Below are 288,358 nucleotides of genomic sequence, written 5' to 3' on the forward strand. Positions count from 1 at the left end.
GGAGTTCAAGGATTTTCTCCCAGTGACAGTGAAGGAATGGCAATATATTTACAAATCAGGGTACTGAGTGGCTTGGAGGGGAACTTGCAGGTTGTGGTGTTCCCATGTATCTGCTGCTCTTGTCCTTCTAGATGGTAGAGGTTGTGTGTTTGCAAGGTTTGCCTAAGGAGCCTTGGTGAGTTGCTGCATTGCATTTTATAGACGGTACACATCATTGTGCATTGGTGATGGAGAGAGTGGATGTTTAAGGTGCTAGATGGGACATCAACAGGGTGACCAACTCTCGGGGAGAATAATTCAGGGGCACTTTGGCATGCAGGACCCTAAATGCAGGAGGGGTGTAAGAGTAGGGTGATGGAAGGGGTGCTGGCGAAGCTATGAGAATGGGTGATGGGAATGTTTGCTGGGAAGTGGATTGTACTTTAAGAGTTCAGCTGTGGCCCAGTTAGTTGCAGTCAAAATGTTCAAGCCCCATGGCAGGTTTTCAGCACAGAAGTCAATGTTCACACTCCAGTGCAATACTGAGGGAGTGCTGGATGTTCTGAGATGGTTTCCTTGCGATGAAGTGGCCTGACCTGCCCCCTTGCACTGATTGGAAGATAGGGCATTATTTTGAAAAGAGTGGGGAAATTCTTCCTGGTATAAGAACAAAAAATGCTGGAGAAGCTTAGCAGGACTGGCAGCATCTGTAGAGAGAGAAGTCATAGAATCCCTACAATGTAGAAGGAGACCATTTGCCCCATCGCATCTGCACTGACCACAATCGCACCCATTCTCTATCCCCAAAACCCCACTTATTTACCCCATTAATCCCCCTAATTTGCACATCTTGGGACACTAAGAGGCAATTTAGCATGGCTAATCAACCTAACCTGCACACCTTTGGACTGTGGAAGGAAACTGGAGCACCTGGAGGAAACCCACGCAGACATGGGGAGAACATGCAAACTCCACACTGAAGTGACCTGAGGCTGGAATTGAGCCCGGGTCCCTGGCACTGTGAGGCAGCAGTGCTATCCACTGTACTGCCTCAGAAACAATCACTGACAGGAATTTCCTAGCTGTTCATGCCAGTGGGATTCTCTGATCCCGCTGCTGTGATTTTGTTCTATGAATACTATCGTTAAAGTTTATTTATTAATGTCACAAGTAGGATTACACTAACACCGTTATGAAGTTACTGTGAGAATCCCCGAGTCCCCAGACTTGTGCGCCTGTCCAGCACATCTTTTGGACTGTGGGAGGAAACTGGAGCACCTGGAGAAAACCCATGCAGATGCTGAGGAATGAGCTGACTCCACACAGACAGTTTCCTAAGCTAGGAATTGAACTGATGTCTCTGGTGCTGTGAGAGAGCAGCGCTCACCATTGTCCCACTGTACTGCCCTGTGTGACTAAATGCAAATCCAGTCTCACATTAGTGCAGTTAACTCTAACTGCCCTCTGCGATGTTCTGTCAGTTACACAGTCACATTGGGTGGGATCGTAAGTGTCAGTGCCATTCATTCCTGAATAATGAATAAATATTTATTACACCTTACTCCTTCCCAGAATATGGGCTGTGTTGATGTTTCTAATTGGTGATAAAGGCCATAAAAAGATACAATAAGAATTCTCACAGCACCAGGTTAAAGTCTAACAGGTTTATTTGGAATCAGGAGCTTTCGGAGCACAGTCCCACTCACCTGATGAAGGAGTGGCACTCCGGAAGCTCCTGATTCCAAATAAACTGTTGGACTTTAACCTGGCGATGTGAGACTTCTTACTGTGCCCACCCCAGCTCAACACCGGCATCTCCACATCGTAAAAAGATAACGTTCCTCGTTGAAAGCTGATATTTCTTTAATTTTACTTTCATTTTGTTTGCAGGAGATTCCAGAATGGATTGGAGAGAAAACTTTTTTTCACTCGGAGGGTGGTGGGAATCTGGATTCCACTGCCTGGGAAGGTAGTGGAGGCTGGAAATCTTAGGAAAATGGGACTGGTGCGTCAGTAGTTGTTGCTGGTGCAGACTTGATGGGCCGAAGGGCCTTTTCTGTACTGAATATAGGGGTGGGATTTTACAGCCTCGCCCAGGCGAGACTGGAAATTCCTGCCCGAGGTGAACGGAGATTTCCGTTGTCGGACCCTCGCCCGCTCTGATTCCGTAGTGGGCGGGTGGTAGAGTTCCGGCGTATGGCTCTATGAAATGGGAGTTGCAGCAATATTCAGATTGTTACACTATTACTGTTGTAATGTAACCCGATATAATGTAACCAGTGCTGATGGTCTGAGGAGTCAATGTATCAACTGCACACTGCAGGCAACCTGCTAGCAGCAAGTGCATCTGAGGAAGTGAGCAGAGGTTAGGGAAGGAACGAGAGAGGAAACGTGCTGGAGAATACCTAGAAAAGAGTGAGAAAGGGGAACATTTATAAAAGATAATTATAACCTGCTGAGTCCCGGTCATTAAAAATGTGAAATCTCCAATCATTTGAATTTAGTAGCAGAAAAAAACACAGCAAAGTGGCAAGTTTGTGCCAGATAATGTGAACAAGATGATTCTGAATTAAGACTGGACTTGTCGATAGTTTTTCTTTCTTCCTTTACTCTCGGCATTGTGCCATAGAACCACAGAAAATTACAGCTCAGAGACAGGCCTTTTGGCCCTTCTTGTCTGTGCCGAATCATTTTTTTTGCCTAGTCTCACTGACCTGCACTTGAACCATATCCCTCCACACCCCTCTCATCCATGAACCCGTCCAAGTTTTTCTTAAGTGTTAGAAGTGACCCCGCATTTACCACTTTATCCTCTGTGTCTCAGTGGGTGCCACGCTGAGCCTGTAGGTTCTGGGTCCTCAGTCTGGGAACATAAAAATCTAGGTTGACGCTTCAGTGTAGGGAGACAAAAACTGTACACAATATTCTCGATGGGGTCTCACTAAGGCCCTTTACAGCTGTAGCAACATAAAATATATATAAGCTGTTGTGTCGCCATAGGGGTGTCCATTCTGTAAACCTCGACGATCTTCATTGTCCGTTCCATGCATTTATCAGACCAGCTGGTGGTCCCACCCTGTGAAAAAAAGGTTCTGTTGCATGTGGTCAGAATAGCAAACAAATATAAAGTATTTAGCAGCTGCAGAAATCCGCAGTTCCCTGTGTCGCTCCTATATATGACACAGCAACAGATGTACCTCATAAATCTCAGTGCATTAGCAGTGAAATTCAGACACCTCCCCAACCCCCACCTTCCAGTGGCCGCACCACTGGCTCTCACTCAGATGTGTGCAGCTGGTTGGCAGAGACCGAGAGCAGTGGTAGAAGCTTTTTAAAAGCGTGCAAGCTGTGAAAACCCTCACGTTTTCCTCACTATTTCTCACATTTCTACACACCAATGTCGGTCCTTTCAAGTGGATGTAAAAGACACCAGGACATCATTTCAATGAATAAGGGTGTCCTCCCCAATGCCTTGGCCAACATTCATCCCTCCATCAGCATCACAAAACAAGAGCTGGTGATACCAAATAAACCTGTTGGACTTTAACCTGGTGTTGTGAGAGTTCTTACTCTGTGGGCAGTGCAAAGATGGCCTACCAGGCTGATTCCTGGGATGGCAGGACTGTCATATGAGGAGTGAGGAGCTTTCTGAACTCGTTGGAGTTTAGAAGGATGAGGAGGGATCTTATAGAGACATATAGGATAATGAAGGGGATAGATAGGGTAGAGGTAGAGAGATTCTTCCCGCTTAGAAAGGATAGCAGAACTAGAGGGCACAGCCTCAAAATAAGGGGGTGGGGTGTAGTTTAGGTCGGAGTTGAGGAGGAACTTCTTCACTCAAAGGGTGGTGAATCTCTGGAATTCTCTGCCCATTGAAGTGGTGGAGGCTGCCTCGCTGAATATATTTAAGTCACGGGTAGATAGGTTTCTGATAGACAGGGGAATTAAGGGTTATGGGGAGAAAGCGGGAAAGTGGAACTGATCCACTTCAGATCAGCCATGATCTTATTGAATGGCGGGGCAGGCTCGAAGGGCTAGATGGCCTACTCCTGCTCCTATTTCTTATGTTCCTATGTTCTTATGATTGAGTTGGTTGGAATTATATTATGTTAGAATGAGGAGGATTTCACAGAAACTAATAAAATTCTAAGAGCGCTAGACAGGGTAGATACAAGGAGGATGTTCCCGATGGTGGGGGTGTCCAGAACCAGGGGGCACAGTCTGAGGATACAGGGTAGACCATTTAGGATGGAGATGAGGAGACATTTCTTCATCCAGAGAGTGGTGAGCCTGTGGAATTCACTACCACAGAATGTAGTTGAGAGCAAAACATTGTATTGGTTTTCAGGGAGTTAGATATAACTGTTGGGGTGAAGGGGATCAAAGGATATGGGGTGAAACTGGGATCAGGATATTGAATTTGATGATCAGTCTGGATCATAATGAATGGTGCAGCAGGCTCAGAGGGCCGAATGGCCTCCTGCTCCTATCTTCTCTGTTTCTATATAAACTTGTTCCACAATTTAACCTCATTTTGTTTCTAATAAATTCATTTTGTAACTTCATTTTGACTGCCAATTTACACACAGCAAGATCCCACAAATAATAGGTGAAACGGGTAGGCCAATCCATCAGGTCCTTTCTTGATGAGGGAATACAGGCCCAGGCCTGGGAGAATCCTTGCTGCTACTCCATGGGATCTTTGTCATTGACTTGAACAGGCCAACCCAGAATCAGTTTAAGGTCAGGCCCCTCAGTACACCACGGTGAGGAATATGAAAACCGACGATAAAATCTTCTTTAAATATATAAAAAAGGAAGAGCAAAATCAAAGTGAACCCAAGCCCTTTAGCGAATGAATCTGGGCCGATAGTTATGGGGAACAAGGCAGAGGTGTTAAATATCTATCTTTAAGATGGAAGATACTTGGAACAACCCATTAATAGAGCCATACAGTACAGAAAGAGGCCCTTCGGCCCATCAAGTCTGCACCAAACACCATCCTACCCAGGCCCTACCCCCCATATCCCTACATATTTTACCCACTAATCCCTCTAACCTACGCATCCCTGGACACTAAGGGTCAATTTCTTAGCATGGCTAATCAGTCTAACCCGCACATCTTTGGACTGTGGGAGGAAACTGGAGTAAACCCACACAGACACAAGGAGAATGTGCAAACTCCACACAGACAGTGACCCGAGCCGGGAATCGAACCCAGGACCCTGGAGCTGTGAAGCAGCAGTGCTAACCACTGTGCTACCAATATAATGCAAAAGAATATCATCACCATCACTAAAGATGCAATTATAGAGGAATTAAATCCAACTGCACCAAGGTTGACCCCTCTTCCTTGCTGCCCTCCACTTCACCGTCTGTAACAGGATAGCAATTCCTGGCAAAACCACTGGTTCTATGGTTACCCAAAGCCCAAATCCAGACAGGTTGGATATGGATGAGCTGCAGTGGGTGTGTGAGGGTGGTGCGAGACAGAGAGCGAGACTACCAAGGCGGCAGACCTACTGGGAGGAGTGGCTCCCAGTGGGACACAGGGGGCTAACAAAGCAAAAGCGCATGTGTGTGAATGGAGTGTGAGAGCTGGATTCAACTGGGCTGTGATCCCCCACTACCCTCTACTGCCACCACTGCCATCCACCCCACCTCCCCTGACCACGCTCCCACTAACCCCCAACCCCCAAAATGAAAGTCTGCTCATACTTACCAAGCAACCTTAGACATTGGGTGGGATTCTCCAGCCAGTCACACTGGTGGGATTCTCCAGACCCGCTGCAGTGAATGGAGATTTGGCTGAGCGCCAACGGCTGGAGAATTTTGGCCAATAAAAGTACAACACCGTGGTTAGCACTGCTGCCTCACAGGGCCAGGGACCCCGGTTCCATCCTGGATTGGGTCACTGTCTGTGCGGAGTTTGCACATTCTCCCCATGTCTGCGTGGGTTTCCTCTGGGTGCTCCGGTTTCCCCCCACACTCCAAAGATATGTGGGTTAAATTGATTGGCCGTGCTAAATTAATCCTAGTATCAGGGGGATTAGCAAGGTAAATATGTCAGAGAATCATAGAACCCTACAGTGCAGAAAGAGGCCCTTCAGCCCATCGAGTCTGCAACGACCACAATCCCACCCAGGCCCTACTCCCATATCCCTACATATTTTACCTGCTAATCCCTTTAACCTAAGCATCTTAGGACACTAAGGGGCAATTTTAGCATGGCCAATCAACCTAACCCGCACATCTTTGGACTGTGGGAGGAAACCGGAGCACCCAGGTGAAACCCACTCAGACATGAGGAGAATGTGCAAACTCCACACAGACAGTGACCTGAGCTGGGAATCGAACCCAGGTCCCTGGAGCTATGAAGCAGCAGTGCTGACCACCGTGCTACCATGCCGCATGTATGGGGTTATGGGGATAGGGGCTGGGTGGGATTGTGGTCAGTGCAGACTCGATGGGCCGAATGGCCTCCTTCTGCACTACAGGGATGCTATAGAGGCTGTCAGCAGTCAGGGTGTTGTAAGGAACATGCACAAGGAAACATCAACAATAATTAGGATCTCCTTGTCATAAAACAAAAATAAAGCACAGGGATGGAAAACAATTTCTATTTTAAGCACAGACATTTTTCTCTGTCTTGTATTTGAGGAACTTCTGTACAGCCATTCAAAGGATTGGGACTGTAACAAACATGCAGATTAGTAATTAAGGAGCGGACAGTATCTATTCATCTACAGATCAAAGCAGTGGCTTCTGTTGATTGACCAATACGTGGATTTCTAAAGACAGGAATGAATATTCTTCGCCGTAACTGATGTAAATTTCCTCACTCATTTACAGATTTAGTCGAACGCAGCGTGTTTAAATAGAATGCCTGAAAATAAGTCTTCAAAGAAATGGAAAGGTTAAAAATTAAAGATCGACACTGTTTGAAATGCGTTTGAAATCCTAAATGTGAATTGCTAAAGGACTCTGTTATTTGAGCTAGCCGAACGATTACATTGCAATATATTATAGTGCTGCTTCATTATTACAGTTTAAAGGTTTTATTTTGGGCTCAGAAGATGACTTGAGGCATCAAACGTCTCCCAACTTTTGCCCTCGCAACTGGGTGTGGAAGATCTCACGGTACGATTTTATTAAAGACTTGGGGGCATTCTCCCCAGACCAATATGCGCGCCTCAACCAATGGCACTCACTAGAAAACAAACGGATTGCCTCGTCAATAAACTCTTTGCTGTTTGTGGGATCTTGCCATGCGCAAACTTGCTGCCGCGTTTCCGAGCATCCCAGCTGCCCCAAGGTTGACCCCTGTTTCTGCTGCCTTCCACTTCACCCTGACTACTGTTCTGATCCCAGCTGATGGTGCATAGGAACATAGAAACTAGAAGCAGGAGTAGGCCATTCGGCCCTTTGAGCCATTCATTTTGATCATGGCTGATCACCAAGTCCAATATCCTGATCCCTCCTTCCCCCCATATGCCTTGGTCCCTTTAGTCCCAAGAGCTATATCTAATTTCTTCTTGAAATTAGACAACGTTTTGGCCTTAACTACTTTCTGGGGTGAATTCCACACATTCCCCACCCTCTGGGTGAAGAAATTTCTCCTGACCTTGATTCTAAAAGGTTTACCCCTTATCCTCAAACTATGATCCCTAGTTCTGGACTCCACCACCACTGGGAACATTCTTTCTGAATCTACCCTATCTAACCCCATTAGAATTTTATAAGTTTCTATGAGATCCTCTCTCCCTCTTCTAAACTCCAATCAATACAATGAAGTCAGTAGCAGACAAGTCAGATCCCAGAGTGGATCCTGGCTTGATAGATCCTACCTTTTCCTTTTGGAGGAAGATTACTGAACAAATTCACAGGATTCTGCTGGCAAACTTTGAACACAAAGAATAAAATATTTATCTGACTATTACCCCAGACAAAAAGATTGAGAAAATCCCAATACAAATACAAAACCCCGGTTACAGTCACATACAATTCTCAGAAAGATAAAACAATTTATAATTTTTGTCTTATACCCTAACCTTCAGGGTAAGTATGAGATACATGTTGTATAACATTTTATATAAATGTTGCCCTTGAGAGATGGTGGGCTGGCCTAGGCTGGCGCACATATGATTGACTCTCAGCTGCCCTCAGGCAACTAGGGATGGGCAATAAATGCTGTAAAAAGTCTGACAACGCCAGGTTTAAGTCCAATCGATTTATTTGATAGTGAACTCACAAGCTTTCGGGGTTTGTCCCTTCATCAGGTGGAGGCCAGAACTCTCTATTCACCTGACAAAGGGACAAACCCCAAAAGCTTGTGAGTTTACTATCAAATAAATCAGTTGGACTTAAACTTGGTGTTGTCAGACTTTTTACCGTGTTTACCCCAGTCCAACGCCGGCATCTCCACATCACAATAAATGCTGGCCAGCCATGTCCCACGAATGAACAAAAAGAATAAAACTGCTCCCAGGGGAAGTTTACCCAAGTAAGACTCATACCAGTTTCTTAGGCATGAAATGACCCAAATATAGACAAAAGCAGGCCATTCAGCCCTTCACACTTTGCCACCCAGTGAGACTGTGTCTAGTCTCTACCTCAAAGTCATTCAATTTTGTTATGTATCCCCTAATGGCCTTAACCCAGTGATTTTCATCTTCATATCCCTACCCATTCACAGGGAGGTTGAAAGCCAACAGGGGAAGGCTCACTGAGATGACACAGCCGGGTTTAATAATCATCTCTGCTTCAGTCGAATGTGCCGTGGGTGCGGCTTTTATTTGGGATTGACGGCAAAAGCTGGTAACAGCTGCTGGCCCGATAAATTGGAATGGTATAGAACATAGAACATTACAGCGCAGTACAGGCCCTTCGGCCCTCGATGTTGCGCCAACCAGTGGAACCAATCTAATGACCCTCTAACCTAAACTATTGCAATGTTATCCATATATCTATCCACTGACCATTTGAACGCCCCTAAAGTTGGCGAGTCATCTGCCAATGTGCCAGCAACTGGGAGATAGTGGAGACAATCTGCATCTGAAAGAAGGTTGAACATTAATTTCTGTTGGATCGTCATTGGTGGATCAATGCCTTGTCCATCTGGACTTGAGAAAATCGAGAGTGAAAGTAAGGTTTTTAAATTCTTTAGCATCTTTTACCAACCTCAGGGCCTCCTTAAGTGCTCCACAATGAAATACTTTGCGAATGCCCCAATTAGTTCCATATTCAAGGCACAATGGTTAGATCTGCTGCCTCACAGTGCTAAGGACCCAGGTTCGATTCCCGGCTTGGGGAATCCTGTGCAGGTTTCTCCCCGTGTCTGCGTGGGTTTCCTCCGGGTGCTCTAGTTTCCTCCCACAGTCCGAAAGACATTCTGGTTAGATGCATTGGCCGTGTTAAATACTCCCGCAGTGTACCCACCGGAGTGTGGCGGCTAGGGGATTTTCACAGTGACTTCATTGCAGTGTTAATGTAAGCCTAGCTGTGACTAATAAATAAACTTTACTCACTTTAATTTTTTATATTCATTAATACCATTATGTAACAAAATCTATCAATTTTCAACTGGTCACAATTCAGTTTCAGTCTCGATTGCTTTGGAGGGGGGAGTTCCTGATTTCCAGGACTCGCTGTGTGAGGCAGTATTGCCTTTAAGTTTCTTCCACGAGATGTGGGAATTCTTGGTCATCCCTAACTGAACTGAAACAAAAAATAGAAAGTGCTGGAAAATCTCAGCGGGTCTGGCAGCATCTGTGGAGAGAGAACAGGACCAACGTTTCGAGTCTGGATGATGCTTCATCAGCACCAAGTGAGTTTTGCTAGGGCACTTCAACAGGTCTGGAGTCACGTGTAGGCCAAACCAAGTCAGGATGGCAGATTTCCTTCCCTAAAGGACGTTAGTAAACCAGATGGTTTTTTTTACAGTTGATAACTGACTCTATTGCTGGAATTCTACCACCATGGGAATCGGAGAGGGCGAGGGGTGGATAATGGGAAGGCCCATTGATCTCAGGCGGGATTTTCCAATCTCGGGTTGAGTGAGGCTGCAAAATCCCGTCCTATATTCCGGATTAAGTCTCCCCAGCTGCTGTGGTGGGATTTGAACCCAGATTCCAGAGAACTAGCCTGGATCTCTAGGCCAGCAACATTACCCCTACGTCACCATTTCCCGTCAATAATATCTTAAACGGGTTTGTTTCACTTTGATAGCAATCCGGGGAATTCTACTGGAGTCTGGTGGGTTTCTGCTGTCGGATCGAGAGTCCCAGGAAATGCACATCCATCAGGGATGGGTACTGGGTTCCCTGGGACTTTTTTGAATGATAGGAGGGGACTTTGACAACCGTCACTCTTCTCTGTCACTCATTCTTACAATGAAGTCTGTACATTTTCCCCATGTCTCTGTGGATTTCCTCCGGGTGCTCTGGTTTCTTCCCAAAATCCAAAACCAGCGGTGATGGTGTAATGGTGAGCGTGGCTGCTCCCCGAGCAGTCGACCTGGGTTCGATTCCCAGCTATCGCAGGTCTTGATTCACTAATCTAACCAATTGCAGTTCCAGATGGCAGAACAAAGCAGTTGTGCTTTTGCTCCCAAATTGGGTGTAATTTAAAGGGGTAACACGGTGGCACAGTGGTTAGCGCTGCTACCTCACAGCGCCAGGGACCCGGGTTCAATTCCAGCCTCGGGTCACTGTGTGGGGTTTGCACATTCTCCCCGTGTCTGTGTGGGTTTCCTCCGGATTCTTCCCACAGTCCAAAGATATACAGGTTAGGTTGACTGGCCATACTAAATTGACCTTTAGTGTCAGGGGGAATATATAGAACATAGAATATAGAACATTACAGCGCAGTACAGGCCCTTCGGCCCTCGATGTTGTGCCGACCAGTGGAACCAATCTAATGACCCTCTAACCTAAACTATTGCAATGTTATCCATATGCCTATCCACTGACCATTTGAACGCCCTTAAAGTTGGTGAGTCCACAACTGCTGCAGGCAGGGCATTCCACGCCCTCTCTACCCTCTGAGTGAAGAACCTACCTCTGATATCCGTCCTATAATTACCACCCCTTAATTTAAAGCTATGCCCCCTCCTGTTAGCCATCACCATCCGAGGAAAAGGGCTCTCACTGTCCACCCTATCTAATCCTCTGATCATCTTGTATGCCTCAATTAGGTCACCTCGTAACCTTCTTCTCTCCAATGAAAATAACCTCAAGTCCCTCAGCCTTTCCTCTTACCTGCTTACCCTAGCAGGATAAATATGTGGAGTTATGGGAATAGGACCTGGATGGGATTGTGGTCAGTGCAGACTCGATGGGCCCAATGATCTGTGTGCAGGTTAGGCTGATTAGCCATGGTAAATTACCCCTTATTGTCAGGGGGGTTAGCAGGGTAAATATATGGGGCTACAGAGATAGGGCCTGAGTGGGGTCATTGTCAGTGCAGACTCGATGGGCCGAATGGCCTTCTTCTGCACTATCGGGATTCTATGATTTATGACTCAAATGCCCCAGGCTCGAGGTACCAGTCCTGTAACTATGCAGCCAAATCTCAGACAACCCAGTGTCTACTGCCAGCTCAATAGTTCAATTATTAAGAGAGACTTCCTGCCTATACTTATCTCCCCAGCCTTTAATCTCAGACCTCACACTGAAACATTTACTCACAGATAAAAAGAAACTCAGAAAAAAAATAGACACGCAGGAACAACCCGGAGGGGTTCGGGGGGGGGGGGGGGTTGGTGGTGGTGGTGAGGGGGGGGTTCATTCATGTGTAGGGTGACCCTCCCTCAAGATCTCTCTCTGGAAAATGCAGGCTGGGCAAATCTTTTGTTGGCAGCAGTTAGAGAGAGCGAGAGATTCCTCTCTTTCCTGAGTGAGGACAGATACCCCAGACCAGCAGAGCGAGCGAGTCTGTGCTCTTGTCCACACTGCAGGGGGCTGAAAAAGTGGGACTGATGGAATTTGACTGAAATTTTGTCCAGTCGGGTCAGGTGAGAAATGGCTTTTTCTCAGCAGTGTTTGTGCTCAGCACTGACCAGACCAACACATGCTGTCCACCCTTCACTGCTCTTAACATGGCAGCCGATCACATTTACCACATAGCCCAAAGTCAGTGGAGGAGGGAATTTGCAGGGGCATTTTGGACAGGTGCAGAAAGAATAGAGTGGTTGTAGTGGGTGATTTTAATTTTCCTGGAGTGAATTGGAGGGGGCCTAGAGCTGGGGGTACGGAGGGAGAGGAGTTTGTGAAATGTGTTATGGAAGGGTCGCTAGAACAGTATGTAACTTGCCCGACTAGGGGAGGGGCTATACTGGATTTAGTGTTGGGAAACGAGCCAGGGCAGGTGGGTGAGGTAGAGGTAGGCGAACATGTGGCAAACAGTGACCACAAGTCCGTCTACTTTAGGATAAAAATGGAAAGGGACGAGTGCCGTCCAAGCGGGAGTGTACTGAACTGGGGAAAGGCGAGCTATGGCAGGATTAGGAGGGAGCTGCAGCAAACTGACTGGGAGGGACTGTTAGCTGGCAAGTCCACGGTTGGCAAGTGGGAGGCTTTTAGGGACAAAATGAAATGGTTGCAGGGGAGGTTTGTTCCGGTTAAGCGAAAGGATGGGAAAGGTAGGATTAGAGAGCCGTGGATTACGGGGGATATTGAAGACTTGGTTAGGAAGAAGAGGGAGGCGTATGTTAGGTCAAAACAAATGGGTACGGAGTGTGCGCTGGAGGAATATAGAGAGAGTAGGAGGGAGCTAAAAAGGGGAATTAGAAGGGCGAAGAGAGGGCATGAGATGGCTTTGGCCGGTAGGATTAAGGATAATCCTAAGGCATTTTATTCCTATATTAGAGGCAAGAGAGTAGTTAGAGGGAAAATTGGTCCTCTTAGGGACAAGAGTGGAGAGTTGTGTATTGAGTCGGAGGGAATGGGGGAGCTCCTGAATGAATACTTTGCGTCGGTATTCACAAAGGAGAGGGGTTCGGAATCGTGCGGTCTCTTGGAGGGAGCGGAGGTTCAGTTGCAGGATATAGTTATTACGAGAGAGGAAGTGCTAGGGCTTTTAGGTAGCGTAAGGACGGATAAAGCTCCGGGGCCTGATGATATTTATCCCAGGCTGCTCAGGGAGGCGAAAGATTAAATTGCTGGGCCTCTGGCGCACATCTTTGTCTCTTCTTTGGACACAGGTGAGGTCCCAGAAGACTGGAGGGTAGCAAATGTGGTCCCGTTGTTCAAAAAAGGTAGTAGGGATAACCCTGGGAATTATAGGCCGGTGAGTTTGACGTCGGTGGTAGGGAAGTTAATGGAAAAAATACTTAGGGGTAGGATGTATGAGCATTTGGAGCGTTGCGATCTGATTAGGGATACGCAACATGGCTTTGTTAGAGGGAGGTCTTGCCTTACGAATCTGGTGGAATTCTTTGAGGAGGTGACAAAAACGGTTGACGATGGGAGAGCCGTTGATGTCATCTATATGGATTTCAGTAAGGCGTTTGACAAAGTCCCTCACGGTAGGCTGGTAGAAAAGGTTAAGGCGCATGGGATACGAGGCCAGGTAGCTAGGTGGATTGAGAACTGGTTGGGAAATAGGAGACAGAGGGTAGTTGTGGAGGGTACCTTGTCGGGCTGGAGGCCAGTGACCAGTGGTGTGCCGCAGGGCTCGGTACTGGGACCTCTCCTCTTTGTAGTCTACATAAATGACTTAGAAGAGGGAGTAGGTGGTGTGATCAGCAAGTTTGCTGATGACACCAAGATGGCAGGGTTGGCGGGTACAGAACTGGATTGTCAGGTGATACAACAGGATATAGACAGGTTGGTGCAGTGGGCAGATAGGTGGCAGATGGCATTTAATCCTGACAAATGCGAGGTGATGCATTTTGGAAGGAATAATGCAGAGAGGAGCTATGTGATAAAAGGTAGGCCGATTAGGAGTATAGACGTACAGAGAGACCTGGGAGTGCAGGTCCACAAATCCATGAAGGTTGTGTCACAAGTGGAGAACGTTGTTAGGAAGGCTTATGGGATGTTAGCCTTTATAGGAAGGGGCTTAGAGTATAAAAGCTGCCGTCTAATGCTTCAGTTATACAGAACGTTGGTCAGACCGCATTTGGAGTACTGCGTCCAGTTCTGGTCACCTTATTACCGGAAGGACGTGGAGTCTCTGGAAAGGGTGCAGAGGAGGTTTACCAGGATGTTGCCTGGCATGGGGGGACTGGGTTACGAGGAGAGACTGAAGAGACTGGGGCTATTCTCTTTGGAAAGAAGGAGATTGAGAGGGGACATGATAGAGGTATATAAGATACTGAAGGGAATAGATAGAGTTAATAGTGAGAGACTGCTCCCTAGACTGGGTACGAACACGAGAGGTCATCACTTAAGGGTGAGGGGGGGGAGGTATAATTTGGAGGTAAGAGGAAGGTTCTTTACACAGAGAGTTGTGGGGGTCTGGAATGCGCTACCGAGTAGGGTGGTGGAGGCAGGAACGTTGGACTCGTTTAAGATGCAGTTAGATAGGCACATGAGTGAAACGGGAATGGAGGGATATGGTAGGGGCTATTAAATAGGGTTAAACCTCGGGAGACACCGGAAGGGCAGGCTGTATGATTAATATGTTTTGTCTTTATTCCACAGGTGGAGGTCCACCTCGTGTCAAGCGAGGGGCATGCACACGGCGGGTCGTGCGTGGGCTGCTCTTGGAAGTCCAGGAGTGGCCTAGTACTTCATGTCGGTGTGTGTGCTTGATCCTGGACCGGTAGACGGGCGCCGCAACAGCTCGGTGACTAGCACTGCTGGCTGTGCAGATACATGGATTTGGGCCTGTGTCTGTGGGAGTTTGCGCATTCTCCCTGTGGTTGCGTGGGTTTCCTCCGGGCGCTCCGGTTTCCTCCCACACCCCAAAGATGTGCTCTTAGGCTAATTGGTTTCCACCAAATTGACACTATTTCTTCCCTGAATCTGACTGAGTAGGGTCCCATTCGTAGACATGCAGGGTAGAATAGGTGTAGGGCGATGTGGCGGCGCGGGCTCGTTGGGCCGAAGGGCCTGTTTCCCGTGCTGGGTTGTTCTTTGCTCTTTGTAGACTCAGGGCCCCTGTCATTGAGTTGTTTTTCACATTGAGTTCCTCAAAGTAGAGGGTCCCAAGTGTGAGGGAGAGGGGAAACCGAGTGTGAGGGAGAGGGGAAACCAAATGTGAGGGAGAGGGGAAACCGAGTGTAAGGGAGAGGGGAAACCGAGTGTGAGGGAGAGGGGAAACCAAATGTGAGGGAGAGGGGAAACCGAGTGTAAGGGAGAGGGGAAACCGAGTGTGAGGGAGAGGGGAAACCAAATGTGAGGGAGAGGGGAAACCGAGTGTGAGGGAGAGGGGACACTGAGTGTGAGGGAGAGGGGAAACCGAGTGTGAGGGAGAGGGGAAACCGAGTGTGAGGGAGAGGGAAACGGAGTGTGAGGGAGAGGGGAAACCAAATGTGAGGGAGAGGGATAACCGAGTGTGAGGGAGAGGGGAAACCGAGTGTGAGGGAGAGGGATAACCGAGTGTGAGGGAGAGGGAAATGGAGTGTGAGGGAGAGGGATAACTGAGTGTGAGGGAGAGGGGAAACCGAGTGTGAGGGAGAGGGGAAACTGAGTGTGAGGGAGAGGGAAACAGAGTGTGAGGGAGAGGGATAACTGAGCGTGAGGGAGAGGGATAACCGAGTGAGGGAGAGGGGAAACCAAATGTGAGGGAGAGGGATAACCGAGTGTGAGGGAGAGGGGAAACCGAGTGTGAGGGAGAGGGATAACTGAGTGTGAGGGAGAGGGAAACGGAGTGTGAGGGAGAGGGATAACTGAGTGTGAGGGAGAGGGGAAACTGAGTGTGAGGGAGAGGGATAACTGAGTGTGAGGGAGAGGGGAAACGGAGTGTGAGGGAGAGGGGAAACCAAGTCTGAGGGAGGGGGAAACTGAGAGTGTGAGAGAGAGGGGAAACTGAGTGTGAGGGAGAGGGAAACAGAGTGTGAGGGAGAGGGATAGCCAGGGTAAATGGGTAAACTGAGGGGGAAATGAAACTGAGGGAAGAGGGGAAGACTGAGAAGGGGTAGAGGGGAGATTGAGAGGGGGAGAGGGAAACTGAAAGGGGGATAATGAGACCGAGAGGGCGACAGTGAGACTGAGAGGGGGAGAGGAAATATTAGTGTGGGAAAAAGGGGAAACTGAGGGGGGAAGTGACAGGCCAAAGAAGGAAAAAGCAGGAGAGGTGAGGTGAACCTGAGGAAGGCGGGAAAGTGAGAGTGGGGAAAATGGGAAGCTACAGTCAGAGGAAATGAAAAAATAAAAGCGAGGAAGAGGAGGATCAGAGAGAGGGGAAGGAGGGGTAAAGAGAGACTGAGGTAGGACAGTGATTCAGGGGGGCGTTGGCAGTGGGGCCAGTGGAGGCAGTGGGACAATAGTATTGTCACTGGACTAATGGCCCAGACACCCAGAGCAGGGTCAGGAGGCCTGGGTTCGAATCCCAGCACAACAAATGATGGAATAAAACTCAATTTAAAAGAAAGAATCGGGAATTAATAATCTAATGATGACAATGTAACAGCAATTGATTGTGTTAAAAACCCAACCGGTTCACTAATGTCCTTTGGGGAAGGAAATCTGCCGTCCTGACCCGGTCTGGCCTACATGTGACTCCAGAGCCACAGCAATGAGGTTGTCTCTTAACTGCCCTCTGAACTGGTCTAGTGAGACATTTAGTTCCAGGGCAATTGGGGGTGGGCAACAGATCTTGCCAATGATGCCCACATCCCTCATAAGAGAAAAAACCATCACTATTTCCCCAGTTTGCCGTAGATGATCTGATTTAAATCAGATCAACTCATAACAATAATGGATTAGCTTGATATCAGTGAGCTATCGTTGGTTACTGGTGGAACCCAAGTTTCCTTTAAATTCATTTTGACAGGACGTGGGCGAGCATTTATTGCCCTTCCATTTCAGAGGGTACAAAATTTACAAAAGTTACCCTTACTTGTACTGCCTAAAAGCAGGTGAATTGCTAGCTTGAACGAACACTCCACGGATACTGAGGTTGTTTTTTGGCTGGAGTTTTATTGAGTTGACACAAAATTGGGAGAATCTTTTTCCACTCTCACCAGGCAGCCGTTTTACCCCAAACTGCTCTATTACTGAGCTGTCTAATTGCTTGCAAGAGTGCCCTCTATAGGTTTATAGCTCACTCCAGCGCAGTGTGGATTTTTAATTGGTTCTCTGGGTTACTAGTCTCGTGTCAACACCAGTCCATCAGGGCCTCGCCGGAAGCAGAACATAGTCTGGTTCCAGTGACGCTGAGTTCAGGCCACTCAGAGATGCAGAAAGCAGAATGCAATCGCAGAAGGTTGAATCATAAGAACATAAGAAATAGGAGCAGGAGTAGGCCATCTAGCCCTTCGAGCCTGCCCCGCCATTCAATAAGATCATGGCTGATCTGTCGTGGCTCAGTTCCACTTTCCCGCCCTCTCCCCATAACCCTTAATCCCCTCGCTTATCAAAAACCCATCAACCTGCGTCTTAAAAATATTTAGCGAGGCAGCCTCCACCACTTCAACGGGCAGAGAATTCCAGAGATTCACCACCCTTTGAGTGAAGAAGTTCCTCCTCAACTCCGTTCTAAACCGCCCCCCCTTTATCTTGAGGCTGTGCCCTCTAGTCCTACTGTCCTTTCTGAGCGGGAAGAGTCTCTCCACCTCTATCCTATCCATCCCATTCATCATCTTATACGTCTCAATCATAGAAGGTAGAATCATTTGCACATTCTCCTCGTGTCTGCGTGGGTTTCCTCCGGGTGCTCCGGTTTCCTCCCACAGTCCAAAGATGTGAGGGTTAGGTTGATTGGCCGTGCTAAGAAATTGCCCCTTAGTGTCCAGGGGTGTGTAGGTTAGAGGGATTAGTGGGGATAATATGTAGGGATATGGGGATAGGGCCTGGGTGGGATTGTGTCCAGTGCAGACTCGATGGGCTGGAGGGCCGCTTTCTGCACTGTAGGGTTCTATGATCTATGATCTCAGGTGTAACTCCTGTCCCTTTACCTCTCCTATGCTCACCATCCAAGGTCCAAAACATTCATTCCAGATTAAGCAGCGTTTCACTTGCACCTCTTTCAATTTGGTCTATGGCTTTCTCTGCCCCCAGTGTGGTCTCCTGTATATCGGAGAGACCAAGCACAGTCAGTGCACAATCAGGACCTGTTTGCTTGCCACTTATTTCCCCTTCCCTGCAGGAAGCTAGCTGTCCCATCCAGGTTCACCCCCTCAGCTACACGAGCAATGGGGTAATGACCGGGATAGATATCACCGCCCCATTCCATCAGCGACCTCCAGCAACGAAGGAAGTGGAACCTGCAGCGATCCATCGAGAATATCGTCCTTTCGGAGTCCGGCTGTGGGGCAGGGGCCCCTCGATCGGGGGTCGTCACTATCGCAGGAAAAATGAAAACCATCCGGAAATAAAACGGAAAGCGGCTCAGTGTTTGCTGAAGACTGCACTGCAGTGAGAAATGGTGGAGCTTTCGGCATTGGACTGGAATAAGTACAGTAAATAATCTCACAACACCAGGTCAAAGTTTATTTGACACCTGATGAAGGAGCGGCGCTCCGAAAGCTCGTGCTGCCAAATAAACCTGTTGGACTTTAACCTGGTGTTGTGAGATTTCTTACTGTACCTTCAGGGAGGGAGCAAGAAACATCAACAGAAAGACTCGCATTAACATCTTTTACATCCTCAGCATCTCCCAGAGTACGTAACGACCAATAAATTACTGAGAATCAAAGAATGGTTAGAGCGCAGAAAAGGTTCACCCAGCCGGTTCCTGGCAAGAAGGGTTTGTTTTGAGAAAAGGCTCAGGAGCTTGGGACCTTCACCCACTGGAGTTCAGGAGAATGAGAGGTGATCTTATAGAGTCATAGGGGTTTACAGCATAGAAACAGGCCCTTCGGCCCAACTTGTCCATGCCATCCTTTATTTCAACCACTAAGCTAGCCCCAATTGCCAGCATTACCCCTCTATACCCATCTTACCCATGTAACTGTGTAAATGCTTTTTAAAAGGCTAAACTGTACGCACCTCTACTACTGCCTCTGGCAGCTGGTTCCAGACACTCACCGGTCTCTTGTGTGAAAAAACTACCCCTCTGGACCCCTTTTTACCTCTCCACTCTTACTTTAAACCTACGCGCTTTGGTTTTAGACTCCTCTACCTTTGGGAAAAGATATTGTCTATCTAGCTGATCTATGCCCCTCATTATTTTATAGACCTCTGCAAGGTCACCCCTCCGCCTCCCTTGCTCCAACATAGAGGATTCTGAGAGAGTTTGATGGGTGGATGATGTTACTTCTCGGGGGGGGGGAACCCAAAACACGGTTGCAAAACACAATCTCCCATTTCGGCCAAAGATGAGGATATTATTCCCTCAGGGAAAGTGGTGGACCTTAGGAATTCTCCCCCCTAGAGCACAGGGGGGGGTTGGGGAGGGGGCCTGGAGAGCTGGGGGTGGGGGGGGGGGTGCCTGGGTCATTGAATATATTTAATGCTGAGGTAGACATATTTTTGATTGACAAGGGAGTTGAGGGTGGGGGAGGGGGAGGGGGAGGCAGTAGACAGGAAAGTGGGGTTAATGTTCAATCAGAGAATCATATTGAATGGTGAAGCAGGCTCGAGGGGCCGAGTGGCCTCCACCTGCCCCCAAACCTTGTGTTCTTGTAGCACAGAAGGAGGCCATTCAGTAATCATGTCAGTGCTGGCTCTCAGCAAGAGAATCTCAACTGGTCCCACCCCCTGCATCGTTTCCTCGCTCCCGGTAAATGTTTTATCTCTTCAGATAATTTGAAGGGGAGATGGTGGTGTACTGACGATGTCGCCAGACTGTTCCAGAGGCTAATGCTCTGGGGACCCAGGTTCAAATCCCACCATGGCAGTTAAATTCAATTAATTAATAAGCCATGATGTGAAGATGGCGGGATTGGGCTGGGATAGGCACAGTAAGATGTTTCACAACACCAGGTTACAGTCCAACAGGTTTATTTGCTGCTCATCAGACGAAGGAGCAGTGCTCCGAAAGCTCGTGATTCCGAATAAACCTATTGGACCTTAACCTGATGTTGTGAGGCTGCTTAACAAACTCTGGAATTGAAAGCAAGCTTCAGTAACAGTGACCACAAAACTATCATCGATTGTCGGAAAAATCCACCTGGTTCACCAATGCCCTTTAGGGAAGGAAATCTGCTGTCCTTACCTGGTCTGGCCTACATGTGACTCCAGAGCCACAGCAATGGGGTTGACATAGAAATGGCCTAGCAAGCTATTCAGTTTAAGGGCGATTAGGGATGAACAACAAATGCTGGTCCAGCTAGTGATACCCAGCGATGGGTGGCACAGTGATTCGATTCCCGGCTTGGGTCACTGTCTGTGTGGAATTTGTACGTTCTCCTCGTGTCTGCGTGGGTTTCCTCCGGGTGCTCCAGTTTCCCCTCACAGTGCAGAAGACGTGCAGGTCAGGTGTATTGGCCGTGCTAAATTCTCCCTCAGAACAGGCGCCAGAGTGTGGTGACTAGGGGATTTTCACAGTAACTTCATTGCAGTGCTAATCTATGCATACTCGTGACACAAACAAATAAACTTTAAAAACATCCCGTGGAAGAATAAGTTTTAAATAAATCACAGCTGGAATTTGTTTTGTCCATTACAGGATATACATTCTCACCCTGTAGGAACAATGTAAAGGCTTGATTACAGAATGTGGGAAGAGGCCATTCAGCCTGTTTGCTATTCAAATGATAGCTCATTCTATATCCCAGATTTTGAATATCTGAACACAGTGGAAATCTATCCAACTCCTCCCTAAACTAATAAACTGACCCCATTTTCAGAGCTTTGGAACAAACTTCAGAAACATAGAAGATAGGAGCTGGAGGAGGCCATTTGGCCCTTTGAGCCTGCTCCCCATTCATCACAATCATGGCTGGCCATCCACGTGGTACAGTGGTCAGCGCTGCTGCCCCACGGCGCCAGGGATCCAGGTTCAATTTCAACCTCGGGTCACCGTCTGTGTGGAGTTTGCACATTCTCCCCATGTCTGTGTGGGGTTTCCTCTGGGTGCTCCGGTTTCGTCCCACAGTCCAAAGAAGTGTAGGTTTGTTGGATTGGCCATGCTAAATACTTGGGGTAATGGAGAAAGGGCAGAGGGGAGGGCCTGGGTGGGATGCACTTTTGGAGAGTCAGCACGGACCTGATGGGCTGAATGGCCTCCTTCTACACTGTAAGGGTTCTATGATTCACTAATGTCCTTTAGGGAAGGATATCTGCCGTCCTTACCTAGTCTGGCCTCACAGAAATGTGGTTGACTCTCAACTGCCCTCAGGGATGGGCAATAAATGCTGGTGCACTTAGACATGAGCTGCAGAGTTCACAGAGGAGAGGCAGCAGCAGAGCACTAACTTGGAGCAATAGCGGGAAGTGGGTGTGGAGTGCAGGGTTCAATAAAGTATTTAGGATTATTTGATTTGAGTGAGGGGAGTCTAAAACTAGAGGGCATAGGTTTAAGGTGGGAGGGGAGAGATACAAAAGGGTCCAGAGGGGCAATTTTTTCACACAGAGGGTGGTGAGTGTCTGGAACAAGCTGCCAGTGGCAGTAGTAGAGGCGGGTACAGTTTTGTCTTTTAAAAAGCGTTTAGACAGTTACATGAGTAACTGTCTAGGTATCGAGGGATATGGGCCAAATGCGGGCTGGCTTAATGGTAAAAATTGGATAGCATGGACAAGTTGGGCTGAAAGGCCTATTTCCATTAAATCTCTGACTGTATGAGATGTTCTATAATCTGATGGACGGGTCAGTTTGAACATGAGCTGGAGTTCAGAACCATTCCCAACCTGTAGATGGCAGTATTGGGCAGGTAGATTCTAGCCACAGGTAATTTCAGCCTCCTGTTCGCTCTCAGCTCCCAGTCAACCATCATTCTGATTTTGAAACTCTCATCTTCGGATCGAATCCTTCACCCGGCTCCATCTCTGCAATCTCCTCCAACCCCGCAACCCCCGAGACATCAGTGGTTAGCGCTGCTGCCTCACAGCAAGAAGTCTCACAACACCAGGTTAAAGTCCAACAGGTTGATTTGGTAGCAAAAGCCACTAGCTTTCGGAGCGCTGCTCCTTCGTCAGGTAAGTGGGAATTCTGTTCACAAACAGGGCATATAAAGACACAAACTCAATTTACAAAATAATGGATGGAATGCGAGTCTCACAGCGTCAGGGGCCCGGGTTCGATTCCCAGCTTGGGTCACTGTCTGTGTGGAGTTTGCACATTCTCCCTGTGTCTGCGTGGGTTTCCTCTGGGTGCTCCATTTTCCTCCCACAGTCCAAGAACCCTAAACACTTTTCTTTATATTGAACAATTTTGGCCTCCCCCAAACACCCCCCCACCCTTCCTACTATAGCTCCAAAAATTGTGCCCTCCCACGATCTATCCTCTGTAAACTCCTGCCCATGAAACAAATGAAAAAATCGGGTTGGGTCTCATTTCAAAAAAGCAAACAGCAAACTCCCGAATTATCTGTGGCCGGAATCTACCTGCCCAATTCTGCCACCTACAGGCTGGGAATGGTTCTGAATTCTAGCTCGTATTCAGGATCAGATTATAGAATATTACTCAAACAATTCCAAACACATTTTTTAATTTAACACTGCACCCCTCATCCCCTATGCCCTTCCTACTCTAGCTCCAAATTAGTGCTGCCTGTCCTCCGTAAACTCTGCAGCCCGTGTCGAAGCTCGCAGTAAATCCTGTTCTCCTGTCCTCCCTCTGCTCGCTGCCCCACATTAGTTCTCTTTGCATTCAAATCCCTCACCCCACTCCATCTCTGCAATCTCCACCAACCCCGCAACCCGCAGACATATCAACGGTTAGCACTGCTGCCAGGGTCCCGGGTTCGATTCCCGGTTCGGGTCACTGTCTGTGCAGAGTCTGCACGTTCTCCCCGTGTCTGCGTGGGTTTCCTCCGGGTGCTCTGGTTTCCTCCCACCATCCAAAAGAAGTGTGGGTTAGGTGGGATTTGGCCAGAATAAATTGTCCTTTTGTGTCACAGGGACTAGCAATGTAAATATGTGGTGGTGGGGGGGGGTGGATTACGGGGATAGGGTGGGATTGTGGTCAGTGCAGATTCGATGGGCTGAATGGCCTCATTCTGCACAACCAGGATTTGATTATTCTATCAGCGCAGCTTTAATCTTGGCCTCTGGGTCCCTGGCGCTGTGAGGCAGCAGTGCTAACCACTGTGATGCCCGCTTCTGTTTCATAATGACAGGCATGGATATCAGAAGCTTTTTCCCAGGCTGGAATTACTAGGCCGCACAGGTTTAAGTGCGAGGGGCAAGATTTAAAGGAGATGTACAAGGCAGATTTTTTACACAGAGAGTGATGAGTGCCTGGAACTCATTGCTGGGGGAGGTAGTGGAAGCGGACACAGTAGTGACTTTTAAGGGGCATCTTGATAAGTACATGAATAGGATGGGAACAGAGGGATATGGTCCCCGGAAGGGTAGGGGGTTTTAGTTAAGTCGGGCAGCATGGTCAGTGCAGGCTTGGAGGGCTGAAGACCCTGTTCCTGTGCTGTAATTTTCTTTGTTCTTTGTAATGCTCCTGTGCACTGCTGTGGGACATTCAAATACATCAAAGAAGCTATAAAAATCTAAGTTTCTATTGCTGTTGTTGTAGTAAACAGTATTTGTCCTCGGCCTTTGTAGAGAACTCTGGAGCAAGGTGAGGTTGGAATGTTACCAGAATGCCCTACCTGAATCCGGGGGCAGTGAGGCTGGGAGAACAGTATTCTCTGTTGGTCTAGGGTGGGATCGTATGAACCCCAGTCAACACGCTGGTAAAATTCCGCCTGATGTTTTTCGTTGAAGTTCATCCTGAGTGGCTCTGTGATGCAGGACTCTGTGCTCTACAGACTGAAGTTTGGAGGGTGGCAAATGTTGTGCTTTTGTTTAAAAAGGACTGCAGGGAAAAGCCTGGGAACTACAGGCCAATGAGCCTCACATCTGTAGTGGGTAATTTGTTAGAAGGTATTTTGAGAGACAGGATCTACAGGCATTTAGAGATGCAAGGACTGATTAGGGACAGTCAGCATGGCTTTGTGGGTGGAAAATCATGTCTCACAAATTTGTTTCTTTGAAGGGGTAACCAAGAAGGTAGATGAGGGCAGTGCAGTTGATGTTGTCTACATGGACTTTAGCAAGGCCTTTGACAAGGTATTGCATGGTAGGTTGTTGCATAAGGTTAAATCTCACGTGATCCAGGGTGAGGTAGCTAAATGGATACAAAATTGGCTCGATGACAGAAAGAATCTCACTAACTGTCCTGGCTGGAGACAATACACATCTCTTTAACCTGTGCTTAACCCTCTCTCCACTCACATTGTCTGTATCTTTAAGACTTGATTACCTGTAAAGACTTGCATTCCAACCATAGAACATAGAACATAGAACATTACAGCGCGGAACAGGCCCTTCGGCCCACAATGTTGCGCCGACCAGTCTTATTTTTAAAAAAAAACAAAAAAAAACATTGACCCACTAATCTAAACCAATCCCTTTTCGTCCATAAACCTATCCACCAATCTCTTAAACGCCCCCAAACTAGGCGCATTTACAACTGCAGCAGGCAGGGCATTCCAGTCCCTCACCACCCTCTGGGTAAAGAACCTGCCCCTGACATCCGTCCTATAACTACCCCCCCTTAATTTAAAGCCATGCCCCCTCGTGCTAGCTTTCTCCATCCGAGGAAACAGGCTATCACCATCCACCCTATCTAAACCTCTAATCATCTTATATGTTTCTATAAGATCCCCTCTTAGCCGCCTTCTTTCCAGTGAAAACAACCCCAAATCCCTCAGTCTCTCCTCATAGGATCTCCCCTCCATACCAGGCAACATCCTGGTAAACCTCCTCTGCACCCTCTCCAAAGCCTCCACATCCTTCCTGTAATGTGGGGACCAGAACTGCACACAGTACTCCAAGTGCGGCCGCACCAGAGTTGTGTACAGTTGCAACATGACGCTGCGACTCCTAAATTCAATCCCCCTACCAATAAACGCCAAGACACCGTACGCCTTCTTAACAACCTTATCTACTTGATTCCCAACTTTCAGGGATCTATGTACACATACACCTAGATCCCTCTGCTCCTCCACTCTATTCAAAGTCCTCCCGTTAGCCCTATACTCAACACATCTGTTATTCCTACCGAAATGGATTACCTCACACTTCTCCACATTAAACTCCATCCACCACCTCGCGGCCCAGCTCTGCAACCTGTCCAAGTCACCCTGCAAACTTCGACACCCTTCCTCACAATCTACCACACCTCCGACTTTGGTGTCATCAGCAAACTTATCAGCAACCATTATCATGTAAATTGAGTTTGTGCCTATATATCCCTGTTTGCGAACATAACCCTCACTCACCTGATGAAGGGGCAGTGCTCCGAAAGCTTGTGGCTTGTGCTACCAAACAAACCTGTTGGACTTTAACCTGGTGTTGTGAGACTTCTTACTGTGCTCACCCCAGTCCAACACAGGCATCTCCACACCTTGATGATGGAAGCCAGAGGGTGGCTGTGGTGTTGTTTTTCAAACTGGAGGCCTGTGACCAGTGGTGTGCCGCAGGGATCGATGCTGTGTCCACTATTATTTGTCATTTATGTTAACGATTTGGGTAAGAATTTAGCAGGCAGCGTTAGTAAGTTTGCAGATTACACCAAGATTGGTGGCATAGTGGAGAGTGAAGAAGGTTATCTAGGATTGCAAAGGGATCTTGATCAATTGGGCCAGTGGGCTGACGAATGGCAAATGGAGTTTAATTTAGATAAATGCAAGGTGATGCATTTTGGTCGATCAAACCAGGGCAGGATTTACTCAGTAATGGTAGGGCGTTGAGGACAGTTATACAATAAAGAGATCTAGGGGTACAGGTTCATAGCTCCTTGAAAGTGGAGTCACAGGTGGACAGAATGGTGCAGAAGGCATTCGGCATGCTTGGTTTCATTGGTCAGGACATTGAATACAGGAGTTGGGTTGTCTTGTTGAAGTTGTACAAGACATTGATAAGGCCACACTTGGAATACTGTGTACAGTTCGGGTCACCCTGTTATAGAAAGGATATTATTAAACTAGAAAGAGTGCAGAAAAGATTTACTAGAATGCTATCAGGACTTGATGATTTGAGTTATAAGGAGAGCTGAATAGACTGGGATTTTTTTCTCTGAAGCATAGGAGCATTAGGGGTGACCTTATAGAGGTGTATAAAATAACAAGGGGCATAGATCAGCTAAATAGTTTTGCTAATTCAGTTATCTAAGGCCTGTCTCTTAAAATATCTCTCCAGATCTGTTCTTCACACTTGTGAGATTTGGGTCGATTTTTTTCTTGTCTTTTCTCAGGAAAGAACTGTGGAGAAATCTAGAGGCAGCAATGGAAGTGGGGCTATCCCAGAATTCATTGTGGCAATGAAAGTCCTCTATTCAAACAGTAGCTCCACTCGGTTGATGGAGAGCTCTCATGATTGCTGTGAATACTGGACTAGCCTGGTCTCTGATCTTCTGTATTTCTTTCCTCTCGTTCTATAGTGTCTATTTTCACTTGGAGCAGGGTTCAGATAGAGCGAATGGGAATGGGCGAGGGTAAGTATAATACCAGGCTAGGTTTATACAGCACATTTAATACCAGGTGTTCAGCCCAGCTGAGAACAATCTGGAAAAGGAGAAATGAGACCACCTAACAGCTTGTAGCAAAACAGTCGGGGTGTGTGATTATGGAGGGGGTGAGGGCTATTGTCTTTGACAGAGGAGGGAGCAGGGAGTGTTCTGGGCAGCACGGTGATAGTGGTTAGAACTGCTGCCTCACAGCACCAGGGACCAACGTTCAATTCCCGACTGGGGTCACTGTCCATGTGGAGCTTGCGCGTTCTCCCCGTGTCTGCATGGGTTTCCTCCAGGTGCTCCAGTTTCCTCCCACAGTCCAAAAGAAGTGCTGTCTAGGTGGATTGGCCATGCTAAATTCTCCATCAGTGTACCCGAACAGGTGCTGGAGGGTGGCAACTAGGGGATTGTCACAGTAACTTCATTGCAGTGTTAATGTAAGCCTACTTGTGACACTAATAAATAAACTCATCTAAGGAAGGGATTACCTTACCAGAGAGAGAGTGCAAGGGAGGTTCAGCAGGACGATCCCTGTGTTGACAGGGTTGTCTTACGAGGAGAGAGTGAAGAAATTGGGTGTCGAGGGATTAGATTTATGAGAATAAAGGCTGTAGAAATGCTAGCTGAGAGGCCACAGCCAGGCTGAAATATAAAAGCTTATTGCAGGAAGACAAACCGTGAGTAACCCCTTCAGGTAGGACCAGGCAGCCATACACCAGGTGATGGGTACCAGAGAGAAACAATGGAGATCCAAGGCACTGTCTATAGTGACTCCATCATGTCTGGGAAGAATGTATAAAGTCTTTGTTCCCCAGAAAATCAAATCAAAAACCGAAGGCATGGTCGAAGAGGTGAGAATTATAATAATTAATACATTTACACGTCAGAAAGTGATTATAATGACTTCATATCACACAGAGGTAGGAACAACACAGGAGATAGGCTACAAGTGGCACAATGGTTAGCACTGCTGCCTCACAGCACCAGGGACCCGGGTTCAATTCCCGGCTCGGGTCACTGGAGTCTGCACGTTCTCCCCATGTCTGCGTGGGTTTCCTCCGTGTGCTCCTGTTTCCTCCCACAGTCTGAAAGACGTGCTGGTTCGGGTGCATTGACCCGAACAGGTGGCAGAGTGTGGTGACTAGGGGAGTTTCACAATAACCTCATTGCGGTGTGAATGTTAGCCTTACTTGTGACTAGTAAATAAACTTTATTTAAAGGGGGGAATAGTATGGGATAACGTCACCAGGGGTTTGAAGCAACATGAGATGGTCTAATCAGGAAATCGGGACCACAGATCAATGACAAGTATAGTTCTGTAATGACAAAACCTGAATTAACAGATAATGGTCCAATCGGAACATTGAATGTACACATTGGAACAGGAACTAGCATAAGATTGCTATTCAAATCCACCCGTGCAGAGTCACTCAGGACAATAGCCCTGAGTTGGTTCTCTGAGTTCTGTCCTGTATATACAGTGCAAACTTGAATAAACCTATTATACTCATAGAGGCTTACATTAAGCATGGAAACAGGCCCTTCGGCCCAACTTGTCCATGCCGCCCAGTTTTTAACCACTAAGCTCGTCCCAATTGCCCACATTTGGCCCATATCTCCCTCTACCCATCTTACCCGTGTAACTGCGTACAGTCTCCGAGACTCCACTTGTTTGATCTCTCCAGCATAATAGAGTTCTGAAGAATAAGAGGTTGCCTCATTAAAACTTACAAAATTGTTCCGGAGGGTGGCAGGGTAGGTGTAAATGGGATGTTTCCTTTGGCTAGTGAGTCTAGAATTAGGGGGCACAGTCTCAGAATAAGGAGCAGGCCATTTCGGACTGAGATGCGGAGGAATTTCTTCACTCAGAGGGTGGTGAACCTTTGGAATTCTGTGTCCGGAGAGCTGTGGAAGCTCAGACATTGAGCATGCTTGATCCCAATTGCCTACATTTGGCCCATATCCCTCAGTACCCATCATACCCATGTAACTATCAAAATGCTTTTTAAAAGATAAAATTGTACCCACCTCTACTACAACCTCTGGCAGCTTGTTCCAGACACTCACCACCCTCTGTGTGAAAAAATTGCCCCTCTGGTCACTTTTATATCTCTCCCCTCTCATCTTAAACCTACGCCATCTAGTTTTAGACTCCCCTACCTTTGGGAAAAGATATTGTCTATCTACCTTGTCTGTGCCCCTCATTATTTTATAGACCTCTATAAGGTCATCCCTCAGCCTCCTATGGTCCAGAGAAAAAAGTCCCAGTCTATCCAGCCTCTCCTTATAACTCAAACCATTAAGTCCTGGTGGCATCCTAGTAAATCTTTTCTGCACTCTTTCTAGTTTAATAACTGAGTAACTGAGTAAAATAGTGGTAAAAACTGGGCAGCATGGACAAATTGGGCCGAAGGGCCTGTTTCTTTGCTGTAAACCTCTATGACCCTGACTCTTCTCCTATTGTTTCCTATAGGCTCATGAATGAGATAAGATGGTAACTATTGCACATGTAAATTTATATGTGGTAGTGACTGAGATAGTATCTGAAGTTGGGAATAAATACATAAGGGAATTGCAGTAACTCACTTTGGGTGCAGTTCTATACACCTTCTAGTGAAAGGGAAGTATAGTTGAGGTGAATAAGATGAATAAGAATACCCTTTCTTTTGGAAATTTTGTGTCTTTGCCTACAAGTTTTTGAAGAGAACTAAATTTGATAATCTGGCCGATTGCCTCAGCAATACCTCTGCTCAGAACCCAGATGCAGTGGGAGACGGATGGGACAGTGGCACATGCACTTTTGGGATGTCCTCAAAGCATCCAGGAAGAGGTCAAAGATCCCTGCGGACTCATGGGAGACGCTGGCCTGTAACCGCTGGAAATGGAGAAGGTTCCTTTGAGGAGGAACTGAGCACATCGGGAGATTTTATCAGGAACTGGCAGAGGCAAAGCTGAAGACTCAGAGGCAGCACACCAAACCCAAAATCCAACCCTTCAAACATCACAGTGGGTTAGCGCTGCTGCTTCACAGAGCCAGGGACCCAGGTTCAATTCCAGCCTCGGGTGACTGTGTGGAGTTTGCATTTTCTCCCCGTGTCTGTGTGTGTGTTTCCTCCGCATGCTCCAGTTTCCTCCCACACTCCAAAGGTGTGTGGGTTAGATAGATTGGCCTTGCTAAATTGCCCCTTAGTGTCCCAAGTTGTGTAAGTGAGGGGGATATGTGGCGTAAGTACTTGGGGTTACAGAGAACAGGTCTGGGTGGGATTTCCCTTTACAGTCAGGGGGATTACGTGGGGTAGGGTAGGGTTTGGGTGGGATTGTTGTCAGTGCAGACTCGCTGGGCCGAATGGCCTCCTTCTGCATTGTAGGGGTTCTATGATCACCTGCCCCATGTGTGGCAGAGTCCACAGTCCACACACTGGATTTATTTGATATCTCAGAACCCACTGAACTTGAGTGGAAGCAAATCAGCTTCGATCCCCAGGGACTGCCTAAGAAGACGGAGAAAATGTGGCCAGAATTAGATTCTATGCTCAAGGTGGGGCCTATCCAGTGACTCGTATAGATTTATCGTAACCTCCTACTTCATCCTAATCAATGGCCTGACACTGCCCATTATAAAACTTACAAAATGTTTCAGATTTTAGCTATTCCGTGATGAAGGATATTGTACTTCCCGTCAAAGCCACTGAGCTCCGCTGTTGCCCTTTGTGGGTAAGAGGCTATAGTTCTCAGTATCACCACACGATGGAGCCATTGCTCCACACTTTGCTGACCTGTTACCTCACTGGAGAGCAGTGTGTCAAATACTTCAGGTGATCATTCCTGTTGTGTACAGGGAACTCTCATTGCTGGGGGTTTGAGAAAGTAGCCTCACATTGAACAGAAAGGTTGCTTTAATGACTGATGCTTTTATCTTTCTGGTCTTGTTTTGATTCAGCTGACATCATTAGGCTGTGATTTTCATATGGAGGATAATGACTGTGCGTGCGTATCTGTGGTTGTGTGTGTGTGTGTGTGTGTGTGTGTGTGCATGTGTGCGAGAGTGTATGTCTGAGAAGCTGACCTACGTTTGGTGGATTGCCAATTTGTCCCTTAAGTTTCTTTATTCATTCATGGGACATGAGCATCGCTGGCTGGGCCAGCATTTATTGCCCATCCCTAGTTGCCCTTGGACTGAGTGTCTCCCTCAGCCATTTCAGAGGGCAGTTGAGAGTCAACCACATCGCTGTGGCTCTGGAGTCACATGTAGGCCAGACCGGGTAAGGGCGGCAGATTTCCTTCCCTAAAGGGGCATTAGTGAACCAGATGGGTTTTTCTGACAATCGACAATGATTTCATGGTCATCAGTAGATTCATAGAATCCCTACAGTGCAGAAGGAGGCCATTCAGCCCGCACTAACAACAATCCCACCCAGGCCCTTGTAACCCCATGTAATCCCCCTGACAATAAAGGGCAATCCCACCCAGACCTGTTCCCCATAATCCCAAGTATTTACCCCACCAATCCCCCTAACCTATATATCTTGGGACCCTAAGGGGCAATTTAGCACGGCCAATCCACCTAACCTGCACATCTTTAAAATGTGGGAGGAAACCGGAGCACCTGGAGAAAACCCACGTAGACATGGGGAAAACATGCAAATTCCACACAGACAGTGACCCAAGGCTGGGATTGAACCTGGGTCCCTGATGTTGTGAGGCAGCGGTGCTAACCACTGTGCCACCGTGCTGCCCTAAGTAAATTCTTAATTCCAGGTTTTTTTTATTGAATTCAAATTCCATCATATGCCATGGCGGGATTCGAACCTGGGTCCCCAGAACATGAGCTGAGTTTCTGGATTAATAGTCTAGTGATAACACTACTAGACTATTGCCTCCCCTTAGTGTCTAAAGATGTGCATGTTAGGTGGATTAGCTATGAATGCACACAGTTATGGGAATAGGATTGCTGGGGCTGGGTAGGATGCTCTTTAGACCTGACGGGCTGAGTGGCCTCCTTCTGCACTGTAGGGATTCTACGGATCGGAGTTCACTGAGCAACACAAAACATGCGCCAACTGCACTCCTGGAACAGGTAAGGTGTTGTCATTAATGAACAGCGCTGGCCTCTATTGCAGTGTCACTGAAGCTTCCAAAATTCCTACAGGGCTCAACAGTGTAGACAGAGGATAGATGTTTCCCCTTGCTGGAGGGTGAGAATCAGAGAGACAGTCTCAGAATAAGGGGCAGGTTATTTAGAACTGAGGTGAGGAGACAGCTCTTCCCTCGGAGGATGGCGAACCTTTGGAAATTCTCTACTCATCGGGGTTGTAGAAACTCAATCAAAGAACAAAGAAAATTACAGCACAGGAACAGGCCCTTTGGCCCTCCAAGCCCGTGCCGATCGTGATGCCCGAACTAAAAATAAACCTCTGTCCTTACTCGGACTGTATCCCTCTATTTCCTCCTCATTAAGGATGTTCAAAGCAGAGGTCGATAGATTTCTAAATACCAATCACAGAAGATCAGCCATGATCTGGTTATTTAGCGGAACAGGCTTGAGGGGCCGAATGGCCAACTCCTCCTCCTATATTCCACTAAAATGGATACACTGCACAACAGAGCTGGCCAACAGGTGGTTCAAAATGACAGGAACAGTGTGGTTTCAATTCCGTCACTAGCCTCGTCCATGAAACATGCAGAATGTTGCGTGGAAAATCCCACTCAATAATTTAATTTAAAAAATATACCTGAGAATGAACAAAAAAAGGAATCATAGAATCCCTACAGTGCAGGCTATTCAGCCCATCGAGTCTGTACTGATCATAATCCCACCCAGGCCTATTCTCGTAACCCCATACATTTACCCTGTTAATCCCCCTGATACTAAGGGTCAATTTTGTATGGCCAATCAATCCAACCTGCTCACTCTTGGAGTGTGGGAGGCACCCGGAGGAAACCCACACAGACATGGGGAAAATGTGCAAACTCCACACAGACAGTGATCCGAGGCTGGGAATTGAACCAAGTCCCTGGCACCGTGAGGCAGCAGTGCTAACCACCGTGCCACTGTGCATTAGTGAACCTAAGCCACTAAAACAGGACAAACTCTCTTCTTACTCGAGTCTGCAGAGAAGGTCCATCACCTCTGCAACATTAGACCTTTGCAAGAACATCTTTAAATCATTTACACCGCATTTCTTTTCTTGCGAACGTTGAAAGATAAACGTTAGTAAGATAGAGGGTTATAGGTAAGCCTAGTAATCTCTAAGGTAGGGACATGTTCGGCACAACTTTGTGGGCCGAAGGGCCTGTATTGTGCTGTAGTTTTTCTATGTTTCTCTGAAAGAACACCTGCTGGAATAACCAAGAGAAAAAACACAGTGCCAGGGCTGTGAAAATGGCAGAGAGGCTTTTCACTCAAAAACACAAACCAGGTGTGTTTCAGACTGCAAGGCACAAGTTTGGGCACATCTTTGATTTTGATCTGAAAGAGGTTATTGTAATGCTGGAAAACTCATTGGCAACAGCATAGCCGCACGGAGCCTTGGAAATACCTTTATTTTAAAACTCTCGTTCAAAATGGCACAGACCCAAACTTAATACTTTCGTAAAATTATTTCAGTCCTGCCAATTTACTTTTCTTCACGGGTGTCTACGTGAATAAGATTCAGACTGAACATCACACAGACGGACTAGATGCAGACAATCAAAGTATGGAATACCACGATTCATTGCTACATAATTGAAATGCTGCCCTTGGGGATCCATTGTAGTTTGGATGGCAGTGACTGCAATATTAGCACGATACACTGGCTGGGTCTATATTCTCTTGCATGTAGAATAGTAAGTGGTGACCCAATTGCGAGATGAGAGAACAATCGAATTCAGGCATAGTGGAGGACATGCCCCTGTCTACATCAATCGGGATGAAGCAGAAATGGTCGAGATCTTCAAGTTTCTAGGTGTCCAGATTACCAACAACCTGTCATGGTCTCTCCACCCTGATGCTATAGTTAAGAAAGCCCACCAACACCTCTGCTTTCTCAGAGGACTAAGGAAATTTGGCATGTCCACCACAGCTCTCATCAACTTTTACAGACGCACCATAGAAAACATTCTTTCTTGTTGTATCATAACTTGGTATGTCTCCTGCCTAGTCCAAGATTGTAAAAAACTACAGAGTCATGAACGAAGCCCAGTTTATCATGTAAACCAACCTCCCAGCTATTGACTCTGTCTACACTTCCTGCTGCCTCGGCAAAGCTGAGGACCTCATGCACCCCGGACGTTGTCTCTTCCACCACCTTCTGTCACGAAAAAAGTTTGAGGTCACATACCAACCGACTCAAAGGCAGCTTCTTCTCTGCTGCCATCAGACTTTTGAGTGGACCTATCTCACATTAAGTTGATCTTTCTCTACACGCTAGCTATGACTGTAACACCACATTCTGCACTCTCTCCTTTCCTTTTCTATGAACTGTATACTTTGTCTATATAGCATGCAAGAAACAATACTTTTCACTGTATCCCAATACATTTGAGGATATGGACCAAGCACAGGCAATTGGGACTAGCTTAGTGGTAAGAGCTGGGGGCATGGACAAGTTGGGCTGAAGGGCCGGTTTCCATGCTGTAAACCTCTATGTGACAATAAATCAGAAGTTGATGGTGTTTAATGGATTTGATAGGATAGATAGCTGGAAACTATTTTCCCTGTTTGATGGGTGAGACCAGAACATGGGGGAATAAGCTTAAAATTAGAGCAAAACCATTGAGGGATGAATATGCACTTCTTCACATGTAAGGCAATGGAAATCAGGAACCCTCTTAACAGGGGTGTCAACAGAATATTTCAAAACTGGTGTTGTTAGATTTTTGTGGGTTAATGGAATGAAGGTTCCTCCGTGAAGTTGAGATTAGCCATGGAATTTTGGAATATGCACAATTTGGAATATCGTGAGCAGGTTTGGGCCCCATATCCAGGGAAGGAGGTGCTGCCCTTGGAAGAGGTCCAAGAATGATCCCAGGAATGAAGGGTTTTGTCATATGAGGAGCAGTTAAGGAGTCTGGGTTTATACTCGATGGAGTTTAGAAGGGTGACGGGGGGATCGAATTGAAACTTACAAAATACTGACTGGCCGAGATAGAGAGGACGTAGAGAGGATGTTTCCACTAGTGGGAGAGATCTAGAACCAGAGGGCACAACCTCAGAGTGAAAGAATGCTCCATTAAAACTGAGATGAGGAGGAATTTCTTCAGCCAGAGGGTGATGAATCTGTGGAACTCATTGCCACAGAGGGCTGTGGAGGCCAGGTCACTGAATGTTGTTAAGACAGCGATAGATAGGTTCTTGATCAATAAGTATTACGGGGAGAAGGCAGGAGAATGGAGATGAGCCATATCAGCCATGATTGACTGGTGGAGCAGACCCAATGGGCCAAATAGCCTGTTGTCATAGTCTATGGCCAGCATGGTGGCACAGTGGTTAGCACTGCTGCCCCACAGAGCCAGGGACCCCGATTCAATTCCAGACCTGGGTGTTTGCACGTTTTCTCCGTGTCTACGTGGGTTTCCTCCAGGTGCTCAGGTTTCCTGCCACAGTCCAAAGATGTGCAGGTTAGGTGGATGAGAAGAGCAAACACATGAGACTACAGAAATAAGGTAGGGGGTGGGCTCATCGGAGAGTCAATGCAGACTTGATAGGCCCCCACCTGCACTGTGAGGGTTCTATGGAACAAGCTTGAAAAGCTGAATAGCCCCCTCCAGTTCTCCATGATGCTCTGAGGTTTCAGGCTAAGGCCTGAACATGGATACATGGATTTGGGTCAGTGTCTGTGGGAGCTTGCACGTTCTCCCCGTGCTTGCGTGGGTTTTCTCCGGGTGCTCCGGTTTCCTCCCACACCCGAAAAAGGTGCTCTTAGGCTAATTGATGTTAACAAATTGTCCCTAAATTAGTCTTCCCTCAATCTGGTTATGGTTCCTTTATTGTGGAGTCCAATAGGCGTAGACAAAGGTCATAGGTAGAAGAGGGCACTGACAATGTTAAAATGGCGGCGCGGGCTCGTTGGGCTGAAGGGCCTGTTTCCCGTGCTGTGTTGTTCTTTATCACAAGTAGAAGTTCAGCTGAGTGCACAGAATGAGTCAAGAGCCAAGAATTGTACCTGCTGCCTGGCAGAACAGGCTTGCTGGCCCCGATGAAAGATTCTTTCTGTGCATCTCCTCACATTCCAAGGTCATTGCCTGCCAAGCGAACTTGTATTGAATTTCAAAGACTGGATCATATCTGGAGGATGATCGCTGAAAAGCTGCATCAGCTGGCTAAACCACGAATGCTGAATAGGTGCCAGGGTAAACAAGACCAAATTCGGGAGGAACTGTCCATGCCAGGGCAGATACAATTGGTTCCAAAACAGAGAGGCGCCAGACTCCAGATATAATCTTTCTTCGTGTCCCCACAGCCATTGCTCAATTCACCTGTTCTGTCCTTTCTATGACCCATAGAGCTGCTCAGATTAAAGAACAGATTAGCTTAGGGTACAGAGCATTGGCTCTCCGAACAGCTATACCAAAAAGCAATGAGAACAATATTATCAATCAAATCCACTTTGTTGGTAACTAATGGGCTTGTTTTATTATTTTAACCATTCAATAACATTGTACTCATGAGAACGTATCAATCAGGTTAGAGTGTTGGGAAGTCCCCTTCTTGAAGGACATTGGATGAATAGAACAGATTTCTAAGACATCACAGCATCTTCCACGGCCATCTTGTCTGATGACAGCCTAAAAATGAAGACCTGAATTCTAACCAATCAACTGTCATAATCCATAGTGAGGCCATGGCCGACTGGTATCATAGAATTCCTACAGTGCAGAAGGCCCAACGAGTCTGCACCAACCATCATCCCACCCAGGCCCTATTCCCATCACTCCACATATTTACCCTGTTAAGGGGCAATTTAGCATGGCCAATCCAACGTACCCACACATCTTTGCACTGTGGGAGGAAACCGGAGCGCCCAGAGGAAACCCATACAGACACGGGGAGAATGTGCAAACTCCACACAGTGACCCAAGGGCGGAAATGAACCCGGGTCCCTGGCGCTGTGAGGCAGCAGTGCTAACCACTGTGCCACTTTGTCGCTGGACTATTATTCCAGAAACTCAGCTAATGATCTGGGGACCCAAGGCAGATGGTGAAAACTGAATTCAATAAAAATTACTGATGACCATGAAACCATTGTTGATTGTTGGAAAAACACATCTGGTTCACTAATGTCCTTTAGGGAAGGAAATCTGCTGTCCTTACCTGGTCTGGCCTACATGTGACCCCAGAGCCACAACAATGTGGTTGACTCTCAAACTGCTCTCTGAAATGGCTGAGTGAGACGCTCAGTTCAAAGGCAACTAGGGATGGGCAATGAATGCTGGCCCAGCCAGCAACGTCCATCTCACAAGAATGAATAAAAAAAAGAATTAATTATTGAGTTTGAACTGAAGGATTCTAGATAACTAGTCCAGGAACGTACGTTTGAAATTTTGGACCCAGAAGTTGAGGGAAAAACGAGTGCTTGGTGTCAAAGATGCAAAAATGAGAAGCAGAAGCTTCAGTTTAAATTAGGAGAAACAGTGGGTTATTTTTACTGCACATAACACACAAACACACACAGAATGTTCTTTCATCAGCTTTTTAATTTTTCACAAAAGTTAGTTACATTAATATTGAAATATTATTACACATAATTCAAAATAGTGTATGATTTGAAGTTGTCTTTTTATTGTTAACACTGGTGCTGTTATTTTTCGCTTTAATGTTGCCCATTCCTGGCACCTCTTGTGTGCATTCTGAGCACACACTCATAATGCTGCATAATAGTCAAATGTATCGGGCAGAGCAACATCCAACAGAGAGACACTTGATAAACAACTGCAAGAAATGATATGACAGAAATTTGGTCAATTTATGAGCAGATTGTGGAATATTGTAAGAACCCCCTCCCTCACACATGCAACACAGGTCAGTGCCGTAGGGGAGTGCAACCAGGGTTAGAACTGCCAGTGCAGGTCCACCATGTAAACCCCCATTTGCATCTGTTGCCAATGCGACAGGAGGGGTGAAATACACGCAATATCCTGTGCAGTTTGGAAGCCCTTTGAATTTTCAGATCAGAGCAGCAAAGAATCGCATAGTAACAACACACGGTGCACACTTCCAAAGACATTTTCAAATAGGTTATGTTTCAAAGCTATGGAGCTACACGACTTGGAGGTTGGTTTGGGAGATTCCCCACTCCATAGTGAGAGAGAACCGGGCGTTTTGAAGTGTTATTTACTTGGCGTCCAAGCAATGACACCGCGCTCGGAGATGAAAGGTCGTGAAGGGCTCCGAGTCGGATTAACAACACACAACGGCAGCAAGATCTGCTTCACAACGCTTGGAATGCTTTTCCTCTTCCGAGTCATAATTGCGTCAGCAAATCTTCACGTCATTTTCAGAAGTATCTGATTTCCCCACAACAGCGAAACAAACCCCTCTCAAAGTAACAAACTTCCTGAGTGCTCAAGTGTCCTGCAGTTAAATGAAGTAAAACAAATTCTCAAACCTTCCCCCCCCACCCCCCACCAAAAAACAAACCCCAAGCAGCAAAAGGTTATTCAATGCCATGATCTTGGGGACCGCGTGATTCCAGTTTGAGAAAAATCAGACCATTTTTGAAATAGTTGCACAATATCGTCCTTCTCAGTTCTGGCCCTTTGGGGGCAGGACAATGGGAATTTGTAGCAATATCTGAGCATCAAAAGCAAAGAGACAGGGTCCACCCACAGTACCCCTGTGACATTCCACCTTTGACCTTTGCTTTAAATTCCAGCCTTCAATCACAATTGAAGCGTTTCAGCTCTTCAGATTGTCTCAATCTACGCTGCGGGACCCCCAGGAAAGTGGGCAGGGGGGGTTCTTTATTAATTGTCGCAGATGAATTGAAGTCTTAATACGGCGCCCATTCTTGGCACAGCTAGCTTGAGATTTACATCTCCCCCCCACCACTTTCAAACTGCCCCAAAGTAAAGTCACGCTCTCTACCCACATCACCCAAACGTAAATCCAGCTACAACTTAAACACAAATGAAAAATGAAGAGAATTCAAAACTCAGCAATGCATTTAGTCCAACAGTAACACAGTTCCCTACAATGATGAAAAACTTAAGAATAATCTGGCCTTTTTCCACAGTCATGACCCATCAGTGACGCTTACACAGCAAACACGGTTAAATTGGACTTAGCTAGTCACAGTTTCGTTATTAGTGGAAAGAGGTTTTATTTAACCCAATTATTAGTTTTGTCTGGTAATTGGCAGGTGTACTTTATAAATAGCTGCTTCACACCTGGCTATTAGCTACAGTTATGAAGCAGGAGGTGGGCAAACTGAACCAGCATGACGTCATTTGCTGATTTAACCCTCTTGTCGAGTGTACACATCTAATGAATCACAAGAGTGGCCACTATGACCAATTACAGGGGAGGAGGAGCAGTGGATGAGCGCTGTGTGCGCGTATTCGCGCGTGTGCGGGTATGTATATATACATGCATGTGTGGAGTGTGTGTGCAGAGTCTGCGCAAGTGTGCATGCACGCGTGTTCGAGAGAGGTGTGTGTGTGTGTGTGTGTGTGTGTGTGTGTGCGCGTGTGTGGTAAGAGAGATCGATCCTTCGGGACCAGCATTTGATTCACACGTCTACAGTTCTGACTTTCAGACTTCCCTGTATGACATTAACCTTTGAACAATGCTACATTCTTAGATTCCCAACTCTGTCCATTTTATCAAAAATAAAAGCCCAGGCGATAATATTAGCAGCCAAAAAGGCACGCACAATATTACTCCATTAGTACCATTAAACATTAGTACCAACAGGAGCTTGATGCCAATGTTACAATCGACAAGTGATTAATGTCACGGCCTCCCTGGAAAATCCCTATGGAATCCACACTGGCAAGCAGAGAAACCCACCTTGCTTTCTACATTGACTTTAACTAGAGTGATGGCAGTGCCGATTCTACACAGCTCTGCAGAAAGAAATTACACTTAATGATAGCTCAGTTTCTTTAAAGTAAACTAAATGTGGCTGGGATAAAGGCACTCGGCTCTTAACACAAAGGGATGCAGTCTACAGAGCTACATGGCACTCTGTCTGCTGCACTGACGTAATGTTAAACCACCTCCTTATGACAGACCCATCCCAAAACAATAATCCCTTGGCTAACTGAACTGGAAAACATTGGGAACCTGGAATATTTGTTTCCCTGAACTAAAGTTGACAGAACGATAGATTTTAAAATACACGAGAACACCCTGTTCTCATCTCGTTCCAAATACAAAGGGACAAGCTGTGCATTGTCAATACTCTTTCTTACATCTTTAATTGCAAAGAAAAATCCTTGCAATTTCTTTTTAGAAAGGTTAAGCTGTTGGGTCCTATTTTACAGGAGTGATGGGCCCATGGGTTGGAGCTTTCAAACCCTCACATTACCAGATAAGTGACATTTGGGGGAAGTACCAGAACGGAGGCCAATTCACTCTTGTATCGGGTCATGGGCTTCAGGCGCCCATGATAGAATAGTTTTACTGTGTTCGTTGGGAGGGCGGGCTGGAATGATATTAAATCTAAATGATTATAATCAACACATTGAAGGGAGATGCGATGAGAAAGGAGACTAAGGAGGAGGGCAAACAGGCAACCAAGCATAAACCAAAATCTCAGTCTGAATAATAAGACCCAAGATTAGGGCTGCCAAATTCCTAAGCACAGTAAAAAGTCTGATAACACCAGGTTTTAGTCCAACCGATTTATTTGATAATAGACTCACAAGCTTCGAAAGCTTGTGAGTCTATTATCAAATAAATCGGTTGGACTAAAACCTGGTGCTGTCAGACTTTTTACTGTGTTTACGCCAGTCCAACGCCGGCATACCCACATCATAAATTCCTAAGCAACAGATGTGGAGGCCACATTTCCAGCCTCGTAAATAAGCTCACTCAAGTCCTGACATTCTGCTGGGCCCTCACCCAACCTCCGATCACCTCCCTGGGGAATTCCTATAAGAACATAAGAAATAGGAGCAGGAGTAGGCCATCTAGCCCCTCAAATCTGCCCTGCCATTCAATAAGATCATGACTGATCTGAAGTGGATCAGTTCCACTTACTCGCCTGCTCCTCATAACCCTTAATTTCCTTATCGCTCAGAAATCTATCTATCCGTGACTTAAACATATTCAATGAGGTAGCCTCCACCACTTCAAAGGGTAGAGAATTCGAGGGATTCACTACCCTCTGAGAGAAGAAGTTCCTCCTCAACTCTGTTCTAAACTGACCCCTTATTTTGAGGCTGTGCCCTCTAGTTCTGGTTTCCTTTCTAAGTGGAAGAATCTCTCTACCTTTACCCTATCTAGCCCCTTCATTAGCTTATATGTCTCTATAAGATCCCCCCTCAGCCTTCTAAACTCCACGAGTACAGGCCCAATCTACTCAATCTCTCCTCATAAGCTAACCCCCTCATCTCCGGCATCAATCTGGTGAACCTTCTCTGTACTCCCTCCAAGGCCAATACATCCTTTCGCAAATAAAGGGACCAAAATTGCACACAGTACTCTAGTTGCGGCCTCACCAGTGCCTTGTACAGTTGCAACAAGACCTCCCTGCTTTTATATTCTATTCCCCCTCACTATAAAGGCCAACATTCCATTTGCCTTCTTGATCACCTGCTGCACCTGCAGACTGGGGTTTTGTGATTCATGCACAAGGACCCCCAGGTCCCTCTGCGCAGTAGCATGTTGTAATTTTTCACCATTTAAATAATATTCCATTTTACTATTATTTCTTCTAAAATGTATAACCCCACACTTGCCAACGTTATACTCCATCTGCCAGATCCTCATCCACTCACACAGCCTACCCAAATCTCTCTACAGACTTTCTGTGTCCTCCACGCAATTCGCTTTCCCACTCATCATCGTGTCATCAGCAAACTTTGTTACCCTACACTCTGTCCCCTCCTCCAGATCGTCTATGCATATGGTAAAAAAACTCCTTAAAAAATGGAATCGTATTTATATCTTCTGATGATCCCCTAATGGTTCGGGCTGCAGAATCCCCATTGAATTCTAGGACTCTAATGAAGGGGACAAACCTTAGCTATAAAGCTCCAATATAAAAGGTTACTGAAAGAAAAGTGAACACGATATACAGTTTAAATATAATCCAAATGCATGCACACACACCATTTTCAGTTTCCTGTGACCAGCACAAACTGATTAACCTTTTAGAAAACAATAGCCTTGTTGCGTTTTATTCCCCTGTTCCCCTCCCCCATCCCCACCTCCCCCACCAAGCCCCCTCACCATTACTGTTTGGTTACTAAGAGGGGTAGCAGCGACATTCATTCTCATGCAAATCGCACGGTCCAGGAGTCACCTTGACCAATCCTGAAATATCTCGCATACAATACTGAAACTTGGCAACCTGTTGGAAGAGTGGCATTAGAATGATCAGGAGCAAGGTGCTGGAGCAAGAGGGAGGAGGGGAAAACGATAGGGAGTACGGTCCCATTCCTCACCCCCATTCCCCCAACTATTTTGAGATGAACTGCCTCAATCCTCGCACTCCAAGATCTGGAATGGCCTGTGCCTGCCCTTCATTTTACACGTTTGTAACTTTGTGTTGAGGTGCTGCACACCTCTGGTGTTGAAAGCTCGTGGGCAGACCTTATAGCAATTCTAAATTATTTAGCTATTAGATGGGTAGAATTGAAAGAGGGACACAGGTCAGAAAAAAAAGTTACAAGGAACATGGAACCAGTCAGTTTCAATCCATAATTGTTCAATAATTTGGCCGTGTATACAAAGTTCAAAACAACATTAGCTGCTCTCAAATTAAATTGGTTATCGGAGTGTAATCAGAAACATCACACAAGCTGCAGCATTCCTCATTTCCCCCTTGCACATAATAACCTCCCATATAATTCAACTACACCTGGCAGCATTTTTAAAAAATAAATACAAAACCTCAGCATGATTGGAATTTATCATCAGTGTGTTTCTTCCCTTCATGATTCCGTTCAAACTTTTCAACTCATGTACACTCGCTCTGCAGGATCAGATAAAACAGCTCTCAGTGCTGAAGAGCAACTTGCTCTCGATTAGAGAATTTCGCTTGAGGTTTTAGTGCTTCTTTGGAGGAGGTTCCACCCAAATAACAGGCCACACGCCAAGCAGGAACTGCAATTTAAAAAAAACATTCAGTAGCAATTAAAGAATGCAGAAATTGCATCGTTATACCTTTCACCAACCGTCCCAAACCTCTTTACGGCAAATCAAGTACTTCTGAGGTATAAAGTTTATTTATTAGTCACAAGCAAGGCTTACATTAACACTGCAATGAAGTTACTGTGAAATTCCCCTAGTCGCCACACTCCGGCACCCGTTCGGATCAATGCACCTAACCAGCATGTCTTTCAGACAGAGGGGAAACCGGAGCATCCTGAAGAAACCCATGCAGACACAGGGAGAACGTGCAAACTCCGCACAGACAGTGACCCAAGCTGGGAATCGAACCCGGGCCCTTGGCACTGTTCGATTCTCAGCTTGGGTCACTGTCTGTGTGGAGTTTGCACGTTCTCCCCACATCTGTGTGGACAACTAATGCAGGAACCTGTGACAAGCAAGTTTAAAAAGAAGTTTATTTATTAATGTCACAAGCAAGGTTACAAACACTGCAATGAAGATACAGTGAAAATCCTTATGCCACCACACTCTGGCGCCTGTTCGGGTACACTGAGGGAGAATTTAGCATGTTCAACCCACCTAACCAGCACATCTTTGGACTGTGGAAGGAAACCGAAGCACTTGGAGGAAACCCACGCAGACACAGGGAGAGCATACAGCCTCCACACAGACAGCGATCCAAGCTGAGAATCAAATCCAGGTCCTTGGCACTGTGAGGCAGCAGTGCTAGCCACTGTGCCAACGTGGCACCCCAATATGCGTAGAGCACGATCCCATCATTTCATCACACAATTTATGTATTGTTGGATTTTTTTTTATTCATTCATGGGACATGGGCATCACTGGCTGGCAGCATTTACAGCCCATGCCTCGCTTCACTTGAACTGAGTGGCTTCCTAATCCATTTGAGAGTCAACCAGATTGCTGTGACTCTGGAGTCACATAAAGGCTAGGCCACGTAAGGAAGGCAGATTTCATTCCCTAAAGTAAATCAGTGAACCAAATGGGTTTTTCTGACTATCGTCAATGGTTTCATGGTAATCAGTAGATTCTTAATTCCAGATTTTTTTGTTTCTGAATTCAAATTCCACCATCTGCCGTGGCAGGATTCAAACCCAGGTCCCCAGAACATTAGCTGAGATGAAAGATCAATGCTGATCCTGGATCCTGTGAAGAACATCCCTGATCACCTTCCAAACAGTGCCACTGAATCTTTTACCTCTGCCTGAGACGGCAGAGGAGACTTCACATTAACATTTCAGCTCTGACAGCGCAGCACTCTTTCAGTACTGCACTGGAGTGTCAGCCCAGGTTACATGCTGAAAGTCTCGGCTATAAATGAAAGAAATGGAGGACACAAATCCACCTGCTGACCCTCTGCTCCCATCTACAACTGCACCATTTGTGGGTATGCCTATAAAACAGGGTAACTAATGCATAGGGTCTGCTTCTCATTTTGATTTGTTTTCAGAGTTTGGGTGCACCTACATTTGGGATCGAGACACAGCTAAGGAAAGGCCCTGGCTGCTCGCCATCTGTTGTCCAATGAGAGACAGCAAAAGTAACATAATTAAGAAGGCATGGCAGCCCCAGCATTCATTGTGCAAGTGAAAGAAATGAAATTAGGGCAGTGGCCAGTCCTGCACAATGCCACCCCACAGTCTGTGAGTGTGCTACCTCTCTGTACCATGCCCTGTCACCCAATTTCATAGACCTAGGGGCTTCAGTGTGGGCAGTGCAAGTAGTGGACTACAGTCTCTGTGGGCAGTCTTGGTGAATGCACGTTAAGGAACACAGAGAACGTACAACACATGCTAGGGGGGTTGCAGTATCTGTACGTAGCGCTAATGAGCACAGCCTTGTGCTATCCCCTGGTTAAATGTTTTACTCTGCATCTGTTGGCACTATACCTGCCTTGGAGTGATGGATGCTGATACTGAACGATAACAGTGGAGCAAAGTCATTCCTAGCAGCGCCACCCTCCTCGCTGAGCAAAACAATTTGACAGATGTATTTAAAAATGAGGCACAACTCAAAAAAGGTTGCGTTGGATAAGACAACTATAGCGTGCCAGCTGGAGTTCTCGAATAGAAGCTCTGGGGAGTACTGGGAGCAATTTCTAAGTGAATCACTGTTAATGTTCAATGCTAATGTTTCAAGGATGTGACCTTTTATTGGAACTGATGAAAAAAAATCCACAGGCCGGAAACGGTAACTTCCTTTATCTCTTAACAGATGCTGCCAGATTCACTGAGTATTTCTAATATTTTCTATCCTCATTTCAGATTTCTAGTCGTCACAGCATTTAGTTCTTTTAAAATCAATATTTGCTTTTGGAAGAGGTGAGGTGACAAAGGCCTCCAAACAGTGATGACAAATATCAAGGCAAACTTGCATAAACCCCAATCTTTCCATGTTTCAAACTTCTCACTTGTGTTTTTGATGCCCAGGTTTCTGAAGCACGTGGTCAGAATCTGAAGACGTGCTGGAATTTTCAACCCAACGGCATCAGTCACCTCTGCCTCAACTAGGCAAGTAGAGAATGGGGAATTAATTCAGCCTTTTAAGTTTAAGTTTATTGTCACAAATAGGCTTACATTCACACTGCACTGAAGTTACTGCAAAAATCCCCTAGTCGCCACACTCTGCCGCCTGTTCATAAGAACATAAGAAATAGGAGCAGAAGTAGGCCATCTGGCCCTTCGAGCCTGCCCCGCCATTCAATAAGATCATGGCTGATCTGTCGTGGCTCAGTTCCACTTTCCCGCCCTCTCCCCATAACCCTTAATCCCTTCTCTTATCAAAAACCCATCAACCCGCTTCTTAAAAATATTTAGCGAGGCAGCCTCCACCACTTCAACGGGCAGAGAATTCCAGAGATTCACCACCCTTTGAGTGAAGAAGTTCCTCCTCAACTCCGTTCTGAACCGCCCCCCCTTTATCTTGAGGCTGTGCCCCCTAGTCCTACTGTCTTTTTTGAGCGGGAAGAGTCTCTCCACCTCTCATGGCCACTGCACATAACCAGCACTGTACAGGGCACTGGTGACGCCGCAGCTGGAGTACTGCGTGCAGTTTTGGTCGCCACACTTGCGCAAGGATATTTTGGCCTTGGAGGGAGTGCAGAGGAGGTTCACTCGGCTGATACTGGAGATGAGGGGGTTGGACTATGAAGAGAGGCTGAATAGACTGGGTCTGTGCTTGTTAGAGTTTAGAAGGATGAGGGGGGATCTTATAGAGACGTATAAGATAATGAAGGGGATGTATAGGGTAGAGGTAGAGTGATTCTTCCTGCTCAGAAAGGGCAGCAGGACTCGAGGGCAGAGCCTCAAGATAAGGGGGGGGGGGGCAGTTTAGAACGGAGTTGAGGAGGAACTTCTTCACTCAAAGGGTGGTGAATCTCTGGAATTCTCTGCCTGTTGAAGTGGTGGAGGCTACCTCGCTAAATATATTTAAGACGCGGGTTGATAGGTTTGTGATAGGCAAGGGAATAAAGGGTTATGGGGAGAAAGCGGGAAAGTGGAACTGAGCCATTTCAGATCAGCCATGATCTTATTGAATGGAGGGGCAGGCTCAAAGGGCTAGATGGCCTACTCCTGCTCCTAACTTCTTACCTTCTTATGTCTTTCAGACTGTGGGAGGAAACTGAAAGAACCAGAGGAAACCCACACAGACACGGGGACAATGTGCAAACTCCACACAGACAGTGACCCATGGCCGGAATTGAACCCGGTGCTGTGAGGCAGCAGTATTAACCACTGTGCCACATTACCACCATTGTCCATGTCACAATGAAATATATTTAAATAAAAGGAAATTCTTACACCAAAAAATTCTGCACATTGTGCTTTATTGTGACTAGAGTTTGTATTTACCCCTGCATAGCAGGACAATTGACCCAAAGTAGGGTGGAGACTTCAATGAAATACACAAAGTTCAGGCCAGGTGTAGCTCAGCTGCTGAAACATCCCACCAACTTTCGATAGCATGGCTCCCAGAGTATTACAAAACTCCAGTTGCATTCCCTGGAATTTAGGAAGCTCTATGTTTTGAAGATATTAAAAGGAGAACAACTAGAGTAGATAGAGAAAAACAATTTTCACAGCTTTGGGAGACTAGGACTAGACATCATAGTCTAAATGTTAGAGCCAGACCTTTCAGAAATGAAATTGGGAAACACATCTACACACAAAGTGGGGTAGAAGTTTGGAATTCTCTTCCAAAAACAGCAGTTGCTGCTTGGTCAACTATTGATGTCAAATGTGAGATTGTTAAGATTTTTGCTCACCAGAGATATTAAGTAAAGGTTTTCAGACACCAAGCTGCCAAATGGCCTACTCCTAGCTCTATAAAAAGATGGCATCTGTACACATAGTCAAACCATTCCTCCTCCCCCTAAAACAAAGACCTTGAGAAAACATGACTTTGTTTTACAAAACAAAACCAAAACCTTTAAAACTTACAGCCATTACTGACACATCACCAGTTTTGACTTACCTTCACTTTAGGTCTGTATTTCAAGTATAGAGTTCTTGTATACATACTGAAAAAGATAAATCAGACAATTGAATCACAGTTAGCAACATATAAACATATATGATGTTGATATCTGAGAGATTAAATCATGATAAGTACAAGTAGACAGATTGTCATTATTGTGCTTAGCTGCTCCTATCAAGGTCTTCATGTTGCAATACTGTCTGACACAAACCAGAAGTCATGGTCAAATGTTCATTTGGGCGCGCCAGAACTCTGAATAAATACAAATTGCAACACAATTTTCCTAATTTTCAGTTGGCTCCTCTTCTGAAGGCATTGACATGCTGTTCTGTGGATGCATGTCATCCCCTGGTATCTTGTCCCATGTCACCGAGGTGGCGCATTACAGATCCTTTTGACTTTGAAAAGAATTCAAATTTTGATTGTGACATGAGGTGTCAAACCGAGGCTTCTGAGACAAGTGTAAAAGATTATCCGGCACAAACTCACTCAAACTTACAACTTAGGAGCTTGAACATAAGAAATAGGAGCAGGAGTAGGCCATCTAGCCCCTTGAGCCTGCCCACCATTCAATAAGATCATGGCTGGTCTGAAGTGGATCAGTTCCACTTACCCGCTTTCTCCCCATAACCCTTAATTCCCTTGTCTATCAGAAATCTAAAGTAGAAGTAGGCCACTTGGCACCTCGAGCCTACTCCACTAGTCAATAAGATCATGGATGGTCTAACTGTAACCTCAAGTCCCAACTACCCCCAATAAACTTTCATTCCCTCGCTTATCAAAAATCTGTCTCCACCTGCCCTAACTGTCATGTGAGTGTGCCTTTAAGAAAGGGTTTTTTGTAAAAGTCGTGCAGCTCACAGTTTCAGCGATGTCATAGGGGTGGAGCTGAGCTCTGGCAGGCAGGTGGATAGGGTTTTCAGTTTTGTTTGTGGCAGTCAGGTCATAAGGTTTTTTTCCTTTGGGCTTTCAGTTTCGATTTGGGGAGGGTTATGGAAGCAGTTTAGCAGCAAGCTAAGAAAAATTCTCTCTTTTTCCCTGTTCTTCTTTTTGTTTGGTTTTGAAACTACTATCAGTTAGCTGAAGGAGAGGCTTATTGCCATCCTGCCTTAAAGAAGCTGTGATTTGGGAAACAGATTCGACTACAACCTCCTCTGAATTTCTTCACAAAGGACTTTCAGCATTCAACCCAGGAGGCTGAATTCCTGTAACAAGTGGACATTAACCTGTGCTGTATTGTGTTTATTTGGAGGGGTTGTGTATTGGATGTTGGCTTTTGTTGGAACACATTAGAGATATTCTTTAAAAGTTATATATTCTCTTGGTTGTTGTGTTTCTTGTCTGTATTGTTAAAAGTTCTTGCTAATTGTCTTACGAGTTTTGTCAACAATATTCTTAATTAAACTTTGTTTTTGATAAAAACTTCTCGTGGGTCAGTTGAGTCACACCTGGAGTGAAACCTCTCATGCACATCCTGGCCAAATTCAACATAAAATGTTATAGGTCAGGCGAGCTTCATAGAATGCCCTGAAGTATTCAACCTGAGCTGTAACATAAACAAAGACTCTGCTTCTACCACCTTTTGAGGAAGCTGTTGTGTTTTGGAGACGTGATACATGGGACAAACTTGATTTAAAATGAACAGAGCTTTATCAATGGTGCATGATCTCTTCCATGGCTGCTGCTTTTTCTCTGTTTCCCATGCTAGATCTATTAGAACATAGAACATAGAACATTACAGCGCAGAACAGGCCCTTCGGCCCACGATGTTGCGCCGACCAGTTAAAAAAAACAATGACCCACTAATCTAAACCAATCCCTTTTCGTCCATAAACCTATCCACGGATCTCTTAAACGCCCCCAAACTAGGCGCATTTACAACTGCAGCAGGCAGGGCATTCCAATCCCTCACCACCCTCTGGGTAAAGAACCTACCCCTGACATCCGTCCTATAACTACCCCCCCTCAATTTAAAGCCATGCCCCCTCGTGCTAGCTTTCTCCATCCGAGGAAAAAGGCTATCACTATCCACCCTATCTAAACCTCTAATCATCTTATATGTTTCAATAAGATCCCCTCTTAGCCGCCTTCTTTCTAGCGAAAACAACCCCAAATCCCTCAGTCTCTCCTCATAGGACCTCCCCTCCATACCAGGCAACATCCTGGTAAACCTCCTCTGCACCCTCTCCAAAGCCTCCACATCCTTCCTGTAATGTGGGGACCAGAACTGCACACAGTACTCCAAGTGCAGCCGCACCAGAGTTGTGTACAGTTGCAACATGACGCTGCGACTCCTAAATTCAATCCCCCTACCAATAAACGCCAAGACACCGTATGCCTTCTTAACAACCTTATCTACTTGATTCCCAACATTACATTATTTCCGGTGTGTACATTAATGCAGCATAGCTCCCTGAGCCAATAGGAATAAATACAAATACACAATGGAAGCGAGCTCCAAAGACTCACAATCCTTGGAGAAAAAACTTATCCCTTTCTATAATGGGTGACACCTTATTTTTAAACAATGATATCTAGTTCTAGATTTTCCCAAAAGAGAAAACATTCTTTCTGCCAACACCCTCAGGACCACACAAGTTTCAGACAAGTCGATAGCCAGGGGAGTTAAATTATCATCACATTATTTATGGGAATTTGCTGTGTTCCAATTGGTCGCTGCATTTCCTGCATTACAGAAGCAACAACATTTCGGAAGTACTTCAAAGGATATAAAGCATTTTGGGGCTATCCTGATTCTACATAAATGCAAGTCTCATTTGCTTTGATATTTACATCGGGGGCCAACGAAATGGATCATGACGGGGAAAGCCAGTAAATTCTGTGCCCCTGCAGCCTAATGATTCCAGAGGTCGGGGTTAGTTTATTTCTGCACGAAATTAGCCAAATGAACAACTTCCATTTATAGCCACACCTTTAATGTGTTAAAACTTCCCAAGAGTTCAATCAAAAATGACCGAATGCAGAACCACAGGGAGAAATTAGGGCAGGCGTATAAGCTCAAAGAGGGAAGAAAAAGAGAATGGTGGAAAGGTCCAGTGGTTGAAGGAATGGTTGCCAATGACAACGCTAACTATAGATGGACAAGAGGCAAGAATAACTTTCCTCCCTATAATCATTGAGCTTTTATAACCTAAGCTTGCATCAGCTAATCAGTTGTTTTCCAATTTACCTCTCAATTTTTTTATTCATTCGTGAGACATGAGCATTGCGGGCTGGCCAGTATTTATTGCCTATCCTTAGCTGCCCAAGTGCAGTTAAGAATCAACCCCATTGCTGTGGCTCTGGAGTTACATGTAGGCCAAAATGGATAAGGAGGGCAGATTTTCTTCCCTGAAGGACATTAGTGAACCAGATAGGTTTTTCTGACAATCGACAACGGTTTCATGGTCATCAGTAGATTCTTAATTCCAGATTTTTTTTTAGTGAATTCAAATTCCACCACCTGCAATGGTGGGAGTTGAAACCGAGTCCCCAGAACATGAGCTGAGTTTCTGGATTGATAGTCTAGCGATAATGCCAAAAGGCCATCCCTTACTAAATGATAGTTAATAAGAAAAATACATTTTGAGCCAGGTTCAACACTGGTTAGATTTAACTTTGTGCTGCACTACACCAAACCAAGATTTAAAACTATTTAAAATATACTCTGTTCCTTTTTGATATCACAGGCTTATTGTGCCGTATTTGCCAATCTGAGACTAATGCCTACAGGGCCAGCAGGTCCCTTTGACAGAGATATTCAACTTTGGTTTATCCTACCTGCTCCAGTGGTGAAGATAAACTTTAATGGCATTATTACAAGAGCAGAATGGAGTATTAATCAAGTGTCCTGGACAACATTCCTCCCTCAGCCTATGCTACATGGATTGCAGGTGCTCAAGCGCAATTAGGGATGGGCAATAAATACTGGCCTAACCAGCTATGCCTACATGAACGAATAACAAAACATCAATACTAAAGGAAAACTACTGGTACTTAATACTGAGATACTGAATGGCTGCCATGCATGCCTATATACATACTTCACAGTCACTGCACTCCTGATATGACACGACTCTATTCAACTTTAACTATTAATTATATTGCTATCGTCCCATTCTCCATCTAGAATTCAAGGAGTTTGCTGCATGTCTGAAGAAGAAAAGAGAAGTCCTGGATTTCAAAACCACCTTTCTCAATCTCAGGATATCCCACAACGTTTAACTGCCAACAGAATAATGGTGGTAACATGGATGAGGGGAGGCAGTGGCGTAGTGGTATTGTCATTGGACAAGTAATCCAGACCCAGGGTATTGCTCTGGGGACCGGGGTTCGAATCCCACCACTGCAAATTTGGTGACATTTGCATTTAATAAAAATCTGGGATTAAAAATGTTTTCAAAGTCATGTTGGAAAAACCCTTCTACTTCACTAATGTCCTCTCGGGAAGGAAATCTGCCATCCTTAGCTGGTCTGGCCTACATGTGACTCCAGATCTACAGCAATGTGGTTGACTCTTAACTACTCTCAGAGATGTGTAATAAATGTCAGCCAGGGATGCCGACATTCCCATGAACGAAGAAAAGAAAACATAGAACTACATTCACTGGCATTCAATTACTAGTAATTAGCAAGATATGACCCTCAAGAACAGCTTCTTCCCTGCTGCCATCAGACTTTTAAATGGACCTACCTTATATTAAGTTGATCTTTCTCTACACCCTAGCTATGACTGTAACACTACATTCTGCACCCTCTCCTTTCCTTCTCTACGTACGGTATGCTTTGTCTGCATAGCGTGCAAGAAACAATGCTTTTCACTTTGTACTAATACATGTGACAATAATAAATCAAATCAAAAACCCCAGCTAACGTTAAACAAATTACACTCCTAACCCACTTTGATACAGAGGTACATACATGCTTAACAGTCCCTGCAGTGAGTTGGAAAACAGCTGCAAAAGATCAGATACCGCAGAAAAGCAACTGAAACAAGGTTAAAGGGAAGGGTTAACCACTGACATTAACTGCAATCTGGAAAGTTGCTTTCTCATTTAAGAAAACCGGAAAGAAAAATAACCCAACCAACCTCTTCCCAACAAGCTAGCAGCAAAACACGGCCCGGCCTCATGCCACAAGTTTTAATTGGTTGCCTCCCTTTTAGGCCTCATTCTTTTCTCTACACTTGCGCTCTTCTCCTAGAATATTCCACAAGTTCAGTACGTCATTAATGTCAAGTAATACAAATTTGTCTGAATGACTTAACAAATTTATTGTTTTAAGAAGCTGGAATTTGTATGAGCTAATTCCTTCCCTGGAGCATTCAAAACATAAGCCTCTTTAATTAGACAAATGAAAGGGAATGTGCACCAAGTTTCTCACAGTCTAAAGCTGACCTTGCACATGACCCCCTAGGTCACCGTCTGGCTTTTTGATTCCAACCATTTATCTGCAAAGTACCCCTTGGCCCCTGCCTTCCACAGAATGTTTTCTAAACATTCAAAAGGATTTATTCATGACCTCTTGTTCCAAAGTCAGCCATGCAGAAGGAATTAATAAGCTTACTTCATCTGACATTAACAAACATGTACATCAATCACACAACCGTATAAATATCAAGAGCAAGAAAATATCATTCATCCTGTCACACCTTCCTCAGCCAGAATCAATATTTGATTACTGATATGATTTTCTACACACTTCCCAACCCATAACGACAGAATTATTACCATGCAGGAGGAGGTCATTCAGCACGTTGTTTCTGCACTAGCTCTCCAAATGAGCATCATGACTTAGTTCCTTTTGCCCCGTACCCTGCGCATGGTTTCTATCCAAATAATCATCTAATGCCCTCGAGTACCTTGATTGAACCTGTCTCCATCTCACTTCCAGGAGATGCATTCCAGACCCAAACCCTTGCTGTGTGGAGACGTTTTTTTCTCAGATCACATTTGCTTCTTTTGTAAATCACTAAACCTGTGCCCTCTCGTTCTTGATCCAGTTATGAGCAGAAACAATTTCTCCCCTTATACTAGCCCAGCCGCCTCATGATTTTGAACATCTCCATAAAAAATCTCCTTTTAGCCTTCCTCTCTCCAAGGAGAACAATCCCAACCTCTACAAGCTATCCTCACAATCGAAGTTTCACATTCCTGGAACCATTCTTGTAAACCTCTTCTGCACTTTCTCCAACATATTCACATCTTTCCTACAGCATAACTCCCAGAACTGTACATACTATACCAGCTAAGCATCTAGTTGCTGGGTTGTATAAGGTCAGCATAACTTTCTTGCTTTTGTACCCTATGCCCTTAGGAATGAAGGTCAGAAGAGTATATGATTTATTAACTGCTCCTTTCACCTCTCCTGCCACCTTAATGACTTATGCACAGGTTTTTTTACACCTGCCCCCTTAAGAATTTTACCTCTTATTTTGTATTGTCTCTCCATGTTCTTCCTACCAAAATGAATCACCTTACACTTCTCTGCATTGAACTTCATCTGCCACCTACTCCACAAATTGTCTATGTCCTTTTAAAGTTCTACACTGTCCTCTTTTTCTGGAGCAGACGAGTGAAGGAGCAGAGAGAGAGCTAAGATTATACCTGTTAAAAACCTGTTTAAAATAAGTTTAAAGCACTTTGTTCTTTGTAGAACTGTTTAAAGCATTTATTTATTGTATTTACTGCTTTAAGAATTCTGAGGGAGTGGTTAGCAGGCAGTTGTGGGCCATCAGCTTTAATTATCAACTGGCCACACGGTGAAGCCTTCCATTGTTTGCTGGAGCAGACGAGTGAAGGAGCAGAGAGAGAGCTAAGATTTTACCTGTTAAAAACCTGTTTAAAATAAGTTTAAAGCACTTTGTTCTTTGCAGAACTGTTTAAAAGCATTTATTTATTGTATTTACTGCTTTAAGAATTCTGAGGGAGTGGTTAGCAGGCAGTTGTGGGCCATCAGCTTTAATTATCAACTGGCCACACGGTGAAGCCTTCCATTGTTTGCTGGAGCAGAGAGAGAGCTAAGATTTTACCTGTTAAAAACCTGTTTAAAATAAGTTTAAAGCACTTTGTTCTTTGTAGAACTGTTTAAAGCATTTATTTATTGTATTTACTGCTTTAAGAATTCTGAGGGAGTGGTTAGCAGGCAGTTGTGGGCCATCAGCTTTAAATCAGCGCCAGGTTTAAAAGGAGGCCTGGTGTAGACAGCGGGCAGCGGAGTGAGCGGGCAGCGGAGTGAGCTATTAGGGCTTAATATCAAAAAGGGCTGGAGGGAAAAAAGGCCAGGTGAGTTCGTTTGAAAAAACAACGAAAAAAAACAAAAAAAATTTTTTTCAAAGCTACTACAGTGAATAATGGAGGGGCATGTGATGTGTGGTTTCTGTATGATGTGGGAACTGGTGGACCCCAGGGTCCATCCCAGTGACCATGTCTGTAGTAAGTGCAGGTCGCTGGAGGAGCTCCAGCTCAGGGTAAATGAGCTGGCCTCTGAGCTACAGACGCTGAGGCTCATCAGGGGGAGAGAGGGTGCCATTGTTAATGGGGTGCAAGTGACATCCACCTCCCCTAGACTGGCTAACTCTAAGGGTCAGGGACAAGAGGGGGCTGCTGGGAGGAGGAAGGGGGGTGAGGAGCGGAGGCCTCAGCCTCTTAATCTGCATAACAGGTTTGAGGTTCTTGCTTCCAGGCTGGACGAGAACGAGGCAGGTGAGGTTGGTGAGCAAACTGCACACGGTACAGTGATGCAGCAGGACATAGGCAAAGAGAGGGGGAAAAGGAACGTAGTAGTGATTGGGGATAGTGGGGTGAAGGGTGTTGACACTGTCCTTTGTCACAATGACAAAGTGCACAGAAGGGTGTGTTGTCTGCCTGGTGCTCGGGTCCGGGATGTCGCAGCTGGGCTGCAGAGGAACCTGGAGTGGGAGGGTGAGAATCCGGTCGTTGTGGTACATGTGGGTGCCGGCGACGTAAGCAAAATGCAGACTGAGGATCTGGGGAGGGAGTATGAAAAGCTGGGAATGGAATTAAAAAGTAGAACCGACAAGGTGGTTATCTCTGGGCTACTGCCTGAACCGAGTGCAGACGGGCGTAGGGTTGACAGGATTAAGGAAGTGAATGGGTGGCTCAGGGATTGGTGTGGGAGGAATGGGTTTGAATTTATGGGGCACTGGCACCAGTATTGGGGTAGCTGGGACCTGTTCGGGCGGGATGGGGTTGGTCTGAACCGTGCTGGGACCAGAGTGCTGGTGAATCGAGTAAAGAGGACTGTAGACAGGGCTTTAAACTAATTGGGGGGGGGAGGGTGCAAGGGTAGGTGATGTTACGAGGTCTAAAGTTAAGGAGAGGGTACAGGTAAGGGAAGAGGCCAAGGATGTCCCAATAATAGAGGGAGTAGGGGGCGTGAGTATGGTTGGTGGCGTTACGGCAAATAGGGTCCAGGTGAAGGCTGGGATGAAAGCGCTTTATCTGAATGCACGAAGCATTCGGAATAAAGTGGATGAGCTGGTGGCGCAGATCAACACAAATGGATACGATCTGGTGGCCATTACAGAGACGTGGCTGCAGGGTGACAGGGACTGGGAGCTGAATGTACAGGGCTATCAAGTGTTTAGGAAGGATAGGCAGGAGGGAAAAGGGGGGGCGTAGCTCTGCTGATTAAGGATAGCATCACGGTGGTAGCAAGGGATGATATTGGAGCCAAGGAGCAGAGGGTGGAATCGTTGTGGGTGGAGATTAGGAACAGCAAAGGGAGGAAGACGCTGGTGGGTGTCGTCTATAGGCCCCCGAATAATGATCTGGAGGTGGGGCAGGCTGTTAACGCGCAAATAAGTGCGGCGTGCAGGAATGGGACGGCCGTAGTTATAGGGGATTTCAATCTGCATATTGATTGGTCGACCCATGTTGGACGCGGGGGGCTCGAGGAAGAGTTCTTGGAATGCTGCCGGGATAGTTTCCTCGAACAGTGTGTGTTGGAGCCGACGAGGGAGCGAGCTATCTTGGATCTGGTGCTATGTAATGAGGCGGGTAGAATTAGGGACCTTGTGGTGAAGGATCTTCTTGGGGAGAGTGATCATTGTATGGTGGAGTTTCTGGTGCAGATGGAGGAGGAGAAAGTGGGTTCCCGGACACGCGTCCTCTGTTTGAATAGAGGGGAGTATGGTAGGATGAGAGAAGAATTGGCGAATGTGGACTGGGGGAGCGTGTTGGAGGGAGGGTCTGTTGTGGAGCAGTGGAGGATCTTTAAGGAGATCTTTCTTGGTGCTCAGCGGAAATTTATTCCGATGGTCAAAAAGGATAGTAGGAGGAGAGGTAATAAGCCGTGGATAACGAAGGAGGTGAAGGAAAGTGTTAAACTAAAAGCGGAGGAATTTAGAGTAGCTAAGAGTAGTGGGCGAGAAGAGGATTGGGAGAGATTTAAATGTCCACAAAGATTGACAAAGAAGTTGATAAAGAAGGGTAGGAGAAACTATGAAGCTGGGCTAGCGCTTAATATAAAAAAGGATAGCAAGAGTTTTTATAAATATATAAAAAGGAAGAGGCTGGCTAGGGTGAATGTTGGTCCTTTAGAGGATGAGAAAGGGGACCTAGTGGTAGGGGATGGGGATATGGCTAAGGTATTGAATAACTTTTTTGTTTCTGTCTTCACGGAGGAGGACGTGAATAATTTGCCGGGTGTTAGCGATGGAAAGGTGGTAGGACTGGAGGGTCTTAATGACATTACTGTTACTAGAGAGGCGGTGCTCGACAGACTGGAGGGGCTGATTGTGGACAAGTCCCCAGGACCGGATGGAATGCATCCGAGGGTTCTGAAAGAAATGGCGGAGGTGATAGTGGATGCCTTGATGGTTATTTTCCAGACGTCGCTGGATTCCGGGGAAGTGCCGGATGATTGGAAAACGGCTAATGTTACGCCGTTGTTTAAGAAGGGTGCCAGGCAAAAGGCGGGGAATTATAGGCCGGTTAGTTTAACGTCTGTGGTAGGTAAAATGTTAGAATCTGTCATTAAGGAGGAAATTGCGAGGCATCTTGAAGGGAATTGCTTGATAGAGCAGACGCAGCACGGTTTCATTAAAGGGAAGTCGTGTCTGACAAATTTACTGGAGTTCTATGAGGATGTGTCTAGGGCGGTGGATAGAGGAGAGCCGGTGGATGTGGTCTTTCTAGATTTTCAGAAGGCGTTTGACAAAGTACCTCACAAGAGGTTATTGCAGAAGGTCGAGGGACATGGAGTTGGGGGTAGGGTGTTAGCGTGGATAGAGGATTGGTTGTCAAATAGGAGGCAGAGAGTGGGGGTCAACGGGTGCTATTCGGATTGGCGGATGGTGACTAGTGGAGTGCCCCAGCGGTCGGTGCTGGGGCCTCAGCTTTTTACCATTTATATAGATGATCTGGAGGAGGGAACCGAGTGTAGGGTGTCGAAATTTGCTGATGACACCAAGATTGGGGGAACGGCAAATTGTGCGGAGGGTGTGGAGAGTCTGCAGAAGGATCTAGATAGGCTGGGCGAATGGGCCAGGAAATGGCAAATGGAATTTAATGTTGGCAAGTGTGAGGTGGTCCACTTTGGTAGGAAGAATGGTAGGAAGGACTATTACTTACGGAGCGAAAAACCGCAGCAGGCGACGGTGCGGAGGGACCTCGGGGTCCTTGTGCATGAGTCGCAAAAACCCAGCTTGCAGGTGGTCAGGAAGGCGAATGGGATGCTGGCCTTCATAGCGAGGGAGATTGAATATAAAAGGAGGGAGGTCTTGCTGCAGCTATATAGGGCATTGGTGAGGCCGCAGCTGGAGTACTGTGTGCAGTTTTGGGTGCCGCGCCTGCGCAAAGATATTTTGGCCTTGGAGGGAGTGCAGAGGAGGTTTACTAGGCTGATACCGGAGTTGAGGGGGTTGAGCTATGAGGAGAGGCTGAATAAACTGGGCTTGTACTTGTTAGAGTTTAGAAGAATAAGGGGAGATCTCATTGAGACGTATAAGATGATGAATGGGATGGATAGGATAGAGGTGGAGAGACTCTTCCCGCTCAAAAAAGACAGTAGGACTAGGGGGCACAGCCTCAAGATAAAAGGGGGGCGGTTTAGAACGGAGTTGAGGAGGAACTTCTTCACTCAAAGGGTGGTGAATCTCTGGAATTCTCTGCCCGTTGAAGTGGTGGAGGCTGCCTCGCTAAATATTTTTAAGACGCGGGTTGATGGGTTTTTGATAAGAGAGGGGATTAAGGGTTATGGGGAGAAAGCGGGAAAGTGGAACTGAGCAGCGACAGATCAGCCATGATCTTATTGAATGGCGGGGCAGGCTCGAAGGGCTAGATGACCTACTCCTGCTCCTATTTCTTATGTTCTTATGTTCACAGTCTACAATACTTCCAAGTTCTAAGTCATCCACAAGCTTCAAAATTGTCCCCTGCACATCAAGATCTGGATCACTAATCTACATCAGAAAACATCTCAAAGCCAACCCCTGGGGAACAAAAATACAAACCTTACTCCATCCTGAAAAATATCCATTGTGCATTACTCTCTGCTTCCTATGTTCAGCAAATTTTGTATCCACCCATTTTTTTCTATGAGCTGAAACTTTTCTCTGTTGCGTGGCACTATATCAAGTGCCTTCTGAAAGTCCATGTGGACTACATCAACAGCCTCACTGATCCTTTCTGTTCAAATCACTCCAGCAAGTTAGTTAAACACGATTTCTCCTTCAGAAATTGATGCTGGCTCTTCCTAATCCTGCTGCAGAAGAATTTCCTGAACCCAACTTGGAAACATTTGCCCACTTTGCCCTTTACACTACCACTGTCCTAGTCTACATTTGGCTAATTAAACACCCCCATTATAACTAATCTATAGTGTCCCGCTCCATATATCTATAATTTCCCTGCAGATTTCTTCTGCATCCTTAGACTACACCGAGCAATTAATGCACTCTTACAGTTCCTTAGCCAACCATGCATTAGGGAAATAAGAACTAACATAATAAATAGGAGACGACCATTCAGCCCTTCCAGCCTGCTCCACCATTCATTATGATCATAGCTAATCATATTTCACTTCATATGGCACCTTACAACTTGAGGATGTCCAGGTGAAGTGCCATCACTGTGGAGGCTATTTTACACACAGAACAACATTTGAGTTAAATAATTTAATTATCTATTTTGGGGGCATTATTTGAAGGATGAATGTTGGCCAGGGCACTGGTATGGGTCAGGGTTGGGGGAGGCAGGAATAACCCTGCTCTCTTTGGATTTCTTCTGCCTACCTAAGATGCCCAAAGAGGGCTTTGGTTTCACCTTTTGTCTGATGTAGTACCCCTGGCAGCACAGCATTCCCTCAGTGCTGTACTGGAGTGTCAACACTGATTACATGCTCAAGTCTGAGGAATGAGGTTTGAACCTACAACTTTCTGATGCTGAAGTTAGTGTGTTACCAGAGGAAGTCACAGCTGACACCTACATCATGATCTGCTACTCCATTTAAAATTATTTCACATACATTACAGAATTTTAAAATCAAATCAATGACATGTCTCCATAACCCTTGATGCCCATCTAATTCAATCTAATTTTAAGGGTGCCAATTAAATATAAATTAACTTCCTTCTGCAGGTATGTTGTAGGTCTTCTTGGGGTGGCACAGTAAATGTTTTATTCCCTCATTTCTAATCTGCTTGTGATTTTTTGTACATGTCCTGTTTAGTTGTACTCTTTGTCCAATCTAAGCAGCCCTTTTTGTGTCAACCTCATTTATATCTTTCATTATTTTATATCCCACTTGATCCTTCAAGCACAGATGTTCATAAATTCATAATAAAGAGGATAAACAAAACTGAAGTTGCAAAATAAAGTTCAAGTCAGAGTTGGAAGCCAGGTCCTCCGCTGACTACATCCTCACTGGAGGGTGGGGAAAGAGGTTTATTACTTCTTTAAAAGTCAATATCAATTGCAAGGCCAAGTCTCAACTGTGGCATGTAGCTTTGGTCACTTTATGTCAAAAGATGCATTCAAAATGGGAGCTTGCAGAGGAAAAAGTGGGCATACTGGTTTTGTCTTTGGGGACTGAGTTATAAGGAAGCAACTGGACTTATTTTCATAAGAGGAACATAGAACATAGAACATAGAACATTACAGCGCAGAACAGGCCCTTCGGCCCACGATGTTGCGCCGACCAGTTACAAAAACAATGACCCACTAGCCTATACCAATCCCTTTTCGTCCATAAACCTATCCAGAGATCTCTTAAACGCCCCCAAACTAGACGCATTTACAACTGCAGCAGGCAGGGCATTCCAATCCCTCACCACCCGCTGGGTAAAGAACCTACCCCTGACATCCGTCCTGTAGCTACCCCCCCTTAATTTAAAGCCATGCCCCCTCGTGCTAGCTTTCTCCATCCGAGGAAAAAGGCTATCACTATCCACCCTATCTAAACCTCTAATCATCTTATATGTTTCAATAAGATCCCCTCTTAGCCGCCTTCTTTCCAACGAAAACAACCCTAGATCCCTCAGTCTCTCCTCATAGGACCTCCCCACCATACCAGGCAACATCCTAGTAAACCTCCTCTGCACCCTCTCCAACGCCTCCACATCCTTCTTGTAATGCGGGGACCAGAACTGCACACAGTACTCCAAGTGCGGCCGCACTAGAGTAGTGTACAGTTGCAACATTACACTGCGACTCCTAAATTCAATCCCCCTACCAATAAACGCCAAGACACCGTACGCCTTCTTGACAACCTTATCTACTTGATTCCCAACTTTCAGGGATCTATGTACACACACACCTAGATCCCTCTGTTCATCCACACTATTCAAAGTCCTCCCGTTAGCCCTATACTCGACACATCTGTTGCTCCTACCAAAGTGAATTACCTCACACTTCTCCGCATTAAATTCCATCCGCCACCTCTCGGCCCAGCTCTGCAACCTATCTAAGTCTCCCTGCAGACTATGACACCCTTCCTCACAATCTACCACACCTCCAACTTTGGTGTCATCAGCAAATTTACTAATCCACCCAACTATACCCTCATCCAGATCATTAATAAAAATTACAAACAACAGTGGCCCCAAAACAGATCCCTGAGGCACACCACTCGTAACTGCACTCCATGATGAATATTTACCATCCACCACCACCCTCTGTCTCCTATCTGATAGCCAATTCCTGATCCAACTTCCTAGATTACCCACAATCCCATACATCTGCATTTTCTGCAGAAGCCTACCATGGTGAACCTTATCGAACGCCTTACTAAAATCCATGTATACCACGTCAACTGCCTTACCCCCATCCACCTCTTTGGTCACCTTCTCAAAAAACTCAATAAGGTTAGTAAGGCACGACCTACCCGCTACAAAACCAAAAAGGACAGCAGATATCTGGAAACACCACCGCCTGGAGGTTCCCCTCCAAGTCACTTTCCAGCCATGATTCTCCCATCTCACCGCACTATTTTTTTAGCACAGTGGGCCGACAGAATTCGTGTCGGTGGATTTGCGGGATTCCTGCGAGCGCTCGCGCCACATTTGTGTCCCCCAGGGCCAGATTTCCTGCGTTATCTACACCGTGCCGGAAATATACTGGGAGACGGGATCAGATTTAAATAGTATTTACCATACTATTTAAATACTATTAGTGGGCCCGGGATTGAATTCTCCTGACCCATTAGATCTCCCACCCCGCCAGAGTGTTTCACTCCAGTGGGGATTACACTAGCTCCCTGCTTTTGGGGAAGGAGTCAGGGTGGGCTAGGAAGGGGAGGCGGGCTGGGAAGGGGGTCAAGGCTGGCCTGGGAATGGTCGGAGGGGCCACGATCAGGCCATGGGAAGATGGGCAGCACCTCAGGGGTCCCGGGCTGACTAGTGATCGAGCTGGCCAGCCAACGGGGGGAATAGCACTGCCCCCTGAAATCTAATGATATTCACAGTGGTGGCCTCTGCATTACACAGAGTGTGGGAGATTCTAGTGTGAACTCCCATTGAAAAAGCAGCATGAATTACTCCAGTTTTCCCGTGAAATTGACACTTCGGATATTTTGGGAGAATTCCGGCCATCATCCTAACTTGGAAATATATCGCCATTCCTTCACTGAGGCTGGGTCAAAATACTGGAACTCCCTCTCTAAACAACACTGTGGGTGCCCTACACCACAGGGACAGCAGTGGTATACTATACATATAATTACTGCCTCGTCAAGGGCCTACTTTGACAGCTCCTCTATTATCCCCCCAATCAGTAATTTACACATGACTTTTCCCCTTGCACTCAACCTCTCAATTTAATCCTTTGTTACAAATGGCGTTTTGTCCTTGATTAATTTGGTTACCTCCCTTCTTAATCTCAAAATTTAAGAACTGTCTAAGAGTGATAAACTGCAACAGTTTGCCCTCAAGGACAATATGCAAGACTTGTCTGCATTACAACAGTACTCCATTAGTTATGAAGTGCTTTATCTGGCAACTTGTGTAAGCTTCTTCCTTTTCTCCTTCTGCCAAATGTTCTGCTTCAAGTACTACATATGCAGAAGTTCAGCCTTTGAAGTTACTTCTCCACACTACACAAACTACTTTTACAATGAAACAGGTGAGTTACTCATCTCAAAATGCTCAGCCTCTGACCTGCTCTTGCAACCATAGTGTGTGCTTGGTTCAGTTCAGTTTCTGATTAATGGTGACACCCAATGTTTTGGTAGTGGGGGGTGGGGGGGGAATCTGATGATGACAATCCCATTGAATCTCATGGAGAGCTGATTGGACACTTTCCTGTTGGAGATGGTGATCGCCTGGCACTTGTGTGGTGCAAGTGTTCCCTGCCATTTATCAGCCCATGCCTGAATATCGTCTAAGTCTTGCTGCACTTCGGTACAGACCGCTTCATTGTCTGAGGAACTGCGAATTAACATAAGAACATAAGAAATAGGAGCAGGAGTAGGCCATCTAGCCCTTCGAGCCTGCCCCGCCATTCAATAAGATCATGGCTGATCTGAAGTGGATCAGTTCCACTTTCCCGCTTTCTCCCCATAACCCTTAATTCCCTTGTCTATCAGAAACCTATCTACCCGTGACTTACATATATTCAGCGAGGTAACCTCCATCACTTCAATGGGCAAAGAATTGTGCTGAACACTATTTCTGACCTTATGATGGAGGGAAGGTTACTGATGTGCTGCAGATGGCTGGGTCAAGGACAATGTTCTGAGGAACTCCTTCAGTGATGTCCTGGAGCAGAGGTGATTGATCTCCTACAACTATTATCATCTTCCTTTGTACTAGGTATGACTAGAACCAGAGGAGAATTTACTCCCAACACCCCATCTGATTCCCAATTCTAAATTTTATTAAGACTCCCTGAACACAAGTGGGCCATTCTTGAGGACCAACATTGGTGAAGTCAAAGCTGGCCCAAAGCCCTGGGTCTGTTTGTTTAACAAACTGGAAACAGCGTCTTCCATATTTTCACAGAAAAAAAGGAGCCAAAACACAGTTTTAAAATCATTTTTCATCTTTAAGAAAGGCATCCAATAACTTTAATGTGAAACATACCTGAAGAGAATGTGCAAATAGGAGCCAAGGCCTGTTAGGATGTGCCACCAAGCGTGAAATTGCGTCATGGCACCTAGGAGATGGAATGGTAACTTTTGCCGGATATCCCTTGGGAGAGGAAAGATTTATTACATTTCAAAAATCATCCAAAGTCATATGATCTACCAATGTTGGCCTCTTTTGCTATATTTGGCAGCTGATACTGGGATAGTTCCATGGATGCCCATTCCTCTTTTACCGAGGAGCTACTGTTAATGTGGCAGGTTTGCCCAGGAGCACCGATAATCAATTCGACTCTGGAGATATTTGACCAAGACCAGCTGTGCCCTCAATCAAAATTTACACGCGTGCTTTCCAGAAAGAACCATGGAATTGAGACTCATGGAGATACAGGTAACTTGGAATATAGAGTGACACATCAAAATTTTCATATGATACCAAGCATGGAGACAAACAGTGTGGATAATACTGTAATAAGACAGGTAGGGTAGTAGAGTGGGCAGATAGGCAGCAGATGGAGTTTAATACAGAGAAATGTGAGGTATTGCATTTTGGCAGAAGGGAATATAGACATGCTAGCATAGCCATGGCAAGTCAAATGATCTCCCCTGCGCTGTAACTGTTTTAGACTATGTTCTATGATTCTAGACTTAATAATCTAGTGTGCAGGAACAGGGAACTGGAGGAGGTTCAGAGTCGTGCAATTATCTTTGAAGGTGGAAGTATGTATTGAGAGTAGCTGGCAAAGTAGGAATGTTGGGCTCCATAAAAAGAGTACAGAAGCAGGGGAGTTAACGGTGAAGCTTTATAGAATTTTAGTTAGTCCACAGCTACAGAATAGCATCCAGTTTGATCATCACACTTTAGAAAGGATGTGAGTATCCTTGCAAACATATGGAGAAGATTTACCAGAATGGTTTTATGGACAAGGGATATTAGCTACAGGGTTAGGTTGGAGAAGCTGGTGTTCTCCTTTGATAGAGGTGGACAAGATGATATGGTATACAAAGAGAAGCTGTTCACATTATCTGATCGCACAAGGAACAGGGGACACAGGTTTAAGGCTTTTACTAAGAACTGCAGGATGGATTTAAGGAAGAATTTTTTATACAACGAGTGGTCATAATCAGGAACTTGCTGTCTACTTGAGGGTGGTGGAAGTGGACACTATCAATGATTTCAAAAGGAAATTGGATGAGTCACTCAGGAAAATAAATTTGCAGCACTATGGGGTTACAGCAGGGTAAGGGGACTGATTGAGTTGTTCTACAGAGAGCTTCCACAAGCTCAACAGGCTGAGTGGCCTCCATTTGTGCTGTTACAACTCTACAGCAATCACTTCAGGTTACTGAGGCCAATTTCAGCTGCAATGAAGGCACCGACTAAGACTAGCACAGGTCTTTCTATACATTCGACCAATCACCACTATAAACAAAACGATGTCAAGTCTTTGAGAAGACCGAAAGATTCTTTGTTTTGAGAAATAATACTATAAAAAAGTGACAGTTTATCTCCACACCAGTCCCCCATCTATATTCCTATTTTGATTTGATTAACTTTAACTCTCCCAGTAAATGAAAGGATCATTTCTGGGCAGGCAGAACATCTGCTACATTCCCAGTATTCATGGACCCCCCTTTTGGCCTACGTTTGGATTAGCATTCCCTGTATGAAATGCTGAGGTAAAACTCCAACAACAGCTGAATAAACTGAACTCAACCACAATTGGCACTGTCCGTGGATAAAAATGGAGAAAATTGCAAAGAAAGGTGAAACAAATTCAGGAAGCATTTATGTTGGTGTTATATCATAGAATCATTTAACAAAGGAGTGGTCTCTTGATCCATCATGCTTGTGCAAGTTCTTTGGCAGAGCTGGCCAATTAATCCACTCTATTGTGCAGCACCCCACCACCACACCCCCCCCACCCCACCCCCCATATACATTGTATTTTTAAGTACATATCTATTGAGAGCTTCCATCACCATTTGCACCAATAGGCTCGTGACCATAATGACTTGCTCTGGAAAAATATCGCAACCACACCCAATCAAAAGTCATAAAACTTACCTCAAATTATCGCAGAAGATGTTGTCTACATTCCAGAGAATAAAGCCCATCAGAAATACGCCTAATGATGTATAGGCAAGAGGCCGCAACCAAGGATAAACCCTGGAAGAAAAACATTATAAAAATCATAAAGATGACACACTTAAACTTACATCTTCCATGCCATCAGAATATCCCCCCAGTGCTTTACGGAGTGGTCAAATATGGAAGCCAATCTGCATGCCATGCAGACCATAAAGAAATAAATGACCATAAACTGTGTTTTGATGGTGTTGCTTAAGCAGTAAGTTCAAATTAATCAATAATGATATTGCTATACTGAACTGATATAAATGACCATGAAGGATGATGTGTGTTAACATCTTCAATACTGGGCATTGTTTTGCAGCACTGTTTGAAGGCAATGGGATAGGATTTTCCAGCCTTTGCACATCTATTGAGAGCTTCCATCACCATTTGCATCTCCTGACCAAAATGACTAGCTCTGGAAAAATATCGCACCCATGTCCAATCAAAAGTCATAAAACTTACCTCAAATTATCGCAGAAGATGTCTACATTCCAGGGAATAAAACCCATCAGAAATACACCTAATGGGTGTAAGGGTCCGCAACCAAGGACAAACCCTGGAGAATGAGCCATCATAACATTCAACATTCATATGCCTGTCTCAATGTCACATCAGTTCCATCAGAAACACTAGGTGAGATTTTCCACTTTCCAATGGTGCGATTTTCCAGTCCTGCTGATGTCTACAGTGTTTTGTGTGGCTCACTCATCCCACTGCTGGGGAACCTGCTGTGGTGGGGTCGCCGGTGCGACTGGAAGAACCCCGCCGGTTGCAAAGGCTGGAAAATCCTATCCCATTGCCTTCAAACAGTGCTACAAAACTTCTAACATATTGCAGGATCACAGAGAGATTGGAAAATATATACAAATTGCCAAAGGTGCCTACAAAAGGATGAGAAAAAAAACTTTTGAGCAGCTTTTGGTTACAAAGAACAAAGAACAACCCAGCACGGGAAACAGGCCCTTCGGCCCAACGAGCCCGCGCCGCCGCATCACCCTACACCTATTCTACCCTGCGTGTCTACGAATAGAACCCCTGACTTAGCCAGATTCAGGGGAGAATAGTGTCAATTTGGTAAAACCAATCAGCCTAAGAGCACATCTTTGGGGTGTGGGAGGAAACCGGAGCGCCCAGAGGAAACCCACGCATCCGCAGGGAGAATGCACAAACTCCCACAGACACAGGCCCAAATCCATGTATCTGCACAGCTAGCAGTGCTAGTCACCGAGCTGTTGCGGTGCCCTTCTACCGGTCCAGGATCAAGCACACACACCGACACGAAGTACTAGGCCACTCCTGGAACCTCCAAGAGCAGCCCACGCACGACCCACCGTGTGCATGCCCCTCGTTTGACAACGAGGTGGACCTCCACCTGCGAAATAAAAGACAAAAACGTTAATCACAAGCCTGCCTTTCCGGTGTCTCCCGAGGTTCTAACCCTTATTTAATTCCCCTACTATAACCCTCCATCCTCGTTTCACTCATGTGTCTATCTAACTGAACCTTAAACGAGTCCAACGTTCCCGCCTCCACCACCCTACTCGGTAGCGCGTTCCATACCTCCACAACTCTCTGCGTAAAGAACCTTCCTCTCATATCCAAATTATATCTCTCCCCCCTCACCCTTAAATCATGTCCTCTTGTATTTGTTACCAATCTAGGGAGCAGTCTCTCACTTTTGACTCTGTCTATTCCCTTCAGTGTCTTATATACCTCTATCATGTCCCCCCTCAATCTCCGTCTTTCCAAGGAGAACAGTCCCAGTTTCTCCAACCTTTCCTCATACCCCAGCCCCTCCATGCCAGGCAACATCCTGGTAAACCTCCTCTGCACCCTTTCCAGAGCCTCCACGTCCTTCCGGTAGTAAGGTGACCAGAACTGGACGCAGTACTCCAAATGCGGTCTAACCAACATTCTATACAACTGAAGCATTAGACGGCAGCTTTTAAACTCTATCCCCCTTCCTATAAAGGCTAGCATTCCATAAGCCTTCCTGACAACATTCTCCACTTGTGTCGCAACCTTCATGGATTTGTGAACCTGCACTCCCAGGTCCCTCTGTGTTTCTATACTCCTAATTTGTCTACCTTTAATCACATAGCTCCTCTCTACATTATTCCTTCCAAAATGCATCACCTCGCATTTGTCAGGATTAAATTCCATCTGCCACCTATCTGCCCACTGCACCAACCTATCTATATCCTGTTGTATCACCTCACAATCCACTTCGGTACCCGCCAACCCTGCCATCTTGGTGTCATCAGCAAACTTGCTGATCACACCACCTACGCTCTCTTCCAAGTCATTTATGTATACTACAAAGAGGAGAGGTCCCAGTACTGAGCCCTGCGGCACACCACTGGTCACTGGCCTCCAGCCGGACAAAGTCCCCTCCACTACTACCCTCTGTCTCCTATTACCCAGCCAGTTCTCAATCCACCTAGCTACCTGACCTCGTATCCCATGCGCCTTAACCTTTTCTACCAGCCTACCATGAGGGACTTCGTCAAACGCCTTACTGAAATCCATATAGATGACATCAACGGCTCTCCCATCGTCAACCGTTTTTGTCACCTCCTCAAAGAATTCCACCAGATTCGTAAGGCAAGACCTCCTTCTAACAAAGCCATGTTGTGTATCCCCAATCAGACCGCAACGCTCCAGATGCTCATACATCCTACCCCTAAGTACTTTTTCCATTAATTTCCCTACCACCGATGTCAAACTCACCGGCCTATAATTTCCAGGGTTATCCCTGCTACCTTTTTTGAACAGCGGTACCACATTTGCTACCCTCCAGTCTTCTGGGACCTCACCTGTGTCCAAAGAAGAGACAAAGGTTTGCGCCAGAGGCCCAGCAATTTCATCTTTCACCTCCCTAAGCAGCCTGGGATAAATACCATCAGGCCCCGGAGCTTTATCCGTCCTTACACTACCTAAAAGCCCTAGCACTTCGTCCCTCGTAATAGATATTTCCTGCAGCTGATCCTCAGCTCCCTCTAACAGACCGCACGATTCCGAACCCCTCTCCTTCGTGAATACCGACGCAAAGTATTCATTCAGGAGCTCCCCCATTCCCTCCGACTCAATACATATCTCCCCACTTTTGTCCCTAAGAGGACCAATTTTCCCTCTAACTACTCTCTTGCTCCTAATATAGGAATAAAATGTCTTTGGAATGGTTTTATGGGAATAGCTGGCCGAAAGAAACACAATAATCCACTATTATAATTACATTCAGAAGTGAGATGCAATGAGGATCCAATTGATGATGATGAAATTTGGAATCACTTCAAGGTGGAAGACTCAATGTAAAATGGAATTTTTCTGGAAACTTTAAACCACAAGAATAAATGCCAAATCATAGTCAGACATTCTTCCTCCTATTACATCTCAGGGATTTTTAAAAACCAGAATAAATATGAAACATTAAAGCTTCCCATCCCAGATGCTACAATGAGACATTTGTCTACTTCTTTTAGCGATGTGCATTTTGAGCCTAAAGCTAACTAGCCCAGATTTAACTGTTGCCGGAAGGAAAACTATACGCCAGTGGAGTGACCCTGTTCTTATCACTCCTGCACTGAATAGAAACATGAAACAAAGTGCTCTCTAGAGTTTAAACGGATGCGGGAGAGTACCAGCCAAAGTTCAAGTTGACCAAATTCCATCAGAGTGGACTATCTTTTACTTATGTTCAAAACAAACAAACTGAAAATAAACACAACATCACAAGAAGAAATAATATTTTGGAACCATTCTCAAGAACGGATCTTGTATGCTCAATGCTGTGACTCGGTTTTATTTATTCCCCTGTTTATCTTGCCTTTTCTGTTCTCCTTTTAACCTTGATGGGATGTTGCACTCTGGGTTATTGCCTTTCAACTTACTGGTTCAGTAACAGAACTGTAGCAACGTGCATCAGATGCCTTCCATTTGAAATGAAAATTATGAATAGGTTTGAGTTCCAGTTAAAAGTTCCCTCTGAAACAACCTGAGCTATAAGAGACATTCTAACACATACACCCCTGACTGCACTGTTCCATTAACTGCCTGCATCAGTTTAATTAGGACTCTTTCCCACAACATAGGAGTTCATGCAGTTGGTCTGGGACGCTCTCCCCTGGAAGGAAAGAAAGAAAAAATTGACTCTGGGAGGATTCCCAAGTTCTTCTTCAAACTTTACATCGACTGGAGGAGCCAAATGAAACCTCAGTACCTCAGGTTTCACTTGGCTTCTCCAATGGATGTAAAGTTTGAAGAAGAACTTGGGAATTCTCCCAGTACCTCAGTACCACCCTCAGTATCTCAGAGTGGCACGGTGGTCAGCACTGCACCAGGGACCCAGGTTTGATTACTAGCTTGGATCACTGTCTGTCTGGAGTATGCATGTTCTCCCTGTGTCTGCGTGGGTTTCCTCCGGGTGCTCCGGTTTCCTCCTACAGTCCGAAAGACATGCTGCGTAGGTGCACTGGCTATGCTAAATTCTCCCTCAGTGTACCCGAATAGGCGCCAGAGTGTGGCGACTAGGGGACTTTCCACAGTAACTTCATTGCAGTGTTAACGTAAGCCTACTTGTCGCACTAATAAATAAACATTAATTTTAGTTAAATGCAATGCTGACGAAACACTGAAGTACCAGCCTGGATAATGTGCAAAGTCCCTGAACCCACGGAATTCTGTCTCAAAAGGTGACAGTGTCACTTACTGAGCCCAAGGTTGACACAAAGCCCCTGAATCAATTCTTACTCAAGTGATCCCAGATGGGAAGGTACTACCAAAATAAGAATGCAAAGTTAGCCAGGATTGCTTTTTATTCTTAGGAGGTAGGCAACAATGGGAACTTAATTTCCCATTCCAAATTGCCCAAAGGCAATTAACTACATCGTGTAGTGACTGGAGTGAAATGTTGGCTGGACCAGGTAGGTTAGGCAGGGTCCAGAAGAGAATTAGTGAAGTGCTTGGGATTTCCCAATAAACTGGTAAACTGGTAAATTTTCCAGACTAACTGAATTCAAATGCACAAGTTTCCATGTGAGCTGAAAACCTCTGCCTTTCTAATCCAGCAACATAACCACTAGCCTACTGCAGAATCATAGAGTTTTACAGCAAAGAAAGAGGCTCTTTGGCCCATCATTCCCGTGCCGGCCATCAATCTATCTGTATCACATTTTCCAGCACTTGGTCCGTAGCCTTGTATACGGGAGTGTTTCTAGTTCAGACCTAAATGCTTAAATAGCTTAAACCACTCCCCCCACCCCCAATGGCATTAGTAAATTCCCTGCAAGGATACTGGTACCATTCCTATTCAGGCTCTCATTTGTATAGGTCCCACCTTCCCCAGAAATGGACCCAGTGATCCAGAAAAATAAAGTTCTCCCTCGTGCACCATCTCTTCATGCATTCACCTGCTCTACTCTCCAATTCCTATACTCACTTACAAGCACATGGCACCACTATCAATCCAGAGATCACAACCTTTGGGATTCTGCTTTTCAATCTGCTAGCTAGCTCTCTAAATTCTTGCTGCAAGACCGCATCCCTCTTTCTACTTATGTCATTGGTATCAACGTGAACCAAGACGTCAAACTATTCACCTTCCCACTTCAGAATATCCTGCAGCCTTTCAGTGACATCCAGGACCATGGCAGCATCCTAGAGTTATGTCTTTGGCTGCAGAAACACTTACCTGCACCCCTCCTTATTCAGTGTCCTACACTATTGCTCTTCCATTCATACTCTCCGCCCCTCCCTTGTGCACATTAGCCACTCACCTGGCCATGAACCTGGCTCTGGCTGCACTCCCCAGCGGAACCAGCACTTTCACCATCACAGAAAAGCAGCTCTTGAATGAGATACTTTCCCGGCTACCTGCCAGTCTCCCTTCTTCTGGTTGCTGGTTACTCACTTCCTCTTTGACTGCATTCCTTTAAGCTGCAGAGTGCCCATGTCTAAGAATACACTATCCACTCTACAATCACGTTGTCTTGTGTGACATGACTTTGAATGGTCCACATGATCATAACATGAGATCAGGATCTTCTTCGCAAACCAGGACAGGTCCATGAAGCTTAGTCTGAAAACCACAGTGCTCTATAAAGGGACTGTACATCGTTTGAACACTACTTACCACGTGACAATATATACTGATCGTAGGACTAGGCAGCTGACCAGGAAGCCGTACATAACCTGTAAAACAGGAAAGGAAACGTTGAGCACAAATAGACAAGATGCCTCTGAGAAATTAATGACTTTGCAATCATTATATTAGCATATAGGAACAAATAAACATGCCTTTCCACGCATCAGATTATATAAATAATTAAGCCTTACACTTTTCACCACTATTACAGATTTTACAATGACCCTTATTTCTACATCAGGTTTATCTTGTCAGAGAACACTCGCCCTGCTGCAGAACTGTAATGCACCTTCCAGGAAATTTTCACTTGTAGTTCGGATTCAAATGGAAGATGAGTGAACCAGGCAAATGAACAAGGTCCAGCAGAGGGCAGCAGAGCGGCGACGTTGATTGGCCGTCAGGGGGTGGAGGTTTGCGTCTTCGATGCAGTCACCATTTCTAGAAGGGGGACCTGAAGCATTCGGAATAAAGTGGTTGAGCTGGTGGCGCAAATCAGCACAAATGGATATGATCTGGTGGCCATTACGGAAACGTGGTTGCAGGGTGACAGGGACTGGGAGCTGAATGTCCAGGGGTATCAAGTGTTTAGGAAGGACAGACGGAAGGAAAAAGGGAGTGGGGTAGCTCTGCTGATTAAGGATAATATCAGGGCGGTAGTAAGGGAAGATATAGGCTCCAAAGAGCAGAACATGGAATCGTTGTGGGTGGAGATAAGGAACAGTAATGGGAGGAAGACGCTGGTGGGTGTGGTCTATAGGCCCCCAAATAATAGCTTAGAGGTGGGGCGGGCTATAAACAAGCAAATAAATGGTGTGTGCAGAAATGGAATGGCGATAATTATGGGGGATTTCAATCGGCATATTGATTGGTTGACCCAAGTCAGACGCGGTGGGCTTGACGAAGAGTTCTTGGAATGCTGTCGGGATAGTTTCCTTGAACAGTGTGTGATGGAACCTACAAGGGAGCGAGCTATCTTGGATCTGGTGTTGTGTAACGAGGCAGGAAGAATTAGGGATCTTATTGTGAGGGATCCTCTTAGGATGAGTGATCATAGTATGGTTGAGTTTTTGTTGCAGATGGAGGATGAGAAAGTAGGGTCCCGAACCTGTGTCCTCTGTTTGAACAGAGGAGAGAGGAATTGGCAAATGTAGATTGGGAGTGCAGACTGGTTGGTAGGACTGCTGACGAACAGCGGAGGATCTTTAAGGAGATCTTTTTCGGTGCTCAGCAGAAATATATTCCAATGGTAAAGAAGGAATGTAGGAGAAGGGATAACCAGCCATGGTTATCAAAGGAAATAAAGGAGAGTATTAAATTAAAAGCTGATGTGTTCAGAGTGGCTAAAAGTAGTGGGCGATTAGAAGATTGGGAAAGATTTAAAAATCAGCAAAGAATGACTAAGAAATTGATAAAGGAAGGATAGACTATGAAGCTAAACTAGCACTACATATAAAAAAGGACAGTAAGAGTTTTTACAAATATATGAAGAGGAGGAGGCTGGCTAGAGTGAATGTTGGACCCTTAGAGGATGAGAGGGGGGATTTAGTGGTGAGAGATGAGGAAATGGCTGAGGCCTAAAATACGTTTTTTGTCTCGGTCTTCTCGGAGGAGAACACGAATAGTTTGCCGGATATTAAAGATAGAAGGATGGTAGGAGTTGAGGGCCTGAATGCGATTACTGTCACTAGAGAGGTAGTGCTTGATAGACTAACGGGACTGATGGAATGCATCCCAGGGTTCTGAAGGAAATGGCAGAGGTGATAGTGGATGCCTTATGATTATTTACCAAAATTCACTGTATTCCGGGGAAGTGCCGGAAGATTGGAAAATGGCTAATGTTACGCCGCTGTTTAAAAAAGGTAGCAGACAAAAGGCAGGGAATCATAGGCCGGTTAGTTTAAGGTCTGTAGTTGGAAAAATGCTTGAATCCGTCATCAAAGAAGAAATAGCGAGGCACCTGGAGAGGAATGGTTTGATAGAGCAGACGCAGCACGGATTCGTTAAGGGGAAGTCGTGTTTGACGAATTTATTGGATTTCTATGAGGATGTGACTAGTGCGGTAGACAGAGGGGAACCGGTGGACGTAGTATTTCTCGATTTTCAAAAGGCGTTTGATAAGGTGCCTCACAAAAGGTTGCTTCAGAAGGTTAGGGTGCATGGAGTTGGGGGTAAGGTGTCAGCGTGGATAGAGGATTGGCTGTCTAATAGGAGGCAGAGAGTTGGTATCAATGGGTGCTATTCTGATTGGCGGTTGGTGACTAGTGGAGTGCCGCAGGGATCGGTGCTGGCGCCTCAGCTATTTACCATTTATATAGATGATCTGGAGGAGGGGGCTGAGTGTAGGGTAACAAAATTTGCTGATGACACGAAGATGAGTGGAAAAGCAGTGGAAAGTCTGCAGAGGGATCTGGATAGGCTGAGCGAGTGGGCGAGGACCTGGCAGATGGAGTACAATGTTAGCAAGTGTGAGGTTATCCACCTTGGCAGATATAATAGTAGAGGGATTACTATTTAAAGGGCGAAAAGCTGCAGCATGCTACAGTGCAGAGGGACCTGGGAGTCCTTGTGCATGAGTCGCAAAAACCCAGTCTGCAGGTGCAGCAGGTGATCAAGAAGGCGAATGGAATGCTGGCCTTTATAGCAAGGGAGATAGAATATAAAAGCAGGGAGGTCTTGCTGCAACTGTACAGGGCACTGGTGAGGCTGCAGCTGGAGTGCTATATGCAGTTTTGGTCGCCGCACTTGCGCAACAATATTTTGGCCTTGGAGGGAGTGTAGAGGAGGTTCACTAGGCTGATACCGGAGTTGAGGGGGTTGGACTAAGAAGAGAGACTAAATAGACTGGGTCTGTACTCGTTGGAGTTTAGAAGGGTGAGGGGGGATCTTATAGAGACGTATAAGATAATGAAAGGGATGGATAGGGTAGAGGTAGAGAGATTCTTCCCACTTAGAAAGGACAGCAGGACTAGAGGGCACAGCCTCAAGATAAAGGGGGGGCCAGTTTAGAACGGAGTTGAGGAGGAACTTCTTCACTCAAAGGGTGGTGAATCTCTGCCCGTTGAAGTGCTGGAGGCTACTTCGCTAAATATATTTAAGTCCCAGGTAGATAGGTTTTTGACAGACAAGGGAATTAAGGGTTATGGGGAGAGAGTGGGAAAGTGGAACTGATCCACTTCAGATCAGCCATGATCTTATTGAATGGCGGTGCAGGCTCAAAGGGCTAGATGGCCTACTCCTGCTCCTATTTCTTATGTTCTTATGAGTAAAAACAGTGGTCTGTGGAGGAGCTGTTGTCATGGGATAGTTAAACGGACCTCTGCATGGTTCCACACCCCCACCCCACCCATTATGATTCCTGGACTGGGTGGGACGGGAAAATTCTTCCCATGGAGTCTGTGGTCAGTCACAGAATGCTGTAACAAAGCTGAGTAGTCAACTCCATGCCCAATATAGAGTAATCAAATTATTCAACAAGGGTGTCATGCAAACATCCACATAGATGAAAGACGAAAGGATCCTCTACAGAGTAATCCATTCTCCTCTGACTATTCTTATTGAAATGTTCATTTATGCCACATCACAAATCACATGCATTTTCACTTTAGAAATGAGGATTCACCAGATAAAGTCTACACCCACACAACTACAAAATGTTCCATATCAGAAATCTTTGCAGCCTTGTGAAAGTCACAAGCGTTACACATCAGTAATTAACGTGGCAGACTTTGTTCAACTGTGGTCTGAATTAAAGGGGTTACACAGATTAGGCAATGTTGAGTTTCAGTTTCAAGTCTCATTGAAGCATCTGTGGAAAGCAAAGATTTCTCCTCATCAGATAGAGGAGTGGAAAACAGTGAAACTAATCTTGATTTTAATGCAAATATGGAATTACTGGAACATTTCGGATTTAGGATGAGAAAAAATACTGACATTACAGGCAGTCATTGTATATGCATTATAAAACCATTATTCAGATAATAAGCTACTGATAGGGTGGCACAGTGGCACATTGATTAGTACTGCTGCCTCACAGCTCCAAGCACCTGGGTAGGCCAAATCTGCATTCACAGCTTGGGTCATTGTGCAAACTCCGCAGAGACATTCTCCCTGTGTCTTCGTGGGTTTTCTCCAGGTGCTCCGGTTTCCTCTCACAGTACAAAGATGTGCGAGTTAGGTTGATTGCCCATTCTAAATTGCCCCTTTGTGTCAGGGGGACTAGCTAGGGGTTATGGGGATAGGGCCTGGGTGGGATTGTGGTCGGTGCAGATTCAATAGGCCAAATGGCCTCCTTCTGCACTGTAGGATGCTATGATTCTATGGTGTGACTTTAAAATAATTTGTATGGCTGGGTAGACTAAGGCGTATCACCTATGGAAAATACCCCTCAAGATGATGTATTCTATTGCTGAGCCAAAGTATTCCTTAAACACCTAAAATTGCTTCAAGCAGTTGTAAGACCAGTAAGCATAATAACACAATCTTTTATTTTGTGGGCCCTGGTCTCATTGTTACCGATGAAACAAATCACTGCTCCAACAAAACTGGTTGCATCAGTGGAACAATATCCTTGTAAGAATCAGCATCTTAATAAGCAGAGTGTTAATTTTAGCAAAGGGGATGAAAATGCAAGGATTACAAGGATATTGTTCCAGTGATGCTATTAGTTCTGTAGGAGCTGCCCCGACTCACCAAATGACCTTTTATTGCTTTTGAAAAAAACTCCAGGTTTAGTTATAATGTCTGTGGGAGTCATGGGGCGGCGATTCAAAACTAGGACTCCACCCCATCCTACCCAGAGACTCACTAAAGACAAGTACAGCAACACAATTGCTGATCTGGTTCAACCAACTCAGTCAGGCCAGGCTGAGGGTTTAAGACTTTCTGGCCAGGATTCTCTGGTCCCGCTGCTGTGAATGCAGATTTGGCCGAGTACCACAGTCTCCATTCTCATTGGCAGCAATGGTGGGGTGCAGAGCGTCAGGGAATTCCAGCCTCTGTCTTGCAGCAGAAATATATTTGTACTCAGCTATTCACGCTCATTCCAAATAGAATCAGAATCACAGTCCAGAACAGCGTTCCGAAAGCTAGTGGCATTTACGACCAAATAAACCTGTTGGTCTTTAACCTGGTGTTGTGAGACTTCTTACTGTATTTACCCCAGTCCAATGCCAACATCTCCACATCATATCTTGATAGAGACCAGAGGGATATCAGCGCTGGCTTGTTGGGACCTCCAGTAACCCGTATTTTCGAATGATTGCTTGATTACTAATTACTCATGCACACTGCGTCCTTGTGCAACTCACTGGTTTTTAGTCACATCCTTTTGAGTTAGTCTGACGGGTGGTGAACTTTCTTATTAGAAGATTTTTTTTAAAAGCCTCAAAGGGATTACAGCATGTAATATTCTGACAACAGAATCTCCAACGAAGTATAATAAAGTTCAATGAATCTTCCAGACTGACTGCAAAAAGATGGTAATTATTTTTTCATATAAGTTGTAGTTATCATCTAAAAAAACACAATTATCAACTAATCAAATCTGTAGGTTGGTGTTGTGACTCTCTAAAATGTGAGCTGCAAAGTGGTCATCGGTATTTACTCTGAAAATATTCTCTTCCTCCTCTTAATGCTTCCCTCCCCAAAAAATATAACTGGAGACCAAACAACTTACTGTGACTCTGGTAAGATGATATTACAAGTCCCAATTAATTGATTATATTCACACTAACTAGTTAAACTGAGATGAGGTGATACGTTGGGTTAGAAATTGGCTCATTTGCCTTTGATATCTGGGTTTAAATCAAGCTGGGAAAGATGAATCAAAATTCTGATTTGTTTCCTAGCTGTGAGACTACGCAAGATGAATTTCAGTAATTTGAATGCAGTCCTTTGACCCACAGAACACTAGGATTAAAACAGTACTGGCAAAGAAGGCCACAGCATGGTTGGTGTAGGAAGTGGGAAAGTGAGATATGGATGCTCTGCTGAGGCAGTAGTTAAGGGTGCATTGCAGGACTGAGGTAGAGGGAATTTTGGAACCTTTATTACTCACATTAGCAGCCAAAACAGAAAGTGACCCATCCCTAACCATTTTATCCTTCATTTGATGAGCGCACACATAAAAAAGACTGAACAACTTCCATAAAAATATTGTATCATAGATTCTATGGGTTGTGGGGACGGAGCAGGGAAATGGGACTAACTGGATTGAATAACAGTTGTGTGCGCTGAAATTGATATGGCAACGCTGCAGTATAGAGATTTCCAGTAAAAGTATTGAGGCAATGGAGCTGGGCATTTTGGACTGTTCTGATACAGATGGAAATGTAAAATCCTTAGTGATATAAATGCTCGTGTTACAATTTACCCTTATGAAGAGGCTATTCGACCCATTATACCCATGCAGAACTACCCATTAGTCCCACTCCTCTGCTAGTTACCCATAAACCTATAACTTTCCCTCTTTCAAGTATTTATCCAATTTCCTTTCAAAAGTTAATATTAAATCTTCTGCCACCACCCTTTTGAATAGTCTATTTCATGCCATAATAACTTGTTGCATTTAAAGCAATTCTCCTAAATTCACCCAATTCTTTTGCTAATTGCCTTCAATCCATGTCCTCTGGTTGTCAACCTTTCTGATTTGTTCCTTTAACCTGGTGTTCTTAATGTGTCAACCTTTCTGCCATGGAAAGAGTTTTTCTTTAGCCTCTATCAAAACCTGCATGATACTGAAGCTCATTAATCTTCTCTCAGATTCTGCAAGTGGCATTTGCATCCCTACAATCTGGGAAGCACTGTTACTGGGCCTGTATTTTGTAACACAGCATCTTGGCTTAGGGACAGCAATATTAAACTTCTTTAACATTTGTTTTATTCAATAATTCCACATTTACCATTACCTGAAAACCTCCTCCCTTTTGGAAAATAAATTGAGGGTAAGAAGAAGAAGCCAATTGTAAATCAAGAAATCAGTCTGTTTCATATGCAAGAGAGGAATAAGTAGAATAGTTTTTTTTTCCAATGAAGTTCAATCTATTTTACGTCACTCCAGGATCCTCCTGTCTGCTGACATTCATGAGAGGAAATTGTGGACTAGCGTGCCAACAAGCAGACTAGGCCAGAGCCTTTACGAGAGAAGGAAGGCAGGAAAATATTTTAACAAGTTTGAAACCTGGGTAAAGAAGTTCCCTCTTCAAGAACAAGAGTTTGACTCTTCACTGTCCAATATGGAAAGGAAAAATGCCAACAACTGTGTTAAAACCCATCGCTTAGTAGCAGTAGCACTATTCTCTCTGGTGTTTGCTTTCTTATTCCTCAAAATGCCCAACGTTCATTTTCATGAAGATAGCAGCCACACTCCTGACCAACTAGGTAGTCTCTAGCCAGTTTAAACCATGCAGCCCTTGGAACCAGCGGATGCCAAATAAAGTATGATTAGTCCACCATCTGGAGCTGTCAGTACGGCCCAATGCTCTACAATTTCTCACAAGCTAATCTGCAATGTTCTTTGATGCTCTTGGCAATGTTTCTTTTTTTTAATTCTTTCATTGGATTTGTGCATTGCTGGCAAAGTCAGCTTTTATTGCCCATTCCAAATGGTCCTTGAGAAGTTTGTGTTCAGAAGATCAAGTTAACCTGGTCAGTGATTTATAAGCAAAATGTTGTAACATGCTCAGATCGTGCCAAGATCTGACCACATAATGTGGATCATGCAGAGGCTGCATCATGAGAATCAAAGTGCTGGGTGGATGCTGTTATTTAGCTCAAATTACCCCAGCAACCCTTGTTGTGGTAAAGCAGAGGAAATCTACTGTGCAGCTTTACTAAACCTTACCTCAGAATGCTTGATTTGGACAAGGGAAAGATTCCAAATTATTGTGCTTTAGATTAAGGAGTGCAGTTTTTTATATTGAAACATTGCCACTGTCACTATAATAAAACCCCTTCCTTCCCCCTTTGAACAAAGTATTTAACCATCATAAATGTTCAGTTTAACATCTGACAATCAAACAAATCCAAAATAACTTTTAATAAGTGCCAGAGGTAACCACAAAATATGTGTACATCATGAAATACAGATGAGCACAGTGCTTTGGCCAATCTGATACATTCAGATGTAGATGTCAATAACCCTTCTCCAACACAGCATCCAATTACCCTTGAATTATATCAGCGATTTTGCTTCTACTATTGTAGCTTCATTCAATAGCAGCATCAAGCTATAATTTGCAGCTAATGGTTAGCAAAATCATTTTTTGTCTAATTACATTGAATACAAAGCACAGAAATAGACTATTCACCCAATTGGTCTATGCTGGTGCTTGTACTTCTCACAAGCTTCCTTTCATCTATCAGCATATCCTTGATTATAAGTATTGCTGGAAATATTAATGTTTGCAGTGAAGTAATTTTGCTATTATGTATTACTGCTGTGCAGAACTGCAAAACTCCCTAGTTTACATCGCAAGACATTTTCCTAATTTGAGATTGCAAAGTGTAAATCTGGCTTAATTTTAAGAGGACTCGGGTCTAATGAATTGCTAGGGGAAGCTACTGGACTCTGCTACAAGTTACCTGATGTCTCTATTGTCTCTGACTTTCCCCATGCCCTACATCACAAGGAGCGTCAAACTGGTCAAATAGCCAATAGGCAACCCATTTTGTATGCCTTTGTTGCCATTCTCCTTTCTTTTTATGCAATGTCCTTAAGCTCTATTAGCTCTCCAAGACATCTGATTTGATTTGATTTATTATTGTCACATGTATTAACATACAGCGAAAAGTATTGTTTCTTGTGTGCTATACAGACAAAGCATAACATTCATAGAGAAGGAAAGGAGAGTACAGAATGCAGTGCTACAGTCATAGCTAGGGTGTAGAGAAAGATCAACTTAATGCGCCATATCTGGGTTTTTGTGAATCCCTGACAGTCATTGCCCCGCCACTGGTAGCCACATCATGAAACTCATGAATTCCCTCTGTAAACCTCTTCTCTCTAATGCCTTCTCCTGCTCTAAGATGCTTCCTAAGATCGACTCCTTTGACTAATATTTTGGTCAGTTGGTCTAATATCTAATATGTGATTTGGTGCAAAATGTGTACATAACACTTTTGGTCAAACATTCCAAGATGTTTCATGTTTTAAAGATGCCATGTTACAATCCCAGCTGATGTTAACACTGGACACATCAGATCCCAGAAATGAAACCTGGTTCAATAGATTCCAACTTTTTTTAAGAAGGCATGGAAGAAAATAATGAACAAATTCACAGGAGCCTGATTTCAATACAAAGAATTACAAATTTGTTAATTAAACATTTGTTATTACACCAGGCAGACAGGTTGGCAAGATCTCACTATCAACAGAAGATTATGATTCAAATTCCCACTATTCCTTTACCCCAGTAATATCTTTATGGACACAAACTAGTTAAAAGTTACCATAGTTTGAAGGGAGGAGGGAACCGAGTGCAGGGTGTCGAAATTTGCTGATGACACCAAGATTGGGGGAAAGGCAAATTGTGCGGAGGGTGTGGAGAGTCTGCAGAAGGATCTAGATAGGCTGGGCGAATGGGCCAGGAAATGGCAAATGGAATTTAATGTTGGCAAGTGTGAGGTGGTCCACTTTGGTAGGAAGAATGGTAGGAAGGACTATTACTTACGTGGCGAAAAACTGCAGCAGGCGACGGTGCAGAGGGACCTCGGGGTCCTTGTGCATGAGTCGCAAAAACCCAGCTTGCAGGTGCAGCAGGTGGTCAGGAAGGCGAATGGGATGCTGGCCTTCATAGCGAGGGGGATTGAATATAAAAGTAGGGAGGTCTTGCTGCAGCTGTATAGGGCATTGGTGAGGCCGCAGCTGGAGTACTGTGTGCAGTTTTGGGCGCCGCACCTGCGCAAGGATATTTTGGCCCTGGAGGGAGTGCAGAGGAGGTTTACTAGGCTGATACTGGAGTTGAGGGGATTGAGCTATGAGGAGAGGCTGAATAAACTAGGCTTGTACTCGTTAGAGTTTAGAAGAATGAGGGGAGATCTCATTGAGACGTATAAGATGATGAATGGGATGGATAGGATAGAGGTGGAGAGACTCTTCCCGCTCAAAAAAGACAGTAGGACTAGGGGGCACAGCCTCAAGATAAAGGGGAGGCGGTTTAGAACGGAGTTGAGGAGGAACTTCTTCACTCAAAGGGTGGTGAATCTCTGGAATTCTCTGCCCGTTGAAGTGGTGGAGGTTGCCTCGCTAAATATTTTTAAGAAGCGGGTTGATGGGTTCTTGATAAGAGAGGGGATTAAGGGTTATGGGGAGAGGGCGGGAAAGTGGAACTGAGCCACGACAGATCAGCCATGATCTTATTGAATGGCGGGGCAGGCTCGAAGGGCTAGATGGCCTACTCCTGCTCCTATTTCTTATGTTCTTATGTTCTTGACTTCTCACTTGGACTGTGGAATTCACTACCACAAAGTGTGGTGGGTGCTGGGACAGTGAGTAAATTTAAGGAGGAGTTGGTAATAGTTTGAAAGGTTATGGGGAGAAGGCAGGGAAATAGGGATGAGGAGCATATCAACCACGATCAAATGGCGGAGCAGAATCGATGGGCCGAATGGCCTAATTCTGCTCCTATATCTTATGAACATATCAACTTACGAATTGGCACTTTGTGAACAGTTTTCTTCCCGTGGATTTCCGGGCATTCACAAGATGCTTTTCACCCAACTTGTATCTCTCCCCAAAACTGCACTCTAAACTCACTGTTTCTTCAATTACAGAGCAAATGAATTAATTCCCTAAACTCAATTTTCCAGCAGTGCCCCTATTAAACTGATCACTTTACTGAGTCCTACTACTGTCCTAACAGCCTTGTAGTTTTATTTCTCAAAGAGCTTAAAATCCCTGTTTTCTCTCTTTGACACACACTGAACACGTCACTATAAATGAAAAGTGCAGCCAAAGCTGATTCAGACATTTCTCATATTATGAGCGAACAAATCTCACTGAAAAGGAGGGCAGGAATTTCTCATCCCAAGACCAGAATATTCCAGCCAGGGTCAACGGACCTTTGCATTGCCCACCCCCACCTGCAACAATTTCTGTGGCAGATGGGAACGGGAAAATTCTGCTCGTAGTCTTTCTCATGAGGGGTTCCAATCTCCACAAAGCCACTCCCATTCAGGTGGTTTCAACAATGGTCCACCTCTCAGGGTTTCAAACTCACCTTCTGAGGTTCCTTTTTCCTGGAATTCTGAGTATACTTAAGCACTATTTCAAATCTTCAGCCATGCCAAGCAGAACATCATAGCTTCAAAGGGGTACTGTTGTCCAAGTGGCCCATAGCATGGAGTTCCCAATCTTCAACAACCTTCTTGGATCTTCAGGGCTTCCCTAAAGGACACTTCACTTCAAGTCTGCTCAATGCAGCTTTCTCTTTAACTCAGAACCTATTTATCTGCTTCTTTCTTTTATCTCATCTTAATGGGACCTGTTCCTCATCCTTGCTTTTGTCCCTTATCTGGGATTTCCTTTTGGTCTCCCTGTCTTCCTCGGGGTTTGGGATCTTCTACCTTCCCCATCCTGTGTCCTGCCTCCGGGAATACCGAAATGATAATGGCATTTCCACGTAAGTCATCTGACTTAGGTTTTTCTCTTTTCTCTTTCCTTTCTTCTGCACAGGTCTGGTCCTCAGCATGAAGAGTTCAAAATAACCAAACTGCACAAGTGATGCCAGGTTCCAACCAGAGGCTCATTGGGAACTGGAGTTCCCAGCCTTCAAGTTAAATTAAGGCAGGTATTGAAGTTTCCTCACTATTAATGCAAATCGTCGAATTTACAAAATAAATCAGATGGGGTTTAGATTGGGTACGAAAACTCACTTGGTGAGATATAGCAAGAGCATAGTGTGGCAGCATGATGGCACAGTGGTTAGCAGTGCTACCTCACAGGGCCAGGTATCTGGGTTTGATTCCCGGCTTGGGTCACTGTGTGGAATTTGCACATTCTCCCTGTGTCGGCATGGGTTTCCTTCAGGTGCTCCAGTTTCTTCCCTCAGTCCTAGCTTAGGTGAACTGGCCATGCTAAATTCTCCCTCAATGTACCCAAACAGGCACTGGAGTGTGGTGACTAGGGGATTTTCACAGGAACTTTATTGCAGTGTGAGTGTAAAACTACCTGTGACAATTATAAATAAAAAGAATCAGCACCTTGCAGAAAAACCGGGAACGAGGAGGGAGGTTATCTACCAGCACCTCTATTAACTATGAAATTCACATTGAGCTGCAGAACTGCCATTCTCTCATCAAGCACTTCATCAGTTCCATGACTGGGTGAACTGGTTAACTTAGGCATGTGGAGCCTATGAGACATCACAAGAAACAGCCTCTCACCATTTCCACAATCGCACACTGATGCTTTTACTGCAATAGGGAAGTTGTGAAGGGCAAGGGCTATCAAGTCAAACAAAGCTTGTAGGAGTCCCACCATTTGCTTTCTCTCCCAAAAGACACTGTCTTCTTTTCTAAAAGTGAAGCAAATTCTTCTTCTCAGACCATGTTTTCCTCACAGGACAAATCACAAAGCATAACCAATAAAATTGGACATTATGACCTTACATAATGGATGAAAGTACTTTGAAATAAAATGCGAAGAGGAATTCAATATCATAAAAAATGTTTTGCTAACAGAAATCTTTGATCCATTGTTCTAAACTACTTTCAGCTGTGCTGGGGGGGAAGTAGCAACACTGCTACTTTGCACCACGGGGAATTTTGGCATTTTTCCTTCATCCTTGGATAACTAAATTCCTTGCAAACAGAATCCCCACTGTCTTCAACCCTTCAAAATTGGAAAAAGTTCCCAGTGGGATATACTAACCAGTGCTGGGATTGCTAAATAGCACTAGTGATGTAACTACCAGTGCTTGTGCAACAGACATCAAGCTGTGCTCCTGCTCTGCCCAAGATTGCAAGAAACTACAAAAGGTCGTGAATGACGCAAATCTGCCTCCCATCCATTGACTCAGTCTACACTTCCCACTGCCTCAGCAAAGCAGCCAGCATAATTAAGGACTCCATGTACCCAGACATTCTCTCTTCCACCTTCTTCCGTTGGGAAAAAGATACAAAAGCCTGAGGTCACGTACGAACCGAACAAGAACAGCCTCCTCCCTGCTGCCATCAGACCTATCTTGCATTAAGTTGATCTTTCTCTACACCCTAGATATAACTGTAACACTACATTCTGCACTGTCTCGTTTCTTTCTCTATGAATGGTATGCTTCGTCTGTATAGCGCACAAGAAACGATACTTTTCATATGTTAATACATGTGACAACAATAAATCAAATCAAATCAATCCTGAGAAATCTCTCAATTTGAGCAATCTGCCCAGGGAGGCACTCTCTGCTGGAAACCTGAATGGTCTCCAATGCTCAGGATCCAGACCGACCATCACCAAGGCAAGTGATGTCCTGCAGCAAGTGACTGGCTGCCAGCATGTTCATGGTTTCTTGAACCTTAGTATGTGGTGCCACATGCTATAAATGCAACATCAAGACACATCACCTGATCCATTCACACTTGTAATCACTGTGCATAATCTTGCAAAAGGAAGCCTTGGCTCACTAACAGCAATCTTGCCACTGAATCAGAGATATTTGTGGATTTAAGACCTACATTAGAGATTTAAGCTCACAACCTGGATTGACACAATGCAGGGGTACTGTATTGTCTAGGTTCTGTCTTTCAGATGAAACACTAAACCCAAAGCCCTCAGAGACACAGCCCTGGGGGACACTAAACCCGAGGCCCTGGGGGACACTAAACCCGAGGCCCTGGGGGACACTAAACCCGAGGCCCTGGGGGACACTAAACCCGAGGCCCTGGGGGACACTAAACCCGAGGCCCTGGGGGACACTAAACCCGAGGCCCTGGGGGACACTAAACCCGAGGCCCTGGGGGACACTAAACCCGAGGCCCTGGGGGACACTACTGCTACTTCTTCAAGCTTCATTTTACTTGACTGCTGATGGCAGAATTTGTTTACCATTTTCAATTCAGCGTAGTTAAGTTGCAGCCCTACTTCAGGCTAATCATCTTGAGTCATTGCCACTATAGGCTGATTGTGATCCCAAATTCACCTTTGCAGTTGCCAAGGTGTACAGAATATACTGCAGGCCTTCAGCTTAATGCAGCACAACAGCTGCATCATCCACAAACAGGAATTCACGATCAGAACATGTCTCACTTTGGCATTTGCTCTCAATCTGATCTACTGCATGATAATACTCATCCTCTGAAACCATCCAGGAAAGCATACAAGAGGTAGGAGAAGATGCCAAACATAGTTTGTGCAAGAATATTCAACTCAGTATTGGGAGAGAGTCAGATGTTGCTCCATCGTGGAGGATTCTTCCTTTCATTTCACAGTGGAAAGATTTCACAATCTGGAACGGTTCCAAACTGTTTAAGAATTGCAACATCGGGAACCATAGAATCCCTGCAGTGCAGGAGTTCATTCGGCCCACTGTATCTGCACTGACCCTACGACAGTGTCTCTCACCCAGGCCCTATCCAACATATTTACCCCACAAATCTCCCTGACCTACACATCTTGGAACCGTAATGGACAATTTAGCATGGCCAATCCTCCTAACCAGCACATCCTTGTAGTGCGGCAGGAAACCAGAGCACTTGGAGGAAACCCATGCAGACATGGGAAGAATGTGCAAACTCTGCACAGGCAGTTACTCAAGGCTGGAAACGAACTTGGGCCCCTGAAGTTCTGGGACAGCAGTGCTAACCACTGTGCACCTTCATCTGACCTCATGTGCAACTCCAAACACACAAGATGGTTGACTGCCTTCTGAAATAGCCTAACAAGCCACTCAAGTTATATTCAAGTAGTATGTGTGACACACCGAAATGGCAATTCGAGTTGGGCAATGTATTCAGGGCTCATCAGTTATGCCCACATCCCATGGATGGATGGATATAAAACAAATTCATGTGCGTGACGGCACTGCAATTCTCAATGTGCAGCTGCTGCCAATTCCAGAACAATCTGGTTTTGAGTCACATGCTGTCAAACTTAATGCAGTTTTACAACTCGAACCTAGTAAAAATTTAGAAGCAACAATGCGTGGTGGTGGCTGATTTTTCTTTACTTAAGAAAAGCAGGCCAACAGAAGTGGCACATAATGAAAATGTCAGCCCCCAAGTTGAAGAGCCGGGAACCATTATTCACTGCAGCAGCAGGAGGGAATGGAAGGAGAATTTCATAATGGCACAATGTTAGCTCACTTCAACAAAGGCAGATTTGTCCAGCGTTCCTGACAGCGAGAGGGGGAGCTTTATTGGCAGCATGTTGAAAACTTTCCATTTCTAACCTGCTTAACTGACAAGAATTAAAATTTAAATGGAAATCAGAAAAAAAGTTGCCTGAGCACAATTCATTTCAGTTAAAGCAACACTTGAGCCAAGTTGATGTTCCATACTTGCTTGCGTTATGTGCCATACATTATACTGCACTTCTGTTTCATCGGAGTGGACTATAAAAATGGTTAAAGGTGAAGGAAGTTGCAATGTGCTGATATTAAAATACAGTTACTGCTATCTTTGGACAACGTTTGAACTTTCACTTAGTACTGTTTTTATGCTAATCTCTTCCAAAGTTACTAATCTACCAAAGGATGGATATACAGGTATAAGGGGCAATCTTATCCAAAAAAATTCTACGTGTGGACTGAACGTGAAAACAGAGATTTGCCCCTATTTTTTAGGCACACTCCCATACTCTATCTTATGGTACTTTGAAAAATAAATTATGCTAAATGTGGTTCTCACCAGTATGGGGAGTGGATGTCTCACAAATTTGACTGAGTTTTTTGAAGGGGTAACCAAGAAGGTAGATGAGGGCAGTGTAGTTGATGTTGTCCACGTGGACTTTAGCAAGACCTTTGACAAGGTACCACATGTTAGGTTGTTGCATAAGGTTAAATCTCATGGGATCCAGGGTGAGCCATCTAAATGGATACAAAATTGGCTTCTTGACAGAAATCAAAGGGTGGTTGGAGAGGGTTGTTTTTCAAACTGGAGGCCTGCGACCAGCAGTGTGCCTCAGGGATCAGTGCTGGGTCATTTGCTATTTATATTAACGATTTGGCTGAGAATATGGGAGGCATGGTTAGTAAGTTTGCAAATGACACCAAGATTGGTGGCATAGTGGACAGTGAAGAAAGTTATTTACAACTGCAATGGAATCTTGATCAATTGGCCCAGGAGGCTAATAAATGACAGATGGAGTTTAAATTTAGACAAATGCAAGGTGATGTATTTTGGTAGATTAAACTAGGACAGGATTTACTCAGTTATTGGTAGGGCACTGGGGAGAGTTACAGAACAAAGAGATATAGGGGTAATATTCATAGTTCCTTGAAACAGTGTTAAATTGTTTTTGATAAGAGAGGGGATTAAGGGTTATGGGGAGAGGGCGGGAAAGTGGAACTGAGCAGCGACAGATCAGCCATGATCTTATTGAATGGCGGGGCAGGCTCGAAGGGCTGGATGGCCTACTCCTGCTCCTATTTCTTATGTTCTTATGTTCTTAAAGAAGGCATTCGGCATGCTTGGTTTCATCTGTCAGAACATTGAATACAGGCATTGGGACATCTTGTTGAAGTTGTATACAACACTGGTACGGTCACACTTGGAATATTGTGTGGTCACCCTATTATAGAAAGGCTATTATTAAACTAGAAAGAGTGCAGAAAAGATTTACTAGGATGCTACCTGGACTTGATGATTTGAGTTATAAGGAGAGGCTGAATAAACTGGAACTCTTTTCTCTGTAGCGTAGGAGGCTGAGGGGTGATCTTATAGAAATCTATAAAATAATGAGGGTCACAGATAAGCTAAATAGTCAATATCTTTTCCGAAATGTAGGGGAGTCTAAAACTAGAGGGCATTGGTTTAATCTGAGAGGGGAGAGATACAAAAGTGTCCGGGGGGCAAATTTTTCACACAGAGAGTGGTGAGTGTCTGGAAAAGCTGCCAGAAATAGAAGCCGATACAATTTTGTCTTTTAAAAAGCATTTAGATAGTACGATGGGTACAGAGGGATATGGGCCAAATGCGAGCAACTGGGATTAGCTTAGGGATTTCTTTAAAAAGGGGCAACATGGACAAGTTGGGCCAAAGGGTCTGTTTCCATGCTGTAAACCTCAATGACTCTATGAGTATGTTCACACCAGGAAGCCGGCTGCAAAATTCGAGAGGGCGCTACTGAGTACGTGCCCTGATCTTCCAATGCACCGTGTACAAGGGTACATGGTGCGCTGCGAATCTGTCACGTCACTCCCCCCTCCCACCCCGGATATCGCACCACTGTCCTCCAATTCCCTCCCCAACCCGGGCAAACACCACCTCACCTCACACCCAGGAAGGGTTGATTATGCCTGCAGAACAGCGCTGGTAAAATCACGAGGAGTGAGAAACCAGGCGCCAATCCAGTTTTCCATCTCTCGTGATAAGCTGGTAAGATCGCCCCTACTGTGTCTCAAAATTGGCAGCCTCAAGACCGAGGTCATGATGGATTTCAGATCTTGCCAGGTTTTAGGTTAGGCGCTTTGGGTTAAGCCAGGTCAGGTGAAACCAAGCGTCACTTGGAGCACAGGAATAGACCTATACGCAAGCAATGAATTAAATAACTAGTCTGGGGCCACAACTCACCAATGTAGCACCAAGAATTGTCCAGGCAATTTTTTTTTATTTTTGCATTATTAAAAAATATTGATGCATGGCATATTTTTAAAGTGTCCAGTTTTTGGACAGCCAGATTTGAAACACTGGTACTATATTTATCTTGGAGGAGATGCAACTTATTTTCACTAGATCGATTCCTGGAACAACAGTCCAGCAAGAAGTCCTGGTTTTTAAAATATTTGCAAGGCACGTGAACATCACTGACAAAACCAGAATTTACTGCTCACTGCTAATTGCTCTTGTGAAGGTGGTGGTGAGCCACGTTCTTGAGCTGCTGCAGTCCAGATGGTAGAGGTTATCACCACAGTGGTGTTAAAGAGGGAGCCCTACGCATTTGACCCAGTGACAGCGGAGACTGAAGAGAATTGCCCTATGTTTTGAAGCTGGAATGATGGAAGTAGATGCTGAGAGGTTGTCTTCACACGCTGGAGAGGCAAGGAAGAGGTGGAAGAGTTTCCTCATAATGGGACAACCACTGAGGACTGAAGGGAAATTTTTAGTCATTCAGATGTTTGTGGAACTTGTGATTTCTCTAGCCCAGAGAACTGAAGATACTCAATTGTTCCAAATATTCGTGGGCTTAGTGGAGATCGATAAGAATTTTGGCTCCAAAAGAATTAAAAGATATAGGGATCAACGTGAAAGTGGTGAAGGTCAGAGATCAGGCATGATCTTATTAAATGGCTGAGCAGGGTTGAGGGGCCATCTGACCTGCTCCTGCTTCTTTTTTTTATGTTCTCATTTTATTAATTTCTCTCAGGAATTTCTATGTTATTTTTGCAGATGGTCTGGATAATAGAGAGATTTTGAATTATCCAGAAAAACATCAAGCCTAGTATTAAAGTTAATCTTACACTTCCCAACAGTGCCAGGGTATTCTTTAGACGCGTAGCGTTCCAAAATGCTTGACTAACTGACGATTACACTGCCAATTCATTTTTAAATTACTCCCATCAGATATAATAAACAACTGGACAATTCAGGTACTTGGCACAATGAGGTGGGTATTGCAGCAAACCTCTCAACTTGCCCATTTTAATCAAGCTCCACTACTGACAAGAAAAGCAACAGAAGCTTGCAAGGCTCCCAAGCCAAGAAGCCTCATAAAGACACGCCAGTCTCAGAAAACTGAACTCGTTTCCCAAGTGGCTTCCCTTTCAATTTGAGGCAGGAGAAGTTTTGAGAATAAAATATAAAACGGCATCCCATGATTTGTGAATAACATAATTAAGTTTCCTCCAAAACATTTGTTACCAATGTACCAATCAAAAATTTGCCTTTGTATGAACTGCAATGACTTCAATGTGGGAGGAGTCTCCCTTTGATGCTCAGTTCAAAATAATGAACATTGGCAGGTTACTCCCAAAGAAGAAGCAGAAAATTATTTTACGCAGAAGGTTATGATGATTTGAAATTCACTACCAGAAAAATGTGGTCGAAGCAAGCTCCATCTGCACTTTCTAAAGGAAATTGGACACATACTTGAAGACAACACATACGTGGGATTGTGAGAAGAAAGCAGGGATTGGGGACTAAATTGCTCAATCTCTTCAAGGATGCTGACACAAAGGCCAAATGACTTCTTTCTATGATTCTACCCAATCATGGGCAAATGCCTGTTTGCCTGATCCCACCTTAGCAAACGCTAAGATGTACACTCTCTAATAAGTGCCACATGTAGCGCCAATTGTCTTCCCAAATGAAATCAGCTATCTAAACAGTCTAGGAATCAAACCCAAACAGAAAGTAAATTCAGAGACATATTTTCATGCTGTAGTGACTTTCACAGTGTGTACAGCCCCTAGAGAGGGAGGGGTCCTGTTGGGGGCACAGGGAGGGGGTTCAACCCTCCGCTCTTTCCACCCGAGGTGATATTTTGCCAAAAGATGGCAAAATTCCACCCATAGTCTCTGATGGTGGGGATGGGGTGATAAAATTCAGTTTCAAAGCCCTGGGAAAGGTAAAACTTCTTAGAAATTACAACACAGAAATGGGCCATTTGACACAGATAAGACTCTGTCAGTTACCCTCTGCACAAGCAGATATTTCCAACCACATTTACCCATCCTGTTCCTATTTCTTCAAGCCCTCTTTTTCCCTCGTTCATTGAAAACATTTGCTTCAGCTTACTGACTGGAAATGAACCTTCCAATGTCATCACGCAAATTGAAACGTAAGATTCTGATGTGATCTAATGGGGTAGATGCTGAGAGGATGTTTTTCCTTGTGGGGGAATCTAGAACAAGGGACACTGTTTAAAAACAAAAGATCTCACATTTAAGAAGAGGAGGAGGAATTTCTTTCCTTAGAGGGTTGTTAATCTTTGGAATTCTCTTCCCCAGAGGGGAGGTCAGGTCATTGAATATATTCAAGGCTGAGTGATATAGATTTCTGATCTAAAACGGAGTCAAGGGTTATGGGAAGGGCAGAGGGGAGAGTGGAATTGAGGCCACAATCAGGTCAGCCATGATCTTACTGAATTGCAGAGCAGGCGTGAGGAGCTGAATGGTCTACACCTGCTCCTATTTCTTTATGTTTCTATGAACCAAAAGATTGACAAGCATTGAAAGGATTACAAGCTATCGTTGTCAAACTGATCATCTTGCATCAATACCTGTATGCACATGATGACAAAGAAGGTTAATAGGGAGACGGTGGTGTCATGGTAACGTCATTAGACTAGCAATCCAGAGGTCCAAGCTGACGAACAAAGAACAAAGAAAAGTACACAACAGGAACAGGCCCTTTGGCCCTTCCAAGCCCATGCCAATCATGATGCCCTAACTAAACAAACAAAATCTTCTGCCCTTACTTGGACTGTATCTCTCTATTCCCTTCCTATTCGCATTCCCAACTAGATGCCTCTTAAGTGTTGCTCAAGTGCCTGCTTCCACCATCTTTATTTCTAGAGGGATGGAGTGAGGTTATGTTGCAGCTGTATAAGGTGCTGGTGAGGCCACACCTGGAGTACTGTGTACAATTTTGGTCTCCTTACTTGAGAAAGGATATGCTGGCATTGGAGGGGGTGCAGAGGAGATTCACTAGATTGATTCCGGAGTTTAGAGGGTTGGCGTATGAGAGGAGACTGAGTAGGCCAGGGCTGTACTCATCGGAATTCAGAAGAACGAGGGGAGATCTTATATAAACGTATAAGATTATGAAGGGAATAGATAAGATAGAAGCAGGGAAGTTGTTTCTACTGACGGATGAAACTACAACGAGGGGGCACAGCCTCAAAATAAGGAGAAGCAAATTTAGGGCTAAGTTGCAGAGGAACTTCTTCACACAAAGGGTTGGGAATCTGTGGAATTCCCTGCCCAGTGAAGCTAGTTCTTTGAATGTTTTTAAGGCAAGAATAGATAAATTTTTGAACAGTAAAGGAATTAAGGGTTACGGTGAGTGGGGGGGTAAGTGGAGCTGAGTCCACAAAAAGATCAGCCATGATCTTATTGAATGGCAGAGAAGGCTCGAGGGGCCAGATGGCCTACTCCTGTTCCTAGTTTTTATGTTCTTATCTCCTTTGGCAGCGCGTTCCAGACATCCACCACTCTCTGCGTGAAGAACTTCCCCCACACATCTCCCCGAAACTTCCCCCTCTCAGCTTGTACCTGTGCCCCATTGTAATTGACACTTCCGCCTTGAGAAAAAGCCTCTGACTATCCGCCCTGCTATGCGCCGAGGGCACAGGTTTAAATCCCATAATGGGCCACTGATGGGATTTAAATTCAATTAATAAATCTGGAGTTGAATTCAGTCTCAGCAAAAGTGACAATGAAACCATCAATTATCATAAAACCCATCTGATTCACTGATATCCTTTTGCGAAGGAAATCCACCATCCTCACCCGGTCTGGGATTCCAGACCCGCAACAGGTCGACTCTTAACTGCCGTCAAAAATGGTCTTGTAAGTCAGTCAGTTCAACATCAATTAGAGATGGGCAACAAATCTGGAGTTGCCTGTGATGACCACATCCCATGAAAGAATCAAAAAAAAAATTATAAATAATTGATACCTGGGTATAAACTGAAGGTAATAATCAAATTATATCTAATTCATCCCCCAGCTTTTTGAAATTCTCCACCATTCAATGGGACTATTCAGTTTTAATTAAATCCTATAAATAAATCCAACTGAAACCATTCTGCACCACATTAGGAAGTAGTATTTTAAAAACTACCGCATAGTTTGTTGGCTTGATCAGTGTATATTCAGAAAACTATGCAGGCCAAGAAAGGCTACAGACTCCATTTTTCGTCTGTGTTGAGTTAGCTGATCTCAGATGAAGTAACAGCAGGGGATTTACAAATAATAGAAGCCCCCTGGAGTTACAGGGGGGTGGGATAGAAGACCGTCAAAATTCTTGTTTTGTATGCTCACGAATCACTGCAGCAAGCAGATGTGTGAGGGTGCTAGTGACAACAGGATTGCATCAGCCTGTGCTGCCATTCAAGATGGTCGATACTTCATTGTGGATAATGGCCATTTGCCAGGCCAGCGGGGTCAGCAGCCCATGGAATCATATCCCTGTAAAGGGTCAACAACTTCAGCCAAGAGAAAAACTGGCACAGTAAAATTTTTAAAAAGCCTTCCGCCAGCTGGTGTGCTGAGACCGAAACAGGGAGTAGGGCTCTTGAAACGGAGCCAAGTGGCTTACTTGCGACTGAGCACATCTGTAAAGAGGTTCAGGGGCAGAGGTGGATTAAACTGGCTGAATTATTAAAATATTTAGCCAAGATTGTATGAACAATTGCCGCACTCTGGCTTTATACTGACCTATGACATGTTCAACATGTCCCAACAAGCCCGACAGGTTAATCACAACAATGTGTGCCAGCAGCTCTTGGCTTTCAGTCATCATGAAATATCACAGTCTTGGGCAAGATAAAAACTTCTTTAGTCATTTGTTATTTTTCTTGTGAGTTTGTTTTAGTTCTTGTGGGTGGTTGGGAAGGGAGGAGGGAGGAGTTGACCCCACGGACAACATTATCAGAAGCATGCATTTACCCAGCTGCTGATGAGCAGCCTGTAAATCAATGGATTTATTTCTGAGTGGAATTGTGCAACTAAGCAGTGATGTCCCAATTTGCCATTTTCTTTTAAATGAAGTGCAGTCTGGTTATTGGTGAATAGAATATTTAGTTAGGCGCCCCATCGTTAACGTTTGGGCAATTTGCACCTTTTTATTTGTATAGCATTAGTTTGGTAGTGGGGTGGGAACGTAGCACCCATGATTGTTGTGTTGGAACATAAAGAACAGAAGGTGCCAAAGTTTGGTGTTGACTCAGCTGGTCTGAAGACAAGGGCAACAGCAGGAGTCCAACAAGTCAGGGTGGCACAGTGGTTAGCACAGCTGCCTCACAGCGCCAGGGACCCAGGTTCGATTTTCGGCTTGGGTCACTGTCTATGTGGAGTTTGCACATTCTTCCCGTGTCTGCGTGGATTCCCTCCAGGTACTCTGGTTTCCTCCTACAGTCCAAAGATGTGCGGGTTAGGCAGATTGGCCATGCTAAATTGCCCTTTCGTGTCAGAGAGATTAGCTAGGGTAAATGCATGGGGTTACAGGAACAGGACCTGACTGGGACTGTGGTCAGTGTAGACTCGATGGGCTGAATGGCCTCCTTCCGCACTGTATGATTCTATGACTCTAAGTAGGCTCAGTTACTTTGAACCAAGGAGTAAGGGGAACAAAAGACTTCTGCGCAGGTCTCACTATTTGGGAGTCTGCTGGAAAGCCATGTTATAGGCTTTGGGAAAAGCTCATCTGGGATATTGTGTTCTAAAATAGAATAGCAGGCCAACAAGCACGTGTGGGCACCTGGAGCTACTGAAGGGAAAATAAGAAAAGTGAGTTCACAAAAGGTAGAGTAAACTGCTTACAACGCCCTACTGGCTCAATCACTGACCTTCTATAGAATTAGCCCCCAGCATGTACATCCTTCCTAAATAAGAACATAAGAAATAGGAGCAGGAGTAGGCCATCTAGACCTTCGAGCCTGCCCCGCCATTCAATAAGATCATGGCCAATCTGAAGTGGATCAGTTCCACTTTCCGGCTCTCTCCCCATAACACTTAATTCCCTTGTCTGTCAAAAACCTATCTACCCATGACAAATATATTTAGTGAGGTAGCCTCCACCACTTCAACGGGCAGAGAATTCCAGAGATTCACCACCCTTTGAGTGAAGAAGTTCCTCCTCAACACTGTTCTAAACTGCACCCCCCCCTTATCTTGAGGCTGTGCCCTCTAGTCCTGCTATCCTTTCTAAGCGGGAAGAATCTCTCTACCTCTACCCTATCCATCCCTTTTATTATCTTATACGTCTCTATAAGATCCCCCCTCATCCTTTTAAACTCCAACGAGTACAGACCCAGTCTATTTAGTCTCTCCTCATAGTCCAACCCCCTCATCTCCAGTATCAGCCGAGTGAACCTCCTCTGCACTCCCTCCAAGGCCAAAATATCCTTGCGCAAGTGTGGCGACCAAAACTGCACGCAGTACTCCAGCTGCAGCCTCACCAGTACCCTGTACAGTTGCAGCAAGACCTCCCTGTTTTTATATTCTATCCCCCTCGCTATAAAGGCCAGCATACCATTCGCCTTCTTGATCACCTGCTGCACCTGCAGACTGGGTTTTTGCGACTCATGCACAAGGACCCCCAGGTCCCTCTGCACCGTAGCATGTTGCAGCTTTTCGCTCTTTAAATAGTAATCCTTCCTACTATTATTCCTGCCAAAGTGGGTAACCTCACACTTGCTAACATTATACTCCAGGTCCTCACCCACTCGCCCAGCCTATCCAGATCCCTCTGCAGACTTTCCACACCCTCCACGCAATTTGCTTTTCCACTCATCTTCGTGTCATCAGCAAATTTCGTCACCCTACGCTCAGCCCCCTCCTCCATCTATATAAATGGTAAATAGCTGAGGCCCCAGCATCGATCCCTGGGACACTCCACGAGTCACCAACCGCCAATCAGAATAGCACCCATTGATACTAACTCTCTGCCTCCTATTAGACAACCAATCCTCTATCCACGCTAACACCTTACCCCCAACTCCATGCACCCTAACCTTCTGAAGCAACCTTTTGTGAGGCACCTTATCAAATGCCTTTTGAAAATCTAGAAACACCACATCCACCAGTTCCCCTCCGTCTACCGCACCAGTCACATCCTCATAGAAATCCAATAAATTCATTAAACACGACTTCCCCTTAACAAATCCGTGCTGCATCTGCTCTATCAAACCATTCCTTTCTAGGTGCCTCGCTATTTCTTCTTCGATGACAGATTCAAGCATTTTTCTAACTACGAAACAAATGAAAGCAAAACACTGCAGGTACTGAAAATATGAAATAAAAACAGAAAAACTCAGCAGGTCCAGCAGCATCTGTGAAGGGAGTAACAGAGTTAATATTTTGAGTCCATACATAGAGGTTCCCACCAGGGCAAACTTCCTCTTATGTTTCCTGCTACTCTGCCCTGAAACTGCAGCTTTGTCTGGTTTCTCTCCCATCTCCCTCATGCCGCCTTGGAGATTACCTTATCCTTCTCCTGCTCCCTCAACTCTATTCCCACTGATGCGGAGATGCTGGCTTTGGACTAGGGTATGCACAGTAAGTAGTCTCACAACACCAGGTTAAAGCTCAACAGGTTTATTTGGTAGCACAAGCTTTCGGACTCCATTCAACTGATGAAGCAGCGGCGCTCCGAAAGCTTGTGCTGCCAAATAAACCTGTTGGACTTTAACCTGCTGTTGTGAGACTTCTTACTGTGCCTATTCCCAATGAACCGCTGACCACCCAATCTCCCCTCCTGATATTTTTAACAATTTTCTCCTTAGGTATTGTCCCGAGCTGCTTTAAATCTGCTATCACCACCTCAAAAAATCCTATCTTTCCCTAAATGTCTATGTTTAAATCCCTCCAATCACATTTCCATCCCTGTCATCCATCCCAGTAGCCAATTAGCTCTTGCCAAATTCTCAAATGACACTGTGTGTGAATGTGGCAAAGGTAACCAATCACTCCCAATCTCGACTTGTCTATAGCCTGTGACACAGTTGACTATCCTCTTGCCTTCCCATTTGGTAGGGACTGCTCCCATCTGGTCCCAGCATTGAAATGTGCAATCTGGTCATTATTACATTGCTGTTTGTGAGGCCTTTAAAGTAGGAGACAAGGAGCTGGTAAGGGAGGAAATTCTGCAGTAGGTTGTTATACATGGAACCAATATAGAACAAATTGAATGGCCTTTCCATTCTCTCAACTGGAAGGAAAGGTATTCGTGGGGTCAAAAATCAGATGAGTTAGAGCTGCCTCTCAGCGTACATATGGAAATTAATTTCTTGTCTGTGGAGGAGAGAGATACCAACTCAATGGCTATGATCTGCAATGGAGTTACAGGCTTGTTAAAGGCAACAAACTCTAATGCACGTAGATTTACTCATGTGTTACTATAAATGGGAAGTTCCATGAAATTGCCTGGGCTGTATGGATTACTGCACTATAATAGTCATGATGTGGAGATGCCGGCATTGGGCTGGGGTAAACACAGTCAAAAGTCTGACAACACCAGGTTTAAGTCCAACCGATTTATTTGATAGTAAACTCACAAGCTTTCGAGGTTAAGCTCTTCTTCAGGTGAATGGAGAGTTCTCCATTCTGCGCTTTATATGCTCTATCTGAGGCCAGAACACTCCATTCACCTGAAGAAGAGCTTAACCTCGAAAGCTTGTGAGTTTACTATCAGATAAATCGGTTGGACTTAAACCTGGTGTTGTCAGACTTTTTACTGTGTTTACTGCACTATAGGCAGCAGTGCCTACATTGACTGTGCGATTAGGAAAGACTGAACTTTTAATCGTAAGGTATCCAGGGAATTAAAGGGTTAAGAGTCAACTCGAGACAGCCTACATCATCTAACAAGACCAAATGTTTAATGTTTTACAGAAACAGCATGACTCAAAGGAAACAGATCTTGCACTGAACTGCCAGAGGATTTATGCTGATTGGAACCAGATGAAGGTCTCAGGCAGGGGGAAAGTACCCGCTATTGGGAACCCAAAAAGCCCCCGTTTAAACATCCAACTCTCCTAAGACAAGCTTAGAAGAGTGTTCCCGAGTATTTTTTAAAAAGTGTAATCTCAAGATTCTCACAAAAAACTATGCCACAGCCTTGTCATTTCCCCTTACTGTGGAGAGGCAGCTGGCTTTGCTTGACACATCATCACAGTGCAACAGCAGCCTTTGCGAGTAAAAAAAACTTAAGCTGTGATGCTGTCCGTGGTCTAACAGTCCAACCCCACGTACAACATCTGTACTCCCAAATGAGAAAAAGCAACTGGGATTGGGTAAATAGCATGAGTCAATGACTTAGGGAGATGAATGCAGAAAATTGGAACCATACAAAGTGTATGGAGAGGCAACAACCTTGCATCAGGGTTGGGGGGGATTCCAGTTTGTATGCAGAAGGTGACACGTTGCACCTTTTCTCTCCTTGAGGAAATCAGGCTTCATTCCTAATAAGCACTCAAAATGCACAACCACAGTGATTCCTTAAGTATCAGCAGCAGCAGCTGCGAAACAGACAGGCCTGGCACTAGCAAGCTTGGGGGTGCTTCATTAGATGCTTAGCCTTTATTCTCAGCATCCTGGACATCAGTGATACCGATTCCCAATCTGTGTCGTTAGCTGAGCATAACTTTAAAACTATACTTTGGCTGTGCAGAAGTGAAGCCAGGAAGCGCACACACCCCGAGTAGCAGAAGTATGCATTGTTCTCCTTCATAAAGTGGTCAACTGACAATATTAAAACAGAGATTGACTAGATTTTTGAGATGTAGTAGTAAAAGTTATGGTACCAGGGTAGGGGGCTAAAATAAAGGGAATTATGAATATTGAAACAGGTTCAAGAGGATGAAACGTGCATTCATTTTTAGTTTTCAGAGGAGATCTCAGATCAGCAGTGATTACAGATATTGAAGGGTTGATGGGAGAGAGAGAGAGAGGAGAGAGAGAGGAGAGAGAGAGAGAGGAGAGAGGAGAGAGAGAGAAGAGAGAGAGGAGAGAGAGAGAGGAAAAGGGGGAAATAGAGAGAAATAAAACCAGCTCATATACCCGTTCACAGTCACCACAGAGCAACTCCTGCTGATACTGAATGAATGAAAGTTGGATAAGAATGACAGCCATTCCTGATAGCTCCTTCAATCAAAGTCAAATAACCAGGTGAAACCCACTATCTCGCGCCAAGGACAGCTAATTAAACAAGTACCAAAAGGCTTTGGATAAGATTAGAGTCAGAACCCTTGGGAGGAAGGGAGAACAAAGTTAAAGGGGAAAAGAAAGCTAAAAGTTGCTAGAAATCATGCAATCACAACTGTTGCACACCACAGTTCCAGATAGCGTGCCTTTAAAATAGTCACTTTTGGCAAGGAACTATTACTATCAAGATTGCTAACTGTACAGGTGGCTTCATTTCCTGAAAGGGGATAATAATAAATGCGTGCTTTTAAAGGAACTCCTCCGCCATGAAAGCTGCAATAATCTTGTGGTTACAGGAAATGGAATGCATATTGTATTAGTTTCATAACCTAACAATTACCTTGGGCGTGCATTCTGTATTCAGTGGAATACAAGACAGGCTTTTATCGTAACTAACATTTCAGCAACAAATCCAGAGTAGCCTCAATCTCCTATACCAATCAGCAACAAGACTTATGCAACAACAATATTACATCTTTTCCAGATCAGTCTATCTTTTTTGTCTATTTCTCTCACTACCACCAGCTTTTGCCTTTCCTCATCCAGTTTGTAATTTAATCAGACCTGTCCTCCATCTTACTACAGGCTTTCCTCCTTTTTCTTCCTGGATCTGCACTTTGCTACATTTCTAACTTCTGAATTCTGATGAACAACCATTGACGCTGTCTGACCTGCTGACTGTTCCCAGAATTTCGTTTACTCAAAATGTATTTTCTAAATATTCCTTTAAGTAGAATAATATCTTCTTTGTTCCACACAGTGGCACAGCGGTTAGCACTGCTGCCTCACAACCAGGGACCCGGGTTCAATTCAGGCCTTATTTGGGGGGGTGGTGGTGGTCACGGTCTATGTGGAATTTGTGCATTCTCCCCGTGTCTGCATGGGTTTCCTCCAGGTGCTCCGGTTTCCTCCCACAGTCCTGCGGATTAGATCAATTGTCCCTTTTTGTTAAGAGGACTAGTAGGGTAAATATGTGAGGTTACGGAGGTAGGGTGGGATTGTTTTTGGTGCAGACTTGATGGGTTGAATGGCCTTTTTCTGCATTGTAAGGATTCTATTCATGGAGTCATATAGTTTACTGCATGGAAACAGATCCTTCAGTCCAACTTGTCCATGCCACCCTTTTCTTTTTAAATCACCAAGCTACTTCCAATTGCCCCTGTTTAGCCCATATCCTTCCATATCCATCACTTATATTCTACAAATCGAAATGATAAAACGTGGCTAATAATAAGCAGACTGCAATGCTTAGCCAGTCTCCAAGGACATAGATCCAGTTTAAGTATCGGTGTATTTCAGTAACCTCTCACATATGGTATGGCATCAACTTGCTTTTATATATCATGTCTTTTTAGTAATTGCAAATCATCCCAAGATGCTTCACAGGAATGATCAACTAAACTTTGACACCCAGCTGTATAAGGATGTGTTAAGACGAGTCACCATTGAGGTAGGTTTGAACGAGCATCTTGAAGGAGAAGAGAGAGATGGAGGCAGAGGGGAATGGTTTAGTGATGGTCCATTCTATGATTCACAATGGCAGTGCAATACTACATAATACACACCACATCAAAACCACTGATTTACATTAATTAACAAGGTTACATTTTGTTTTTATGATGTGTGAAAACAGTACTACAGTATCTTTGATTATGCATTCCAAACAGTCACATTGCAATAAAATAATTGTCACAATTTGTGCAGACATGCCAAACTGCAAAAGTAGGATTAACTGACAGCTCAGAAACAACCCAAATGAGTAAAAAAAAAACTCTCCTTTGTGGAATGTATGTTTAGGATTAGAAGTGCAGTGCTCAATACGATTTGATAGTAACGTTTAAAAGGAACAGAGAAAATAGTTGGAGGAAAAAAATGCAGGGATAGGGAGAAATCAGAGAGTGGAAATAACTGCTCTTTGGAATTTGCACTTTGTAGACCTGCTGCAGATTTAATGGGAAGAATGATCACCTTTTATGCTGCAGTGTTCGACAATCAGATTTGAATATGGATTTGTTTTTACCTCATCGTTCTTAAAGGTCAGCAATGGTGGCACGGCGATGAGGTGACCTCAGAACACTTCAATGTGTTTCACAGTTCATTTCGTACTTTTTGGAATGTAATCACTTGCATAAGAGGAAACAGGACAGTCATTTGCACACAGTAAGATCCCACAAAGAGTAATGGAATAATAGAGGGAATAATAATATTCAGTATTGCATTTGAATGTCAGCCCAGGTTTTGTGCTCATGTCCCTAGACTGGGACTTGAACCCATCATGTTCTGACTCATTAAGCAACAACACCGTTAGCGAGCCACTGAAGACAATTTTCTAAAGTGAGCATAGACTATCAATTAAATAGACTAAGCTTGCGCTATTTTTAATGTGAGGTTACAGAGATAGAGCCTGGGTGGAATTGTTGTTGGTGCTGCCTCAATAGTATGAATGGCCTCCTTTTGCTCTGTTGGGATTCCACGACTGCTTATTTCATATAGATGAAATCCAGCAGCAGGTGAGGTGTAGGATAGCTAGATGTAAATCTCTAACCATATGTCAGAATGACACTGGGGTTCAAAGCTGTATCCATGTCTTTCTCATCTTGACTATTTCAATGCTCTCCAGCTCAGCCTCCCATTTTATTCATTTGTGGGACATGGGCGTCGCTGACTAGCCAGCATTTATTGCCCATTCCTAGATGCCCTTGAGGGGTGTTGGTGAGCCACCTTCTTGAACTGCTGCAGTCCACATGCTGTGGGTTGACTCACAACGCCATCAGGGAAGGAATTCCAGGATTTTGATCCAGCGACTGTCAAGGAATGGCGATACACTTCCAAGTCAGGATGATGAGTGGCTTGGAGGGGAACTTGCAGGTGGTGGTGTTCCCATATATCTGCTGCCCTTGTCCTTCCAGATGGAAGTGGTCATGGATTTGGAAGATGCTGTCTAAGGATGTTTGGTGAATTGCTGTAGCGTATCTTGTAGATAGTACACACTGCTGCTTTGAATGTTGGTGGTGGAGGGAGTGGATGTGATACCAATCAAGGAGGCTGCTTTGTCCTGGATAGTGTCAAGCTTCTTGAGTGTTGTTGGAGCTGCAAGTGGGCAGTATCCTATCACATTCCTGACTTGTGCCTTGTAGATGGTGGAGGCTTTGGGGAGTCAGGAGGTGAGTTACTCACCGCAGTATTCCTAGCCTCTGACCTGCTCTTGTAGCCACTGTGTTTATGTGGTGAGTCCAGTTGAGTTTCTGGTCAATGGTAACCCCAAGGATGTTGACAATGGGGGATTCAGTGATGGTTACATCATTGACTGACAAGGGGCAGTGGTTTGAGTATTTCTTATTGGTGATAGTCATTACCTGGCATTTGTGTGAACATAAGAAATAGGAGCAGGAGTAGGCCATCTAGCCCTTCGAGCCTGTCCCGCCATTCAATAAGATCATGGCTGATCTGAAGTGGATCAGTTCCACTTTCCCGCTTTCTCCCCATAACCCTTAATTCCCTTGCCTACCAAAAACCTATCTACCCGTGTCTTAAATAAATTTAGCGAGGTAGCCTCTACCACTTCAACGGGCAGAGAATTCCAGAGATTCACCACCCTTTGAGTGAAGAAGTTCCTCCTCGACTCTGTTCTAAACTGCCCCCCCCCCCCCCCCCCCCTTATCTTGAGGCTGTGCCCTCTAGTCCTGCTGTCCTTTCTGAGCGGGAAGAATCTCTCTACCTCTACCCTATCCATCCTCTTCATTACTTTATACATGATAATGGTATGAATGTTACTTGTCACTTGTCAGTGCAAGCCTGAATATTGTCTTGGTGCATTTGATCATGGACTGCTTTAGTATCTCAGGAGTTGCAGATGGTGCTGAAGATTATACATTCATCGGCTAACATCCCCACTTCTGACCTTATGACAGAGGGAAGGTCATTGATGAAGCAGCTGAAGCTCCCACATTTCACCATGTCCCGCATTTCTATTTATTAGAAGTGTGATAATGGGGAGGATATGGGATAGCAAACTCAGCTCGTGCCAAACATAGAATCCCTACAGTGCAGGAGGAGGCCATTTGGCCCAGTCTGCATTGACGACAATCCCACCTAGGCCCTATCCCTGTAACCCCACATATTTACAGTACTAATCCCTGTAATATACACATCCAGGACACTAAGGGGCAATTTAACACAGCCAACGCACCTAACCTGCACATCTTTGGACTGTGGGAGAAAACTGGAGCACCGAGAGGAAACCCATGTAGATACAGGGAGAATGTGCAAAGTCCACACAGACAGTGATCAAGCCGAGAATCGAACCCAGGTCCCTGGAGCTGTGAGGCAGCAGTGCTAACCACTGTGCCGCCCACACCAAGGTTCAGAGCGACCTTAGATAAAGACCTCAAATCATGGATGCAGTCGATGGTTAGGGAAGGAATGAAAGTTCATGGTTGTGGGTTGAAGGAAATTTCTGCTCACACTCATGTGTTGCACAGAGTTAATTTACAAGCAGCTGTTTGCAAAGCAGAATGAATGCACCACCTAGAGTTCACGTGCTCATTCTCACAGCTGTGAGTATTTTCATACATATGTGGGATTGGAAACAGTGCAGAATAACTCCAAGCCAAGTGTGATCTGCAAATAAAATACAACAGTCTTTTACTGGTATCCCGATGGTCCCTGCTTGCAAATTTGGCATCTGAAGAAAATTTAAAAGAACCTCTTCTTTAGAAAGCAGCAAATGTTTTTTGCACTTTCCCCGAGCATTCCGTTAAGCAGGGAGATCACACTCGCATCCCCTATGTTGAAAATAAAACAAAATATTCCGAACTACATCTGTTTGGCATGAAGGACTTTTATAGGGGCTGGTGATTCCTGATGGGAATCACTCGCTCAGTCCTGAAGATCACCTGCCTACCGCATGACAGGATAGCGCAGATCCCCTCTCTTGTCCTCCTACAAACAAAAGTGAGAGCTGTGAGAGACAGACCGCTCTGGCATAGCTTTCTTGGAATCCAAACTACACACAGATGCAAAAACATCTGTCAATGAGACTATACTCTTGCCTACATACTTCTGCGTACTAAATTATTCCAGCTCCTCCCTTTTTGCAGAGGATCGAGGGAAGTCAGCAAGTTTCTGTAGGTGGAAGGGCAAAATCAATTGGAAAGAGAATGAATAATGAAGAACTGACAACCTGTCCATTGCATTTTAGAGATCATGAAGGGAATTGAGTACGTCACGTAGGATTACTCATCATCCCGCTTAAAGCTGGCAAACACAAAAGATTTTAAAATAGGACAAAAGAAGTGAAAATGTCAATTCAATTAAGAATTTTCAATCACATGTTTGTGTTTATTAACAGAACACTGCATATCTTGTGGGCCTTAGCCCACCATGCAGGGTGAAACATAGTACAGAGTTAATCCTCTAAAATATTTGATATGCACCAAGAACCTAATGCTATTTCATGTGGCAGTTGAGGAGTAAAAGTTCCATCTGATAATGTAAATATATAATTAAAAGGGCTTAAACTGCACATTAACCAGGTTAAAGGGATACTGTTGTAAAACAGTACTGAAAACTATGCAGTCTCACTGATGCCTGTGATAGGAAGCAGATGCTCATGAATCTCTGATGGTTGAAATGTCACTGCTGCACTGGTTTACTGAGTGTTCTTATGGAGTTACAGGGCCCCATGGTAGAGTGAAGTAAATGCAATTCCAAACAGTGATTAAAGTGTAGTAAATACTCGAGATATTCATTGCAATAATCAAATAGAATAGAAGCACATAGCACCGAGAGACACCTTACATCCATAAGGCATAGTAGCAGAATTAGGCCACTCGGCCCATCGAGTCCACTCCACCATTCAATCATGGTTAATATTTTTCTCATCCCCATCCTCCTGCCTTTTCCCCGTAACCCCTGATCCCCTTATTAATCAAGAACTTATCTTAAAGACACTCAATGACCTGGCCTCCACAGCTTTCAGTAGCAAAGAGTTCCACAGATTCACCATTCTCCGGGTGAAGAAATTCCTCCTCATCTGTTTTAAAGGATCGTCACTTTAGCCTGAGGTTGTGCCCTCTGATTCTAGTTTTTCCTACTAGTGGAAATATCCTCTCCATGTCCACTCTATCCAGCCCCGCAGTATCCTGTAAGTTTCAATAAGATCCCCCCCTCATCCTTCTAAACTCCAACAAGTATAGACCAGAGTCTCAACCGTTCCTCATACGACAAGTTCTTCATTCCAGGGATCATTCCTGTGAGCCTCCTCTGTACCCTTTCCAAGGCCAGCACATCCTTCCTTAGATACGGGGCCCAAAACTGCTCACAATACTCCAAATGGGGTCTGACCAGAGCATTATACAGCCTCAGAAATACATCCTTGCTCTTGTATTCTAGCCCACTCGACATGAATGCTAACAACTGCATTTGCCTTCCTAACTGCTGACTGAACCTGGCACTTTGAAAGACCTGTCCAACTGGTCTCACTCCCCTGCTCTTCTCTCATAACCCTACAAATGTTGAACATTCAAGAATATATCCAATTCCCCTTTACAAGTTAGTACTAAATCTGCTTCCACTGCTCTTTCAGGCAGTGCATTCCAGATTATAACAACTCTGCATAAAAATAAATCCTCATTACTCCTCTGGTCCTTTTACCAAAGATCTTAATCTGTGTTCTTTGGTTACTGATTCTGATAATGTCAGGAAGCCTGACTGGAAAGGAATGGCATTTATTGCTAAACATAAAACAAAGCCACTACTCTGTGGTGTACATACACAAGTCTCAGGACACCAGTTCTGCAGGCCCATCCCACTGCCTTATAAAGGTCTCAGGTTCCATTTGGGCAGGCCACTGCCTGTTACCAAGGGAACTCATATTCAATGATTCCCACAGGGAGGTCAATTAGTGGTTCTCCATGGAGCTCATGGGGGTTATTACACCGACCTTCCTGCCAGTGGAAACAGTCTGACTACAATCCTCAATTTTGAGCACTCCACTAAATCTCCCTGAGGCCTTCTTTGCTCTAAGGAGACCTAGCTTTCCTTGTCTTTCCAAATAATTAAAGTCCCTCATCCTCGAATTCATTCCCGTAAATCTCGTTTGCACCCACTCCAAGGCACTGACATCCTTCCTGAAGTGTGCTCCCCAGAACGGGACACAATACTCCAACGGGAGCCTAATTATTAACTTACAATAGTTTCACATAACTTCCACGCTTTTGAGCTCTGGTTCAAAATTTAGTTTACACATGCTGTACAATACTATCACAGTTATCTTTTACTTTAAGTAACTTATTGCAAGCCAATTACCAAGGATAAAAAAAGGCCACTCTAGGAAATGGTAAAATTAAGAGACATGCAGATCCCAGAATACAAACATTTCAATGCTTACTGCAAGCTAAAGGCATCTTTGCTTGTCTGAGACACTTCCTGTGACTTGTTTATATAGAATTCACTGTTCTTGTAGTCTTCAAGATGCAGTATGTTTTATTGCAAAAGTCACTGCACTTTTAAAGACAATTCACGTGTGAAGCACCGAAAAGTTTTGAGACGATAGATGGAAAGATCATCACTCTGGACTATATTGTCAGCTGCCCCTCACTTTGAGAACGATGCCTACTCAGGGTTACAGGTTTCTGTTCTGGCTCTCTGTAGATCTTGGGGCACATGGGGCAGATAACCCCTGAAGAAGTGGGATCCAAAGTGCAAGATCTGCTGCCTGTCTTTCCTGCTCTGTTGCCATTCTGCCTCATCAAGAGACTTGGGGTGGGATTTTATGACCTTGCTTGTCCCAAAACCGTAAAATACTTCCCGGTATCATGATTCCCAAGGCAGGCCAGACAGTAAAATTCTGGCCCTGGACTCGAACATGATGTGGTTTTAAAGTTGCCACCATTGTGAACAACTAGCGGCATGCTCCTCCCAGTCATTAACTGCCATGCTTCAAGGGGAGCTCCAGAACGCCATTCTTTATCCTTACCTGAAATGCTGACCATTTGAAAGTTGAGAAAACAGAATCTGGTTGCAGGGTTTTGGACCGCTGTGGCCATCCGGACTATATGTTCAGCCCATCATTGTTCATTTTGCAGCCTTGACTGAGTTCTTGTGGCACTGGCCTTCGTGCAGGACACTGGCATTTGTTCAAAGTTCCACTTGCTCAATCTGGAGGATGCAGCATAGCATTGCTAGTGGAATTTCTCTAATGCTCCTGTGTGTCACTGATACTCAGTCCAAGTCTCACTGCAGTACAGAGTGCTAAAGGCAACTGCAGTGTACACGAGAACTTTTGCAAACTTACGGAGTAGGCCTTTGTTGTCAAACAGTTGCTGACTCAATTTGTAGAAAGCTAAGCTGGCGCACCTGATTGATTGTGGGATCTTCTGGTCAACGGTGGCCTTTGAGAGAGAGATGGCTGCCAATGTATGGGAAGTGTTAACATATTCCAGAGTCTTTCAATGTATGGAGGTGATCAAATATTTGACTGTCTTGATATGAGTTTTGTTTTGGCAACTTTGAAGGTCAGGTCAAGTCTTTGGCATGTAGAATTGAAGTGATCAAGAATGGCCTCCAAATCTGGTGCAGAGTGGGCAACAACATTGTAGTCATCCATAAACTGTAGATCATGTACATCTATGTTGGTCAATTAGGTTTTAGGCACAGAGGTTACTGAGGTTAAACGGTTTTCTATCCAGCTGGTACAGAATACACCAGATCTTTGAGAAGTGAATAGCCGCTACCACATAGATTATAATACCTTCACTGACTAAATATAAGCCCTGGCACCTAAGATATTGATGGAAGACCAGCTGTGGAGATCCACAGCCTAACAAGCATCACATACCTATGAGAAGCACTGCTAAAGAAACTGTCTCATCCAAAATAGGCATGGTCTCCCACCATAAATATAAGAACATAAGAAATAGGAGCAGGAGTAGGCCATCCAGCCCTTCGAGCCTGCCCCGCCATTCAATAAGATCATGGCTGATCTGTCGCGGCTCAGTTCCACCTTCCCGCCCTCTCCCCATAACCCTTAATCCCCTCTCTTATCAAAAACCCATCAACCCGCGTCTTAAAAATATTTAGCGAGGCAGCCTCCACCACTTCAACGGGCAGAGAATTCCAGAGATTCACCACCCTTTGAGTGAAGAAGTTCCTCCTCAACTCCGTTCTAAACCGCCCCCCCTTTATCTTGAGGCTGTGCCCCAGAGAGAAACAGAGTTACTGCTTCAGGTCAGTGAACGTTCATGAGAAAGACCTGAAATATTAACTGTTCCTCTCTCCTCAGGTGCTATCAGACATGATTCACTCTCAATCTCCCTCTGGCGTGGCCACTCCATCACATTAAACAGTTCAAGGAAGAGCCCACCACCATCTTCTCAAGACAACTACTGAAGGGCATTAAATACCATTTCTTGCACCACATATGCTGCCAGAAGTACTATATTTACAGTACTTTCTGATTTTACTTAGTTCTAGACACCACACTATAGGAAGAATGTGAACCCTTGAAGGGAGTACAGAAGAGATTTACAAGGATGGTTTCAGGGATGAGAAACGTCAGTTGAGGATAGATTGGAGAGGTTAAGACTGTTCTCCTTGGATGGAAGAAGGCTAAGAGGAGATGTGATAAAGATGTTCAAAATCATGAGGAGACTAGACAGATTAGATAGGGAGAAACTGCTCCCTCTCATAAAAAGATCAAAGATGAGTGGGGCACAGATTTAGTTATTTGCAAAAGAAGCAAACATGATGTGAGAAGAAATTTTTTCACACCAAGAATGGTTTGGACCTGGAGCACTCTGCCTGGAAGAGGTAGGTTCAATTGGGGCATTCATGAGGGCAATAGATAATTACTTGAATAGAAAGAATGCGCAGGGGTTGGGGAAAAGGCAGAGGAAAGGCATTAAATCATAATGCTCATTTGAAGAGCTGGCACAGCCACACTGGGCCAAATGGCCTCTTTCTGCACCTCACCAGTTCTGTGATTTCCAGCATATACTGCATTTTGCTTCACTATATTCCTCCAACATCTGCTTTCAAACAGTTGGCCTGAGGCACAACTCCCATTGCTGGGGTGACCAGATCACTTGCAGCTTGCCAAGTGGGAGTTTTTCTACAAAAGTAATGCTTCCATTGAGTATGGAACAAGCTGCAGGGCTGCATCACATTAGTGACATTTGCGCAGTCTGAAGAGGAAAATAAAGTCCTCTTTCTCCAACTTCCTACGCTGATATAACAAGCATCTGTTCAGCCTTAATTTCAAGCACAAGGTTGTTACATTTTTTAAGCTCTTTCTGACCTCTGTCATCTCAACACTGCAGTTAAGGTGCAAAGTTCAACCAAGAGACTGATCACATCTGCATAATTCTTGAACTGACAATTTCTAACACTCAAGGGGATTTTCATAGTAACTTCATTGCAGTGTTCATGTAAGGCTGCTTGTGACACTAATAAATAAACTTTAAAAAACTTTAAATATCAGAATGGTTGGTGCTAACAGGAATTTATTTTAAAATGTTGCCTGTGTGTAGGGTTCCTCAAATTAAAGAAATATGCCAGAAAGTTCAGAAAGGTCAAAAGACAGGAAACTGGAACAGTGAATACAGTTAAAAAAGAAACTTTTTAAAGTTAGGAGGAGGAAGAGAATTCCATAAAACTTAGACATGATGACTGAATGACTGGTCTCTGACCACAGAGCAGAGGAAGTGGCAGTAACCTGGAGTTGGGGTAGAATTTTATGGCCATAGAAGAATGCTCAGACAGGGCGGAGGGAGGCCAATGGCCATTGTCTAGATGATGGCAAGGGTCACTAAAGAATTCTTCAGAATTTAAGTACACTCTCATACATTTATGCCTCTAGTTGTTAGCTACTATATATAGTTTTAGACAATTATAAACATCAAATAAAATAAGCAAGTACCAAGTTGGTCCTCTAGACAGGCCTATCTATTGGACAAGAACCTAAGAACAAGGAAGATGCTCAATAATATTCAGTTCATCTTGCTAACAGCTTATTATATACCACAAGTGACCATTACTGAAGGCAATGATGGTTAAGTCTTCTTTGATTCCTGACTGGTCAGAAGGTTATCAGATTAACACCAGTTATTTTTATTAAAAATGAACAGTGCCTGTTCCAGGAAGGCAGGCCTACAAATTTCTTCAAGTGTATGATGTTCAAAAGATGTGCATGTGATCATGTTGTGGTACATTTGATGCTAGAGGACAAAACATTCCTTTAACTAGAGGTTTTAACAAGCTTTAAAGGTATCTGGTGCACTAAGTGTCAGCTATTAAACAGCAGAGACTTGAAATAATAAACATTCAATTAAAGAATGAGGGAAGGTGCTCCAAGGGCAGTTGCTTTCCAGAAGGCCAAGAGCTATAAAACAAAAAAAATGTATTGTGGTCATGCAGAGATATTGCAATTAGATTGCAACACCCAAGCTGATGATAAATGGGTAATAAAAAGTGGAAATGCTGGAAATCCTCAGCCAGTCTGACTGATTTTGTGGAGGCCTGAAGCTTCAATGTTTCTCTTTCAGATTTCCAGCATCCACAGTATTTTGTTTGTGTGTTGTGGTAGCAAATTAGTCCCTTGGTCACAAGGTCATCAGCTCATAATCTAAAGAGTGGCACAGTGATTAGCATTGATGTTTCACAGCGCCAGGGAACCAGGTTCAAATCCAGCCTCGGGTCACTGTCTGTGTGGAGGCTGCATGTTCTCCCCACGTCTGTGGGGGTTTCCTCCGGACGTTCTGGTTTCCTCCCACAGTCCAACGAAATGCGGAACTGGATTGATTGGTCATGCAAAATTGCCCCTTAGTATCAGGGGTATTAGTAGGATAAATACATGGGGTTACAGGGATAGGGCCTGGATGGGATTGGTAGCTTCCTTCTGCACTGTAGGGATTCTATGATTCTAAAGTGGTACCTGTGCGTTAGTGTAGCACTGGGAGCCAGATGGGGGAGCCCTGCAAAGATGCAAGAGGTTTCTTTATGCAGCTAACTGGGACCCTGTCAACCCGAATTCCAATGTGCATGGTAAAAAAATCCCACGGCACAGTCTGAAGAGTGAGGTGGAGTTAGCTGAGGACCACAGTCAGCAATGCCTCCCCAAACACCAGTAACGAAATAACTACAAACTGGTCATTCTGCTCATGCAAATTGACTTACATGGTCTGCATAAAAGTAATTTGCAATGTCAAAATATTTCACTACACAAGCTACACTTCATTGCAAAAATTTTCAAGTGAATGCTTAAAATACTTAAAAGAAATAATTTACCTTCCTGCAACAGCCCCCACTCACCACAGCACCATCCTCCCACCTCACCGAAAAAGCGTTTATTTATTCTACTCAATTAACAGAAGCTCCAGCTGTCTGCAAATAGAATCGGTGAACTCAACAAAGCAATCACTGTGCAAATTTCTCTTACTGAATCTCCCTTGGCGTTACTGTGGTGTGCAGAATGTGGTTGCTAGAACGTCCGATCATCCCCTGACTCAAACTTGAGTCACTGGGAATGTCAGAAAATAAATAATTTTCAGGGAAGGAGATAAACGCTGTTCCTCAATATAATGATCACACTCGGCCGCCTCACAAAGTCCACACAACAAATCATACTAATTTCCAGTCCTGCAATCTAAAGAACGAATGAATACATTTGCAGCATCCTGACAACATCCCAGTTACTGCTGGCAACCTGTGCACCATAGCTGGTTACTTCCTTAGCCAAACTTCCAGTACTAACGTGACATTGACATCTTCCCAATAATTTGGAATATCACTCTGGTATTTCCCACCCGCATTAAACAGGATAAATCAGCCAGTTGCCGCAGCATCAGTGTTGGAAAGGCATCAGTCGTGCCACTGAGCAATGCCAACTCACGAATAATCTACTTACTGATACTCAGTTTGTGTTCTGCAAGAACCACTCTGCCCCATATTCCATCCCGGTGAAAGTGGTAAACACAAGACAAGAGTAGCTGCCCTGGACATGAAGGCAGCATTCAATGGTGAGGCCACAGCTGGAGTACTGTGTGCAGTTTTGGGCGCCGTACTTACGCAAGGATATTTTGGCCTTGGAGGGAGTGCAGAGGAGGTTTACTAGGCTGATGCCAGAGTTGAGGGGGTTGAGCTATGAGGAGAGGCTGAATAAACTAGGCTTGTACTCGTTAGAGTTTAGAAGAATGAGGGGAGATCTCATTGAGACGTATAAGATGATGAATGGGATGGATAGGATAGAGGTGGAGAGACTCTTCCCGCTCAGAAAGGACAGTAGGACTAGGGGGCACAGCCTCAAGATAAAGGGGGGGGCGGTTTAGAACGGAGTTGAGGAGGAACTTCTTCACTCAAAGGGTGGTGAATCTCTGGAATTCTCTGCCCGTTGAAGTGGTGGAGGCTACCTCGCTAAATATTTTTAAGACGCAGGTTGATGGGTTTTTGATAAGAGAGGGGATTAAGGGTTATGGGGAGAGGGCGGGAATGTGGAACTGAGCCACAACAGATCAGCCATGATCTTATTGAATGGCGGGGCAGGCTCGAAGGGCTAGATGGCCTACTCCTGCTCCTATTTCTTATGTAATCAGGTTTGATATCAAGGAGCCGAAACAAACTGCGAGGGTAATGAGTATTAAAGGAAAAGCTTCTCGGTTCTAAAGATGATAGTTGTCAGAGGTCAGCCATCACAGCCCCATGTGAACACCAAGGGCAGAGAATGGATGCTCTGCAACAAGTGGCTCACCTGTTGACCATCTATAATACTTAACTCAGCATGGATACAATTGCAACAATTCTTAACGAAGTTGCACATCAAGGACACAGTAACTTCCTCTATTGGTTGCCTTGCTACTGAACTCAATATCAACATCTTTCATTAGAAGTGAACTGGAGTTGCCATTTGATACAATCTACAAGAATGCAACACAACATGTTGACTAGAGGTTAATTATCAGTTGGGGTACTAGGGATAACTCCTCTAATGCTCTCTTAAATAGTGTCATGGGATCTTGTATGTCAACCTGAGAGCAGAGAGGGTTTCTTTAACATCTGGATTGGAACTTAAGCCTTCTGTCTCGAGGTAACTAAACACGACCCTCCATGGTGGTGGCACAATGGTTAGCACTGCTGCCTCACAGCGCCGGGGACCCAGGTTCAATTCCTGACTTGGGTAACTGTCTGTGCAGAGTCTGCACGTTTTCCCTGTGTCTGTGTGCTTCGGTTTCCTCCCGCTGTCCAAAGATCTGCTGATTAGATGATTGGGTAAATTCTCCCTCCACGTATCCAAACTGACACTGGAATGCGGGGACTAGGAGATTTTCACAGTGACTTCATTGCCGTGTTAATGTAAGCCTGTTTGTGACATTGATAAATAAACTTTAAAACTTTCAACTCACCAAGGCTACTTCAGCAGGGCCTCCACCACTGTGAAGGATGAAAGCAGTAATGTCATGGGAGGACCGTCACCTCCAAGCCACGCACTGCACTAACCTGTTCTTTCATCATTAAACAGTGAATATGCTTGAAATTTCCCTCTGCCACCACTGTGGACAGCCATTACAGTAAGAACTGCAATGGTTGAAGAAATCCACTAACAACACCCCACAGCAATTAGGCATAGACCTGCTGACACTACACATAAACCAAGAAAAATAAATAAATGGAACATTTCCTAATATAAGTTGTACATCCACATATCCTGTCGAAAAATTTATTTTCACTTTGCAGGTTAGGGTGTTGAAGGGTACTCAGAATATATAGGAAGTAGGAGTACAAACAGAAAATGCTGGATATGCTGAATGGCCTCCTTCTACACTGGAGGGATTCTAAGGATATTTATTGACTGAGCATTCTCAGCCCTTTGGGGCACAGAATTCAAAGGTCTACAACCTTCAATCAGGTATCTGACATTGCTGAAGAGCTTACAGGGCTAGAGGTGTACCTTCTACAGCTCAGGACTTGTAACCATACAGGTTGGAGGCATCACACCATCAAAATCCATAGAAGCCTACAGTGTAGGAGGCCATTTGGCCCAATGCTTCTGCAACAGCAACAATCTCACCCAGGGCCCACCTCCATAACCCCACTTATCTACTTTGCCAATCCCACTGACCATATGGGTCAATTTAGCATGGCCAATCCACCTAACCTGCACATCTTTGGACTGTGGGAGGAAGTTGGAACACCTGGACGAAACCAGAACACCTAGAGGAAACCCACGCAGACACAGGGAGAATGTGTAAACTCCACACAGACAGTGACCCGAGGCCGGAATTGAACATGGGTTCCTGGCGCTGTGAGGCAGCATTGCTAACCACTGTGCCACCATGCAGCCCAACGTTCAATGTCATCCTGCCAGGGCAGTGGGGTGAAGAGAAGAGACAGGGCATATCAAAGATAAAACACAATTTTCACCCATCCTTTCCTGTGCTCGAGCCTAGGTATCAGTTGTGCTCAGTTACCTTGAGGCAAAAGGTTTAAGTTCCAATCCAGACATTAAAGAAATTCTGCCTGTCCCCTCAGGTTGCCATAAGAGATCCAATGACATTATTTAAGAGAGCAGTAGAAGGGTTATCTCCAGTGCCCCAACTGTATTTAACATCACTTAAAAAAGCCTGATCATCTAGTCATTATCGCATTGCTGATCGTGGGAGCTTGCTGTACACACAATTGGCTGCTGCATTTCAATTACAATAGTGGTTACATTTCAAAGGGAACATTTCATTGGTTGCAGAGCACTTTGGACATACTGGGGTCATGAAAGACAAATCTGTTTTCAAACCATTCCTCAGCATAATGGTAAATTAACACTGAACAGGCGCCAACGCTATTTAATAATGGGAACTCACTCCTGAGAACAAAATCACAGAACTGTTACAGTGCAGGAGGCGACTTTTGACCCTCTGTGTCTAGACAGATTCTCTAAATGAACAACTCACCTAGTGCCATTCCCTCACCTTCTCCCTATAGCCCTGCAGAGGCAGGGTGTCCTTTCCAGATAACACTCTAACCTCCCTTTGGAATGCTGCAATTGAAGCTGCTCCACCACACAGGCAGTGCATTCCAAACCCTAACCACTCACTGTGTCAAAAAGTATCTCCTCATGTCACTTTTGCTTCTTTTACAAATTACTTAAATCTGTGCCTCTCATTCTTGATCCTTTCATGAGTTGAAACCATTTCCCCCTGTCTACTTTGTCCAGACCGCTCTTGATATTGAGCGCCTCTTTCAAATCTCCTTTCAACCCTACAGTTCCAACTTCTCCAATCTATCTTCATAACTGAAGGTTTTCGTCTGTGGAACCATAGTTGTGAATCTTTTCTGCACTCTCTCTAATGCCTTCATATCCTTTCTAAAGTTTGACATTCAGAACTGAACACAATACTCCAGCTGAGGCCAAACTAGTAACTTATACCTTCAACGTAACCTCCTTGCTCTTGTACTCAGTGCCTTTATTAATAAAGTCCAAGATACTGTATGCTGTATTAACTGCTCTCTCAACCTGTCCTGCCACCTCAATGACTTAAGCATATATACTCCCGATTCCCTCTGCCTGCACCCCCTTTAGAACCATATTGCCCATCCATGCTCTTCCCACCAAAGTCAACTATTTCACATTTCTCTGCAGTGAGCTTCATCTGCCACCTGTCCATCCATTCCACCAACTTGTCAATGTTCTGTCAGGTTCTACACTATCCTCAGTTCACAATATTTCCAAATTTAGAATCATCTGCAAGCACTGAAATTGTGTCCTCTACTCCAAGGTCTAGATCATTAAAGAGGGAATTTGCTACAGCCACAATTTGCCACAGACAAGTACACCCATGTTCCTTACTAACCAGTTACAAGAATAGGTCAATTTCTGTCACTACTTCTATCTGTACATTGCATGCTTCATAATAGGAAGTGTATACCGATTATCTAATCAACTGCCTTGCTATTTGAGACATCTCACCGATTGGTGAAATATTTTGTAATGCTCAGGGATTACGAAAGACGCTGTATAAAGTTTATTCTTTTATCTTTAAAAGCTGGCCTAATTACAAATGCAGTAGAAGTCCAAGGTTGGAAGTCCAAGAAATTGCCTCCTGCACTGTAACAGTTCTGTGATTTTTGTTCTCAGGAGTGAGTTCTCATTTCCCCATTATTAAATTGTGTTGGTGCCTGTTCAAAATTAATTTACCATTATCCTGAGGAACGGTTTGAAAACAGATTTGTCTTTCATGACCTCAGCATGTCCAAATACCAATTCATGACAGAGATGCTGATGCGTAATATTAGCTCAGTAAACGTTAGCGCGCTGATTTATTTTAAACAATGGAAGAAATCAGTGATGGATGCATTAAACAATGTGTCAGCATTTGGGAGGCAGCCTGCATAGAAGCCAGCTCCACCTGAGTAGGTAAATTCAGCAGAATGGCAACCTAAACCATGCTCCTGAAACTTGGAACCAAACTGAAGAGCTTCCACTGCAGGTAACCGCTCCAGCATGTTTAAGCTTCTTGGCTTTTAGGCTAAATCAAGCATTTGACCAAGTATGCAATCAGGCGAAATGCCTCTTCTTGGCAACTCAGATTTAGTATGACTCTTTTATAAGAACCATGAATAGGATTGAATTCGAACTGGTATTTGGGGCAAGCAAGGAGAGTGATTAGGGGTTTGCCCTGTCCACTCTGAAAAAGGAATAAAGTGTTGAAAAATTAAAAAATCTTTCCTGCACTTTTAATATAACCAGCTTGCTTAAAGAGTCAGGACAGACAACATCCTGGAAGCAGCTCAGGGAGTTATTGAAGAGGAAAGCACAAGAAAGTCGGATTAATAAACTTACACATTCATACTGCAGCATTTTTTCCACCATTGAATGTTATCAGTCTTTTTATTTGCTCCAGCTGCTTCAGACACAGTAACCCTTACCAAGTCAATTCCTTAAATGCAGTCATAGCCATTGTTCAAATCAAATTAAATAAACAGCCAGAATTTTTTTAATGAATTGATTTGATTGATTTTCTGCATGAAGGTGGGTATGTGCAAAGCCCTTCCATTCATTGTCAACATTTACAAGATTCGCTTTTCCAACTGAGTGGGTGCGTCCAAACTGCAACCATAAGCCCCCGATAACCCAATCTTAGAAACCAACGTCAGTTACTTATTTACAGTTTTGAATTTTGTGGGCCTGAAGGTTTAGAGAGAACTCTTAACGTAGCTGGTGCACTGGAGGACAATTTTTAAAATCAGAACAGCAACGAGATATGCCAGTTACACTGAGTTGTTATATTCCAGGTATTTTTCCTTGTACGTTTCAGACAATTCCCACAGGGAGTTCTTGGTTCCCACATCCTGGAGAGAGATACTTAGGCAAGTTCATTTATACTGTTTTCATAAATATTATAAATATTTATGTGAGGGAATGCAGTATAAATGCAGGGTGAGGGAATGCAGTATAAATATCTCCCACTTTCGATGCCTTTTAGCTTTGACAAAGGGTCATCTGGACTCGAAATGTCAGCTCTTTTCTCTCCTTACAGATGCTGCCAGACCTGCTGGGATTTTCCAGTATTTTTTGTTTTCAGATTCCAGCATCCACAGTAATTTGCTTTTATAACTAAGTTACTAAGTTCATTCCTATTTTAACAGAAAAAAAAATCAATGGTTAACTGCTTTCATGCTCAACTGAATTTTAATACTTCACTATCATCTCATCCAATGTGGAACAATTTGGCTAGTCAGCATTCTTTGCAAGTTTCAGACTGGGTCACTTGAAAGATTACTTTTTTTTTGAAAGTTCCAGACAAAAGTCTTGGTTTGAAAAGGACAAGTTGATAAATTACTTTGAAATAATTTTCAGAGTCAAGCAGAAATTAAGCAACTGTCTTTCTAAAGAATCTACTCCAAAAGCATATTTGAACAAATCAAGTAGCAGATTTGGTTTCAAATTTCAGGAGCTGAATTCCTTCAAGTAATTATTTGATGAACCAATCCAGCAATTGCCACAACAATGCATTTATTTAAACTGGGACATTATTGGTTTTCAGTGAAGGTAGCTTTTTATCCTTTACATTCCTCAACAGAAGCCGAAGATGCTTTGGGACAAAAACGTAACCTGAAACATTAACTCAGAATCACAGGATCTCACAGTGCAGAAAGGAGACCCTTGGCCCATTGTCTCTATGCCTGACCTACCTACCTAGCACTTAGCTCATAGCCTTGAACGTTACGACATGCCAAATTCTCATCCAGCTGTTTAATGGATGTAAGGCTACACACCTCCCGCACCCTCCCAGGCAGTGCGTTTCAGACAGTCACCAGCCTCTGGATCAAAAGAATTTTTTCCTTAAATCCCGCCTTAACCTCCAACCCCTCGCACTGAAATTGTGCCCTGTCGTGACTGAATTTAACTAAGGGGAACAGTTGCTCCCTATCCACGCTCCTCAATCTTGTACACTTTGATCAGGTCACCCCTCATCCTTCTCATTTTCCAATGAAGGCAACACAAGTCTATCCAACCTCTCTTCATAACATTAATGGTTCACCCCAGAAGACATCCTGGTCAATTTCCTCTGCACCCCACTCTGCAATCACATCCTTCCTATAACTTGGCGACCAGAACTGCACACAGTACTCCGGTTATAGCCTCATCAAAGTTCCATAGGGCCAGCACAGTGTCAGGGACCCGGGTTCGTTTTCCGACTTGGGCCACTGTCCGTGTGGAGTTTGTACATTCTTCCCGTGTCTGCGTAGGTTTCTTCCAGGTGCTCTGGCTTCCTCCCACAGTCCAAAGATGTGCCAGTTAAGTTGATTGGCTGTGTTACATTGGCCCTAGTTTTTGGGGGATTAGCAGGGTAAATATGTGGGGTTACGGGGACTGGATGGGATTGTTGTTGATGTAGGCTCGATGGACCAAATGGCCTCCTTCTGTACTGTACTGTAGGGATTCTATGATATACAACTCCAACATGACCTCCCTGCTGTTGCAATCTATGCCCCAATATGGCTTTTTCACTGTCCCACTAACATGCCCTTCCGCTTTCCGAGATCTATGGGCAAACATGCCAAGGTCCCTTTGTTCATCAGAACTTGCTGTGTCTTGCCATTCATTGAATACTCCCTTGTCAAATTACTCCTTCCAAAGTGTATCACCTCACACTTCTCAGGGTTAAATTCCATCTGCCACTTATTTGCCCAACTGACTTTTCCATCTATATCTTCCTGTAACCCAAGACACAAGATCTCACTGTCAACCACCCAGCCAATCTTTGCATCACCTGCAAAGTTAATAATCCTACCCCTCACATAGTAATCTATTTCAGTTATATAAATGATGAATAATATGGGACCCAACACAGATCCCTGTCGTACACCACTGGACACTGGCCTCCAGTCACTAAAGCAGCCTTCTGTCATCACCCTCTGTCTCCTACAACTAAGTAAGAAGTCTGATAACACCAGGTTCAGTCCTACAACTAAGCCAATTTTAAATCCACCTTATCAAATCACCCTTATCCCATATGCATTTGCCTTCTTTACAAGTTTCCCACTGGAACTTTGTCAAAGGCTTTGCTGAAATCCATACTGACTACATCAACTGCACTACACTCAACCAGACACTTGGTCAACTCCTCAAAAGTTCAATCAAATTTTTTAGGCATGACCTCCCTCTGATAAAGCCATGCTGACTATTCCTGATCAACCCTTGCCTCTCCAAGTGGAAATAGATTCTCTCCTTTAGAATTTTCTCTAATTGTTTCCCTACCATTAACGTGAGACTTACTGATTTGTAATTCCCTGGCTTATCTCTACAATGCTTCTTAAATAGCGGAACCACATTTTTGCTGTTTTCCAGTTCACTGGCACTTCCCGCATGTCTTTCCACATCATTAATTCCTCTCTGGCCATGGGGGAAGTTAAAATTTGGAACAGTACCCCTGTAATCTCCTCCCTTGCTCCCACAGCACCCTGGGACACAATTCATCTGGACTTGGAGATTTGTCCACTTCTAAGCTTGTCAACAATTCCAACACCCTGTCACTCCCAATGTCAATTTGCTCAAGAACCCCGCTCTCTTTCTCTCCCCACCCCCAAGTTCCATACCTTCATCCTCATTCTCTTGGGTGAAGACCGATGTGAAGTATTTGTTCAACTTTATCGATGTCCTCTGGCTCCACCCATATGTTGCCCTCTCGGTCCCTAATGGGCCCTACTCTTTCCCTGGTTATCCAGTTCCCATTGATATGTTTCTAGAATATCTTGATATATTGAGCTTTCTCATATCCCCTCTTTAATTTCCTACTTGCTTTCTTAAGCTCCACCTGATGCTATCTATACTCCACTAATGCCTCTGATTTGCCTCCATTTGTTCCTGCTAAAAATGTCTCTCTTCTTTCTCATCGAATTTCTGGTCATCTATGGCTCTCTGGACTTGTTACCCTCTCCTATCACCCTAGAGGAAAAATGTTGGGCCTGCACCCTCCCCGTTTTGAACACCCCCCATTGTGCTTCTGTAGATTGCCCCTTTTGCACTTGCGGAAGGATATATTGGCCTTGGAGGGAGTACAGAGAAGGTTCACTAGGCTGATACCAGAGATGAGGGGGTTAGATGATTGAACAGACTGGGTCTGTACTCATTGGAGTTTAGAAGGCTGAGGGGGGATCTTATAGAGACATATAAGATAATGACGGGGATAGATGGGATAGAGGTAGAGAGATTCTTCCCGCTTAGAAAGGATAGCAGAACTAGAGGGCACAGCCTCAAAATAAGGCAGGGGATGGGGGGTGAAGGCAGTTTAGATCGCAGTTGAGGAGGAACTTCTTCACTCAAAGGGTGGTGAATCTCTGGAATTCTCTGCCCATTGAAGTGGTGGAGGCTACCTCGCTGAATATATTTAAGTCACGGGTAGATAAGTTTCTGATAGACAAGGGAATTAAGGGTTATGGGGAGAAAGCGGGGAAGTGGAACTGATCCACTTCAGATCAGCCATGATCTTGTTGAATGGCGGGGCAGTCTCGAAGGGCTAGATGGCCTACTCCTGCTCCTATTTCTTACGTTCTCATGTTCCTCAATTAGCTGTTCCCAGTCTACCTTGGCCAGATCCTGCCTCATTATACTAAAATCCACTCTTCTCCCAATCAAAATTTTTTTTTTTTTGCAAATTGTCTACTACTTTGTCCATAACAAGGTTAAATTGTATCAAGTTGCGATCGCTGTCACTAAAATGCTCCCCCACCACCACCTCTCTGGCTTCATCCTCCAGAATTAGGTCCAGCGCTGTGCCATCCTGTGTGGGACTGTCTACATATTGATCTAAAAAATTTTCCTGTACACATTTCAAGAAATCCACTTCATCCCAACAGTACGTCTATCCCAATTAATGTTGGGAAAGTTGAAATCACCTAATATAACTACACTACTATTATTTTTACACACCTCTATGAATTGTGCCTATATTTGCTCTATTTCTTTCCACATATGTGCTTGACCTGCTGAGATTTTCCAGAATTTCCTGTTTTTATTACTGAAGGAAACATGGATTGGTGAAGCTCCTATAGTTCTATGCAACATAGCAATGTCAACCACAGAAAATTCCACTCTCTCCCTTTCTCTCAATTACATCTGTGGACTAATACAGCCTGAAATGGAAAGTTTATTTATCAGAATAAGTGAAGCTTTTCCGCTGGTCATTTGGACAGGCAGGCTTTTAGCTGAACATCAACGTGTACAGGCATCCTCAAAATCTAGGATGTTTACACTCACTGCGCTACTGCTGGTTTATTCTGTGGAAAATAAAACCTCCTGTTGCTTTTGGCCTATTTAATTGGAAAAGCTTAAGAGGGACTTTGGCACAATAGCAGTGCAACAGTCATCATGCAAATACAATTCCAAAAAAGTTAAAGATGGTACCTAACTTTAGAGAATTAACAAAATGAATGCTGGTCTTATAGAAAGTGGGTGTGGAAAATTAATAATAGAAAATAAGGAGATGGCAAATTAATTTAACGGGTATTTTGCATCGGTCTGTAAAGTCTTAAAGTCTATTTTTTTTGTTGTCACAAGTAGACTTACATCAACAGTGCATTGAAGTTACTGTGAAAATCCCCTAATTGCCACACTGACGCCTGTTCAGGTACACCGAGGGAGAATTTTAGCATGGCTAATCCACCTCACCAGCACGTCTTTCGGACTGTGGGAGGAAACAGTCTTCACTATAAAAAACACAAGTAGCATCACGGAAGTGGCTGTGAATCTGGAATCAGAAGGGAGGGAGGAACTCAGGAAAATTACCATCATCGGTGAAGTAGCTGGTACTTAGCAAATTGTTGGAACTGCAGATTGACAAGGCCCTCGGTCCTGAATGATTTCATCCCAGGGTCTTAAAACAAGTGAGACAGTTAATGCCTTGGTTTTAACTTTCCAAAATTCACTAGATACAGAGAAGGTTCCATCAGATCGCAAAATAGCAAATGTAACTCCTCTATTCAAAAAAAGGACAGAAAGCAAGAAACTATAGGCCAGTTAGCTTAACATCTGTCACAGGGAAAATGCTAGAAGCTACTATTAAATATGTTCTAACAAATAAATAAAGTTTATTTATTAGTCACAAATAGGCTTACATTCACACTACAATGAAGTCCCAGGGCACTTAGATAAATTCAAGATGATCAGGCAAAGCCCACATACTTTTGGGAAAGGAAAATCACTAACCAATTTATTAGAGTTCTTTGAAGTAACAAGTTCTGTGTATAAAGGGGAACTAGTGGACGTACTGTACTTAAGATTTCCAGAAGGGCATTTGATTAGGTGCCTCATCAAAAGTTATTGTGGGAATTGGTAGGTAAGTGGTGTAGGGGGCAACATATTGGCAATGATAGAAGACTGGCTCAAAAACAGGAAATGCTGGAAAATCTCAGCAGATCCCACAGCAACCGTGGAGAGAGAATAGAGCCAACGTATCAAGTCTGGATGATCCTTCATCAGAGCTCTGCTCGCCACATAGTTACAGGCTTCTCTAGTCTCCTTTCCTCTTCATTTAAGGGCATTGGTTAGGCAAAATAATAAAAAGGTCAATCATTTCCTTTTCCTTGTTGCCCAAAAGAAATGTTCCCTATCTGGAAATAAATGAAACTGATTCAGTTTATAAAATGAACAGCACAAAGTACTGGTCTCCATATCAAAGCAATGTGGCCAGACTAGATGGATAAATCACCCCTGAAACAAGAGCAGTTTTAAAGTATCTCCTCAAGCAAGGTAGTTGAATTTTCTCTGGTCTATCCCACCTCATTAACATTGGCAACTCTGGTTGGAAGCATTCCTAAATGTTTGATCACATGACACTCTGACCACATTACATCTGAACATGTGATACTTAATCATGTGATACTTGATCATGTGATATCAGATATGATCAAGCATATAGCCAATTTCCTTTGAAATTATTATTTTTTCTACATCAACAGCTACATGATAGAGGTCCTGCAGTATAATAGCCCTCAATTCAAGAACCTTCTTCTTCCCGCACTGCGCACCCCCCACCATACATCTCACAGTGAGAACCCTTATTTTTGTTCCCTAGTCCCTCATTTACCCATCAGTATATATACACATAAAACCAAGTGAACAGAGACTTCAGCCTTGAGTTGGGATTTTGAACATCAAGCATTTTAGGTAATTCATAGAATCCATACAGTGCAGAAGGAGGCCATTCAATCCACTGAATCTGCACCAACTCTCCAACAGAGCATCCCACCCATGCTCTGTCACCATAGCGCCATGAATTTACCCTGCTAATTTCCCTAACCTACACATCTTGGAGCACTAAGTGACAATTTAGCATGGTCAAGCCACCTAACATACCTTTGGAGTGTGGGAGGAAATCAAAGCAGCAGGACGAAACTCACATAGACATAGAGAGAATGTGCAAACTCCACATAGACAGTCACCCAAGGACAGAATTCAACCTGGGTCCCTGATGCTGTGAGGCAGCAGTGCTAACCACTGTGCCTGTGCCATCTTTGCTCAATAATAGAAAATAGCATCAGACAAGTAATGGTTAAATGTTGCCTTGATCATGGCTGATCTTCTACTTAATTCTACTTGTCCACCTGATCCCTATTTTCCCTGATTGCCTTGAGTTCAAAAATCCATCAATCTCACTCAACAACTGAGTGTCCACAGTTCTGTGGAGAAGGGAATTACAAAAATTCCCAATGCTACGAAGGAATTCTTATCTCAGTCCTAAATGGCCAAATTATTCCGAATCCATGAACCCCCAGCTCTAAACAAACCAGCAAGGGCAAACAGACTCTTAGCACCTGCCTCAAAGAATTTTGTATATTTCAATGACTTAGTCTGAGCTTTCTATGTATAAACTGCATAAACAGTACTCCACCCAGACTTGTGTTTCCTTTTGACCAGCTGAAGTAAAGTGTTGCAAATCATTTAGGATAATTACCCAGTTCCCACACTTATGTTCTTGCCTGCAGCAAAAGTAGTTAATTCCGCACCACCCACACCCAATCTGTGGTTTTATAGCAGATAAAATAGGGAGCAAAGCTAATTGCTTATTGGCAAAACAATGTGGTTTTCTGGATCACAAAATTGCAAATATTTAAAACTATGATCCATATATCCCAGCTCAATACAACAGGTTTCACACTTGGAAGTGGACATGACAGAACTCTGAATTGGTAATTGCAGAAATGTTTTCTAATAGCCAAACCCTTACTTCTGCTACATTTTGACAGATACATGCCATAGCAAATTGCTCTTTAATAATTTAATAGCATAGGCTTTCCCCCACGCTACTCAGCTAACTGGCCTGAGGATGCTAACTTTTGGCGGGTACAGTTCTAAGGTTCCAACAGTGCATTGAACAGGCTACATGTAGAACAGGTGAAAATCATCATGGGAGTATACGCCATACATTCCAAGAACACCTCTACTTTCTCAGGAGACTAAGGAAAGTTGGCATATCTGCTACAACTCTCACCAACTTCTACAGATGCACCATATCAAGTATTCTTTCTGGTTGTATCCCAGCTTGGTACGACTCCTGCTCTGTCCAAGGCCTCAAGAAACTACAAAGGATCATGAATGAAGCCCAGTCCATCAGTCAAACCAGCCTCCCACCCATTGACACTGTCTATACTTCCCTTTGCTTCAGAAAAGCAGCTAGTGTAATCAAGGACCTCACACACCCTGCATATACTCTCTTCCACCTTCTTCTATCGGAAAAGGGATACAAAAGTCTGAGATCACGTACCAACCGACTCAAAAACAACTTCTTCCCTGCTGTTTCCTGCTGCCATCAGACTTTTAAGTGGACCTACCTTGCATTAAGTTGACCTTACTCTACACCCTAGCTATAACTGTAACACTGCATTCTGCACTCTGTCCGTTCCTTCTCTATGTATGGTATGCTTTGTATCGTGCACAAGAAACAATGCTTTTCACTGTATGTTAATACATGCGACAATAATAAGTCAAATCAAATTGAGGAAACAAGGAGGAATGTTTTCAAAACATAAATGAGGCAAAAATCCATTGAGATTGAGAGTAATGAATAAGAAGAAGAGAACTGAAGGAGCTCAGAACCAAACAATCACAAGAGAAAAGGTTCACTTTGCACTTCCATGAAAATGCCACCGCCTTGAGCTCATGTTTATGGACAGATACAGACACATACATGGCAGACACAATTTAAACTCATTTTAAATCTGGAGAAAGCATTTAGCAGTTGACTAATATTCAGGGCATCTTTGTACAGCTCTAATATTGACTAATATTCAGGGCATCTTTGCGGCAGACAGAGGGGAACCAGTGGATGTGGTGTTTTTAGATTTTCAAAAGGCGTTTGATAAGGTGCCTCATAAAAGGTTGCTACAGAAGGTTAGGGTGCACGGAGTTGTGGGTAAGGTGTTAGCATGGATAGAGGATTCATTGTCTAATAGGAAGCAGAGAGTTGGTATGAGTGGGTGCTATTCTGATTGGCGGTTGGTGACTAGTGGAGTGCCACAGGGATCGGTGCTGGGGCCTCAGCTATTTACCATTTATATAGATGATCTGGAGGAGGGGGCTGAGTGTAGGGTGACGAAATTTGCTGATGACACGAAGATGAGTGGAAAAGCAAATTGCGTGGAGGGTGTGGAAAGTCTGCAGAGGGATCTGGATAGGCTGAGCCAGTGGGCGAGGACCTGGAGTATAATGTTAGCAAGTGTGAGGTTATCCACCTTGGCAGAAATAACAGTAGGAGGGATTACTATTTAAAGGGTGAAAAGTTGCAGCATGCTACAGTGCAGAGGGACCTGGGGGTCCTTGTGCATGAGTCGCAAAAACCCAGTCTGCAGGTGATCAAGGCGGCAAATGGAATGCTAGCCTTTATAGCGAGGGGGATAGACTATAAGAGCAGGGGGGTCTTGCTGCAACTGTACAGGATACTGTTGAGGCCGCAGCTGGAGTACTGTGTGCTGTTTTGGTCGCCGCACTTGCGCAAGGATATTTTGGCCTTGGAGGGAGTGCAGAGGAGGTTCACTAGGCTGATACCGGAGATGAGGGGGTTGGACTATGAAGAGAGACTAAATAGACTGGGTCTGTACTCGTTGGAGTTTAGAAGGATGAGGGGGGATCTTATAGAGACGTATAAGATAATGAAAGGGATGGATAGGGTAGAGGTAGAGAGATTCTTCCCGCTTAGAAAGGATAGCAGGACCAGAGGGCACAGCCTCAAGATAAGCGGGGGGCAGTTTAGATCGGAGTTGAGGAGGAACTTCTTCACTCAAAGGGTGGTGAATCTCTGGAATTCTCTGCCCGCTGAAGTGGTGGAGGCTACCTCGCTAAATATATTTAAGTCACGGGTAGATAGGTTTTTGACAGACAAGGGAATTAAGGGTTACGGGGAGAAAGCGGGAAAGTGGAACTGATCCACTTCAGATCAGCCATGATCTTATTGAATGGCAGGGCAGGGTCAAAGGGCGAGATGGCCTACTCCTGCTCCTATTTCTTATGTTCTTATGTTCATACGTACAATGCCATCAGTTAGCAGGTGCACCTAGTTCAGTGAGATGGACAAGCATTGCACATTGATCATATGACTGCAGTGCTGAGCTATTTATTATAGTTCTTTAAATGTATGGTGGGTTACAGAAATATATTTTGTTAAAATATGTGTCCTTATGTTCTCACGCTTGCTCTAGTTAGTACTTTGCTGAATGAGCAAAATTTAAATCTCTACAAGTCAAGCTGAAGCTGCATTGATGCTGTTCAGAACTCAACTAGAGTAGAATTTCACAAAGTAAGCATTTTGAAACAGCACAGAGCACAGCAACAACATTCATACTACATTCCAAATCAATGAACTAAGAATGGCTTGATAAACTGGGGTTTCTCTTCAAAAGGTACTTCTACAAGGTCCTTAGATCTATAGAAGACACTTATTTGGGAGTTGGGGAACAGGGATTCAGTATTTCCAGTTACGCCAAGATAACAGATCAAAGATGCACTAGCTTCAGCCAATCTTGCAACAAGTTCCAGGAAGAACATTTTCATGCCGAGACTAATCACAGTTGGAACAAATAACCAAGAGTGATTTTTGGGCTTGGGGCACTGATGATAAAACAGACTGCTACATCTACAAATGACAGAATCGTCAAGTTGGCATTCTGGTTCAACATTTGTAAGTTTAATAAAACTGAGGTTAGCTGTGAGTACTTGAGGTTAAATTATGACTGCAGGTCAAAGGGATATAAGCATGAACTAGTGGTACGCACGTACAGGACTGAAATCCGGAAACAATTCTTCACAGACTTGGAGTCTTCATGCAAGTTGAATGGAAGAGGCAAAAACTTTAAAAATCATTTGGAGACTGTTGCATGCTATGAATGCGAAGAGAGGGAGGGAAATACAGGAGGGAGAGAAACATGAGTTTCTTGAAATGTACATGTTAGTTGGGTCAAATGTCTCCATTACTATTACGTGATCTTTAGATGTGCAGAGAAAGAAACACTTTGATTTTCACTGTAAATTAAAAATAATTCAAAGCTATCACTGTATCTTTCTTCTCATTCAGAGGCATATATTGGAGGGATGCTTCCAAAAGTAATCATTAGCAGCACTAACCTGATGAAACACTGGCTCCTTCCACTGGAGATATACCTGTTCAAAACAAGAACAAAGTAACTGGAACACAGAACAAACCAGAGCGCCTTTAATAATAGCTACCGGATCACTAAACATTCCCAACTGCTCTTCAATCAAACACCCAAGGAGCAACAACCAAGACCACTGGGACAGTTACCAGGACAGATTAAACTGGAAGATACAAGCCTTCCTCCTAGTTCCTTACAGAATTCCAGTTGTTCCAATGTGTAAGAGCGCACATTTTTCTTTGCCTTGTCTAAATGTAATGCACTGGGAAAGCAGAAGGGCTGTTTCAATTTCCTCTCTCTTTCCTTGGCTACCTTAATTTTTAATTTCACGCGTGCTGTACTAGATACGAAATGTAAATCAAGTTGCAGATTATGGCATTGCGACAGCACATCAAAATCGCTGAACAAGGAACAGCATGTGAAATCGCCTAGATCACTGGATTTCCAACACCACTGTGGGCAGGAGATACTATCAGGAGGAGGTTAGTTGGGCTTTGCCACCGTCTTCAAATGACTCAAGTGCAGTATTGGTGGGATCTTTTACTGCATTTGGAAAGAATACTATTGATTAAAAACCTTCCCTAAAATAAATCCTTAATGAGTTGACTGTGGTTCCATTGATAGCTCACTCACCTTGGAGTTGGAATTTTGCTGATTCAAGACCTACTCCAGAGCACGAAATTCAGGCTGACACTTCAGAGTGCTGCACTGTTGGAGGTGTCATCTTTCAAATGGGACATTAACCAAGGTCATATCAGTCCTCTCAGGCAAAAGTAAAAGCCCTATGGCATGATTTAAAAGGCGAGTTCCCTCCAATGTTCTGGCTAATATTTATCCAAAACAACACCAATAAAGTTTATTACCTGATTGCAACGTATTGTAGTCTGTGGGATCTTATAGTTTGCAAATTACAGTGGTTATGTTTCAAAAGTGTACATTGGCCGAGAAGCCCTTTGAAACGTCCTCAGGTTGTGAAAGGCAGTATGCCAATGCAAATCCATCTTTCTTTCATTCAATGACCTGACAGGAGAACACCACCCTCCCACAGGGTAGAAAGGAGAACAGTGCAATTGCTTTCGCTGGTCTCTGATGCTTACCCTTATTGCTACCTAGCATTACTCTAACTCTCGCTTTAGGTTAAATAGTGCTGGGGTTAAAGACGATGGAAAAATATTTAACTGGTGCCACTGAGTCTTTGGTGAATTTGCAATGATCATTGAAGGAAACAGATATTAACATGTAATATAAAAACGAATATCCTGCAGAGAAAGAAATTTTAAAAAAGGAATATAAACTTACTATGGTCACTAGCCCACTGAATAGTACCAGTATAAAAGCTAGAAGGTAGTTGCGCGTGTTCTTGTGTTTGAAGCATTCGTACCTGAACAAAACAACAGAATATTAGACGCAAGACCCAAAAGGCCACAAACCCATTCTTGATCAAAATGCTATAGAGGCAGTTGGGAAAACAGATCCTAATGTCTGATGGTATGTTGCTGAGGATAAATTTAATATTTTTATTTTATATTTTTCAATCTTTCACTATGTTCTATAGACACAACATCCAGCCTCAGAAATCACTCTGGACACTGGTTATCTTTTGGCTTTCACTATTTCTCACTTCAAGATATTGGCCAGCAAGATGGAACAGTTATGAGTTCAACCAGGAGTAGGGATGTCTGCTACATAACCCAATGTGCAGTTGTTAACGTGTATACTTATGCAGTGATATTGTGAGGCCGTTGTAGTGAGGAATGTCTATCGAACTGGATACTCCACAATAAAGAATTCTTGTCTTACTTCATCTCATCAAATCATTCTTCCTCATGGACCTATCTAGCTTCCCCTTAAATGTATCCATACTATTTCGCTCTTATGAGATGGAGGAAAATAAAAGAGGTGGAGAGAGAAGGAATGGATGTAAGGAGGAGGACAGCCAATGAGGTGAGCAGTACACAGAGGCAGTTACTCAGTATCCAAGTGCAAGGAAGGTATCACTAGTATTCACCAAATAGGAGACAACCAAGCAGATTGTATCACAATTGAAAAGGAGGGGGACTGAGCTCTAAGGGCCACTGTAGAAGAGCATAATGGAGTTGCATTGTCAGTTATCGTGATGTTACACAAAGAATTCCTACTGATTCTGTTTATGGTATGCACAGGGCCTCAGTACAGTTTGGCTGTGAGTTAATAAATTTGAATGAAAACATTCCTCATGTTTTACTGTAACATCTGAAAATGATAAAACATGTTTAGTTACAGCACAGGACATGTTTTAAAGAGCAGGGGGACAGAAACAATCTTTCCAAATAGAAATGATTAACACCCACACCTTGAAGAGGGAGCTGCATACAAATGTTTGCGAAATTCTCTTAATTATTGAACAAAGAAGTCATCGAAGCAGCAACTAACAATCACTTCATCTTTAACTGACACATCCATCACCTCCCAAACATTGGTAAATTTTATCTCACCATTAAATTTGGAAGTTTGCCCTGCTTAGAGACAAGGACTGAATTGCAAGAGTCTAGACCACAAGAACGCAAGAAATAGAGGAAGTAGACCATTTGTCCCGTCAAACCTGCTTTGCCATTCAATACAATCAAGGAGAAGCTTGGGCTTCAATTCCATTTTACCACCCACTCATTTTAAATTCCCTGAGAAATAAAAAATCTTTCTATCCCAGTCTTAAATACATTCATTGGTAGATTATGCACAGTCCTCTGGGGTAAAGAATTTCAGAGATTTGAATCCTTCAACAGAAGTAATTCCTCATCACCTCAGTCCTAAATGATTGACCCCTGAACCCCGTCACTATGCCCCCTTGTTTTAGGTTTCCTGACCAGAATTTTGTGCCTTTCCAGCAGTTCAAATTCATTACATGGGCCCAAATGGCTGATAGGTTGGTGAAGATATATTAAATTAGTAGTTGTTCTCTTCGAGCGAAGCAACAAAGGTTCATGGGACTGATTCTTGAAATGAGGTGGTTATCCTACAAGAAGAAATTTGGTAGACTTGGTCCATATTTCCTAGAATTGAGAAGCATGGCAGGTGATCTGATGGAAGAATATAAAATTCTTTATTTGACAGGGTAGATACTGGGAGGATGTTCCCCATAGCCGCTGAGTCTATGGTTAAATTCTCAGAATAAGAAGCCATTAGTGACAGAGATCCAAAATTTCTTTACTCGTGAATATCTGGAATACTCTACCCCAGGATGCTGTGGATGCTCATTTGTTCGGCATACATGCAAGACAAAAATTGATAGAATTTTAGATACCAAGGGTTAAGGTAGCACAGGAAGCTGGAGATGAGGTGGAAGATCGACAAATATCTTGTTGAATGGTGCAGCAGGCTCGCAGGACCAAATACTCCTATTTGCTATGTCAAGGGTTCCCACACAATGGGTCAGAGATGAGCAATTTGTGTCATAGGATCCTTTTCTTCAGTGGGGTGAATAACCAATGGAGCAGTACTGGGATTAGCTCTGAAGCCACTTGACCTTCCTTCCATCATTATGTCAGAAGTGGGAATATTCGCTGATGATTGCACAACATTCAGCAATATTTGTGAGTCCTTGTTACTGAAGCATGCCATGTCCAAATGCAGCAAGATCCGGACAATATCGAGGCTTGGACCAGTAACATCTGCACTACACAAGTGCCAGGCAATCAGCATGATCTGACTGAGTAGCAGAGCAGGGTTGAAGGGCTGAATTTGCCTACTTCTTCTCCGAATTCCTATGTTTCAATGACCATCTCTCACATAAAAGGATCTAACCATCACCCTCGACATTCAATGGCATTACCATCACACTCCCCACCCTCTATCAACATCCTGGGGGTTACCATTGACCAGAAACTGAACTGAACTAGCTATATAAATACAGTAGCTACAACAGCAGGTCATAGGCTAGGAATCCTGCAGCAAGTAAGTCACATCCTGAGTCTCTAAAGCATATCTACAATCTGCTAGGTGTAAGTCAGGAGTGTTGTGGAATACCATCCACTTGCCTGGATGGGTGCAGCTCCAACAACATACAAGAAGCTCGACACTATCCAGGACAAGCAGCCCGCTTGATTGTTACCCCTTCCACAAACATTCACTCTGTCCACCACCGATGAACAGTGGCAGTAGCATGTACCATCGGCAATATGCACTGCAGGAACTCACCTGCGTTCCTTAAGCAGCACCTTCCAAACCCATGACCACTACCATCTAGAAGGACAACAGCAGCAGGTACCTGGAATACCACCGCCTGGAGGTTCCCATCCTAAGTCATTCACCATCCAGGCTTGGAAATATATCATCATTCCTTCAGTCACTGGGTCAAAATCCTGGAATTCCCTCCCTAACAGCACTTGGGTGTACCTACACAACAGGGACTATGAAGGTTCAGAAAGGCAGGTCACTACCACCATCTCAAGGACCACTCTGGGTCAGCAATAAGTGCTGGTCTAGCCAGCAAAGTTCACATCCATAAATTACTTCTTTAAAAATGGGCACAATCTTTTTTCTTGCCTTTATCATGGCCTGACCCAATGGGATCAACTCTTGAGGCCAGATTACTGCCTCCAACAGGGCCTGCAAAATGGTAGGTGAACAAAAACATCACTGCCCATTCTCCAATGCCACCCCCATCCCTGCTCTCACAACTCTACAAACCCTCCCCCACCTGCTAGCTGGAGTGCTGCCAATTTTTAAACTTCAAAATGGAGTTATGGTGGGATAAAATTATGGAAGCATTGTCTTCTGTCCTTCTATCAACATACTCAACTTATAGATGCATTGAGCTCTTCTGTAAAATACAGGGACTTGGAGTACAAATATCTGGTACCTATTACCTTTGTCCCCTCAGGTGACAGCCCCTCAGTGAAGTAAACAATCATTAACCCACAATTATGTGCAGGCTGCCTCCAGATATGCTCCTACATCTTTAGCTGAATTATTTAAAATGGGATGAATCTGGAATTCAAGTGCACTGCTCAATGACATCTCTACAAAAATCAAATAGAAGGAGAAATCCAAGTAAGGGAATCACACAATTCCAACCAATGGTATGCCATTCTTTTCCTTTTGGATGCAAGAATGGCATCAACATATTACTTGCTCAACAAGAAGGGTTCTGTAATGGGCATGGAGCCACACAGATTATACAGTTCTGATCTTCAGTCTGTACTGAATTAAGCGATCTCAGCCAAAGGGGAAAAAAAACAGAGGGTGCTACCAATCAGCTTCAGCAGCCTTGGACAGGAAGCGGGGAAAGAAAGTATGCCAAGACTTGCTCCTAATTCAGCAGCTGCCTATGTGGAAAGAAACAGAATAAGAGGCCATTAAGCCCCATTATTTTGTTCCATGTGTGTTGGGTGGGAAATGGATTGTGTCTCGGCCCCTCACAACAGGTTGGTGATCATCTGACTCAGCTCGCAAATCACAGTTCTTTCTCAAAATTACACAGTAAGGGCCCGTGGAGCCCAGCGCAACTCTTCTCCATCAGGCTAAATGAAGCAAAGTGCTGGAGAGAACTAGGTACTTTTATAAAAATTATGACTCGCTATTCAGGGATCATGGAACATTAGCAGCATATATTATTGTTTCCATGGTAATTTACTTCACACTTTGCTTCACAGACTGTTTTAATAATCGCAACATTCAAAATCAAAAACATCCCACATTGCTTGCTTCCAACTACGTAGCCAATTTTCAATACTGGTATTATATACTGGCTACGTCACTAATGGAGACACCACTCTGTCTTTATACTGGTTGCATGATTGCCAAATACACGAATCTGGACACGAGACCCAGTCATCTCACAAATAAAGAACAAAGAACAATACAGCACAGGAACAGGTCCTTCAGCCCTTCAAGCCTGCACTGATCACGTGTTCCTAGTTAGACCATCCCTTTGTGTTCCTCTATTCCCAGTCTGTTCAAGTGGCTATCTAGATAAGTCTCAAATGATCCTAGCGTGTCTGCCTCAACCACCTTGCTAGGTAGTGCATTCCAGGCCCCCACCACCCTCTGTGTAAAAAAAATCTCTCACCTGTGTGTATTGAACCTTGCCGCCCTTACCTTGAACTTGTAACCCCTTGTGATTGTCATTTCTGACCTGGGAAACAGCTTCCAACTGTTCACCCTATCTATGCCCTTCATAATTTTATAAACTTCTATTAGGTCACCCCTCAACCGCCATCTTTCCAGGGAAAACAACCCTAGTTTACTCAATCTCACCTCATAGCTAAGACCCTCCATACCAGGCAACATCCTGGTAAACCTTTTCTGCACTCTTTCCAAAAGTGTCCATGTCCTTCTGGTAGTGTGGCGACCAGAACTGGACACAGTATTCCAAATGTGGCCTAACCAACGTTCTATATAACTGCAACATCATATGCCAGCTTTTATACTCTATGCCCTGTCCAATAAAGGCAAGCATGCCATACGTCTTCTTCACCACTTTTTCCACCAGTGCTGCCACCTTTAAAGATATGTGGACTTGCACACTCAGATCCTTCTGTGTGTCTATATTCCTGATGGTTCTGTCATTTATTGTATAGCTCCCCCCTGCATTAGATCTACCAAAACGCATCACATCGCATTTCTCTGGATTAAATTGCATCTGATGTGGATATGCCGGTGTTGGACTGGGGTAAACACAGTAAAAAGTCCGACAACACAAGGTTTAAGTCCAACCGATTTATTTGATAGTAAAGTCACTAGCCAGAACTCTCCATTCACCTGAAGAAGAGGGAAACCTCGAAAGCCAGTGAGTTTACTATCAAATAAATCGGTTGGACTTAAACCTGGTGTTGTCAGACTTTTTACTTAAATTCCATCTGACATTTCTCCGCCCAATTTTCCAGCCTATCTATATCCTGCTGTATTCTCTGACAATGTTCATCACTATCTACAACTCCAGCAATCTTTGTATCATCCGCAAACTTGCTAATCAGACCAGTCATATCTTCTTCCAAATCATTTATATATATCGCAAACAGCAGTGGTCCCAGTACAGAGCCCTGCTGAACACCACTAGTCACAGACCTCCAATCAGAAAAAAACCCCTCCACTGCTACCCTCTGTTTTCTATGGCCAAGCCAGTTCTGTACCCATCTAGCTAGTTCATCGTCGATCCCGTGAGATTTAACCTTTTGCACCAGCCAGACATGACGGACTTTGTCAAATGCTTTATTAAAATCCATGCTGACGACATCCACAGCCCTTATAAATACAATAACTTACATTTATATATCACCTTTCACAGAAGCATTACAAAACAAAACCTGACACAAAGAAACACACGGAGATAGAAGGACAGATGATCAAAAGCTTGGTCGAGGAGTTGGTTTTAAAGGCTTCTTGAAGGAGGAAAGCAAGGAGAAGGGGCAAAGATGGGTAGGGAGGGAATTTGGGAGTTTAGGGCTCAGGCAACTCAAGGCACAGTTAGAATTAGATGACTGTAGAGATCTTGGAGGGTTTTGGGGCTGGAAGGGATTAGAGATAGAGTAGTGTGAGGCCATGGAAGGATTTGGAATAACAATAACAGAAAAATTCACCTTCTATGCTAAATTCTGAATGAATGCTACAACCCCAATTACACCTTAAGTTACTCTTTTTAAAAATAAACTCTCTCCCACTTTCCCTTGTACGTTCGAGTGGATGGATGGGGAGAGTGTTTCTCAAGTTTAAAACCTGAACCTTTACAAGTAGTTTCTGTTCCTTCATCATTCGACACAAATTGATACCAACTGCGGGCTATAAAAGGCAAATGAGAACAAATTCCACTGACATAGTTCCAATGCAGGAAAGGTTCAAACAAAAATCATTATGGAACAAAAAGATATATTAGGAACGGTGAGGTTAGATTTTAAAGCGTACCTTAAAAGGAATGGGATGGTGAAGCAGAGAGCAATTTCACAATGGGCCCTGGCACACTTAGAGAACTGCCGTGAGCACTGAAGGAGTGTTGCATTGACAGGGGTGCCAGCTTTTGGATGTTTAACCACAGCCTCTTGGGCAAGTATAAAAGATTCCCAAGTATTTTCAGTCGGAGAGTTCTCTTAGCCAATCATAAAATTATTTAATGCAGGAGGCCATTCAGCCTTCATATCCGAACCAGTTCTCCATAGGTGCAATTTACCTCATACCACTTGCTCATCTTCTCCCCAACCCCATCCCTCAGTTCTCAGATAACAGCCCAATTCCCTCTTGAATGTCTCAATGTGAACCTGCCTCTGTCACACTCTCAAGCAGCACATTCCACATCCTAACCACTCACTGCATAAAACAGGCTTTCATCATGTCGCCATTGTCCATTATCTGAAACCTGTGCCCTCTGGTTCTCAATCCTTTCACCAATGAGAACATATTTTCCAGACTTACTCTGAACGCCTCCATTAAATCTTCTCTCAACCTTCTCTTCTCCAAGGAAAGAAGTCCTGACTTCTTCAATCTACTTAACTAAAATTCCTCATCCCTAGACCTATTTTCATGATTCTTTTCTGCACTCTCTAATGTCTTCGCATCCTTCCTAAAGTGTGGTACCCAGCACTGGTCGTTGCACTCCAGTTGAGGCCCAGCCAGTGTTTTATACAAGTTTACCACAACATTCGTACTTTTATACTCTATGCCCCTATTAATACAGCCTAGGATGTTGCATATTAACTGCTCTCTCAACCTGACCTGCCACCTCTAATAATTTTTGCACAAAAATGCCTGGGTTCCCCTGCTTCTGCAACCCCTTTAGAATATTTAACCTATAACCAACACCACTAAAATTATCTGGTTATTACATTTCGTAGCATCTTTATTTGAGCAGTTGCATTTCCCTGTACGACAAGCATGACTATATTTCATTTGTTTGCATCAAATGGATGGGCTGTTACACACCCAAGCTTTATTGGCTTATAAATAAACCAATATTGAGCAATGCGCATTAACTCCAGAACCAAAGGGATGTGGAATCTGCTTACAGCAGCAACATGCATCACTTGAGCCAAGCAGGTGTGTACAAAAGAATTGAATGTGTAGCAACTTATCTTTATTCTACTGCATCCCTGCTTTGAATGTGCAATTGTGCATGGCAGGCCCACTTCCCTAGTCAAAACCTCAGATTCAGAATATTGACAGTTGCATCACAGATACGAGTGAGTCGACCATTCATGTGTAAAAACATATTCAAACCCAAGAGTTTAGTTTCAGCTGTCTGGTCAAAGCAAACAATGCTTCATGAAAGAAGCACGATACATACTCCAGTCAGACAAGAATCAGCAGAAACACCTGCCATGCCGATTTAGGATTCACAAATTAGTTAAGGGCTCAAAATAAAGGGAGTTCAGTTTACTTTTCCAAGCCACGCAGGCATGCATCTTTTGCTAACTAGTTTAGTTAATGTTTGAAACTTAGAACCATAGAATCTATAGTGCAGAAGGGGGCCATTTGGCCCATCAAGCCTGCACTGACAACAATCCCACCTAAGTCCTATCCCCGTAACCCCACACATTTACTCTCCTAATCTCCCTGACAGATTTGGCCATGATAAATTGCCCATCAACCTAATCCGCACATCTTTGGGGAAAGACTCACGGGCACGTCCCTGGTTTGAGCAATGCTGAAAATCAAAGTAATCTTTCACTTCAACAAAGAAACAAAGTGGTCCCATCATGCCCAAAAACATGCAGACAGCACAAGGAGGCCACTTAACCCATCATGACTGTGCTGGCTCTTTCCCCACTCCCCAGACGAAGGAGCAGCGCTCCGAAAGCTAGTGGCGTTTGCTATCAAATAAACCTGGTGTTGTGAGACTTCTCACTGTCTTTCCCTATAGCCCTTTTTTTCAATCTTTTCAAATATTGATTCAATCTCTTTTGGAAGTTACCACTGATTTTGCTTCCATTTCCGGCAATGGATTCCAGATTGTAACTGCAAAACTTCTCCAAGGCTTTTTTGCCAGTTATCTTCAATCTGTGCCCTTTGGTTCTTGAACCTCCTGCCAATGAAAATAATTTCTTCCTATATATTCCATCAAGTGCCTTCAGAATTTTGAACATCCCTATTAAAATCTCCCAAATTTCCAATACAATTCCCATTAACTTTGGATGCTCAAACAGTCTATCAGAATCTCAAAGTGGGCCTCACCACAAGCAGGTACAGGATCAACTTCCATGTGGAGGCAGGCAATGCATTCCAGATTATAACAAAGGCAAAATATTGCAGATGCTGGAATCTGAAACTAAAACACAAAATGCTGGGGAATCTTCGCAGGTCTGACAGCACCTGTGGAGCCTTGCTAAATATTTTTAAGACGCGGGTTGATGGGTTTATGATAAGAGAGGGGATTAAGGGTTATGGGGAGAGGGCGGGAATGTGGAACTGAGCCACGACAGATCAGCCATGATCTTATTGAATGGCGGGGCAGGCTCGAAGGGCTAGATGGCCTACTCCTGCTCCTATTTCTTATGTTCTTATGTTCTTAGAAGGAACAGAGCCAACGTTGAGTCTGGATGATCCTTCTTCAGGGCTCTATTGTCTCTCCATGGATGTTGTTGACCTGCTAGGTTTCCCCAGCATTTTCTGCTTCTGTTTCACATTCCAGCATCTGCAGTATTTTGCCTTTACCTTGGTGTTTAGCTCACTGCCACTTCTCTTCCAGGAATGCTTTCTCTGAAGAAGTACTCTTCTCTCCAAACAGTCCTGAGGAAGTCATCCAGACTCGAAACGTTGGCTCAATTCTATCTCCACAGATGCTGTGAGACCTGCTGATGTTCTACCAGATTATAACATGTTGCTTTAAATACAGACTTCAATTTTGAGCATCTTAGGTGACTATGATACTATGAGGGTAACACTGCTTACTAACATCTGCTAATCAATGTCTCACTTGAGGGCCATCCTCAGAATACTGCATCTTACTGCAGCAGCACAGAGTGACGAGAAAAGTTTGTGTGTGTGAATCCTCACAATGAATTTACAATTTTAGGAAAGGCACTGTGAAAACACTCAGTTGCATGGTATATATTTCTTCATGAAAAGTACAAAACTTTAGGTTCAATTGAGTTTTGATACAGTTGTTTCAAAAACCAGAGTATTCACTTACTGCAGAACAAGAAAATTAAATGACATGACACTGAATCCCAACAAAATCAACCACTTAAACTGATGAGTGTCTAGGGGTGATAATGGGCCTTGATGCTCAAGGTATTTGCCTTGAAGTCCTTCACCCTTACTTGTGGTTATGTCAAACGGGCAGCAATATTGAGGGTAAATAAGTGAAAAGAACTTGCTGAAGAGACTATGAAGCAAAACTGCTAATCTAAATTGAATTGGTCAGCAAGGATTATTGCAGCAATCGATAAAGTTCACATTCCATTTAATTGTTATTCTCAAATAACAAAAGTGACTTTTAATTTCTTTAAACAAATCTGGGCATGCTCTAACACTTTACCTCCGAAACATGCAAAACAATCTAGGGGTTGCTAAGAAAACCTAAAACTACTCTTCAAAGGTTTGCAATAGCACTATCAATGAAAACGTTTTGTCACTGTTACTTACCTGTTCATTCTTTTCTAATCACCTATCAACATTCCCCCTCTTTAGCTCCTTCAGATTTTTTATGCCTACACTATCTAAAAGCATACTGCAGACAACAATCCAATCATACACCTTTTGTACAAATAAACATGCTCACTCAAACTTTCAACACCTTAGCTGTGGCGAATTTTAGACCCACTTTATCACCTCAATTCAAAAATTAAATCATTCTCCAGGTCTAATATTGATGGTCCAGACTCTGCAGTTATAGAAGGTCAACAAAAAGTCATACTTCATTCACTTGTCTGAACTGCAAAGCAACACTTGTGTCAGTCGCTGGGTCAAAATCCTGAAACCCAGAATTTCCGCAACAGCACTGAGTGTACCTACACCAATGGCTTGCAGCGATTCAAGACAACAGCTCACCAATACCTTCCCAATGGCAATTAGGGATGGGTAATAAATGCTGGCTTAGCTAGCAACATCCAGATCCCATGAAGGAATATAAAAAAAATCCATTCTCTCGAACCTGTTCTACCATTCAATGAAATCATGGCAGACTTTTACCTTAACACTATCTATTCACTTTGACGTCATAAATCTTTAACACCTTTGCCTAACCAAAACATACTCATTTCGATTTTTTACACTTTCAATTGACCCCAGCCTCAACCAGTTTTACAGGGATTTCCAGTTTTCCATTACCCTATGTGAAAACATGCTTTCTAACAGCACCTCTGAACTACTCATTTTAAGGTACAATATGGCCAGAGGAAATAATTTCTATGTTAAATCTTTCAAACACTTAAATATCTCAATTATTACCTGAGAACTTTGAAAGTCAATGGATAGTTTGTGCAAACAATGCTCATAATTTCACCTTTTAGCCTTTGTATCATTACAGTGAATTTGCACTGCACCCCAAGGCCAATATATATGTACCCCGAGGTTTGGTGTTCAAACTAACTCAAGTTTCCCTTTTTAATTCTTTCTCTTGCTCATTTATCACCTGAGGATCTTGGTAGGGCTCCTGGGTAGATGGGTGACCAAGGCCAATCTGAGCCCGAAAACTTCTGCTGCAAACAGGAAAGGATGCCACAGATCAGTTGCTGCCTCAGAATTTATTTTCCTTGCGTTTTCTCTCTGCCTCTGAGGCTTGCTTGCTTTCAAAGGGGGCAGCATTGCTTTTCACTTGGTGGCATCAGGCACAGCAATTCTGGGCATGGTTCTCCCAGGAGTCAAAGTTAATATCTAAACAACTAGGTGAAGCCTCGAGTGTCCTCATAGTGTTTCATTTAACCGCCATTGGAACACACCCATGGACTCAAATACTCCATAGCAAATTTGCTTCGATAAGCGAGTATCAGACGTTCTGGTCACATAACAACCTAACTCAGTTATGACTGCCTCAGTATGGTGTGGATGCTTGGCTAAACTGATCATCTCTATCTGATATTTTATGTTGCCATCTGATCATCAGAGTCGCCCAAAGGCAGCTCAAACGAAAGTGATCAATCTTGGGGCAGCATGCTGGCATAATGGTTGCTGCCTTACAACGCCAGGGACCCAGGTTCAATTCCAGCCTCAGGTAACTGTCTATGTGGAGTTTGCACATTCTTCCTGTGTCTGTGCAGGTTTCCTCCGGGTGCTCCAGTTTCTTCCCACACTCCAAAGATGTGTGAGTTAGGTTAATTGGCCACGCTAAATTGATCCTAGTGTCAAGGGGATTAGCAGAGTAAATATGTGGAGCTAGAGCAGTAGGGTCTGGGTGGCATGTGGGCAGTACAGACTTGATGGGCCAAATGACCTCCTTCTGTACTGTAGGGATTCTATGAGCTTCTTGGCATGCGGTTCATACACAGTCCAAGGCTCGCAAATGCGCACAGCAGAGTGGGTATTGCTCTACAGACTTTCAGTTCGTATCCAGATCATGCTTGAAGTCTGCTGAAGGCTGTACTTGCTTTAGCAATTCTTACATATGTCACATCATCAGCACATACAGTTGGAGAGAATGCGCTGCACTGCTGATAAGTTCATACATTGAAAGCCTGCGCTCAAGATAGGACATTTCTGGAATAGGCTTGAAAATTACTTCAGTTTCCTTCATGGTGATGATCAGGTCAAAGTTGTCAAATGCATTGCAGAACATGCCAGCACAACGCTGCATATCCAGCTTCATACTGGCAGTTAATGCACAGTTATTGGCACATGGAAAATCACAAAGCATATCAAGATATTTGGTCTTTGTTTGAAGTTGTCTCAGATTGAGCAGCTTCCTGTCCATGCCATGTCTGATTTTGAGACTAGGACCACCATCATGGAGGGCAACAGAAAGCATGGCAGAGAAAAACACGCAGTCTTGTTTACCTCTATTCACAACTGGGTATGGATCAGAAGACTTTTAACTCTAAATAACAATACAAAGTCAAAGTATCATTTAATGACGGGGGTACAACGTGTTTGAGTTACATCAATGTGCCCTGTTTCAGTTGTCCCTGTCTCTAATTGCACTTTACCAGAAAACTACAGTGATCTTTATTCAATATGGGCAAAGTCAAAGGAAAATGACTCATACGTGATTTAAATTAATTGCAAATGATGCACATTTCTTGTCAGTTTACTTTCTGTACCACAATTTTGTGCCACACCTTTTAATGTCAGTATTATAAACACTTATGGCCATAATTGCCCAGTTCTGCCAATGGACTTTCCCACCAGAAGTCAATGAGTGTTTAGCTGGGCCCCACTGTGATAGGTCTTGCCACAGATAGGGCCAGAAAATCCTGGTCTATGTAATAATTAACAATAAGAAATGTCCTAACTTCAGAGTCGTACATTTCTATGTAAAGAACGACTGTCACAAGGTACCGCATTTTGTAGTGTTCTACTGCTCCTCTCCTACATATTCCAATTACTTAATTTGTATTCAAAACAAACTACCACAGTAAACTTCATTTAAAAAAAACACTTTCGCAACTCTGTGGGCTTGTCTCTCAGGCTGGTTTCACAATGTGGCTCCCTTTGCTTTGATTGGAGTTGCTATCAGTCACTGAGGTCATAGCAGCAACCTCACAGTGAGAGACGGAGACAAACACACACACACACTCTCCAAGAAAGGTGAAAATTAGAGCTTTTTAAAAATGAAGTAATTCAGTTGCTATGTATTGGGAGATGCAATGTGGTAACATTTTGAAATACATATGCTGATTATATATTCCTTTCTCTTTCATTGAGCTAATTCCAGCCAAAATATAGCCACTCAACTAAGACAGACACACAGACAAGACACAGACACACATACATACACACACACACTCCTTTTCAATATTTCCAGCATTACCAAACACTTGGTACAAATGAAGGAGAAAAAAACCTAAGTTAAGAAACTGTGCAACCTAAAATTTCAAGCAAACTTTGTAACTCCAAGGTTGAAATGTACTCATTATGGAAACAGAAGCAGTTAATATAACACAAAAGGGCAAATGCAAGAGGTGAGATTGTTTAACTTGATTTTCACATCACAGGACTGATGCTTAATTAAAAACTTGAATGATTCACGAGACATGAACCATTATTAGTTAGCAACTCTGATGAGAATCCAATACTAGTCAAGTACTTACAGGCAGTAGACAAATATACAGCAGCTGTAGATCATGGGAAGTTCATCCAACAACTGGGACAAAGATTAAAAAAAAGAATGAGTTTTATTAGCAAGCATGTTTCTAACAAAATTCCTAAAGAAAATACAGGATAGTCTATAAACCTTTACAAAGCTAATTTATCCATTATTATTTGTAATCTGTGTAAATTAATCCAGAAACTCAGCTAATATTCTGGAGACGCAGGGTCAAATCCCAACATGGTAGGATTTGAATTCAATAAAAAATATCTGGAATTAAGAATCTACTGATGACCATGAAACCATTGTTGATTGTTGGAAAAACACATCTGGTTCACTAATGTTCTTTTAGGGAAGGAAATCTGCCACCCTTACCTGGTCTGGCCTACCTGTGACTCCACAGCCACAGCAATGTGGTTGATTCTCAACTGACCTCGCGCAACTAGGGATGGACAATAAATGCTGGCCAGTCAGCAGCATCCGTGTCCCACAAATGAATAAAAAGAAAAATAGCTTCCACAGAAGTCACCAATGGAACAAAATAATCTTTTAAAATTAACTTGCACTTTCTTTTAAAAGCCGCATAATCAGCGTTCACACATATACCCATTGCCTATCCAGGGCTTTAAGCATGCGCTTTGGGAGAGGAGCAGAGATTTGAAGATTCAAAGTGAGCAGTGAAAACAAGAGTCAGCATTTTATACCCTTAATTTGAAAACTCTTCTGAAGATCTTGGAAAGCTTTTTGAAGAAGAATAATAATACGCCAGTCAATGCCATCAAATTTTCAGTCTCTGAAGCTGGTGAAAGAAAAACTTTTGAAATTGGAGAGGCTGTGTTTCTTTAGCCTATGATTTTATACTTCAGTCACCTTTTCTAACTGACACATTGAGAGGAGGAAGGAGGATGTTGAGGACCGCAATCACCACTGAAAGGGCTTAACCCATCAGCATAACTTTTCTTTAGAAAGAAACATCACAAAACAAATTTGTTTCACTTTATAAACATATAGGAATTGATTTTAAAATCTTTTACTTTAAGGAGACCTTCCGCCACATTTTTTGCCTTCTTCCTGAATGCATCCCCGAAGGTAGAGGAGTGTGAAACTAGAAGGCATAGGTTTAAGATGAGGGGAGAGATACAAAAGGGTTCCAGAGGGGCAACTGTTTCACAGAGTAGTGAGTGTCTGGAACAAGCTGCCAGAGGTAGTGGTAGAGATAGGTAAAATTTTGTCTTTTAAAAAGCACTTAGACAGTTACATGGGTAAGATGGGGATAGAGGGATATGGGACAAACGCAAGCAATTGGGATTAGCTTAGTGGTTTAAAAAAAAGGGCGGCATGGACAAGTTAGGCCGAATGGCCTGGTTCCATGCTGTAAACCTCTATGATTTTATCTCTCAGCAAATCATGAGGATCATCAAATCTATCAAATTGCAAGATAAAACTAAAAGTCTCGCATTTGCCTGTAGGCCAAGTCCATTGGAACACGTTACGCTAATAAAGGCAGAACCGATTATTTATAGGATTTCTTCCTCCATTCATCCTCAGGGTGTGGATACTGGTGACAAAGCCTGGCTTTACTGCCCATCCCAATATGTTATTTGCTAAGTGATCTACCACCTTGAACTATTATAGTCCAAATGGTGAAGGTATTCTAGGTAGGCAGTGCCACTACTTAACCCAGTGAATGATAAAGAAACCATGACATGTCCATGTCAGGATGATGTGGGACTTGGTTTTGTGCCCATGCTCCTATTGCTCTTGCCCTTTCCCATATTAAAGTGGGAAGTGGGTTAAATTGGATGATGGAAGGGGATGAGTTAAAATTGGAGATGGTCAGGAGCAAATCAGAAAGATTGTGAAACAGTAAATTGTATGGAACTGTAGGAACCTCTGAAACATGATTTATTCATTGCTTGTGTGTAACAATTTACTGGTGAAGAAACTCCTCTGACGAAGAATGTCCAAGTTAATGAGAGATACTCATTCCATGATTTCAACAGAAAAAAAATCTAATGAATGAGGGCTCTGTCTCCATGTAGGAGTGCATCAAGTGCATGTTAATTTCTCTAAGAGCCAAGAACAACATGCTTAACAGTTTCTGCTCATGGCATATCATTTGCCTCAGTGTGTAAATGCACCACCTAGTAATTAGCAGGCCCAGCTGCAATAGCAATGCCAGCTGGATTGGTCTGTGTGCTTCTGAAAATAATGTGGGAACAAAAAGTCAGCCAGGGTTCCTACCCCAAATTTTATCCTGTTATTCTTGTCGCATACTCAATTTGTGGTGCTCTCGTATACAAATAGGTTGTCAACATTAATAGACCAGACTCTTGCAAGTGAGAGAGAGGGCTGCTGTCAGCTGCAGAAGTGCATCACAACAAATGGAAGAGAAGAAATAATTTGTATTCTAAAAAGTCTATTCAATATATAACCAATAATAGTCTCTACAGAATTTGACAACAAGTCTAATTTTTGGATTATGTTCATTACGTACAAAAGTTTTGTAGTGGTTTATAAAGTCACAAGAACTTCCTAATTAATAAGATTCCTTTGTAACAATTCACTGTCACTTAACCATTATCTTAGTTAATTATATCAGAGGTTTACAAGCATATGTCAACATTGAACATGCCAACTGTGGTCACTGGGCTGAAATTAATGGCAACACAAGTCATTTAAAAATTCAAACAAGAACAGCAAGCAAAGTCGAAGCTCAAAGAGATGACTAAAATGTCAAAAAATAATGACTCTCAGGATTTTGTACACAACTATATTCTTAGGCAGGTTAGAATGGAGGACATTTAATATATTTTAATTATGAGAAACAAAGCCACTTTTCTGACATGTAATGACCACTCATAACAGCCGCTCCACTGCAGTGTTATGTATAACATTGCATAAAACACATTCCATCCAGTACTGCTAACACAGCCTCCAATGAACTCCCATTTAATTTTTGGTAGAGAATGCCTTTCGTAAGACCACATTAACAGTTTCAGACAGAAGACCACCAGCCCACTCTGTTTATCTATTCACAATATCCCCCCAGTGTCTTTCTAATAATCCACTGGCTGACAAGAATAGGGGAAAAACTGGTTCCCTTCTTGAAGTCCATATCTTATTCCACTATCTGTTCTGCAATTTGGTCCACATATTTACCAACCTTCTAGTTAGAAAAAATAAAGTTTCTATTGACTTCCCAGTTTTCTAGTTATTCAGAATTTCTAAATATGGTCCTTTATGCATCAAATTTGTACAAACAGAAAAGCTTACTTTGATCCAAATTCTTAGGCTCCTCAATTTAAGAGAAAAAAGAACCAGAGCAATCAAGCTTTCCTCAAGAATTCCCCAAATTTTGGCATCTTTCATGTCATCCTTCTCTCTATCCCCAGAACAATGCCAAGCTAAAAAGCTGGCCTATTGTGAAAGTTCCCTACAGTAGCATACCTTTTAAATACTCAAGAAAATCGCACAAAGTGAAGAAAGTAATATCTGCATGTTACTCAGCATGTCTCAAAGAGCTTGAGTCAATGTTAGTTTGTATCCTTCAAAGCCTATTACATCACTATCTTTTACAAAGAGAGGGCTGAGGGGTGCCATCCTTTGAAATGACCAAGGCCCCATCTGCTCATACAGATAGAGGTAACAATCAGATCGTAGTATTGGAAGAACAGCAAGCTATTTTTCTGGTGTTATATTTATGCTTTAACTCACGTCAAAAAAGCAAAATAACTAGTCATCCATCTACCTTATTTGCTGTTTGTGAGACGTTGTTTGTACAAATTGACTGAAGTTACACTGCAAAAATGTTTAATTGGTTATGAAGTACTTTGAGATGCCCTGAGCTTGTGAAAGAAGCTATACAAGTTCAAGTTCTTTGACTTGCAGGAAATCACCACAATATTTAAACATCTCAAAGCTAAAGCTGCTGAGAAATGGAATGCACACTCACTTCCTGTGAGGATACATCACAAATCCAGAGTTGTTTCTGAAGGTCATAGGGCCAAAGTTTCATTTGAGCTTATGGTCAACAGTGACAAGAATGTTGATGGTTAAAAATCAAGGACATGCTCTTATTTGAAAATGGTCATTATTTGGCACTTGCGAAGTGTAAATATTATACACTTGTTGTCAGTTTCAAGCCTGGATGTCATCCAGGTCCAGCTGGCATAGACTGCTTCACTGTTGGATGCGTTACAAATGGAAATCAACACTGCGGAATGGTCAGTGAACAGTCCTGCTGCTGAAGAAAGGTTGCTAATAGAGATAGTTGGGCCATAATAAATTCGACAGAAGATGTGTCAGAATCTTCCTTCATTCATCTCACAATGTCAAGCCCTGTCTGTGTGGAGCATATTGCAGCCAGAACATTATCAACATGAAAAAAAAAACTCACAACATCAGATGAAAGTCAAACAGGTTTATTTGGTGTCATGAGCTTTTGGAGCACTGTTCCTTCATCAGGTGAGTGAGCTTGGGCCTCTTGGGCCATTTTATGCCCCCTCACCTGATGAAGGAGCAGTGCGCCAAAAGCTCGTGACATCAAATAAAGCTTTTGGACTTTAATCTGTTGTGATACTTCTTACTGTGCCCAACCCAATCCAACGCAGACATCTCCACATCATGAAAAAAAAGCAGTGTAATTGTAAATTCTCTCACTCAAAGAAATTACTGTCACTAATTAAAGTGGATGGAAATTGGCTAACAACTTCAATTCTTCACACATCTTATAACACACATTGTGCTCCCATTTACTCAATACCCAACTCTGCAAGTATAGAGGCAGCACGTCCTTTCTTGTTGGGGAGATGATTAAGAGAATTAATTAAAAGTGTAATTCAATTGTACTCTTCAGCCCAAATCTACAAGTCCACTCTTGCAGCATTAGCTGGTAACCATCTCTTTCCTTTATCAATGCAAGACAATGCACGCCTTTTGTACCACTCATCAAAAAAAGTCTTCCTTTACTTTTACACCTTTTGTCCCAGATGGTGCCAAGCCATTCACAGGGATATGATGATACTATGGATCCTTGTGCATTGATGTACAAAATGGGGAGAGAGAACCAAAGAGGTAAATATGGATGGATTACAACAAAGCCGTCAAAACTCAGCTGCCCATATCCAAACATTCATCAAGTTCCTCTCATCCATCATCCTGAGTAACATAGGCCAACGATTCAGCAAACACCTCAATTTTATGTTCAAACCTTTTCATTGCCCTGTTCCCCCCGATCTCTGTAATCTCTTCTAGCCCTCTGAAACCTCTGTTTATCTCCAATTTTGCATCTCTCCAGCACAGTGCCTTAATCCTGGGCCTTGAACTGTAGAATTCCCTTTCTAAACTTTTTCCCATCTTTCAAGATGCTCTACTGGGGCAACCCCTTTGACTAAGCTTTTAATATCATAAAATTGCCCAAGAATAATACTGCAGTAGTGCAACTTGGGCAATTTTACGACATTAAAAGCATTACATAAATGCACGTTGCTGTTGAGCCTCATTATTTCCTTAGACAAGACCAAGACATGTACACTGGAGCATCTGTCGGTGGATGATGATCACAAGCAGAAGCTCCGGAGGATTTCCCCTCCCTGGTCCAGGTGCTAAATTAAATTTATATGATCCACCTTAGATCAATCAAAAATTGAACTTTCCCTGTTTAATTCAAGTATTCACTTCCCTCCTCGTCAATGGCAAATAAAATTATAAGATGCAAAAATGGATTTTATCTTTTCTGTTTAGTTCATTTTCTAATTTTTTTTTCATACAGCACAGAAGAAGCCATTTGGTCTGTTATGCTTACGCCAGTTCTTTGAGGGAGTTTTTAATCAATTTTACTCTTTCCCTGTAACCTTGCCAACTTTTACTTTACAACTGTGTACTGTATCTAATTCCCTTGGACAGTTACCATTCAATCTGCTTCCACCACTTATCCAGGACATGAATTCAAGATCGTAGCTAATTATGTAAAAAAAACTCCTTCTGTTTCATCCCCACATATGTAGCCACAGCTGTCATTCAGTACCTTAGCCAAGCGGTCATTCTTCAAATGCAAGTCACAACACGAGTGTGAGCATATTATACCTGTAACTCCCCTCAGCCTTACAACTCTCGGAGTCTTCTGCACTCCTCTAATCTGGCCTCTTGTACGTACCCAATTTTCTTTCCGCTGCTGAGAATCACCTCATTCCAAATACATTCCACAGAAAAATAAAGTCAGCATGAAAGCCCTACCTGTGGTTTACTCAGGATATTAGGATAATCCAATTATAATGTTGCAAACATTATTATTTTTCAGAAACCAACAAAGGACCACCAAAAAGTTGACCAAGTGGAAAAAATAGCCTGACAGCAAATTAACCATGAATATAAAAAAAGAGTTTAAAAGATTTTCTAATAAGTATATGAAAAGAAAGAGAGTATTTAAAGTAAATAGTGGTCCTTTAGAAGCAGATAGAAAAGATTATGATGGGGAATTGGGTAATTAGGAAATGGCAGAGACATTCATATATTTTACGCCTGTCTTCACAGTAAACCAGGAACATAGGGTAATCAAGGGGCTAATAAGGAAATTAAAGTAACTAATAAACATAGAAACTAGAAGCAGGAGTAGGCCATTTGGCCCTTCGATACTGCTCTGCCATTCATTTTGATCATGGCTAATCATAAAATTAAATATCCTGAGCCCCCTTTCCCCCCATATCCCTTGATCCCTTTAGCCTGAAATCTTGAAATCAGACAATCTTTTGGCCTCAACCACATTCTGTGGGAGTGAATTCCAAACATTCACCACTCTGGGTGAAGAAATTTCTCCTTACCTCAGGTTTAAAAGGTTTTCCCTTTATCTTCAAATTATGACCCCTAGTTTTGTACTCCCCCACCATTAAGAACATTCTTTCTGAAATTTCCCTGTCTAATCCTATTAGAATTTTATAAATTTCTATGAGATCCCTCTCACTCTTCTAAACTCCAGTGAATATAATTCTAATTAACTAAGTCTTTCCTCATATGACAGACCTGCAAACTCAGGAATCAGCCTAGTAAACCTTCGCTCTGCAGCATCCTTCCTCAAATAAGTACACCAAAACTGCATACAATACTCCAGGTGTGGCCTCAACAATGCCCTATATATACACACTTGCAGCAGAACATCCCTATCCCTATATTCAAATCTTCTCTCCAGGAACATACCATTTGCCTTCTTTACTGCTTGCTGTACCTGTGCACTTACTTTCAATGACTGATGCACAAGGACAACAAGGTCTCTCAATTTACACCCATTCAAGTAATAATTCATTTTCCTATTTTGCTACCAAAGTTGATAGCCTCACATTTATCCACATTATACTGCATCTACCATGCAGATACCCGTACACTCAGCCTGCCCAAATCATGCTGAAGCATTTTTGCATCCTCCTCACAGCTCACCCTCCCTTACAACTTCGTATCATCTGCAAATTTGGAGATGACACTTCATAAGAACATAAGAACATAAGAACATAAGAAATAGGAGCAGGAGTAGGCCATCTGGCCCTTCGAGCCTGCCCCGCCATTCAATAAGATCATGGCTGATCTGTCGTGGCTCAGTTCCACTTTCCCGCCCTCTCCCCATAACCCTTAATCCCCTCTCTTATCAAAAACCCATCAACCCGCTTCTTAAAAATATTTAGCGAGGCAGCCTCCACCACTTCAACGGGCAGAGAATTCCAGAGATTCACCACCCTTTGAGTGAAGAAGTTCCTCCTCAACTCCGTTCTGAACCGCCCCCCCTTTATCTTGAGGCTGTGCCCCCTAGTCCTACTGTCTTTTTTGAGCGGGAAGAGTCTTTCCACCTCTATCCTATCCATCCCATTCATCATCTTATACGTCTCAATGAGATCTCCCCTCATTCTTCTAAACTCTAACGAGTACAAGCCTAGTTTATTCAGCCTCTCCTCATAGCTCAACCCCCTCAACTCCGGTATCAGCCTAGTAAACCTCCTCTGCACTCCCTCCAGGGCCAAAATATCCTTGCGCAGGTGCGGCGCCCAAAACTGCACACAGTACTCCAGCTGCGGCCTCACCAATGCCACTTCCAAATTATTAACATATAATGTGAACAATCAGCAGTGAAAAAGTATAGGAGGAATGCAAGAACTAAAATCTAACAAATCCCCAGGACCTCATGGCCTACAGTCTAGGTCCTAAAAGTGATAGCTAGAGATTGTGGATGAGCCAAATACGAATTTCTAAAGTTTTGTTAGATTTTTGGTCCCATTAGATTGGAATTTGGCAAATGTAACTGCTTTTCAAAAGAGAGAGAGAGAGAAAACAGAGAGCTAAAGGCCACTTAGCCTAACACAGGCTTGTTCAACATTTTTGCTTGGGAGGGCCACACTTGCATAATTTTCTCACTCGGGAGGCCAATAAGCAAATTTCAGAAAGGTATGGTTTGGCACAATAATAAACTGAATTTTGATGTTTTAAGAGACAATTGCTGAGCAACTGGAACACAATGTCATAGCAACAAATGATTTGAGTTTAAAAAAAGCGTAAGCAATAAAAATGACCAGAATGTCAAAGGGTCAGTGTATGTGGATGCATGTGTGTTGGTGGTGACAGCGAGTGAGAAAACTGAGACTGGCCATGAGGCAAGCTCGCAATCACCCTCTCCCACCCAGTCTCTCACACACACCCACTGGCATCCAGTCATTCCCAAACACACCCAGTCACCCACTCACACTCCCTTACACACACAGCCATAGTCACCCACTCATTCCCATACAATGGTTCTTTGGATCTTAAGTTATGATGTTAACAGGAAGTGTGCGACAGCATTGTATGTACCAAAAATATTCAAGATGTAAGTTAAGTCTGAAAGGCAGTCAAGAAAAACAAAATTTTAATGAATGAAGTAGTTGTGCAGTTGCTCACCTGCATTTCATATTTCAATGTCATGTGGAAGCACCAGGACCCTATTCCCACAGCTGAAACAATAAAAGGACAAGAGTTAAAAGACTGACAGATGGGAGGGACATAGGGTTAAATGGACAAATCTCAGTATTGATTCATAACAATAGCTGCATTGAACACAGGAAATTACTCCACAGCTTTTATATGCTCCAGACTGTCAGAAAGTTCTGTAAAGGGGATTTTCACTGTAAGTTCATTGCAGTGTGAATGTAAACCTATTTGTGACACTAATAAATAACCGTTAGCCTTTAATTTTGCACTTTTGCTATTATGCTTTCTAGAATTGCTAAATCCAATCAGATTTTGCCAAGTTACAATTTAATAAAACAAACTGGTGCTTTAAAACACTGCTGTTATTTGAACAAAGAACAACACAGCACGGGAAACAGGCCCTTCGGCCAAACGAGCTCGTGCCGCCATCTTAACAATGTGTTTTTCCTCCTCCACCCTTGACCCATGTCTATGCTTATGGTACCCCCAATGGAAGCCAGATTAAGGGGAGAATAAATTAGGGATAATTTGTTACACCAATCAGCCTAAGAGCACATCTTTGGGGTGTGGGAGGAAACCGGAGCACCAGCATGCCATGGTCCCATGCTGTCATAGATGTGCAGCACTGCAGAAAGCCAACCAGCACACTTCAGGTTATTCCATTTGTGCACGTCTATTCATGAAAAATGCAGAGGGGCTGGAAAACACTGGGAACAAATTAAAAGCTGGCTTTCTTGGCACACATTACTTTGGTAACTGCAAGTTGCTAACAAAAACACTTCCTCCATTAACAACATTGATGATTCCTTTGGGTAGCTGACACTGTATTTCAGATGGGGTTGTCTAGAAAATAATCACTATTTGCAGGGGATTCAGGGACGTGTGATATAAACAAGAGTCAGTTATAGCTTGGCATTATGGAGGTGAGAGAGGGGCCCCTCTGGGAGCACATTAGGATTCAACTTCCTTGAAAACTGTGAAACTGAAAGATTTAGAATCTGTGATTTCAGCACAAAAGTCAGCTTTCTATCCAATGTGCACGTATTAGCTCCCACATAAGAGTGAGTAATTTGGATCGTCATCGCTGCTCCCTTCTCATGCACCTTTTTAAAAAAAAACCTAAAATTTTTTTGCATCCTTCCTGAACGATTCATTTAATTCCTCATGCATGTCCTTTCTCACCTGGTTTGAATAACAGCAATTAGCTAAACATCCCAAGAGCCCCTTCCACGAAGAAAAGTTTTTTTCCCCCCACATTCAGGCTCTCCCACAGCACTATTCCTGAACTGGTGCCAGTTGTTATTTGGCAGGGCATACTGAGGGGCTCATCACCAGGGTGAACAGCTTGTCCAGTCTGCACTTTGGTCTTCTTCTCTGTATATGATCCCGGCCATAACATTTACACATATGTAAGGTTTAGAGTTTGCTCGGACAGAATACAGCAAAACGCTGAGCTGGCACTTTCAACAACTGTGCTTCAGAAAAAAAGCCACATATGATTCTCTGCATCCCACCAGCTCCCCCACGGAGTGCCAATACCAATTACCCAAACATCCATTAACCCGACTTCCTGTCTAAAATCACAACAGGGCCTATTCAATCGCTAGTAAACTGCTTGAATTAACTCTGTTTCATTCTAATTGCCCATTTATGTTACACAGTCACATTTGAACAAGGCTCTGTGCTTTGTGAGTTCTTGGCAGATATGGAAAAGCAAGTCCAGGAATCCTAATGAGCCAGGACACTTTACCCTCAGCCTCTTTTGAACACCAGGAACAAGATCTTTTCACTCACACCTCTTAGCATCATACTTCTCCAAGATGTTTCTCTGTCCACCTGTGACTCCACTTTCAAGGAGCTATGAACACGTACCCCTAGATCTCTTTGTTCTGTAAGTCTCCCCTACACCCTACCATTAACTGAGTAAGTCCTGCTGAAGTTCAATGTACCAAAATGCACCATCTCGCATTTATCTGAATTAAACTCCATCTGCCATTCGTCAGCCCACTGGCCCAATTTATCAAAATCCTGTTGCAACTGGAGATAACTTTCTTCACTGCCTACCATGCCACCAATCTTGGTGTCATCTGCAAATTTACTAACCATGCCTCCTGTATTCACATCCAAATCATTAATATAAATGACAAATAACAGTGGACCCAACACTGATCCTTGAGGCTCACTACTGGTCACAGGCCTCCAGTTTGAAAAACAGCCTTCTACAACCATCCTCTGGCTTCTGTCATCAACACCAGGTTTTAGTCCAACCGATTTATTTGATAGTAAACTCACAAGTTTTCGAGGGGACTCCCTCTTCATCAGGTGAATGGAGAGTTCTGGCCTCGGACAGAGCATATAAAGCACAGACAGACCTCGAAAGCTTGTGAGTTTACTATCAAATAAATCGGTTGGACTAAAACCTGGTGTTGTCAGACTTTTTACTGTGTTTACCCCAGTCCAATGCCGGCACATCCACATTCTGTCATCAAGCCAATTTTGTATCCATTTAGATACCTCATCCTGGATCCCATGAGATTTAACCTTATGCAACAACCTACCATGCAGTACCTTGTCAATGGCCTTGCTAAAGTCCATATAGATAACATCAACTGCACTGCCGTCATCTACCTTCTTGGTTATTCCTTCAAAAAACTCAAATCAAATTTGTGAGACATGATTTTCCACTCACAAAGTCATGTTGATTGTCTCAAATCAATCTTGTGTCTCTAAATGCCTGGAGATCCTGTCTCTCAAAATACCTCCCAATAACCTACCCACCACAGATGTGAGGCTCACTGGCCTGTAGTTCCCAGGCTTTTCCCTGCACCCCATTTTAAACAAAGGCACAACAAGTGCCATCCTCCAATCTTCAGGCACCTCATCCTTGACTATCGATGATTCAAATATCCCTGCTCGGGGACCTGCAATTTCCTCCCTAGCCTCTCACATTGTCCTGGGATACACTTCATCAAGTCCCAGGGATTTATCTACCTTGATGCATTTCAAGACTTCCGGTACCTTTTTCTCTGTAATATATACACTCCTCAAGGCATCACTATTTATTTCCCCAAGTTCCCTAACATCCATGCTTTTCTCAACAGTGAATACTGATGAGAAATATTCATTTAGGATCTCACCCATCTCTTGTGAATCTGAACATAGATGACCTTGTTGTTCTCATTTATCTTTCCTGATTAAACTCAAAAAGTCAATATTGTGAACTTCTTCTGGATAAACTCCTGTTAGTAAAATAAATCCATTTACTGCTCCACAAACTATGTGATCATCCTTGATGAAAATATTCTTAAAGAATTAATTCAATGAAATTCCAGAAACAAAACTTAAAGTTAGGAAAAAAAGACTGGATAATTTTCACTAAAATACAGTGAGAGGTTTTCAAACATATAGAATCATTCAAATCCCTGCAGTTCAGAAGGAGGCCATTCGACCCATCGAGTCCACATCGACAACAATCCCACCCGGGCCCTATCCCCATAACCCCACATATTTACCCTGCATCCCAGGACACAAAGGGGCAATTTAGCATGTCCAATGCACCTAACCCGCACATCTTTGGATTGTGGGAGAAAACCGGAGCACTCGGAGGAAATCCACCCATATAAAAGATTTCCGAATGGAAATGGAAATACTGCACCCGTTGGTTAACAAATCAGTGACAAACATAATGGGCTCCATCAGAAGAATAGTGGGAAATCAGATGAATTATTTTTCAGACCGGGCATCTAACTACAAGTAGCTGTTGAGGTAGAAATATACACAGTTAATAGGGAATTGAATACAAATGAGAAAAAGTATCTAAAACACTCAGTATAAAGAAAGGTTAGAAAATTAATAAGGAAATAAGAATGGATAGCACCATCGTAGGCTGAGTGGTTGCCTTTCTTTTGTAACTTCTCAAATTTTGAGTATAAAAACACACAACACCCACACCAAGATCATATTGCATCCACAGTAAGTCTCTAAACTTACAATAAACAGGGAGCTATTAATTTGGGGTTAGTTGTTTCTCCAGGGAGGGATCACATCAAACACTGACTTCCAGCTAATACAACTGAATGAAGTCTTTGGCCAAGATTAAGAGAAATGTGTGCTACTGCAAAATGTTGGACTGGGAAAAACCAGGGCAAAAGTCATCAACTATCTGCACTAGCACAGGCTTTCAAACTGCAACTAGCAAAAAATGAATTTGCACTTATATATCTTTCAAAACGGCGGCGTGTCTTAAAGCACTTTATGAATCAATTACATTTTTTTCCCCAAAGTGCAGTCAATGCTGTATCATAGGAAATACAGCAGCCTACTAGGGCACAGCAAGCTCCCACAAACAACAATGAGGCAAGTGGCCTGTTTAAGTGGTGTTGCTTGAGTGATAAATAGTTGCCAGGTCACTGAGGGGAACTCTACTGCTTTTGTTCAAAATCTCAAGTCTACTTAAAACGGCAGAACGTCTCATTCAAAAGATGATGCAGAGTGCAGCACTCCCCCAGTTGAAACAGACTGCTAGGTTACCCGAGACACTGATTTGCCTTTGTTTTGCTCCACAACTCAATGATGCAATATGACACCAATCAAGCTCTGCTAATCCTGGACCCGTCTTTGCATTTTGTGTTGTTTAGAAACTGCCAGAAATTTATCTCAAACTGCACTACAAGTTTAAAGTCAAGTTGGCTGCACAACAAAATGTCTGAGCTACACAATAAGGAGCGATATCAATCTGTGAAATTGCAAGTACATAAAAACTGAGACGTGATACAACAAACTGCTGTTGATAAGGTTTTACTGCAAAGCTTTTTGGCTACCATTTCCAATCAAAATGGAAGTGAGCAAAGAAAGTGAGATAACAAACTTGAGATGGAAGAACTGAACAGACGAGAGGAAATACCAAGAGGCATTACACTCTTAACTGCAAGCTCAAAAACTATATGAACACAGTGTTCCTGGCATGGGTGCAATAAATGCAACAAAGAACTCACTCAATCTCTGAAACCATAACCAAAAACAAATGGCATCCGATCATCTCAAGTCTGCCTCGCCCTGAAGCTCTTTAAATTACTTTAACATCACAGACATCGCAGCCAAACTCCTCTATCAGATTAGGAAAAGACCATTTGGTCTTAAATATTGCTGCAAAGACAGACAAGTTCCGAAAATCATAAAATCCATACAGTGCAGAAGGCCATTCGGTCCATCATGTCTGCACTAATCCGTGTCAACCCATCTGCACTCTTTTCTTCTCTGGTATAAATGATTATGATTGTTTAAAATTTGGCATTCTTGTGTTCGTCCTGATCAGTGCAGACTTGGTCTTTTGCATTTATTCTTGGACAGAGCATCTTACCCAGGCCCATCCTCCACCCTATCCCCATAACTCCATCCATTTATCTTGCTAATCCCCCTAGCCTACACATTCTTGGACATGAGGAGGCAATTTTGCATGCCCAATCCACCTAGCCTGCACACCTTTGGTGGGAGGAAACCGGAGCACCTGGAATGTACCCACACAGATACTGGGAGAACATGCAAACTCCATACAGACAGTCATCCAAGGCCAGAATCGAATGCGGGTCCTTGGCACCGTGAGACAATAGTGTTAACCATTGCGCCACTGAAGCTTCTATGAACTTTTTCATCCTTCCTCCCAAGTTTTGATACTTTCTCCCAAAGGCACTGATTTTTCACTGGAGCAAAGTGCGCCAGTAGCATCAGTACTCCCTCAAGTAGCCACGATTCACTTGTTATACATTTGAGAAAGTTACACATTTGTGAAGAGTAGCAGACAACAGCAGGGATTCCATTCTCATCTCACATTTCAGAAGGGTGGTGATCAGAAATGGAGAAGTTGGACTGATTTGGCTTTGAACTATAGCTTTCTAACCTTTGATCTAGGCAGAATAAGCTCTCACTGGCTGTGACTTCCTGTCCATTTCTATCTGGACAATCCCAGTCAGAGGATTCTTCGTTTAACTAGCTAATTGCCACATCATGCACCACAACCATTAGAGGAGCTATCAATCACCTTTATAATGGGGCTAACATTAAGGATGAAACTCTATTGCATATTCTGATCTGGGGGGTGCTGGAGAGCAAGATGCAAGGAGAGGGGTTTAGAAACTGGTCGAGTGATAACGATCTGCAAAGGTAATCTGTCTATTGTCTCTACTGGCAGGAAAAATACATTGGGAGTCTATTTCACAAGATTTTAAAAGGTGGCTGGACAAATTGAAAAACTGCTAAAAAGGCAGATGGGATCTTTGGTTTTATGAATTGATGCACAGTGGAAGAAAACGAGGAAGTTATGCTTCACTGTTTAAACCCAGCTGGGCTATTGTGGCCAATTTTGGACACCAAACTTTACGAAGAATGTTAAGGCATTGGAGAGAGTGCAGAGGTAATTAGCCAGAATAGTCAAGAGATATGAAACACTTCTGTTACATGGAGAAAATAGACTTATAGCAACTTGTCAAGGTATCTTCAAGGTCATTTTCCAAACCCATGACTTCCATCATTTAGAAGAATGGGCAGCAGGCACATGGGACGACCACCATCAACTCCATGTTTCCCTCCACCCTGACATAGGAATATATCACCATTCCTTTATCGTTACTGGGGCAAATACTGGAACTCGCTGCCTCATTCAACACACAGATTGCAGTGGTTTAAAGCAGTGACTCAACACCATCTTCTCAAGAATAATTACAAATGGGTAGCAAATGCAGACCTTACCAATGCCGGCCACATCATGTGAATGAATAAATCGTTACAACATTTTCTCCTAGCATGATGAAATCTCTTGAAACACATTTTCCCTCCTTTAAGGCTGGAAGATTTAGCTTTCAATTTGTCTTATTCAGCAGGTTATTCAAGGACTGTATGAGTCAAGAACAAAATGGATTATTTGAAGTCAGACAGCTCAAGTGCTCAAAGTCAGATTTCACAGACATACCTACATACTGTGCTATTCAACTTGAAAGCATTACTGCAATATTTCTCAAAGTGCAGCCTATTTCATTGTTATGACTAGAATTTGAATAATTGCATTGCAGGGTGTGTGAAATTTTCATGGTCAGGCTATTTGAAATATGGAAATACACAGTAATAAAATCATGAATTTGGTTCTTCCAAGAATGAGTTGTGATTAAAAAAAAACTTCCACATGTAAAATATCTTCAATGTAATAAAAAGTCCCAAGGTACATTACAGGAACAAAACTGGACACCAAGCCACATAAGGAAGTATTAGGCCAAACACCCAAATGGTACATTTTAAGGGACTTAGAAAAAAAGAGAACAAGCAACAAAACTAAAGCGAGGGAATTCCAGAGGCATGGTGGCACAGTGGTTAGCACTGCTGCTTCACAGCTCCTGGGACCTGGGTTCAATTCCCAGCTTGGGTCACAGTCTGTGTGGAGTTTGCACGTTCTCCCCATATCTGCGTGGGTTTCCTCAAGGTGCTCCAGTTTCCTCCCACAATCCAAGGATATGAGAGATAGGTGCACTGGCCATGCTAAATTGCTCTTAGTATCCTGGGATACTTAGGTTGGAGGGATGAGTAGGGCAAACATGTGGGGCTGCGGGGACACGGCCTAGGAGAGATTGTTGGTCATGAAGACTTGATGGGCCAAATGGCCTCCTTCTACAACATAGGGTTGCTATGATTCTAATTCAGGACTTGACATCTGAAACAACATCCATTAATGTCAACAATTAAAACCAGGGATGCTCAAAAGGCCAGAGTTAAAAAAGCATAGGTATCTCGGGGACTTGTACAGCTGGAGGAGACGAGAGGGAGGGACAAGACTGGAGAAGAATCTGAAAATGAAGGTAATGATATTAAAGTAAAGATGTTGTTTAATCAAGCAAGAACGTAGCTCAGCAAGCTCACAGGCTCGAAAGCTGAATGGGATTTGGTACGAGGGCACAGGCAGTAGCTGTAGATAGGGCTTTAAATTAAATAGTGGGGCAGAGGGTTCAGTTTATGGAGAATTAGAAAATCAAAGTTAAAGGAGAGGGTAGAAAGTGCAGGTTAATGATGAAGACTTTTAACTAGTTAAAGGAACCAAGGGCTCAGAGAGGTTAGTAAGGTTTCAAGACAATGTAATGGAGCAGAGGGTATAGAAGGTGGCAGGAATCTAATCGCAAGCAGAGCAAAAAAAGGTGACAAGTATGAGAAGGGAGGTGGCCAATGCAGGACTGAGGGTGTTGTACCTAAATGCGTGCAGTATACGGAACAAGGTAAATGAGCTTGTTGCGCACATTGAAATTGGCAGGTACGATGTTGTTTGCATCACAGAGACGTGGCTGCAAGGCGATCAGGGCTGAGACCTAAATATCCAAGAATATGTATCCTAGCAAAAGGACAGGCAGATGGGCAAAGGGGGTGGGGTTGCACTGTTAGTAAGGAATAAAATTAAATCGCTAGCAAAAAGTGATATCAGTTCAGAAGGCACAGAATCTCTGTGAGTAGAGTTGAGGAATTGCAAAGGTAAAACGACTCTGATGGGAGTTATGTACAGGCCTTCTGGCAGTAGTCAGGATGTGAGGCAGAAAGTAAATCAGGCATATAAAAAGGGCAATATTACAATAATCATGGGTGACTTTAATATGCAGGTGGACTAGGAAAATCAGGCAAATCGTGGATCCCAAGAAAAGGAATTTGTGGAAAGTCTTAAGAGTTGGTTTTTTGGAGCAGCTTGTGACAGCCTAGTAGGGAACAGGCAAATTTGGATTTGGTGATGTGCAATGAACATAAGAAATAGGAGCAGGAGTAGGCCATCTAGCCCTTCGAGCCTGCCCCGCTATTCAGTAAGATCATGGCTGATCTGTCGTGGCTCAGTTCCACATTCCCGCCCTCTCCCCATAACCCTTAATTCCCTTGCCTATCAAAAACCCATCAACCCGCATCAGGCTTGATTAGAAACATAAGGTGAAGGGAGCAGTGACGACAATATGGCAGAATTTCCCTGCCATTTGAGAGGGAGAAGCTGAAATTAGATGCAACAGTATTACAATTAAATAAAGGTAACTACAAAGACTTGAGGGAGGAGCTGGTCAGAGCCAATTGGAAAGGGAACCTTGCAGGGAAGACAGTGGAACAGCAATGGCAGGAGTTTTTGGGGGTTATTCAGGAGGCACAACAGAAATTCATCCCAAGGAGGAAAAAACATGCTATGGGGAGGATGAGGCATCCATGGCTGACGAGGGACGTCAGCGACAGCATAAAAGCAAAAGAAAAAGCATACAAAAAGACAAGGAATTGGTGGGAAGCCAGAGGATCGGGAAGCCTTTAAAAATGAGTGGAGGACAACCAAAAAAACATTAAGGTGGCAGAAGATGATATATGAGTGTAAGCTAGTTAGTGGTATAAAAGGAGATTGGAAGAGTATTTTTCAATATATAAAAGGTAAGAGAGAGGCAAAAATAGCCATTGGACCACTGGAAAATGATGCTGGAGAAATAATTATAGGAAACAAAGAAATGGCAGGAAACTGAATAGTTACTTTGCATCCGTCTTCATGATGGAAGACACCAAAGGGATGCCAGAGCTCCAGGAAAATCAAGGGGCACAGGTGAGTTCAGTGGCCAACACTAAGGAGAAGGTTCTGGGGAAACTGAAAGGTCTGAAGGTGGATAAATTATCTGGACTGGATGGCTACACCCCAAGGTTCGAAAAGAGATAGCTGAGGAAATTGTGGAGGCATTGGTTGTGATCTTTCAGGAATCATTGGAGACAGGGAGGGACCCAGAGGACTAGAAAGTAGCTCTTGTAACACTACTGTTTGGTGGTGGTGGTGGTGGCAGCAACAGATGGGAAATTATACATCAGTTAGCCTGACTGCATCATTGGCAAGATTTTAGAGTCCATTATTAAAGATGAGATCATGGAGTACTTGGAAATGCATGATAAAACAGGATTGAGTCAGCACGATTTCATTGAGGGGAAGTATAACTGACAAATCTGTTAAGAGTTCTTTGTGGAGGTAACAAGGAAGTTAGATAAAGGACAACCAGTGGATGTGATTTATTTATATTTTCAAAAGGCCTCTGACAAGGTGCCACATAGCAGACTATTAAATAAGTTAAGATCGCATGGTGTTAAGGGTAAGATCCAGGAATGGATAGAGGATTGACTGACTGGCAGAAGGCAGGGTGTGGGGATAAAGAAGTCTTTTTCAGGATGGCAGTTTGTGGCTAGTGGCATGCCTCAGGGGTTGGTGCTGGGACCTCAACTTTTCACAATATACATTAACAATTTGGAAGGAGGAACTGAAGGCACTGTTGCTAAGTTTGCAGATGATACAAAGATATACGTGTAGAGGGACAGGTAGTCTTCAGGAAACGGGGGCTGCAGCAGGACTAGACAGATTAGGAGAGTGGGCAAAGAAGTGGTAATGGAATACAATGTGGAAAATTGTGAGGTAATGCACTTTGGAAGGAGGAATGGAAGCATAGACTATTTTCTAAATGGGGAAATGCTCAGGAAATCAGAAACACAAGGGATTTGGGAGTCCTTGTTCAAGATTCTCTTAAGGTTAACATGCAGGTTCAGTCGGCAATTAGGAAGGCAAATGCAATGTTAGCATTTGTGTTGAGAGGGCTAGAATGCAAGAGCAGGAATATATTTCTGAGACTGTATAAGGCTCTGGTCAGAATCCATTTGGAGTACTGAGAGTAGTTTTGGGCCCCATATCTAAGGAAGGATGTGCTAGGGTCCAGAGGAGGTTCACAAGAATGATCGCTGGAATGAAGAGCTTGTTGTATGAGGAACGGTTGAGGACTCTGGGTCTATATTCATTGGAGTTTAGAAGGATAATGTGGGATCTTATTGAAACTTACAAGATACTGCGAGGCCTGGACAGCATGGACGGGGAGAGGATGTTTCCACTAGTAGGAAAAACTAGAACCAGAGGACACAACCTCAGGCTAAAGGAACGACCCTTTAAAACAGAGATGAGGAGGAATTTCTTCAGCCAGAGAGTGGTGAATCTGTGGAACTCATTGCCGCAGAAGGTCATTGAGGGTCTTTAAGACAGAGAGAGATAGTTTCTTGATTAATAAGGGGATTAGGGGTTAGGGAGAAAAGGCAGGAGAATGGAGATGAGAAAAATATCAGCCATGATTGAATGGCACAGCAGACTCAATCAGCTGAGTGGCCTAATTCTGCTCCTATGTCTTATGGTCCCACAAATAACTTCCTACCTTTATTATTTCCTATCACTACCCAAACCAATTCTACATCTGATCTTTCAATCTAAGGTCACCTCTCAGTGCTGAACTAATGCCATCCTTAATTAATAGAGCTACCTCACCACTTTTTCTTAGCTTCCTGTCATTGTCAAATACTCTAACATTTGGGCCCCAGCTTTGGTCACCTTTCAGCCATGTTTCTGTCATGCCCACAGATTATACATATTTGTAACTGTCTGGGCTAACAATTCATCCCTTTCATTACAAGGCTGTTTGCATTCAGATACAGGGCCTTTAACCATTTCTGCAATCTCAGGCCTTATCTGTTGGTGCACTCATTCGATCGTAAGTTCTGTCCCATCATTCTCCAATGCCTGCTCTGCTCTATTACTTTGTTGTTTCCTTTTACTTTACTGCATCTCCCCGCAAGTGATTCCTTACCCCCAAGTTTTAGTTTAAAGCCCGCTCGACCACCCGAGTTAAATGACCCGCCATAACCTGGGGCTGGGGAGGAGTAGGCAGTTTGGCCCTTGGAGCCAGCTCTGCCATTCAATAAGATTATGGCTGATGTTGTTGTGATCTCAACTCCACTTTCCTGTCTGCCCCCCAATAAGAAAATAAATCCTTTGCATATCAAAAATCTATCTAACTCAGCCTTGAATAAATTCAAAGGCCTATTCACTGCAGTTTTCTGGAGAAGAGACTACAATCAGTAAGGATAGGCAACAACACGGATAGGCTCCACGATCATTCTCAACACCAGTGTCCCATATTGCTGTGTCCTTAAGCTCCTTAGTGTACTCCTTATGCACCTATGACTGGGTGGCAAATTCCCCTCCAACTCCATTTTCAAGTTGGCTGATGACAGCACCGTAGTGGGTCAGATCTCAAACAATGACAAGGCAGAATACAGTAAAGAGATAGAGGATCTGGTGAATTGGTGCGATGACAATCATCTTTCCCTCAATGTCAACAAAATAAAGGAAATGGTCATTAACTTCAGGGAGTGTAGTGGAGGACATGCCCCTATCTACGTCAATAGGGATGAAGTAGAAATGGTCAAGAACTTAAGGTTTTTCAGTATCCAGATCACCAACCTGTCCCGATCTTTCCACTCCGACACGATAGTTAAAAAAGCCCACCAACGCCTCTACTTTTTCAGAAGACTAAGGAAATTTGGCATGTCTGCTAAGACTCTCACCAACATTTACAGATGCACCATAAAAAGTATGCTTTCTGGTTGTATCACAGCTTGGTATGGTTCCTGCTCTATCCAAGACCACAAGAAACTACAAAGGGGCATGAACAAAGCCCAGTCCATCACTCAAACCAGCCTCCCAACCACAACTCTGTCTACACTTTCCACTGCCTCGGAAAAGCAGCCAGCATAATTTAGGACCCCATGCACTCCGGACGTGCTGTCTTCCACCTTCTTCTATTTGGAAAAAGATGCAAAAGTCTGAGGTTACGTACCAACTGACTCATTCTTCCCTGCTGCCATCAGACCTTTGAATGGACTTACCTTGCGTTAAGTTGTTCGTTCTCTACACCCTAGCTATAATTGTTACACTGCATTCTACATCCTCTTTTCTTCTCTATGTACGGTATGCTTTGTCTAAACAGCGCGCAAGAAACAATAGTGTAGTCTGTGTTGTAAGTCGATTTGAATGGCTGTGTGATCTGTAGTCCTTTCAGGATCTTGTCTGCTTTCTTGCACCTTTGCAGAAACTTGATGTCTTCTGTCGATATGCGTGATCTTCTTGGGAGTATAAAATATACCATTTTATAACGATATAAGAGATGTGAAACTTCAGTTGAGCTGGTGGAGGATATGAGAAAAGGTAGGATTGTACTCCTTATAGTATAGTAAGCTAGAGCTTCATTTACTGAAGGTGTTCAAAATCATGGAAGATATTGAGTTGGAATAGGGATATCAAATAGCAAATAAGGAGAAACTGGTTCTGGTGGCAGAGGATCAGTGACCAGAGGACAAAAATTTAACATAATTGCTACCCTCTGCTTCTTTTGCCAAAGTTGTAAATCTAGTAAAAGCCTGACTTATTGCTGGTGAAAATAGGATTGAAACATTGAAGCGTTAAGTGCTAGTACTGCAGAGATATGCATGTCCATAAGGTCTACAGCAATCTTGATAACATTCTGAAATAAGCATCTCAGTGACTAGTTGTTTATGCACTTCTGAAATTAAAAGCTGGGAAAGCATCTTCTGTTCCTGCCAAAAGCCAAGCTTTGGGTTTTTAGAAGAATAATGAATGTAATTAATGAACATATGGTTTTAGATTAGAGTTTTGTAATGTCTGAAAATTAAAAATTGGGAACGTGTTCCTTAACAAGTGTGGCATGAACATTTGCCTTGAGGTTTTATTGAATCAAGTTTGGTGAATGAGAGGTTGAGAGGGGATGCAGCTCACTGTGCTCCTCCTTCACACTGTAATGGCTGCCTGTGATGAATTTTGGCTTCCCACATTTATTTTTGCTTCTCTTTATTGCTATTCCCCTGGTGTTTCATGCAATACCATATTGTAGATCACAGTAAAGCTGTATTAGTATTGGCAAGACAAAAATAAGACGCCAGATAATGGAAATCTGAAATTGCGAGAAAAAGTATTCAGTAGGTTATGTTTTGATTTATTAGTGTCACATGTATTGTCATACAGTGAAAAGTATTGTTTCTTGTGCTCTGCAGACAAAGCATACCGTTCGTAGAATACTGAGGGGAGAAGGAAAGAAGGGGAAGAAACGTAGTGTCACAGTCATAGGTAGAGTGCAGATCAGCTTAATATACAGTAGAACCATTCAAAAGTCGGAGGGCAGCAGGGAAGAAGCTGTTCTTGAGTCAGCTGATATGTGACCTCAGACTTTTGTATCTTTTTCTCCACAGTAAAGGGTGGATACCGAATGTACAGGGTGTGTGAGATCCTATATTATGTTGGCTGCTTTTCCGAGGCAGCAAGTATAGAGTGTTAATGGATGGGAGGCTGGTTTGTGTGATGAACTGGTCTACGTTCACAACCCTTTGTAGTTTCTTGCAGTCTTGGTCAAAGCAGGAGCCATACCAAGCAGTTTGACCCTGAATGAGAGTGAGCCTGAACTTTGGTATCATTGTAACAAGGAGTCAACAATGTCATTGTTCACATTAAACTGAAGTGTGAGAAAAAAAGTGCATCGGTACCGTTGTTGTCGATGATGCATTTAAGATGGTGCAATTGTCAGAAATTTTATGCGTACTTGTACAAAAATGTATCTTAATTGTAAATATTTCCTTCTTGAGTATGTATAGCTGGCACCTCAGACAATTTCCATACCTAGACATGGCCTTCTAGCTGAAAAGTTTATCTACCCCTGGTCTAGAACAAGAGGCTTCAGTGATGGAAAGAACAGGAGTTGACATCCATCTGGAAACACTAACAGCCAACACCTGCTACTCCACACAAGCCAGGGAATCATCATCTAAACCCAAATAAATTGCCAAAATGCAGAACAAATATGGCTTTCTGGATGCTCTGAATAGCTCTCTTCTGTCCAAGGGACTTCCTCCTGAAGCAGGATAAAAAATTAAACTCAACCTTTCAACAGTTCCAAAATGTTCGTAATGAGCCAAACATCCTCATTTGCTTTATCGTCACCAATGGCAGCTGCCCATGAGTTTGTGCTATTGAATGCATTGTGCACCTTCAGAAGAGGAGAGGATATTGGCCTGCATTCCGCAGACTTGCCTCAGGATGGTGGACAGTGGTTGGCACTGCTGCCTCACAGCACAAGGGACCCAGGTTTCATTCCAGCCTTGGCAACTGCTTTCACGTTCTCTCTGTGTCTGCATGGATTTCCTCTGGGTGCTCCAGTTTCTTCCCACAGACCAAAAATGTAGAGGTTAGATGGACTGGCCATGCTAAATTGCCCCTTAGTGTCCAACGATGTGGAGGTTAGGGGGATTAGCAGAGTAAATGCATGTAGTTATAGGGATAGGGTGGGGGGCTGGGCCTGGATAAGATGCTCTGTCGAAGAATTGGGGCAGACTCAATGGACCAAATGGCCTCCTTCTGTATTGTTGGGATTCTATGAAGGATCCTGGTAACATAGAAATTGTTACCAACACAGGCAATTGTTTTCAGTCTTAATATGAGATTTTATTTGGGATCAATATATTTTCCTCAATGGCCTGGAAGTGTTTAGAAAGCCATCCGATACAAATAAAAATTTTAAAAATCCATCAGGGAGCATTCATTTTAATTCTATGTTGCTTTCTCAAGACAGCAGTAGTTCAATAAATGCACTTAAGTGGAGACGCAAAGTGGGATAGCATCCGGAAGGGTACTCAACCACTACAAAGAAATCAAAAAGGAATGAAACCAGACAAAGCCTTTGTATTGATTTAGGCACTGGAAATGACAATGGCAAACCCAGCCGTGTCAACTCTGCAAAGTCCTCTTTACTAACATCTGGGGGCATGTGCCAAGATTGGGAAAGCTGTCTCATAGATTAGGCAAGAAACAGCCTGATGCAGGCACAATCCTGGAATCATCTTACAGATGATGTCCCAGGCACCACCATCGCCAATCCTGGGTATACCCTGTTCCATCAGTACGACAGACTCAGCAAAGTGGTATCACAGTGGTATAGAGGGAATAGCTCTATGAGTCTTCAACATCAACTCTAGAACACAGAACATAAAACATCACAGCACAGTACAGGCCCTTTGGCCCTCGATGTTGCGCCAACCTGTGGAATGAACCTAATGACCCTCTAACCTAAACTATTCCAATGTTATCCATATGCTTATCCAATGACCATTTGAACGCCCTTAAAGTTGGCGAGTCCACAACTGCTGCAGGCAGGGCATTCCACGCCCTTACTACACTCTGAGTAAAGAACCTACCTCTGACATCCGTCCTATAATTATCACCCCTCAATTTAAAGCTATGTCCCCTCGTGTTAACCCTAAACCCAATGAGCTCTCAGGGCATCAAGTCAAACATGAGCAAGGAAATTTTGTGTTGATTACTACATACCATTCACCCCTCAGCTAAAGAATCTGAACTCCTCCATGTTGAACACCACTTGTAGGAAGCACTGATGGTGGCAAAGGTGCAGACTTCAAGGTCCATCACCAACAGTGGCTCAGTAGCACCACCTCAGATTGAGCTGGCAGGGTCCTAAAGGACATAGTTGTTAAACTGGATCTGAAGCGGGTGGTGAGGGAACCAACACACTTGACCTCATCCTCACCTACATGCCTGCCGCAGATGCAGCTGTCCATGACAGTATTAATAGAAGGGACCACGGCACAGTCCTTCTGGAGACAAAGTCTTTTCTACCCTCCATTTTGTGTTGTACCACCATATTAAACGGGATCGACTAGAAACAGATCCAGCAACTCAAGGCTGGACATCCCTGAGGTGTTGTGGGCCACTAGCAGTAGCAGAATTGTACTCAACCACAACGTGTAACCTCATGGCCCAGCATAACCCCCACTCTACCATTACCACCAAGCCTTGTTCAATAAGGAATGCAGGAAGGCATGACAGGAGCCACACCAGGCATACCTACAAATGAGGTGTCAACCTGGTAAAGCTACAACATATGCATGCCAAACAGCATAAGCAGCAAGTAAAAAACAGAGCTAAGCAATCAAAGCAAATTAAATCAAAATTCCAAACAAATGAAAGGCTGCTGCTTTTAGAAACTACAACTGTTCCATCAGATTTCCACACTCCTCTATACTCCACTGTGGTAATGATAGGCCACAATAACCATGGTGATTGGCAACTCAGCAGAAAACTTGGTTTTTTTGTAATCAGATTAAAAGAAGGAAGTGAGCAGCGTGGTTAACCACCATCACTGACACTTCAAGAACCCTAGTCAGCATTCATAAATGGATAATCATCCACTGTTTTTCCCTGTCCCACAGAGATACTGACCTACACCAATCATCCTGTCCTATTACATACAGTTACTGACTTTTTCTGCCTTCCCTGTCACATCAACGGTATTAGCCTGCACCGCTCCTCCTGTCCCATCCTGTGCTGACATAAATCATCGTAGAGAGAAAACACCCACACAGTAATCCATCAGCATACTGCAACGGCAGGTAGACGAGTGAAATCTTTATCTATGTCTTGTCAAATTGTGGACTAGTTTCCACCAAGTACAATTATGGATTGCGCCATTCAAAATTTAGTGTCAAAAGAGAGCAATTTTTGAGACACTAAAGATCCATCACACAGAATTTAGCAATTTAAGTCAATTAATGTTGTATTCAGCATATGGAAATGATGGCCCAGTGGTACTGTTGCTAGACAATTAATCCACATACTCAGCTAGTGTCTGGAGATCCAGGTTCAAATGCCAGCACAGCAGGTGGTGGAATTTGAATTCCAGAACTTAAAAAATCTGGAATTAAGAACGTACCGATAGCCATGAAAACATTGTCAATTGTCGGAAAAACCCATCTGGTTCACTAACGTCCTTTAGGGAAGGAAATCTCCTTACCCGGTCGGGCCTACACGACTCCAGAGCCACAGCAAGGTGGTTGACTCTTAACTGCTCTTGGGCAACTAGGGATGGCCAATAAATGCTGTAGTAAGAAGTCTCACAACACCTGGTTAGGGTCCAACAGGTTTATTTGGCAGCACTAGCTTTCGGAGCCTTAAGTTCCTTCTTCAGCTAAGTGACGAGTTATGCTCACAAACAGGGCATATAAAAACACAAACTCAATTTACAAGATAATGGTTGGAGCACGAGTCTTTACAGGTAATCAAGCCTTAAAAGGTACAGCCAATGTGAGTGGAGAGAGGGTTAAGCACAGTTTAAAGAGATGTGTATTGTCTCTAGACAGGACAGTTAGTGAGATTTTGCAAGCCAGGCAAGTCATGGGGGTTACAGATAGTGTGACGTGAACCCAAGATCTTGGTTGAGGCTGTCCTCATGTGTGTGGAACTTAGCTATCAGTTTCTGCTATAAATAAATGCTATCAATAAATGCTGGCCAGCCAGCAACATGTACCACGAGTGAATAAAAAAAAAAGGTGTTGCAACTAGACAGGGTTGTGACTTCAATGGCATCAATGCAAGCTTAAAGGAGGCAGTCCTGCTGCCTTGGCAATAAGGGAGTTTGGAGGTCAATCTAAAGAATGATGTCTCAAGACGTAACCAGATCAGAATAGTCATCTTCCAGCTGTGTATAGACTGCACAAACAAGACAGATTTGCCTCTTTCCACATAATATTCCTCAGTTCTGAATGTAATTTTTGCAGTAACTTCATTAAAGTGTTAATGTAAGCCTACTTGTGACCCTAATAAATAAACTTGAAGTTAAATGGTGCAGGCCAGGGAGAATGATGCATAACTTGAATTTATATTGTTCCTTTAACATAGTGAAACATCCCAAAGTCTTCATAGGAGCATTATCAAACAAAGTCTGATATCAAGCCATGTACATGAACATGAAGATAGATGAAAAAGGAGGTAGGCTCATGTCAGTATGGTCAGAAACAGTGCATTTTTACAACCAGATTAAGCTTCCAAAATGCACACAACAAAGCAAGCGTGTTATGAAAAGCATTCATATCTATCAAATGGGATAGGGGAAAAAATGTACTGCACAAGGTCACAATCACAAGTTATATTAGGGGAGCCCAGAAGTGAACTAGTTTCAAATTCTCTTTCAAAATACTTCCTCTGATAAGGTCTAGGTTTTCATTCAGGGAACATGTGTTCAGAAAGATAGTGTCTGTGAACCAACTGTTTGAAGACTTTTCACTGCTTTTGATACTTAAGTGAGAGGAATGGCTGGTCAGTGGAGGATAGGTAGGATACAAAGAGTGTAGCCTGAACTACAACAGGGAACTGACCATTCCATCACATCAACTGTATTCTGGTTTACAAAATGGTTGTTATATAATTTCAGAAACCTAAGATCCAATAGAAGTATCCATTCAAACCACACCACCTAGTCTTGGGTCTCACCTACCAGGAAGCACAGCTCAGTTTGACCAAAAGGCAACACATAGAAATGTTGTGGTGCCAAATAAAGACACTTGAGCAATGAAGTTTGCAGGTCAGTATAATTAAGGATTTAAAATGCAGAAGAGTGAGACAGGATTAAGAGAAGCAGGCATTTTCTAGTACTTAAGATCAAAACAAGGAGGGGCCATAGACACAAACTTAAAGGCAACAGGCTTAAAACATAGCACAAGAGGAACTTACACTCAGAGTTGTGAGGCTGTGGTATTTAATTCTAATGTCAGGTACTGAACATTGAAATAGTTTCTGACTCAAGAATAAAATAGAAGTAAAAAAGACCAAAAGATATTGGAAGAGGTTGGGTAAGTGTGATGAACTGTATGTTCATGTGGAATGTATACTGGCACAGGCTGTTGTGATGGATGAATAGTTTGGCAGGCTATGCAGTTAGACATCAAATGCAGTTCGACATAAAGAACCATGAAGTAATTCGTACGATTACTCAGAACAAAAAAGGCTAATACATCTTATCTGGAAGAAGGGAGCACAAAACATTTGTGTGACAGAATCATTAAACCTAACAGCACAAGTAGGTAAAGTCACACAAAAGGTTCATTACCTGCAGGCACAAAATATAAAAGCAGGGAGGCAATGCTGAATTCGTACAAGACCTTAGGCAGCAGTTAAGAGTATTATGCACTGTTTTGAGTCTCCCATTATAGGGAGGATCTAAAAGTAATGGATAAGAGCTGGTAAGTTCACTAGCATGATGGCCAAGATAAGAAATTTGAGACTCTGAAAGCTTTTCGCTGGAGCTGAGAAAGTTGAAGAATACCCTGATAAAGATTTTCAAGATTACAAACGGCTCTAAGATCATTCTCACATGGTACAAGGAATCAGATCTTCAAAAAAAATTGACGTGAAAGCCAGAAAAATACTCTGACAAGTGTTGGTTAAAATGTGGAGTTGACAGCCACACAGTTCAACCAGAACTTTAAACAATTTGGTAGCCGTTCGAAAAATGAATATTAGAAGGGAATGGAGAACAAGTAAGAATGGTTTTATAGCTGAGGTGTAGTAGAAAAAAAAACACCAGCCTAAACTTGGTTGGTTTGAATAGACTGTTTCAGTCTATGCTATGATTCACTCTTTCCCTGCTTCATCAGCTATAATCCAAATATATTCAACAAATAATAAAGCACTTGAGTGGCAGCCTCAACTCAGTGGTTGAATCACATCTGAGTCAGAATATGTGGGTTTAAGCCACACTTGGTCCAGGCTGACATTTCAGTATTGATTGACTGTTGCGCCATTGAAAGTACTGTTTTGAGGTGAGGCATAAACCAAGGACCTGTATGTCCTCCAGGTGGATCAGAATAGTGCCTTGGAATCTTTCAAAGAACTGCGGTGCTCAGCCTATTCTCCAGTCAATATTAATCTCTTAACCATCACCAAAAAGCTGAAAATGTTGGAGACAGTCAGTAGGTCAGACATTATCCGTGTAGAGAAAGTGTTAACATTTCCAGTTGATGATCTTTCACTAGAACTCAAGGTCACCGACCTGAAACTTTAACTCAGTTTCCCTCCACCGATGCTGCCTGACCTGCAGAATGTATCCAGCATTTTCTGTTTTTATTTCAGATTTCCAACACAGACATAGAATCCTACAGTGCAGGGGGCCATTCAGTCCATCGAGTCTACACTGACCACAATCCCCCCTTTCACTGTAACCTCATGCATTTATCCGAGCTAATCCCCCTGACACTGGGCAACTTAGCATGACCAATCCACCTAACCCACACATCTACAGTATTTTGCTCTTGTTTCAAAAAAGCAGATGGTCTGGTCATTTAATTTATTTCTCCTTATACATATTGTTGCTGGGCACACATTGGCTGTTGCATTTCTCCATATTGTAATGGTTCGAAGTACTCCATTTATTTGGAAGCACTGTGGGACTGTCCAAAGTTGTAAGAGGCACCATATAAATGCAAGTTTGAAAACTACTTTCATCCTCAGTTTTCTGTGCAAGGACTTTTGTCTCAAATCCTCACTAAAATATCCTGTTTCTTCAACTGGTGCTTCCACTCATTAATTTCATTTTGATCTCATAGAGTCATAGAGGTTTACAGCTTAGAAACAGATCCTTCAGCCCAACTTGTCCATGCCGCCCTTTTTAGTTTAACCACTAAGCTAGTCCCAATTGCCTGCGTTTGGCCCATATCCCTCTATACCCACCTTACCCATGTAATTGTCTAAATGCTTTTTAAAAGATAAAATTGTGCCTGCCTCTATTACTGCCTCTGGCAGCTCATTCCAGACATTCACCACCCTCTGTGTGAAAAAAATTGTCCCTCTTCTCCGTTTTGTATCTCTTCTCTCTCACCTTAAACCTATACCCTATAGTTTTCGACTCCCCTACTTTTGGGGAAAGATAGACTATCTAGCTGATCTATGCCCCTCATTATTTTATAGGTCTTCATAAAATCACCCCTAAGTCTCCTACATTGCAGGGAAAGAAGTCCCAGTCTATCTAGCCTCTCCTTCTAACTCAATCCATCAAGTCCTGGTAGCATCCTAGTAAATCTTTTCTGCACTCTTTCTAGTTTAATAATATGGTTGTTCATTCAGACATACTATCAATGGAAAATTAATCTCTGAATTATTAATGGCTGAAGTACACCTCCATGGGAGCACCTTAATCTCACTGCCACTGTTCATGTGTAAGTACAGACCATTTGAGCTCCAGAAGCTGATCAATTTGATATAAAAGCAAAATACTGCAGATGCTGGAAATCCAAAATGAAAACAGAAAACACGAGAAATACTCAGCATCTGTGGAGAGAAAAACAGAGTTAAAGTTTCAGGTCTGTGACCTTTCGTTAGTCTTTTCTGTCTCTACTAGTCAATTTCATCTTATTCCTACCCAATCTGAAAAACAAAACAATTAGACCAGGGAGATATTTAAACAGAGAAAAGTACAGCATAGGAACAGGCCCTTCGGCCCTCCAAGTCTGTGCTGATCATGATGCCTGAACTAATAAGAAAAATTTTCTACCCTTACTCGGTCCCTCTATTTCCTCCCTATTCATGTACCCATCCAGATGCCTCTTAAATGTTGCTAATGTGCCTATTTCCACCACTTATTTGGCAGCCACCACTCTGTAAAAAACTTCCCCCACACATCTTCCTTAAACTTTCCCTGTCTCCTCTTGAATCTGTGCCCTCTTGTAATTGACACTTTTACTCTCGGAAAAAGCCTCTATCTACCCTGTCTATGCTTTTCATAATTTTGTAGACCTCTATCAGTTCTCCCCTCAGCCTCCATCTTTCCAGTGAAAACAACCTTAGTTTCAACCTCTCCTTGGAGCCAACACCCTTGAGACCAGACAACATCCTGGTGAACCTTCTTTGCACTCTCTCCAAAGTTTCCAAGTCCTTCTGATAGTATGGCGGCCAGAACTACACACAATACTCTAAATGCAGCCTGATCAAGGTTTTATATAGCTGCAACATGATTTCCCAACTCTTGTACTCAATGCCCTGGCTGATGAAGGCAAGCACGCCATATGCCTTCTTAATCATCTTGGCCATCTGTATTGCCACTTTTAGGGAGCTGTGGACCTGCACACCCAGATCCCTCTGTATATTAACGTTCTTAAGGGTTCTGCCATTTATGGTATAATTCACGCCTAAATTCGATCCTCCAAAATGCATCACCTCGCAGTTGTCAGGATTAAACTCCATCTGCCATTTCTGTGCCCAAGACTCCAACCTAACTATATCCCGTTGTATCCTTTGACAATCCCCGGCACCATCAGCAACTCTGCCAATCTTCATGTCATCTGTAAATTTAATAATCAGACCACCCACAGTTCCCTCCAGATCATTTATATATGCAACAACAGAGGCCCAGCACTGGTCCCTGCAGAACACCATGAGCTACAGATCTCTATCCTGAAAAACACCTTTCCAATGCTACTGACTTCTATAACCAAGATGTGAAGATGCTGGTGTTGTGGACTGAGATAATAACCAATCCAGTTCTGTATCCATCTAGGCAGCCCAGCCTGAATCCCATGTGATTTTGGTTTTTGTACCAGTCTGCCATGTGGGACCTTGTCAAACACCTTACTAAAATCCATATAAACTACAACCACAGCTCTTCCCTCATCAATTATCTTCAAAATACTCAATCAAGTTGGTGAGACATGACCTCCCCGACACAAAACCATCCTAGTAACCAGTCCAGCTGTCAGTAACTAGTCCATTTTCTTCCAAATGTGTATCTAGTCTGTCCTTTAGTATCTTCTCCAGAAGCTTCCCCACTACTGACATCAGGCTCACCAGCCTACAATATCCTGGATTATCCCTGCTTCCTTTCTTAAACAAGGGAAAAACATTGGTTATTCTCCTGTCCTAAGGAACTTTGCCTGTGGTCAAAGAAGATGTGAAGATAACTGTTAAGGCCCCAGCTATTTCTTCCCTTGCCTGCCACAGTAACCTGGGGTAGACCCCATCCATCCCGGGGACTTGTCTATCTCAACGTAATTTAGGATTCTCATCCAATTTAGAATAGTCAGCCTTCCTAAAGAAAGATTCTACTGTTTCACCAGGTCTTCACCCAATGTACCCAAACTGCAAGTGCAATGTGTTGATCATTTTCTTTATGTAGAAATCCCTATACCAATCCTAATTTTATTAATTTTGTGACAAAAATGAAGCACTCTTTAGGACAATGTAAGGGGTTAAGAAATTACACAAACATCCCATTTTAAGATAACAAATATTGCAATTGTTAACAGCACAGCTGATGTTAAATGCTAGGGTATTTCAAACCCCAGAAGGGAAACTCAGAATGTCTACTCTCAAATGTATTTTGCAATTTGATACAACGTGAGGAAAGATGTGAAGACTAGCGAAGGTTGTCCCAGATGTTTTTGTGATTATCTTAAACAGAATAAATGTTTTCTAAACTGCACAACACACAAGTCAACAAAAAATACAATTAACTATATGAATGTGGAGAGGTGGTGGGGTAGTGGTATTGTCACTGGACAATCTAGAAACCCTGCGTAATATTCTGGGGACCCAGGATCAAACTCAACTACAGCAGATGGTGAATTTGAATTCAATAAAAATCTGGAATTTAAAATAAATCTGATGGTGACCATGAAACAGTTATTGGAAAATCTTAGCAGGTCTGACAGCATCTGTGAAGAGAGAAAAGAGCCAACATTGAGTCTGGATGACCCTTCATTAAGGAAGATTTTCCAGTACTTTCTCTTTTGTTTCAGATTCAGCATCCACAGTATTTTGGTTTCTTCTTTTATGATGATCAATCATTGCTGATTGTCATTAAAACTCATCTGGTTCACTGATGTCCTTATGTGAGTCCAGACCCACAGAAATTTGGTTGACGTTTAACTGCTCTCTGCAGTGACCTGGTAATCTGAGTCCAAAGGCAATTAGGGATGGACAACAAATGCTGGCCCTGCCAGTGATATCCACATCCCACTAGCGAATTATAACAACTCCCAGTTCCACACCCCTCTATTTTCCTAACCTCAAGAGCTAAACCTCTCCAAACATCATCCTATAAATTTTTAGCGAAATCCAGGAATAGATAGCACACCAACCCTTTTGTGGTCTGAGCCAGATGGGATCAACTGGCTTCTCAAACAAGCTTTCTCCAGGCACAGCTTGTTGGGAGTTGACACAGCTAACTGCTGTGAACTGCGATCTCAAAACAGTTCCCTTAGGGTGAACTTGCCTCTTGGTCTACTGTTTTTTTCTTTTGAACTTCCCTTATCTGAATGAACGTTCTCAGAAGTCCTTCCTAACGACATTTTCTTACAGGAGATCACCTTTCAGACTAAGTGTGAAATTCACCGCCATCTCTTTTGAACTTTTACCATCTGTACTTTAACTTTTGACACTCTATCCCCCTTTGTTATCAATATGCCTTAGAGATAAACATTTGTTCTGTAAGAAGTCTCACAACACCAAGTTAAAGTCCAAAAGATTTATTTGGTTGCACAAGCTTTCGGAGTGCTGCTCCTTCATCAGGTGAGTGAGGAGTTGGGTTCACAGACAGGGGACATATAGCTCAGACTCAATTTACAAGGTAATGATTGGAATGCCAGTCTTTACAGGTAATCAGGTCTCTACAGGAACAGACAATGCAAGTGGAGAGAGGTTAAGCACAGGTTAAAGAGATGTAAATTGATCCAAGCCGTGACAGTTAGTGAGATTTTGCAAGCCCAGGCATGTCGTGCGGGTTACAGATAGTGTGACATAAACCCAGGATCCGGCTGAGGCCACCCTCATGTGTGTGGAACTTGGTTTTTGCTCGGCGAATCTGTGTTTTATCACGTGCCATGGGGCTACCTTGGTGAGCGCTTCCCCAAAGATCAGAGGATGAATGCCCATGACTGCTGAAGTGTTCCCCGACATGAAGGGAGCACTCCTGCCTGGTGATTGTCGAGCGACAGGCAACAGACACCTACAGACACTGAAAGACACCCTCAGAAGAACAGGATATGGCACTCGACTCATCGATCGACAGTTCCGACGCACCACAGCAAAAAACCGCACTGACCTCCTCAGATGGCAAACAAGGGACACAGCGGACAGAGTATTCTTCGTCATCGAGTACTTCCCCGAAATGCCTGGACTTGCAATATCTCATTAACTGTCCCAGCTTGAGGCAATTTACACTTCTTTAACCTGTGCTTAACCCTCTCTCCACTTGCATTATCTGTACTTTAGAGACCTGACTACCTGCTAAAACTTACATTCCAAACATAATCTTGTAAACTGAGTCAGTGCCTATATGTCCCCTGTTTGTGAACTCCACTCTTCACTCATCTGATGAAAGAGCAGCACTCCAAAAGCTTGTGCTACCAAATAAACCTGTTTGACTTTAATTTTGGTGTTGAGAGACTTCTTACTGTGCCTATCCCAGTCCAACGCCAGCATCTCCACGTCATGGCTAAACATTTATTCAGAGCGTTGCTAGGCTAATCAGTATATCAAAACTTCAGTTCCACAATCCCTGTCTTCCTACAATGCCCATTTTGAAATATTTTGTTGTTCTTTAACCGTACAACTATCACAGCTCATTCCAGTTGTTGGATTCTTATCCAACATAATACCAAAAAAACACATGCAGCACTAAACCAGTGTTCCAAGTTAGCCTTCTGGGTTCTGGGAGGTAGTGGCCTAGTGGTACTATCCTACTGGACTACATCCTACTAGACTATGGACTATTAATCCAGAAACTTAGCTAATGATCTGGGGACCAGTTCGAATCCTGCCACGGCAGCTGATGGAATTCGAATTCAATTTTAAAAATCTGACCGTGAAACCATTGTTGATTATCATAAAAACCCATCAGGTTCACTAATGTCCTTTAGGGAAGGAAATCTGCCATCCTTACCCGGTCTGGTCTAGATGTGACTCCAGATCCACAGCAATGTAGTTGATCTCACTGCCCTCCAAGGGCAAGTAGGGATGGGCAATAAATGCTGACCAGTCAGCGATGCCCATGTACCATGAATGAATTGAAAACTAAGATGAAGGATGGGTGCCCAGTGGTAAAGGAAGTGCTATTAAGAACTCAAAGCCAATTTCAGTAATGTTTTACTTGTCAGCAATAACCAAAAGTCACAATATTAATGGGTTTAAAAAAAGCAAGATAAAGGAATCCAGATCATCTAGATTTAGCCTGTGTTATGAACCACGCTGATGTCAAATGCAAAGGTATCCCAGAACACAGAAGAGTAACCTGGAACACCAGTTTAGTGGTGTATGTATTTTTTTGGGTACTATGTGATAAACAATGTACAAACTAGTGAGGAAACAGTCCAGTTGTTGTGTGAACAATTACTAAAGAATATTCATTAAATTAAAAGTAAAACAAAAAAAAACACACAAGAAAGACTGTAATACATTTTGACATTTAAGAATACTGATGGCTATACGTGTTTAATTTTACATTAAGCTATTCCTTGGTTCTCTAAACTATCTTCATTTTACCTGAACTCTGAGACACTTCTTTTACCAAACAACATCCAATAAGAGTTAAATCCAGCAAATAATTACCACAACAAGGTTAAAGTGGCCATGTTTAGGAAATAGTCTTCCGCTTCAGTGAAAGCGGAAAATGACTGTTTCTCTCAGGAGACTATAGATGTATCTTGCTGCAGCTTTGATGTTGGCACTCTCTCTTTTCTTTCTATCTGCGCGGGTTTCCTCTGGATGCTCCAGTTTTCTCCCACAGTCCAAAGCTTGCAGGTTAGGTGGATTGGCTATGCTAAATTGCCCCTTGGCATCCAAAGGTGAGTAGGTTAAGGGGATTAGTGGGGTAAATATGTAAGGTTACAGGAGTAGGAACTGGGTAAGATGCTCTGTTGAAGAGTCAGTGCAGGCTCAATGTACCGAATGGCCTCCTCCTGCACTGTACATTCCATGGTTCTTCTTATTCCCCTTAGTTGGATTAGGGTTAGGGTTAGGGTTAACTCTAATTCAGTTACACTATTTTGCCCCCTTTGATTTTATCCCCCTGTGGAGTTGGCTTTCAGCAGTTACATGTTAATTTCCTTTCCTCTCCACTTTTTAAGTTACCACTTCTATAGCCCCATTGTTTTCTTTGATCACACATGGAAGAATAAGACCCATGCACCAAGACTTTCCCCCATTTAAAATTCAACATTAGCACTGATCTTCACTTCAGAGAGAGAGAGAGAGAGAGCGCTATCATCAGAGCTGTGGCATGTTGCAATTATAGTCTCCTGGGAGAAACAGCCATTTTCCACTTCCATTGAACCGGAAGATTATTTCCCAGACGTGCCCACCATAACCTTGTTATGATAATAATTTTCTGGATTTAGCTCAGAGACACTTAATGTTGGACACTGTTTGGTAGAAGGGGCATCTCGGAATTCACGTAGTTTTGGAAATCAAGGGAAAGTTTCATGTAAAATTATCTGTGTATAGCCATCAATGAGGGCTACATGGCATCAACAACGATATTCTCTTTAAAACTTCAGTTATTGCGCCTGGTCTGTTTTATTTAGTGTGTGGTTCCTTGTAATTTTTTTTGCAGACTGCGCACATGCATTATTTATCACAGGACAGGGCTGGAATGGCAATTTTCAGGTAATATTGTATCGGCATTCCAGCTGATTTAATGTCTTCCTTCCTAACCTTTCCAAATCAAGCAAGTGAATCTTAGGAAAGAGGACTGCAACAAGGCAAATTCCATTTTAATGCCATAACTGAAAGGTTGGCTTCAATCACAGATTTCTATCTTGCAGTTTGCACTCAGTCCCTGGGCGTTGAAAAATTGTAGTCGCTGAACCTAGATTTTAGAGAAGAGCAGAGTCATTAAAAGTTTTTCTTCTGAGTAAGTAATGCTAAATCACAATGGGAGGATGCAAAACATCGAGTGCAGTTATGAAAGGTAAAGATCCATGGACTCCCTCTCGTTGCCAAGCAGCCTTTACGATAGGTTTACATTGCCAATGTAATGTAAACAGAGCAAACCTGACTCAAAGAGACCCGCACATCTGCACTTTTATATAGTCCATGTTAAAAATGTGTGTGAAACTGCATAAAAACAAACCCAAAATGCTGACCTTTGAGCCACAGGTTCATTCAGACTTCTGGGCACCAAGGCTCATACCAAACCTACACGAAACTGAGGTCACTCTACCTTAATACAAAAACATATGAATTGAACTTAAAGCTATATGCTGTTCATTACATTAGAAAGTATTTAAAAAATTAGATACAAAAATACCTGGAGAACCAAGCATTTCACCAACTAAATCTTTGGACTTTGTTACACATATACTTTGCACAGTGGTTAGCACTGCTGCCTCACAGCGCGAGGGTCCCAGGTTCAATTCCCAACTTAGGTCACTGTCTATCCCAGCTGATGTAAATACTAAACAAATCAGATCCTACAGTGAAAACTGGCTTGAGAGAGATCCTAATTTTCTTTCAGAAACAAAGGAAAGATACTGAACAAATTCACAAGAGTCTGATGAAATCTTAAATACAATAAATATTTATTAACACAAGAAAAATGACACACAAACCAGCGAAGAGTTACCACTAGCTTGATACAAAAACTTGCCACTTGAGATTGGCACATGTGCAAACGTGAATTCTTAAGTGTTCATTTAATACTCCTCACCCAACTCATATCTCTCTCTCTCAGACACCCAAAACTGACATCTAAACTCACCATTGCTTCAACTGCTGAGTAAACACAAGTTCCCTGAACTCAGTTCCCCAGTAAGCTTTGCAGTATTTATCCAAGAGCTTAAAATTCCTGTCTCCTCTCTCTGACACCCACTGATTGAACTGCCTTTCAGCACCTCTTTCTCAGTCTGTGTCGCTTGAGGCTTTTTACTTTGTTGTTAAATGTCATTAAAAATGTGTGTGTGCGTATAAAAACAAACCCAAAATTCTGACCTTTTAGCCACAGGTTCACTCAGACTTGTGGGCACCAAGGCTCATACCAAACCTACATAAAGCTGAAGCCACATTATCTTATCACAAAAATACATGAATTGAACTTAAAACTATATATTGTTCATCACATTAAAAACACCTTAAAAAGCATTGAAAAAATTAGTAACAAAAAATACCCGTAGAACCAAGCATTTTGCCAGCTAAATCTTCAGAATTTTTCATATATATACTGTGGTTAGCTAATAGCAAAAATTACAGATCAACGAGAACATTTATGGCCTGTATTTTCTATGTTCATCCACTGAACTACCTCATATGAGCATTTAAGCAGAGGCAGTGATTCACAGTGTCATATCATATTTGGAACTACCTTATGTTTGTATTTTAGATAAGCTCTTTCCTCCCTGTTAATATTTGTGGCCTAGCACAAAATGTGAAAAAGATTAAATAGACAATTGAATCATTACAGGAATATCAGTCCGTTAGCTGAATTAGAAGTTACCTTCTGTGCAGAGAATTCAGGTATAGTTAAATTTGAATTGGATCTGTTTAAAAAAAGGTGGCCCTTTGGTCTATCTTGTCGCATCCTTCCAGAATCATAATCCTCTGATCTGCCAAGTATTGAACGAATAGGTCCAGTTTGAACAAACGGTTGACCCTGTGGTTAGCACTGCCGCCTCAAGCGCCAAGGTCCCAGGTTCAATTCCTGGCTTGGGTCACTGTGCGGAGTCTGCACGTTCTCCCCGTGTCTGCGTGGGTTTCCTCTGGGTGTTCTGGTTTCCTCCCGCAGTTCAAAGGCATGCTGATTAGGTGCACTGGCCATGCTAAATTCTCCCTCAGTGTACCCAAACAGGCGTCAGAGCATGGCAACTAGGGGATTTCCACAGCAACTTCATTACAGTGTTTGCAAGCCTACTTGTGACAATAAATAAAACTTTTCAAAACTTTAAAATTAAAAAAAAACCTGTTGCCACCTAGCTAGGTACATAAATTCTTGGTACAAAGCAAATTCTTGCAGATTTGCCTGTCTGATTCAACAGGTAGCACTCTCTCCTCAAAGCATATAATCCAAGCCAACACAGCAACACTACCAAACATAAGCCGAGTTAGGGTTCTTGAGAGAATACCGAGCACCTACCATTTGTTCAAATTGGACCTATTTGTTCAATACTTGGTGGGTCAGAGGATTACGATTCTGGAAGGATGAGATAAAATAGATCAAAGGGCCCCCTTCTTTTAAATAGATCCATTTTAAATTTAACTATACCTGAATTCTCTGCACAGAAGGTAGCTTCTAATACAGCTTATGGACTGATATTCCTGTAATGATTCAATTGTCCATTTAACCTTTTTCACATTTTGTGCTAGGCCACAAATATTAACAGGGAGGAAAGAGCTCATCTAAACATAAGAAAGTTCCAAACATGATATAAAACTGTGAATCATTCCCTTTGCTTAAATGCTAATGAGGTAGGTCAGTGGATGAACATAGAAAATTCAGGCCACAAATGTGCTTGTTGTTGATCTTCAATCTTTGCTATTAGCTAATCGCTGCCACACCAATCATGCAACATCAAAAGCTGCTTTTGGCATTCCAAGGGTGCATACAAATAGGAGTCGCGACAGTTCCGCAGCTGACTTTTGTCCAAGGTCCTTTTGGAGCGTACAAAACCGTGGGCATGTAGTTTCAGTCAAAATCCAGGAGGTTATGTCAACACGAGGCCTAATCTGGATACCATAGTCTCCACAACTGAGCAATTTGTCAACACTCGCTGTTATGAGGCAATGGCCCTGTGCTAGTGTTTATAGAAAAGAAACAAATTGCCCGGTCATTATTACATTACTGTTTGTGAGATATTATTGTCCAAACTGACTGGCTGCATAGTTTCTTACATTAAAACAGTGACTACATTCCAAAAATAATTTATTGGCTCTAAAGCTCTTTCCAGATATCTTGAGGTCATGAAAGGCATTATATAAATTAAAAGTCTTTGTTTCTCTTTCACAAGTCACACAAGACTTAATTAATTTTGATAAAAGACCAGACTTGATTTGATTTATTACTGTCACATGTATTAGTATACAGTGAAAAGTAGTGTTTCTTGCACGCTATACAGACAAGGCCTACTGTTCATAAAGAAGGAAAGGAGAGAGCAGAATGTAGTGTCACAGTCATAGCCAGGGTGTAAAGAAAGATCGACTTAATATAATGGTAGAACCATATTACCATAACAGTACAGAAGGCAGCCATTTGGTCTACCGACTCTGCATGGACCACAATCACATCCAGGCCCTATCCCCACTTATTTACTCTGCTAACCCCCCTGAACCTAAGGGGTATTTTACTATGGTCAATCAAACTAAACAGCACATCTTTGGACTGTGGGAGGAAACTGGAACACCCAGAGGAAACCCACACAGACACAAGGAGAATGTGCAAACTCACACAGATTGTCACTCGAAGCCAAAATTGAACCTGTGTCCCAGGCGCTGAGACAACAGTGCTAACCACTGTGCCACCATGCTGCCCCAGTAGGTCCAAGCAAAAGTCTGATGGCAGCAGGGAAGAAGCCGTTCTTGAGTCAGGTTGGTATGTATTCTCAGACTTTTGCATCCTTTTCCCAATGGAAGAAGGTGAAAGTGTGTGTATCCGGGGTGCGCGTCCTTAATTATTCTGGCTGCTTTTCTGAGGCAGTGGGAAGTGTGGACGGTGTCAATGGATGAGAGGCTGGTTTGCGTGATGGACCAGGCCTCTAATTTAGCAAGATTCCTTTACCCACTGAAGAGCTTCATGCTTGTATGAATGATTTTATGCTGGGTTGCCCGACTGCGCGCTACTGAGCAGAAGGCCAAATAGCAGATGATGTGTGTGATGTAAACTGGCACCTGAATTAACCAGTCCCTTACAGACCCTCAACCTCTGGTGAGCAATGCCATGAGGTACACAATAGAAACAATATTTCTGGTCACCTTTAGGATGATTTTCTTGGACAGTCAGGAAAAAGATTTAGAATATTGTGTATAATTCTAGTCATCACAGTACCAGAAGATGTGGATGCTTTGGAGTACAGGAGAGGATTACCAGGATGTTGCCTGGTCTGGAGGGTATTAGTTATGAGGAGAGGTTGGACAAACTCGGTTTATTCTCACTGGAACAAAGGAGATTGAAGGGTGACCTGACAGGGTTTACAAGATTATGGACAGAGTGGATAGCCTGATGGTCTTTCTTAGGGTAGAAAAGTCAAGTACTAGGGGACATAGGTTTAAGGTGTGTGGGGAGAAATCTAGAGAAGATGTGTGAGGCAAGTTTTTTTTTATACAGACGGTGGTGAATGTCTGAAACGCACTCCCCAGAGAGGTGGTGGGACAGTACGATAGTGGCGTTGAAGAGGCAGTTAGACAAATACATGAATAGGATGAGAATGGAAGATACGGGCTCCATAAGTGCATACGGTTTTAGTTTAGGCAGGCATCCTGATTGGCGCAGGCTTGGAGGGCCAAAGGGCCTGTTCCTGTGCTGTACTGTTCTTTGTTCTTTGTACTTGAGCAGAAAGACACAGCATGAGCTCTATGGCTGATCCAAGCCAGCTCTATCCAGTGCTATCAATCTAAAATCCTTTTAATTGAAGGCACGAGAGATTGCGATCAGTAGATTTAAAATGTATCTCTGTGATTCAGGAAAGGGTGTGGAGGAGAGACGTGTGTAGGGAAGAGAGCAGAGAGAAATAAAAGAGAAATTCACAGAGTACTTGATATTGGAAGCAAGTTGTAGAAAACATGTTCCATTCTCCAGCATTGATATTCCTCAGTGCTAAGTATTACATTTAAATATGCAAAATGGAACATTTCCAATGCGAACACCAAATATCAGAAATGGCAAAAGAAACAACATTTTAAATAAGTGAAGAACATACCTGCAAGACCCAAAAATGCAGCTATGTAGCGTGTTTCAAGGCCATCTCTTACAGTCTGAATCGCACCATAGATAGGAGGTAGAATCATAATCAGGTTACTTACAGTATTCCCTGCAGAATGGAAAAAAATGGAGAAAGTGAGGGTTAGTGCCAAGTACCCAACAACTGCTGCTGTGTTTGGTCTACACAAAGTACAGCTGAATTCAGTGTGTGAATACGTTGGGATTTAACTATGTACCTTGGCCAACAATTTCCACAAATGATTTAGAAAAGCTCCACTGGTGATAGAATGACTTTTAACAAACCAAGTAGCTGAGCCAAACAAACCAGGAGGGCTACGGTCTATACTGAGTGACTGAGTGAGCTGAGTACAGACAGAATGGCAGAGATACTATAACTTTAACCTCCGCTGGAACAGACCTCAGGAATTTTTTTTGCCTTCCTTTTAATTCATTAAGGTGGAGTTGTCTTTGCAAGGTTGACAGTTATTGTGCATCCCTAGTTCCCCTTCAAAAGGGCCTCTGTTGAACCAGTCCAGCGTGTGGATTCTTTGTAGCAGCTTGATACAACTGACTTGCGAGGCCACTCCAGAAGACAGTTAAGTTATGTTGGCATGAGTCTGGATATAGGCAAGACTGATTAAGGATAACAGATTTCCTTCCCCAAAAAAAAAGACCTCAAGTGAACCAGCTGGGTTTTTACAATAATCCAAAAGCTTGATGGTTGCCTTCACTAAGATTCTTGTTATGCTGCCAGGTAACAGCCTGAAAGGTACTGTGCAAACCTTGTTCAGTGACAAAGGGATTCAATAGCCCCATGCACACCGACTAAACTTTAAAGGCAACATTGAGGCCAGCTTCAACACTTGTTTATTTTTAAAACAAAATTTGAACACTTGGGGAAATAAATAGTGATGTCTTGAGGAGTGTAGCTATTACAGAGGTGGTGGTGCTGGAAGTCTTAAAGTGCATCAAGGTAGATAAATCCCCAGGACCTGATGAAGTGTATCCCAGGACATTGTGGGAGGCTAGGGAGGAAATTGTGGGTCCCAGAGCAGAGATATTTGAATCACCAATAGTCACAGGTGAGGGGCTTGAAGATTGGAGAGTGGCAAATATTGTGCCTTTGTTTAAAAAGGGCTGCAGGGAAAAGCCTGGGAACCATCAGTCACTGAGCCTCACATCTGTGGTGGGTAAGTTGTTGGAAAGTATTCTGAGAGACATTTAAAGACGCAAGGACTGATTAGGGACAGTAAGCATGACTTTGTGAGTGGAAAATCGTGACTCACAAATTTGATTGAGATTTTTGAGGGAGTAACCAAGAAGATAGATGAGGGTTGTTGTCTACATGGACTTTAGCAAGGCCTTTGACAAGGTACTGCAAGGTAGATTGTTGCACAAGGTTAAATCTCACGGAATCCAAGGTGAGGTAACTAAATTGGCTTGATGACAGAAGCGAGAGGGTGGTTGTAGAGGGTTGTTTTTCAAACTGGAGGCCTGTAACCAGCGGTGTGCTTCAAGGATCGGTGCTGGGTCCACCGTTATTTGTCATTTATATTAACGATTTGGACGAGAATATAGGAGGCATGGTTAGTAAGATGCAGATGACACCAAGATTGGCGGCGTAGTGGACAGTGAAGAAGGTTAACTCGGATTGCAACTGGATCTTGATCAATTGGGCAGTGGGTTGACGAATGGCAGACGGAGTTTAATTTAGATAAATGCAAGGTGATACATTTTGGTAGACTGAACCAAGGCAGGGCATACTCAATTAATGGTAGGGCATTGAGTAGAGTAACAGAACAAAAAGATTTAGGGGTACAGGTTCATAGCTCCTTGAAAGTGGAGTTACAGGTGGACAGAGTGGTGAAGAAGGCATTCAGCATACTTGGTTTCATTGGTCAGAACACTGAATATAAGAGTTGGGATGTCTTGTTGAAACTGTACAAGACATTGGTAAGGCCACACTCGGAATACTGTATACAGTTCTGGTCACTCTATTATAGAAAGGATATTATTAAACTAGAAAGAGTGCAGAAAAGATTTACTAGGATGCTACTGGGGCTTGATGGTTTGAGTTATGGGAGGGGAGCTCGATAGATTGGGACTTTTTCTCTGGAGCGTAGAAGGCTGAGGTCTATAAAATAATGAGGGGCATAGATAGTCAATATCTTTTTCCAAAAGTAAGGGAGCCTAAAACTAGAGGACATAGGTTTAAGGTGAGAGGGGAGAGATACAAAAGTGTTCAGAGGGGCAATTTTTTCACACAAAGGGTGGTGAGTGTCTGGAACAAGCTGCCAGAGATAGTAGTAGAAACTGGTCCAACTTTGTCTTTTAAAAAGCATTTAGACAGTTACATGGGTAACATAGGTATAGAGGGATATGGGCCAAATGCGAGCAATTGGGACTAGCTTAGGGGTTTAAAAAAAGAGGGCGACATGGACAAATTGGGCCGAAGGGCCTGTATCCATGCTATAAACCTCTATGACTAAAATGCCATGGAGGGATTTTGAGAATCTGGATCATTAGTCTAGGCCTCTGGATTACCAATCTAGTAACATAACCACTAAACTACATTGCACATTTAACATTCACTGGGAGATGTTCTTACAGTACTGCAATAGAGTACTATAGATAGAATTCAAATCCTCAAAGTGGCGCTCCAGTCCATGGCATTTAACTGCATGATAAGAAAGCTACCGTTGATCAGTTAGCACAAAAAGTCACGAGATCTTGTATACAATGTCGTGACACAAGTATTCATTTGCCCAATGTGAAATGCATTGTATAACAATAAGGTTTGTTTACCAATCAGTTCTAATCATTCAGTACAGATAAGGATTCAATATAAATTGCAACACTTGACGATTGTCATTTTCTTTCAAAAACGTTACCTGCTGTTGTGTAGCACTCTGCAGCTAAGTGAGATGTAACACTACACAGAAAACTGGGCCACAAAAGCCCCTTGTGCATAATAAGATCTGACTTTCAGTGGTTTGGAACAAGATGCACTTGTAATTTTTTGTTTGTAGCTTTGAAAACATAACCAGAACACAAACTCCTTCCACTCCACCGTTTACAGGCTCAAGTGAAGCCAGTAACCACATTCCTGAATGTGTGTGCGCAGCTGATCTCAGGACTGAAGGGATGCACTGACGCAATTCACCAAGCTTAATGCATCAGCATCTCACAGCCCAGCAACCTCTACCACCATGAAGAACAAAAGCAAAAAATCACCACCGGGAACTTGCAGGTAACGATACTCATATGTCGTGCAACATCCTGGTTTGGATATATACCAACAGTCACTGGGTCAAATCCTAGATTTCCTATTCATCAGCATAAGAACAAAGTGAGACTACTGAGGCTATAAAATAACTTGCTGAGATTAGGTCAAATGAAAATTTTAAAAGGGAAGTTGATAATATTTTTGTTAGCAAAAATATTAAATAGTAGAGAAAGAGGGGCAGCATGGTGGCACAGTGGTTAGCACTGCTGTCTCACAGCACCAGGGACCCAGGGTCGATTCCTGGCTAGGGTTACAGTCTGTGTGGAGTTTGCACATTCTCCTCGTGTCTGCATGGGTTTCCTCTGGGTGCTCCGGTTTCCTCCCACTGTCCAAACATGCAGGTTAGGTAGGTTGGACATACTAATTGCCCCTTAGTATCAGAGGGACTAGCTAGGGTAAATGCATGGAGCTCTGGGATAGGACCTGGGTGGGATTGTGGTTGGTGTTGACTCAATAGGCCAAATAGCCTCATTCTACACTGTAGGGATTCTGTGATAAAGTTGAGGTGGAGGCCAGCCATGATCTAACTGAGTGGTGAAACAGGTTTAACAGTTGAATTGCCTACATCTGCTCCCACATGCCCAGTTCAAGGAGAAGGCCCAAAAATACCAGCCTCGGGCAAAAGAGGAATGACCCATTCATGTAACATGTCCAGTGTCACCATACCCTGCAAACATAGAACAGTTATGATGACAGTTTTATCATAGAAAAATATCCAATCGCATCAAGAAAAAAAGATATCATTTAGGAACGTTGGACCCTTAGAGGATGAGAGGGGGGACTTAGTGGTAGGGGATGGGGAAATGGCTGAGGTCTTGAATAACTTTTTTGTTTCGGTCTTCACGGAGGAGGACGTGAATAATTTGCCGGGTGTTAGCGATGGAAAGGTGGTAGGACTGGATGGTCTCAATGACATTATTGTTACAAGAGAGGCGGTGCTCGACAGACCGGAGGGACTGATTGTGGACAAGTCCCCAGGACCGGATAGAATGCACCCGAGGGTTCTGAAAGAAATGGCGGAGGTGATAGTGGATGCCTTGGTGGTTATTTTCCAAACGTCACTGGATTCCAGGGAAGTGCCGGAAGATTGGAAAATGGCTAATGTTACGCCGTTGTTTAAGAAGGGTGCCAGGCAAAAGGCAGGGAATTATAGGCCGGTTAGTTTAACGTCTGTTGTAGGTAAAATGTTAGAATCCATCATCAAGGAGGAAATAGCGAGGCATCTTGAGGGGAATTGCTTGATAGAGCAGACGCAGCACGGTTTCGTCAAGGGGAAGTCGTGTCTGACAAATTTATTGGAGTTCTATGAGGATGTGTCTAGGGCGGTGGATAGAGGAGAGCCGGTGGATGTGGTCTTTCTTGATTTTCAGAAAGCGTTTGACAAGGTACCTCACAAGAGGTTATTGCAGAAGGTAAGGGGGCATGGAGTTGGGGGTAGGGTGCTAGCATTGATAGAGGATTGGTTGTCAAATAGGAGGCAGAGAGTGGGGGTTAATGGGTGCTATTCGGATTGGCGGTTGGTGACTAGTGGAGTGCCCCAGGGGTCGGTGCTGGGCCCTCAGCTATTTACCATTTATATAGATGATCTGGAGGAGGGAACCGAGTGTATGGTGTCAAAATTTGCTGATGACACCAAGGTTGGTGGAAAGGCAAATTGCGCGGAGGGTGTGGAGAGTCTGCAGAAGGATCTAGATAGGCTGGGCGAGTGGGCCAGGAACTGGCAAATAGAATTTAATGTTGGCAAGTGTGAGGTGGTCCACTTTGGTAGGAATAATGGTAGGAAGGACTATTACTTACGTGGCGAAAAACTGCAGCAAGCGACGGTGCACAGAGACCTCAGGGTCCTTGTCGCAAAAACCCAGCCTGCAGGTGCAGCAGGTGGTCAGGAAGGCTAATGGGATGCTGGCCTTCATAGCGAGGAGGATTGAATATAAAAGTAGGGAGGTCTTGCTGCAGCTGTATAGGGCATTGGTGAGGCCGCAGCTGGAGTACTGTGTGCAGTTTTGGTCGCCGCACTTACGCAAGGATATTTTGGCCTTGGAGGGAGTGCAGAGGAGGTTTACTAGGCTGATACCGGAGTTGAGGGGGTTGAGCTATGAGGAGAGGCTGAATAAACTAGGCTTGTACTCGTTAGAGTTTAGAAGAATGAGGGGAGATCTCATTAAGACATATAAGATGATGAATGGGATGGATAGGATAGAGGTGGAGAGACTCTTCCCGCTCAGAAAGGACAGTAGGACTAGGGGGCACAGCCTCAAGATAAAGGGGGGCGGTTTAGAACGGAGTTGAGGAGGAACTTCTTCACTCAAAGGGTGGTGAATCTCTGGAATTCTCTGCCCGTTGAAGTGGTGGAGGCTGCCTCGCTAAATATTTTTAAGACGCGGGTTGATGGGTTTTTGATAAGCGAGGGGATTAAGGGTTATGGGGAGAGGGTGGGAATGTGGAACTGAGCCACGACAGATCAGCCATGATCTTATTAAATGGCGGGGCAGGCTCAAAGGGCTAGATGGCCTACTCCTGCTCCTATTTCTTATGTTCTTATATGATGAGAAGCTTGGTTACAGAGTTGTGTTTTAAATAGTGTTCAAAGGAGACAATGCTGTGAAGCTACTGGATGTTATGAGACTTGCCAGTGAGGGCCACACTGCTACTTGAGTAGTTGGGCAGCGCCTTGAGATAGCAAAGAGACAATAATAGATTTCAATATATCCCAACTGAGATTACATCTTTTCTAAACATAAAACAGAATCAAAGTGAAAATGTCCCTCACCCTTTTGAAGATTATTAAACTAATGATTATTGACACTGTTCTCACAATACTGCAATAGAGTACTATAGATAGAATTCAAATCCTTGAAGTGGCGCTCCAGTCCATGGCATTTAACTGCATGATAAGAAAGCTACCGTTGATCAATTAGCACAGAAAGTCAAGAGATCAATGTCGTGACACAAGTATTCATTTGCCCAATCTAAATGCACTGCAGCAGCAATAACAATAAGGTTTGTTTACCAATCAGCTCTAATCATTCAGAACAGATAAGGATTCAATACAAATTGCAACAGTTGAAGATTGTCATTATCTTTCAAAAACATTACCTGCTGTTGTGTAGCACTCTGCAGCTGAGATGCAACACTACACAGACAATTGTACTAGGACAGCAAGTGAAACAATGTTTCACTTGCACTATGCAGGCCTAACTATCAGTAGCATACTGAAGTCAATGTGGCTTGCTGCAGTCACAACCATCTATCTAAGAGTTCCACCAGTGCTCTGAACTGCAGCAGCCTCTCCCAAATTCAATGCAGTTCCCACCACTGGAAGACAAAGGAAGAGGGCCTCACTTTCAAGTAACTGGATCTACAGATCAGCTTTTCTTTCTAAACTCCATTCTAGGGATTTGGATGTTGCTGACATGTTGGGCATTTATTGTCCATCCCTAGTTGCCCACTGCAGCATGTGGATTCTTTGTAGCAGCTTGATACAACAAACTGATTTGCAAGGCCACCCCAGAAGACAGTTAACACATGTTGGCATGAGACTGGATGTAGGCAAGACTGATTATGGTGATTAAGAACTTGACAAAAAAAGACCCAAAATGAACCAGCTGGGTTTTTACAATAATCCAACAGCTTGATGGTTGCCTTCACTAAGATTCTTGTTATGCTGCCAAGCAACAACAGCCTGAAAGGTACTGCGCAAACCTTGTTCAGTGACAAAGGGATTCAATAGCCCCATGCACACCAAACAAACTTTAAAGGCAACATTGGGGCCAGCTTTAACATTTATTTATTTTTAAAACCAATTTGACCACTTCAAAATGCTTTGGAGTAACCTGAACATCTGGACCTTAGTCCTGGCCTCTGGATTACCAATCCATAACATTTTTGATTTGATTTGATTTACCATTGTCATATGTATTAACATACAGTGAAAAGTATTGTTTCGTACACGCTATACAGACAAAACAGAGAAGGAAATGAGAGAGTAGAGATTGTAGTGTAGAAAGAGGGGCGGCATGGTGGCACAGTGGTTAGCACTGCTGTCTCACAGCACCAGGGACCCAGGGTCGATTCCTGGCTAGGGTTACAGTCTGCAGTGTGCAGAGAAAGATCAACAAAATGCAAGGTAAGTCCATTCAAAAGTCTGACAGCAGCAGGGAAGAAGCTGTTCGTATTATTCTATACTGAACATTTAACTTTCACTGGGAGATAGATGAAAAAGAACACTGTTCACTCAATACTGCAACAGACAATCAGTATCAACCGAACTGAACTCGAGCACATGGCATTTAACAGCAAGATAAGAAAGCTACCGTTGACCAGTTAGTACAGAAAGTCACAAGACCTATCATGCAATTACCCGACACAAGTATTCATTTGCCCAATCTGAAATACATTGTATTCCAATAACAATAAAGCTTGTTTACCAATCAGCCCTAATCAGTGAGCACAGATAAGGATTCAGTAAAAAATACTGATTAATGTTTATAATCAGCTGCAATTTTCCCGTCAATTCATAATTAGCTCAAGTGATTCTGGATTTTAAAATGTAGGTGGTTACTCAAGATCGTAATTACGATTTGCCTTGTTTGACTCATAGTAAAAATTCATTTGGTTTATACCATGGAATCTTGTGGCTTCAATAAATCACTGGTGTTTCAGATGCCTTCTATTTCGTGGCGACTTTATCTTTTACATAAGAAGTAAGAGTATACTGTTCAGTCCCTTGAGCCAGCTCTATCATTCATTAATCATGACTAATGTTGTCTTTTAATTCCATTTTTCTGCCTTATGCCAAATGTTTTGATTCCTCTGACATGGTTTTGAACCTATTCAACCACAATCCGCAGGGGCAGACAGTCCCAAAGACTCTCAATCCTTTGAGTGAAGAATTTTCTCCTTTTCGCTGTCCTAAATGGTCAATCCCTTATCCTGAGGCTGTGCCCCCATGTTCTAGATTCCTCAGCCAAGTAAAATAACCTCTGTGTCTACTTTCTCACATGACTTCAGGAACTTGCATGTTTTTCAATGAGATCACCTACCATTCTTCTGAACTCCTCTGAGTACAAGTCTAATTTACTCAGCCTCTCATCATTGGACAACCATCTCACCCCACAAATTATTCTATTGAATCTTCACTGTCCCACCTCCAATGTAAATATATCCCGCCTTAGATGTGGAAATCAAAACGGCACACAATACTTTTAGTTATATAATAATTATGCCCAGTTCCTCTATAAAAATCATGTTTGCAGCTAGGATTAACTGGTTTCCTCCGGGTGCTCCGGTTCCTTCCTACAGTCTGAAAGACATGTTGGTTAGGTGCATTGACCCGAATAGGCACCAGAGTGTGGCAACTAGGGGAATTTCACAGTAACTTTATTGCAGTGTTAATGCAAGCCTGGCTTGTAACTAATAAATAAACTATGAATAAATAAACTGACCCTAAGAAGGAATGCACAGCTATGTTATGTGGCTGGTTCTGTTTCCCTACCCCAAAGTTCTGAGTCTCCTTGGGGCATGGTTGCTCCCAACATCTATGCATGCCCACTGCAGCAATGGTCAAAAGATAGCAATCAGGAGTGGCAATTGTTCTCCCTTCATTTCCACTCGGACCTACACAGCATTCCAATCGGTATTCTAGCTGAAATCAGCTAATTCTGCATTCAGGGATAAAATTGCTTCAATACAATTCTGTCAGAGGTGGTCAGGAGTATCCAGGCCAATGCGTTTTTCCAATTGTACTACTCTGCAAAATGATAAAATAGCACTATTGTTCACACGGAACAGTTGGCTAGAACATCTGACACCCACATAAAAAAAACAAAACAATCAACAGCCTTAGCTGCAGCATGTAAAATTCAATACTTTCTGCGCAACAAAGCAAGTATATGCCCACCGCTGCTTCAAGTTTTGAGAAAAGATTTACTGTTTGCCAGATTACATTTCAAAAGTACAGATATTTCCTACAAACCTCCCCCAAAAGTCCCTTCAAATTCCACTTGCAGTATCAGCATGAATAGAAACATAGATACTGAAGTAACTACAAGGACATGCACATTTGATCTGGTAGGGCAATTGACTCTGGAAGAGAGAAAAAACAGAGAAATGACCAAAAATATGTTTGATAAGATAGACATAGCAAATCATAGACACAGCACATCATGTAGCACAGGAGGCAGCCAATCAGTCTGTGCCAATATGGTGGTGGTGGCTGTGGGGGGCTCAAAGTCACGAATGAAAGATCGCACTAATTAATCCAATAGGAAACTTATTTTACTCAAATGTGGCAAGAATATTCACTACTATGGAATAGCTGAGATACATTTAAGGGGAAGCTAGATAAATACAAGGGTGACAGGAATGGAAGGATACACCAAGAGGATGAGATGAAGTAGAATTTGAGACGGCTGAGGTGCAATCTGAACGCCAGCACACACCCATCGAGCCATACAACCTGATTCGGTGTTGTAAATTCAACATGGGCAGATTCTTCCACACAACATTGGAAGTAGCTATTAATTTAGCTGAATTGTCATTCCACTTCAAACACCTCCTCCTGGCTGTAGCAGTTCTTGTCCTTATTCAAACAGTTTTGCTTCCTCTGTCCTGCCAAACATTTACTCCACACATTCGAATCAACATGTCAGGACAGGGGGAGGGGGGGTGTGCACTGACAGTAGCGTGTCGTTACAATAAGCTTACTGAGAGAAGAATCAGGGTGAAACAAACAATCTTCAATAACTGCAGTACTCTAAATACCTTTGTTTTGACATTTCTGCAGGGGTTTAACACACATCAGCTCACTGACATTGCTAAAGCCAAGTTTTTTTTTAAATCACAATGAGAGAATTTTCCCCATCGCTTTCTCAGTTTTGCTACACCTATTATGTTTGTTTCTCCTCTCTTTAGTATCAACGGTGGCTAAGTTGGTAGCATTCTAACCAATCAAATGGCTAAGGACTAAAATCCACTTGGATGACACAAGCGCAACCAACCAACACTTCCAGTACATTACCAAGGAAGTGCTACAAATTAGAGGTGTCAGCTTTCAGATGAGGTACTAAGCAAAGTCTCTGTCTGTTCCCTCAGTTGGACTGAAAGGATCCCATGGCACTATTTCCAAAAACAACAGGGGAGCAGCAGCAGCACATTTCTTACATAACAGTGACTACTAAAACAATTTACAGTATCTATGTTATATTCTAACATTCAGGATTAACATGGGGTCAATGTGAATTAACAGGAAAACTGTGGTCAAACACACCACTCTGCACATCAAATGGCAGATGCAACCAAGACAGATGTTGTGAATTTCTCAGCAACACACCCAGATATCAGTAAACACTGAATCAACTAATCTAATTGAAACTCTCTCATCATGAGGGACTGCACAAACTTCTATTTTCAAAGATCAGGCCTCTGAACGTATAGAATTCCTACAGTGCAGAAAGAGGCCATTTGGCTCATCGAACATGCACCGATAACCATTCCACTCAGGCCCCATCCCCGTAACCCCACACATTTATCCTGCTAATTCCCCTGACACTAAGGGGCAATTTAGCATAGCCAATCAACCTAACTAGCAGTTCTTTCAGACTGTAGGAGGAAACCGGAGCACCCGGAGGAAACGCAGACACAGGAAGAACATGCAAACTCTGCACAGACAGTGACCCAAGCTGGAGCTGAATCCAGGTCCCTGGTGCTGTGAGACAGCAGTGCTGACCACTGTGCTACTGGCCCTTCTGCCACATTCTCAGCTCCCCAGAATTTCTTCTGAACCCTAACAGCACAGGACCAGCTAACAATAATTATTTTGCCACCTGGAATCTGCTAACAGCACTTCCTTTCAGTGTGGTCTTTTCCCCTGCTGCAGAATACTCACTCCTCAAGCAAACACACACAAAACTGAAACCCTAAAACTTTCTCAAATCCATCCATCTCATGGCAACTTAGCCTTCCATGGCTCACTGAATGCTTTTAAATTAATTGTATATCTAACTCCCGAAACAATCCTCTGGGCTCCATTTCTTTGTAAGCAATGTAGACAACCTGTCACCAATTCTCCAGCTAAGTAAACCCGCCTGCTGTTTCATGAACTTACCTTTCTAGCTGTTAACTCCTTCAACATGACCCCAACCTTTTAAGTGCAATAGTGTTCAAGCTACGTTAGTTTCATTTATCCCATTTTCTACCATTAAACCTTAATCTGCACCGAACTAAAACTCACCTCTAATATATTATGAGCCATGAACTAGGTGTGTATAACAACATAAAAACGCAATGGCTCAAGAACCATTTACCCTGTAGGGTATCAGTATTAATATATTCAAAAACAAACCCTGGAATTAACACTAACTCCTTTTAATATGTACACAGGTGTCACCTGATAAAGTGGAAGCAACAATAGCTAGTTTTAGCTTCTATAAGTCAAAACACTTTTTAAGCTGCCTCAGGGAGAAACAGGCTGACTTTGAATCATACAAGTTTGCCCAAACTGCTGCCAACACGACTTTCCACTGTGACAGAAGCAGGAAGGAATCAGCACAATTCCCATCAAATCTCTTCTTGGTTTCCACTTTCCTCTTGATTCTTCAAATATGGGCATCACTGCCAAGGCATTTACTACCGGTTCCCAACTGATATAACCAAGCAGCTTACTCAGGCTCTTTAGTGAGAAGTTAGAGAGTTGAGAGGAAAGGGACACCAACTGGCACTCATCAATGCCATTCCTATAAGACCAAGAAGTGGTTCACCACTTAAACCATCAGAAAAAGAGGTGAGCTGGCTTCTTAAGAAGTTAAAAGGTTAATGAAGTTATGCAAACAGCACCAGAGACCCAGATACGATTCCTGGCTTGGGTCACTATCTGTGTGGAGCTTGCACGTTCTCCCCTTGTCTGTGTGGGTTTCCTCTGAATCCTCCAGATTCCTCCCACAGTCCGAAAGACGTGCTAGTTAGATGCATTGGCCATGCTAAAATTCTCCCTCAGTGTATCCAAACAGATGTGGAGTGTGGAAACTAGGAGATTTTCAGTGTTGCAGTGTTAATGCAAGCCAACTTGTGGCTAATAAACTAAACTTTTAACTTCAGCTGCTGATCTTAGAAAAACTTGTCCAAGAACAGAAAACCTCTTCTTTCAGTTTGATGAAGCCAAAGCAATGAAACTCTAATAACCTCAAGTATTTATACGACAGTGACATTGCATGACACTTTGAACTTTCCACCTCAGAAAACTCTCACTCAGTGACAGTGAGCAGAGTGGCATAGTGGTTAGCCCTGCTGCCTCACAGCACCAGGGACCCGGGTTCGATTCCGAGCTTGGATCACTTTGTGTGTGGAGTTTGCACATTCTCTGTGTCTCCATGGTTTCCTCTGGGTGCTCCGGTTTCCTCCCAAAGTCCAAAGATATGCAGGTTAGATGAATTGGCCATGCCAAATTTTCCCTCAGTATACCCAAACAGGTGCTGAAGCGTGGTGACTAGAGGATTTTCACAGTAACTTCATTGCAGTGTGACATTAATAAATTAACTTTACTTTCAAAACTTTTTAACTTTAGTTTCTGTATCATAGCTTGGTATGGTTCCAGCTCTGGCCAAGACCGCAAGAAACTACAAAAGGGCTGTGAACGCAGCCCAGTCCATCACACAAACCAGGCTCCGTCCATTGATCCACCTACACTTCCCACTGTCTCGGGAAAGCAACCAGCATAATGAAGGACCCCACACACTTCGGACATGCTCTCTCTACCTGCCTTCATCAGGAAAGAGATACAAAAGTCTGAAAACACGTAGCAACCGACTCAAGAATAACCTCTTCGTTGTCACCATCAGATTTTTGAATGGTCCTATCACACATTAAGCTGATCTTTCTCCTCACCCTATCGGTAACTGTAACACTATATTCGGCACATTATCCTTCCATCTTCCCCTATGTACTCTATGAATGGTATATTTTGTCTGTGACAACTTACAAGGAGCAATTCTTTTCACAGTATTCCAAAACATGGGACGATAAATCAATTCAATTCTGAGCACTCTTGCGCCACCCCAACATAATACCTCTCAAAATGCTTTCCCCAGCATAATCCAAAGTTTCCAGGGGGTATTTATAATTACTGGGCAGTTTCAGATATTGAATGGAACAAAATTGTACATGTCTGACAACACTCTTTACTAAAATTCTCACATCCTTACCCACTTTTAAAAATATTGTGGTTCAGCATTGCATAACGAAAAGTATTACACTACTAACTTTCTTCTCCTTAATTAAACACCCACCTACTGTATCAGCAATAATGATCCAATTACATTGCTATAGCATCACAAAACTAGATTTAAATGACAGAAATGTAGTGGTCAACTACACAAAAAGTCACTTGGTAGTAAAGAACTTAGATGCTGCTGAAAACATAGGAGTGGGCCATTCAGCCCTTCAAAACTGCTCTGCTATTCAACTCTGCTCTGCTATTCATGGCTGATCAGCTAGCTCAAACACTACTTTCCTGTGCTGTTCCCTTATTCCTACATGTCATTAATATCCCAAAATCTATTGATTTTGGTCTTGAACATGCTCAATGAATGAGCTTCCACAGCCCTTTGGGGTAGGGAATTCCAAAGATTCACCACCCTCCCCAGAATCTATTATTCTACAACTCCTCATCCCAATCCTAAATGACCTGCCCGTTATCCTGAGACTGTGACCCCTAGTTCTCGACTCACTAGCCAAAGGAAACATCCTATCCACATCTACCCTGTCACATCCTGTAACAATTTTGTAGGTTTTAATGAGACAACCCTTTATTCTTCAAAGCACTATAGAGAACACAGGCCCAGTTTCCTCAATTTCTCCCAATTCCACCATCAAGAGATTAGTCTGGCGAACCCCCTTTGCATTTCTTCTACAGTGAGTATATCCTTCCTTAGAAAAGGAGAGCAAAACTGTACACAATACTCCATGTGTAGTCTCACCAAGGCTCCACTGAATTGCAGCAACACGTTTTTGCTTCTGTACTAAATCCCCCTGCATAAAGGCCAACTATTTGCCTTCATAACAGAATGATGCACCTGTATGTTAGCTTTCAGTTACTCGTACACAAAGAAATCCAGGACGCCATGCAAGAAAAATACTGTCCCTCTGTTTTTTCCACCAAAGTGGATAACTTATTCCATCTGTCATATTCTTGTCCATTCATTTAGCCTGTAAAAGCCCCCGTGTGTCCTCCTCATGACTTTTGTGTCTTCAGCAAGTTTAGAAATATTTAATTTGGTTGCCTCATTTAAGTCATTCATATAGATTGTGATTAGCTGTGGCTCTATCACTGATTCTTGCGGTACCCCACAGTAACAGCCTGCCAACCTGAGAATGACTCACTCTTAAACTTTCTTTTCTGTCAGTTAAACAATTATCAATCCACAGCAGTATATCACCCTATAAAGATGCTCATTCACAGTTTAGGGAAAACACAACTTGTTTATTTATGGGTTGAAACTATACAGAGGAATTCAGCCTCGAGGCTGCAATGAGCTCCCAAGATGACTCCAATACAGAAGTCATTGCTTATCAGGGTGATTCTGCACCCTGCTCCCTGGATCATGTGATCCTTACTCTGCAGATTGATCCTCAAAGGGACAATCACCCCATCCCTCCCCCTCTAAGACCCTTAATATAAGTGTCAATCCTCAATGTGCACAATCCCAGATCATTAAACATTTAGTACAAAGTATCAATCAAGCTTTTCAGCGGTTTTCCGAATCCTTGTGGAGTGGTGCAACAACTCTGTCTGGGCGCTGCCACAGGATTGCTGTCAGCTGAAACGACTGTGACAGGTGCCTCTTCAGGCACAGGCAGTTCAGTTGTAGCTGTTTCCATGGAAACGTCAGTTGTGCTTGCCACAGGACGAACAGTGCTAAAACCATCGGCAACACTGGCTGCAGGGGATTCTCTTTTTCAAATGGTCTGTGAATTGAATGGTCCTTCCTTCTCCATCCACTTGATAAGATAGGGGCTCAGTTTTAAAAACAATGATTCCAGGCATCCAACTTGACCCACTAATCAAAATTCTTCTCATAAATGGCATCATCTGCCATGTACTACATCTACTATGTAGACTGACATGAACAATAACTTGCCTTTTGATGAAGGGGCAGGGCTGCGAAAGCTAGTGGCTTGTGCTACCAAATAATCCTGTTGGACTTTAACCTGATGTTGTGTTTAAAGAGCAGACCAGATTAGAGGCTAAAATTATTACAAAGTTGTATAATGTCACAGGAAAGCTGCCAGTGAAATCACAGAAGGTCAATATGCAGCTGACTGTAAGTACTTAGTATTATACTGAAAATGTTGTTTAGTGTGACAAAAGTCTCAGGCAGACTGGCAATAATTGGGTAATTCCCTTAATGAGTATGCCAAAGAACTCCAGTCCTTCGTGTCACAGGAATAATTTTAGGCATATCATGTGTTTTATTTCACTGTCCTCCACTCACTGTACTTTATTGAAGAAAGAATCCTGCTTTTATCAGGAGAATAGAATCTCTACAGTGCAGAAGGAGGCCATTTGGCCCACTGAGTGTCCACCAACTCTCTGACAGAACATCTTACACAGGCCCATTCCCCGTAACCCCACATATATGCCGCATTAATGCCCCGAACCTACAAATCTTGAGACAATAAGGGGCAATTTAGGCATGGCCAATCCACCTAACCTGCACATCATTGGACTGTGGGAGGAAACTCGCACAGACATGGGGAGAACATGCAAACTCCACACAGACAGTCACCTGAGACCTGAACTGAACCTGGATCCCTGGTGCTGTGAGGCAGCAGTGCTAACCACTGTGCCGCCCCTATAGAATGCTGTAGTTCTGGTCACAAGTTACCTCTGCTGCAGTACATAAGTGCTATTTAAAATAGACAGTTTGTTTAGTAACTGGACTCCTTGTTCCAAGTCCTGGCTCTCCCTCAACCTATTGTCTTAAGACACCTATGTTAATCCTTACTCAAAACACAAAGCTACTATTTTATACCACACATGCGGACTGATCATCATCGGCTTACTTAAATAGAATATTCTTCAAATCACAGAACACTTGTAGGTACACGCTAACAGAAAACATCCATTACATCATTCTCCCACAATGTTTCTCTCTTCAGCTCCTCCCCCCCGCCCCCATCAGCAGGAGCCAGATATGCTGGGATACAGTCCCACTAAACCTTTAATACCTTACCTAGGTGACCAAGCAAGACTGATCTTTGGCAAGGAGTGGCAGCAAGTCTGGAGGCCCATCAAAGCCAGGTAATAGCCTATCCTCACCCAACCTTGACAATGGTGCATTTCGCAGCAAGACTCACTAATTAATTGTTAGGAGCAGAACGCCACTCTGGAAGATTTTACTTAACTCTGTACCATATGGATGGTGATTCCAATTATTGTACCTCAACTACAGTCTTACCTGAGATTGGAAGCCCAAGGTTCAAATCTGTCACCGCCGTCATCGGTACCACACCAGATTAAGATGTGGAGATGCCAGCATTGGACTGGCATGGACACAGTAAGTAGTCTCACACATCAGGTTAAAGTCCAACAGGTTTATTTGGAATCACAAGCTTTCGGAGTGCTGCCTTTCATCGGGTGATTCACCTGATGAAGGAGCCTCTAAAAGCTCGTGATTCCAAATAAACCTGTTGGACTTTAACCTGGTGTTGTTAAGACTTCTTACTGTGTCCACTGGATAAGACATTTGCCCTTACACTTGCACTGCAGGATATAAGAGAGTCCCAACATTTGATATTATTTATGACTACTTAATTGCTGTAGCTACATCGATTTCTTTCTCAATGCTGCAGTAGTGGACAGGTTCCATACAAACAACCTACTGGGCATTGATTTCTCATAAGGCTGCCAGTTTAGCAAAGTAGCCAAATCTTATGTACCTAGGCATGGGAGATAACTGATGCTGAGGTTCCCTGAAATGCTGGTGAGCTAAGGAAAGTCAGATAGACCCATTCGCATGCTGACTGAAATATCAGTAAGCTGCTCTACAGGCCCTGTATCTCTCAGCTAATTCACGCCCTGACTTGGCAGTCTGCCCACTATTATGGGCAACATTTGAATCAGTTTTGAGACTCAGCTGTTGAACCATAGCATAAACAAAGAGAGGAAAAAGAACAATCATATGACATTACACCATGCTCTGTTCATGCACTGGTAAAACAGCCGCTCTTAAAACATTCAAATGTTAGTGTGATCTGGGGGGGAAAGTCACAGAATAATATTCAAACAGCAAGTCAGCTGTGATTTCTATATCGTGGACAAACTGAGGCAAATCAGTTTCTATAAATCATATTTTTACTGACACGTTCCAATTAGGCAATTTGATTTTTTTTAACCTTTTTTTACCATCCTAGAGTTCTCACCCCTCAGTCACCAGCTGCATCCAGGTGGGTGGCATGGTGGCACGTAACACTGGTACCTCACAACACCAGAAAGCCAGGTTCAATTCTGGCTTTGAAATTGTGTGTAGAATTCGCTTGTCCTGCCCCTGCCCCTTCTGCTCCTTCTTCCCCCTCCCCCCATCCTCGCATGGGTTTCCCCCAGGTACTCCAGTTTCCTCCTCCAGCCCGAAGATGGTAGGTTAGGTGGATTAGCCATGGTGAGTGCATGGGGTTACAGAGATAGGGCCAGCAGTTGGGCCTGGGTAAGATGCTCTTTCAGAGAGTCAGCGCAGACTCGTTGAGCCGAATGGTAAAGATTCTGTGGATTCTATGGTCTGCATCTCTCTACTGAGCAGCCCATAATCACCAGGATCAGGTAATAGTCTCCTGTCATAGCAAGTTCCCAGAATGAACATCCAAAAATGCTGACAGGACAAGATCCATCATTCAGCATGTCTATATAATTGTGATTCTTCATACCAAATCTGGACATGTCATCTCCTGGAGGAGATGAAAAGACAGACATAAAGCAAGGTTAAAAATAAAGCTGGGAAATTCCCCTGCAACTTCCACCCATCACCCCCACCCACATTAAACAAATAAAATTAAAACTAGCAGACTATTTTGGCCCCGAGCAATGTCATTACACCTACTGTATTACAGCTGTTTTCACCCTAGACAGAAGACATTGGGTCCTAACATCCTTGGAGTGGCAATCAGTGCAGAGACTTATTCTTCAGTGCCTGTCTTGTCAGATCTTCCTGACTCATGCCGGGTGAGATTCTGACAGCAAAATGCATTCTTGGCTCCAGCGATGAAATGTAAAAAAAAGAGTGAAGAACATGCTTTTACTGCACTAGCAGCTGTAAAGCAGGCAAGGGCATGGGATGTGGGATTCAGACATTAGGAGACTGTGGTTTGGGGTAGAGGGGTGAGGGTAGCCTACTATTGACAAGTTTGCAGATGGCATGGTGGGGAGGCAAATGGTGAGGATGACACATGGACCAGGGTTTTCCGGCCACACTTGCCCTGAAACTGTAAAATCCCTCCCGCGAGGTCAAAGGACCTTTCCATGATCCATCCCTCACCCACTACAATGCCCTACGATGGCAGGCAGAATAGGATAATTCACCCTGTAGAGTCTACAGAGAGAATATAGACAGATTAGGTGAATGGGCAAAAATCTGGCAGATAGTGTAATGTCAGAAAATGTGAAATTATGCACTTTGGCAGGAAGAATAAAGGAGCAGAGTATTATTTAAATGGACAAAGACTATAGAAAACTGCAGCAAGTTCAGCAGGTAATTAGGAAAGGCAAATGAAATATTAACCTTTACTTCAAAGGCAATGGGGTATAAAAAAGGGAAATCTCACCAAAACTCTACAAGCACTATTTAGACCACACCTGGAATACTGTAGACAGTTTTGGTCCCCTTATCTGAGGAAAGATATTCTGGCATTGGAGACACTCCAGTGAAAATTAGCTGGAAGGTTGACCCAGCTATGGAGGGATTTTCTTATGAGGAGAGGTTAAGTAGATTGGGCCTTTATATTGGAGTTTAAAACAATGATCTTATTGAGACATGTAGGATTCTCAGGGAGCTTCACAAGGTAGATGCTGAGACACTGTTTCCCCTTGTGGGTGACCAAAGCGCATCTCGGAGGAAGAGGTCACCCTTTATGACAGAAATGAGGAGGGTAGGGAATTCTTTACCACAGAGGGCTGTAGAGGCTGGGTCGTGAAGTATGTTCAAGGTTGAGATAGGCAGATTTTTAATCAGTATGGGAATTGAGGGTTATGGGCGGGAAAATGAAGTTGAGGACTATGTCAGATCAGTCATGATCTCATTAAAAGGCACAGCAAACTCGATGGGCCAAATAGCCTACATCTCATCCTACAACTTATGGTCTAATTTCCATGAGACTTGTGCTCTTGTCGCAGGAGCTCCTCAAAGCAGCAACCTACATCTAACACATTTTGAGTGCTTCATCAATAGCCCCCCTCCATCAAAGGACAGAAGAACAGATGTTCACTTTTGATTGCACTAAGTACAGCTCCATTTGCAATGAAGCAGTCCGTGACCATCTGCATTAAGACAAAGAGAATCCAAATGTCCCTCCAGCATGTTCTACAGCATCATCTTCACCAAATTCTCCATCAACATCCTAGAAGTCATCATTGACCAGAAGCTCACTGGAACAGCTGCCTTACTCCCATGATATTGGATCTGGTCATTCTGTGACAAATGAGTTACCTCCTGACTGTCCACACCACCTACAAATCATAAATCAGGAGTGCAATAGGCCGAGCTGCAATAAAAAGCTTGACAGCATCCAGGAAAAAGCAGTATATTTGATTTGCAAATCAGCCAACATTTATTCCCTGCATCATGTACCATCCACAAGATGCACTACAACAATGCACCAACACCTCCCAAATCAGTAACCTCTACCATCTAGCAGAACAAGGACAGCAGGCACATGGGAATGGCACTAGCTACAAATTGCCCTCCAAGTTAGAATTATCCACACTCTAATTATCATTCCTTCATCATTGCTGAGTTTTTTCTTCTCTATGAATGGTATGCTTTGTCTATATACCATGCAAGAAACAATACTTTTCGCATTATACTATATTTGTGACAATAATAAGTCAAATCAAAAATCCTGAAACTTCCTCCCCAACAACACTGTAAATGTACTTGCACCATGTGGAGTGCAGCAATTTAAAGCAGCAGCTTGCCACCAAATTCTCAAAGGGCAAGGGCAGCCAATAAATGCTGGGCTTGCCAGAAAAATTCCTACGCAGAGAATGTTCTGTTTTTTACCAAACTTGCGTCATCCTGAAAAAAGAAACACGATGTTGAAATTTTTCATCTTGAATTCATCAGGACAGATGCAAGAATGCCAAATTTTAAAGAGAGAAATAATTTATACGGCATGAAAAAAGATTGCTGACTGGTTGGCAGGCTAACTGATTGGCTGAGGCATTGCCACAAAGAACGTACCAGCGAACTATTGTTCCCCCAAGAACGTGCCAAGGAACTATTGTTCCCCATGTTTCTGTACAATTCAAAAAAGATACAATTCCTGGACACATTCCTTCCGCCTGCACAGGACAGGTCTTGCATACAAATATATATAGTTTTCAGTAAGCATGATGAACAACATTACAAGCCCAAATGATAAACTTAACTTGGTTATTAGTGTCAATCTTGTAACACTTGGGATTGTTCAGCAAGTTCTGTCCAACCACGGAATCACAACATGTCTCTTTCTTCAAACAAGTAACATCGGAGCAGGAGTGGGCAATTTGGCCCTTCAGACCTGCTCCACATTCAATATGATCATGGTTAATCTGGTTCTGGTCTTAGGTCCACTATTCTGTCTGCCCTCCATAACCCTTGGCTCCTTTGCCTAACAAAAATCTGTCTCACTCAGCTTTGAATAAATTTAAATAGCCAGCCTCCACTATTTTCTGGAGATGAGAGTTCCACACACCAGTGATCCGTTAGGAGAAAAAAGATCTCCCCCATATCAGTCTTAAAAGGGAGACCTCTTAACTTTAAACTACGTCCCCTGGTTTCAGTCTCCTCTATAAGAAACATCCTCCAGGTATCTATCCAACAAGTCCCCTCAGGATCTTATTTATTTCAGTAAGATCACCTCTCATTTTTCTAAACTCTAATCAGCACAGGCCCAACCTGTTCAATCTTCCTTTATAACTCCCAGGAATTAATCTAAACTTAAATAAAATTTATGAACTAATAAATGATAATCCCTCGTGCCACTTTCTTTTCAGTTGTCCGTCAAATAATCCAGTTAATATGTATGGATAACAAGTATCATTTTTTGAATTGTGATCAACTATCCCTTCTAGCACCGAACAAACAGGAACAAAAAAAAAAGCACATGAAAAATCATTGTTAAGCAGAGTCCATCCATTACCTGCCTCAGCTGAAAATCCAGATCTATCATAACCAATTTATTATCTTAGCCTCCATTTTTTTTGTTTCGTGTTTTTCCTTCTTGACCTTTCTGCAGCATTCCCAGTCTAACACGTCATCCTTTTCCATGGTCTACCTCAATGGATCCGGAACTTGTGTACTTCTATTACTACCAGACCCAACAAAGTCAGCCCTCCTCAAACAGCCACTGATCTTTACACTCAATCGCCTGAGAGGTCGCGTAAGCATCCAACCTTGCACACACCCGCCCCTCATTCCATCACAGGTCTCTTTCACAGACATCATCTGTATACACAATTCCATCAACAACAAAATACATTAGTCAGCTGTCTTGTTTGACTCCATGACCAACAACACTGAGAATTCATCATCAAACAGAAAGCAAAGAGTAGGAATAAACATATTATTCTCAGAATGGTAGCTGTTAATAGTGGGATACTGCAAGGATCTAGCTAAGTCCACAACTTATATAAATGATTTAGATGTGGGATCAATTGTAATATTTCCAAATTTGCTGTTGACACCAAACTGGGTGGGAATGTTGTGAGGAGGATACATGGAGGCTTCATGAGGACTTGGACGGACTAAGGGAATGAGCTCGAACATGGCAGATGGATAATAATGTGAATAAATGTGAAGTTATTCATTATGGCAGAAAAAACAAGGCAGCAGAGTACTTCTTAGATATTGAGAAGCTGGAAGGGTAGGTGTCCAAAGGAACCTGAGTGTCGTCGTTCATGAGTCACTGATAGCTAGGTTGCAGATGCAACAAGTAATTAGGAACACAAATGGCATGTTAGCCTTCATTGTGAAGGAATTTAAGTACAGGAGAAAGGACGTCTTGCAGCAGATTCTTGATGAGACTCACCTGTTGTATTGTGCACAGTTTTGGTTCCCTTGTCTTCGAAAGATATACTTGCCAAAGAAGTGCAATGAGGTTCACCAGATTAATCCCTTGTATTATTGCCAAATTGTTTTATGAGGAGAGGTTGAGATTACTGGGTCTGTATTCCCTAGAGTTTTGAAGAATGAGAGGCGGCCTCTTTGAAACTCACACACTTATTTTACAGAACGTGACAGGGTGCATGTAGATTAGATATTTCCCCTGGTTGTTTAGTATCAAACCAGGGGATATAATCTCAGGATAAGGGCAAACCATTTCAGAGAGAGATCAAACAAATGTCTTCATTCAGAGGATATGAATCTTTGGAATTCTCTAACCCAGAGAACTACGGAAGCTCAATCATTGAGCACATTCAAGACAGAATTCGATGGATTTCTAGAGACAAATGACAATAAGGAATATGGAAATGGTGCATGAAAATGGCATTAAGGTAAATGGTCAACCATGATCAAACTGAATGGCAGGTGAGGCTCAGCTGGCCAAATGACTTACTGCTATTTCCATGTCAGACATCAAGGTTGAACCCTTTCAACAGACTAAAGTATCCTTGCCATCAACTCAATCTTCCTCCCTGGCTGCTCTCTAAATTTGAGCAAAATTGCGTGTAAACTCCAGATTCTATACAGCCCAAAACCTATCTAACTTCCATTCTGTTACTTTATTCAACACTTAAGCCTCTATTACCTATTGGCTAAACTTTCTGCTCTTAAAAAGAGGTTTGTAAATGTACAATTGTGTTGTCCTATATTCTTGGCACAGTCTGTATTTAAATTATCAAAGCCATTTCATATTGTTTTCATACTGTTCAGCTGACTTCAAAACATCAAAGAACAAAGAATAAGAACAAAACAAAGCGCAGCACAGGAACAGGCCCTTCGGCCCTCCAAGCCTATGCTGATCGTGATGCCCTAACTAATAAGCAAAACCTTCTGCCCTTATTCGATCCATAGTCCTCTATTTCCTCCCCATTCATACCTCTTAAATGTTGCTCATGTGCCTGCTTCCACCACATCCTCTGGCAGCACGTTCCAGGCACTTATCACACTCTGCATGAAAAACTTCCCCCGCACATCTCCCTTAAACTTCCCCGCCTCACCTCGAAGCTGTGCCCCCTTGTAATTGACACTTCCTGGGAAAAAGCCTCGGACTATCCATCCTGTCTATGCCTCTTATAATTTTGTAGAGGTCTATTAGGTCTTCCCTCAGCCTCTGTCTTTCAGTGAAAACAATATGAGTTTATTCAACCTCTCCTCATAGCCAACACCCTCAAGACCAGGCAATATCTTGGTGAACCTTCTCTGCACACTCTCCAAAGTTTCCACATCCTTCTGGTGGTGGTTAGAACTGCATGCAATATTCCAGATGTGACTCAACCAATGTTTTATATTGTTGCAACATGACTTCCCAAATCCTATACTCAATGCACCAGCTGATGAAGGCAAACATGCCATATGCCCTTTTAATCACATTGGCCACCTGTGTTGCCACTTTTAGGGAACTGTGGACCTGCATGCCCAGACCTCTCTGTATGTTAACGTTCCTAAGGGTTCTGCCATTTATGGTATAATCTGTAGCTAAATTTGATTCTCCAAAATGCATCACCTCGCATTTCATAGAATCATAGAACCCTACAGTGCAGAACGAGGCCCTTCAGCCCATTGAGTCTGCACCGAACACAATCCCACCCAGGCTCTACTCCCATATCCCTACATATTATACCCACTAATCCCTCTAACCTACATATCCCTGGACACTAAGGGGCAATTTCTTAGCATGGCCAATCAACCTAACCCGCACATCTTTGGACTGTGGGAGGAAACCGGAGTACCCGGAGGAAACCCACACAGACACGAGGAGAACGTGCAAACTCCACAGATAGTGACCCGAGCTGGGAATCGAACCCAGGACCCTGGAGCTGTGAAGCAGCATGCTAACCACTGTGCTACCATGCCGTCCAAATTTGTCCAGATTAAACTCCATTTGCCATTTCTGTGCCCAAGTCTCCAATCTATCGATATCCTGTTGTATCCTTTGACAATCCTCAGCACTATCATCAACTCCGCCAATCTTTGTGTCATCTGCAAACTTACTAACCAGACCTCCCACACTTTGCTCCAGATCACTTGTATATGCTACAAACAGCAGAGGTCTCAGTGCTGATCCCTCTGGAACACCACTCGCTTCAGATTTTCATTCTGAAAAACACTTCCACTGCTACTGTCTTCTATAACCAAGCCAATTCTGTACTCATCTAGCCATTCATCACTGCAGAACCTTTCAGAAAATTCACATTGAAGAAACTGTAACAAACATTGTGGCACAAGTTACTTTATTGTGGTATGTTTTTGTCCAAATATAGATGGTAAAATGTTTTTTTAAAATAAAATTTCCCAGGAACTATAATCAGTACGCACACCCAGCAAAATGATATTGTACAGTGATAATTCAACGAGTCCCATGGTTACCATAACAGAGGAGGCCAAAATACACAGCAAAATCGGGGAAACACCCTAGCCACACAGCAATCTGACTTACACACACTCCGCCTTTCTAATATTACTGAGTCAAAATCTTGATATCCTGCCTAACAGCATCACCGCAAGAACTGTAACAGTTGAAAACCACAGCTGTCATCAAGATGGTGGCACTTCTGCCTCACAGCACCAGGGACCCTAATTCAATTCCAGCCTTGGGTGACTGTCTCACGTTCTCTATGTCTGCATGGGTTTCCTCAGGGTACTCCAGTTTCCTCCCACAGCCCAAAGATGTGCAGGTTAGATTGACTGACCATGTTAAATTGCACCTTTGTGTCAGGGAGGATTACTGGGTTGAATACGTGGGGTTATGGGGGATAGGGCCTGGGTGGGATTGTTGTCGGCGCAATCTCAAGAGATCAAATGGCCTCTTTCTGCACTGTAGGGATTCTATGATCACCTTCACAGGGCAACGGCATTAAAATTAGCATGGTCAGGGTCACCCGAAAACAAATTCTTAAAAAAACTAGGAAATTTAAAAAAAAGTCAGAAAGCAAAGTTTTGGACCATCATAGTACAACAAATAATACAATCTCCTAAATGTTTATTTATTTTCACTGAAGTCATTCAAAGGACATTGAAATGCAACCGGTGTTCAAGGGCATCTGGAGCCCCTTTCATGTAAATACACCCAAAAATTTCCATGTGGCACAGGAGTGAAAGAAGTGTGTCACAATCTGAGGGCAAATAACGAGAAGGAAAACTCTTCGATTCCAACAGAATTAATTCCATTTGAATTTAAAAAAAACTTATAAAGGGACTGACAGTAACACACATGCGCAGCAGGAACCGGCCGGCACGTTTTGCTTCTCTCTTCAAAAAAAATTGTAAAGAATAATTTTATATTTTGCGGAGGCGGGCGTTTAACAAAACGGGTTGATCTGTTTTATTTTTAAAAAAAAGGAAAATGAAGAGAGGGTGAGGTTTGAACTTCGGGTCAGTTCGGGACGGTGCCAGGCCTCGGGCTGCTCGGAATGTAAGAGATTTATCTTACTTCGGGAGGGGAAGGGGTGAGGGTAAAAGAGAGGAAATAAAGGCTGATATGGTCAACATGAGGACTCACAGAACTCGGCGATGTGGTAGGACACGGCGTAGTTCTCCTCGCACCAGTCCAGAGTCGAGGTGGGCTCTCCCCAGAAGCCTGGCCGGTCATAGACGGGCGCCATGTTTGGAGGAGGCGGAGGAGAGGCGGCGGCGGCACTAGGCCCCGTCACCATGGCAACCCTCCCTTTCAGCCAGCTCCAGCCCAGTCTCAGGCTCGCCTCACTGTGACCTCCGTAGATGCTCAATGCCACCCTCCACACTCAGACCTTTCTTTCTCCTCCCCCTCTGTCTCACACATTTCTTCCCGACTGAAAGAAGAAAATCGAAAGAAAAATCAGTGGTTTCCCTGGATGGAAATCACAGGACAGTTCCTACCCGATGGCCGAAGGAGACCGTTTGGCCCATCCCAAGCCTGCACCAAAAACAATCCCACCCTTCGCACTTAGTTCTCTCCCTCTCTCTCTAAGACATTGTTCTCAGACGGTACGGTGGCACAGTAGTTAGTCCCTCATAGCAAGAAGTCTCACAACACCAGGTTAAAGTCCAACAGGTTTATTTGGTAGCAAAAGCCACTAGCTTTTGGAGCGCTGCTCCTTCGTCAGGTGACTGGTCCTCATAGCACCAGCGACCCGGGTTCAATTCCTGGCTTGGGTCTGTGTAGAGTTTGCACATTCTTCCCATGTCTGCATGGGTTTCCTCTGAATGCTTCGATTTCCTCCCACGGTTCAAAGATGTGCTGGTTAGATGCATTGGCCATGCTAAATTCTCCCTCAGTGTACATGAACAGGCGCTGGAGTGTGGCAACTAGGGGTACTTCACAGTAATTTCATTGCAGTGTTAATGTAAGACTACTTGTGACTAATAAATAAATTTTATTTTACATTTTTTCCTTATTGAAATAAGAAAATCAAAAGAAAAATAAGTAATTTCCCTGGTTGGAAATCACAGAACAATTCCTACAGTGAGAAAGGAGACCATTTGGCCCATCTCAGCCTGCACCAAGAACAATCCTACCTTTCGCACTTAGTTCTTTCCCTCTCTCTCAGACATTGTTCTCAGATTGTCCTCAGATGGCACAGTGACACAGTGGTTAGCGCTGCTGCCTCACAGCAAAATGTCTCACAACACCAGGTTAAAGTCCAACAGGTTTATTTGTTACCAAAAGCCACTAGCTTTCAGAGCGCTGCTCCTTCATTAGGTAAGTGGTCCTCATTGGGCCAGCAACCCACGTTCGATTCCTGGCTTGGGCCACTGTCTGTGTGGAGTTTGCACATTCTCCCCGTGTCTGCTTGGGTTTCCTCTGAGTGCTCCAATTTCCTCCCACAGTCCAAAGATGTGCAGGTTAGGTGCATTGGCCCATGCTAAATGCTCCCTCAGTGTACCTGAACAGGCGCTGGAGTGTGGCGACTAGGGGTATTTCACAGTAACTTCATTGCAGTGTTAATATAAGCCTACTTGTGACGAATAGATAAACTTTATTTTACATTTTTTCCTAATTGAAATAAGAAAGTCAAAAGAAGAATAAGTAATTTCCCTGGTTGGAAATCACAGAATAGTTCCTACGGTGCAGAAGGAGACCATTTGGCCCATCTCACCCTGCACCAACAACAATCCTACCCTTTGCACTTAGTCCTTTCCCTCGCTTTAGACGTTCCTTCCTGATTGAAATAAGAAAGTCAAAAGATAAATAAGTAATTTCCCCAGTTGAAAAATTCATAGAATCCCTATAGTGCAGAAGGAGGCCATTCTGCCCATCGAGCTTGCACCGACAACAATCCCATCCAGGCCTTATCCCCATGACTGCATGTATTTATAGAATCATAGAATTCTTATAGTGCAGAAGGAGGCCATTCTGTCCATCAAACCGACATCTACAACAATCCATCCCAAGCCCTATCCTCGTGGCTTCACGTATTTACCCTGCTAAAATCCCTGACATGAAGGGATTTGGGTACACTGAACCAGAATTTAGCATGGCCAATCAACTTAACCTGCACATTGGCACAGTGGTCAGCAGTGCTGCCTCACAACACCTGGGACCCAGGTTCGATTTCTGGCTTGTGCCTTTGTGAGGAGTCGCACGTTCTCCCCATGTCTGCGTGGGTTTCCTCCCGGTGCTTCGGTTTCCTCCCACAGTCCGAAAGACATGCTGGTTAGGTGCATTTGGCCATGCTAAGTTCTGGTTCAGTGTACCCAAACAGGCGCTGGAATGTGGCAGCTAGGGGATTTTCACAGTAACTTCATTGTAGTGTTAATATAAGCCAACTTGTGACACCAATAAATAAATCTAAATCAGCGCAGAAGGAGACCATTCAGCACATTGAGCTTGCACTGACAAAATCCCATCCAGGCTCTATCCCCATGATTATATGTATTTATAGAATCATAGAACCCTTACAGTGCAGAAGGAGGCCATTCAGTCCATCCAGCATGTACCAACAAAAATCACCCACAACCTATTCCTGTAACCCCATAAAGGATAAGATTGTGCACTTGCCACATTTATGTTCCCATTGGTAGTAATTAAGCATTATTATTGCCTTTCACCACATTCAAATATCAGCCATTCATATTAATCATGTTTAATGTATTTTCCTTCCTCGAGCAGTTTTTTTTGTGAAAATGGAATAAAGGATTGGATTAAGAGGAAGTAAAAAAATAAACAATTTCCCTCATTTTCAAAAATTCATGAAAATCAGGACATAAGAAATGGGTTAGGCCATTTGCCCTTCATGATGATCCACCATTCAAGGGAAGATAAAGGGAAGATGAAGGGAAGATAACAGCAGGAGTAAACAATGCATTCTCTCAAACCTGCTCTGTTATTCAGTACAATCCTGGCTGATCCTCTGTGTCTGCGTGGATTTCCCCCGGGTGTTCCGGTTGCCCCCCATAGTCCAAAGGTGTGCGGGATAGATGGATTGGCCATGCTAAATTGCCCCTTAGTGTCAGGGGGGCTAGCAGGGTAAATAATTATGGGGATAGGGCCAGGGTGGAATTGTTGTCAGTGCAGACCGGATGCCAAATGGCCTCCTTCGGTGCTATAGGGATTCTATGATTCTATAACTCCCCTTTCCCACCTACTTCCCACAATAGTCGCCTGATCTGCCCTCCTCTACCTTCTTGGTTACCCCTTCAAAAAACTCAATCAAATTTGTGAGACACGATTTTCCACTCACAAAGTCATGCTGACTGTGTCTAATCAGTCCTTGCCTATCTCATGCCTGTAATAGCTTTGACAAAGGGTCATCTGGACTCAAAATGTCAGCTCTTTTCTGTCCTTTCAGATGCTCCCAGACCTGCTGAGATTTTCCAGCATTTTCTCTTTTGGTTTCAGATTCTAGCATCCCCAGTAACTTGGTTTTATCCACTATTTTTAGAATCCCTACAGTGGAGAAGGAGGCCATTCAGCCCATCAAATCTACATTGACCACAATCCCACCCAGGCCACATTCCTGTAACCCCTCACATTTACCCTGCCAATCCCTATGACTCTAGGGTCAATTTTCCAGGCCAATCAACCTAATTCGCATATCTTTGGACTGTGAGAAGAACCCAGAGCACCTGGAGGAAACCTACACAGACATGGGGAGAATGTGTAAACTCTACACAGACATTGACCGAGGCCGGAATTGAACGTGGGTCCCTGGCACTGTGAGGCAACAGTGCTAACCACGATGTCACTGTGCCACCCTACTTCTCTAAGTTCCCTAACATCCATGCCTTTCTTAGCAGTAAATACTGATGAGAAATATTCATTTAGGATCTCACCCATCTCTTGTGGATCTGCACATAGATGACCTTGTTGATCCTTAAGAGGCCCTACTCTCTCCCTAATTACCCTTTTGCCCTTTATGTATTTGTAGAAGCTCTTTGAATTCTCCTTTTCCTTATTTCTATGAAACTCATCTCCAAACTCTGTGGCCTGGGGCTCAACTCCTCCCTCTGTAACTGGATCTTGAACTTCCTAATCCACAGACCGCTCTCAGTCAGATAGGTAACAACACCTCCTCCACAATCACCATCAACATCAATGCCCCACAACTCGATTTTCAAGTTTGCCTCCCAACAGACTCCCCCAATCAACGTTTGAAAGTTCCTGTCTAATGCCATCAAAATTGGCCCAATTTAGAATTTTAACTTTTGGACTGGACTCACCATTCTCCATAGCTAACTTAAAACTAATGGAATTATGGTCACTGGTCCCAAAGTGGTTCCTCACTAACCCTTCTGTCAGCTGCCCTTCCTTATTTCCCGAGAGAAGGCCAAGTATTGCCCCCTCTCTGTTTGGGCCATCCACATACTGGAGCACCCGGAGGAAATCCACGCAGACAAGCGGAGAACATACAGACAAGCCAGGAATCAAACCCAGGTCTCTGGTGCTGTGAGGCAGCAGTGCTAACCACAGTGCCACAGTGGTAGTCAACTCTTGTGTTAAGCATTGCCTGATGTGGCTCAAGAGCCCCTCTGCTCCACTTGCATGTTTTCTCTGGGTCCTTTTTGGCCAACTGAACCTTTTGTTTCTCTTCCCCTCTTCCAATGTCATTCTAAACAGTCAGTCTCCAGAGGTCACAGCTGTCAAAAATGGTCTCTCAGTTGTCAATGCCAATGTTCTCCATCTTCATATCTTGCTTGTTGATGTCTTGCAGTGGTGGCATGTGTGCCCAGTAGGTCATGACCCAATGCCAGGATCTATAGTTTTACAGCCATCATCCATCTGATGAAGATCGTTAAGCCAGCTCTGGAGAAGAATCATACGGACTCAAAATGTTAACTCGGTTTCTCTTTCCATCGATGCTGCAAGATATGCTGAATTTTTCTAGCATTTTCTGTTATTATTTCAGTGCAGACGTCATTGACTGAGCAATGAGTGTATGCTGATGAAATTAGCACGATAGATTAGATATACCTGAGACAGTGAAAGTAGGAATCGTCCAATATTTTCTTCTACCTAGCATATATGTTGCTCCTATAGAGGAGTGCAGTGAGGATACCAGCTTGCTAGACTCACAGCTTCGTGTTGTCAGTTAGGTTTCTATTGTTCTACACTCAGTTACTCAGCTTGGACGTAACAGCTGGAATTTTTGTGATGCATAAATGGGCAGGGAATAGAGGGATATGGACCATGTAGAGGCAAGAAAATATTAGATTAGAGAGGCATCTATGTCAGCACAGACTTCGTGAGCCAAAGGGCCTGTTCCTGCGCTATATTGGTCTTTGTACTTTAATAAGTGCATTGATTTCAGCGTCAAGTGATAGACAGATTGCTGGTGATAGTTAAACCTGGATATGTGAAGCTGTCAACAACTCTCTTGGTTGAACATTTCATCTGAAATATAGCCCCACTTATCACATGGTTAGTTCTCCCTCAGCACCTTACTATATGTGCAGAATTTTATGACCTCGCTTGGGCGTGGCTCATAAAATCCTGCCTCAGGCCAACGGAGAATTCCATTCTGCGAGCCTCATCCACCCCAATTCTGGTGAGGTGTCAAAATTCCAACCTATATGTTCAATTCTCAGTGTGAAATTTAGTACACAACCTGTTGACTTGGAGGTAAGGTCACCAAACTTCTGGGATCTTCAGGAAATAAAGTCTGACATCCAGTATATAGGCAAGCCACATTATAGGGGCAATAAAACAAGATTAACCAAACAATCTTATATGTGATATTGTGAAAATATTGGAGATAGGGAAAAGTCTGCAATTTAACAATCAAGAATCATCTAAAAGTGTAATAGACCATATACGCTTTTTCCAATTGACCAAGAGGAAGCAGGCTGCCACTAAGACGGACGTCAAATGGTGTGAGAGTGGGGGCGGGACAATTGGTGGCATGAAGACATGCGCTCACGCTTCCAGGAAGATGTTCAACCAGCATCAACTACCCAATATGGAAGTGAATGTGCTTCGCACTGAACTACAGCTGATTCTGCTTTCTGTCCCAAGCCCAGCAATTCTGAGGATAACTTCTGCTTCTCTATTTCAAATCACTGAACTCATTACTGGACAGCAATTAAACCTGTGACGTGCCTGATCTGTCTAATTCATTCATCTGATGAAGGAGCAGTGGTTTGAAAGCTTATGGCTTGTACTACCAAATAAACCTGTTGGACTTTAACCTGGTGTTGTGAGACTTCTTACCGTAATTCACTACCACACAAGGCGATGCATTTAACCGCTGAGCTAAAAGCAAATTACTGCGGATACTGGAATCTGAAACCAAAAGAGAAAATGCTGGAAAATCTCAGCAGGTCTGGCAGCATGTGTAAGGAGAGAAAAGAGCTGATGTTTCGAGCCCAGACAACCCTTTGTCAAAGCTTTGACAAAGGGTCGCCTGGACTTGAAACGTCCGCTCTTTGTCAAATCTTTGTCAAAGGGTCTTCTGGACTCAATGTCCGCTATTTTCTCTCCTTACACAAGCAGCCAGACCTGCTGAGATTATCCAGCATTTTTTCTTTTAATCTCTGAGCTAACTGTCCCACAAAGTGAATTTTTTTTAAAAACAGAAAAGCTGGGAGAAATAAACTATAGCCAGTTTTAACATCCAATGAGCATTATTTTCCAGATGAAGACAAGTTGAAACAGGCTCTGCCTTTATTCTGCCAAAAGAAAGGATTTGCCCACCCAAAAGAGGAAGTTTTGGAAAAATCACCATAGCAATCATGTACCTGGTAATTACACATAGCTAATGAATGGTTTTAGTCACAGAGACAGGAGGTTTAATTGGTTGGCACTTCAGCAAGTAGGAACACCATGCCTGAATTTTCACTGAGTCAGGATATCTTGGGTGCTCTTTCCATATAGTAGGCGGGTCCCGATTCTGGGATTACTCTTGGAATGTCCAATTTTTGGAAATGCCTTTAATGAGTATGGAATGGTTCTTCTCAAAAGCCCACACCCAGCACTTCTGACCTGGCTGGTTCCATTGCAGGTATAGGCATGTCCTCCCTCTCCACAATTTTCATGGCGTCAGGCCAGGTTATTAAAGAGTTGCGGTTCACAGCATCTCAGAGGATTTGATTTGATTTATTATTGTCACATGCATTAACATACAGTGAAAAGTAGTGTTTCTTGTGCGCTATACAGACAAAACATACTGTCCATAGAGAAGGAAATGACAGAGTGTAGAATGTAGTGTTACAGTCATAGCTAAGATGTAGAGAAAGATTAACTTGATGCAAGGTAAGTCCATTCAAAAGTCTGACAGCAGCAAGGAAGAAGCTGTTCTTGAATCAGTTGGTACGTGACCTCAGACTTCTGTATCTTTTTCCCAACGAGAAAAGGTGGAAGAGAGAATATCCGGAGTGTGTGGGGTTCTTAATTATGCTGACTGCTTTGCCAAGGCAACGGGAAGCACAGACAGAGTCGCTGGTGGCTGGTTTGTGTGATGGTTTGGGCTACATCCACGACCTTTTGTAGTTCCTTGTGGTCTTAATCAGAGCAGGAGCCATACCAAGCTGTGATACAACCAGAAAGAATGCTTTCTATGGTGCATCTGTAAAAGTTGGTGAGAGTCGTAGCTGACATGCTGAATTTCCTTAGTCTTCTGAGAAAGTAGAGGTGTTGGTGGAGGAGTCATGAACCCGAGGCTCCACAAGGAGACCTTTTAAAAAGTGAGTTTCAAAGGTCCTCCTCAAGCCCCTGACATCGATGTGTGCCCTCCACACCCACTACTCCCCGTGGACCCTTGCCTTTTAAGCCCAGGTAAAGCTCCCAGCCACCTCCTCCTGGCCCCTCATGCACTGATACCTGAGAAAGGCCTCTACCCACACCCACCATGCTCAACTATGCCTACCCATGGCCCCTCATGTGCGCTCTACCAAACAATGGCACTCCACTCATACCATAGGGGGTGAGTGGGGTGCATAACCTGGCATGGGAGCATGGAATATTGTGGATGGGACATAGGAAATGTGTGTGGAGGTGTGAGGGGTAAGACCTGGAGAACCTCTGTGTTTTTGTTTTAACAGGAATAAAGTCCCACAACACTGACTTGGGTCTTTTAAACAGCCCACCCTCTGTGCTCGGCAGCCCCATGACTGCCTCCGACCTTATTCCCGAATTGGCTGGCCTAACTACAGCCATGATGTGGGTATGCCGGCGTTGGACTGGCGTAAACACAGTAAAAAGTCTGACAACACCAGGTTTTAGTCCAACCTATTTATTTGATAATATACTCGCAAGCTTTCGGGGTTAGTCCCTTCGTCACCTGACTAAAACCTGGTGTTGTCAGACTTTTTACTGTCTCTAACTACAGCCCACAGATGTCCCCTAGCAATGAAGATCCGGCTTTTTCTCCTGAGGTGGCTGGGCCTTGCTGAGAATTTTCCTGACTTCTGCTACCTGCCACAAGGTGGAAATGCAGGCCCTGCAATAATTCCTGTTTACCAGTTACATAAATAATAACTGCAACATTTATTTACATAAAGTACAGAGGCTTGCAGCCTCATGGCTGCTGGAAATCAGCGCGGGACTGATTTCCATAATTAAATCTGCATTTGGCTATCATTAGTGGGCCCTGGACTGAAGTTTCCAGGCCCTTAGACTCTCCCCCACCTCTAGGAGTGGTTCACTCCAGTGGAGTTTACAACAGCTCCCCACAAACAGGGAACTGACGGTCAACCCCACTGGAGGAACAGAAACCATGGAGGGCTCCCTAGGAGATCGAGGAACAGCACCTTCCGGCTATCACAGTTATTTCACCCACACATATGCCATCAATACTAAACTTGATTTAAAAAACATCATTGAATCCTGAAGGGCGACTTACACTTTTCAACAACAGCCTCTTTGACGTATCTAAGATTCATAACAGAATTGTTCAAAGGATGAAGTGTTCTGATAAAGAGAACTTGTGTCCATTGACAGGAGGGTTAGTAACCAGAGGACATAGGTTTAAGATAATTGGTTAAGGAACCAGAGAGGACCCAAGGAGGTTTTTTTTTCTTTAGAAGTTGTTTAAATGGAAACTTCCTTTATTCTATTCAGTGAGCTGATAGGATTAGCAGCATTAAGCTATTAAGTTGGGTGATCAGCCTTGAGCGTAATGAATGGCGGATCAGGCTTGAAGGGCCGAATGGCCTCATGCTGCTCCTATCTTCTATGTTCCTATGTTTCAGACCAACAGCATTACCTTTACCAACCCTCACTGTTATCACCTCAAAGTAAACTCCAGCAAATCAGTTAAATATGATTTTTCCTTAATTAATCAATGCTGGTTTTCATCAATTATCTAAGTGATGATTGATTTTGTTCCAAATTATAGTTTCCAGAAGTTTGCCTCCTACTGAAGCTCTATAGTTGCTGGCTTTATCCTTGTACCCGTTTTTGAACAAGGGTGTAACATTTACAATTCTCCAGTCATCCGGCACCACCCCTGTGTCTGAAGAAGACTGGAAGATTATCACCAGTGCCTTTAAAAGTTCCACTCTCACGTCCCTCAGTATCCTTGTTTCTATAGTTGGCTGGTTACCTCAATTGGCAAATTTTTGTTTAGAACTAGGAACAGGAGTAGGCCATTCGGGCCCTTGAGCCTGTTCCGCCATTCAGTAAGATGATGGTGAATCCAACATTCCTCATTTTCACTTTCCTGACCTTTCCCCATAACCCTTGATTCCCTTACTGATCAAAAATCTGTCCATCTCAGCCTTAAATTTACACAAGGACTCTGCTCTCCAGCTCTCTGTGTGGCAAGGAGTTCCAAAGACTCACAACCCTCAGAGAGAACAAATTCCTCCACATCTCAATCTTAAGTTATTGCCCCTTTATTCTGAGATTATCCCTCTGGTCCTAGACTCTCAGCATTTACCCTGTGAAGCCCCCTTAAGAATCCTGTATGTTTCAATGACACCACCTCCCATTCTTCTAAATTCCAATGAGTAGAGTCCCAACTTGTTTAACCTTTCCTCATAAGACAATCCCTCCATACCGGAGACCATCCTAGTGAACCTTCTGTGGACTGCCTCCAATGAAATAATATATTTCCTTAAATAAGGAAACAGCTCACAGTCATCCAGATGCGGTCTCACCAGTACCTTGTACAGTTGCAGCAAGATTTCCCTACTCCGATCCCCTTGGAATAAGGGCCAACATTCCATTGGTCTTCCTGATTACCTGCTGCACCTGTGTGCTAGCTTCCTGTGTTGGCTAGCATGTGTTTTAGAATGTTGCCAGAGGCCTGGTTTCAATTCCTCTTCTGGCTGAAGTGGACTTGGAATCTGCCTCGTCGCCTTGTCTCTAAGAATAAAAGGTGCTAGCAAAGCACCACTGACAAAAACTGTCAAGAAAAGCATCTCAGGATGAAACATCAGCAGACAATGAGCCAAAGACCTGCCTTCAGGCAGAGCACTCATGAATGAATGAGTGAGTTGATACGATCTGGAATGCACCACGTGAAAGGTTGGTGGAAGCAGTCTCCGTAATAACTTTCAAAATGTAACTGATATACACCTGCAAGGAGAAAAATTGCAGGGCTATGGGGAAATTGTCAGGTTGTTGTACTAATTGGATAGCTCCTTAAATGAGCCAGCACAAAAGGGCAAAGAGCTTTCTTCCGTGCTGTTGCTTGTTTTGTAATTATAATTTTTGATTTTGTTTTCTTCTGATCCAAACATTTCCTGAACTTTGAAATCTGTAGTGAAGAATCACCAGAGCTAACACCAAGCCTGTTTATGCGCGTGTTTGAAAATAAATTGCTCTAGTTGTTCAAATGTAACAATGTAACGAAGGAATGGATAACACGCTGTTGGTTAGATTTTAGACTCTGGGATCTTGGTTCACAGTCATCCAAGACCGCTGGGAACGATGTTATGCCTGTGTGCTGGCTTTAAGGGCCTGTGTAGAATGAGGTTGGGCAATACCAGCTAGTAGGCATGTTCCCCAAACATATAAGTACTCTGACAAAGGGTCATCCTGACTCCAAACGTTGGCTCTATTCTCTCTCCAGAGATACTTCAGACCTGCTGAGTTTTCCAGCATTTTCATTTCAGATTCTAGCATTCACAATATTTTGCTTTTGTAGTGAAGATACCCTGAATTTGGCCCAAAGTTTGTCAGTTCACCCCGAGGGGCTCCTTTGTGGAAATGGAAAACGTTATACTGATGTAGTGGCTGATGATGCTGTTCTGAGACTGGAGCAGTGACAGAGTTGAGGCGCAGTAGAATGAACTCTGTGCCACAGGTATCAATACCATACCTGACCTGGTGTTCCATTCGCAACAGAAAAATAAATACAAATGAAAGGAGGAAACATGCCTTTGATAACTTATGAGAATAGATGACCATTGTGTCATCTATTCTCATAAGTTATCAAAAAAAAATCCAAAACAGATGGAACTGCGGTGTGTTTATTCCACCATCTTTTGAGGTTTTCAAGTGGGCTTCAGGATGGGTGAAGGGAAAGAGTGTTGACATTGATGGATATAGTAATGAGGATAATGTTTAGTTTTAAGTTTATTTATTAGTGTCATAAGTAGGCTTACATGAACACTGCAATTAAGTTACTGTGAAAATCCCCTAGTCACCACACTCCAGCACCTGTTCAGGTACACTGAGAGAGAATTTAGCATGGCCAGTGCGCATACCAGCATTTTTTCCAGGCTGTGGAAGGAAACCAGAGCACCCAGAGAAAACCCACATGGTCACGGGGAGAACATGCAGACTCCACACACACAGTGACTCAAGTTGAAATTGAACCCGGGCACCTGGCACTATGAAGCAGCAGTGCTAACCACTGTGCCACCATGCCACCCATGCTGACATGAACTGAAGGATTGAAAGGAGAAAGAGTGCCAGGTTGAACTGGATAGGAAATAAGTGTCACATTAGAAGGGAACAACAAATCAGATTGGAATAACAAAGTGAGGTGATAAGGATGTCATTATTAACTTGGAGAGTTGGGTACTTTAGAGAGTCTGTGAACCAATGGGATTGAATGAGGTACAGGGGAGTGTCTCAGTAATGGTGAACATGAAGCTACTGGGTTGACATTAACAAATCTGGTTCACTTATACTCACAATGAAGGAAACCTGCTGTCTTTACCAGGCCTGATCTATGTATGACTCCGGACCCATAGCAATGTGGTTGACTTGCTTGCTCCCTGAAATGGTCGAGCAAACCATTCAACCATATTCAAGAAATGGCTCACCACCACCTTCACAAAGGCAATTAGCAATAGACAATACATGCTGGTGTTGGCAGAGATGTCCAAATGCTGTGAATGAATTAAAAAGAGCGGAAGCAACAACAACAACTTGTGTTTCTATAGCACCTTTAACATAGTAAATCCTCCCAAGGCACTTCATAGGAGCAATTATTGAACACAATTTGACAATGAACCACATTGGTAACCAAGATCTTGGTCAAAGAGTTATGTTACAGGGAACAGTCTTTAAAGAGAAGAAGAGCAGGAGTAAGAAGCAGAGAGGTTTAGGGAAATAATGTCAGTGTTCTGTGGGGGCCGCCATTGGTGGAGCAGTGAAAACTAGGGCTGCACAAAAGGCCGGTATTGAAGGTAGCTCAGAGAGCTGTAGGAGGAGGTTAAAGCATTAAGAAGGGGCAAGGACATGGATGAGGTCAAACAGATCTCTTTTCCTTTTCCTTCACCTCTGCACCTGAGGAGAATGGGAAATCTGCCATGAGAGAAAGAGTAGGAATTTGGGATGAAAAAGACAGAACTGCTATTTAACAAAATAGCCCAGAACACTATGGTTCAATTGATTTGAATGACTTCCCCTTTCTTCAATGTGCAATGGGCTCTGAAGTGCAACATTCATGTCTTTCTCCATTAATGAGTGCTCATTGAGCCTCTTTGATGTGAACTGTGGCACCACAGATGGAACTCCATTTGGAAATCCATTTTGTGTTGGCCGACGCCCTTTTTTGAAAGTGGAGAGAGAATGTTTTCTTTCAAAAATTGCATCTCCATGGAATGTTCAGTATTCAATTCCTTTTTTTATTCATTCACAGGCTGTGGGCATTGCTGACAATGCAGTCATTTATTGCCCCTCCCTAATTGCCCTTGGGAAGATGGTGATTTTGAATACAACTGAGTGGCTCATTGGACATTAAGGATGGAATTTTCCTGTCCCACCCACCACAGGAATTGGAACGGGCGGGACAGGATCATACAAAGTTCCCTTGACCTTGGGCAGGATCTTCCAGTCTTGGGGTGAACGCGGTGGGAAAATCCTGCCTGAGAATCAACAATGTGGAGATGCCAACATTGGACTGGGGTGAGCACAGTAAGAAGTCTCACAATACCAGGTTAAAGTCCAACAGGTTTATTTGGCAGTACAAGCCTTTGGAGCACTGCCCCTTCATCAGGTGAGTGTGAGTTGTGTTCACAAACAGGGGATATACGGACACAAACTCAATTTACAAGATAATGGTTGGAATGCGAGTCTTTCCAGGTAATCAAGTCTGAAAGGTACAGACAATGTGACTGGAGAGAGGGCCAAGCACAGGTTAAAGAGGTGTGTATTGTCTCCAGCCAGGACAGTTAGTGAGATTTTGCAAGCCCAGGCAAGTTGTGGGGGTTACAGCTCGTGTGACATGAACCCAAGACCCCGGTTGAGGCTGTCCTCTTGTGTGCGGAACTTGCCCATGACCACTGAAGTGTATCCCGACTGGAAGGAAACACTCCTTCCTGGTGATTGTCATGTGGTATTCATTCATCCGTTGTCGTAGCATCTGCATGGTCTCCCCAATATACAATGCCTCGGGGCATTCTTTCTTGCAGCATACCAGGTAGCCAATGTTGGCCGAGTCGCAAGAGTATGTACCATGTACCTGGTGGATGGTGTTTTCACATGAGATGATGGCATCCATGTTGATTATCCGGCACACCTTGCAGAGGTTGCTGTTGCAGGGTTGTGTGGTGTCGTGGTCACTGTTCTGCTGAAGGTTGGGTCATTTGCTGCAGACAATGGTCTGTTTGTGCAATTGCTTGAAGGCAAGAAGTGGGGGTGTGGGGATGGTCTTGGCGAAATGTTCGTCTTCATCAATAACATGTTGAAGGCTCCGGAGAAGGTGTTGTAGCTTCTCCACTCTGGGGAAGTACTGGATGACAAAGGGTACTCTATGTCCTGTGCCCTATGTTTGTCTTCTGAGGAGTTTGATGCAGTTTTTCACTGTGGCACGTCAGAACTGTCGCTCGATGAATTGTGGACCATATCCTATTCTTATGAGGGCATCTTCCAGCATCTGTAGGTGTCTATTGTGATCCTCCTCATCTGAGCAGATCCTGCTCAGATCAGGAGGGATGGTCCGTAGGGGATGGCTTCTTTAACATGTTTAGGGTGGAAGCTGGAGAAGTGGAGCATCGTGAGGTTATCTGTGGGCTTGCACTACAGTGAAGTGCTGAGCTGAACGTCCTTGATGGAGATGCATGTGTCCAAGAATGTAACCAATTCCAGAGAGTAGTCCATGGTGAGTCTGATGGTGGGATGGAACTTGTTGATGTCATCATATAATTATTTCAATGATTGACAAGACCTCTTCACCGCACAGGATCTTCAACCGATGCTATACACTAGATACATCAATGACATTTTTTTCTTTTGGACTCATGGCAAACAGTCATTGAAACAACTGTATGATAACATCAACAAGTTTCATCCCACCATCAGGTTCACCATGGACTACTCTCCGGAATCGGTTGCATTCTTGGACATACGCATCTCCATCAAGGATGATCAGCTCAGCGCTTCACTGTACCACAAGCCCATAGATAATCTCATGAAGCTCACTTCTCCAGCTTCTGCCCTAAACACATTAAAGGAGCCATCCCCTATGGACAGGCCCTCTTATGCTCAGATGAGGAGGATCGCGACAGACACCAACGGACGCCCTTGTAAGAACAGGTTATGGTGCTCAATTCATTCATCAACAGTTCTGATGTGCCACAGCTAAAAACCAGTCCGACTCCTCAGAAGACAAACACGGGACACAGTGCCCTTTATTGTCCAGTACTTCCCCAGAGCAGAGAAGCTATAACATCTTCTCCGGAGGCTTCAATATGTTATCGATGAAGACGAACATCTCACCAAGGCCATCCCTACATTCCCACTTCTTGCCTTCAAACAACCACACAATCTCAAACAGACCATTGTCCGCAGCAAACTACCCAGCCTTTCAGAGAATGGTGACCATCACACAACCCTGCCAGAACAACCTCTGCAAGACATGCCAGATCATCGACACGGATGCCATCATTTCACATGAGAACACCATCCACCAGGTACACGGTGCATACTCTCGTGACTAGGCCAATGTTATCTACCTGATACATTACAGGAAAGGATGCCCCGAGGCATGGTACATTGGGGAGACCATGCAGACACTACGACAACGAATGAATACCGCTTAACAATCACCAGGCAGGAGCGTTCCCTTCCAGTCAGGGAACACTTCAGCAGTCACAGGCATTCAGCCTCTGATCTTTGGATAAGCGTTCTCCAAGGCAGCCTTCACGATGCTCAACAACGCAGAATCGCTGAGCAGAGCCTGATAGCCAAATTCCGCACACATGAGGACGGCCATAACTGGCAACTTGGGTTCATGTCACGCTATCTGTAACCCCCACAACTTGCCTGGGCTTGCAAAATCTCACTCACTGTCCTGGCTGGAGACAATTCACATCTCTTTAACTTGTGCTTGGCCCTTTCTCCACTCACATTGTCTGTACCTTTAAGACTTGATTACATGTAAAGACTCGCATTCCAATCATTATCTTGTAAATTGAGTTTGTGCCTATATATTCGCTGTTTATGAGCACAACTCCCACTCACCTGATAAAGGGGCAGTGCTCCAAAAGCTTGTGCTGCCAAATAAACCCGTTGGACTTTAACCTGGTGTCGTGAGACTTCTTACTGAGAATCAACCACATTGCTGTAACTCTGGTGTCGCATATAGAGGTGAGAGAGCAAATAGTGTACATAGATTACCTTCCCACAGAATCAGATGGATTTCTAACAACAATAGAGCGGTTTATAATCACCATGACACCGGCTTTTTATTCAAGACATATTTGATTGTATTTAAGTTTTCTAGTTGCCATGGTGGGAGATGATCTCTTGTCTCTGGATTATTATTCCACGTTTGTGGATTACTACTTCAGTAACATAATCACTATGCTACTGTACCATATTGTGTTGTGGCTGAGCCTGAGCCACTAATCACTCTTCTGCAATTGTGTTTCAAAATTTCTGCGGAGTCTAATGCGGCAATGCAAAAGTGTTCCTCAACACATGAAAATGAGTTAACCATTCTTAAAAATGCCAAATGCTCTGCAATTCTGTTTAGACAAAGCTTCTCCAGTCCGAGTATGCAAGTACATAGAAATATAACATCAATAATACTGCAAAGGTCAGCTGTTGTTTTGTGAATTGCTATGGTAACCCCTCTAGCAGCATTAGGCATCAATTGCGGCATTATGCTTGTCCGTCACTTCCATTCTCTTATATCCTGAAATTAGACATAAATCGAGGGAGAAAGAAAGACCTGCATTTTATATAGTTCATTTAACAACATCACAAAGACCTTGATAGCCAATGAAGTACTTTTGAAATGTTGTAGCTGTTGTGGTGGCAGTGTAATGATACTGCTGCTGGACTAGTGATCTGGTCTAATAGCGTGGGATAAGAGTTCACATGCCTCCAGGGCAGCAATTTAAGTCTAATTCAATTAACTAATCTAAAAAATCTGGAATGAAAGCTACTATCCATAATGCTAGCCAAGAAACAAAACAACATCAGATGCAAAAACCCAGGAACATTCCTAATGAGAAGGAAAATAAATCTGCAATCTTTACCTAGTCTGGTCCACGTTTGACTGAAGACCCACAACAGTCATAGTTTGAGGATAAGAGGAAAATCTTTTAGGACTGAGACGAGGAGCAATTTCTTCACCCAGAGGGTAGTGAATCTGTGGAATTCACTACCACAGAAAGTAGTTGAGGCCAAAACGTTGTGTGTTTTCAAGAAGAAAATTGATATAACTCTTGGGGCTGAAGGGATCAAGGGATATGGGGGAGAGGCGAGATCAGTATATTGAATTTGATGATCAGCCATGATCAAAATGAATGGCAGAGCAAGCTCGAAGGGCCAAATGTCCTACTCCTGCTTCTAGTTTCTATGTTTCAATGTGATTGAATTTTAATTGCTCTCATACAGCAATTACAGATGGGCAACAAATGCTGCCACTGCCCAAATCAGTGAAAGAATTTAAGAAATGTAGAAAACACAACTGCCAAATTGTGCACAGCAATGTGATACAGGTCAGGTAATCTGCTTTTTAGTGAGGTTGGTTGAGGGATAAATATTGGACAGACACTCGGGAGAACTCTCCTGCTGATTTTTATGAATATGTAACATTCACCTGAGAGGCAGAATATATGCATAGTATATATCAGCTCTGCAGCACTCCTTTCGTACTGAAAAGTTTATTTATAAGTCACACAAGTAGGACTTACATTAACACTGCAATGAAGTTAGTGTGAAATTCCCGTAGTTGATACGTTCTGGCACCTGTTCGGGTCAATGCACCTAACCAGCAAGTCTTACAGACTGTGGGAGGAAACCGGAGTACCTGGAGGAAACCCATGCAGACACAGGGAGAATGTGCAAACTCCACACAGACAGTGACCCGAGGCTGTAATTGAACCTGGGTCCCTGGTACTGTGAGTCAGCACTGCTAACCACTGTGCCACCCAAATTACATTGAAGTATCAACCTTGATTATGTGTTCAGGTCTGTGGAGTGGAACATGAACACTTAAACACAAGAATGCGATCACTGAGTCGCAGCTGATACCAGTTCCACCTGGATAAGAGAGCTTCCCTGACCTGCTGGACACACACACACCTGAGCAAGACATGCAACTGCATCCATATCTACTTTTATATTGGTGCTGTGTTAATTGGAAAGATGAGAGCCCAGCACCCATGAGATGCCTCCTGGTATATATACAAAAAAGTACCTGCCCAATTTTGACATTTTTCTGACATGGTTAAAAAGTAAAACGAGAGGACACATGGCTGGACTTGATCCTGCCCTAAATTCTGTGCTATTCTCCTAGTTGCTTTGATAATACATCTTCCTCAATATTGGCCCAGAATTTCAGGGTGATCTGGCGACAGCATTATAGAATTTCATTGTGACATCCTCTGAACATGGAGTTGTTTCTGTTCTTTCATGTTAAATTTGATAGATTACAGGCTGTTCCAACAATGCCTATTCTCTAAGCTCTGGAATTCACTTCCTAAACTCCCCACAATGTCTCACCTTTTAAGAGGCTGGTTATGTCCTCTTTATTTGACCAAGCTTATGGTCACTTGTCCTAGTAAATCTTCATGTCAAATTTTGTCACAAAATCAATCTTGTGAAGACTTGGAACATTTTACCAGGTTGAATGATGCTATATAAATGCAAGTTATTAGAGTCATGGTCATAGTTTTACAGCACAGAAAGAGGCCCTTTGACCCATTGGGCAGAATTTTCCCATCCCATCCATCATTGGAATCATAGCAGGCAAGGATGGATCATGCAAAGAAGGTAGTGAAGAAGGCATATGGCATGCTTGCCTTTATAGGACAGGGTATAGAGTATAAAAACTGGAGTCTGATGTTACAGCTGTATAGAACATTGGTTATGCCACATTTGGAGTACTGTGTCCAGTTCTGGTCACCACACTACCAGAAGGACGTGGAGGCTTTGGAGAGAGTATAGAGGACGTTTACCAGGATGTTGCCTGGTATGAAGGGTATTAGCTATGAGGAGAGATTGGGTATTGTTCTCCCTGGAAAGACAGAGAATGAGGGGAGACCTAATAGAGGTGTACAAAATTATGAAGGGTATAGATAGGGTGAACAGTGGGAAGCTTTTTCCCAGGTCGGAGGTGACGATCATGAGGGGTCACAGCTTCAGGGTGAGAGGGGCGAGGTATAACTCCGATATCGGAGGGACGTTTTTTACACAGAGGGTGGTGGGGGCCTGGAATGCCCTGCCAAGTAGGGTGGTGGAGGCAGACATGCTGGGATCGTTTAAGACTTACCTGGATAGTCACATGAGCAGCCTGGGAATGGAGGGATACAAACGAATAGTCTAGTTGGACCAATGAGCGGCACAGGCTTGGAGGGCCGAAGGGCCTGTTTCCTGTGCTGTATTGTTCTTTGTCTTTGTTCAAAGATCCGTTGACTTCAGGCAAGAATTTTCAGCCTTGGAGCGAGTGCAGCCAGAAAATCCTGCCCATTGTGTCTACGTCAACCAATTACCCTTTACCCTTGTGATATGATTATAGGGGGCCTTGAACTAAGATCTCAAAAATGGCATCTTAACCATCTTCAACCTACTTCAAGGTTGTACAAGAGCAAAAATGTTGAGGCAGAAATTCACAGACCTTGTTGTTGGATTAGTAGAGATATGAAGTGTCTCTTTGAAAGGGAGAGTGATTGTTGATTAGAACTTTCAGGAAAGTAATTATCTGAATGCTGTCTTGGATATAAGTAATGCCAAATGCAACTTAGATCAAGTTCTGAAGTTAGAAAGATATTTTTTTAAATGACCCAGAATGATTAAATTCTAAATTTCCTGAAGGAGCAGGCCCATGAACCTCATTAAAATAGGTTCACAAGTCAGGTGTAAGGAAGATTTGGAAGAATTTTATACAATTCTAAATGTGTTATAAATGTCTCTGATTGTACATAATGCAATTTGAAGCATTTGCTGAGTGGTGAGATAAGACACAGCACAGATGTTAAGTCTTCCTTATCTGTTCGCATTCTTGACTTATCTCTGCTGACCTTAAATAGAAATCCATCAACTCCTCAGTTTCTTATTTTCTGGCAAACACCAGTTCCCCCCTCAACAGATCTTATCTCACTGTAAAGCACAAGCTTAGAAATTCAATTACTTCCATCTTGTTTTTTTGTCTATCACCTTCCATCTGTGCCTTCTAGTTATCAACCCTATATTTACTCTATGTAAACCCTTCACAATTATAAACAGTCTACCTGTTCTCCTCTTAACCCTCTTGAATATAATTCGAACAAGCCCAGCTTCACCAGTTTATGTGCATAACTGCATAATCCCTCATCCCTGAAACCATTTCAATAAATCTCCTCTGTAACCCCTTCAAAACCTCCCTTAAATGTGGTGTACTGAGTTAAATTGATGATGAACATGGAGATTTACTAGAATGCTATGGGGACTTGATGGTTTGAGTTATAAGGAGAGGCTGGATAGACTGGAGCATAGGAGGCTTAGGGGTGATCTTATAGAGGTCTATAAAATAATGAGGGGTATAGATCAGCTAGAAAGTCAATATCTTTTCCCAAAGTTAGAAGAGTCTAAAATTAGAGGGCATAGCTTAAGGTGAGAGGGGAGAGATACACAGGATGTAGAAGGGCAATTTTTTCATACTGAAGTTGGCGAGTGTCTGGAACAAGCTGCCCGAACCATTAGTAGACGTGGGTACAATTTTGTCTTTTAAAAAGCATTTAGACAGTTAGATAGGTTAAGAACGTGTTGAGGGATATGGTCCAAATGCGGGCAATTGGGATTAATTTAGGGGTTAAAAAAGGGGCAACACGGACAAGTTGGGCTGAAGGGCCTGTTTCCATGCTGTACACCTCAATGGTTCAATGATAGAGTGGATAAGGAGCAGCTGTTCAGCTGTAGGTTGAACGGTCACTCCCGACGGGACAAGTGAGTTTCAAGGTGAGAGGCAGGAGGTTTAGGTGGAATATGAGGAAAAACCTTTTTACCCAGAGGGTGGTGGGGGTTTGGAATGCGCTGCCTGGGAGGGTGGTAGAGGCAGGTTGCCTCACATCCTTAAAGAAGTATCTGGATGACCACTTGCTTGGCACATCATAACATTCAAGTCTATGGGCCAAGTGCTGGGAAATAGGATTAGGTGGGAGTTCAGGTGTTTCTAATGTGTTGGCACAGACTCGAAGAGCCTAAAGGCCTCCTCTCCACTATATGATTGTATGATACAGAGATTTAATATTAAACCTTGGCTCTTCTACTCAATTGGCTAGTCCTAGCAGTCCTTTCAGCCAATGTACAACGAGGTTCAGGTAACCAGATAAAACCCCTCAGACTGTGTGCTTAATCCTAACTGTATGTAACTTCGTTGAAGTATCTCAGAGTGCAACATGACCAATGTATATAGTTTGAAAAGAATTGTACTCCCTGCAATAAAAATATTGAAATGTTTGTGTTGTTCTCATTACTGAATTGAAGCACCTCAGAGTGCATCTTGATCTCTGGAGAAAATGTGAATCCATGATGTGGAGATGCTGGCATTACAGAGATGTGTATTATCTCCAGCCAGGACAGTTGGTGAGAACTTGCAAGCCCTGGCAAGTCGTGGGGGTTATAGATTGTTTCGCACACAAGGAGGGCCTCAGCCAGGATCTTGGGTTCGTGTCACACTATCTGTGTGTAACCCCCACGACTTGCCTGGGCTTGTAAAATCTCACTAACTGTCCTGGCTGGAGACAATACACATCTCTTTAACCTGTGCTTAAGCCTTTCTCCACTCACACTGTCTGTACCTTTAAGACTTTATTACCTGTAGAGATTCACATTCTTGTAAATTGAGCATGTGTCTACAGATGTCCTGTTTGTGAACACAACTCCTCATTCACCTGAAGAAGGAGTGACACTCGGAAAGCTCATGCTACCAAATAAACCTGTTGGACTTTAAGTTGGTGTTGCGACACTCCTTGCTGAAAATGTGAATATCATTGCATTTTCCTGTTATAACAATTTGAAACATTTTGTATTCTGTCTTTCAGATTTTGTATGAGTAAATTATATTTTTGCAAAAACATTCTTGGCTGATCCTGGCAGGGGTGAAACCATGATCATGATCACTTCTCAGCCTTTCAGCTAAGATCAAGTTTCAGATCAAGCCCAAGATCAGATGCAATGCCTTTTCTTGTCAGCTTGGATCGCATATGTCTCTCATGTGAGGACCATGTATTGGATTTAACTTAAGTTGGTTTCTGGAGCAAGCAAAGAGATGGATTAAGGGCTTGCCCTGTCCACTCTGCACATTGGCTTTCTAACTTTAAGAACAGAGTAACTTTTTAAAATGTGCGCAGTATTAATGCTACAATGTGATTTTTTTTTGAGGAACAATGTGATGTGTTGCAACCTGAATTACCTTGCTATGGTCCATGCTGACCTGCTGTTTGCGTGCAATGCTAAACCTCAGCACCTACAAGCAATGGTCATGTTGTTGGTCCCAGGAATCAATCTGGTCAGGAGGAAATGACTTATGTTCCTCTGGCCTTGGTAATCCGTTGTGGGGGGGGGGATCTTTGTCATCTCCAAAGTTAAGGAGGTGGTGGGTGGGAACTCCTAGTAGTGAATATATTGTACAAGAATGCTCCCCTCCCATTAATTAACATGTATGCTTTGGCTGAGAAACAGTGAGGGGCTGGCTGTTCTGTCAACAGCTTGCACTGGTGCTAGCACCTTCCAGGCCAGGCATTCAGGGCGGTGATGTCAACTACATCATCAATGTGGCTGGTTGACCTGGCAGCTCTGACAGCAGACTGGATGCCACATCCAGAATCCTGTTGGAAGCTGTACAAGATGCCATGTTGCATGATAGCTTCAGCAACCCTGCAGATGGAGCACTGTATAGATACACTTTGTCATGACCCGATAAAGCCATTCATTCCAGGATAGATTTTCTGTTAGTGTCCCAGGTGTTCACACTCAGATCCACCAACAGTGTTTTTCTCTGTCCACTGCCTCCTGCTGGCCTACTGTTACTTACAAGAAGACCAGAGAGGATTGGCAAGGGGACATGCAAGCTGAAAGTGCAACTGTTTTTCCTAGAGAAAATTGAGGATCTCAAAAGGAATTATGACAAAATGAGGCAGGGTGAATGGCCATTTGTGTGAGGTTGTGGTTGGTATTGGGTTTCTGATGGATTTGTATTCTAGCAGGAAGCAGTGCCTTCATCAGAGGGTGAGACAGACTAGTACTCAGATGGGCAAAAGATGAAGTGGCGATTTTAGAGCATTCTCAAGTCAGGCAATCTGTTGTCAGTGATTTTGAAATCTTTCCAGCAGTTGAGAAGTAGCCAGTGTTATAGGAAACATGGCTGCCAATTTGCACACAGCAATCTCCCACAAACAAAAAGAGATAATAACCAGATAATCTATTTCAGCGATTTAGCTGTTTTGGGTAGCATGGTAGCACAGTGCTTAGCACTGCTGTTTCACAGCACCAGGGACCTGGCTTTGATTCCGAGTTTGGGTCACTGTCGGTGTGAGTTTCCTCCCACAGTCCAAAGATGTGCAGGTCATCTAATTGGCTATGCTAAATTAACACTTAGTGTCCAATATGCGTAGAGTAGAGGGATTAGCGAGGTAAATATGTAGGATTAGGGGGATAGGGCTGGGTGGAACAGTTGTTGCTGGGCCGAATGGCCTACTTCTGCACTGTTGGGATTCTATGATTCTATGCTGATGGAGTGATAAACATTTACCAGGAATCTGGGCACAGCTCCCCTACTCTTCTTCCAAATAGTGTGTGAAATCTTTAGTGACTAACTGAGAGGGAAAATGGACCTGGATTTCACATCTCATCCAAAAGCTCCAATTAGAATCAACTTCTTCACAACCTTCACCATTTTCGTGAATAATCACAGAGAATGAATAACGAGATTCCATGGCGAGCATATAAACCAGTGGGTGTGCTGTGTTGTGCCGAGTTGTATCCCCTAACCAAAAAAAGGACAAATAAGTTAAATATTGGTTTCAATACTTTGGAAGAGTGAATGTGTGCTGCCGTGCTAACGATATAAAGTTCTTTGTATAGAACACAGGTTAGGCTGTAATATCCCCTGTTTTAAAAAAAAAGTGCAGTTGACTTCATAGAGCTCCAGTGTGTAATCCCACATGTGATGCAGAGTTCAAGCCCACAGAGCCTGCCTATAAGAGTGTTCTAGTCCCTCTCCAGCTCCTCCTTTCTCCTTTGCAGTGTTGCACGCATTCTGTGCAGAACAGGAGCTCCTCACAGGAGACAAACTTGTTATTTTTCCTAAACTCACTAAAATTAGACCAGTTCAGCTTGTTCCCCATAAATTCAGTGCAAAGTACCTTTTATCGATACTTGTGTATTTTGTGAGTTCATTGTAGGGAGTGAAGAGGGAGATCACAGTTTGGTGGATTTGCAAAGCAGGGGGGAAAGGATGCAGTAAAGTTCATTACATGGAGGAGCCAGTAGAATTGTGGCTGAAATACTATTAATATTGTGAGTTGACAGATGCTTTCTGCATGAAGCGAAATAAAACTTAAAGAAAGACTTACATTTATATAATGCATGAGTGCTCCTTACAACCTCAGGACACTCCAAAAGGGTTTATGTCCCAGTTGTATACTTTTGAATATATCCACTGTTACAACTGAAGTGATGCTTTCATGCTTTTCAGACCAGGAGGCCACTTGCAGGCATTCAGTCACCTTCTTGATGACATGAGCTGGCAAGTCCTCAATGAACTGATACACAGAAAGGCTACATAGGGGGGCGGAACTGGCACAGTGGTTAGCACTGCTGCCTTATAGCGCCAGAGACTCGGGTTCAATTCCTGGCTTGGGTCACTGTCTGTGCAGAGTCTGCACGTTCTCCCTGTGTCTGCATGGGTTTCCTCTGGTTTGGTCCCACGGTCTGAAAGACGTGCTGGTTAGGTGTACTGGCTATGCTAAATTCTTCCACAGTGTACCCGAATAATGCATGAGTGTGGCGATTAGGGGACTTTCACATTTCATTGCAGTGTTAGTGTAAGCCTACTTGTGACATTAATAAACTAACTTAACTAATTCAACTGGACGATGTGGTCACCTTTTCCAAAAGTAGAAAATGAGGGACAATCCAGAGCATAATTGTGGCTGAGTCTCGGACTATGGAACACACCACATCAAACTACCCCTGCTGCAGGAGGTACCTCACTTCCCCACGGAACAGATGAAGAAGCAGTTGAATGGATGGTTATATTTGTCGTCCACTGGAAGCTTTTCCCATCACAAGAAGGCTGTAATAATGCAGGAAGTCCAGCAACTTTCACACAAGGTCTCACAAACAGCAACATGATGACGACCAGATCATTTTCTATTTAAACTGAAGTTGGTTGAGAGATAAATATTGGCAAAGGCACCACGGAGAACTCACAAGCTTTTCTTTCAAACAATGCTGTGTTTTACACACACTTAAAGAGATAGACTGGGCCTCAGTTTTCACGTCGTGTTTGACAAATGGAACCTCCAACTTTGCAGCACTCCCTCAGCACTGCATAGGACCTGTACCTTCTGGTTCAAAAGGCAACAGTTGAGCATTTGCTGACCACATTAGCAATACATTATAGAAATGATTGCAATTTGACACTGGGTTACTTCCAAAAGCCAAATAAGAGAGGCAATTTTCTGGATCTAATAGTTGAGTTACAGGATGATTCTCATTGTGAGCATGAATGTAACTGCCAGAGGGGAAGCACCTTTTAATTTTTGAATTTTGTTTAATGCCGTCTATTTTTAAAAGGCTATCCTATAAAAGATAGGAGCAGAAGTAGGCCATTTGGCCCATCGAGTCTGCTCCACCATTCAATCAGATCATGGCTGATCTAATATAATCCTCAACTCCACTTTCCCGTCTTGTTCCCATAACTCTTGATTCCCTTACTGCTTAAAAATCTGCCTATCTCAGCCTTGAACATACTTAATGACCCGGCCTCTAAGGCCCTCTGCAAGAAAGAATTCCACAGATTCACTACCCTCTGAGAGAAGAAATTCCTCCTCATCTCTGCTTTCCTCATCAATGTAAAATACTCAACTCACCACAGCAACCCAGAGGGACTAGTGGATAATGGCACCACTTTGTGAAGCAGTGCTAAGCAGCAGTACAACCACCTTACCCCCGCCCCCACCACATTCCTTCCCTCAAAGATCAAGTCCGTGTTGAGTAAATCTATCAGAGTTGAGATGCAAATCGCTGGTGTATTGTCTAATCTCAATCACCATGCTCAAAAGAGGAGTAAATAAATCAGGGCACAGAAGGAGGCCATTCATCCCACTGTGCCTGTGTTGGAACTGAGGGTTGATAAATTACTTCTATTTCCCTGATTTGTCCTGAGGGTCCTAGGGAAAGAGTGAATCTAAAAAAAAAGCCAGGGTTTTCATTACTAATCAGGATCTGGCCACGCCTATTAGAAATCATGTGTGGATATGGAGCCAAATGAGGATAAGATTTAGTTGTGATGATGCCCTCTACAGTGCAATAGCTCAATGATACATATACAAATGAGGGAAAATATTCGACATACGTTGATTGGGATACGAAGGTTCAAATACCAACAGATCCCACTGCCTTCAGGATTGGGGTGGGATGGTGATGAACAAGGTTCCTAAATACAAGTCAAACCTCTAATATGGAGGTGGGGGCATCAACTATTTGAAGCTCATGTACCTATAAAAAATGTACTGGAGCCTTTATCACAAGATAGATTGCTAAAACATAAGCTAATATAGCCCCCTGCTCATTGGAAGGATTATGGGAGCCCATAAAACCTTCTCACCACGCTGGACTAATCACTTCTTTGGCCTAGCATAAAGATGCTTACAGCAATGAAATGACTTTTGACGTCCTGACCATCCTTAGCATGCAAACCTTCTGTGATTTCACACAAAGGAACAGTGCAGAGATACGTCCACAACTTTGCAATTCTCTCTTTAAGGGTAGGACGCGAAGATCCAATAATTTGTCATATCGGGCAGGGGAGAAAAGGGGAAAAAAAACTATTAAAGTAGGGAGAGTCCAAGTGTTATTCATATTGACAATAAACAATGGATAATTATATTTTAACACCTAACCCAATAGGAAGTGACCCTTTCTCTATACTACACCGCACCCCCCCCACCCCCCAGTATAAAATATAGACAGCTATTACGCTTGGGTAATCCTAATTAGTACTAATTTTATAGAGGACGAATTTAAGGAATGTATGTAAGATGGTTTTCTAGAGCACTATGTTGAGGAACCAACTAGGAATGGGCTATTTTAGATCCGGTATTGTGCAATGGAAAATGTCTAATTAATAATCTTGTTATAAAGGGTCCTCTAGGAAATAGTGAGAATAATATGATAAAATTTTACATTAACTTTGAAAGTAACATAGATCAACCAAAAATTCAGGTCTTAAATCTACACAAAAAACTGTGAAGGTGTGAGGCACAAATTGGCTGTGGTGGATTGGGGAAACTTAAAAGGTATTACAGTCGACAGGCAGTGGCTAACATTTACATAACTAATACATACTTTACAACAGAAATACATGTGTTTAATGCACAAAAACCCAGAAAAGAAAGTACTTCATGGCAAGTGAAAGAAATCAAAGATGGTATTAGATCAAAGGAAGAAGTAGGAGGTTCCCAGAAAAAGGGTAAGGCTGAAAATTGTGAGCATCTTAGAAATCTGCAAAGGAGGACCAAGAAAAAGACTAAGAAAGGGAAATTAGAATGAGTAAATAACAAGAAACATAAAATGCTTGTTTAGGTGTGTAAAAAGGAAAAGATTAGCAAAAACAAACATGAATCTATTACAGTGGAGTCAGGGGAATTTATAATGAGGAACAAGGAAATGCCAGATAAAGTAAACAACTATTTTGTGTCTGTTTTCACAGAGGAAAATACTAAAAACCTACCAGAAATGGAGAACCAAGGGACCTCTATTTTCTCAGGAGACTAAGGAAATTTGGCATGTCAGCTACGACTCTCACCAACTTTTACAGATGCACCATAGAAAGCATTTTTTCTGGTTGTATCACAGCTTAGTATGGCTTCTATTCTGTCCAGGACTGCAAGGAACTACAAAGGGTTGTGAACCAGTCCATCACTCAAACCAACCTCCCATCTTTGACACTGTCTAAATTACCGCTGCCTAGGAAAAGCAACTAGCATAATCAAGGACCCCATGCACACCAGTCAGACTCTCTTCCACTTTCAAGGGGATAGCTTGATCTTAGGATTGGACATAGCTCGGCACAACATTGAGGGCCGAAGGGCCTGTACTGTGCTGTAATGTTCTATGTGAGTGATAAAAGCATGTGTCTCATATGCCTTCTTATCTACCCTTTTCACACACTCTACTTTCAAGGATCTGTGAATCAGTACCCCAAAATCCATCTGTTCCTCTGAGCTTCCTAGTGTTTTGCCATTCATTAAATACTCCCTGGTCTTGTTACTTCTTCCAAAGTGCATCATCTCACATTTAGAAGTGTTAAGTACGATCAGTCGCCACTGCTCTGCCCCTCTGAGCAAACCATCTGTATCTTCCAGCAGCCTACCACTCTCTTCTTCACTAGTAACCTCCCTATGAATCTTGGTGTCATCTGCAAGCTTACTTATCATTCTCTCCACCCCCCCCCCAATTATCAATATCATTATATATAACAAACAATAAGGGACCCAGCACTGAACCCTGTTCAACACCGGCCTATAATTCAAATAGTTTTCTTCCATCACTTTGCATCCTATTACTAAAACCAGTTTCGGATCCATCTCTCCAAGTTTCCCTGAACCCCATGTGCTTCAACCTTCTAAAGCAGTCTCCAAGAATCCTGCCATTCAAAGGGTCACCTGGACTCGAAACATTATCTCTTTTCTCTCCTTACAGATGCTGCCAGACCTGCTGAGATTTTCCAGCATTTTCTCTTTTGGATTTATTAAACACAATGGTGTAAGAATATGATGTAAAAAACTTGAATGGATACGGAAGAATGCAGGAAGTAGGCTCTCATTGAATGGCCTACTCCTGCTTCTATTTCTTATGTTCTTTTCCCCATCCAGGAACAAGCAGGACACAAGAGATTGAGAACAAGCTCTGGACAGATTTGCAATTTGTTCATCAATATTTAATGGCAGGTTTCAAATTACAACCAAAAAGAACAGTAACAGTGGCCACTAGGTAAGAAATCGGTGATGAGAAACACAGCTTCCCACGACTCTCAAACAGTCCAGTGTCATGTAGCAGTTTGCAAGTGCATGAAGCCATTATTGCAGTCCCAGCATTAATCTGATTGTCACATTGTCCACCTACACATCACAGGAATGCAAAGGCAGCATTAGTATTCATACATCATTGCTTACAACCATGAAATCAATCGCAAAAAAAAAATCTATTTTCTCAAAGTTAGCACTCCCAAAGGCAACGGTCATTTTCCTCTCCTCTTTCCTTTCATTTTAACTCCACTCTTGAAAAGCAAAGACCTCCCCCGTCATGCCCAGACGTCGTCTGGCAGGCAGCCAAGTGGCTACCATTCACCTGCCAGCCTTGACAGTGTGCTTTCATGACAGAAAAGAATTCCCTTCTTCAAGGCACATTTTAAATGAAACGCGATCTTTTAAACTTCCAAGCTCAGCAGAAAGCGAGGCAGAGACACATTGTGTTCAGCAGACGGATAATTTTAACAAGCCCGAACCTTCTCACTGTAGAGCGTGCAATCAGCATTCCTGCATCCAGTCGTTTAATTAGGGCACAATAACCTGCCTTATGGAATTATTGTGTTCTCAACAGGTTTATAAAGCACTTTGAAAACAATGCACTGGAGGGAGAGAAATGAAAAGTTGTACTCTGTTATGAGCCTCCATCTTTCTCCCCATTTCAGACACTCAGGACGCAATGTTTCTCGCCGTTCACACCACTCTCCCGTTTGCAGTGAAAGTCGGAGAATTTGGCAGTCAGCCAAATGTCCATTCACTGTGGTGGGATGGGAAAACCCTGTCGGCGTGGGCGGTGGTCAGATTCCAGCCTCCGTGTCAGCTCAAAATAGTGTCAAGAAACAACAGCTATCCACGGATTGTAGCTGCTTCTACTCTTGATCGTACACACACCATTAACAAGCTTAGCACACCAAACCACCCCCACCCCTCCCTCTGTGCCTTAAGGACTGGTCTGTGTTGCAAAACCGTGAGTAAAACAACTTCTCGTCAAGTCTGGCCTGGATAGGAACCTCGTCGAAGGAGAAATGCCAGTGCTAACTCACTGGACTAACACCAGCAAAAAGTTACATTAAAATGAAACCTGGGAGGTTTAGTCAAAGCCCGTTGCATTTCAGTAAAATGTGAGTGGCAGCGAACCCACTTTCCAGGAGAACTCCCCTCCTTCTCCAAAGACGATCGTGGAATATTTTACATTTCTTTTTTAAAATCTGAGAATGATGGGCGCCTCGGGTTAAGGTCTCATCGAGAAAAATGGCATTTCCAATATTGCAGCACTGAAGTGTCAGCTAAGATCTAGTGCTCAAGAGGGGCTCGAACTCACATATTTCTGACTCAAGACGGGAACGCTATCCAAGCAGGACCAAGCAGAGCCTTAGGACGTTTCATTATGTTAAAGGTGCTACACCAATATAAACTACTGTTGAGCCACAAAGAGAGAAAGGGATTGAAGTCAGGTTTGTATAGTTACTGTTAATGTTGCATCACCAGGATATATTACAAAACATGTTCACATCTCATTATTACAAAGTAGTTCCTAATTTGACTACCCGCCTGTTTTTTGCAGGGGAGGATGACGTAACTTTTGTCTCCCCTCCCCAGAAATGTGAATAAAAGTTTATTTATTAGTGTCACAGGTAGACGTGCATTAACACTGCAATGAAGTTACCGTAAAAATCCCCCAGTCGCCACACTGCGGCGCCTGTTCGGGTACAGAGGGAGAATTTAACATGGCAATCCACCCAACCTGCACATCTTTTGGACTGCGGGAGGAAACTGGAGCACCTGGAGGAAACCCACCACACGTGCAGACTTCACACAAGACAGTGACCCGAGTCGGGAATCAAACTCAGGTCCCTGGTGCTGCGAGGCAGCAGTGTTAATCACTGTACTGCCATGCTCCTTATAGAATATGACTTATTGACCGAATATTGCTACCAGCCCAGGGTTGTGGGGGACGAGAGGGGAAAATAAAAGACATACTGATTCACCACCTCAAACAACAGGAGTGGCTCACCCTAGACTTACATCATCCAATATGCTCTCTACAGCGACAAACGCCAATCGTAAGAATGAAACCTTTAATTTAATTTGATGACTGGGTGTCAACAAACCAAGACGGCAACACCAAGAAAAATAATATTTTACATGCCACAGTGGTGTATTGCCAAAATTCCAAAGATGCGGGGTAATTAAAAAACAGCTTTCACATCTCCTGGGATAATTTTGAAATCGGACACCTCCCAGCTGGAATGTCACAGTGAGAGATTTCTGCTTCCATTAATTCATCACCTCTCGTCTTTACATTTCGAAACTAGATTCTCGCAGCTTTTTGCTCAGCATCATCATTTCCAAAAAGAGTAACCTCTGTACCGGAGCCAAGAGCTACAGCTGTGCTTCACTAATGGAATGAGTGCGTAACACACATGATACATTCTGGGAGGTCCGTTATTGACAGATGGGGGGCGGTGGGGAAGTCTCCTTCCCATTCGCTCGGCTGGCTAAAGTCAACAAGACACGGGAGCAGAATTAGGCCACTCGGCCCATCGCGTCTGCTCCCCCAATCAATCATGGCTGATTTTTTTCTCACCCCCACTGACCAGGAATAAAGTTCAACCGCCCCAATTTGTGCTGTGTTAGGATGCTAAAGTTGAATCAATGTCAGCTGGATAAGAAAGCAGGTTCCTGGTCCTTGTCACTGCCCACCAGCATGTGGACTGAGGATGGGACCAAGCTCCGCCATGATTCCTGCTACAGTCAGCCATGCTTCACAACAGAAAGTGCACCTAAGTTAGTCGAGAAGAGGATCGAGTTCCACCGCGATGCCTGCCCACAGTCAAATAGCCCATCAATGCTCTCAATCCATGCTCACTACGTGATGAATGGCAACATGGGGAGAGGTACCAGAGGGTGACCTTAAACAGTGGCACTTTCAGAATAGAAATTGTGGGGGAAAAAACCCCCCAAAAAAACATCAATAATCAGATCTGACAATACAAAAGGGGAAGACACTGGAATAACAGCAAGATTATATAGCACAATATAAAGTGATCCGATGCTCCAGTTTAATTACTGAACCAAATATTCCATCTAATTGCACTCCAAGTGGAGGTAGGTAGTTACACGTGTAGATTCTGAATTTATTTGAAACAATAGCGATAGGGTGAAAAACTCAGTATGTGGACAGGCAGCAGCCCTTCCTGATAAGCTTGTGTCCAGCTAGCACAAATTGATTTATTTCATTCACACTTTACAGGCTGAAAAACTAAACCAACTTTTAAAAAAAAATCTATTCTTTAAGTGAGTAGAGTTCTGTGACGGATGGAAACGTGATGAGGAATGAAGGGAGGGCTCGTCATCCCCACCAAACCCTGGAACTTTGAGATCTCGTCCACGGGTGCTGGGTATCCAACTACAGCTTCACTTGGTGTTTGGACAGGTGTTTGCTTTGAAAGCCAGGTCCAGTTAATACAATGGTGCCAACATTCCAAAGACGCGGGGTAACTAAAAAAAAATAGCTTTCACATCTCCTGGGATAATTTTGGAATTGGACACCTCCCAACTGGAATGGCGCAATGAGACATTTCTGCTTCCGTTAATTCATCACCTCTCGTCTTTACATTTTGCGGCTAGATTCTCATGGCTTTTTGCTCAGCATCATCATTTCCACAAAGAGTAACCTCTGTACTTTTTGCGTTCGTTGAAGATGGCAGTTTCTCTTTTCTCTGAACACCAACAGTTATCCAAACTTAAGAAAAAGGCACAGAACTGTCAACTTGCATCCAGCGAGAGGAAACTCCCACACCTACAGGCTTATATGAGAAAGAGAAACTTTTGAAGACAGGTGCTCAAAAAAAGGCTTCAATCTTTTTTTTGGAAATATAGGAAGTTTAATTAATGAAGGCACTTGTTTCATTCAAAAAGAGGGACTCAGTTGTCCAAAAAAATAGAGGCCCGTTCTTCACTGCTGTTCAAACTTGGCTCATTTCAACTTCAAAATGTACTCAGTATCTGAGGATCCATTGATATCTAAGCAATGCAGTGTCTGTTCCTTCTGAACAAAGCCAAACTGCCGGTGGAATGAACCTTCTTTCGCTGTCTTCCCACATCTCAGCAAGCTGTTCCCGACGGAGATTTTTTTAATGGAGGGCAGGTAGTTTAGAACGATGCTTGGTAGCGCTGCAACTCCAGACTTTTCTAGGTAGAGCTCCTGCAAGGAACTCAGGCCATCGAACACAGCCACGTTTAAGGATTTCAAGTTCGCGCAGTGCGACAAGTCTAAGGTCTGCAGATTCTGCAGCCCTTTAAAGGTGTTTTGAGACAGCTCCGTCAGTTCCGGAAGATTCCGCAGCGATAGGCGGGTCAGCTCCCACAATCCTGTGAAAGCATTCTCGGGAATGCTGGAAATAATGTTGCGACCCAGATTGAGATAGCGTAATGGAACATTGGAAAGGTAATGTGTTGGCACATACGTCAATCTATTCCCCGACAAATCCAGGCTATAAATGTTGGGTACATTCTTATCGAGACTGCGGACAACAGCGCTTATCAGATTGTCCGAAAGGTCCACACTTAGGGGCTTCCCATGTCCCTTGGATGTGAAAGTGTCCAGATTAATTTTGCGTAGTTTGTTGGCACTAAGGTCAATTTCTCCAAGAGGCAGATTTGCAAAGATTCCCTCCTCGAGCACTTCCAGGGAATTATGACTCAGATTTAGTGCCTCGAGGTATCTCAGTTTGGAGAAAGTGCTGGAAGACATGCTAGTAATCTCATTGTAGCTGATATCAAGATTGACCAACGTTGTGTAGCCAGGTCCTGTAAACATCAAGGGGGAAATGGCCTTCAAATGGTTCGAAGATAAGTCCAGGTAGGAGGTGTCCAATGGTATGGGAATGACAGTGAGGTGAGGTCCAACACCGCTACAGTCAACTTTGGTCAGGCTGAAACTACCGAACATCCCAAAACTTTCCACTTCACAGTGACATCCTGGGAAGCAGGTCATAAGGCCACCATCACAGGAGATCAGGAACATGAACACAACCAGCCAGGCAGAGTGAGCCATTGCTTACCTGCATTATAAAGGGAGAAAAGAGGTTACTAAAGGCTAGTTGGAAACTTTACAAAGTGACACCAAAAAAGCACACTGAGTTGAACAGAGCATTCAAGCAAGATTGCCTGCGAGCCATCTTTTACTGTTGAGCCAAGTTTTGCCATGAGATTGGATAGAATTTCTCAAATCAACATTAATGTGAACTATTACTGGGCAAAGACAATAAGCAGCCCTGCTAAACCAGTGAAGGCACTGAGCAGAAAAGTCTTCCTGAAGTGGAACACAACAAAGGCGCTTTCTTTCTAGTAAGGCGATACTGCAAACTTTAACCAAGCAACCAGTCTATTGAATGCACAGTAAGATGTTATTTTGATAATCAGAAAATGATTTAATGTAAATAAGCTGAAGGAGGTGTATATATATTTTGCACTCTCTCCAAATATAAAAATATTATACAAAGTATATTTATATATGTCTGAGCTATGAGAAAAGATTGGATAGACTCCAATTTCATTACTGCAGTCGAAAATCTACCCCATTTTATACTCCAGCCGTATAAACTTGTAACCTTCTAAATTGCAATGAATATAATCATAGTTTGTATATTCTCCCTATGTAATTTTACCCTTGGATCTCAGGTATCATTTTAAGTAGCACTATTTCAAAGGGCATGCTGAATCATGCAGACCTTTTGCCGATCTTGGTTATGGCAGCTAAGTTGGCACAATAGTCAACTATAGCATTTGGCTTTGGGTGGGTGGACACAGTACCAATCAATGGTCAGGAAACCCAACTGGGTGTACTCACAGGGCTACTGGAGAGGACAGGTTAGAGCACCAATCTAATGGCCTGCATGGTTTAAGTGCTCACCAGTCACGCTCAGATTCAGAACTATTACTTCAGTCAGCTACTGGATGCTCACCTTCAACAGATCCAGTTCTGTCACAATGAAAGACTAGAGAAACTGGAATGTGCTCCTTAAGAACATCACAGTTTTGGAGGAATTTAATGGAAAATTAGTCACCTACCAAAAGATGCAGAATATGGGGAGTTTGATGGTGCCAATTTGGGGAGAGGGTGCCAAAACTAAGGTACACAGATTCATGCAAGTGAGACAGCTGGTCTGGTGAGCCGATAATAAGCTCTCCCTCAATATCAACAAAACAAATGAGCTATTTATCAATTTCAGGAAGAGCAGTGGAGGGCATGCCCCTGTCTACATCAACAGGGATGAAGTCTGTTGAAAGTTTCAGATTTTTAGGTGTCCAGATCACCAACAAACTGTCCTGGTCCCTCCATGCCAATGTTATAGTTAAGAAAGCCAACCAACACTTCTATTTTCTTAGAAGACTAAAGAAATTTGGCATGGCTGCTACAACACTAAATCAACTTCTACAGATGCACTATAGAAAGCATTCTTTCTGCTTGTATTACAGCTTAGTTTGGCTCCTGCTCTGTCCAAGACTGCAAGAGACTACAAAAGGTTGTGAATGAAGCCCAGTTCATCGTGCAAATCAGTCTCCCACCCATTGACTCTGTCTACACTTCCTGCTGCCTTGGAAAAACAGCCAGCGTAATCAAAGACCCCACGCACCCCAGACATACTCTCTTCCACCTTCTTCCATCGGAGAAAAGATACAAAAGTCTGAGATCATGTACCAACCGATTCAAGAACAGCTTCTTCCCTACTACTATCAGAATTTTGAATGGACCTACCTTGCATTAAGTTGATCTTTTTCTACACCCTAGCTATGACTGTAACATCACATTCTGTACTCAGTCCTTTCTTTCTCTATGAATGGTATGCGTTGTCTGTACAGCGCACAAGAAACAATACTTTTCACTGTATACTAATACATGTGACAACAATAAATCAAATCATTTCATGCAAGATTGACTTCAATAACTGGGAACATGCCGAAATACTTAACGGCAAAGCCTCCATAATGCAGCAAGGAAATGTGAAGAACAAAGTCTTCAGACTGCCATAAAAAGTGTCAATGCGAGGAGCGTAGGAAGTAGCTCCTTAACAGCGACTGACAACCCACAGTGTCCCACTGTGACTGATAAATGTCTTGTGCAAACAGGATTGTACAGCTGCTTGAAGACTCATAACAGAGAGTAGTAGATGTGAATGGTTGGCACCAATGCAAGGCCAAAGATGGTGTTCAAAATGATGAGGGACTTTGCCAAAGCAAAAAAATGAGAAACTGTTTCCATTGGCAGAAGGGCCAGTAACCAGAGGACTTCAACTTAATTGTTAAAATAACCAGAGGGGAGACGAGAATTTTTAAAAAAAGAGTTGTTATATGGTGTGCACCGCTGAAATGGTGGTGGAGGCAGATTCCAAAGTAAATCTTCAGATGGAATTAGGTTACATTTGAAAAGGAAACATCTACAGGACTATGGGGGAAAGAGCAGGCAGGGCTGCTAATTAAAAAGCTCTCTCCAAAGGTCTGGCGCAACCATTATGGGTCGAACGTACTGCTCCTAATTCCAATATGAGTCACCTACTTGGGCAGGGGAGGGCAAAAAAATTGGGAATACATGAGTGACAATTATATTAAAGTGGTGATGTGCATCACAGATCACACAGGGAGTCTGAATTCAGAGAATTGTTACAACACAGAATAAGGCCATTCAGCCCATTGTGCCTGCACCAGCTTGGTAAACTAGCATCATGGCTTAGCGCCATTCCCCTGACTTTTCCCCAGGCACATTGCTTCTATTTAAATAATCATCTAATGACCTCTTGAATGCCTCAAACGAACCTGTCAGGGCTCATTTCCAGGCAATGCATTCCAGACCCAGACCACTCATGTGTGAAAAATCACATTTGCTTCTTTTGTGAATTACTTTAAATCTGTGTCCTCTCATCTCAATCCTTTTACAAGCAGGAACAGTTTCTCTGCACAGTGGTTAGCACTGCTGCCTCACAGCGTCAGGGATCCAGGCTGATTCTGGCCATGGGTGACTGTCTGAGTGGAGCTCGCACATTCTCCCTGTATGTGCATGGTTTTCCTCCGGGTGCTCCGGTCTCCTCCCACAGTCCTAAAGATATGCAGGTTACGTGGATTGGCCATGGCAAATTGGTTAGGGGAATTAGTGGGGCAAGTGTGGGTTTACAACGATAGGATAAGTTGTTCTATTCGAGAGTCAGTGCAGACTCAATGGGCCGAATGGCTTCCTTTGGAACTGTTGGGATTTTATAGGCTAAGTTCCAGAGTGGGCGTTGAACCTGGAACAGGTAGGAGAGTCTAGGATCAGAGAGCACAATCTTTGTAAGGGGTTCGCCCATTTAAGACAGAGATGAGGAGGGATTTCTTCTTTCAAGGGGCAATGAATCTGTGAAATTCTTTGCCGCAGAGAGCTGGAGAAGCTAGCTTAAGTATGTTCAATGCTGAGGTAGACAGATTTTTAATCTGTAAGGGGATCAAAGGTTATGGGAATACAACAGGAAAGTGGAGTTAAGGATTATCATTTCAAATCAGCCCTGATCCCACTGAACGGCAGAGCAGATTCGATGGGCCGAATGGTCTACTTCTGCTCCTGTGTCTCATGTGGATCAGAGGCAAAGGCACTATCCACGTGCCACAAGACTTCCCCATCATTACAACAACAAATCGTAAATCGAAATGAAAGCCATTTGATTTCACCTCTGGGAGTTAACTTTTTCCCAAGTCGCCATTCCCAATTAACAATGTTCAACAGTTTAGTTACAGAATAAACTATTCCCCTAAACATTGCCAGCAATATAAGGGCTTACCCAAATCAGAAGGGCAAAGTCCTGATTACTGAATCATAACCTTTCATTTTGTTTAACTAAACATTGGGGTCGAGTTTTCTCTCACAGTCGAGGCCGAGTGTGAGTTATGGCAAAATGTTGTACTTTGTGACTTTTTAGGCTGGGTGAAGGTTCAACTCACCAGAATCAGAGTCCATCCACAAAACAGACAGCATCTCCAGTTCAGCTCTGATTTAGATCCAAGACTCTCTCCACACATGCTGCCAATTCAGCATTTTCTGTGTTTTTTATCTCCAGGTATCATGCTCACATTTTCAGACATTTTTAAAATTTACTTCATTATTGTCACAAGCAGGCTTACATTGCAATGAAGTTACTGTGAAAATCCCTGAGTTGCCACACTCCGGCGCCTGTTCGGGTACAGTGAGTGAGAATTTAGTATGGCCAATGCATCTAACTAGCGCGTCTTTCAGACTGTGGGAGGAAACTGGAGCACCCCAGAGGAAACCCAGATAGATACGGGGAGAACATGCAGACTTCACACAGATAGTGACCCAGGTCGGGAATCGGTGAGCTCCTGGAGCTGTGAGGCAGCAGTGCTAACCACTGTGCCACTGTGTATATTATTTGACTTTTCATAGAACCCTACAGTGCAGAAAGAGGCCCTTCAGCCCATCGAGTCTGCATTGAACACAATCCCACCCAGGCTCTTCCCCAATATCCCTACATATTATACCCACTAATCCCTCTAACCTACACATCCCTGGACATTAAGGGACAATTTCTTTGCATGGCCAATCAACCTAACCCGCACATCTTTGGACTTTTTCTTCTGCACTTTTGTACTTCATAGAATCAAGAAGTATTTTACTTGAAGTTGACCAGTCTACACTGACTAAGATATTAAATGGTCCCGCACAGTTTCATCTTAAAAAGTAGATTCTGAGGTTACACAAGGGGTTGGATTCAAATACCTTCGCCACTTACTGGAGAAGCAGCAAAAGCCTACCCCAGAAAGGGGAGTGTGTGCACCGATTGCCACTCCAGTCAGGCTGTCTGCAGCCATACAGAAGCGTTACTCAATGGCCCCAGCAGCTCGCAGGTCCACCTCGGGACAAGAGAGGCCGCTCTCAGGCTCAGTGAACCCTTACCTGCCTCTCTCTGTGGCTGTAACATCCCTCCAACAACTTCCCTGGGACCGCAGCTACACAAAGCCTTTCTGGCAACTGAGCAGGGAATCGATGACTTCCCAATCTATTTCGCACGGGGGTGGGGGGATCTGGATGCAACCCAATTCAAACACTGTTTACATTGTTAAAACAGCCCAGTGTACAAACCGCAAGCTTACTCTGATTAAGCGTTTCTCGCCCCCACGACCATCGATTTCTCACTGACTCCCTAACTGAGCCGTGTACATTAAGTCATTGTGCACCACAACCCCTCACAGTAGCTTCCATCCACAGAGCCTCAACTAACTTTGCAGACAGGAGTATTTTCTTTACAAAGTCACTCCAACCTCCACAAGCTGGGTGATCACAAAGTCCATTCTTTTGAACCCCGGTATTCTCTTGTGGCAAATCTATAAATGCCCCCCGAATCATTTTGCCTGCAGATATATATATTTTTTAAACTTAAAACAAAAGAGAGCAAAGTAACACATTGAACTGACAAAGGGAAAAGTAACAATATTCCCCCTCGCTCTCTCTCCCATCTTTCCAGCACGGATTGTAAACGGAGCGAAGCTAAACTCCGTAAGTGAGGGGTGGCAGAGTGGGTGAGGAGTTGGCGAATGTGGCCTGTCTTAATGTGAGAATGAGAATCGTTTCAAAAAAAAAGACATCGGCTCAAAAAGCGCCCAACACACACAAAAAAAGTCACCCTGAAAAGATTCCCTATTCCAGCCCTTTAATCCCAGAGATCCGAAACAGCACAGAATGGGAGAGGGCTTTAGCCTCGGAGCAATGGGTCCGAATAGAAGCTTCACCCATTCTTCTCCCAGTTTGCTCTTTTTTTTAAACAATGAATGAAGATTTTGTCACTATAATGTGGGATTTCCTTCTGCAAATTAAGGATGATGAAATAACGCAACAGTAGTTTTTTTAAAATGCATGGGAGGCGGGGGGGGGGCAACAAAAACAGTTTAGGGTATGAAATTTGACCCGTATTGCTCTTACCCGCTGTCCCTCAAACTCTAATTTAGAAATTAGCTTGAGTGTTTTTTTCTTCCCCCCATACAATCCTCAGGGCTTGCAAATGCCACCAAATCTGTAAAAAAAAACACGTTTGCAAAAGATCTTTCTTTTAAAAACAAAACGATGCATTCATGCATCGCCTAGGAGTAAAGCTGGTTCAGTTTTTTCCCTCCCATGTCGCTGTATATAATCAATGTACGTGCCTTGATTGTAAGATCGAGAGAAAAGTGGACTCAAGATGTTTTAAAGTCGGCGAGAACTTCAACGCCCGCGTAAAAATGCAACTTCTGTCTCTCCCGGCGCAATACTGAAATGATCACCTTTCGTTTAAAAATATTAATTTTTTAAAGAAAAGTTCACATTTAAAATAATTCTAATTTAAAAAGAATGATCTGCAATCGGCGATTAAAGCTTCTCGTGTCTGATCTGGGTTAACTTACCGGCCGTTGCAACGTGTCCAGCTCACACCACTGAAAACTCCCTCTCTGGAGAAAGGCAAATCCAAATCCCACCCCCCTCGCCACCGCCCCCCCACCCCCTCCCCACCGGGCTCCGCTTCTGCCCCTTTTTAATGTAACGCTCGCATGATCTCGACTCGGGACTGTTGTGGATCTCTCAGCCGGGACCGTGACCCTCCTCCTCCTTCCCCTCTCCCTGCACCGTCCAGCCCCCGGAGAGTTGGTTGGGGGGGGGGGGGGAGCGGGGGGAAGGTGAAGAGCAGCGCTGTGTTAGCGGCGGAGCAGCGCACCTTTGGACCGAGCGATCAGACACAGGCTGCACTCTCAGGAGGACACGGTGACCCTGCAATTCCCGCACTTTGCAACACGGGGGAGATAGATACAATGGAGCACGCGGGCAGGCTGGCCAATCAGCAGCGGCTCCGCATCCAGGTGACGTTCCAAAATGGAACGCCCAGTTTTTTGTGAATGGGAGCAGCAAATACTATCAACCTGACACTCAACAGGGGTCATTCCTCCCCCACCCCCAAAACAATTCCCAGTGTCGAATTCGCGTTAAAACGGGAGTAAATCCCGCTGTTTTTTCCCCCGCTAGATTTCATTTAGAAACTCCCGCACTGTGTGCACCGCAGACTAGATTCATTTACAAAGTCCCGCTCTCTGTGCACTGCACTAGCACCAGTCGGGTTAAAAAGCCGTGGGCAAGGCAGGTTCCCGCCGGAGAGGCCGGCAGCAGAGCGCTGAGCGGGCCCACTGCGGGTGTGCCAACCTGTCAGTGCCGAGATCGATAGTAGTCATGGTGTGGATATGCTGGCGTTGGGCGGGGGTAAACACAGTAAAAAGTCTCGTTAGAGACTGTACTCGTTAGAGTTTAGAAGAATGAGGGGGGATCTTATTGAGACGTTTATGATGATGGAAGGGATGGATAGGGTAGAGGTGGAGAGGTTCTTCCCGCTCAGAAAGGACAGTAGGACTAGAGGGCACAGCCTCAAGATAAGGGGGGGTGCAGTTTAGATCAGAGTTGAGGAGGAACTTTTTCACTCAAAGGGTGGTGAATCTCTGGAATTCTCTGCCCGTTGAAGTGGTGGAGGCTACCTCGCTAAATATATTTAAGACGCGGGTTGATAGGTTTTTGGTAGGCAAGGGGATTAAGGGTTATGGGGAGAAAGCGGGAAAGTGGAACTGATCCACTTCAGATCAGCCATGATCTTATTGAATGGCGGGGCAGGCTCGAAGGGCTAGATGGCCTACTCCTGCTCCTATTTCTTATGTTCTTATGTTCTTCAGGTGAAGAAGAGGGAAACCTTGAAAGCTAGTGAGTTTACTATCAAATAAATCAGTCGGACTTAAAACTGGTGTTGTCAGACTTTTTACTGCTGAGATTGGCCATGCTTGACGGTGACTGCCCCAGTTGCTGGCCTCCTGATCGCTGTGGAGATGCCGGCCTTGGACTGGGGTAAACACAGTAAGAAGTCTCACAACACCGGGTTAAAGTCCAACAGGTTTATTTGTAGCAAAGGCCACTAGCTTTCGGAACTAGCTATTCCTTCGTCAGGAGGGTCGGAACTCCCACCCACCTGATGGAGGAGCAGTGTTCCGAAAGCTAGTGCTGTTTACTATCAAATTAACCTGTTGGACTTTAACCTGGTGTTGTGAGACTTCTTACTGTTCTGATCAAAACCCAGCCCTGTGATCCCCACATTGCTGCCTCCCCGCGCCGCCCCCCCCCCCCCACAGCCCAATTACTGACCCCCCTCCCCCAGACGTCTCCAAGCCAGCCTCAACCCCCTTCCCTACCCCTCCAGCAGTCCCGATCTCCCTCCCCCCGCTGGCAGCCCCTCTCCCTCCTCCCGCAATCCCGACTGCCAGCTTCATGCTAGTGGGGAGCTATTGTAAACCTCGTTGGAGTGAACACCCCTGCGCGGGGGAGGGGGGACAGGGGGCAGACGCTAGTGGGCCTGGAGGTTTCAGTCCCAGGTCCGCTAATTGCATGTAATAATATTAAAATTAGAATTAACATAAATTATACAGCTCTGTGCTGATTTCTGGTGTGGAACTGATGGTGCCAGGAAAAGCTAGGATAAGGCCTAATCCCGCTGGAGAGACTGGCAGCATTGTGCTGAGCAGGCTACTGCACATGCGCCGATCTGTCAGCGCCAGAATCGATGCATACACAGTGGCCCCGCACTGCCGGACTCCCGATCGCTGGCCAGCCCTGAGCCCCCCCCCGCATCGCTGGCCATGCAAAACCCCCATGGCCTGATTGCTGGTCCCCGAGACTTGTCCGGCCAGCTTCAATGGCACCCCCTTGCCGCTAGCCCTCCTCAATCTCCCACCTTCCTCCCCCCACTACCAGCAGCCCTGACTCCCCCTAGAGCTCTGACACCCTCCCCCCCCACCCCAGGTGGGCTGACACCCCACTTCCCAATGCCCAGTCCCAATCACTGGCCTCCCTCCCTCTGCCGCTCACCTGGACTGTAGACTGGCAGCAAGACCCCACCCACCGATCTTCCCCTCCGAGGGTCTGCCCCCATCAGGCCCTTACTCTATTAGTCCCACGCCCTTGGCATTACCTATTGCAGGTGGGCAGTGCCAAAGTGCCCCTTAGGCAGCATAATACACTTTGCCCTTTGAGTAGCCAGGGAGTCCATGCTGGCACTGCCAAGGTGGCAATGCACAGGGGGCACAACCCCTGACTTCCAAACCTTAGGGGGGTTGCGACCCTCTGGGGGGGTGCATAGGTCATGTTAAATTCTCCCTCAGTGTACCTGAACTGGCACCGGAGTGTGGCGATCAGGGGATTTTCACAGTAACTTCATTGCAGTGTTACTATAAGACTACTTGTGACATAAATAAATAAACTTTAAAAAAACTTTAAACATTGGAACACCACCACTTTGCAAGTTCCCCACCAAGTCACTCACCCTCCTGACTTGGAAATATATCACCATTCCTTCACTGTTGATGGGTCAAACTCCTGGATCTCCCTTTCTAACAGCCATGAGGGTGTTTCTACTGCTCATGGACTGTAGCGGTTCAAGAATTCATCACCACCTTCTCAAAGGCAATAAGGGATGGGCATCATTTTGGCAGTGATGCTCCCATCCAAATAAGAGGGAGGATAAGAGGTCAGCAAGGTGGTCCACTTTGGTAGGAATAATGGTAGGAAGGACTATTACTTACGTGGCAAAAAACTGCAGCAGGCGACGGTGCAGAGGGACCTCGGGGTCCTTGTGCATGAGTCGCAAAAACCCAGCCTGCAGGTGCAGCAGGTGGTCAGGAAGGCGAATGGGATGCTGGCCTTCATAGCGAGGGGGATTGAATATAAGAACATAAGAACATAAGAACATAAGAACATAAGAAATAGGAGCAGGAGTAGGCCATCTGGCCCTTCGAGCCTGCCCCGCCATTCAATAAGATCATGGCTGATCTGTCGTGGCTCAGTTCCACTTTCCCGCCCTCTCCCCATAACCCTTAATCCCCTCTCTTATCAAAAACCCATCAACCCGCTTCTTAAAAATATTTAGCGAGGGAGGTCTTGCTGCAGCTGTATAGGGCATTGGTGAGGCCGCAGCTGGAGTACTGTGTGCAGTTTTGGTCACCGCACTTACGCAAGGATATTTTGGCCTTGGAGGGAGTGCAGAGGAGGTTTACTAGGCTGATACCGGAGTTGAGGGGGTTAAGCTATGAGGAGAGGCTGAATAAACTAGGCTTGTACTCGTTAGAGTTTAGAAGAATGAGGGGAGATCTCATTGAGACGTATAAGATGATGAATGGGATGGATAGGATAGAGGTGGAGAGGCTCTTCCCGCTCAGAAAGGACAGTAGGACTAGGGGGCACAGCCTCAAGATAAAGGGGGGCGGTTTAGAACGGAGTTGAGGAGGAACTTCTTCACTCAAAGGGTGGTGAATCTCTGGAATTCTCTGCCCGTTGAAGTGGTGGAGGCTGCCTCACTAAATATTTTTAAGAAGCGGGTTGATGGGTTTTTAATAGGCAAGGGGATTAAGGGTTATGGGGAGAGGGCGGGAATGTGGAACTGAGCCACGACAGATCAGCCATGATCTTATTGAATGGCGGGGCAGGCTCGAAGGGCTAGATGGCCTACTCCTGCTCCTATTTCTTATGTTCTTATTTAATGAAGTACTTTATGTAGAGTAACAACATAGGAAAAAGAGACAGCCATTTGTGCACAGGAAGCTCCCATAAAGAACAATTTAATGAATGAGTCAATCATTATTTTAGGTGGTAGTGGTGGGGTAAATATTGGCAGAATACCAGAAGAGTTCATCTGACCTTTCAATATCTTAATAGTACTGTGAGATCTCCATGCCTCCTGAGAGGGCAGATGTCTCATCTATAAGATGTCACCTCTGTCACTGCAGCACAGGTAAGCATTTCAAAACAGAAATTGACATCAATGTTGATAGACACATGGAAACAGTGCAGAAGTTGACCATTTGGCCCATCAAGCCTGCCCCGACAACAATCCCATCCAGGTCCTATCCTCATAACACCACATATTTACCCTCCTGGTCCTCCTGACACTAAGGGGCAATTTAGCATGGCCAATCCACCGAACCAGCACGTCTTTCAGACTGTGGGAGGAAATTGGAACACCCGGAGGAAACCCACGCAGACACAGGGAGAACATGCAGACTCCGCACAGCGACCCAAGGCCAGAGTTGAACCCAGGTCCCTGACACTGAGAGGCAGCAGCGCTAACCACTGTGCCACCGTGCTGCTCTGACCTTACCTCAGTGAACGAAGGGGTCAAACAAGGCTGTGTCATCTCACCGACCATCTTCTTCATGTCTCTTGCTGCAAAATTCCAGCAAACTACCCACAAACGCAGAGATAATTTACTGATAGACAGGAAACTGTTCAGGCTAGACTGCTCTCACTCCAAAGCTAAAATCACACATGCTCAGGCACATACATGCTTGTACGCTAATGTTCATTAGCTTATTTACAGACACTTACCCAAAGACTCAACAATGTTTGCATATATACATGTGTGCACGCCCTGGCAATGAAACACACGCAAAGTGCTGATGTTTCTTGCAGATATTACTTGATGTCGAAACTGGAACATTGGGAAATGTGTAACTGCTCAGAAAGCCAGGTGAATTTTATTTCTGAAAACATACTTTTATTCACAAAGTTTGTAACAGTACATTCCAAAACAAATTGAAAACTACAGAAAGTGCAATAAAATCCTACTTTTCCCCTTGCAACACATTTTAGAGTCACTGAGTCAATCAAACAGCACACAAAGAGGCCCTTCAGCCCATCTTATCTGCGCTGGCCATCAAGCACCTATCTATTCCAATCCCATTTTCCAGCACTTGGTTTGTAGCCTTGTATGCTCTGGCATTTCAAGTGCTCATCTAAATGCTTCTTAAATGTTATAAGGGTTCCCGCCTCTACCACTCTTTCAGGCAGTGAGTTCCAGATTCCCATCAAGCTCTTGGTGAAAAGGTTTTTCCTCAAATCACTTTGAAACCTCTTGCCCCTGATCTTAAATCCATGCCCCCGGTTATTAATTATTATTCTATTCTGAGAGGTCACAGTCTCAAGATAGGCCATTTAGGATTGAGATAAGGAGTAACGTCTTCACTCAGAGGCTGGTGAACTTGCGGAATTCTCTATTGTAGAAAGCTGTGGAGGTCAAGTCACTGAATATATTTAAAGAATAAAGTTTATTTATTAGTCACAAGTAGGGTTACTGCAATGAAGTTACTGTGACATTCCCCTAGTTGCCACACTTCGGTACCTGTTTGGGTCCATGCACCTAACCAACATGTCTTTCAGAATGTGGGAGGAAACCCAAGCAGATACGGGGAGAATGTGCAAACTCCACACACAGTGACCCAAGTGGGGAATCAAACCTGGGGCCCTGGCACTGTGAAGCAGCAGTGCTAACCACTGTGCTATCATGACCCCCTAAGGGAGGAAAAAGAGAGATTTCTAGACTCTAAAAGCATCAGGGGTGTGGGGAGACTGTGGGTATATGGTGTTGAGATAGAGGATCAGTCATGATCATACTGAATGACAGAGCAGGCTTAAAGGGCTGAATGGCCTCCTCAGAGCTTAACAGAATCATACAGTGCAGCAGTGCCCTTCGGCTCATCAAGTCTGCACTGACATGTGAGAACAATCTAACCGACCTATCTAATCCCATCTGCCAGCACTTGGCCCATAGCCCTAATATTATGTTGTGCCAAGTGCTTACCCAGATACTTTTTAAAGAATGTGAGGCATCCCACCTCCACCACCCTCCCAGGCAGTGCATTCTAGACCATCACCATCATCTGGATGAAGAAGTTTTTTCTCTCATTCCCCCAAACCTCCTTCCCCTCATCTTGAGCCTATGTCCCCTTGTGACTGACCCTTCAGCTAAGGGGAACAGCTGTTCCTTATCCACCATGCCCATGCCCCTCATAATGTTACACACCTTGATCAGGCCTTCTCCACTCCAACAAAAACAACCCGAGTCTATCGAACCTCTCTTTGATAACTTAAATGCTCCATCCCAGGCAACATTCTGATGATTCTCTGCTGCACCCCCTCCAGTGTCACCACATTCTTCCTATAATGTGGCGACCAGAACTGCACACAGTACTCCAGCCGCACCAAAGTTCTATACAACTCCAACATGACTCCCCTACTTTTGTAACTTATGCCTCAATTGGTAAAGGCAAATGACCCTTTTGCACCACCTGGCTAACATACCCTTCCACTGCCGCCTTCAGTGTCCTATGGACAAATTATGGCTATCCCTGAGATGAGTAATTGAAATGCCTTTGCACACACGGTTACAGACCGTGTGCTGGAAAATGGGATTAGATAGGTACTTGATAGCCAGCAGACATGATGAGCTGAGGGCCCCTTTCTACACTGTGAAACTCTGGCTCTATGACATTAGCCAAGCCTCCTGCAGGAATTGACCCACATACACAGCTCATCTCTGCCTGGATTCCCCTTCCCTGGCTTCTGTATGAGACTGACACGGAAACCCCAAAATTAGAGTCAATCTTAAGAACATAAGAACATAAGAACATAAGAAATAGGAGCAGGAGTAGGCCATCTAGCCCTTCGAGCCTGCCCCGCCATTCAATAAGATCATGGCTGATCTGTCGTGGCTCAGTTCCACTTTCCCGCCCTCTCCCCATAACCCTTAATCCCCTCTCTTATCAAGAACCCATCAACCTGCTTCTTAAAAATATTTAGCGAGGCAGCCTCCACCACTTCAACGGGCAGAGAATTCCAGAGATTCACCACCCTTTGAGTGAAGAAGTTCCTCCTCAACTCCGTTCTAAACCGCCTCCCCTTTATCTTGAGGCTGTGCCCCCTAGTCCTACTGTCTTTTTTGAGCGGGAAGAGTCTCTCCACCTCTATCCTATCCATCCCATTCATCATCTTATACGTCTCAATGAGATCTCCCCTCATTCTTCTAAATCTTAGCCAACCACAGTTCTTAGAACTTTGCTTTTCGACACAAGCAAATGCAAGTGATGCTCAGGAAGGACATGTACGCGATCAATAAAGGTTACAAGCAGCACTGAGGCTAGCCTGCTGGTCACCGTCCCACTCACACACTCCTGCTCCTTTATTGATTGATTTGATTTGATTATTTTTATTATTATTGTTTATTATTGTCACATGTATTGGTATACAGTGAAAAGTATTGTTTCTTGCATGCTGTACAGACAAAGCATACCATTCATAGAGAAGGAAGGGAGAGGGTGCAGAATGTTAAAGTCAAAGCTAGGGTGTACAGAAATATCAACTTAATGAGAGGTATATACACCCACAAGTTTGATGGCAGCAAGGAAGAAGTTGTTCTTGCATTGGTTGGTACATGACCTCAGGCTTTTGTGTCTTTTACCCTACAGAAGAAAGTGGAAGAGAGAATGTCCGGGGTGCATAGGGTCCTTAGTTATGCTGGTTGCTTTGCCGAGGCAAAGTTTAGGTTAGAGGGTCATTAGATTGGTTCCACTGGTCGGTGCAACATCGAGGGCCGAAGGGCCTGTACTGTGCTGTAATGTTCTATGTTCTATGAGGCAGCGGGAAGTGTAGACAGAGTCAATGGATGGGAAGCTGGTTTGTGTGATGGATTAGGCTACATTCACGACCTTTTATATTTCCTTGCGGTCTTGGGCAGAGCAGGAGCCATCCCAAGCTGTGATACTACCAGAGAGGACGCTTTCTATTTTCTATGTTATCATGAACTGCCTCAACCAATTTCAAGGTTCCTGATATTCACAATACACATTCCGTGTCAGGTATACAATTTGACGAGTTCTGCGGTTTCTAGCTGCTCAGTATGCTGTGGCTGAAAGGCCTTAGACATTGGCCTTCCCTCATTGCTCCTCTGTAGTGCTGCCTCCAGCTTCACTACATCCTCAGAAAAAAATACAAAAGCCTGAGGTCACGTACCAACCAATTCAAGAACAGCTTCTTCCCTGCTGCCATCAGACCTTTGAATGGACCTCCCTCTCACTAAGTTAATCGTTTTCTACACCCTCGCTATGACTGTAACATTACATTCTGCACCCTCTCCTTTCCTTTTAATCATAGAATCCTACAGTGCAGAAGGAGGCCACTTTGTCCATAGAATCTGCACAGATCACAATCCCACCCTGACCCTATCCCCATAGCCCCATGCATTTGCCCTAGCTAGTCCCCCTGATACTAAGGGTCGATTTAGCATGGTAGATACATCTAACTTGCACATCTTTGGACTGTGGGAAGGAACTGGAGCACCCAAAGGAAACCCATGCAGACACAGGGAGAAAGTGCAAACGCCATGTAAACCGTGACTAAAGCCAGGAATCGAACCCCTGTCCCTGGCACCCGAAAGTTGCGAGTTTACTATCAAATAAATGGGTTGGACTTAAACCTGGTGTTGTCAGACTTCTTGCTGTGTTTACCCCAGTCCAACGCCGGCATCTCCACACCCTGGCACTGTGAGGCAGCAGTGCTAAACCACTGTGCCACCCTTCTCTATGAATGGTATGCTTTGTCTGCATGGTGCACAAGAAACAATACCTTACACTGTATACAAATACATGTGACAATAATAAATTAAGTCAAAAGCACGGACGTTGGATTGTGCCAGTCTGCAGCGCTCAGTCAGTGATAACACTTTACATCAGGAAACCAGGAGAATAAACAGCTTGCTGCCAAGGCTATTGAGCCTATTGCAGAAACTCCCTGAACAATGTTTTTAAAAGTGGCTGAGTACACCCAGGGAAAGTTATATAAAAAAAGGTGAGAAAACGAAACTTCCTGGCCAGTCTTCCACTGACCCCCTGTGATGGCTTTAAATAGAATTAATGGTGACAGATTGGTAACCAGCTTGTCAGGATGAAAGTGATTTGGCTGGCATGATTACAATGAAATTGTTTGCTGTTTTGGAATGTTAAACCTTTGTGATAACATCTTCAAAATGAGAAATTTGCAGTGTTTGTACCCATGCATCAGGGGTGGGGGAGCAGGGTGGGGTGGGGGGGGGGTGGGGGTGGATGTTGTTCTGATTTTTAGTTTTTTTTAAATTCCACAGCATGCATTCCCTTCTGAATTGTCATTGTAAATTGCCCTGAAAAAGAAGCTGTGAACTGCAAACAATCAACATTCCTTTGTAGTCTGAGTATCTGTAATAACAGCAAATATTTACTTAGTACTTTCAATGTTATAAAAGGCTCCTGAATGGGCTTCACCGGAGCAGTATGAAGCAAACTTTGGCAGCGAGCCACGTAAGGTGATATTAGACCAATAACTTGGTCACATAGATAGGTGAAAGCTTTGGGAAGCCGCCGCAGAGGCACAATGGGGGAAGGTCACCGTGTGAGGACTTATCATGATGTGGAGATGCCAGTGTTGGATTGGGGTAAACACAGCAAGAAGTCTGACAACACCAGGTTTAAGTTGGACTTAAACCTGTTTAAGTTGGACTTAAACCTGGTGTTGTCAGACTTCTTACAGTGTATACCCCAGTCCAACGCCGGCATCTCCACATCATGAGAACTTATCAGCCATAGTGCACTAAGAAGAGGGGAAATTGTATAGAACCCCCTCAGGCTATGTGACTCGCATTGAATTTATCCACCTATCACAATTGGATGGAAGCATCTTGGAGTGCAACTTGATCTACATAGAAAACTTAAATATTTTGCAACGTTCATAATAACCATTTTGAAATGACTGTAATGTTTCTTTGACTATACTTTGTCTTGATTTGATTTGATTTATTATTGTCACACGTATTAACATACAATGAAAAGTATTGTCTCTCGCCGCGCTATACAGACAAAGCGTATCATTCATAGAAAAGGAAACGAGAGTGCAGAATGCAGTATTACACTCATAGTTAGCGTGGAGAGAAAGGTCAACTTAATACAAGGTAGGTCCATTCAAAAGTCTGACAGCAGCAGGGAAGAAGCTGTTCTTGAGTTGGTTGGTACGTGACCTCAGACTTTTGTATCTTTTTCCCGAAAGAACAAGGTGGAAGAGAGAATGTCTGGGGCACATGGGGTCCTTAATTATTGACATATCTCAGAGTGCAACATGATGTATGTAGAAAACCTGAATATTATCACACATTGTGCGATGGCCATTTTGAAATGTTTGTAATATTCTTCCAGATATTTTACAAATAAAGTATATTTTTGCAAAAAAAGATTATAAGGAGCATCATAAAGAAGGAGTGGTAGGTAGAGATTTGATTTGATTTATTATTGTCAGATGTGTTAGTATACTGTATTGTTTCTTGCATGTTATACAGACAAAGCATACCATACATAGAGAAGGAAAAGAGAGGGTGCAGAATGTAATGTTACAATCAGAGCTAGGGTGTAGAGAAAGATCAACTTAATATGAGTTACGGTCCCTTCAAAAGTCTGATGGCAACAGGGAAGAAGCTGTTCCTGAGTTGGTTGTATGTGATCTCAGATTTTTGTATCTTTTTCGCAGTGGAAGAAGAGGGAAGAGAGAATGTCCAGGCTGTGTGGCGTTTTTGATCATGCAGGCTGCTTTTCCGAGGCAGCGGGAAGTATAAACAGAGTCAATGGATGGGAGGTTGGTTTGTGTGTTGGACTGGTCTTCATAACCTTTTGTAATCTTCTGTGGTCTTGAACAGAGCAGGAGTCATGCCAAGCTGTAATACAACCAGAAAGAATGCTTCCTATGGTGCATCTGTTAAAGTTGGTGAGAGTCATAGTGGACATGCCAAAGGAAAATAGAGGCACTGGTGGGCTTTCTTAACTATAGTGTCAGCATGGGGGGACAAGGATAGGTTGTTGGTAATTTTGGCACTTAGAAACTTGAAGCCCTCGACCATTTCTGTCTCACCTCCATTGATGTAGACATGGAGCATGTTCTCCACTATGCTTCCTGATGACTATTTCCTTCATTTTGTTGAAGGAGAGGTTATTACCGTTGCACTAGTTTACCAGATTCTCTATCTCATTTCTGTACTCCGTCTCATCATTGTTTGAGATCTGACCCACTGTGATGTTGTCATCAGCAGACTTGAAAATTGAGTTGGAGGGGAATTTTGCTACACAGACAGAGATGTATAAGGAGAATAGTAAGGAGCCGAGGACAGAACCTTGTGGGGTACCAGTATTGAGGATGATCGCGGAGGAGCTGTTGTTGCTTATCCTTACTGATTGCGGTCTGTGGGTTAGGAAGTCTAGGATGCTCTCGCTGAGGGAGGAACCGAGCCCCAGGCCATGGAATTTGAAGATGAGTTTTGAGGAATAATGGTGTTGAAGACTGAGCTGTAATCAATAAATAGGAGTTTGACAGAGATGTCTTTGTTATTTAGGTGTTCAGGGTTGAGTGCAGGGCCAGGGAGTTGGCGTCTGCTGCAGACCTGTTGTGGAGACAGGCAAACAGAAGTGGATCCAGACAGTCCGGGAGGCTGGAATTGATTCGTGCCATGGCTAATCTTTTGAAGCACTTCATAATGATGGATGTCAGAGCCACCGGCTGATAGTCATTAAGGTACTTGGCTTTTTTTTGGTACAGGGATCATGGTTGTCTTCTTGGAGCAGATTGGTGTAAAGAGAGCTTGAAAATGTCTGCGAATACCCCTGCCAGCTGGTCCGCGCAGGATCTGAGTGCTCGTCCGGGTACCCCATCCGGGCCAGTCACTTCCTGTGGGTTGACTTTCAAGAAGGCTGATCTGACATCTGCAATGGTGACCTCGGATAGGGGTTCGGCTGAGGCCTCCAGGGTGGAGGGTGTGCTCAGGGTGACAATATCAGAGTTTAGGGTCCAGGCAAGTGAAGGCACAGCTACTAGTGGTGGAGTGATTGGAATTGTGCACAGGCTAGAATTGGAGCAGGGCAGTTACCAAAGCTTAAAGTTTATTAGTTCACAAGTAGGCTTACATTAACACCGCAGTCAAAATATCGTGAAAGTCCCCTAGTTGCCACACTCTGGCACCTACCCAGGTATACTGAGGGAGAATTTAGCATGACCATTCTTCCTAACCAGTTCATCTTTCAGACTGTGGGAGGAAACCAGAGCACCCGGAGGAAACCCACGCAGATATGGGGAGAACTTGCAAACTCCACACAGACAATAGCCCAAGTCAGGAATTGAAACCAGATCCCTGGCACTTTGAGGCAACAGTGCTAACCACTGTGCCACCGTGCTGCCCTAGTCAGTTCTCTCTCTCAAAGGCAGGAGTAGCCTATGGTCATCTGGTACTATGGTCACCTGACTTCATATCTTCTTATGTAGTTTAGTGTCTTAACCTTCCTGGGAAGTGCCTTGAGATGCTTTATTAAGTTGTTATTGTTGATATTAACACATGTATATTTTCCAGTCAGAGGTCAGTGGGTCAAATTACCATTTTACCACCTAGTACATCCTCCCAAAAAAAGCTTTCAATCTCAATAGGACTTGATCTTAATTCGATTCTATTCTGTATACTAATTACGCTTTGCATTTGTACAGGGGCTTTAAAATACTAAAGCAGTTTTTTATCTGTGTGCACTCCTTAAAATGTCCCAAGACATGCAGACAGACAAGAATTGATACTGAGTCAAAAAATTAGGATAGGTGGCCAAAGGCCTTATCAAAGCCCCAGGGTGGGGATTTTCTCCTCTGCTTCTCGCAGCATATTTTCTTATGGTGGAGACAGCCCACTATTGCTCGGGGGTGGGATTTTCCAGTTCCGCCGCTGTCTACGGGGCTTTACATGCCCTGCACTGTCTGCTGCTGGGGAGCGCACCATGGGGGATCACCATTGGTAAGATTGGAAGATTCAGCCGGCAGGAGGGGCTGGCCATAAAGGGGGAGAGAGATGTAGTGAGGGAGAGAAGTTTGGGAAGAAAACTCCAAAGTTCAGAACTTGGTCAATGAAAGCTATGGCTGTCAAAAGAGGGGTGAAGGCAGCCAGGGGGATACACGACTTGTTGAATTTCAGTCATAACATCTCATTCAAAAGAAATGATCCCTCAGAACTCTACTGTTTGGTTCATCAGGCCCAAAATGTGGCATGATTTAGGATATGAGAGTGTCATTGTTTAATGCACCAGAATTCTTCTCAATTTTAAGATTCAGGATGTGAACAAAGTTGGCAAGGTGTGCTGGACATCAGAGAAACGGTGTAAGAGAAAGATAATATGGGTAACCATATCAAAAACTGAAGAGAAGTCAAGGAAGATGATGCAGTCTAGTTCACTGTAGTTATGTAGGTTATAATTTGTGACTTTGATTAGAATCATTTCAGTCTGTCCTCTGATACAAACTTGGGCCAAAGTTTGGTGTGGTAGCTAACGGGAATCAAACAGATGGTTTCAACCTTCATGACGAAGAAATCCTTAAGCTCCCCATAGTTTCTCAGAAGACTAAGGAAATTTGGCATGTCTGCTACAACCCTCACCAACTTTTACAGATGCACCGTAGAAAGCATTCTCTCTGGTTGTATCACAGCTTGGTATGGCTCCTGCTCTGCCCAAGACTGCAAGAAGCTACAAAAAGTCATCAATGTAGTCCAGTCCATCACGCAAACCAGCCATTGCCTTGGTCTACACTTCCCGCTGCCTTGGAAAAGCAGGCAGCATAATCAAGAACCCCACACACCCCGGACATACCCACTTTCTTCCATCAGGAAAAAAAGTCTGTGGTCACGTACCAATCGGCTCAAGAACAGCTTCTCGCCTGCTGCCATCAGACTTTTGAATGGATTATCCTTATATTAAGATAAATGTAAAATACTGTGGATTCTGGAATCTGAAACAAAATCTGTTAGACCTGTTGAGATTTTCTAGCAGTTTTCTGTTTTTGCTACCTTATGTTCAGTTGCTCTTTCTCTACACCCAAGCTATGACTATAACATTACATTCTGCACTCTCTCCTTTCCTTCTCTATGTACGGTATGCTTTGTGTAGCGTGCAAGTAACAATGTTTTTCACTGTATACTCATATATATGACAATAATAAATCAAACCAAATCAAATCAAAAGCATGTTGAAGTTCAGAGACAGAAGGCAGGGGAGATAGGTTTAAGAAGATAATTGGTAGTGAAGAAAATCAGTCACAATGGCTGTCTTGTTCTCTGCAATGATCCTGGAGTCATCAGTAGTCGCATTGTTTCAAAAATAAAGGTGGAAATAATTGCATGAACATTTACGATAACAGTTCCTGTTTGTTGGAAATTGAAAGTAAATTAATTGAATCCAATGTAAGCTTTTGTTTTGCAAAGGAAATGGAGCAAGACTGATGGTGAAGCCGAATTAAATCAATTAGCACTAAGTGCAGTGTCAGAGATGTGTGTCTCCACTATGTCTACTGCTCACTTCAGCATACTAATATAGTCCTTGGCCTCCCTGTCTCCAGAGACAATGGGCGCACACCAATGGGTCAGTGGAGTGACCTCTCCATAGCACTCGCCTGGAGGGGATATATATGGGGATTCTGAGTTGCTTAAGTTTCAGAAACCCCTTCTTGATCTTGTTGATGAGGATCCAAAGGCATGCAAAGCATGACATTTGGCACTAGTTTGGCTGTAGGAGATGCCAGAACATACCAATTGGAATACACTTCTCTGTAGCAAGGAGTGAGAGTTCAGACAGCTGTGTTTCTTGCCCAGTTCCAGGATTTGGGACATCTGCTCCAGGCTGGAGAGGAATCTGCTGTGGCGGGGGGTGGGGTGATGGGGGGAGGCATTGTTGAGGGAGGATTCAGTGGTGATGGCCCATGCTGGTACCAATGACATAGACAGGAAGTCGAAAGAGGTTCTGCATAGTCTGTATGAGGACCTAGGCACCAAATTAAGAAGCAGGACCTCAAAGATAATAATTTCTGGATTATTACCTGAGCTATATGTAACTTGATATGGGACAAAAAAAAATCCGAGTAATGAATGCACGGCTCAGACTGGTGTGGGAAAAGTGGGTTCTGGTTCGTAGGCCCTGGCACCATTACTGGGAAATGTTGTATCTTTATCAGGGGTCCACACCTGAACCGTGTTTGAGCCGTGATGTTCTAGTGAGCTGCATAACTAGTGAAGCAGAGAGATTTTGAAATTAAGTAATGGGACAAGGGATCAGATTCGGGAAGATGTGGCAAACCAAAGAGACAAGGCAAGAGAGAAAGGTACTAAAATGAGAAATGTAAAACAGAACATGACAGAGGATGCAACCATCAAAATAGACCATCAAATAGCTCCTCCAGCAGTTTAAATGGGAGTTGTTTATTTTTACTCTGGGATCTTTTTTGATCCTGCATCGTTAGGAAGAATGTCATGTGTTTTGGTCAGTTTTTTTCTTCCTAGTAATTTTAAGGTTTCATTTATTGTTTTGGCTAACAGCAGTTTAGTTTTAGAAGGGACATCAAGTTGAAAATAAGTGTTTTTCACTCTCTCCCTGAATTTTGAAATTCTGTTGTTTCATTGAAAGCAAGGCTTCTTGCCTTCCAGGCGTAGAGAATCTGCTGTTGATGGCTTGACCAGAGTTTCTTCCTGGTGTTCTGAAAACCTGTTCTGACTTCAAACTGTTCTGGATATATAAAAAGGGCTGCTAGAATTTACAAGGTTGAGAGGTCAGGGTTTCAATTCTCCAACCAAAGGATTTAGTTCCAGTATCATATGGGTCTTTGCTGTGTTAAACATGTGGAAAGGGCTTTTGTCTATGGAAAGTTTTTGTGTGATTGGATCATTTTAGATACATTTGTTAAGGATTATACATTACTGTGTTTGTTTTTGTTTTTAATTAATAAAAGGTATTGCTTTTTTTCCCATACATGTTAACTATATTCTTAAATAAACTTTGTTTGATAAAAGCTCCCTAGTAGGTCATTTGAATCATACCTGAGGTGAAACATATCATGCTAATCCTAGCCAAATTCAAAGTGCAAAACTTATGATCTAGGTGGGCTTCATAAAACACTGGAGTTTCTGACCTGAGTTATAATAGTTTCTATAGACTGTTAAATAAGAAAACAGCTAACAAAGTGAGTGTTGGTCCTATAGAAAGTGCATCTGGGGAATTGGTAATGGAAAGTGGGGCTGTGGCGGATAAATTAAACAGGTATTTTACATCAATCTTCAGTATAGAGGACAGAAATAATATTCCAGAAATAGCTGTAAATGAGGAAATGGAAGGGAGGGAGGAACTCAGCAAAATTACCATCACCAGGGAAATGGTACTGGACAAACTGTTGGGTCTGTGGGCTGCCAAATATCATCATCTAGAAGGGCTTCACTCTGAGATCTTGAAAGAATTGGCTAATGAGAGAGTTGATGCATTGGTTTTAATTTTCAAAGTTCCCTAGATCTGGGGAAGGTTCGGTTGGAGTGGAAGATAGCAAATGTAACTCCTTTATTCAAAAAGGGAGAGAAACAGAAAGCTGGAGACTATAGGCCAGTTAGACTAACATCTGTCAAAGGGAAAATGTTAGAAGCCATTATTAAAGATGTTATTGCAGGGCACTTGGAAATATTCGAGGCAATCGGGCAGAGTCAACATGGTTTTTATGAAAAAAAATCATGTTCAACCAAGTTATTGGAATTCTTTGAAGGAATGACGTGTGCTGTGGATAAAGGGTGGATATACTGCGCTTAGATTTCCAGAAGGCATTTGATAAGGTGCCATGTCAAAGGTTATTACAGAAAATAAAAGTTCATGGTGTAGGTGGTAAGATATTGGCATGGATGGAAGATTGGCTGGCTAACAAGAAACAGAGAGTTGGCAATTTATTTTGTGGTTAGCAGGACATGATGAGTGACGTGCCACAGCGATCAGTGCTGGGTCCTCAACTGTTTACAATTTGTATAAATGACTTGGATGAAGGAACTGAAGGTATGGTTGCTAAATTTGCTGATGACATGAAGATAGGTAGGAAAGTAAGATGTGAAGAGAGCGTAAGGAGGCTATGAAAGGACATGGGTAAATTAAGTGAGTGGACAAAAATCTTGTAAATGGGGTATAGTGTGGACAAATTTGAAATTGTTCATTTCTGCAGAAAGAATAAAAGAGAAGCATATTATCTAAATGGTGAGAGATTGCAGAGCTCTGAGATGCAGAGGGATCTGGGTGTCCTAGTGCATGAAACACAAAAGGCTAGTATATAGATATTGCGAGTAATTAGGAAAGCTAAAAGAATATTATCATTCATTAGAGGAATTGATTACAAATGTAGGGAAGTTATGCTTCAATTGTACAGGCATTGATGAGACCACAGCTGGAGTACTATGTACAGTAATACAGTAATGGACATTTTATTCAAGGAAAGATATAGATGCATTAGAAGCAGTTCAGAGAAGGTTTATTAGATGAATACCAGGAATGAGCGGGTTGCCTTATGAGGAAAGGTTGGAGATGTTAGGTTTGTATCCATTCAAGTTTAGAAGAGTAAGAGATGCCTTGATTGAAACCTTTAAGATCCTGTGGGATATTGAGGGGTGTGGAGAGGATGTTTCCTCTTGTGGGAGAATTTGGAACTAGGAGTCACTGTTTAAAAAATAAGGCGTTACCCATTAAAGACAGATGGGGAGAATTTCTTTTCTCTGAAGAATGAGTCTTTGGAACTCTGTTCCTCGAAAAACAGTGGGAGCAGAGTCTTTGAATATTTTTAAGGCAGAGTTGGATAGATTCTTGATTAACAAGGAGGTGAAAGGTTATCAGGGGTAGGCGGGAATATGGGGTTGAGGTTGCTATCAGATCAGTCATGATCTTTTTGAAGGGAGGAGCAGGTTTGAGGGGCCGAGGGCCTACTCTTGCTGCTAATTCGTATGTTTGTATACATGACCAGCTTGGGTCACAATGTCTATTTACTATTGTCACAAGGAGGCTTACATTAACATTGCAATGAAGTTACAGGGAAATCCCCTAGTCGCCACATTCTGGCACTTGTTTGGGTACACTGGGGGAGAATTTAGCATGGACAATGCACTTAATAATCCTCCTTCTCATCTCTTTAGCTACTTCCAGCCAGGATTCCTGAATGATAGCAGCTGGTTTCATCCTCCCTTAAGTCGGGGAAAACCGTGTCCCTCCTCTTACTGATTGAACTCATTTGTATTTTCAACAAGGCATCATTACATCTGGTGCTGCTCCAGCTCTACATTCATCCCGAACCTTTAATTTCCATCTGTGCATCATCCAAATTGGATCATTTGTTTGGCCATCCAGGAGTAGCAGCCTACCTGGATAGCAACCTGTCCACCACCTTAAACATCCATTCCCTCCACCACCAACCCATAGTAGCAGCAGTGTGTACCATCTACAAGATGCGTTGCAACGACTAGCCAAGGTTCCCTCTACAACATCTTCCAAACCTGCCACCTCTACCACCTAAAAAGGTCAAGGGCAGCAGGCACATGGGAACACCTCCACCTGTAAGTTCCACTCAGCATCCCTGTCTTTGAAATACAACCCCGTTCCTTCACTGTTACTGGGTCAAAATCCTAGAACGCCCTCCCTAACAGCACTGTGGGTGTACCTACACCATGTGGACTGCAGCGATTCAAGATGGCAGCTCACCACCACCTTCACAAGGGCAATTAGGGATGGGCAATTAGTGCTAACTGTACCAGTGGATGAATGTAAAAGAGATGGAGATATGCATCAAATTCTCTGTGCACTGACACACAAAACCCAGTGGTCAAAATTCATTTGTTTAACTGATTTGAGAAAGCAGACTTCAGTCTATTCAGTTGAATCCCGGATTAGTCCCTTTTAGATTGATATTGGGACCATTTTCTTAGCCAAAATCCTCATGGTTGAGAATGACTTGTGATATCTGTTCTTGTCAGTTTGGACCTGGTATGTCCCTGGTCTGCGGGCCATGAATTCATAGAATCATAGAATCCCTACAGTGCAGAAGGAGGCCATTTGGCCCTTTGAGTCTGCATCAACCACAATCCCGCCCAAGCCCTATTCCTGTTGCCTCTCGTATTTACCCTGCTAGTTTCCCTGACATTAACAGGCAATTTACCATGGCCAATCAACATAACCCACACATCTTTGGAGCGTGGGAGTGAGTTTGATTGTTTTTTGGAACAAGGAGATGGATTAGGTGTTTGCCCCCTCTATTCCGAGCAATGTCTACGTAACTCTGAGAAAGGAATAAAATGTGTCTGGTAAAGCTGAACATGATCTGCACACTCTGCCACGTGTGGGACAGGTGGTGATTGAAGGGTCAGCTAGATGAAGTATTTGGAGGCTTGTTGTGTGTCACCTCCCCCCACCCTCCCACAACCCCGCCACAGTCTCTCAAAATGCTCAGTGCCTTCCCAAACTCCAACTTTGCTCGGTCACTTGCCAGAGATTTCCATCAGCCGACAGGGATATTTGATCTCTCAAGCGATGCTTTGAAGATATCCCTGTGGACTGACACAGAAATGCAGAGGCACAGACACGCACACACACAAACACACGCATACGCACAGAATACAGAAACCTGATTATCCATATGATATGAACCCTAGATCCTGATTGAGGTTGTTCTCATGTGTCCGGGATCTTGGGTTCATGTCACACTATCTGTAACCCCCATGACTTGCCTGAACTTGCAAAATCTCACTTACTATCCTGTCTGGAGACAATACACATCTCTTTAACCTGTGCTTAATGCTCTCTCCACTTACATTATCTGTACCTTTAAGACTTGATTAGCTGTAAAGACTCGCAGTTTAATTATTATTCTGTAAATTGAGTTTGTGCCTTTATATGCCCTGTTTGTGAAAGGATCTCCCACTCACCTGACGAAGAAGCAGCAAGCGCTCCAAAAGTTAGTGGCGTTTGTTACCAAATAGACCTGTTGGACTCTAACCTGGTGTTGTGAGACTTCTTACTGAAAGAGAAAAGGAACAGAGGAAGGGAAGTGAGAACATCTGACTTGCCGACCAATCTCTCCCCCCCAACCCTGGGAGTGACGTTTGTAAATTGGATTGAGAGTGGCAGACAATGCAGACAGCTGGTCAGAATGAAGGTGATTTACTCAGGATACTTCCACTGTTTCTTTCACGAGGTGAATCCTTGTGTAAACACCTCCACAATTAGCATCAGGTTCATTTAGCTCAGTTAGCTCTGGAAGTGTTCATACTGCATACAAAGAGGGGGCGGTGGCCAGGTACTTGGAGTTCTTTCAGTACTAGCATGACCTCACAAGCAAGTGTCATCCCCCAACAAGTTCAAACAGTACAAGTAGCCTTAAAGGTAGCGCAAAGTGTAAAAGGAAACCAGTGAGAATGGTCTTTTTAAAATATTCATCCATGGGTTGTGAGATTGCTGGCTTGGGGTCAGTACTTGAGACCGTCCCTTACCCTTGTGTTGATGAGCTGCTTTCTTGAGCTACACAGTAAAAAGTCTGACAACACCAGGTTTTAGTCCAACCTATTTATTTGATAATATTCTCACTAGCTTTCGAGGGGACAGCCTCTTCGTCAGGTGAATGGAGAGTTCTGGCCTCAGACAGAGCATATAAAGCACAGACAAAGCTAGTGAGAATATTATCAAATAAATAGGTTGGACTAAAACCTGGTGTTGTCAGACTTTTTACTGTGTTTATGCCAGTCCAACGCCGGCATACCCACATCATGACTTCTTGAGCTACTGCAGTACAGCTGGTGTAGGTACCACAGTGCTGCACTGGGGTGCCAACTCCGATAAACTGTTTCTGATTTATTATTGTCACACATATTAACATACAGCGAAAAGTATTGTTTCTTGCGCGTTGTACAGACAAAGCATACCCTTCATAGAGAAGGATAAGAGTGGGTGCAGAATGTCGTGTTACTGTCATAGCTAGGGTGGAGAGAAAGATCAACTTAATGTGAGATGGATTCATTCAAAAGTCTGACAGCAGCAGGGGAGAAGCTGTTCTTGAGTCGGTGGGTCCTTGATCTCAGACTTTTGTATCTTTTTCCCGACAGAAGAAGGTGGAATGGAGAATGTCCGGGATGCGTGGGATCCTTAATTATGCTGGTTGTTTTTCCGAGGCAGCGGGAAATGTAGGCAGAGTTGAAGGATGGGAGGCTGGTTTGAGCGATGGACTGGGCTTCATTCATGATCTTTTGTTGTTTCTTGCAGTCTTGGACAGAGCAGGGGCCATACCAAGCTGTGATACAACCAGAAAGAATGCTTTCCATGGTGCATCTGTAAAAGCTGGGGAGAATCATAGCTGACATGCCAAATTTCCATCTTCCCCTGAGAAAGTGGAGGAGTTGGTGGGATTTCTTAACTTTAGCATCAGCACAGGGGGACCAGGACAGGTTGTTGGTGATCTGGGCACCCAGAAGTGTGAAGCTCTCGGCCATTTCTACTTTGTCCCCATTGATGTAGACAGGGGCATGTCCTCCACCACACTTCCTGAAGTTGGTGACAATCTCCTTTCGTTTTGGTGACATTGAGGAGAGATTATTGTCATCACACCAGTTCACCAGATTCTCCATCTTTTCCTGTACTGTGCCTCCAGTATTCCTGGAAGCTTTATTACGTGACTTTTTCCCAGCCATTAATCAGACAACACATTTTTGTAAATGAAAGTAAATTACTGCGGATGCTGGAATCTGAAACCAAGCAAGAAAACGCTGGAAAATCTCAGCAGGTCTGGCAGCATCTGTAAGGAGAGAAAAGAGCTGACATTTCGAGTCCAGGTGACCCTTTGTCAAAGCCAAAAGGCATAGAAAGTGGGAGATATTTATACTGCAGGACAAGGGAATGAAAGATGAGTCATAGCCACAGAAAGCAGGGAAAAAGACTGCTAACGGCAGCCCATAGAGAGAATAAAACGTATGAATGGCCAAATGGCAGAGAAGCTGTAAGCTGTGACGGGTGGAGATGTTGGGGGAGGGGGAATGGATGGGACAGAGGTAGAATGTAGAAAAGGGGAAGCAAAGGGGGAGAAAAGATAACGGAAGGGAGATAAAGTGGGGGAAAGAGTGCGGGAGGGTGAAGAATAATGAAGAAAGACAATAAAGAAAAAAGGTAGAGAACAGTAAAAAATGAAATAAAATAGAATAAAAGCAAAGGCGTTGAGATGGGGTAGAGCAAATCATCTGAAGATCCAAGATTTTGACCCTGCAACATTATAATGTAGGAAAAGGAGCAGCCTTTACACACCAAGCTCCCACAAAATGTCCAGAAAAATCTTTTTTTTTTGAAGAAGTTGATTTTGGATAAATATTGACCTGTGACATTGGGGAGAACTCCCCTGCTCTTCACAGTTGTGCCCTGGATCCCACCCGAGAGGTCTCATCTGAATAACAAAATCCTTGACACTGCAGCACTCCCTCAGCGCTGCAGTGGGAGTATTTATTAGCCGAGATTTTGTGATCCGGAAAATCTTTCTCCTCAATATTCCAAGAGACAAGAGTCCAACCCACCTGGCAACTGTTCAAAAATGCAGTGACGTGGAACTATTATTTACAGCTAGCTTTCTGAGCTTTTCTGAAAGGAGAGCAAATGACTTATATCGTTTAAGACCAACCAAGATCCTAATTTCAAAATTAGTTATTGTAAGTGACTTATTGAAGAATGTGCATGCAGGCAACATTGCCACCTATTGGTTGGCATCAGCACTGCGATTCATTCCCCTTCAATATTCCCAACACAGTGAACTGAGGTCAGCAGCACATCCTGTTGTGACTGGTTGAAGACGTCATTTTTGGGAATGCAATTGCGTCCCGGCGACCAGACTTCTCAGAATCTAGAGAGACGTTAGCGGATGTGGAACGAGCGGAATCAGGGTAGGATGGGCAGGCAGATCAATTTGCTGAGTTAGCTGGTGGCCAATGTAGGATTTGGCAACCCTCCAAGTTATCCTGGGGTTTCCAGCAATTAAAGATTGACTAATCTTTGTATCCTCACCGGCTACAGGGGGGGGGTCCCAGAGCACTGGAGAATAGCCAGTGTTGTTCCTTTGTTTAAGAAGGGTCGCAAGAATAACCCAGATAATTACAGGCCAGTGAGCCTTGCATCAGCGGTAGAGAAATTATTGGAGAGGATTTTTCCAGACAGGATTTATTCCCGCTTGGAAATAAGTGGATGTATTAGTGACAGGCAATATGGTTTTGTGAAGGGGAGGTTGTATCTCACAAACTTGATTGAGCTTTTTGAGGAAGTGATTAAGATGACTGATGAGGGTAGGATGTTGTCTACATGGACTTCAGTAAGGCCTTTGACAAGGTCCCTCATGGCAGATTGATACAGAAGGTGAAGTCACATGGGATCAGAGGTGAGCTGGCAAGTTGGATACAAAACTAGCTCGGTCAAAGAAGACAGAGGGTAGCAGTGGAAGGGTGTGTTTCTGAATGGAGGGCTGTGATAAGTGGTGTTCCTCAGGGATCCGTGCTAGGACCTTTGCTGTTTGTAATATATATAAATGACTTGGAGGAAAATATAACTGGTTTGATTAGTTAGTTTGTGGATGACACAAAGGTTGGTGGATTTATGGATAGCGATATCAGAGGACACAGCAGGATATAAATCAGTTGGAGACTTGGGTGGAGAGATGGCAGATGGAGTTTAATCCAGACAAATGTGAGGTAATGCATTTTGGAAGGTCTAATGCAAATAGGAAATATACAGTAAATAGCAGAACCCTTAAGAGTATTGATAGGCAAAGGAATCTGGGTATACAGGTACACAGGTCACTGAAAGTGGCAATGAAGGTAGAGAAGGTAGTCCAGAAGGCATATGGCATGCTTGCCTTCATCGGCCGGGGCACCGAGTTTAAAAATTGGCAAGTATGTTGCAGCTTTATAGAACTTTAGTTAGGCCACACTTGGAATATAGTGTTCAATTCTGGTCGCCACACTACCGGAAGGATGTGGAGACTTTGGAGAGGGTACAGAAAAGATTTACCGGGATGTTGCCTGGTATGGAGGGCATTAGCCATGAGGAGAGGTTGGAGAAACTTTGCTTGTTCTCACTGGAACGATGGAGGTTAAGGGGTGACCTGATAGAAATCTACAAGATTATGAGAGGCATGGACAGAGTGGATACTTGGAAGCTTTGTCCCAGGGTGGAAGAGTCAATTACTAGGGGGCACAGGTTTAAGGTGCGAAGGGAAGGTTTAAAGGAGATGTACGAGGCAGATTTTTTGCACAGAGACTGGTTGGTGCCTGGAACTCAGTGCTGGGGGATGTAGTGGAAGCGGATATGATAGTGACTTTTAAAGAGCATCTTGACAAATACATGAATAGGATCGGAATAGAGAGATGTGGTCCCAGGAAGGGTAGGAGGTTTTAGTTAACTCAGGCTGCATGGTCGGTGCAGGCTTGGAGGGCCGAAGGGCCTGTTCCTATGCTGTAATTTTCTTTGTTCTTTGTTCTAATCTCCAAGACACTTCTATAAATAACTCATAGGTACATTAAAACGTTATCTGTTGTTATTGCCTTTACTTTCTTTCAAATATTTTATTACCTCCAATCTTAAGATATACACCATAGAAAGCATCCTTTCTGGTTGTATCACAGCATGGTGTGGCTCCTACTCTGCCCGAGGCCGCAAGGAACTACAAAGGGTCGTGAATGTAGCCCGATCCATCACTCAAATCAGCCTCCATTGACTCTGTCTACATTTCCCATTGCCTCGGAAAAGCAGCCAGCATAACTAAGGACCCCATGCACCCCGGACATTCTCTCTTCCACCTTCTTCCGTCGGGAAAAAGATACAAAATTCTGAGGTCACTTGCCAACCAACTCAAGAACAGCTTCTTCCCTGCTGCCATTGGACTTTCGAATGGACCTACCTCACATTAAGTTGACCTTTCTCTACACCCTAGCTGTGACTGTAACACTACATTCTGCAGTCTCTCCTTTCCTTCTCTATGAACGGTATGCTTTGTCTGTAGAGCCCTCAAGAAACAATACTTTTCACTGTACACTAATACATATGACAATGATAAATCAAATCAAATAAGATATGCCTTTGTTAAGATACGGTTAACAAAGAGTTCCAAGGTACTCAGGAAGTAAAAAACTGTATCTTTTCTAATATCTTTTATATATTTTAAAATCGTCAACAGTATATTACAACATTATAAAAGCAGGAGGGGCATAGATAAAGTGAATAAGCCAAGATCTTCTCCCCAGGGTAAGGAGTCCAAAACCAGAGGGCATAGGTTTGGGGTGAGAGGGGCAACGTCTTCACACAGAGGATGATGTGTATGGGATGAGATGCCAGAGAAGGTGGTAGAGGTGGGTACAAATTACAACATTTAAAAAGCATTTGGACAGGTACATGGATGGGAAAGGTTTAGAGAGATATGGGCCAATGCCCATATCCCTCTATCCCTAGTTCAGTTTAGGAAACGTGTTCGGCATGAAGGAGTTGGGCTGAAGGCCTTTTTCTGTGCTATATATCTCTATGACTTTAGCATCGATGAAAGTATATAATAACCGGTATGCAGGTATGATCTGGAGTGGCAGGGTGGCACACTGGTTAACACTGCTTCTTCACAGCTCCAGAGACTGGGTTTGATTACTGGCTTGGGTCATTGTCTGTATGGAGTTTGCACATTCTCCTTGTGTCTGCATTCGAGCTACGAGCCACTCACTGTGTGAATCTATCTCCACCACACTCTCAGACAGTACATTTCAGATCCTAACCACTCACTGTGTGAATCTGTCTCCACCACACTCTCAGACAGTACATTCCAGGCCCTAACCACTCACTGTATGAATCTGTCTCCACCACACCCTCAGACAGTACATTCCAGATCCTAACCACTCACTGTGTGAATCTGTCTCCACCACACTCTCAGACAGTACATTCCAGATCCTAACCACTCACTGTGTGAATCTGTCTCCACCACACTCTCAGACAGTACTTTCCAGATCCTGACCACTCACTCTGCGGAAAGGTTTCTCCTCGTGTCTCCATTGCTTCTTTCGCAAATTCCTGAATCTATGCTCTCTGGTTCTCAATCCTTCCACCAATGGGATCTTCCCTGTCCAACCCCTAGTGATTTTGAACACCTGAATCAAATTTCTTCCCAAATTTCTTTTCCCTGAGGAAAACGATCCCAACTTAGAGCCACAGAACCGTAGAGTCGTTACAGTACAGAAAGAGGCCATTGGACCCATCAAGTCTGAGGAAACCCACACAGACATGAGGAGAACGTGCAGACTCCACGCAGACAGTGACCCAAGCCGGGAATCGAACCCGGGTCCCTGGCACTGTGAGGGGGCAGTGCTATAAAATTCTAACAGGGTCAGACAGGGTAGACTCAGAAAGAATGTTCCTGATGGTGGGGTGAGTCCAGAACTGAGGTTCATAGTTTGAGGATAAGGGGTAAACCTTTTAGAACTGAGGTGAGGAGAAGTTTCTTCACTCAGAGGGTGGTGAATGTGTGGAATTCACCACGGTAAACACATGAAAATGCACAAAAACACATACGGTAAACACATAAAAAGATATATTTATCCCAGTACAACATCTCCACGTCATGGAATTCACTCCCACAGAAAGCAGTTGAGGCCAAAACATTGTCTGATTTCAAGAAGGAATTAGATATAGCTCTTGGGACTAAAGGGATCGAGGGATATGGAAGGAAGGGGGGATCGAGGTATTGAAGTTAATGATCAGCCATGACCAAGATGAATGGTGGAGCAGGCTCGAAGAGCCGAATGAGTTTCTCCCGCTTCTAATTTCTATGTTTCTATGTAATCACGGTGCCACCCCGTCCTATCCTGTCCTGAGTGAGTGAATTATTTGCTGAGCAAGAATGTAAAATGTTTCTCTGGGCTGAGGGGACACTTTGTGAAGCTGCTCTTCATTGAGTGAAGACTGGTCTCACCATCGGATCACCCCTCTCGAATTTAACTTAACCCGCACAGGCATGTTCAGCCCTTAAGAGGGCAGCAGTGTTACAGGAAGGTGGACCTATCTGGATTCTTACCGAGAGGTGAGATCTCACTAAACACATCGGGAGGACTTTACTACCAGTGAACTTCAGAGCTGCGCAATGTTTTAAAAATCCAGGGTTCATCCGACTGAATAAAGCTTTAAAGGAGTTCCATCAAGTTGAAACAAAGGAAGAATTTCCTTCAATAGATGAGTGTGTTGTCTGGATTGGAGGATGTTAGTGATGAAGAGAGATTGGATAGACTGGGGCTGTTTTCCCTGGAGCAGAGGAGACTGAGGGGGTGGCACGTTGGCACAGTGGTTAGCTCTGCTGCCTCACAGTGCCAGGGACCCGAATTCGATTCTGGCCTCGGGTGGGTGACTGTCTGTGTGGAGTTTGCACTTTCTCCCCGTGTCTTGCGTGGGTTTCCTCCGGGTGCTCCGGTTTCCCCCCATTGTCCAAAAGATGTGCAGGTTAGAGTGATTGGCTGTGCTAAAGATTGCCCCTTAGTGTCAGGGGAATTAGCAGGGTAAATGTGTGGGGTTACGAGAATAAGGCCTGGGTGGGATTGTCGTCAGTACAGGCTCGATGGGCCGAATGGCCTCCTTCTGCACTGTCAGGATTCTATGATGGAGATGTATAAAATTGTGAAGGTCATCGACAGAGTAAACAGGAAGAAACTTTTCCCCTTGGTGGAGGGATCAAAGACCAGGGGACGTGGATTTAGGGGAAGGGGCAGGACGTTTAGAGGGGATGTGAGGGAAATCCTTCTCACCCAGAGGGTCTGGAACTCACTGCCTGAGAGGGTGGTGGAGGCAGAGACCCTCATAACATTTGAGAAGCATTTAGCTGAGCACCTGCCGTACAAGGATATGGGCTGTAAAATAGGTGGTTTGTCTTTGGCTGGCACAGACACAATGGGCCGAAGGGCCTTTTTATGAGCTTCAAACTTTATGACTCTAATTAACTTGAAAATGAGAGGCTGTTCAGGAGTGGAATCAGGGAGTGTCTCTACACACAAAAAGAGTTCGAAATCTCGGATTCTTTTGGAGATAATAAATGTAGGGTAACAACAGGGGAATAAGTCTGGCTGTGTTGCTCTGGCAGGGAGTCAGCATGGACACGCCAGGCTGAATGGCCTCTTGCTGTGCTGTATGTACTCTACTGTGCGCAAATCTGATGTAAAGGCTTGGGGGTCAGCACTGAGATTGACAGGATTTGTGAGGTTGGGTAGCGAGGGATTTGGAGAAATAATGACACTGACTTTTTACTCAGAGTCAGATCTGCTTTGTTCATCTCCTGCCTGTTAGCTGGATGAACGAGGAGATATTTAACCGCAATAATCCTTTTACCTTGCTGCTGATGGTTGGAAAATGATTGATAGCACCATTACCATACAATCCCTACAGTGCAGAAAGAGGCCATTCGGCCCATCAAGTCTATACTAACCACAAGCCCTATTCCCATAACCCTACACATTTACCCTGCTAATCCCCCTGACACTGAGGTCAATTCATATGGTCAGTCAGCCTAACCCTAACATCTTTGGATGCAAAATTTGGACACATCCTTGATTCAGTTCCCTCTTCTTTTAACGACTGAAAGTTGATGATTCAAATCCTGCTCCGGGTGTTGAAAGTGTCATTAATCATGACATAGTCCGTGATGGCACAGTGGTAACTCCCACAGTGCCAGGGACCCGAGTTCAATTCTGGCCTTGGGTCACTGTCCGTGTGGAGTCTGCACGTTCTCCCTGTGTCTGCGTAGGTTTCCTCTGGGTGCTCCTGTTTCCTCCCACAGTCTAAAAATGTGCATAGGTGGATTGGCCATGTTAAATTGTCTCTTAGTGTCCCAAGATGTGCAGGTTAGAACATAGAACATTACAGCGCAGTACAGGCCCTTTGGCCCTCGATGTTGCGCCGACCTGTGAAACCAACCTGTGAAACCTTCCACACTTGCAGAAGGATATATTGGCCTTGGAGGGAGTGCAGAGGAGGTCCAATAGGCTGATACCGGAGATGAGGGAGTTAGCCTATGAAGAGAGACTAAATAGACTGGGTCCATACTCGTTGGAGTTTAGAAGGCTGAGGGGGGATCTTATAGAGACGTATAAGATAATGAAGGGGATGGATAGGGTAGAGGTGGAGAGATTCTTCCCGCTTAGAAAGGACAGCAGGACTAGAGGGCACAGCCTCAAGATAAGGGGGGGGCAGTTTAGAATGGAGTTGAGGAGGAACTTCTTCACTCAAAGGGTGGTGAATCTCTGGAATTCTCTGCCCATTGAAGTGGTGGAGGCTGCCTCGCTGAATATGTTTAAGTCACGGGTAGATAGGTTTCTGATAGACAGGGGAATTAAGGGTTATGGGGAGAAAGCAGGAAAGTGGAACTGATCCACTTCAGATCAGCCATGATCTTATTGAATGGCGGGGCAGGCTCGAAGGGCTAGATGGCCTATTCCTGCTCCTATTTCTTATGTTTATGTTCTAAAGCCCATCTACCCTACACTATTCCAATATCATCCATATGTTTATCCAATGACTATTTAAATGCCCTTAATGTTGGCAGATTAATGATTAGCTAAATTAATAGGGTAAATACAAGTAGATAAGAAGGTATATGGCATGCTTCCCTTTATTTGTCAGGGTATTGAGTACAACAGTCAGGATATCATGTTGCAGATTTATATAACTTTGGTTAGGCTGCACTTAGAGTACTGCGTTCAATTCTGGTCACCACATTACAGGGAGGACTGTGTACAGTTTTGGCCTCCTTACTTGAGAAAGGATGTACTGGCACTGGAGGGGGTGCAGAGGAGATTCACTAGGTTGATGCCAGAGTTGAGAGGATTGGCTTATGAGGAGAGACTGAGTAGACTGGGACTAAACTCATTGGAATTTAGAAGAATGAATGGGAATCTTATAGAAACATATAAGATTATGAAGGGAATAGATAAAATAGAAACAGGGAGGTTGTTTCCATCGATGGGTAAAACCAGAACTAGGGGGCATGGCCTCAAAATAAGGGGGAGCAGAGTTAGGACTGAGTTGAGGAGGAACAAAGGGTTGTGAATCTGTGGAATTCCCTGCCCAGTGAAGCAGTTGAGGCTACCTCACTGAATGCTTTTAAGGCAGTAAAGGAATCAAAGGTTATGGTGAGCAGGTGGGTGAGTGGATCTGAGTCTACAAAAAGATCAGCCATTACCTTAATAAATGATGGAGCAGGCTTGAGGGGTCTGATGGCCTTCTCCTCTCCTAGTTCTTACGTTGAGGCTTTGGAGAGGGTGCAGAAGAGGTTTACCAAGATGCTGCCTGGATTAGAGGATATGAGCTAGAAGGAGAGGCCGGACAAACTTGGGTTGTTTTCTCTGGAGTGGCGGAGGAGAGGAGATCTGATAGACGTTCTATAAAATTATGACAGGATCGATAGGGTTGAAAGTCAGATTCTTTTTCCCAGAGTTGAAATGTCTAGGACTAGGGGACACATACTTAAGGTGAGAGGGGGAAAGTTCAAAGGAGATGTGAGGGGCAAATTTTTTACACAGGGAGTGGTAGGTGTCTGGAATGCATTGTGGGCTGAAGGGTCTGTTCCCTGTGCTGTACTGTTCTATGTTCTACTAACCCATACTCTTGTTAAGATCAGCAGAGTTAAGAAAAGAGCATCTTATCTTCCCACTGGCTGCTCTGACTATTAGACTTAATGACAACTCCTGCCAGGAATCATGAGTAAAATGAGCTTCATAGGATCCTACAGTACAGGAGGAGGTCATTTGGCCCATCAAGTCTGTACCAACCATAATCCCACTTAGCCCCTATTCCCGCAACCTCAAGCATTTACCCTGCTAATTCCCCTGACTAGGGTCAATTTAGCATGGCCAATCAACCCAACCTGCACATTTTTGGACTATGGAAGGAAACCAGAGCACCCAGAGAAAACCCACACAGACATGGGGAGAACGTGCAAACTCCGCACAGACAGTGACCCGAGGCTGGAATTGAACCTGGGACCCTGCGGCAGCAGTGCTAAGCAATTACGCCACCCCAGCTTATGTTGGTGGGGGGTGGGGGGTGGTTTCCTGGTATTCTTGGTCAGATCACCTTGATTGGCCGTCTGCATCATTCCTTTTTTTGCCAGTTGGGTTGTTGGAGACTGATCCAGTTGCCAGTTCTTCACACTTTCTCCCTACTCCCCTGGCCCCTCCTTCCTGCAAATGTTTCCATGTTCCAATTCCTTTTGATTTCACTCATCAAGACTACAAGACCATTATAATTTCAATCATTTAACAACTCCTGCTTCAATGCTACAACCCATTTTGCCCCTTTGTTGCATGTGTCTATATATGTATCACTGCGTGTCTCCCTGCGTATGTACCTGTGCATGTGTGCCCATATAGAATCATGGCATCCCTACAGTGCAGAAGGAGGCCACGTGACCCACCAAATCCACACCAACCACAATCCCACTCAGGCCCCATCCCATAACCCCATGCATTTACCCTAGCTAGTCCCCCTGACACTAAGGGGCAATTTTAACATGGCCAACCCACTTGCTCATTTTTGAAGTGTGGGAGGAAGCTAGAGCACCCGGAGGAAACCCACGCAGACATGGGAAGAATGAACAAACTCTCCACAGACAGTGACCCAAGCTGGGAATGGAACCCGGGTCCCTGGCGCTATGAGGCAGCAGTGCTAACCACTGTACAGTCCCTTATGTGTTGGTTTATGTGTGTGTTGTTATGAACAATGTATAAGTTGAATTTATACATATATTTGTGTGTTAAGAAAGGTAAAATTGGTTTCAGTTTCTTTTTGGTTTTTGTTGATGAACCCTTGGTGCCTGGGACTCTGGATTGTGGCTGAAACGTTTCAGTTCTTTTGGGTCTGTGGGATGTGTGCGCAATGCTGGCTGGTCAGCATTTATTGCCCATCCCTTGTTGCCCTTGAGAAGGTGGTGGTGAGCTGCCTTCTTGAACCGCTGCAGCCCCCGAGGTGTAGGTGCATCCACAGTGCTCTTAGGGAGGCAGTTTCAGGGTTTTGACCCAGTGACAGTGAATGAATGGAATATATTTTTATTCATGAGATGCGGGCGTCAGTGGCTGGGCCAGCATTTATTGCCGACCCCTGAGGGCATTTCAGAGTCAACCACATTGCTGTAGATCTGGAATTGCATGCGGGCCAGAGCGGGTAAGGATGGCAGATTTCCTTCCCTAACAGACATTAGTGAACCAGATGGTTTTTAACAACAATCAACAATGGTTTCATGGTCATCCGTAGATTCTTAATTCCAGATTTTTTTTATTGGATTCAAATTTCATCACCTGCTGTGTTGGGATTCGAATCCAGGTCCCCAGAGTATTACCCTGGGTCTCTCTCCAGGACAATATCACTACACCACCACCTCCCCTGTCTCCCCTTTACAAGGCAGGATATTGAGTGGCTTAGAGGGGAAGTTCCAAGTAGTAATGTTTCCATGTATCAACTGCTCTTATCCTTTGAGATGGTAGTTATCATGGATTTGGAAGGTGCTTCCTGAAAAGCCTTGTCAAGTTCCCGCAGTGTGTCTTGTAGATGGTACACACTGCTGTCATTGTGTGTTGTTGGTGGAGGGAGAGAATGGGGTACCAATCAAAGGGGCTGCTTTGCCCTGGATGGTGTTGTTGAGCTGCAACCATCCAGGCAAGTGGAGAGTATTCCATCACACTCCTGCCTTGTGTCTTCTAGATGGTGGACGGGCTTTGGAGAGTCAGGAGGTGAATTAGCCATTGTAGGATTCCTAGCCACTACCTTGATCTTGTATTTATATGGCTGGTCCAGTTCAGTTTCTGGTCAATAGTAACCCCCATGATAGTGCGGCATTCATCAATGTTAATGCCATTGAACATTAAGGGACAATAGTTAGATCCTCTCCTATTGGAGGTGGTCATTGTCTTGGCTTCTGTGTGGCATGAATGTCACTTGTCTGTATACTGTTCAATTCTTGCTGTATTTGGATATGAAATTGCTTCCATTTGTCTGAAATGAGCTCATGACTGAGTTTAACTATAGGACACAGAAATGTGTTAACCAGTTACACACGAACATACGAACTAGGAACAGGAGTAGGCCACTCAGCCCCTCAAGTCTGCTCCGCCATTCAATAAGATCATACTTTATCTGGTTGTAACCTCAACTCCACATTGCCGACTATCCCCCGATAACCTTTCACCCCCTCGATAATCAATAATCTGTCTAACTCAATATTCAAAGACTCAGCTTCCACTGCCTTTTGAGGAAGAGACTTCCAGTGACTCATAAGCCTCTGAGGGAAAAGAGTTCTTATATCTGCCTTAAATGAGAGACTCATTTTAAAACAGTGGCTCCAGATGAATTCTAAAGCTAGAGGTGATCACAGTCTGGTGAGTGAGGTGATTGTCAGTGTCCATGAAGATGTGTCCCAGCTTGGAGTTCCATCCTATAGGAGGTCAGAGGGACAAACCACTTGAAACTTAAAGGAGTATATTCGGATACTGATCCCCTTGAGCATTTTACTGCTGTATATATTCATTCCGCCCCTATCCCTGCTGTTCCGCTCCAGTGGGATTCCTTGTTGCGTTTGAGCTCCTGTATGATAGCGTTTGCTTTCTTTTATACAGGTTCCCTGCAGGGCTTGGTGCACAGAGCAGGGATCAGTGCTATTCAGCTGCTGAGACGTTTTCCAACGGTTGCAGCTGGCCAATGGAAGAAAGTTTCTTTTAAAATCCAGGTCATCTGCAGAGAAGGAAAATTGAGGCTGGAGATGGGGATGGCAGTACCACGGACAAGGCCAATATTTACTCTCATCCCTAGCTGGCTTTGGGAAGGTGGTGGTGAGCAAATTTCCAGCCGTGCTCCCTCCAAGGCCGGAAAATTCCGTCCGAGGTCAATGGACATTTGCATGGTCCATATCCCGTCCGCTACGATTCCCGTGCCAGGTGGAAAATTCCATCCTGAATGCTTTGCCGAGCCACTTCAGACGGCAGTTCAGGGTCAACCGTGTTGTATGGGCCCAGCGTCAGCTAAAGTTTAAAGTTTATTTATTAGTGTCACAAGTAGGCTTACATTAACACTGCAATGAAGTTGCTGTGAAAATCCCCTAGGTATAGGCCAGACCGGGTAAGGACAGCAGATTTCCTTTCCCAAAGGGATTGGTGAATGACAGTCCAGTAGTTACGTGGTCACAATTACTGATATTGGCTTGTTATTCCAGCCAGGATAATTAAGGGCCCCACGCACCCCGGACATTCTCTCTTCCACCTTCTTCCGCCGGGAAAAAGATACAAAAGTCTGAAATCGTGTAC

At 43.7% G+C, this 288,358-nt stretch overlaps 2 protein-coding genes and 1 pseudogene across 4 annotated transcripts; 1 reads left to right on the forward strand and 2 right to left on the reverse strand.

Annotated features, from left to right (window-relative positions):
• Window positions 1-40,560: 40,560 nt before the first annotated feature.
• Window positions 40,561-213,627, reverse strand: acer3 (alkaline ceramidase 3). Its single transcript, XM_080197681.1, has 11 exons — window positions 213,295-213,627; window positions 187,105-187,215; window positions 153,493-153,545; window positions 144,578-144,630; window positions 130,728-130,809; window positions 129,400-129,435; window positions 72,268-72,326; window positions 66,069-66,170; window positions 63,999-64,106; window positions 47,456-47,501; window positions 40,561-42,955 (listed from the first exon to the last, which is right to left on the reverse strand). The coding sequence occupies exons 1-11, from the start codon at window positions 213,446-213,448 to the stop codon at window positions 42,899-42,901; spliced, it is 861 nt and encodes a 286-aa protein (XP_080053807.1). The 5' UTR covers window positions 213,449-213,627; the 3' UTR covers window positions 40,561-42,898.
• Window positions 213,628-235,153: 21,526 nt separating this feature from the next.
• On the forward strand, window positions 235,154-235,374 carry LOC145349592 (U2 spliceosomal RNA; annotated as a pseudogene).
• A 6,807-nt stretch (window positions 235,375-242,181) lies between these two features.
• On the reverse strand, window positions 242,182-253,801 carry tsku (tsukushi small leucine rich proteoglycan homolog (Xenopus laevis)). 3 transcript variants are annotated; one of them, XM_080197683.1, is made up of 3 exons: window positions 253,716-253,780; window positions 253,258-253,348; window positions 242,182-247,357 (listed from the first exon to the last, which is right to left on the reverse strand). In XM_080197683.1, exon 3 carries the CDS (start codon window positions 247,348-247,350, stop codon window positions 246,271-246,273), a length of 1,080 nt encoding a protein of 359 aa, XP_080053809.1. In that variant the 5' UTR covers window positions 247,351-247,357; window positions 253,258-253,348; window positions 253,716-253,780; the 3' UTR covers window positions 242,182-246,270. The 3 variants fall into 3 exon arrangements, with proteins under 3 accessions (XP_080053809.1, XP_080053808.1, XP_080053810.1); XM_080197682.1 differs by lacking the exon at window positions 253,258-253,348 and having other exon boundaries at window positions 253,716-253,801; XM_080197684.1 differs by lacking the exons at window positions 253,258-253,348; window positions 253,716-253,780 and adding an exon at window positions 252,235-252,254.
• Between the last annotated feature and the right edge of the window lie 34,557 nt (window positions 253,802-288,358).

The sequence above is a fragment of the Carcharhinus amblyrhynchos genome, chromosome 10, assembly GCF_965287045.1.
Source record: "Carcharhinus amblyrhynchos chromosome 10, sCarAmb.v2.hapA, whole genome shotgun sequence".
NCBI classification, from domain to species: domain Eukaryota; kingdom Metazoa; phylum Chordata; class Chondrichthyes; order Carcharhiniformes; family Carcharhinidae; genus Carcharhinus; species Carcharhinus amblyrhynchos.

Bases quoted from the DNA above. Each gene is read 5' to 3' on its own strand.
- acer3 (XM_080197681.1), bottom strand. From the start codon at position 213,448: ATGGTGACGGGGCCTAGTGCCGCCGCCGCCTCTCCTCCGCCTCCTCCA. The intron at 144,631-153,492 runs GTGAGCAACTGC...TCTTTGTCCCAG, and splicing joins CATTGAAATATGAAATGCAG to TTGTTGGATGAACTTCCCAT. The intron at 129,436-130,727 runs GTAAGTTTATAT...TGTTTTGAACAG, and splicing joins TCAGTGGGCTAGTGACCATA to GTATATCTCCAGTGGAAGGA.
- tsku (XM_080197682.1), bottom strand. From the start codon at position 247,350: ATGGCTCACTCTGCCTGGCTGGTTGTGTTCATGTTCCTGATCTCCTGT.